The sequence below is a fragment of the Prinia subflava genome, chromosome 6, assembly GCF_021018805.1.
Source record: "Prinia subflava isolate CZ2003 ecotype Zambia chromosome 6, Cam_Psub_1.2, whole genome shotgun sequence".
Taxonomy (NCBI): Eukaryota; Metazoa; Chordata; class Aves; order Passeriformes; family Cisticolidae; genus Prinia; species Prinia subflava.
The window spans coordinates 7,515,740-7,785,447 of NC_086252.1; the positions used below are offsets into that span (position 1 = coordinate 7,515,740).

At 46.6% G+C, this 269,708-nt stretch overlaps 6 protein-coding genes and 1 long non-coding RNA gene across 9 annotated transcripts; 4 read left to right on the forward strand and 3 right to left on the reverse strand.

Annotated features, from left to right (window-relative positions):
- The first annotated feature begins 346 nt into the window (after positions 1-346).
- Positions 347-9,356, forward strand: RBM44 (RNA binding motif protein 44). Its single transcript, XM_063399859.1, has 13 exons — positions 347-1,011; positions 2,331-3,190; positions 3,241-3,244; positions 3,309-3,358; positions 3,893-4,069; positions 4,451-4,622; positions 4,709-4,734; positions 5,601-5,673; positions 5,980-6,070; positions 6,443-6,574; positions 7,231-7,307; positions 8,132-8,277; positions 8,366-9,356. Exons 2-13 carry the CDS (start codon positions 2,421-2,423, stop codon positions 8,505-8,507), a joined length of 1,860 nt encoding a protein of 619 aa, XP_063255929.1. The 5' UTR covers positions 347-1,011; positions 2,331-2,420; the 3' UTR covers positions 8,508-9,356.
- An 834-nt stretch (positions 9,357-10,190) lies between these two features.
- Positions 10,191-30,654, forward strand: RAMP1 (receptor activity modifying protein 1). The gene is made up of 3 exons (XM_063400085.1): positions 10,191-10,518; positions 22,379-22,517; positions 29,805-30,654. The coding sequence occupies exons 1-3, from the start codon at positions 10,479-10,481 to the stop codon at positions 30,058-30,060; spliced, it is 435 nt and encodes a 144-aa protein (XP_063256155.1). The 5' UTR covers positions 10,191-10,478; the 3' UTR covers positions 30,061-30,654.
- A 2,150-nt stretch (positions 30,655-32,804) lies between these two features.
- On the reverse strand, positions 32,805-84,855 carry UBE2F (ubiquitin conjugating enzyme E2 F (putative)). Its single transcript, XM_063400084.1, has 10 exons — positions 84,701-84,855; positions 82,798-82,931; positions 74,528-74,557; positions 73,576-73,641; positions 68,456-68,523; positions 64,924-64,994; positions 61,104-61,161; positions 52,580-52,612; positions 50,486-50,548; positions 32,805-33,299 (listed from the first exon to the last, which is right to left on the reverse strand). Exons 2-10 carry the CDS (start codon positions 82,913-82,915, stop codon positions 33,249-33,251), a joined length of 558 nt encoding a protein of 185 aa, XP_063256154.1. The 5' UTR covers positions 82,916-82,931; positions 84,701-84,855; the 3' UTR covers positions 32,805-33,248.
- A 2,757-nt stretch (positions 84,856-87,612) lies between these two features.
- On the reverse strand, positions 87,613-88,241 carry LOC134551958 (interferon lambda-3-like). The gene is made up of 2 exons (XM_063400090.1): positions 87,948-88,241; positions 87,613-87,870 (listed from the first exon to the last, which is right to left on the reverse strand). The coding sequence occupies exons 1-2, from the start codon at positions 88,146-88,148 to the stop codon at positions 87,613-87,615; spliced, it is 459 nt and encodes a 152-aa protein (XP_063256160.1). The 5' UTR covers positions 88,149-88,241.
- On the forward strand, positions 87,750-92,424 carry LOC134551959 (uncharacterized). Its single transcript, XR_010080728.1, has 2 exons — positions 87,750-87,889; positions 88,250-92,424. It is a non-coding gene; the product is annotated as an uncharacterized LOC134551959 (long non-coding RNA).
- A 147-nt stretch (positions 92,425-92,571) lies between these two features.
- LOC134551957 (putative methyltransferase DDB_G0268948) lies at positions 92,572-98,230 on the reverse strand. Of its 3 annotated transcripts, none has more exons than XM_063400086.1 (7): positions 98,076-98,230; positions 96,716-96,844; positions 96,286-96,446; positions 95,824-96,037; positions 95,121-95,221; positions 94,858-94,995; positions 92,572-94,372 (listed from the first exon to the last, which is right to left on the reverse strand). In XM_063400086.1, the coding sequence occupies exons 2-7, from the start codon at positions 96,824-96,826 to the stop codon at positions 94,282-94,284; spliced, it is 816 nt and encodes a 271-aa protein (XP_063256156.1). In that variant the 5' UTR covers positions 96,827-96,844; positions 98,076-98,230; the 3' UTR covers positions 92,572-94,281. The 3 variants fall into 3 exon arrangements, with proteins under 3 accessions (XP_063256156.1, XP_063256159.1, XP_063256158.1); XM_063400089.1 differs by lacking the exon at positions 98,076-98,230 and adding an exon at positions 97,343-97,367; XM_063400088.1 differs by lacking the exon at positions 98,076-98,230 and adding an exon at positions 97,311-97,335.
- Positions 98,231-102,283: 4,053 nt separating this feature from the next.
- Positions 102,284-116,629, forward strand: MREG (melanoregulin). The gene is made up of 5 exons (XM_063399794.1): positions 102,284-102,443; positions 105,604-105,763; positions 113,287-113,377; positions 114,907-115,070; positions 115,388-116,629. The coding sequence occupies exons 1-5, from the start codon at positions 102,355-102,357 to the stop codon at positions 115,511-115,513; spliced, it is 630 nt and encodes a 209-aa protein (XP_063255864.1). The 5' UTR covers positions 102,284-102,354; the 3' UTR covers positions 115,514-116,629.
- The last annotated feature ends 153,079 nt before the right edge of the window (positions 116,630-269,708 follow it).

Consider the following 269,708-nt stretch of genomic DNA (forward strand, 5'->3'; position numbering starts at 1 on the left):
AGGACCGTGAGGGGAGAGAAGGGTCCGTGAGGGGAGAGAAGGGACCGTGAGGGAAGGGTCCGTGAGGGGAGAGAAGGGTCCGTGAGGGAAGGGTCCGTGAGGGGAGAGAAGGGTCCGTGAGGGACGAGAAAGGACCGTGAGGGGAGAGAAGGGACCGTGAGGGGAGAGAAGGGTCCGTGAGGGGAGAGAAGGGTCCGTGAGGGGAGAGAAGAGTCCGTGAGGGGAGAGAAGGGTCCGTGAGGGACGAGAAAGGACCGTGAGGGGAGGGTCCGTGAGGGGAGAGAAGGGTCCGTGAGGGACGAGAAAGGACCGTGAGGGGAGAGAAGGGACCGTGAAGGGAGAGAAGGGTCCATGAGGGGAGAGAAGGGACCGTGAAGGGAGAGAAGGGTCCGTGAGGGGAGAGAAGGGACTTTGAGGGCAGAGAAGGCACCGTGAGAGAAGGGACTGTGAGGGGAGACAAGCCACCATGAGGGCAGAGAAGGGACTGTGAGGGGAGAGCCATGAGGGGACAGGGCAATACTGCTTCTGAAGGGATATGGCGGTGCAGGCTCTAAGGGGATACGGCGGTTCCGCCTTTGAGAGGATACAGCAGTACTGTCTCTGAGGGGATTTGGCGATACCGATTCTGGTGGGATATGGTAACACCGACGCCGAGGGGACAAGGCGGTACCGATTCTGATGGGATATGGTGAAACCGACTCCAAGAGGACAAGTCGGTACGGTCCCTGAGAGAACACAGCGGTACCCATTGTGGCGGGCTATGGCAACACCGATTCCCAGGGGACACGGCGGCTCCGCCCCTGAGGGAAGCGGGGAGGAGGCGCACGCGGCGGGAGCGGGCTCGGCGCCGGCCAATCAGGCATCAGAGCGCTGCGCGCCGCAGCCAATGAGCACGGCGGGCGTTGGGCGCGTGTGTGGCGGGGCCGTGAGGCGCGGGCGGATCGTAACGGGAGCGGCTCCGGGCGCTTCGTGCGGCGGCGGGACCGCGCCTCAGCCCGCCCTGGAGCTGCGGTGAGACGGCGTTCTGCCGCCTGAGGGGGCCTCTGGGCGAGCCCCCCGGGCGAGCGGGAGTCACCGGGCTGCCCTCAGCGATCCCTCCAGTGCTCCCCCGCCCTCAGCCAGCGCTGCGGCTGGGACAGGCTCGGCTGTGGTTCAGCGTTTGGGTTGTGTCGCTAGAAGCGGCAGGAGGGTTATTGTACCTTATCTGGGGCGTGGAGGTGTTTGGGTTCTTGTTGTCAAGGGGGGAGTGAGGGGGAAAAGTCACTTATCTGTGATAATAATGTGATTTTTGTACAGGCATCTGGGATGTGCTTTGGCAGCGTTCGGCTTTTTAATTCCACGGAGTTGCTCAAAGCTTCAGGTGGGGGGGTGAAGGTAAAGTTAATGTGGTAAAAAAAGACAACGTTTTTGAGGCAATAATAACTGTAGAAGTGTATAATTGAACCATAGAAGTGTTCAAGACCAGGCTGGATGGGGCTTGGAGCAACGTGAGATGGTGGAAGGCTTGAATATTTGAACATTTGAATATCAATCCTTAGTGCCCTACCCCCGGGGAAGGGCTGTCAGAGACAGTGACTAAAATTGGAATGTGTCACTTAAGTAGTTTGGAAAGCAGATATAATTGAGAAATATGGTTAATATTTTGATTTATTCCCTTTGTTAGACGCTTCTGAGGGAAGGCAGAGAGGACTTGAAAATATTCCTAAGAAACATGCTTCACAAACAGCACCTGCCATCCCTATGCGTTTTCTCTCTGCTTTTTGTTGGTGTTTGTTACAGAACTGTGTTTGCTGCAAGTTGAGAGCAGGTGTATTGCTCTAGTCTGGTGAATTGTCCAGCTTCCTTCTAGTGCTGAATTACCTTCCTGTGTTCCTTCACAACTTTCTGGTTGTACAGGTTCTCAGGTTTTCCTGTGGTTTTGTCCCTGGTAACAGTTTCTTGTTGCTTCCCCAGAATTTGCTTATGCTTACATGCTTAAATTTCCCCAGAATTAAGAGGAGTATGCTTAAATGTTAGACCCCTTGCCCAACACTCAAGGGGTTTTTAGTTTTTGGGAGGCACAGAGCTCAAAGTTCACCTCTTCCTTAATATAAGTAACCCTTATTTGAACACTGTGTACTGTGTGATGTAAAAAGCTCCTCATGCATCAACAGGGATTCCACCAGTTCAGAACTGGGATTTTTGGCATTTCTTTAGGAATACACTGTAAAATCCCTACCTGCTCTAGTAACATGCAGTAGCTGAAAACAGGATGGTCAATGGAATGTGGTTTTTTGTCCTTATTTATGCCATGAAGCATCATGAACTTCTCTTAATTTTTACTAAGGTAGGGAGAGCCAAACCAGTGACTTTGAGAGGCTGCAGCGGCAGTCAGTTGAGTGGATTCCTTCTGAGGAGGAAGAGGAGAGCGTGTGGGTGCCATGGAAGTGGAAAAGAGCAGCAGAAGGAGCTGCTCCACTCAGACCTGTTTCAGTGAAGATTTAGGGGAGGACTCTCAGCTGGAGTATCTCAGTGCTTATGAGGAGTATGAGGAGGATAAGAACTCGAGTGGGTTTTCTGAGCAGGGAGAGGCTGGAGAGGTGAAGGATGCATCACTGACTGGTGAGAAGGTGCCACCCCCAGTCACGGCAGGGGAAGAAGAGTCTGCAAAGAGTGACAGACCCACCCACAGCACGGCACTGGAGCCAGACGTTCCTGTGCTGCCTCGCAGGGAAAAGGCCCAGCTCTGCGGACACGCAGAGCCCCCCGATTTCAGCAGCCGTGACAAACCTGCGCTGTGCACACGTGGCACTGGCAGCCCTGCAGAGGACGCTGAAAGCCAGCTCTCAGTCCCTGAAGTCCTCCCTAGCAAGCATCCTGCTGCTGGCATGGAAGATGCAGATAAAAGCTCTGGGGGGAGCCCCGGGGCTGCGAAGTCGGAGCGCGGTGAAGCCCCGAGGAGCGTTCCCGGCGTCTCTGTGCCCGCGCAGGCTGCGGATGCCGGCTCTGATTCCAGAGCTCGTTTCCCAGCGAGCAGAAGCAGCAGTGCCCAGCTCTGTCTCTGCTCCAGGGCAGTGAACACAGAGGTAACCATGATGAATGAAACCCAATTCATGGCGTGGCTGGATGAAACCTCTGTGGTTGCTTCTTCCAACATGGAATGCACACACGTGCAGGTAATGGACACAAAACGAGAAGGGCCACCAAACCAGTAAACCAGTTTGATAGATAAAACTTCTTTTAATTTTAACTTGTCTGCAGGGATGTTAATCTGTAACTTTTGACTTCTTTATTTTTCTTTTTTTTTTTTTTTTTAATTGGAAAAGCAGGAATCAAAAGATGATCTGTGTATCTGTGACGGGACGACAGGCACCAACAGGTGGGTCAGGAGTTGGGTTTGGAATTTGAGATTCTGCACGAGAGGTTTTTTCCTTGTTGAAAGGTTGGCTGTGGCTTGGCAAAACTGATGGTAGTAAAAGCTTGCTGGGCAGCAGTTCCTGCTGCAGGGACCTGGACAAGTGAGAAGAGTGAGCTGAAGACTTCCTGAACAGAGATCGAAGCAGGCTTGTTCTGCAGTTGCAGACTTCCAGAGAGCCTTTCCAACCTAAACTATCCCGTGGCTGTGGAAACAAAATAAGTGCATTTGCAGATCCACAGCGTTGCTAAGTTTCTTTTTGTTCTTAAGTCTTCACTTTTTGGATAGAAATTGTGGTAGTGCTTGTGCAATTCCCACCTGTCTGATAAAACTGACTCTAATGCTACTATAAATCATTATTGGGGGCTAAACAGGGTTTTCCTTTTGTCAGAAGGAGCTTCTGGCAAGCTCCTTGCTTCAAAATAAAACACCACGAATGTAAACAAAATCTTGACGCCCTGGAATAAATATTCTGTTACTGATATTATTATTTTAAAGGCCAGAACATCCCAGCAAGCAGACTGGGAAGAATCCTGCATCAGGCTGCTGTCAGAATCTCCTGCAGAGAGCGGCTGAAGCAGAGCTGCAGGTCCTGGCCATCCATTACGACATGTGCTACCAGCACTGCCTCAAGGTTTATGAGCTGGCTTTGGAGGAGAACACCTGTTTTGGGAGGCAAGTGCTTTAATGTCCTTTAAAATAAAATGGGTAACTGGTTATCAGGCAAAAATTGCTAAATGGTACTGGTAGAGTCTATCCATAGCTTCTAGGAGTGCTTATAATTAGTGGTGTTGTCCAGAAGACCCCCAAGTCTTATTTCCAGCCTTAATATTTTTTTGGTAGCATTCACAGTCCCCAAAATCCTGCGCTTTTTTGCCAGGAATAAACCCCAAGTGATGCCCAATATAGTTGCTAATTCGTGTTCTGGTATAAAGTAGAGGAATCTTTTAAAGCCTGGAAAATCTTTGGGCGTTTCCAGAAGCTGTAAAATCAATGAAATGTCTAAGTTGATGCTGCTTTCTTACCCATATTTTAATAGATATCATATTTTAATAGATGTGAGGAAAAGGCATTGTATTCCTCTCTCATGCTGGTTTTGGATGAGCTGGACAATAATTACAGCAATATGAGAATGAAAATAAACACGGGCACACCATTAAGTGAACTTCCACCACTGTCAGTTGAGCTGAAGCTTTCCCCAATCTCTTCCTTTTATGTCCCCTCCAAGGTAATTTCTTAACTGTTCTATGTTTGTAGCATAACTTTTTTTCATAATAAGGATAATTACAGATACATCTTTCTCTTTTTTGACAGTTTTTCAGAAAGAGCCTTTACTCTGAGTAAGTAGTTTTCAGTTGTTGTTGTACTTACTAAATTAAATGAGAAATTAGTTTATAAGATGTTAAACCTATAATTTCTTTATTTCAGGATGCATCTTGTTGTTTAGTTGAAAGATTAACATTGCCCTGTGGTTTTATTTTAAGGGCATTTTTCCTCTGCAGTGTTCCAATATGCAAACTAGGAAGTATTTTTAGTATCTTTATAGTAAAAGTTTTCAATTTACAGATCATTTTCCTGGTTCCCTGCTTTCACTACTAAAAATCTTTGTCTCCAGTTATAATGGCATCTGTTTTAAAAACCAAGCAACAACAAAAACCCAAAAAAACAACCAACAACAGACAAACAAAAAATCCCACACTGCAAAAAACCCAAAAAGACTTTGCTGCCAGCAGAGATAATAATCATATTATAGATCATATTAAGAAATAATATGAAGCTGTTTTGCTGAGATTATCGTTCAGATATGAAGAATGATAGAAAAATAATTTCATATTTCAGGCAGGTACATGATAGAACATGTACCTGTGACTTTCTGTAAGTGGGGATGAAAACAAATTGGGCAGTAAGTTGTTACTGAATTGGGTAAACTGCCAGAGACTTTGAAATTTCCTCTCAAGCATGAGTGAAGTTAATCAAGAAAAAGGCAATTATTTTGTTTTGTAAACAATTAGTAAAAGTTGCACGGGTATTTCAAATTGTAAGGAACACATCTGAACATCACACAGAAAACTAGTAAGATATAATTTAAAAAGCCAATATTTAGTAAGTATATATATTTTACTGTGAGCTTCTGGAAATATTTAAATTACTGTAGAACTTAAAATTGTTGTTTCATATTTTTCTGAAATTCTTGGATGTGTTTTAGTGGTCTTTCAGGTGAAGGGAAAGCTGACTTTGAAGAACCAAAACGGCAAGAAAAGGGGATTTCTGTCAGTATGGTAGGGAATTCTTCACTCCTGGGTTTTGGAGATGGTAATGTTGAGAAGTATTTTCTCCTTTGAGGTACCTGCAAATGTGATCAGAGTCTTCAGGGCTCTCAGCCTGGGATACTCTGCCACTACCTGAAAATGCAGCTCATATGTTCACAAATTTTAATTGCCCTTTCACAATAAAATAACTCAGGGGTTCTTGAGGGTGATCAGCAGATTAACTTTTTTAAATTCACCTGCTTCCTGGGCTGATATTGTGAAAAATAACTTATGATCAGGTGGGAGTGCTGTGATATAACCAAAATGTGTTTGTAGGACAAATCACAGACTGGTGGTGATCAGCCAGGTGACTCTGCCTCCCCTGAGACACGGGAAGAACAACGCAAAGATCAGGCTCTGGAACGTGGTGAGTGATCTGCTGCTAGTGAAAACAACCCTTTCTTTGTTTAGTTCAAGTTCTCAGGGGAAGAAAGAGATCCTGTGTAAAACATATATATGGTAACACAGCTGCCCTTTCTGTGATGGAATGTCTGTATGTCAGCCATCAAAAATTATTGATAAGTAATAATAGCTCTGTATTATTACTTACATATTTTAAAATTTTTCTCTTTAAATTAGAATTCATAATGTCACCTCTTTGAAAGGTAGTACCAAGAGATGTAAGTAGCTGAAATCCTCTTCAGCACAGAAATTTGATACTCATTTATGTAGCATACCGTGGTTTGAATTTTAACACTTGAATTTTATCCCAACTTGAATTTTATTTTTACCTGCCAAGGCTGTGTGAAAAATGAGGAATGGAGTGAGTATTGGTTTGATGCTAAGGAAGACTTGTCAGTGGCAGATATTTCAGTAATGTGCAAAGAAACGAGAAAGAAGCAAGGAAAACAAGACTCGATTGGCTCAACAGGTAAAGTCATGTGCTTTAAGCTGATAAACCAAATAATGGTGTTCATTATTGGAGTGCTCTGTTCCCTCTCCAGGCATAAGTAAACTTGGAAAAAAGTGCCAGCTGGGTTTTCAGATTTATTTTCTCACTCACTAGCAGTGAATCCTTGTACTCAGCTCTTTTGATCCATCCATGTTTTTCTTGAAAACTTCACCTACAGTGCTTGAACTCAAATTAGTAAATGCCCAGCCAATAACATAGATGGGAAATCTTGCATTTTTTCTCCTCCTCCTCCTTCTTTTTGTGCTTCCTTCCCGTGCTGGACTCTTGAGAAAGAGATACAAATGGGTTGTATTTGGAGACTTGAGTCACAGTGATGGGTGTGGTGAGAAGTCCCAGGGTGTTGAAGACCTTGGGGGTTCTCTGTACCAGCCTTCACCACTCTTAGTTCAGAGCTGTGTTCCCTCTGCCTCTTAAAATCTTTGGAAACACTCAGGGAAAAGATGTTCCACAAACTGAACTGCTGTGCTTCTCGGGACACTCATTTTCTGTTAGAAGATCCTCTTCTTTCCCGTGGTTTCTTCCAAGGTTTTCTCTCTAGGCTTTCCAAAATCTACACAGATGATGTCAGCTCAAGAACAGTGTGTAACCCTTTGCTTTCTCACATTTATTATTAGAAGTGAAGAAGACACAGGGGAGTGGGAATGAACATTATTCTGTGCATGTTCGTGGTCCAAAACCCTCAGTGCCTGAGGTAGGTCTGTTCTTAATTTGTAGAAGGAATTTCTTGCCTCTTTAAGGCTTTTTTCATACTCCACATTTACTACCAAGTGCCCTGAGCTGAAATCACCTACTCAAGAGTTGGCAATATTCTTTGCTGGGAGATAATTGACAGGTAAGTAATTATTACTAACACCCCTTTGTGTGGCAGACTAAGAGCCATAAATCTTGTCTCATAACATCTAATAGACAGAAAATTATGTTAAGATAGGAAAATATGTTACATATTGGTAATAAATTTCTGGCATGTGGCAGAAGAGTGAAGGCACCATTTTTTTTGCCCCTGCATCAAACTATGACACTCCAGCTGTTTGTTCTTAATCTTAGGGCAGTTTCGAGTTTACCCATTTGCACTAGATTTTCCATCTTGTAATACCTATTTTTTTAATGTAAACTTCATGTGGTTTTATACAGGAAGGATTTTGGGGTAATGGATGGGAAAGAAACCTCTTGGATTTTCTAGCATAAATCTAAAAAATCTCTGTATGCAGAGTGTTTTTATATTGGCTCAGCTAGGTGCTTGGAGAGTAAAGGGCAAATCAGTAATTGCTGGTGTTGCTCTCACAAACCACAGAGATTGGCTGTCTTTGGGGATTTCCCTTTAAACATGCTGATCCTTTGGGAAATGACAATTGGATCTAATTTAAAGTAGCAGGAATGAGATGAGCTTTAAGGTGCCTTCCAACCCTAACCATTCTGCGGGTCTAGGATTTTACATTTATTAGTAGGAAAGAGGTGGTGTATTACCTGTAGGACGCTTAACCCGTGCATTTTTTCCTTATTTTGATGCAATTCTAGGATCCTGGGGAAAATTCCCTGCAGAAGACATCCACTTATTCCTCTGTTGACCCACCTGGCATCTTTGTTTCTCCCTACGCCCTGAACTTGCACAGTTTTACCAAGTTAATAAAGAGACTTCAGGAGAGGCATCCAGAGTTTAGCAAGTGAGATGTTTGGGTTTCTTTTCAGCCCTGATTTGTAAATGTATGGCACAAAATGTGATGTTAACAGTTGCTTCTTTAATTCCCTCAGAGAGGAAATTGTGAAGGCTGTGCAGGAGCTGAGGAAAATCAACAAAGGTGTCCTGAGTGGCTTGGCCATCAGCTCCATTGAGGAGAAGACCTCTGCCATTCTGAGGAGATGGGTGCGTTCTTCTCAGCAGGAGAAGCCCTGAAAAAGGTGAATATCCCGGCCTGGAGGGGAATAGAAACCCACGGGACTTTGTGTAGCCTGACTAGATTGATTTAGCCTAAAGCCCTACCAGGGAGCAGTGGTCGGTAAGGACTGGGAGGTGGTGTAAAACAGCATCGTGTAAAACTCTGTACTGGTGGTTAAAAGCTGCTTCGCTGCTGAGCCCTGTGGAGGGCACTGTCACACACGTTCGGTGCAAAGCTGACACCTACCGGCCCGGCCGTGTGCAGGCTCTGCTCGTACAGAAACCCCAGAAACCGGCAGCTGATGATTTCTGAAATGCCTGCAGCTCTGGGCTGCAAACCTGACACAACCAGACTGGGTCTTGTACTTTTCTCACACTCATCCCTTGGCCACGATTGTGTAAGCTGCAGCAAGCTGAACGTGCTGAAACCACTGCCCAGAACTCTGGGGATGTGTCCATCCATCCTTGCTTTGCTCTCCTGCTCAGCCTGGTGCTCTGCTTGCTTTAGGTACCTCCTGGCAGTGCCACTACAGGTCTCCTACAAAAAAGAAAAGTCTTCGTGTTAATCTCCTGTCTGACTTTCACAGGACTGCAGTAGGGACAGAAACTCATCCTCCAAAAATTAAAATCTTATGCTTGAAAGCATCTTCAGTCAGTGAAGTTTTAACAGCCTTGGAATGAGTTGTGCTTTCTCTGTGATTATTTGGGTTTCCAGTGGTACGTGGGCTCTGCAGTCCTAATTGTTCCTATTACAGTATTTTTTTTGCCCTTGTTTTGTGGGAGATGATGACTTACAATAATTTTTATTTTCATCATGAGGAAGGTGTGAAATGGCCAAGTCATTAGCAAACAATGGGGAGAAAAAGAATCCCCATTTTCCATATTAAGGAACGAGTATTAACACATTTTAGGAGAAGGTAATTCTGCACAAAGCTCACCTGTACTAACTCAGTCTCTTTGTTGTACTTTGTTCTAGATCCTGCTGGAAAACGCAGCCTTGTTTACTGTCAATAAAGGTTCAGACTTGTTCTTTAGAAAAGCTGGGTTAACGCTGTGCTGTTTGCAGACCTTTCCTGCTCCCTCTCCCCGTGGCAGAGCTTTGTGCTGAGCTGAGGTGAGGCCTCAGCTCCGGTGTCTCCTGGTGTCGGGATGGGGGCAGTCCCCCAGGCTTTGCTCTTCCCCGTCATTTGCAGCAGCTGTCGCTGTTTCTGTTCCCAGACCGTGGCTCTCGAATTAGGCAGGTGATAATGGTTCAGGAAGAACTCGCTCTCTGGCCTGCGAGCTGTTCTATTCCTCTTGGGAAGGAAGAGTGCACGATGTGAAAGCCTCGAGTTAGCCCACTCTGCTGTTCCCTCACATTCTCTTTTTCCTTGATCTCCTCCCCTTGAAAGGGAGAGCTGACTAGAAGGGTGACAGAAGCGCTTTTTGGGGCAGTGACCTCGCTGCAGGCAGAGTCCTCCCCTGCTCCCACGGGCGTCTTCTGCTCCGACCCCAGGCAGGCGCTGCTGCTCGGGCACAGCTCGGGAGCGAGCTGCAGGTGGAGCTGCAGGAGCTCAGGAACGATGTTGCACTCGAATAAAAAATAATGAGGAAACCACAAAACATTTCTCCTTGACATAGCGTTCCGTGCGTACGCTCAGCACCAGAAAGGGAGAAGGCAGGATTTTTTAGCTAGGGCGAAATTAAGGAATTTAAGCGGGCTTAAGGAAAGCGCTTGAGGAAGCAGGACCGCTCCGTGCTTTCCTTCGGAACTGCTTGCGCCCCTTGCCGGGACTCTGGGCTGCGAGGGGGACGGGCGATAAGGAGAGCCCGGGCTCCATCCCACCGCCCCCACGGGAGCGCTTCCCCCTCCTCCAGCCCGCGGTGCCGCCGGGAGAGCGGGGCAGGAGCCGGGCGGGGCCGCGCCCGCCCCGGGCCCGCCCCTCTCGCAGCGCCGCGGGCGCGGAGCCCGCCCGGCCCCGGGAGCGGAGCCGCTCCTGCCGCGGGGCCATGGCTCTGCTCCCGCGGCGCTTCCTCTGCTTCGTCCTGGGTAAGTGCGGCCGCCGCGACTCCCCCGGAGCCGGTGGGGCGGCGGGCGGGGCTCCCCGGGATTCCCCTGGGCGCGGGCGTGCAGCCGCCGCTTCACTGCTCTCCCCGAAGCCCGGCGAGGCTCCAGCCTGGCTTCACTGCCGAGACAGCAGTAGGGAATCAAAAGGGGAAGTGATTCCAGGGCGCTGGGACACAGTAGAACATCGCGCTTGGCCTCAGGAGCAGTGGGGGGGTGATGCTGTGGGACACAGCCTGCTTTGTGCGGGGTTCCCTCCTTGCTAGGTGTGATGGACCGAGGCGAGTTCTGCCTCCTGTCCGTGCCTGCTGTTGCAAACGCTTCATTACTGCCTTTGGAGTCTGTCTGCCCACTCCTGAGCCGCAGGGAAGAGGAGGCAGCCAGAAGTGCCCCTTCAAAGAGCTGAGGTTGGGTGTTCGGGGGTTTTTAGCGATGATTGGAAATGCCTGCGTTGTGTGGTTGTTTCCGTGCCTCGGTTTCTTTTCTGCTCCTGGCATTTCAGTGCAACAGGTAGAGATTTGTGCCGTGCTTGTCACCTCTGTACCCACAGGAAAAACTCTGAGGGATGTTGGTGTGTAAAAGTGTGTTTATTTAAGGTACTCCAAAGGGAAACCGCACACCCTCACCCTAACGCCGATCTCCCACAAAATCAAAGTGCTCCTTGAGGCAGCACAAATTTCTCCTTCTTTCCCTTCTTTCTCCTGTGCTGGCTTTCTCCCCAAGCCTGGTGAATAATGCATTGAGCCGTGCTGCGCATAATGTGCTTATCTGTTCCGTGTAATTAACTATTTACTGCTCCTCAGCCGCGCAGGGACAGGAGCAGCCTGTGCCCTTGGACGAGGCGCATTCCCCTGCTGGGCTGCAGGGAAAGGCTGCACGTTCCTGGCTGCAGAGCCCTGTGCAGGGAGCGCTGACTCCTGCTAGCTGGGATTTCTCTCTGCCCTGCTTTCCCAGCTCCTGTCTCCTTTTCCTGGCTCTGCCTGCTCTTGCTTGGGGAGCTGTAACTTTTAAAAGTACTCCAGGCTGCTCCTTTCCATCTCCAGTGGGCTCGGCAGCAGCAGGATGCTGCCTCTTGTGTGAACCAGGTGCCCAGTGGCAGCTGATCTTGGTGCTGTGGATGTGTTTTTCACTACCTTCTCCTCCTGAGATTTGTTTATTTTTTATCACATTTAAGGAAAAGGCCCACCCTTTTTATGCCTTTCTGCTTTTACAGCCCTGCACACAGTCAGGAATTGCAAGTGGCAACTGAGTGCCCAGAAATCACAGTGGTTTGCACCAATGCAGGTGTTCTAAAGTGAGACTTTTTTTTTTTTTCCAAAAAAGGGAAAGGTCTGAAAGAAAAAACTTTCTCTTAAAGCTCAAACTTTAAGTAACTTCACCACTGGCTGCAGTCTTTTAATAGCAGTGGTGGTCAGGGAATCAACCATCCAAAAATCCCAGTCTCATTCCACAGGCCAGGGATCCAGCTGTACCCCACGGTAACCACTTCCTTTAAGGTGAAATGAGGCTTTTTTGGGTCTTGGCTGCAGCTTCTTGCAGAGGCTGCTCTTACTGGGGCAGTGATGATTGGCACCACTCACAGCTCTGTGCTGTATTTTGGTGTTTAAGGGCAGCGCTGGGCTGCTTGGATTTCTTTTGGGTGTGGATAACTATTACTGTGAGAGGCAAGAGGCAGTTGCAAATAAGGTTGGTAAAGCATTAATATCTTCTTGATTCCCTGCATCTTCTGTCTGTGCTGTACAGCACTGTGTGTGCACAGTCTACAGAAAATGATGCTTTCTTAGAGACAAAACTTCTCCTGGAAAACAGGAATTAAAGTCCTTTGTGTCTTTTCCCAGCCCAAAGCATGCTCGGTAATGCCTGCCACTGATTTCAGTTTGAGTGCCTCCTTTATAAAAAGCTAAAGCTCCCTTTAAAGTCGAATTTAAGGCTGCTGCCTCTCTGGGAAAATCCTCCTTCATATTTAGAGAGTGCCCTGTTAGAAATCCCTGACAATAAAGTAAAACATTCCTCCTCCCTTTCAGAGCATCTCTGGCACGGAGGGGACTCAAAACTTCCTATGCATCAAGAGAAAAGTGCGTGGATAGGGACAACAAAATTGCCTCCACCCTGTAATTTCTTGTACCGCTCCCATACGTACCAGTTGTTTTCCTACAGAAACCAGTGGTGGGCTGGCTGAGGGCTGTGTGATCTGCTCAGGGAGCCTCTTGGCTTTGAGGAGTGGGATTTAATTTATTAACAGTGAAACAATGCTGAATTCAAGAGCCATGAAGCACCGGCGCTGTAACCTCCCATTCGTGCTGACCCGGGAGGCTGCCATTAATGAAAATGCAAATGCCATGACCTGGGTGGAATGAAATGAGAGACCTCATAATGGCCAAAGATGGGGTTGGCATCTTTCACGTTCCCCCAGGGCTGGAAATGGGCATTGGGGTTGTGGCAGAGTTGAGGGAGGTCTTGGAAAGCTGTGGGTGGGAATCTGGAGTTCCTGTTCTGCTCTGGCAGGTTTGTTCTGCCTCCCCGACTGGATGCAGTCTGCCTCTGGCATTTTTTGAGGGATGTTTGGGGCAGGTTTGGGCCCCAAACCCATGGTTGAGGTCAGAGCCCTTCCCAGCACAGACCCTGCGCCAGGCCAGGACCGAAAACACCGCTGGGTTGGAGTGAGGGGAACATTAAAAGCCCATTAGAGGGGAAATGCAGTGTTTCAGCTCACTCAGATAGCTAAATGCCTTTTTCTCCTCTAACATCTAGCTGTGGCTGGGGTTTGCCAGGTCAGTTCCTGCTGTGGGTGGGTGATTAGCAGGGAATCTTGGTCCCTGACTGCTGTTATGCTGCCTACAGAGCTGGCTGCTTTTAATCATCAAATCCACTAATGAAGCTGCTTCATGGTTTCAGTGCCTTGTCTCTGTGCTTCTACAACGTGAGCTTTTGGGGATCTGAAAACACATCCTGACACCTCAGAGAAGCACCAGTGGGGAGGCAGGCAGCAGCCTGGGTGAAAACGCCCTCATTTCAGGCAAGGGTGATCCCCCTTGGGCTCCCCTGTGTCCTTTAGGTAAGGGTAGCTGGGAAAGCAGCCACACTGTGTGTGGGTGAGGTGCAGAATCTCTGTGTGCTCTTCAGCTGGAAGGGAGGAAATCCACATCGAGAAGTCTCTGTTGAAAAGGAAAATAAATGATTCCAGTGATTCCCAGGCAGCTCATGAGGCTCAGCAGCAGATTTTAGTCTGGAAACTCTGTGTTGAAAGTATTTAGTGAAGCCGCTGTTGTGTGCAACCTGTGATGGGTGCACCAACGTGACAGTGAAGTTATTTTGCCTTTCTCCCTAACAAATTTTTACATTTACTCATTATGCTCTTCTTCATGGGAAACCTGTTAAATTGCCCAGCCAGTGATTTTTTTTTCCTTGCAGGGAATTCAATAAAATGTTTGCTGGTCCCACGTAGCAGAAAATCTGTGTTTAACACACATTTAAACCTGAACCAGCAGGATCACAGTGTGTTGTCTCCAAACCAATGCCAGGCACTTTTAACCTTGGTGTTGCTTTTCTCTGTTCTTATTTTAGCCTCAATCAACTGAAATAGCAGAAGGAAAAAATAATCCTGGGGGTGGAAGGAGAGTACATTTGCCTTTAGCACACTCTGAGATCTGGAGGGTAGTGGCTGCTTGTGCAACAGGACCAGCCTGGCTTTGAGACCAAACCGACATCTGTGGCATCCAGAGCTTTGTTGATGTTTTAAAAATAACTCTAAACCCGGCTCTAACGTTGGATTAAGGTGTTGGGATGGCAGTGTTGGACACCACAATCCTCCCTGGGAAGGGAGGCCACCATCAAAAAAGAAAGGAGGGATCTCCACTGGATTCTGTGCACCCGAAATCCAGGGGCTGAAGGGAACCAGCCACATCCCTCCTTTCTTCCACCCTGCTCTTGTGAGCAGGGATTTGGCGGTGGCCACAGCCAGAGATGATTTGAACTCAGGATGGGCAAAGTCAGGGCTGTGCAGACATTGCCAGTGCCTGTCTGAAGCCTGTGGTTTTCCTCCATTAATTCAATCAAGAAGACCTATTTTCCAAAAGACCCCGCTATTCATCAAGGATATAATTATCTTCATAACTAACAGCTTATGGCATATTTTTCCCTCCCCTGATGTGCAGGCAGCCAGCAGTTGGATTTCAGCATGCCTGGCTTTTGATTCCCTTTCTCCTTCCTCTCTTCTCAGCTGGTTTTGATTTTATTGTAGCTAGTGAGTGAATTTTGGTGGGTAAATAAAAGTATTTGTCATTCTGTCTTCTGCAGAATCCAGTCTAGGGACATGTAAGAGGAGTCTCATTCCTGGGAGTGTGCTTGGCAGCCTCTGATGGATAACAAGGCCATACCATGACTTGTGCTAAGACAGGTCTAACTGAGGCAAGGAGAGAAAGGCCCTCATCCTTGGAGCAGCCTATTTCAGTGTTTTTAGTAGCTGATAGTATTTAACAGCAATGCTTTATGGTAAAAAGTCAACCCCTTGTGACCCAGCTAAGGAGGACTGTCCTGCACTGGGCTACACAGTACAAACCTTTATTTTGCATTTTCATTTTAATCCCATATTCTGCATCTTACAGGAGCTGTTACGTGGAATATTGAATGGATTGGCATGGTGTTAAATTATCTTTTCCTTTGGGGATGGATTGGCTGTTGTAGGTGCTTCATGAAATACTGGACTTGAAAGAGGAATAACACATTGCAGGATACCTCTGAGCCCCCAAAAGCTCTGACAGGCTTTGCTTTCAGGCAGCTGGCTCCTACCTCAACTTCCAACTAATAATTCTCTGGCAGTTATTTTTAGGCATTTATTTTGTGCCCTCTTATGATGCTTGGAGTAGCGATAGAATGGCAACAAAAACTCAAGTATCCCCAGCCTAGCAAAAAGTGAATGCCTACAAATCATCCAAGCACCAGCTTGAGGGATAAATCACTTCCTTCCTTTGCAGGCACAACAGGATGCCAGATTTAAAACCTGGGAGAGCCTTTTGGGTTTCATGATGATGTTCAGCTGTATGCAAAATACCTCATTAATGCTGCCTGGGAACAAAAAAAAGCAGCTTTCTCTTTATTCTGCTTAGTGTAATAAAATGATGGGAATAAGCATTCCCAGTGCAGGGATGAAGTCCCCCTTTGCAGTACTGAGTTAATAAATCAGATTAAAGGTTGTGGGGGCACTTCCCGTTAGTATGAAAAGGTGGTTTGTGGGATGGGCCCCAGAGGGCTCTTGGGGCCCACCACGTCTTGTGCTGCATTCCCTGAGAGCTGGAAACCTCTGGCCCCTGTGGAAGCTTTCCACACAGCCAGGTCCCTAACAGGGGCTGAGCAGGGAGTGCCTTTCCCTGCTGGCTGTGGAGCCAGTGTCCGCTGTCCCCTAAGCCTGCAGGATGTACTGCAGCCATGGCCTGTATCCTAACCCTGCCTCTTCTCATTTCCAGTTTTCCCCTGCCATGAGACTTCTTTCCCCTCTCAGCTTGAGTGACTTCTCCCTATCCCAGTTTTCCCGAGTCCTTTTGTGGATTTGTGGTAGTGAAGCTGTTGGAATTTGGGATGAGCTGTCCATCTGCAGAGCTCCCAGGCTCTGTCCCTGTGTCCGGGCTCTGTTCAAGCAGGAGCTGTGTGGTTTCCTTCTGCTGCTCCATCTGCAGCCCCCTGGAGCAGGGGGCAGGCAGGGAGGGGGGATCCTCCTTCCCTTCTCCCCAGTGAGCGTTGGCAGCCTGTCCCAGACATCCTGGGATCAGCTTTCCTGGTGCTCAGAGATGGGCATAGATCTCCCCCCACCTCACAGCCTCTGCTCTGCCTGCAGAATCCTCACTGTGCCGTGTTGGAAAATCCTCACTCCCTTTCAGCACATAAAACCCCCCAAATCCCATGAATTCCCTTTTAATTTACATCCCGAGTGTCTGTGTTGGGAGACCTGCAGGTTAAGGGACAGTGCCACAGCAGTGGCAGGGGAGGCAGAAGCTGCCTGCTCTGGGGACGTGAGGATGCTCCTGAAGCACATCTGGGATGGGATGATCCCGTGCAGGTCTCTGTCTCCCCCTCCATCACCTGCAGGGCTGGGAGCCCTTCATCCATCTCCATTCCCAAGCTGCTGCACAGCCCCTGGAGCCGCTGCTGGATCCCAGCCCCCGTCCTGAGGCAGCCGGGCAGGGAGGAGAGGGAAAAACCCATTCCCTGTGCAAATCCCAGATGGAAATATCCCTGCTGGGGCTCGCAGGTTTGAGCTGACTGCGGGGGCACAGCCCAGGCTGTCAGCAAGGGGATGGCTCCTGAGGAAGGCACAGTGCTGGCCCAGCCACCCTGCTGTCCCCAGCCCAACATCTGCAGTTTTCTGGCCAAAAAAAGCGTTCCAGCTGAACACCAGCTTAGGTTTTTCCTCGTGAACTTGTGAACAAGCTCTGAAGCCTTGCTGGCAGCCCCAGTGGAAGGTGTTTTTAAACAGAGGGTACCAGACCCTTCCCAGGCTTCTGCAGGTGGTGGAAGGGACAATTTTCCCATTTTTGTTGTTCATGCTCATCTTCTGCCTCCTGCCCCATGTTCCTCTCTCCTGTGAGGGTTTTATTCTGCAGCCAAGTCCAGACCATGAGGCTTGTTCTCAACAAACCAGCAAAACCACCTTGAAGAGCAGAGGGAAACAGCCTGTTTCCATCTGGGGCTTGTTGAGAGCACTAATCACTTCACAGGGGCGGTCTGAGAATTTGGGAGAAGCCCAGGGGAAGATACTGGGATGTTTGTTCTCGGAGCCCAGGGCTTTGCTGGTGCCAGGTGTGCCAGTGCCAGCCCTGCAGCGAGTGTCACTTGGCAATTATCTGCCATCTTTGAGGTTCAGCTTTTGGATGAGTATCTGCCTATTTGCTGCTCTTTGCTGTGAAGCCCTGAAGAGTTTCCCCCCAAAAATCCCGACAGTCCAGCCAGACGGTCTGGTGAATTCCCTGCATGTGTCGTCAAATAGTTCCATCATTCATGCACCACCAACAGGGATGCTTGCAGAAATGCCTGGGAAATGGGAACTTCCCATGCTGTGCCAGTCTGAAATCCCCAAATCTCTCCACAGTCCTCCCTGCCTCTCCTTCCCTGTGGGGTTGGTTGCACATCCCAGCAAGACAAGCCCAAGAATTCCTGGAATTCCTGGAGCACTGAGGAGAAAAAGGCCAGAGAGCAAGGAGTCATGCAGAGGGGGACTGATGTGAAGTGCAGGATGTTTCTTGCAGAGAAAGCTCAGGGATTTTTGCTGGTGAACCATCACTGTGGCAGATGTGTGGGCTCACAGAGGGGCGGTGTCCCCAAAGCTGTTTCTGGAGGAGTGGCCCTGAGCTCTTGGTCCTGGCTCCAGCTCTGAGAAGTGCACTGTAGGAAAAGCCCAGTTGTCTTCCCTCTTCCTGAATTTTTGGTACCAATTCAGGACCAACACTTGTTTTTCTGCTGAAATAAACGTGTGACAGGCTTTTTGCAGCTAGCCCTCAGTAAGCTGAGTCCTGGTGGATGCTTGCTGGGACTCTGCAGGACATCAATCCCAGGGCAATCATGAGGATCCGGGATGCCTGCAAAAGCCATCCCTCCAATCACCTCCTCACCACTGCTCTCCAGGTGTTTCCTGTGAGGAGGCAAACTGAGGGGTCCTTAATATTGCATCTTTAACAGGCAATCAGGGATTCTCTCAGCAGGGAGGGTTGTTCATCAACAATTCTCCTGATAGGAGGAGAGGGAATGGCTTCCACTGCCAGAGGGCAGGGTTAGATGGGATAAGGGGAAGGGACTCTTCCCTGGGAGGGAGGTGAGGCCCTGGCACAGAGCAGCTGTGGCTGCCCCTGGATCCCTGGCAGTGTCCAAGGAGCTTGGAGCAGCCTGGGACAGTGGAAGGTGTCCCTCCCATGGCAGGGGTGGAACTGGATAAACTTGAAGGTCCTTTCCAACCCAAACCATTCCAGGATTCTGTGGTTCTCTGTGTGGCACCTAAAGACCGAGCTGGGCTTTGGAGGCTCTGTATGGCTCCAGTGGGCTGCTCCCAGAGGAGCAGTGCATTCCTGCAGCTCTCACCACCATGTTTCCTGAGGGCATGGCAGTGACAGGGACCCATGAGAGGGGAGCTCTTTGGAGGCAGCTCAGCCTTGGTGCAGTTGAGTTTTGGAGCTCAGTTATCCAGCATCTCCTTGCAGCCTTCACAGATGGATGCTGCTGAGTACAGAGCCGTGACTGCTCTGGAGCTCAGTTATTTACAGCTCACTGCAGCTGACTTACACCATCTCCATCAGCAGGGCTGAGGCCAGAAGGAAAACCTTCCAGAAGGAGAGTGAGGAGATACAAAAATCCCTCCCTGCTTTTTTTCCCCACTGTTGTTACAAACCCTGTCCCAGTCTGAAGCGGGGTTGGGGGAAAATCTGTGAAGCAGCAGGGATCTGTGGGGTGAGGTGGGACCATGTGGGAACGTGGCAGGAGCTTCTCACTTTGACCTTAAATTATGCAGTTACTGCTAAAGTCAGTTCTCCTGGTCAGCAGGAAACAAAAGAGCTTTTTTGCCTCGCTCCATTCTCGCAGCACTGACACAACGAGCCCTGCTGGGCCTTGCTGCTCTCGGGTGTGAAACAAAAGAGCCCTTCACCATGTCCAGAATCAGATGTCCTTGGAAAAGGTCACTGGCTGATGGCTCTGCTTTCCCCAGTCCCTGGGGCAAAGTGGTTTGCAGAGCCCACGTGTAGGTGTGGAGAGGCATCTTCCAGGATCGGGTCCTGGGGAGCACTGAGGAGCTGCCAGGGGGGGACAGCAAGGTGCTCCCCTGCCTCTGAAGGACCTCCAGAGCTGCATCTTCTGAGCTGCTGTGATTGGCAAGTGCTTAAAGCTCCCCAGGGTTTGGTTTTCACTTGGTTTGGGTTGTTCTTTCTCTTAATAGTAGGGCTGATTTCCATGCTGGCTACCAGCTGTCTGTGGCTGGCTGCTACTTGCAGCCAGGTTGTGGTTGCTTCCTCCCCATCATTTATTCAGTGTTTCTCCTCTCTCCACTCAAGGTGAAAGTGTTTTCCTCCAGGTTCTTTCTGCATAGCTGTGTGGTCATCAGGAAACATTTGGGCATCCCTGAGGACAGCTGTGGTACAGCTTTCTCTGGGCTCATCCCGAATGAGAGTGGGGAGGAGCAAAGCCAGGCAAAATGCAGCCTGGCCGTGCTTGCTTAACTTTTCTTCTCTCTCTCCCTGTACTGCATCGCTGCTGAATTTCCTCAAGTGGCTTCATCTTCCTCAATTTCTCTCTGTGCTTTCCGTGTCTCACTCGTTCCTTCCTGGCTCTGTTTCCTCCTGTGCTCCTCAATCCCCCTGGCTGCTCATCTATCTGCTTTTCAATCCGTTCTCCTCCCCTGCTCTCCCTTGTCCTTTTGCTGTGCTCTCCTGCTCTGCACCTGACACATTCCCCAGCAGCATTTTCTCTGCAAGCTGCTTGTCCAGACCAGTGGTGGCAGTGATATTTACAGGGCACTTGTCCTTCACAGTCCAGTGCGCGGACGTCACCGCGGGGTGACCCCGGGGTGGCTCCTGAGCCTCCCTGGGACGCCGGTGCTCGCTCAGCCGTGTCACTCCTTCACTTGACTCATCCAGATTGGAAGGGATGGCAAGGGGAGAAAAGCCTCCTGGCCATCAATCATCCTTGAGCCTGCCTGGACTGAGATTTGCAGTCCATAAATCATTCACATTTCTCTCATGTAAAATTACTGCACCCTTCCTCCTCCTTCTTCTTCTTCTGCTTCTTCGTCTTCTTCTGCTTCTGCTTCTTCTTCTTCTTCTTCATCTTTGTCTTCTTCTGCTCCCTCTGCTTCTTCTGCTTTTGCTGCTTCTGCTTCTTTCTGCTGCTTCTGCTTCTCTCTGCTTCTTCTGCTCCTCCTGCTTCTCCTTCTGCTTCTGCTTCTGCTGCTTCTGCTTCTCCTTCTGCTTCTTCTGCTTCTTCTGCTTCTTCTGCTTCTTCTGCTTCTTCTGCTTCTTCTGCTTCTGCTGCTTCTGCTTCTCTTGGTGCTTTGCTTAAGCATGTCAAACCCTCCCATCTGGGAGCAGGGCTTATCCCTGGCTGAGGTTGTGCCCCTGGCTGGGTACCAGCTAGGCAGAGCTGGAGACTTTTATAAACTCGGGTTTATTATTGCAACAGTGAGGGTTTAATGCCCTTCAATTTCTCATGGTTCAGTAACTCCCATGGTTTTATCTCAGGTCAGGCCAAAGTGGCTGCTGCTGTCAGAGGCAGCATGGGAGCCCTGCACCCATCCAGGAACATCAGCCAAGGCTCCCACCCCAATTCCCACCAGGTCCTGTCTTCCTACCCATTGCCATAGGATGCTGATACCTAAGTGCTCCAAGGATTCTGGAGACTGCAGAGGAATGGTGCCCCATGGTGATGTCCCTTTGCCACTAAATAAGCAGCTCGGTTCTGTTGTGTTAAAAAAATCAGATAAAAATAAAGCACGGAGTTATTCACACGTAGCAAAAAATAGATCTGGTATGTGGTGCCTGCCTGCAATGCACTCCATGAGCTGCAAAGGCACTAGCTGGCACTTTGGGACCAAGGGAGAGCTATTATTTATAGCCAGGCTCACTAAACCGTTCCCCCAAAGGATATTTTCCCCCTTCCCTTTGTAGCATCACTGTCCTTTCTCTTTCACCTCACCGGCAACATGCACTGATTGTGGATGAGGCTGTAAGCAGCACCTTCTTCTTCCCTGTTTTTAAAGCAGTTGCAAGGACGTGTTCCCAGGAGGGAATTCAATCAGTACTGTGCAGCCAGGGGTGGATTTGATGGATTTCCCTGAGTCTGTCCCTGCGTTCCATCAGAGCTGGATGTTTGTTCCCAAGTGTGGTACTGTGCAGGTCGTTTTTCAGGGTTCTCTTATTCCCCAGCTTCCCCCACACCCTTCCTTGTTTTTTAAGCCCAGACCCTGGACATTGGAAGTCCAAAGGCATTTCGGGCGATCAAGAGAATAAATCCACATCCTCACTAATTCATGAGTTACCTGGCGTGTCCTGAATCCCCGATTCATCAGCGCCAGGCACTTGGGAGTGTGCAGCATCCCAGGGGTGCGAGGAGGGAAATAACCCTGAGAGGAGGAGGCTTTGAAGAGCTGGGCTTGTGTCGGAGTCAGGGCATCCCTCTGGCTGCCCTTGATGGTCTGAGACCCGACAGGGGGGTTTGGGACCCTGGCACAGAGCCCAAAGTGACTCTGTCTTTGATCTCAGCCCATGGGAAAAATTACCAACACTGCATGAGGAACTACAGACCCCAAGAGTTTGATGTAAATAGGAGTTAGTTTATCACAGGGTGCAAATGTAGAATTTGGGGTTTTTAGAATGGAGTCAGGGAAGGCAAGATGGAGGAAGCAAGGTGTGGCCCTGTCCTTCTTCCTTCTTGTCCTTGTCCTCCATCTTCTGCTGCGGTGGGTCACAAGGGATTGGTTCAGGATAGAAGTGACGTGTCTAACATAGGTGGTAGGTATTGGCAATTAACTGTAAATAAAAAATACCTTGTGGACAATGGTTGGGTCAGAGAAAAGGTACAAAAGGTCCGAGATCTCCTCACCTGGGGGGAGTTGCTGTGTTGGCAAGGACCTTGGCAGAGCGCTGAAAGAACACAGTGATTAGAAATAATAAACAACCTTGAGAAACCTGAACTCCATCTCTTTCTTCAGCTTCTGGCCCGGGCTTCCAAGGAAGACTCTTAACCAATATATCTCGGGAAAAGCAGCCCGAGAGGCTTGCTCTGGGGACAGCTGTGCTTTGGCAGGGGTGTAAGGCCGAGGGGGACAGGGGCTGTGAGCCCCAGCAGGGCCTGACAGCCCCGGCCTGTCTTGCAGCCCAGCACTTCATCGCGGCCACGGCGTGCCAGGAGGCCGACTACGGCTGGATGATCCGGCACTACTGCCTCAAGCAGTTCCAGCTGAGCATGGAGGGCATCGGGCAGCGCCTCTGGTGCGACTGGGACGAGACCGTGGGGTAAGTGAGCTCCCTCTGCTGTGCCCCCTCGTCCTGCTCCCGCCTGGGATTTGGGGGTGGAGGGGTTTATTTCATGGCGGGCAAACACCCTGATTTCACTCTGCTGCCCTGGCTCTGTCCCTGCTCAGGGGTCTCTCCAGCCTGGTCACATGTGGAGGGTTTGGAGTGAAGAGCAGTGGATGTTGTCTGCCCAGGTTTTGGGGAGGTTTTTGGCTCTGTCTCCTGTATGTGCTAGATGAGATGGGTTGGGGACTGCCAGAAGAGCCTGGGGGTTGTTGATCATTGGCCAAACACTGGTTGCAGCACCCCTAGGGGTGTATCACAGGGGTCATCACTGTCCTTAACCTCTCCATTAGTTCCTCAGCAAGCTGGGAGCCTCCTGAAGGTCAGCAAGGAGAAAGGTAAAGTCCTGCACCTGAGGAGGAACAGCACCAGGACGTGCTGGGGCTGCCCAGAGAGAAACCAGAAAGGGACCTGGGGGTTCTGGTGAGCACCAGGCTGAACATGAGCCAGGAAGGTGTCCTGGTGGGAAAAGCTGGGCAGAAACTGAGGCACAGGAGGTCCCCCTCTGGACACCAGGAGATGTGTTGTCACTCTGAGGGTGGCCAAACACTGGCACAGATCTCCCAGGGAGGATGTGGAATTGCCATCCTTGGAGATACTAAAAACCAGCTGAACGTGGTCGGCAGCAAACAGCTGTAGTTGGCCCTGCTTGAGCAGGGGCATTTGGGTGAGGTGATGTGGATCTCCGGAGCTCACCTCCAGCCTCAGCCATTCTGGGATCAAAGGGGTTTTCAAGGAGCCCAGCCTAAGCAGGGTTTGGAAGTTAGGGTGGTGGTCACACTCCACCACACAGCAGTGGAGCTCCAGCAGGAGAAGACCATGGCTCTGCTGTGTGCTGGAAACTGATGGGTTAATGAAGAGGCAGAGGGATCCCAGTCACGGGGGCTGCTGGTGCCTCACAGTTTGATGGACGTTATTTTCCATGAGATTTTTCATTTTTTCTCAGCACTCTGGTTCTCCATTCAGCTCAAAACACCCTAACTCAGCCTGAAAACCCTGTAACCCACCGAGATGTCCTGAAACCCACAGTGAGAACTGTCCCACCGGAGCTGCAGGCTCAGCCCCTCCTTGCACGAGTTGTGTGTTGATTTTTCCAAGCAGCTAGAGGGAGAGGCTGGAATGGTCTGGCAGCAGCAGCCGCCTGCTAAGCCTCCTGTTTGTAATCAGTGTCAGGGAGTCAGCCCTGATTTACGACGTGGGAGCAGTGGAGGTGCAGCCTCGCTTCCCTGGAGCATCTCTGTGGGATAGGGAGGGTGGGAAGGGAGCCCTGCTGGGTGCAGCCCCAGCAGGGGGTGTCACACATGGGGGGTGTGCTGCTCTGCGGGGGTTTGTTGGATTTTTGGGGGGGATTTCCTTTGGGTTTGGTTTTATTTTTATTGCAGACAGTGCTTTCTTTGGATTAGCTCTTTCCTATTTATAATCAGCACAGCTGAATCCTTTGGTACCACTATGGTGTAAATCTGCTGAGATGGTTTTGACTGGAGTTGGAAGACTGGTCGGGGTGGCTCTCTGTTGGCGTGGGGGCTTGAGAGAAGAAGCTCCCTCTTTCCCCCTTCAGCCGACTCTCCATGTTTTGCCTTTCTGTGGCCTTTCCCTGGGAAAATGAAGCAGTGGAACGAAAATGAGCTTAAGTGACACTAGTGGAGACGGGGGTCAGCTGGAAACAGGGAGCAGATGGTGCTGTGTGCCATGAGTGTTTTGCACAAAAATTAAGAGGTTTTATGAGATTTTTGTGATTTCCTGCTTCATGGCCCTTTCTTCTGTGTGAAATTAAAACCTACACACGTATGCATATCCATCTTTTGGTCAAAGGTTGGACTCCAAGATCTTGGAGGTCTTTTCGCACCTTAATGATTCAATGACTCTGTTCTGTCATTCTAAACACACCATTGGGTTTCCCTTCCCCTTGATCCGTGGCAGAATGGAGGGGAAGAAGAGAGACCTGGCAGACTGTGGGAGGTTTCTGGTTTTGAGAAGCCTCATCTGGTGCTCAGAAATGCCCAGGGCTGCTGATGTTGTTCCAGCCCTCACCATCTTGTGCTTTACCTCACATGTCCTGTTTGTCTCCTAAATAGCCCCAGCTAAAGTCGTTACCCTTGAGGCACTTGGAGGAAATGTTGATAAGCTCGCAGGGTTTAATTTGATTGCCTGAGTCCATTTGCTCCGTGCAAACACATGGCTCAGGGTTATTTGAGAGATGACATTGCTCTGAGCCTCCTGTGCCCTCAGGACACTGGAAAAATTGGGTAGAAATAGTTCAGTTACTGCAGTAAATCAGCTGCAAGGATTTGGGGTTTGGGTGGGCTCAACACCTTGCTCCCTGGATGTGTGTGGGAATCACCATCCCCATTTTGGGGAAAGGGAAGAAAGCAGTGGGCAGGGGGTGGTATTAGCTGGCTGGTCACCCCTCTGCCTCTCGGGGAAGGATTTTGTCTTCCACCAGTGTGAGACAAAGAAATGGAAATAAAGCACCTGCCTGGAGCCTGTTCTCTCTAGATCTTCCCCCCAACCAAGGCATTTTGATGTGTGAGACCTGCCTGAAAGAAGGAGAAATGTTGGGAGGTTTTGCCTCTGTGCCACCAGCAGCGTGTTTCAGGAGCTCTGATTTCCTGCATGCAGCGTTTAGCAGGGAAATGCCCCTAAGCTCCATCATTTCCTGCTCAATTGAGGATGGCACGATGGCAACATCTGGATTTATGAATCGTCTCAGCAGAGTCTGTAATTGTGGGTCACTGGTCCTATTTATAGGCAGCAGATGCTGCTCCCATCTCGCCCTCAGAGGCATCAGCTGAGCTCTTGCACCGCTGCTCCTGCTGTTCTGATGTATCCAAGGAATCTCTGGAGCAGGAGTGTTGTGTGAGCTTGGGTTGGGTTTGTCCAACCCCCTTGAGCTCTGCTGGCTTTCCTTAGCGTTGGTTATTTAAGGAAAATGGCTGGATTTTTATACACAAGTTTTTCTCACGGGCTGAGGGAACTTGTGTGAGCTGTTGCACACTCTGGCTGCCCTGGGACTCAAAAGCCAGACTGGAGCTGCATCCTGGGATCTTCGGTGCCGAGGGCTCCTCCACTCCGTGGTGGTGGCCGAGCTGCTTTGGCCGGGAGCTCAGCTGTGCCCGATGAATTATCCCGAAGAGCAGCTCGGCTATTTTGATTGCAGCTCCAGCTCCATCAGCGTGGTGGCTGAGCCAGGGGGATTAGCTGTGGTCTCCCTGGAGGCAGCTGTTCCAGGGCTCTGGAGGGCTCGGGCTGCCGCTGCCCACCCACGAATGCGTCAGCAGGAGCTGATGACTTGGGGATATTTTTCCCGCTGGGTTTTGGCTGGAGGGACCATGGCCAGGGCATGGATTTGCAGGAAGGGGATGCTCAGGGTGCCACAGCTGTGGGTGTCACTCCAGCCCAGGCAAGCGTCTCCATCCCAAATATATCCACCCTGTGGCATTCCTGAAAATCTCCATGGAATGCTTTCCCCTGGGAGCTCACAGGGGGATCATGCTGCTCTGACAGCTGCAGCCGGGGATGGAGCTGCTCTCCCTGCTGTCAGCACACTCACACTCTGTCTTCAGGTTATTTATCCATTATTTACAGAAAACAGATTGATCCGTTCTCTTATTATCTCATTATCTACGTATTTATCTCCAGCTTGCCAGGTCCCTTATGGATACCCCTTTAGCCTGGCTCCAGGCTCACCCTGCAGCCTTGCAGAAGAGGAAATCGATGTTTTCTTTTAATTTGCCAAGCAAAGTGAACCCTTGTGGTGTTTTCTTTCTTTCCCTTCTGAAGCAAGGAATTCAGGGAGGGTGAGAAATCCCGGGATACTCAAGGTGAAGGAGAGAGCTGTCAATCCTGTGAACCCCAGTCCTGGTGCAACACCTTCCACATCCAAGTGCTGTCAAGGAATAAATGCCAGAGCCACTTCCAGTCTTGGCTGCAGTGGTAACAAAACCCAGAGGAATTTGTTAGGATTTGTAGCAGTGTAAGCATTCAGATGTCACCAAACCCTCAATCATGCTCCGAATGCTTCCCACCAGTGGCCCAGCCCCATCCCCATGCTGCCTGCAGCCCTTCATCCCCACACAGTCCATCCACAGCATCCTTTAAACCCCAAGCATTTCCATGGTGACAGGGAAAACAGTTCTAACTGCAGCTCACATTGGGTGGGGAAAAAATACTCGGAAGCACAGCTGAGCTTTTGAGGGCCAGGTGTCTGTCTCCTGGCAGTGGTGGGATTGTTTGGGAAAACCTACCCTCTTCCCAGTGCTAGCCTAGAGCAGCTGCTTAGTATTTTTGTGGAGGAGATGGAGGCTTGCACATGAGCTGGGGGCTTGTCTGAAAGCCAAGAGCTTGACTCCACATTTGCTATAGGCAGAATGGAAGCTTGGAACGAAGTTTCTTAGGGAGGAGATGCAGAAGGGACCCCCTCAATTTCTTGGGGTAGGGTCTGGGTGTGGCTGGATCCAGTTATTTACTACATAGCATAGGCAGTTGTATATATTGCCCTATTTATTGAAACAATATTGAAGCAAAGCTGTTAAAATGAGCAAAGTAATTACTGAGTCGAGATTGATGTTATCCATGTGGGCAAATCGTGACCCCCCCTCCTCCATCTATCTGTGAGAATTTTTCACAAGTAGGGTAAAGTTCAAGCTGCTTTACCCCCGCTTAGGCAGAGCATCCTGCTCCAACCCTCTCTCCAGAGAGTTTTAACTCTGTGGCTGAGGATCATCCTTGCAGCCTCCGGGGCTTGGCTCAGCCGTGTCCTGCTGAGCGTGGTGGGATGTGTGCGTGGCTTTCTGGGGCTGGGCTGTGGCAATGGGGCAGAGCTGAGCAGGAAAACACCCCCGTCCCTGAGGTATGTCACCACCAGCCCAGGCTGGATTCCCAGTGGGACCAGGCCGGCACAATAACGTGGCCCTGCTCGTGAGAAGAGAACCAGATGCTGTTTGGAGACACAGTGGGATGAATGTTCACCATGGCTGTGGTGGGGAGGAGCACACTCAGGCCCAGGCAGCAGCACTGCTGCTGTCCAGAGGGATCCTGATCCCGTCTGACATTGTTAGCAGCCTGGTTATCCCTTCCCAGCCAGTGGATGCTGCTGTGGTGGCTGGCATTGTGTCAGAGAAGGTCCCCAGTGCCCGTGACTGGGGGCATTTGGGATGGACAGGAGATGATGGAGTCTGGCAGGGCCCTTTGGGGGTCTGGGAGGTAAAGTGGAAGCAGTGAGAGCTTGGCCATAGCTGAGAGCTCAGCTGTGCTTTAGCTGGCTGTTGATAGAAGTGCCGTGGTCGAGTTTGCTCTGTGTAAGCAAAGGGCAGAAATGGGCTCTTGAAGAGCACCCAGCCTTGCTCTGCCTTGGCCAAGAGCTCAGCAGCCCTCGGTGTCACTTCTGCACTTGGGCCTGTCCTGAGAACACTTTCTCTTCCCTCTGGGACCCTCCCACCCACTCTGTGGTCTGTGGGGCCAGAGGGGGGGAGTGCCCCTGATGCCACCCTGCTCCTGCTGAGGATGCCATCTGGAGCAGGGGGGCTCCAACGGAAACAGCAAAAACAAAAGGGACAAGAGACTTGGGGTGTGTTCAGCCACCCCATTAGAATGGAGGGACCTCCCTGCAGTCACAGCCCCACGGCCACCTCCTTGTGCCCCCACGCTGGCCCTGGGGCTGTGGCTGCCCCGCTCCTCGGATCTGGAGGTGGCCGAGTGCTGGAGCAGGGCTGCTGCCTCCCTGGAAAGGGCAGGGACAGTTTATCCTTTCACTGGCTGGCACTGCTGGCCTTTGGTTCCTCACATGTCTTCACACACAGTGATGGGAGCAGGGATTTGTCCCCGTGGAAGCGCAGTTGGAGCCAGGGAAGGGCTAAGCCAGCTGCTCTATGGCCCTTCAGCTTTAAAAATAGCTTTTATTCACCTGTTAACACCTCCCCTCTGGTTCCTGAAGATGCTGCAGCTCCTGAGATCTCTTAAGGATGCTGAGGAACCGGAAATGGTAATTTTGCACACTGGGATGCTGAGCAGAAGCTGCTTTTAGCAGCTGCAGGCCCCATTAATTAAATCTCAGGCTGTGTGGGCACAGCCTGCCCCAAAACCCCAAACCCCAGCTGAGGAGCTGCGCTGGGGCTGTGCACAGCAGCTGGGAAGCTGCTTCTAAAATGTTCCTTCCCCCAGGCAGGTTTTTAATTGGAGAGCTGGGGTTTGCTCTGCTTTGCTTCTCTAGGATTAGATGTGACTAATTGGGAGAGGGGAGGGGGAAATTTGTATCCGTGTTTTGATGCTGAGCCGGTTTCAAAGCAGGGAGGGTTTACCTGTCATTCCAGAGGATGGCTGATGGCCTGGCACAGGGACAGTGTCTCTGGCTCACGGCTGCTCCTGGTTTTCCAGGTATTTAAAAAATGGAACAATGGACTTGCTGGTCACAGAGGGGTGGGATGGGCTGTGGGCCTGCCCAGCTGGTTTCTGTGCAACATCCCCGGTTTTAGGCAAATCAAAGGAGATTTTAAAGTAGATTCAGTGTACTTATTTCTGTCCCCCTTTGGACTGAACTCACACAAGCTGGAGGATGGTGCTCCGAAGGCCAGGTTGGGATGGGTTTCCTGAAAGTCTGCTTAAAAACATGTGAGTCTGGCCTGTATTTTCTCACAGCACCAGTTCAGCCAGGAGATTCTGCAAAAATTGACACAAACCAAACCCTCCAAACTTGTTTCTTGCTATACCTGTAAAAACTTTTTCTGTTTTTATTTATTCCTGTAAATACTATTTCTGCTTTCATTTCCTTCTGTAAAATTAAACCACCACCACCACATCATTCCATAAATGAAAACCGCTTTTGGCCGCGGGTGAACACTTTAAAAGTTGCCCTCAAAGTGGCAAAACCTGGTGGGAATTTAAAACACCCTGTTACTTTTTTACCTCTCCAGCTATGAACTCAAAACCCCATATATTTTTATAGGTTACGTAAGTCCTCGAAAACCCGCTGTATATTTTTTACAGGGCTAGCTGTAGCTAAAAACTTTAAGAACTCAACAGCTGTAGCACAATCTCAAGTACACGCCTCTGTAATAGAGTATGAGATATTGTACAGGGATATATTATATTGCTCTCATATATATATATTGTAAAGGGTGTAGTATATATTTTGTATTTTATATACAGGATATACAATGTGTGTATATATATATATATATATATATATATATATATACAGTACCCAGTGGCTCTCTCTGTGTGTTGCAGCACTTACGGGGAGCTGACGAACTGCACGGTGCTGATCGCCGAGAGGCTCGACTGCTACTGGCCCAACCGGCTGGTGGACGAGTTCTTCGTGGCCGTGCACCGGCAATACTTCAGGAACTGCTCTCCGTCGGGCCGGGCGCTGCACGACCCCCCGAACGGCGTGCTGTGCCCCTTCATCGTGCTGCCCGTGCTGGTCACGCTGCTCATGACGGCGCTCGTGGTGTGGAGGAGCAAACGGAGCGAGGGCATCGTGTAGGCGCGGCGGGCACGGCGCAGGGGAGGGACGGGTGGGTCCCCCCCGGGACGCGCCTGGGCTTTGGGACGAGCCCGCCACGGGAGCATCGCGGAGGGTGCCGAGCCCCGGAGGCGGGGACAGCATCGCCGCCGCTCCTCCTCTGCCGTGTGCCCGGAGGTTTCCAAATAAATGTCGTGGGAGCGATGGTTGTAGGGCAGAACGGGCAGCGGGGACTCCGCCGGGGATCGGGGAGCGCCGCTCACCCCGCACCGCCTCTCCCGGCCGCTTCCGTGCCGAGCAGGAAAATTTTAAAGGGAAAAAAATAAAAACCCAAGCGGGTGTGGGGAGTTGAGATCCTGCCAGCCCCGCACCGACACACGTGAGACCGCCTGAACATCCTCGGCTCCCTCTCCTGGTCCTTTTTTGGGTTTCCCCCGCACTGGAAAGGCATCTTCTCCCCCAGCCCCCTGCACAAGGACGAGGCTGGCACGGGCTGGGTTTTGCCCGGGAGGTGGGGAACAACGCGGGGAAGGCTGCGGTGGTGCCCTGGGGCTGACAGGGAGTGGGAATAAGGTGCTTTTCCTACCTAAATAAACAATACATGGATAAACCAGGTACCTGTCTCTGAAGGCTGAGGTCCAGCCTCCCCCTCAGTGCCCTCATTCTGTGATGCCAGAGACCCCCACAGTGCTGACCCCCACCCAGTGGGGTCCCTGGGTGTGGGTGGGCAGGTTGGGGGTCCAGGAGTGGGCTCAGCTCCAGTGCAGGAACACTGGGCAGCACCTGGGATGGATGGGGCCCCCCAATCGTACCCTGACAGCTCTGGTCCACTCCAGCCCCCTGTAGTGCCTTGCTGGCACCGGCTGCTGTTTACTCCTGACTCACATTTCCAAAAAACCCCCAAAACCTAGTGGGACACCCAGCCCTCTGCCTGGCCCACACAGCCCAGACTCCTTCTAGCCCAGTCCAGTCTATGATTCTGGCAGAAGCATAGGTTAATTGCATCTATACAAACATACATTAAAATATACATAAACATATATGCATATATATTTATGTAAATACATAACCCCCCCCGTCCATCTCCTCGTGTTCAGGAAAAATTCAGTTTATTTTCCTGGACTGTGAGGTGATGAGATCTAGGATCCCTCCCATCCCCATGTCCTAGATGAGCACAAACCAATGCTCAGACTTTCTTGTACAGTATTTAACAGTATCCAAACTTTATTATTCTGCTCATCTCCAGGCAAGCAGCAATTCGGGGAAGGGGTTAAACAGGACAGTCCTGGGAGGCAGGGATGGCTTTGATGGCTGCAGCCCTGTGCTCAGACACAGCTTTCCCTGGCTGCCCTCAGCAGCACCCTGGCTTTCCCTGCCCTGGGCACAGCAGCAGCTTCCTGGAATGAGTGAGGAGCCATCCACGGTGACAATCCAGGAAATGGGGACTGTGACCCCTCCTCCTGAAGGATGCAAGGTGCTCACAGTACCAGGGTGCCTCTACAGCAAGAACTACTTTGTTACAGCAACCCTGGGGTTGAGTGTTCAACTCAAGAATCAGAGAACCCTTCTACAGCCATAGGCAAAACCTGGATGTATTTCCCAACCTCGCTATTTCTGTGTTTTACTCCCTACCTTTGCTGACAGATCTTTTGGCTGTTGCCTGTGTAAAATACTGGGCTGCTGTGTTTCCTTGTGAGTGTTATCTGCAGGTGAAGCTCTCCTCCTGCATGCCAATCCCTGTGTTTCACCTCCCTGCTTTCCCAGGCCTCCAGCAACAGCTACAGGAGCTTGTGAGGCTGCGAAGGAAAAGGCACAGGGAAAACTCAACACACAAGTTTCACGCTCACAGTTTGCAGCCCAGCTCTGCTGTGCCTGTGGCTAAGATTGTTTTAATTTCCTCTGCAGCAGGGGAAGAGCAGGAAAGAATGGAGGGGGGATAAACCCCCAACAGTCAAAGCCCAAGTGTCACACACACTCTTGCTCTGCAGGAAACCACACAAACATTGCTCTTGTTTACAGCAGCTCGGCAGGGCTCCATCAGCTCCTCTGCGTGATCCCAGTCCTGGGAATCCCAGGGAGCTCTGGCACACGGACTGGAGCCGCTCCTGGGGTGGGCGCTGCTCTGCTCTGCAGGCTCTCAGTGCCACCCAGCCCCCTGCAGGAAAGGCAACTGCAGCATCACCTCCTCCCAAAGCAGGAAAGCCAAGGGTGCACGAGTGGGGGAAATAAAGGTGGTGTGGTTCCAGCTGCCTCACTCCCTGTCAGTGCAGGAATCTGGGGAACACAGTGAGGTGCTCTCCAGATAACGGTGCCTGAATTTACCTCCATCACATCAAACAGCATCTGATGCTCTCTCACTACATCCAGATTGGAAACCCAAAGGCAGATTTCTTAAAAAAAAATCTCCCTTTTGTTAATTTTTTCACAGAAATATATAATATATATATTTTATATATATATATATATATATAATTTTACTAATACTAAACATGTACTTAAGTTAGGTATTAGCCTGTATTTCTTTTAACTACTTCACACAATGAATAGAAACAACAACAAAAAAATACTGTAACCCAAACAGGGCCTGAAATTAACAATGTAAGAATTCCAAACTGTGACAAAAACATACTTACATTAAATAGCATTGAGAATTTCAATACCAGAATTAGAATCTCATTTTGCACTTCCACTCTGGCAAGCTCTAAGCCTCAGCTGAGTGACTCTGAGAAAAAGCTCATATTGTTTCTGCTCATCAAAGGCAACAGTTTTGTGATTTGGTTCACAGGAGACCATTTATTGCCAACTCAATGTGTTCCAAAAGCTCACCACCTTTTCTGCTTGGGTTGTTTGGGGTTTTTTTTCCTTCCCCCCCTCCAGATTAGGCAAGAGTTTTAAAAAAAAGAAGTGTAATTACAATTTCAACAGTGTTTTCTTGTAACTTCTCAAGCGCATCTCATCAACAGGATATACAGTACAGTTCAGAAGAGTAAACATTTGTAAAAGGAAGCAGACAACTTTCGACCAACAGACACAAATTCTTGCTGTATTTATGCTGAACTCTCCTTTGAACATGGACAGGTTATGAAGTTAGTTTTCTTCTTCAGTACAACATGGACACGGGACTGGTACAATCCGGGCTGGTTTGGCTGCTGCTGAAGCTCAGGACAGCTCTGGAGCGGCGCGGCGGCGCTGCCATCCCTCCCCCTTCATCATCTCGCGTAGCGCTTAATGTAATCTTCAACCTTTTTCCGAAAGTCCTCCTGGAGGGAAGCACAGGCACAGTTACCCTGAGCTCACGGGGGAATGCGCTGCTGGATCCCCCTGCTGCCACGGGCAGGGCCACGCTGCCAGCAAGGGAAAGAGAGCCCTGGATCCTTACAGAGAGAGCTCCATAGGAATCTCCACTGGGGAGTGAGGTGGGAAAAGTCTGCCATCACCAGCTCCCAACTTAACTACACACAAACTGCCTGCTATTCCATAACCTCTGTATCCAGGGAAAACCTCACAGTTCTGGCAGTTTGTGCTTATAAAGCAGAGAGATGCTGAGCAAGAGAAATTCTGACACTGTGTGATCCCTGAGCAAGCTGGGCTGCCAGGCAGACACCACATTCCTGGCATGTTATTCCAAGCCTGAACCTTCCAGCTTGGGATTAAATATGTTCCACCCAAACACAGCGAGGCGCCCATGCTCCAGAGAGCATTCTGCTGGATCTCCAGCTCCCCTTTTTTGTGTGCTGCTGGAATATAAAGCAGGAACACCTGGGAAACTTATGTATCTGTTAAAAAAGAAAACAACTGAAGACACACTGCATGCAGCAGATGAGGAGGTTTTGAACAGTGTCCTGGCACACTGGAGCTGCCTGGAAAGCAGAGGCCATGGAAATCTGAAATCCTCTGCCAAGGCTCTGCTTTGGGCACAAAATCCCACTGCCACAACCTTTGGGATCACAGCAAGGCACGGTCCTGCTCCAATGCCACCTGTCAGCTCCAGGTTTGCCAATACATAAATAATGCCTTCCAAACACACCCCAAGTGTTTTGGTGCAGACTACCCTGAGCTGGACATCACATCACACCAGGAAGGAGCACTGATAGGAACTTTTTGCCTCAGCCAAGCTTGGAACACATCAGCATTTCCCTGGCTCCAACAGCACCCTTCAAACACTTAAGATCAGCTCCCCTTATGATGGTTTGGTTTTCTGCTGCTGAGTTTTTGTATCAGTGAGAGGATAAAGGTTACCCCATGCTTAAATCCTAAAGGATCAAAGAAAACCTGTGATCCATCAGAAACTCTGTGATTTCAGTTTTTAGCTGATCAAGTGCAGCACAGATGTCCATAACTACAGGCAAAGTGCTCAGAATCTCAACAAAGTTTAAAACACAGTGCAAGGCCAGAAATATCCTATTACAAATATGGCTGCAGAAATCCCACTCCTCCTTAGGAACAGGCTGCCTGCTCCTCTGGGGTGCAAGGGCAGCTATTTTGGTCTCATATGGCACCCACTAAAGGCAACAGTGTGACTGTCACTCTGCTGCAAGCACACCCATTCCCACACTCACCCAACTGCACGCTGTGTTAAATAACCAACACTGCAAAGCTGAACTCAGATTTCCAAACCCAGGCAATTTCAATCCAAAGATGCAGGTTATGATAGCTGTGGTGGAAACTGAATTCACTGAGGGCTTCTTGCATGTTGTTTCCCCCTCCTGGATCACTTTTGGAGGTGAGCACAAGGCTGAGGACACACACCTGCACCCTCCCTGGGGGTGCGATGTCCAAGAACAGGGCAGTGCAGGCAGCTCAGAGCCCCCTCAGCCTCTCCCTCTGTCCCTTGATGGGTTATTTCAGGAAAATGGGCTCTCAGCAGCCACTGAAGAGAAGCAAGAGCTGAGGAAGGAAGGAGCAAGGCTGCAGAAAGCCAGGCTGCCCCTCAGCCCGGGCTGAAGGTGTTGGCAGGGATGCATTCACAGGCTGCTCGCTGCGTGTGGAGCCGGCTGTGAGGAGGAGGGGCTCAGCCCAGAGCTGCAATATTCCATCCTCACCTGCCATATGGCTCAGCCCTGCCTCACCAGTGGGGAGCACTTCTCCCTGGGCACAGCTGCTGATGTGCAACACTGAATAATCACAAGTACAAAAATCAGCAGGGCAGGACATACCGTGCATTATAAAGAGGCACAGGCAAAATCCTGCTAGGAATGAGAAGGGAAAGAAGGATTCATAAATCCCTTCAAGGACATAACGTATCCCACAGAAAGTGGCCTCTGTATTTAAACAAAGGTGGTTTGTTTGTATGAAGAGGCTCAATAAATAACCTTTACAAGAATAAACATATATAAAATAAACAGGACAGGGGACAATGATTTTAAATGGATAGAGAGAAGGTTTAGATGAGGTGTTAGGAAGGAATTCTTCCCTGAGAGGGAGGCGAGGCCCTGGCACAGGGTGCCCAGAGCAGCTGTGGCTGCCCCTGGATCCCTGGCAGTGTCCAAGGCTTGGAGCAGCCTGGGAGAGTGGGAGGTGTCCCTGCCGTGGCAGGGGGTGCAATGGGATGAGCCTGAGGGTCCCTTCCAACCCACACCATTTTGGGGTTCTATTTACAATTTCTAATACAATCTATTGTGATTGTATTTAAGAGCACTTGGGAAAGGATCTGTAGAGCCTCAACCCCAGAAGAGAATTCCATTCCACCCTCTCTAAAAGTGTGTAGACACACACTCAAGAAGTAGGCACTGCTTCAAAAACTGACCTTTGACTTCATTTGGCAGCTTTGGGAAAAGAGACTTCATTTTTTCAACTGTTCATAGTGCACCAAGTTATGCTTATTAACTGCTTGTCTTTTATTAAGCTTTTAATTTGTAAACCAAAGAAGATCTGCTCAGTTATCCAAAGCAAATACAACACTTTGGTGACAGCTACCAGAGAAGTCTGGAAAAGCTCTGACAGAAACTCTCCCTTGGGAATCTTTATTTATTTTAACAAATTATGTGTAAGGATTACGCAAAAATAAAATTTTAAAAATATGTATTAAAAACCCCAATGCAGATTTAGCTCATTTATTATCATCCTTTACCACAGGCACGACTGGTGCTTCACTCCCTGCACTATTTGGCCAGTCCCTGTAGGGAAATGTGCAGTTTAACACATCTGTCCCTTCAGTGTGACTGCAGCCACCCAGGCACTGTGACAGCCTTTCTGATCCACCTCCACATTCTTTAGATCCACAGTCCTGTGGAATTCAAATGCAGCCAGAAAGAGATCACAGATCAACTGCTCCTACCTCTCCCTCTTCTGTGCTAGTAACCAGAACAGTAATAACTATTTTTTTAAAGCAGCTCTATTTTAACAGAACACTATCTGAACCCAACATTTATTACCAAGGTTAAATTCCAAACAGCTTCTGCTAGGACCTGACTTGAGGTTCTGAAGTGATTAGGAAAGGGGATTGGTGAGCTCCAGTAAAATGGCATTCATTAGTCAGCTCAGCCAAGGCTTTAGGATATAATAACCAGGTAGATCTATCCATTAGCCCTGTGAATTATACTGAAAGCCACCTTTTCTTTCTTTTCCCTCTTGCAGAAAATAGTAAGTATTCACACCCACCAACCCCCACACATCCCCTCCCATTTAAAAAGGAGCTGAATGAAACCTCTGAGTAGTACAGAAATACCAAGTATGAGGGGGTTTTTTTACAATTCATGTTCCTGCCTTGCTTTCATTTCCCTCTCATTGTTTAGCTCAGTCTCTACATGATGTGAAGAGTTTTCCAAGCTCTGTAATTAAATTTTAATTCCCTGAAGAAAGAGAAGAGGAGGGGGTGAAAAACCTATACAAGGTATCTCCCAAGAGCTCTCTAGCAGGTGCAGTCAAAGCCAGGTCAATTTTCATCATCCCTGATCCCAACTTCAGATTTTAAAACTCTCCTAGACACCAAGCAACTGTGATTTTGCAAAATGATGAGGAAATGCTTTAGCAGATTTTTTAGTAGCCAAGTCCTAAGGGGGGGAAAAAAAAGTGACATTTTTACTGCAGGGAAAAAAAATTACCAAAGCCAAAGCACACCACTGCAGCTATCTGGAAAACAGCAGCACTGGGAGGAAGAAAAGAAACACTAAGGTTCAGACTTTTGTTTTTTTAAATATCTGCACACAGAGGTAGGTTACAGAACTGGTGTGGGAAGCACTGACCTGTCAGGACAGAGAGAAGCTGAAGGTTCCTTGCAGAGACACAGCAATTCATTAACACACTGAACACATTTGCACATTTGTTTGAGACTTCACATCTTAAGCAGGAACCATTTCCCTCCTGCTCCCACAAATTTTCTGCTGTCTGCCACTGGAGAAAGATGAAGGGAAAGAAGGACTCTGTGAAGTTTCTAGAAGAGGAACAGGCTATGGATTAGATAAATACACCTAAATAAATCCTGTTTGTGCAAGAGAATTGAGCCAGATGAGGAGAGCAAAGCAGCTCCCCAAAGAAACTGTGCCCTGGATGAAATGCAATGTGAGTCCAAATCCACCACGGGGCTGGATGGAGACTTGGGATTTGCCACAGATCTCTTACTGCCATTTAAGATTTCTCCTGGGAGTTAACCCAGGGGGCAGAGACTGCTGGGTCCCTCAGTGCCTGAGGCCAGGAGCCTCCTCTGCTCCTCCAAGGCTGGCCCAGGCAGTGACCCCCTTGCCAACTGTGGGAAAGGGTCACACAAAAGGAAAATCACTCTGAGGCTGAGCTCCTCTGAGCTGCAAACACACTTCCAGCCAGGAGGATGCCACTCATTCCCAGGAGAGGTTATGTCCCCGATGGATAAATCACAAGCACAGAGGAAATGGGAGCTGCCTGCCCCTGGCCAGAGGGTTTTTTGCAAGTCATGCTCTGCTCAGGACAAATGATGTTCAAACTAGCCTGGCCAGGCAGGTGAATGCAGCTCCCAGAGCTCAGGCTCCCTGCTGGCACTCAACACCCCTGCCATATGTACCCTTTCAGAAGCCATGGATGTTTCTAAAGGATGCAAAGCAAAAGCTTTCCTTTTAAGCCATTTAGTTGCCTAAAGCATCTGAAACAAAAGCTTTGAAACATCTGTATTTCTTCCACATTACCTCAGCAAATCAAACCATCTGCAAAAGCTTCATCAACTTTGCTGAACCTGAGAGAGGCTCCATCCATAATCAAAGTGTTATGGAAGATGGGTAATGGTTTCTATAAATACTTGCAGCATTAGAAAAGTAATGTTTTTCCTATTTACATCTGTTAGCACAATTAGCAGCTGTGCTGTTGCTCATTTGCACATGCCATTTAATGCACTTTGTGCTCGCTGGAAGAAGCTTTCAAAGGCTGTAACAAGGACACAGAACATAAAACGGGGAGGCGATCCAAGAAAAATCCCAGTGCAGATTTGTAAATGCAGAAATGGTGCAGAAAAACAAAGATGTGTTCTACCATGGCTGCCACGGCTTCAGTGGGAACAACAAACACCAAACAGGGTGGCTGGGGGAGCAGAGGAAGTGAAGGATTTACTGCAATAAATATGGAGATAAATAAATGCAATGACTCACAGGGAGAATTGTTATGAAAAGATGTTTTTGGACTGGGATGGAACTGTTGTTCTTAATAAGCCATTAAGCTGTAATCAGAGAGTAATAAAAACCCCACAACAAAAATTAAATAGCTTCCAAAAAAACCACATCAAGCTTGAAAGCCTTTTGGGGCTACATTCTTTTCCAGTGTGGTAAAAGCTTGGAAAGCTGAGGTTAGCCAAAGGTGAAGATCTACTTCAGTTCTTCAGATACACCTTGTGGGTGCATTTAATGAAAAGAATTCTTCAGTGTTTCATAACCCCTCTAGAAGAAATCAGGGAAGAGACACTTGATTCAGTAGCCAGGAATAAATGTGAATTTCTTATTTCACCTGAAGAAGGTTAAAAGCACTGTCACACTTTCATCACTGCAGTTTTGTGCTGGTATGAATAAAAAGCAGTGCTCTCACCAATGTTTGGAAATAACTACTTTCCATCAGGAAGAGAGATTTTAGGATGGTGCAAGGCTATCAGTTTAAACCAGGGGATGGGGTTAAGTGGAAAATCTCACACTAGACCAAGGACAGAGACAGATCCCAGCCCAGAGGAAACTCGACGAGCACAGCAAGGATGAGACCGTGCTACTTTAAGCAACAACACTGACTCAAATATTCAAACAACAATGCAAACAACACAAAAAATGAGGTCCTGACAAAGCCAGCTTGAAGCAAACATAGAGTGAGAGGCAGCTCTGGGTCAGCTCTGTTGATGTCCCTGTCTTGACCAGCCCTTCTGCTCTCTACCCTTGCCCGAGCTAAGAGCCATCAACAGAGTTTTATCAAAACATATTCATTTGCATCCTACATTCTTGGACCCACACCAGAAATCAAAGGCCTGAGAATGTCCTGGTTTTAAAGCAGTATTTTTTTTACTGTTTCTATGGGAATAGAAGTACTTGTATCACCTCAAACTGTTTCCTAACACAGCCTTGGATCTCACAAACTCTTAGGAACTTCCCTTTTTTCACTGTAATTTCTCACTACGAAAGACTGACCTCACAAACTTCACACCAGAATAATCCCAAAATCGTGTGGAGGAGTTGAAAATGAGAAATCCAGTTTGCAGATGAACTGAAAACCACAAAAACTGGTAAAAGGCAGTCCAAGGAGATGTTATGAAAAGCAGAGCAGAATGCATGCAAGCAGAGGAGCTAGTGTGACAAAGTACACAATTTTACAATGAATTTTACAATGTCACTCTTTCTGTATGCCTTGAGAATTAATAATTCACCACAAAGAAGCAGCAGCTTCAAAGCCTTGACCTCAATTACTTCTTCAGCAATTTAAAGAGCATATATTGCTCCAATGTTGGGAGTGAGAGCCAGCAGCACTGAAAATGAAAAAAAATCAAGAGTTGCACAAAATCCCCTAAAAATTCATATATGCAGCAGTGTGCCCACTAATTACTTTGAGTGTGGCTAAATAGGGAAGAGTAAAAAAGACAACTGCAAGTAAAAATGTGCAGATCTTGTGATCAGACAGAAGCAATGGAACACCCTGTGGTGTTTGAATAGCTTGTGGGGAGTTCTCTTTACCAAAAAATGAAGCCTCAGTGTGTAAGTCTGGAGCACCTACAGCCAGGGAATGTCTAGCATTAGAGGCAAGAAAGAGCTTTATAACACACATTTAGCAAGCAAAGACAGCAAAATCTGACTGCTCACAGACCTGCAGACTCTCCCCACACCCACCCAGCTTTTCCTTGGCACTTTCACCACCTCAGCCTGTGGAGGGCAGGGCAGAGCCAGGGTCTGCTCCGAGCTGGATGTGCCCATGGATCCCACCTGGAGCTTTCCTGGAGGCTCCCTCCCAGCCCAGCCTCTCCCTGCTGCTGCTGCCACCTTTGGTGACAGCCACAGGAACTGGATGTAGAGACTCTGCTGCTCTGTCAAACCCAGTGGAAATGCACGTGTGTGTTTAAAAGCTCTAGGGATTGAGGGGAGGCTGGGATGAGGGGAGAGACGGACATCACTGCGTAAGCCTCATCCCTCTGCCAAAAACAAACACTAAAAAGCAAAGCAATTGCCAAAGGGTCACTGCAGTGAAGCTCCAGGACAAACTGGTTCAGGACAGAGCAGGTGAAGGGGCAGGGAGGGGAAGGAACCTGCTGCAAGGCTGACCTCTGAGCTCAGTGGGCCGTGATCAAAGAATCACCTCCATCCAGAGGTCCCTGCTAACCTCAGTGACTCTGGAAAACACGTCCTGGAAATGTCTCATGGATGAAGTGCTGGAAAACCTACAGCTACAGAGCAAATACCCCCTCTAATGTGATTCTGAATCATTTCACTTGGTTATGCTGGCCATCAGCAAGAGAGAGCAAAGAAATGTTTCTATCACATCCTTTCACCTGCATTACATTAAAATCAAGATTATTTTCATGCAACCTGACAGTTGCCTTGCCAAGTTTTCCAGAGGCTCCTTACTTTCATCATTATCCATAATTTTGTATTTCTTCAAATTATTCTGCTGCTGCTACAAGACTATCAAACTGACAGACTCCAACTTTCATCAGACAACTGAAAGGACAGAAAACAGAAATGCTTTAAAAGCGACAGTGGCACTGGGTTGACACATCTCTCCACACCACAGTGACGCACCAAACACAAGAACATTTTGTTAAAAGGACAGTTTTTAGTCTCACGGTATGGAGGAGGAAACATCAGGCTTGTCAACTCAGTATTTCCTTAACCCTCAACTCTACAGAGGTTCTTCTGGTCTACACCTAATAGCTGTTACCTTGTATTTCAGGATGTTCAAGACCAGATTGTTTAGTTTATAATGTATGGAGGGATTCCCCTCCTTCCCCTACTCAATTACATTTCTACAGTCTAGGAAACTCTAACCAAAAATTAACTTTAAACCTGAAGTGCCCTGCAGTTCTGAATCTCTCCCCACTCACAATAATTGCCATTAATCACATTAAGTTGATTGCTTCTAAGGATAAGGCAAAAACTTCATTTTCCTTTTCACCTACTTTAGCAGCTATCTGTACTTTAATGCCTTGTTCAGGATATTACCCCCCTGATGACAGCCTTTGCTTATATTTTTAAAAAATGGCCACAGACTGTAATCACACATGTGAGGAGATTTCCTTTCAGGCAGGGAATTACAGCTGGGATTGCCAGCACAATGCAGCAAATACATCATGGATGAGCAGCCACTCCTCCTAAGCCACTGCAAACCATGGAGAGCACAAGGAGAATGTTTCAAAAACCCTGGTGGAGCCTCTTTTTGTCGGTGTGAGGCAGTGCCAGAGGCTTCCCAGGGGAGGGTGGCTTATCCACCCAATTCTGACACTGTCAGTGACTCAGACCTCGGTCCTGCACTGAGCTCCTTGCCAAAGATTCTTCACTCTCTTTATCACAAGCCTGGAGGGTTGAAGTTTCCAAGATGTAACAGAGAGAAGCGCTGGGATGAGAGTCTCAGCTGTGACTGCAGCCAGTGCAGCCCAGCGCTGATTTAAACCACAGGCCAACCTCAGTTCTGACAACCAGATAAAGGATTTATTTTGCAGGCAGATTAAAAATATAAAAAGTAGAAAAAGTCAAGATTAAAAAACTGGTTGCTTTCTCCCCTGTACATTTAAGCTTATCTGGGGAATGGGAACCTTTGGCACCTGCAAGTACAAAGGGCAGCACAGCAGAGGAAAGTGGTCTGTATTTACTCCTTCCAAAGTGATCCTGTCAGAGCAGAGATAAAGCAGGTGAGAGAGGCTGTCTGTGTAGGAACATTACAGCAAGACTGAGACATGCAAGGAAAGGCTAAGGAACAGAATGCAATTTAAATGTCAGCCTGTTAATCCAGGACTAAGATGATCCAGATGAATGCCCAGCCTCCCACTGCTCCATTGTCCTACCCGGGTGAATCATTTCCCTCTCCACAGCACTCCAGTTCTCATCAGCGAAGTATCAAGCACCACAGCAGCTCTCCAGCATTTAAATTTAGTTTGGTTTCCCAGCACTGCAGTTTGTGGACATCAGATCTCATTCTATTCACTCAAAAATAAGTGTCAAGCCTACGAATTCTAGAGTAAACCAACATTAACAACTTCATGATACTGAAAATAAAACAGCCATCTATTTTTGTTTAAACCTGTTTTTCAGTTTACAACAAAAGATATCAGAATGAAAACACAGTTACTACTGAACACTGTAAGGAAAGTGAAGACAATGTGAAAAGCTTGGCTTGCCTGTAGCCAATGAAGAATACCCCCCAAATTTGCAGTGGTAAAACATCAATTTTCATTCCTGACGAAGCAAGTAAGAACCTTAAACCAAAGGATCACCATTTTTGCCACCTGTTCAATCTTTCAGTGTTACCCACCTATTAAAACTTGGCTGGCAGACATCTGTGAGTTTTCAGAGAATATGAAAAACAGAATATTCCAAATTTGCCCAGACCTGGTTTACTCTCTCCCCTGTTAAATGAAATCCCCATTTCTTTTTCCAGAGGGATTTCAGCCCAGGGGTTCATATGCTCAGTGCTACTGAAGGATCCAAAGCAGCTGCACTGCAAGGGCTGGGGAAGTTCAAAGGGCTGTTTGGAGTTGAGGGTTATGTGAATACCCCAGCAGGGTTAAATGGTGCAGGAATGCACAAATCCAGCTCCCTGAGCTCTCATTTCACTGCTGGGGAGCACACACCCCAGCAGGCTCCTCTGGCCAGCAGCACCATTAAAACTTGTTTCTGTTGATGTGGTCAAACAAAACACAGCAAAAGCAATTGCCCAGTCTTCCAGGATAAAATCTCTGTAATCCAAGCACACAGAGTGCCTGACCATGAGCTCTGCCTCATCAGAGGAGCAGTTCTGTGACACCCACCATCCTTATGCTACTCCCAGATGAGGAAACCCAGGGGGACGCTTGATTAAAGGGCTCTGGATAGACAGGGCTGTTAAATCCTTCCTGCAGAACTTGTAAAAAGGCTGATTTTTTTTTCCAGTGCTAAGACACAGTTTTATCAAATCTGCCAAAATTGATGTGGCTGCCCCATCCCTGGCAGTGTCCAAGGCCAGGCTGGACAGGGCTTGGAGCAACCTGGGACAGAGGAAGGTGTCCCATGGCAGGGGGTGGCACTGGACAGTGCCCAGGGTTCCCTCCAAACCACACCACTCTGCCACTCACAGGGGAAGCCATTTGGAGGTTACATGGTAAATGTTTTAGTACTGAAATAAAGATCCTTTAGGACAGCAGGAAAAAAAATATTCTGGCTTTGTAGCTTTTGTACTCACACTCCTGCCAAGGAAGACAGGACATGATGACAAGCTGCAGTTTTCAGATAGGTTCCTTTCAAGCCTGCCAACACAGGGCTGGAGTCCATGGAAAAGCCCCACTCCCTGACAACACCTCACTTGGCAGCTGGAACCCATCCCCTCATCCCCAGTCACTCTGTCAAAATGAATGCAGGGCTGACCCAGGCAATGCTTGAAGTCAACCACCAGCACGGTGCCAGAAAAAAAAAATCCAGAAAATTTTGTTTACTGCTCATTTCCCACTCTTTTATGCCGTGTTCAAGAGGTCAAACTTTGATACTTTGGTTTTTTAATCCCTTAAAAATAATCCAGCTCAAGCTGTTCATGCCTTATGAGCCCCTTGCACACCCAACCCCAGCACACTGCTCCTCCAGCACCAGTTCAAACACAATAATAAAATCCCTCAAAAGACTACATTAAATTAAATTCAAGTAAATGTTTTTGAAGTATTTTCTCTGTTCTAAAGCAAATTTTCCAGTTGCCTTGAGTCATCACTAAACTTCTGACATTTGAGCTTAAAAAATGGTAACAGTAATTATCAAACCCTTCATATATCACTGTCACTGTCTGAATACAGAACTTTACAGGGATATGGTTGGAAAAATTCCCAGCTGGCTGTGATGGGAAACCATTTGCAAGGGTGAAAAGCCTGACAAAGAGAACTGGCCTAAAAATCATGCGTGAATGAATTAAATGAGCATTATTTCTTTAAAATTCCTTAGGGAAGCCATTAGAGAAAGCAGTTTGCCATTAAAAACCTTTGGAGTGCATTCTCTGACTCTAATGCAATAAAGAAATGTTCAGCTCGAAACATGATATAAACCTCAGTCATACAGAGCTGGTATTTGACTTCTGACCCAACCCATGTGCTTTGGAATACTTTGCAAAAGAAAAGCATTTTAACTGTTCTGCTTCTTCAAGGACCACCAACCATCACAGAACACAGATTATCCACAATTATCTGGAAAATAAAATGCTTCTTTAGAGCTATTTCTAATGCTTTTTACCACAAATAACATGTCCTCTGAGATGCACAGTGACAGGATGCAGCATCCACAGACCATGAAATTTTATTTAGTATCCTTCATATGCTCTAAGTGTTTATATAAAAATAGATTTTAGAGAATCTTGGACAATTTCTGCACTCAAATTGGTCAACAATCACTACAGATCAGTGGATATTTCTAACTCACAGACAAATTTAAGCCTCAAGGAATTAAGCCAAAAATAAACTGGAAAAAAAAGCAGAATCTAAGCAGTTTGGAAGTATGGAAGGGGCAAGGAAAAGACCTTATGTCTTCTGAACAGGAAGAATCCCTGCAGGAGTAAAATATTTAAATGGGCCTTTGATATAAAAATGGTAACAAAGAGCAGGTACAACAGAGAAACAAAGCAGCTACTGTAAATCACTTATATAAAGTACTTTAAAGCAGATCTGAGGAAGAAATACAGATAATTAATATTTCCCTCCCAAACTTTCAAGTTTAATTTTGTGTTAGTTTGCCTGCTTAGAGAATCTAACACACCTGTGGCACACTGGAATTTATAGCATGCTTTTCATTCAGATGTATCAAAGAGCATTTCTAACAAACTGATCTCCTGAGATAGGAAATTACATTAACAGAAGAAAACTAACTTCAACTTGATCAGTGATGAGATAAAGCAGAATCCAAATTTGAAGGCATTATTTAGTCTCAAATGCTTTTCTTCAGCTATACAGAAAAATGGAATTTGCAGGTAGGCTTAAATCTAAATGTAATTATGCCCTTATTATGTATAAGCACAGAAATGAAAAGCCAGGAGGATGAAAGTACAGCTGGCCATGACATTACTGTGCAAGAGTCTTTAGAAGGATCAGATGTGAAGGGACACAGAGGCAGCGAGCTCTGGGACTCTTTAGCTGTCTAAAGGCACCAGCAGTGCAGGGACAAAATTACTCCAAACTTCAGCAGAGATAAAAGATCCCAAATCTGCCAGCTCCTGTATTTAGCACCCTGGGGAATAACTCTGAGAAGAAAGCACCAGGCTCTCAGTTTGGTGTTTGATAGAACTTGAGGTGAGACATGAGGACAGGAATCCCCTTCCACTTTGAGATGTGTCTGGCAAAAAACCGACCAACCAACCAAAAAAACCACTACAAAACAAACCAGCAAAGAGGGAATCACTCTTGTTTTACAATCCCAGCCTCTTGCTGGTTTCTGGTGGCTCCAGGACGGAGGAGGCTGTGCTGGGCAATGACAGTTTTTGATGCAAATGGAAAATCTGGGGGGAAATTCACCTCAGTGTGTTTCCAAAGGGATGCCTCAAGATCCTCTACAGAAATCTGTATTTGTTTCTTACTTTCATCACTTGCTGACAACCTTCTCTTCCCATGGCTCACCCATTCTCAGGAGGTGTCAGGCCCACTTTTTCAGGTGCTGCTGGTTCTTGCCCAGGGGTTTCACAGAATTCCCCACTGGTTTGGGTTAGAGGCTCATCCCCTTCCACCCCCTGCCATCTTCCACTGTCCCAGGCCGCTCCAAGCCTCATCCACCCCAGCCTTGGACACTGCCAGGGATGGGGCAGCCACAGCTGCTCTGGGCAATGCTTGAGAAATAAGGACTGCTCTTTAAAATTCTGAACTGTTTGCTGTTTAAGGTCTCTAAAATACTCCGTACAGTTATGAAAGGTTATAAAAATCTTCAGTGAAATCTGTACTCAGCAACTGTTCCTAATTATCAATGGAATTTCTAATGGAATTAGTGCTCTCACTAGTGAAGACAACACGACAGTCCTCAAGTAACTTTAGGAAAATATTCATCCCACAAGACTCATTAGAACAACCTCCAAAGACCACAACAACTGAGAGGAGGGACTGGGTTTTTTAAGCCAAGTTTCCTAAAGAACTCAGGCTGTGTAGGGCAATTACAATCCTAAGAGGAAACCTTAAAGAGGCGGCTTTGGATTCTCTAACACCATGACCTTCATAAATTCACCTCCACAGAAACAATCCTGAAATAAATACCTTATTTTCTTTATCACCCAGAGAAACCTTTAATTAAAATTTAAAAACTAAAAAAAAGAATTGCAGAAGTCAATCCAGAGCCAAACTCCTCCACACAAACCTGTGCAAAATAATTGAGCATTAAATGCTGCTTTCCAAAGAGGATGCAAATAAAATCAGGGCTCACTGAATTAAGTAAAAAAAACATTGTGTTTGAAGTGGATCCTTGGCAAACACACCTATTCCCATTAGATTTCTCAGCTCTGGCACTTCAGAGCTGCAGGTAAATATGAAGCTGGGTTTTCACATGGAGTGAGAAAGATTCCCTGCCAACTGCAATCCACCTTAGCCTTCCACAAGGACACAGCACAAAGCACTGAATGCTGACAGATGGATTCCACTAAGATGGAAAAATGGTGCAGGAAACAACACAGGGGATGTAACTCAGCTTCTCCTACTACTGCAACAACTCCAGATCACACAGATGAAAAAGTAAATGAGTGTGTGCTTATCTGCAGGATGAGAAAAGTTTGCCTGAATTACACCGAATACAGGGAAAATACAACTCAAACAGGACACAGCATTAGAGCCAGGGTGAGGAAGAAATCTAAGGAATACTTGGAAAAACATTTCTACTCTAAGGCACACAAAGTGTGCAATGAATCTTCCTTGTGTTATACAAATGGCTTTGAAATGTTGTTTTGGCAGAAGTAAACACCACGAGGAAATGTAAAGGCTTTTAAGGATCCTGGCAAACCACAGTGTCCTGAGGCAGTTCCCAAAGCAGCCGTGACAGATTGTCACACGGAAAGTATTTCCTAGAGTCCAGCCAATAAATCCCAGCCACAGAGCCCACAGCACTCTGCATGAGGAATATTCAAGTCCTGAAGCACTAAGCTCACTTGGTTTTCCACTGCCAAGCTCTACCCTGTTGTTTCAGTATTCAGCCCACCTGGTTGCCACAGAGCAAACCAGCAAAGCTCTATGTGTCTGCTGTATAAGAACAGCAAATCCAACAAATTTTAGCTCATTTTGAAGTGAGCAGTCATTAAAACTTAAACACTTGCTCATTGCTTTAGAATCCATGGAATTGACTTGATTGACAGTTAATGGCTCTGGCTATCCATAACTACTGACAGCCTGACTTCTGTGCTAAATGCAGACTGGTCCAAGCTCATGAATTACTAAGAGCTCCTTTAAATTCAGCAAGAAAACTCTTACCACCAATCTCACCCTGCTAAGACTGTATCAGTGAGAAGACTGACAACTCCTTGCTTAATTTACATAGAGACATCAATCATCTTTTTGTTCTGATTTGTTGAGCTCTGCACCCAGACAGGATGCTTGCTTATCTTCCAGTGACTGTGACCCAACTGCAGGGCAATGTGGGCACCAGGGACGTCCAGCATTTGGGTAAACAGATGTTGATTACCCTGCCCAAATTTGTTGTACAGCCTGCCAAAAAATTACTGGCATCTAGCAAGGTGTGTGTGTGAGAACTGTAGAATGAGTAAAGCAAATAAACACACATATTTATTGGTAAAAATAATTTGTAAAAGTGACTTGATGCTCATTGGCTGAAGGAAGCTGCAAAGGAACTGCCAGCTCCTTCCTGGAGGGCTGGAAGCTGAAGTTGCACTAACACATCTCAGGTAAGACAGGTTAATAAAGCAATCAATTTATAGAACTTGAGCTCAGAATTTTCTATCATTTTACACCTTTGAACAAAGCTCCTTTGCCAAAAGCTACAACTGTGTGCTCTGTCATACACCATAGATTTTAATGCAAAAATGGAGAGGTGCCACACAGAGGAAGGGATCTTAAGTGTCCCTGGGTGGATTTGCACATCTGTTCATACAGATACTGTACATGCAAGCATGTATTACATATCCACTATCTGTATAACTGTATTACACATGTAATCAAATCTCAGAGGAGAGAAAACTAATTAGCATTCCCTTATTCATCCTATTGGGTGTTGCAGGTATTTCTTAAGAGCCAGGATGGGACCACAGCAGTCTGACTCCACAACAAAATGTTTATGTAAAATATGATATCTCTGCCAGGGGAAAGCAAAAACAAAACTCAGGCTGCAACTGCAGCTTTTTCTCTCCCTTGCATTATTTATTCTCTCCACAAAGGCATCACTGAGTTTTTTTGATGTCACCATGTAACACTCTACAGAAAATCCAGCCCTATCTGGTGCTGCCACTATCAATGAAACACCTACATTAAATTCAGATAAGCACAAAAAAAAATATTGAAGTGGCATAATATGGATTTTACCAATGCTTATGAGACCGTTAGGAGTTTAATAAATAAAAAATGTTTGTTCCCCCAAAAAATTGTGATTTAGCGGTCTGTCAAAAAAAGGCTCAATTTCCTTCTCACTTCTTCAAACAACTTCCATGCCAATAGTGCAGCAGTACCTATTTTTAAGGGCTCACCTCTGGTTTTGAGGGAAGTGTGTCTTTTAAATCAGCTAGCATTTTCCTTTCTGTGGATTCCCAAGATTTCCAATCTCTCAATGAGGCTGAGATTGCAGGATAGCAATTTTACCCACGCAGGGCCAGTGGGTAGGACAGGATGGGCTTTAAGGTTCCTTCCAACCCAAACCATTCTGTGATTCCATGATTAAAAAAACCCACAAAGACCCCTCTCTTCCAGAGGAGGTCTGTAGATAATTTTTTCCAGCTTTGCTTTATGTTCTCATCTCAGCCCTGCAAACATGGATGAATACCAGAATAGCTGCAAGAGCTCATTAATCAGAAAATAGTTGGAAAGATGAACTTGCAATCCTGGCATTTCCTCTTGAAAAAATGAGATAAATTAGGTGCACTGCCTGACTGTATTTTCAATGAACTCTCCAAATCAACACCGGCTTACCTGGAAACTTTCTTCAATCATAAAGGTTAAATTCAACAAAAGTGTCAGAGGAGTTTAATTAAAACGAGAGGTCTTGAACATACCAAGTGTGAGTTCCACGTGCTTGAGGAATACATCTATGTAGTGTGACATGATGGAATTTTGGAGATGGGAACAAAGGAGAAATTGGCACTTCTCCTCAGAGGTTTGAGCAGGACATCCCATTTATGTTCTGCTTTGCCAAGTTCACAATACACACATGAATGTCAGGATCAGTAAAAAGAAAATAGAAGCTTCCACACTCCTATTCTGTAAACTGGCCCAGATCTCTCCTGGCTTTCTAAACACATGGAACGTGTAAGAGCTCTGAATAAAGGAGCTGCCTTTGACAGAGACAGAGGAGATCTTTCTCCTTTCACAGGTCTTCTAAGGCAAAGGTCGCTCATGTCAGCATGCCAAACCAACTCACCATCAGCTTGTTACACAGAACACGCACAACTTCAAAGGAAACCTCAGGCACCAGAAAGGAAAGATCATCTCTTCTGGGGCTGTGACCACTTTCTGGCCCTCATTCCCAGCACATGGTGACTAACAGTGCTGTGTGGAGTGTGCTTTCCCAGAGAAAGCACTTTTTGTTTGAGTAACTGCTGCTGATAAAATGAGTCACTCCACTGCCTCAAGCAGCAGTTCCACCCCTCCAAAAGGCCTGGCTGGGAACTGCTGAGTACAGAATGTGTGTTTGTTTAGGAACAACCTGCCTTAAATAAACCACTGACTCACCTTGTCACGCAAATGATGCTCTGCAGCCTCAATATTCAAAGGATCGTCAAAATTCAAAAGATCCTGGAAAAGAAACACAGAGAACATTGAGGGGCTCCCACTCACTGCATCACAAGGAGCCCAATGCCCTCACGAAGGAGAGATGGAACAAAGCAAACAGGGCAGCAAGGGCAGGGCCATTTCATCATTTAATCACTGCCTTGGTGCTGTCCCTGCCAAAGGTAAATGCAAAGGAGTGTGAAAAACGGAAACCAAATCACAGGACAATTAAATGGCAACAGCACCAGGGCATTTAAGACTTTCCGGTGTGGGCCACACATGCCCCATGGCATTTCTCCCTGGAAGTGAATGCATTTCTATTGGAAAACTAAATTTGGAGGAACACTTGAACTTTCAGGGGGCACAATTCCTGTTGATTTTTGTTAGAGGGCAAACTAAACCTCTAAAAAAACTTCTGCAAAGAGTGTGCTGATAAAGTAGGAGTTTCTTTAATTCCACCTCCACAGAAGAGCAGTTTAATTCTCTCTGTGAAGAAGCTAGGTAAGCTGGAGCTTGACAGGGAAGTTTTAGTGCTCTGGGAAGAACAGGACCTAGAGGAAAAGGAGTGCAAAGACCCTGAGAACTAAGGACATGTGGGGTCAGGGAGCAGAAATGGTCACAACAAACCTCAGGCCTCTCAAAAACTTAATAACAAATATTTAATGTCAAATACTAACTTTGGAAGGAGAAAGGATCTAGGGTTAAAAACAATGGAGAAGAGGAATCATCATTAAAAATAACACTGCCCAGTCTAAGGTCAGCCTCTGTTAGAGTGAAACACCACTGTCCCACGATGTGAAAGGCTCCTGGCAGTCCCTGACTCATCTTCAAGCAGCAAAGCCCACGTTTCACTCAACTCAGGGCACCAACCCACCTCCTTTTCACTCACTCTCTTCAGTAAAACCCCCATGAATCTGCCAGACCAGTGTGTCAGCTTTTCAAAGCCTGATTATTTTCAAGAAGCTGGCTGTGAGGGAAACCCAGGAGGGAAGCACAGCTCTTACCAGCCATGACAAATCCCCGTGGTCTCCTAGGCATGACCACCCCTCTCTGCAGCTCTCTGCACAACATTTTTATGTGCGGCTCTGTCCCTGAGGATTTTGCTTCTCTCCACTTACTTGGCATGCACAGGGAGACTGACTGTGAAACAAAATTCACTTTTGCTGGAAAGGAAAATGCTCTCCAAACTTTTACAACAACTTACCAAAGAAGTCGTTGAAAAAACCAACCAATCCTGTGGATGCCAGGGAATCCCAGCTTCCCTCTACACCCTGGGATGCCTCTCTCCAGAGGGGATGACAAATGTGCCACCAGGTTAGTTCTGCTCTTTGCTTTCTCCAGAGCTTCCTACCCAGCAGCAATGGCTGAGGGAAGGAATCCCTAAAAAATGTAACTTTTGTAAAGATTTAGCCCCTCTCCACTTTTAGGGCAAAAGCAGCTGTTGCATCCTGCCTGTCTCCTGCAGCTTCCTGCCCTCTCCTCTATTTCCAAGGTGCTCCTGCAATTACACATTCCCTGCTCCCATCAGTGTTTAAAAAAAGGGGAGGATCCCTGAATAAAATCATGTAAATTGTGTGGCAAGTCAGGTTTTATCCCAACTCTGTGGGTGGATACCAGGGCCCCTGAATAGGAATGTAAGTGTTCAAAAAAGGAATGAGACTGCAGGGCAGTCAGTAATTCCTAAATCACTTTTTTTTTTAAAGACTAACACCAACACAATTCCTTCTTGGAGCAGTATGAATTTCTATTTCCTGCAAATCAGCAGAGGAAGTTTCACACCGTGTGGAAGATCCCAAATAATCTGTTATCAAAACATCCCCTAATGTTTCTAACCAAAGTAAAACCATGTACAAAAAGCAGGCATTTCAGACAGCCTGGATGAGCTCCACAAACAAAAGCACAATCTGATTTCATACTTGTCCAACACCCACTGAAGCCAAGGGAAATAATGACCTAAACTTTTAGGGGCAACACACAGGATTAGCATTAGGTGATGCTGAAACTAAACCAGGCAGGAAAAAGAAAAGTGGACATACAAAATATTCCTTTACTTACAGTAAATAAAGAGTTTAACCCCCAGACAATATCCTGCAAAGGAAAAAACACAGTTAAACATTCATTTTAGGAGTATTGAACATGTTCACAAACTTTAATTTTCCATTAATTCATCAAGTAACTGGAAAAAATATCTAGATTACGAGTAATGTTTTACTGATTTAAATCAAAATGTTGAAAAAGCTTTCTCATTTCATGGCCATTTGATAGTCAGAAGTGAACAAAAACCAAATACTGCATTTTCAAACAGAAGAAAAGATCTTTCTGTGTGTATTCCTGTTGCTCCTCCATTCAAGGAGGGGAGTGATACCTTAGGATATGCCACCAACTGAGAACTGCTTAATTTAAAGGGTAGGTAATGAAAGTTCATTCAGCAATCTATTCTTAAAATTAAAAAGGGGTCAAACAAATACTTGAAGCTGTCAAAATATCAGAGAAAAGAGGGTGAGCTGTAGTAGGAGTACAGAGAAATACTATTCTTACATAAGCATTTGTCTCAAGTCATTCTACAGCTCAAATGTATTTTTTACAATAAAGATAAAGCCTCAACACAAAAAACTTCCTATGCACAGCAAAAAACTTCAATAAATGAGTGTATTTGAGCTTGTTTCCTGTTCTGGGCCCTGTGCTGAGAGTGTGAACCACAGAAATCCCTATCTCTTTAGGGACACTGTCCAATTATGCCCTGATGAACACGACACCATGTCAGCATTACGCAGCCAACAGCCTCTCACAATCCAATTTTTGATCCTGCACAAACAACCCGCTCAGTTTATCTGCTTTTAAAACATCAGTCTGCCCAGCAGAGCTGCCTCTGTCAGCGTTTCCAGCCTCAGCACCTTCTCAAGTGTGGCAAAGGCAGCAACTTTCAAACGTGCTCATCGCCCTCAGTGGCAGCACAGACACATAAACTGCACAAAAGGGGTCACCCAGACATTTAATTACAGTTATCTGTAAATTTTAAGACTCTAGTGCTGAGTATCTTTCTCACTCCCAAACAACAACTCTGCCAGCTCCCTGGCAGGCAGGAGAAAATGAACTATTTCAAATAATGGATGGAAATCGTTGTTTTACACTTTATTTAAGCTTCTGTGCTTGTTCAACTGCTGGCACAGAAACCAGGCACAGCAGAGGTCAGCAGAGCATGGTATTAAGGAAACCTGTATTAATCCTAGGGATAGAATATCAGTACAATGCAGTGATGTGCCAAAGTCACAGATTAAACGAAGATTGATTGGCATGGAGAGCCTGGAGAGTAGCAAAAGGCAGGAAGGTCTCAATTTCCACTTGATTCTCCAATATCCAGGCATCAGAGGGTGCTCAGCAGCTCTGGGCAACCCCTGTGCCCCAGCAGATGCTCTGCCCCCAAAGGTCAGGAGCCCACTCCACTGCTGCCCTCCAAGGCTGTATTGTCCTTCAGGGAGGCAGAGTTGCAGGAAAAAATGATATTTTTAGAAGCTGCCTTCTATGTACACCATGAGAGAGCAGGCTGCAGTTACAGAATGTGATGCAGAATCACGAAATACTGAGCATTAAAACCACCCTGAAGAGGTACAAGGCCATGTGAGTCCTCTGGAGTCTGGCCATTTCTAAATCCTGAATGCCAAACCTGCATTCCCTGGGTTACAAACTCTCCACAGCTGTTCAAGCACCAGCTTGGCTAAACAGGAACAAGCCAGGAGCACGTCAGTGCCTTCTAAAATCCTCAGGAGCTCATCTTCTTCTTCCACTAAGCAGTGCTGAGCCCCCTGCTCTGCCAGGAGCTCCCCAGACATCTGCAGGGCTCTCTCCAGACAAAACTCCTTCTTGCCCAATACCTCACACAAGTAAATGCTGCAGCTCAGAAAGGAGATGTGATGTCTTATTTTCCTATTATATAATCAATTGCTCCCAAATTCTTACTTGCTGAACCCTGGTTTTAATGCTTTGGAGTGCTTGACTCATTCGGGGTGGTTTTACAGAGTTCTGGTAAAAAACAAAAAAGGAGACACCAAGCAAAAAAGAACAACAAAAGCCTTTGCACAGGCACAAATGTCAGAATGCTGTACATTTCCACTGCCATTCTAGACACCAAGAAGCATAACAGGATTATTATTATTACTATTATTATGACTGAATAATTTACCTGGGAAAGTCTTAATACCATTTTTGATGTCTCCATCTATTCAAGATTTGCTGGATTCATTTTATAGCCTTGCATGGCTCCATAAAAAATAATGCTAAATTACTACCAGGGGGCAATTACTTTCTGTAATGAGCTTGAGGCTAGCTTGGATTTAAATCCAGGATATTGAGAAAGGGAAGTGGGATGGAACAGATAAGCAAAAGTGAAGCAAGTATTTGGTATTTGAAAAACTCAACCCTGTTAAATTGCAGAAATAATCACTCTGCATTACTGACTTCAGCAGAGCTGTTGGTTGCATGCAGATAAGCACTGGCCTTGCTTTGGGTTTTCCTGAGGAACTTAAAGGATGTGCAAGCCACCAAAGATCTTCTCAGATTTGACAGCTCAAAAACTTCTGTTCTCCTTCAGAGTAATAAAGCATCAGGCTTGGCTTTAAATACTTACTGAACTTGTTGCTTAAATAGTCTGAAAACCAAGTTAAGGCTGTGTGCAGGAATTTTTAAAGGTTATCTTCACAGGGAGGAGCAGGGCAGGTGGCGACCGAAAATGTGAATGGTGCCCACCTTGATGGTGCTGCACTTGAGTGAGACCCTGCTTGGACAGGATCAGACATCTCCACCTGAAAAAGCTGCTTCCTTCACAAAGCTGCTTCTCATCCCATTTCTTCTCTGTGTTTAACATCTAAGTTACAGAGGACAAGGGCACCACAGCTGAGGGGCAGCCACAGAAAAAAAATTTTAAAAAAAATTAAATTTTGGTACAAAAGCTGAGAGCCTCTGCCTTTGTACCAAACCTCTGCTTTGTGTACCTGCCCAGGCTGGACCTACCAAATTCCTCGAGCTGCTTTATGTGGTTGTTCCTGCTCCAGCCGTGCCCAGGCTGTTCCCTGTTCAGTATTCCAGAGGTTTCCCATCAGCTGAGGTGTCACCCGTGGGTCAGACGCCTTTGGGAGTCCAAGGCAGGGCTTGGATACTCAAGTGGGCTTAGTTCCCATCTGTTCTGCTAGCTCAGAGCAGGCAGTGATGGTGTTTGAAACAGGAACTGGGACTCCCAGGCACAGCAGCACCTGGCTAAGCCCACACTGGGTAAGGGGAACAGGGAATAAAGAGGGAAGCACGCTCTGCTCTGTGGCACTGTCACCACTCCGGGCTGGAGCATGGGGAAGTCAACACAAGCAAGTCAGAAGATCAACAGGCTGCTGTAAACAGCTCTTTATAATTGTCCCTTTTCACTCTGGACTATTTTTGTGCTGCATCCGAGTGAAAAGTTACACTAAATCCCTGCCCACAGATTTATTTATGGCATGCCAAACGAGGAGAAAAAACCTGCTGCTGCACCAGTGTCTGAAGTTCAAGAGCAGTGACTCAAAATCCCCAATGCAGCTTTTGAAACAGCCTCTCCTGAGGCCAGGGAGACTCAAAGCTCTGCATTTCTAGGAGGTCCTGACTCAGTCACTGATCTGGCCAAGTGACAGTTCTCAGAGCCACTTGACAAAAGCAGTGCCACTGAAACCATGTCACAGACAAGGGCTTCAGAAAGACAACCACAGGCACTTCTGGAGAGAGAGCAAACATGGAAATCGCAAATTTAGATTTAACAGGCAAAGTATATTTGATAAATTAGTTTAAGAAGAGAGCAAACCAGACAAAAGCAACCTAACAAACTTCCAATCAAAGAAACTCCCTCCAGACATCCACAAAGCATTTCTGATCTAACAGACTGCAAAAATCAGAGCTCCTTGCTAAACCATTTTTTATAAACAAGCAATTTAACCCAGTCAGATGAACAAATGGAGCAGTAGTCATTTATACAAGGACATGTCTGAAGCAAATTTTTTTGGTTTGTTTTAAAAAGGGCTGGAAATGCCTTTGAATATGAATAGCTCAGCTTGCTCTAGTCCAGGCCATGCATGGCCAAGCTCTGGGGCAGCTCTCTGCTGTCTTGTCTGCCTAAACACCACCTCAATGTGTTTTTCCTCTTCCCTTCCTCTTCTTCCACCATCTCCTAAAACCAAATCCAGCTTCTTCCTCTCTTCACTGCAGCCTAAAAAACCAAGCACACTTTATCCCACCCCATAAAATTTATCCTTGGTCCTGGGGATCAAAAAACAAAATGTTTTCCTTCTAGAGATGTAGGCACTTTTTAGCTTATGAAAAACCTCCCTTCTACACTGTCTTCTCCCAAATAGAATTTGTATTTCCTCTCCCGCTCCTCTCTAAACTTGCAAAAGTCGAAAAACATTGTTTTCACTCAGAATAATGTGATGAAGTGAATGCCACCTTTCTTAAGCCACCTCAGTTGTCATGTGCCTGCCATCCCTGCCCCTGCTTCCCACCCAAACACAACAGCAGCTCCCTGCAGGGCTTTGGGTAACTTAAAAGGCATGAGCTGCTCCAGTTAGCAAACACAAAACAAGGAGGAAGGCTGGAACACCATTTCTTTTGTACTTCAATATAGGAGGGGAAAGAAACCAGGAACAATTCCAGCCTGTTCCTCTCCCAGCTGTGACCTGCCAAGGCAGGAGCACTCCTGTCCAACCCCTCACTTTGTCACTGACTCCTTGACATTTGTCCCCGTGGTTAATCCAGGGCAAGTGGAAAATCCTGTGTAAATTATTCCCTGGGGAATTCTCTGATAGCTCCTTAATGAACTACACCACAGTGATGACACTGAAGCCATCACCCTCTGGAGATCAATCTGCTCAGTGCATTAAAGCTGACACAAATGGAATATTCAGAAATCAACAATTTGGGGAGAAAAGGCATGGTTTAATTGCATTTACTGAGGTATCTCATGCTTATAATAACAGCTACTGTACCTAAACTAAGGATTTGGCTTTGCAGGGGACAGGAAAGAGAGAAAATTTAAATTCTGCAAATCTTTTCTGAAGCAAAAGCTATTACAAGACACTGAGTTGTAAATTCTCACCAGCCTGGGCATGTATGGAGGGAAAAGAAATAAATAGCTTCTTACAAAACTGATAAAGCCAATTTATAATGAAGTCAAAATACAACACAATATATCCATGGAAAAATATCTCCTGAAGCTTATTTTAAGAAAAAACTGAATGTCAGATCTACACAGGAGATTGTTTTCAGTAGTTTACAGCTTCTCTTTCCAAATACTGAGTCTGAAGTTTTTGTATGGGGCTTATTCAATTTTCAGAGGTGAGGAAGACACATAAAAAGACCGACTCCGAAACAGGATTTGAATAAATCAATAGCTGCACAATGTTAACATAATGCTGAGAAAAACAGCCTGAGCAACAAGAATTAATGTTACATAAAGCACACAGGTTTCTTTTTTCCCTTCATCCTCAAGACAGTGACAGTTATTTTACTGTCTGTTTAAAATACTCCTCTACACTAATTACAGATGATTTTGACAGCCGACCATCTATTTTCCTTAAGGTGAAAGTTTTGTACTTTCAAAACTCCTCAGGTTGATGCTTAAACCTTGAGGTAAACTGGAGAAATTAAGTCACGACCCTCTGATTTATTTCTCCAAGAGATGTGTTTGACATTTGGATGATTCCAAATGAAGCCACTGCACTGCCTGAACAGCAGAACCAGTGAACCAAACAGGACAAAACGTTGCCATTTAGTATTAAAACACTAATTAAATTAGCAAGGCTCTTAAGGATCAACTCCACGCAGCAATAGTTTACTGGAAATGAGTCTTAATTCCTTTTAGATCATGTAATCTAATAGCACAGGCAGATATTTATTAACCCAGGATCTGGAGTTATGGGAGAGAAATTCTTGACAAAACAGCAGTTTCCTGTAGGTGGGCATGAAAAGCTGTCTGCAGATCTGTAGTTTAGATGTTTCCCACTCCTGCTCCTGTCTCTCCTGACAGCAATAACACAAAAATAACAAAACCCAGCAGGCTGAAGTACCTCAGTGAAAAACTGAAATGCACATACACCTAACAAACATGGGAACCCTCCAGAAAATAACCCAGCTATGTGAGACCAGCTGGATCTCTATCAGAACACAGCTACAAAAAGAAGAAAAAGGGTGGATATTCCCTGTGAACATCCATCACACATTTTTAAACACTGGTTTTAATGTTCATATGCTCAGCCCAAGTGGGGTTTGATTATTTTTAAGGTCCATCCATCAGCCACTGCTTTATGAACCAATTTCCAGCTGCAGTTAGAGGTAACTGCAGAAGGAGCTTGACTTGTAGAACCAGTCAGGCATTTAAAACACAGATCCACTTGTTCAGTTCTTAAAATCAAGAACCTGAGATGTTTTCATAGCAAAGTGAAAACAAGCATTTAGGACAAAGCTGAGGAATATTAAAAGAGAACTAACTCAGCTAGGCAGGTGATAATCCTGTCAAGTAATGTTGAGGACTAACAGGAGCTACTAAAGCACTCTGGAGTTTGAAATTGCAATTACTGAAGGGTACAAAGCAGAGAGGCAGAGTAACAGCAACGGTATAAAGTTATATGATGTATTTAAAAGCTGGTATTTCCAGTGACAATAAAAACAATCTGAGAACAGAATGGAATTAAAGCCATCTATTTGGTTTCTGCCTGGGAAAGTTTCATTTTGACCATCACACCTAAAAACAGGAGAAATGCAAGTTCAAACACTCTGAGCCCAAAGCAACTGCAGCAGTCTCCAGTTTTGTGAATAAGCTGTTTTAAAGAGCAAAGTGTGCAATAAAATGATGCAGAACACGGCAGAATGGAGACTGAAAGATAAATAAGCTCCTGTTGCTAACTCATGTTTAGCTACAAAAGAGTAGAAGATGAGACAAAGATCAGCTAGAAAGCACTGCAGCAGTGTTTACACAATCCACAGCCTGGAGACCAACCACTCCCAGAAATTATCTAAGGGTCTGGAGTGCTTCTATGAGTAAAAAAAAGGTGATCTAAAAAGTGTATATACAGACAGGCTGAGAGATTAATGTTTTAAACCTTTCCAAGGTAAGAGCCCAACTCTGCTCAGAACCTGATTTTGAAAAAGCAACTGAAGCAGGAATTCAGAAATAGCACATTCTTTAGTGCCTTCACTCACAGAGAGGCTGCTCTTCACAGTGGTCCATGGAAACGTGTTCCCAAACACAAAGAAGGGAAAAAAGAGAAAGCTCAACCCTTGGAAAGCTGAAGAGAATTCAATTATGGATGAGTGAGATGCCACCAAGTGCAAAACAATGCTGGGAAACAAAACTGAGTTAGGTCTTCCCCCCTTAGAATCCTCCACACTGTTAAGAATACATTTTATCAGGTAAGTTTTACAGACAATTTAGCAGATTTTCGTTTTTACTTCAGAAAGCTTCTTCGTGTTTCTACACATTTGATACTAAAAAAAATATTGAAAAGGTCACAGCAGTTTATTTTGAAGGCTTTTTCGTGTAAGAGCTCTGCTGCCACCACAAGGATTCAGAAATGAGACACAATCAAAAACTTGAGCTTTCTAAAGGGTTAAGCAGACAAGCTCCATGCATTCAGCATGGTTTGTGCATGGGGCTTCTCTATTCTCTATTTGAATGGCTTTTCTAATGCCCTTGGAACAGTTTTTGTGTCAGAAGGACTTGTCCACTCTCAATTTATTTCTTTAGAAGTAGTTCAGAGTGCTTCATTCCTCCAGAAGACCAGGCTGACTTCTTATTTTTGACAAATGAAATACTGACTTTTAAGTCCATAACAGGCCAAGATTGGATTACTGTCGACAGCGCTTCTGTGCAAATTCTCACTGCTCCCCTGGTGGTGATGAAAGGCTGTAAAAAGTGAGCTCACAACTGTGGTGCTTCAATGCCAGAAAATTTAAAAACCCAAGGAGGACATTTGATTTTTTTCTTTTTGAAGTTCAGCTACTCCTTCCTTTTCTCTTGCTGAATCTCTTATTTCAACAATCACAGAAAAAGCTCCTGTCATTTGGGTTTCTTGTCCACTTGTTATAATTTTTTTAAGGCTGAAGCTTAAAACTTGTAGCCTAAAAACTTTTTTCTGAATGAAAATACAGAGACAGGAACAGACCTAAATTATTCCATGCCTTGATTTAATCTGAGATGAAAACAGAAACACAAAAGGCAAAACAAAATCACACCAACTTATGCAAAGACAATAGAAGACTGTTTAAGGAAATCCACAAAATAACAAACTGGTTTTACTTCCAGAAAGTCACATGCTCACCTCAGAAGAGATTTTACAGATGAAAAAAGTCACAGATCTCATTCACAGTGCCAAAAAACCCAAACCAAGTATCAGATAAAGGTAATTTTCAATGTGGTTTTAGAAAGAGACAAACACCTGATGTGTGCCCTTTATCCACCTAACGTTGTTAAAACTCCGAAGAAACAATTCTGGCAGCATTCCTGGGAACAGCAACAGCAGGAAGATAAGATGTACCTAGTTTGATGGACACATCCAAAAGGAAACAGTACCTTTAAGGTTCTAGTTGGGGCCCAGCCAGTGCCATCAATTGAGTGTTCTCTCAATAAACTGCAAGAAAAAGACATACATGTTATACAGAGCATATTATTCTGCCTTTGTCAGAACCCTTCTCAGATAACATCAGGAAGTAATTGCAAGATAAGATCTAATTCTTGCACTATTTATATCCAGGTAATGGAATTTTAAATCCCAGGAGTTGGGATGTCTGTCTAAAATTACCTTCGACACAGTGTTATTACAGAACTCTCCACCTGAGCTCAACCTCTGTCAAACACCTGAATTATTTTCCTCCAGCAGCACAAGTGTGACAGAAACCCGTGTGACAGGCTCAACATTAAACCCTTTTTTTATTCCCGGGTGCATTTTAGAACATATTAATATCTGGTGAAGAGACAGCCCTGCAGGATGACCCATCTCTCACCAAAATGGACCAACCCAATCCAAAAAAGGGTGTTTTGAGGAGGGATATCTAATCAGCAGGGAGAGGATCATCACCCTCTATTCTGTGAAAGGACTTCAGCTTCCTACAGGCAGAGATCAGAAGTGAAGCAGTTTCAGTCTGTCTGCTCCAGAGGAAAAACTTCCTTATGAACCATAACTTGAATTTTAATATAAGCACACCTGAATACCAATATAGAAAATACAGAATTTTCTACATGCACACATCCAGTATAGAAATTCTGTATGACCAGCACAGTCACACATTAATGGCACACATTAAGCCCAGTGAAGCTGCTGACCTATCTGCAAGTAGAAAACCTTGAGGTGTTCAGGAATTTCTGGACCTTTCAGATCCAAACCTCAGCACTTATGAGAGGGAAATACATTGAGGATCAGAGCACAATTGAGAAATAAGCTTAAGTCTTGTTCAGAAAAGTAGTAATAATCTGAAAGAAAGAAAAACCTAAAGAAGTCTTTGAAGCATCATTTCACAACCACACCTTCCTCTGTAAGGAGGAATCTAAAACTCACAACTCACACAGTAAAGCACAAAAATTCTTCACCAGCAGCAGTTTCTGCTACTGAAATGACAGGGTTAAAGTGAAATAGTCCTAAACTATTAGGTTTTAGCAATTTCCAGGCTGATATGTATTAAAATTTTTTTAAATTCTAGTAGATGACTAGACCATACAGGTTATGTAGTTATTTAATGAACAAGGAAATTCAATCCTTGTTCAGTGCAGGGATGATCAACCTGGACATGCCCATTCCACCTTGACTGTGCTGCTCATCTCATTTCTGTGCCTTTAAAAAAATAAAATATGCCACTATCACTTGTGCAACGTTAAAAACAACATCTTGTTGCTGCAGTTTGTGTCAAAAGCAAAAGATGCAAAAAAAGCTTGTTTTTTGCCTGCTCCTTATCAAACTGTGTGGCAGTACTTCCATTTGCCTCTCCACACGCCTCACTGTGAAATTCCAAGTGAGAGGGAAGTTAATACACAGAGTAAAATAAAAATCCTCAGTGACAGCACCTGAGCATGAGCTGAGCCTGCTGAACAGCCTTGCAGCTCCCCAAGGCCTCAGAGCTCTGCTGGCACATCCCCAGCTGGGGACACCACAGCAGGACTGAGGGGACACTTGTGCCTCTCAGAGCTCTCTGGCACAAAAGCAGTGGAGACACTTTGGCTTAATACTCCTCATGTGCTGAGAGAATTTGTTTCTAGAGCAGCACCCTCTTTCTTCTACACACTGGGAATGATCATGAAGCCCCTGAACAGAACATTTTTCCAGATCTAAGGAGATCTCTCAGTAATTACAAATCTTTGTATCTGGGTTCCTATGGGCAGACTGCAAAATCATTCCTTCTAAACTTTTAGTGACCAAAACAGCTGATGTGACCAGTCAGCTGCTCAGCCTTTATTTCAACAAATATCTTCTCATTCTGTGAGTAATTCCTGCATGGAAGAAAGCTCTGAGGATTTTTTTTCTTTTTAAATGCACACATCCCAAAGAGATCTTTCAAAAACATCTCCTGAAGTGGGAACTCCATGATTCCACTAAGAGTAAAACCTTCTGAAACTTCAGCTGACCCAATGTGCAGCTTAAGTGACCACAATTTACTGTAAGGAGAAGATCACTCCTGAAGAAATCTCCATTTTTTCTATCACATGTGCAGTGGAGGTGTTATCCAGTATGACCCAGACTTAATTAGTATCTGTCACTAATAACAAGGTCCAGTGTAACTGCACAGAAAAACTCCACTTTTCCTGCCCAGAACTGTTACACTTGAGCACAAGTTTAACCATTTAAAATTATTTAATCCAGGGATGATAATCAAAGCAACACACACCACAGCATGAGGTATGTGGGGGAGAAGCACTGATGAAGATGTTTTTTTCTGCTTTTAAAAATAACTCAAGCTATTTTAATGCAAAGACTCTTGTGTAAGTTGATTGCAGATATTATACATAGAATGCATTCTCCAAGAGACATAAAGCAATTAAGTTATTTTAGTTTTTCCATCTAATGCCAGACATTTCCAAAGTTTGGTATGTTAAGCTAGCTGACAATCCAAACTGTTTCAATGTAGAGGCTGAAAAAATCCCTTCACCAAAATTATGATGCTCCAAACACCACATTCACCTCTTACAATTAAAACCATTTAAAGAGATGGAAAAGCTGTGGCTGCCCCATCCCTGGCACTGCTCCAGCCGGACTGGATGGAGCTTGGAGCAACCTGGGACAGTGGAAGGTGTCCCTGCCCAAGGCAGGGGTGGAATGGGATGAGCTTTAAGGTCCCTTCCAAGCCAAATCACTTTGGGATTTTATGAATGTGAGGCTTTATTGAACCTCAGAGGATGCTGTGCTAGAGATGGGGTTCAGCTTTGGTTTGGTGGCTGGGATTTGTTGTTCCTTCACTTGCACTCAGAACATCTAAGTTTTCTTAAGGTTGATGAGCCTGCCTTGCCTAGGAAGGGCAATAAAAAGCTTCATTTTCACCAGCACCTTCAACACAGCACAAAAATGATTTTTCCATCTAGAGGAAAAATTCAGCTTCCCTTTCAGCACTGATTTGCAACACATGGTGACAACCATGCTGGATTTTTAGAACAGCTTTCAATCTCATTTAAGGGCCTTGCTTCTGCTTCATCTGCTCTTTCTTCTGTTTGCCATTAACCTGAAAAATGACAGGCAGGCTTCTCACTTCTGTCTCTGTTTGATTTCTGGCCAATTTCACCATCAGGTATTGAAAATGAAATTGTAAAGTTTCACTAATACATTTGGGAGAGGAAACATTTACTATCAAGGAAAACCACCCAGCAACAGAACCCTCTCACTCTGGCAAAGTGAACTTTCAGGTTTCATATCCTGACTTATCTTGACCCCAAGCCTGCTTTGTTTTAAGTGACACGTGAGTCTTATCAGTGGATATTAAATATTATAATTAACAAATGGCAAAGAATAATAACTGTCAAAGTTTACGCAACACTTTTTTCCTTCCTTTTTGAAGAATAAAGGATTTTCAAGCTCTTAACACACTTGGGCACAGTCCCACAGCCCCCCTCAGGGCCTGAGGACAATTCTGGTATGATGGAGGGAAGAAAAAATCCAACCACATTTTGTTTAGGCTGGAGTTTACATTTTTACCCCAAGCAGAACAAAATACTAAGCCTGAACCTGAAAAGCCAGGCTCTACATGGTCCCTACAGCACAGCAAGAAAGAGACTTCCAGTAGATCTTTATGTTCTTAAAAGTCACATGCAGAATCAGCAGAAAAAAAATCCTATCTCAACATTTACATCCAGTATTTTATCAAACAAGAGAAACCTCCATGGTTAAAGAACTCCAACAGAATGTTGTTCCTACCTTAGGCAGATTTCTCCTGTCTCTGTAATGTTTGGGTGCCAGATCCTTGTCAAACATTTTACCTTTGGAGGCTGCCAGGAGAGAAAACAAATGACTGTGTTATCCTTTAAGATAAAACCCTGTTATCACTCATAAAACAGAAAAAGGCAAATATATTTGATAGTCACAGCCTCTATGTTTAGGGCAGTGATACATAATCTGCAAGAGTCAAACCAGGTTTCTCTGCCCTTTTAGCCTTTTTCAACTCCTCATAAAAACCAGGCTGGTATTAAGCTTTTTCTTTGAAAAAAATAACTTTTAATAAAGCCAAGAAAATTTACTCCTTCAGAGAAAAGAAAACACTCTAAGTCATTGAGTTCCTCTATACTTAAGTATTAAGACAATATTTTAAACCAAAAAAAACTTCACCAAGGCTTGGCCAAATCAGGGATTTGTTAAAAAACAGCAGAAAATACAAAGATAACAACTACACCAAATAAAAAACTTCTTTTAAATACAGACCATCCTATTCACAACAACAGGAATGCGTCAGAGCTGAATTTGAAACACTAAAATGAAATGCCAAAGGTAAGATCACCAAAATTCTGAATTCCATAGTGGGGTTCTGAAATACAGATTTTTAAAGTACAATCTCCTTTGCTCTAGTTTTGAGAAGTAAATAAAGAGTGGGACATAAAAATTCCAGTAGCTTAGCAACAGCACGTTGTTCCATCCCTGCTCTGCCATTAGGACTTGCAGCTTTCAGTCAGGCAGATTATTTCTGATGGGAAGTGTCCTGGAATCCATCAGCACACACCAGCACCTCGCAGAACTTCAATTAAATCACAGATTACAAATGTGGAGCCACCTCCTTCCACTTTTCCCAATGTCTTCAATCAGGCAAAACAAAGAGCTGTATTTGCGTGGCAAATGTGTTTTGCCTCATTTTGTTCCCAACTTCCCAATTACCTTTTTAAGAAAAAATTTTAATTAGGACTCCTTGGAAAAGGTAAGAAAATATGCATGGTACTGAGATACCAAAAACACACTTAAAAAAGATGTTCTAGAAGAAAAAACACTTATCACCACAAGAAATCTGGGGTTGATAATGCAGATTTTGTCCTTCTTCCACTTCATTTCTGTGCAATAACTCAAGGGACATCAGTCATGGCATTCTTGAAAATTAAGTGGCTCACAGAAAACAGCCTCAAACTTTTTGACCTCCCAAACACCTCAGAAGTTTTCTAACAGCACAATCTTTTCACTAGCTACACTTTCACATTGTTTTGAAAGATGATGTCTAGCTCTCAACAAGGGAAAGCAGAATTAATTCCATGCCATTAGATCAAGATAAAAGAGTAAATTTCTACCATAGGCACCTTCAAACAGGAAATGTATTGAGGAGTCAAAAAAAAGCTTTATGAAAACTCGTTTTAAAAAATCCCCGAATTCTCACAGTGAATTAACTGGAGCCTCATTTTTTGTACTGTGGAAACAAAAGAATCCCTTTATCCTTTCAAAGTGATTTTCATTGCTAAAAGTTAGAAAAACCCACTCCTGACAGTAAGACAAAGGTTTTTCTCTCTCTCCTTTTTCACTTCTAGACAGAAAGGACAACTGCAGCACTACCATAAAATTGATCTTCAGATTAAAACTTCTTGGAACTTGTTCCAAGTCATTTTTGAACCCTCCCCAGACCAACAAATCCAGAGATTTGATTTCCTCAGGATGACGTTTCTCTTGAACACTTGTGACACTCTGCACAACAAAGCTCCCAAAATCCATTTATTTCCTTGCTCAAACTCCTGTTCCCCTCAGACACCACTGGCTGCACAGGTAGATCCAGCCCCAGCTGGGGGCACTGACCACATTCACTTCCTTCTCCATTTCCAAGCTGCCACTTCTGCTCTGGGAGCCCTCATCTAAAATTAAGAATTTCAGTTCTTGATAAATTTGCATTCTAAAAGGACAGGTGTACCACCAGATCTTGTATTTTTTTTTTAATTATATCTTATTTATATACTTAATTTGATCAGTATCCTGTAGCTGTAACTCTTCCCTAATGAAGAAATTTACCCAGAGAAGGAATGCAGCTCCTAAGAGAAATCTGGAATCAATGTTATTGGAAATGTTTTCTCTGGACACCAGCCTAGTCCCAAAGCATTCTGCTAAACCAAGCTGTAACTCCAGCTCTTCTCTTTACAGTTTGGAAAACCAGAATTCCCCAGGAGGGCCTAATGGGGATACAAGTTCCTGGAGGTGAACTACAGTCCAGCTCTTAGATATTTGTTGCCACTTTCCACCACCAGTTCCTGAAGAGCTTCTGGAGCCTGGCTGAAACTGAACTCTACACAGAGCAAAGCACGGAGTGGTTTGGCTGCAGGCCACAAGACAAAATCTTCCAAATTGTTCCTCTTGATTTATTTTATGCTCCTCCACTACATCACAATTCCACGTATCCACTCCTTTGGCCAGTGCAGAGGTGTGGTATCCTCACCTTGCCCGTGGGCTGACAGCCCTGGCAGGTCTGCAGAGCTCTCCTGAAAACAGGGACCACTTGTTTCAGCCCCATTCTGCCTGGCAGGAAACGAACCACAGCCTTGGCATGGTTCCCTCAATACTGGGGAGCACACATTTCCATTAATAACCTGACCCCAATCCAACATTCAACCTCCTGCATTTTTCCAAAACTTTTAAATTTTTTGTATTGGATGAGAGGTGCTCAAATTTTAAAATATTTAATTAATATTTGCTGTAGATTTTCCTGCCAGTGCTGAGCAGGGAACCATAACTAACCAGAGAGACTTTTAAATTATGGGAACTGAGAATCAAACAACTCAGATCAGAACTGAACTTCAGCTCTCCTGCTAACACACAGCACACACTGTCCTGCAGCAGTGTTGTTTAGGTGAACAAATGGAATACAAAAATTGAAGGAAATAAAATGAGTACACTAAAGTTAATAAGGGTGACCTCTGTCAAAGTATGAAGTTCTTTGGTAAAGTTAAGGGGAACTTCAAACATCCCACAACCAAACCCACACAACTGCAAGCACTCCCTAGCTGTGACTGCAACTGCTACACACAGATAATGCTCAAGTTAGGCTCAGCTGAGCAGGAACCAAAGACCTTCCCTGAAATTCTTCTCCAGGATCCTCCCCTACACATTCTGCAGCCTCTCTGAAAGAACTCTGAACTACCAACACCAAATCTAAGCCAACAAAGCAGAAGAATGGAGGGCGGGAGTTACAGAACTGCCAACCTTTTCCTTTTGGTTCCCTTATTTCATTATTAGATATGTAACTTTTTAATGAGAATAATCATTAAATGCAGGTCTCATAATTAACAGGAGAGAGCAGAACCTCAGCCAGAAGGGAGCACACTCAGGTCTGACTCATCTGCACTTGCAAGAGCTTCTGTCAGACAGCTGCAGACTTATTTTATTAAGAGACAAAAGATCCTTTCTCAGTCTCAATGCCAAGTTCCCCCTGAAGTCCTGTTACCTGCAAAGAAAATCTAAAATGACAACTATGAGACTAATGATAAATACTCACCACCATATTGTAGGCATCAGGAACTTCAGTTTCAAACTGAAACTTTCCCCCTTGGTAATAGCCCTCATCTAGAAAAGCAAAACCAAGGAAATAGTTAAATAAGAGAAAAACACCAAGATTAAAACAACAGCACAGAATCATGATCAAATACTTAAGCTGGCTGCACCACCAGCTGCCACCTAATCCAAGGAAAGTGTGAGCATCGCGTCTTCTTGCATTCTCAACATTCTTCTTTTTTACAGGAGGAATTTGGAGTCAGGAGAGCCAACAATCCCAGAAAAATCCACCATCCTGACCCCAGGAACAGGGCTAGAGCTAGAGGAACCCTGGACTGAACTTGTCACTGTGGGAAGAAAACCCTGGCACGTGGCAGGCAGGACCACATCAGTGACCCTTGGAATGAGCTGGAGAAATCCTGCACTTCCTAAAGCATTGCTAATTCCTGCTCCAGGACTCAGCACACCTTCCCAAACTTGTGCTGGCAATCCTGGTGAGCAGTGGGAATGATGTGTGCAAGAGCACGTTGCACAGTGTACCTCAGTAAGAGCAAGCAGGCTCTTTTATTTATATTATTATTATTAATCATATTACCATGATGTATCTGCTAGAAAAACACGTCTGCCTCTCTGCCAACCTCACTTATATAATAACCAATAACCTGAGTTATTAAAATGGCTGAATTTTCAAATAGGACAGATTAGAATGTCTACTTACATTTAACCAGGGCTAATAGAATGGGATGACAGCCTGCAACTCTTGAAAGAGCTGAGTTTGGAAGCTGAACTGCCTGCAAGTGATCTGAACTGCACCTGGCATTGCCATTTCTGAGGTTTTTCATTAAAAAAGGGAAACAGGTACCCAGCCCACACTGAAGGTTTGAGACACCTGAGGGACACCTCTGGCTCAAACCACCTTGAGCACTCCAGCCCCAGTGAAGGCCAGGAGGGCTGGGTAGCATTGTATGATGCAGGTTTTTTATATTTCTTAAATCAACACTGCAAAGAAGTGTTCTGTGAAACAATCCATAGTTTACAGAAAGACTAAGAGGAATTTTGTTATTATCTAGCTTGTTCCAAACCAGAAAAACAACCTAGTTTGTCTGCTGTAGGTCATCAACATCCTCCTTCAGGTTGCTGTCTCCTGATCTGCTTTTCGAATCCATTCTCCATCCCCACTCCAATTCAATTCTGAAGTGTGCTGGATTTATGAAGCAATTTTAGGCATGCTATGCTTTAACAAAAAGTAAAGGGACATGCACTGATTTTTATAAGAAAAAAAGCAGGATAAAAGCATTTATCTTTTGTTTTTAAATATACAGAGAGAAGAATTAGTAAAGCAAGCCATTACTGAAGAACAAGAAGAGGTGAGTTACACTGATACCCACTGGTAAAACTGTTACCTGTCAAATGTGCAACACACTCAGAGTGAGAAGCTGTTCCAGAAAGAAATCTTTGGGAAAATAGTCCAATATCCCTAGGAGCTCTAACACAACATTTACCCAACAGAACAGACAGCTGACTGCATTTTATCCACCATCTAGCACTACACTACATTTTAACCAAATGTCAGAAATTATCACATTTCCAAGTACAAAAGTTATTTTCCTTGGCTTAATTTCACCAGTTCCTTGATTTGCTGGGCCTGGAGCAAAGCATGCAGCAGCTCTTCACATTCCACCCCTGCTAAAATGAAATAAATGCCTGCTGATGGATGTATCCACATGTGTCTTGTGTCCAAGAAAATCCTCAGGTTTCATGGACACTCACTGCAATTTCTGTCCAACAGAAACATTCAAGAACTTTCAGCTCAAGTCTTCCTCTGAGACAATTCAGTATTCATCAGTGCCTCAAATTACAACTTATTTTATATTTTGGTTTTACCTTGACACCAATCGCTAATCACAAACCACACTGGGTAAGCTATTGGCTCTGCTATCAAATAAGTAAACATATATTTATACAATTAGGAGAGCAAGACATCTCCCCTCTTTTGTACAGTTCTCCCTCTGGGTTTGTAAAGCAGCAATAAAGCTACTCATTACCAATCAAATATATATTAAAAATTCTGGAGAGCCTCAGTACCCAGCAGAAATCCTGCACTTAACCTTTCACAATGAAGTCATCTTTCAGCATCTCAAGGAAATAGGTTCTCAGACTGGGAGAGAAATCCTCAATTTTTTAGGCATGGAAAATGGTGAGAAAAAAGTTCTGGCAGAGTTAAGAGTGAGGAGAAAGCTAAAAATAAACCCATCAAACGAAACAGCTTTAACACATAACTTAGGAAGTTGGCCACAGAGACTTTTGCTAAAAAGTCTGAGCCACAGTTTTCCTCCTACTGCTTAAATTTCTGTCTTCAATCTGTATTAACAGAGCAAGCATCCCTCCCACTTCAGTCTCAAGTTTCATTACCAACAACCTGACTGATCTTAGCTTGCGTTTGCAGGGTGTTTTAATGCCTCAAAGTGCTCTGGAAAACACTTAACCAAATTATTTCCTCAGTCTGGAAGAAAATGCAAGATAATTAGGGCAGGCCACAAAGGATGCACTTTGGCTAGCAGCTCCCTGAATCAGCCATGCTCACCAATATTTGTGAGCATTTCACCAGAAAACAGGGTTTTTATTAATCTCCCTAGAGTGCCACTCAAATATCTACACCAACCTCAAAGTCCAACAGCCTGGGAACTGCAGGGAAATCACATTTACTGCACTTATCCTTCTGGCTTTTTTCATGTATAAGCTACCTGAAGTCACCTCCTTTATTTTTTTCCAGGTCATTACCATGTTTTAGTCCTCAGCTTCCAATTTTGTGCTCCAAATATCAGTGCAGCAAGCCTGGATTCTTAGCATCTATCTCCTTATTTTCCCCAGATTTTAATCCCATATGATACTGGTGCAAAAATAAGAACAGAGGCAAGTGGTGGCACAAGGGTATTTTTCAAAGGCAGAACAACTGCTTCAGATGACAAAAGGGAAGAGAAGCTTCAGACAGCAGAGAAAACCAGCAGTGCCTGCCTTGGGAACACAAAGTTTTGTCCTCTGCAGCAGAAAAATCCAAGTCTTAGCCATTTTCTAGCATGTGCTGCTAAATATCCACTGATGGGGCATTGCAGAAAGCTGGAGTGTAGAGGGATTGGAATTTCTTCAGTTATGTGGAAAAAACGCAGTCACTCTCATTAAGATTTTCTACAAAATCATTTTAAATTAAAAACTTCCTGTCACCAGGATAATTTTGTGGCATTCAATACTGGCTGAGAGAGGTTGTTGTGAGAGGTGTTGAGAAAGGGACCTGAAAGGATTTCTGCTTGGTGGTCAAGTTTATTTTCTTATTCAAGTTAGTCTTTTTGTGAAATCCTAAGGAAGCTGCTTTTGCCGTCCTTTCAAGACCAGCCACATTCAAAATGACTGCATAGGAAAAAGTCAAGATTCTGCAATACTGTTCAGACAATACAAAAAGAGTTGGCTCAAGCCTGCTTGAGCCATAAAACTTCTGTGAAAACCACTCTGCTGCCTCAAGGAAAACTAAGATTTAGCACAGAGAAAACTCCAACATTGAAGAGAGGCAGAAAATAATAGAGATTTTCTTGGTCTGTATTGTGTTCTGCCTTAAGAATGCTAAGCTATGGCTGATCACAAGATTCTACACCTGAATTATGCAAAGCTGAAAATAGCTGTTTACTTGGGGCAGGCTGCAATTGCAGAGACTTCAGCTGTGCAGCTATATTTAGAGCAACAAAATGTTAATTAAGATCATCTCATTGGCAAGATGATTTCAGCAACGAAGCTGGCACAAAACTCAAGCTCTGCATTCAACAGCTGGTTTGTGCCTGCAGCATCCTGCTGCACAGCAGGGAAGAGACAAAACAATTCCTAGGATTTGACACCTTGGAGTTAGGACAGCTCTTTCATACACCACTCATTCACACAGTGATGTTCTTGTAGAGTCAGCTCCTTTCCAAAATGTCATAAAGCAGCATCAAAAAGTGAAGGGCATTTGGTGCAAGCAGAATTAACACCCACTGAGTAACTATGAGCACAACTCCTACACAAATGACAGGGCCAAAGTTCTGGATTAGCTCTTGCATTGATTTTTAATTACACTGCCAAGGGCAGCCTCACTCGTTTTTCCATCACAAAAGGGAGTCACACGAACGGACATGTTAACAGAGACCACCCAAAATTTCTGCGGGAAGGAAGGGCCCGTTGGTTTGGGCTAGTGAACAGCAACAGTGACACCTAGTGCTGCTGTGAATTCAAAGTCCTGGGTTACACAAACATTCCAGGCACTCCAGGAGTGCATCCCACTGTTTCTGCAGCTGATACACCAGGATGACTGACACACCTCAGCCAAATTCTGCTTCAGAAAGCACCTACAGAAAATGAGCACCTACAAGAACGAGCTGGCAGGGGGACACTGATCCCAGCACATCCAGCTTGATTCAGTGCACTGCACAAAGCAATGCTCTCATTTAAGTCTCAAACACAACACGTGCATGTGAAATTTAAATAAATTTCCATGCAAATTAATCCATAAAACACAACCTTCTTTACTAAAATGCACAGAAAACCCTAATTTCAGGTGGCTATTAGGAAACTTAGATGAAATTGGTAATTTATGAAAATGCTTTCACTGACCAGCCTGCCAGCAAGTGCTTCACAGGATATTCAAGCTGTGTTAATAAAAAAACTGATTTCACATATTTGAACAACCAAAGACTCAGAGATTCCTCCTTATTAAGCATCTTCAAGCATGCCTAGGTTTGAAGTTTTTCTGCATTGCTAACCTCTGTCTACAGCTCTGCAGAACCAAGCAATCAGTACAAGGGAGCTGTAGTGTAATGCAAAAATAAATCAAGGTGGTTTTAAACTGGCTGAGAGGAAAAAGGTTCTTAATAAAAGTAAACAAACACGATCTGACTATTTCCTAACCCTGTTCATTTTTGAAGGTCTTTTTATTAGAATCTGGTTGTCAAAACTCAGCCCAGTTTCTCCATGCCATTAATAAAATAATCACTATTCCAGCCAGACTTTGCCTCAAGGTTTTATTGGAATTCCTCTTGGAATTACATTTCCTAAACACCAACACACACAGAAACAAAAGTAACATGTTTTTAAAAAAATTACCTGGGGTTACAGTTAGCTGAAAGTAATGAAGCTTGTTTGGGTCAGGAAAATTCACTTTACATGTACCTGTGAAGCAAAAGAATAATTTACATCAGACTGAGTTCTCCACTGTTGGCTAGCATGAGGAGAGAGATCTATCACAGACATTTCACTCATATTATGCAGTCTTTAGCTTCTTAACCCATCAGGCTGGCTGCTTCTTCTCTGTAGTCAAGGAGCTAAATAGGATCATAGTTATAAATCCCATTTGCCTGGAAAAACTTATCTAGAACTGTACACAAACCCTGTAATGCACTCACATTGCAGTAACTGAAACCACATTCTTCAGGTATTTGTCACCCTATAACAGAACCCACACTGTAAAAATTCACCTAAAATTACTCTTTAAATTCTGTGTAAATTCTCTGTAACTGCCTTTAAGAAAGGCTAATCTCTCCAATAAGATTTCAGGTGTAAAACCATATTATCTTGCCTTTTTTTTGTTGTTTTTAGGGAATATGGATCACTCTCAAAAAATTAGTTTTCTTGAGTATTTTCACCATTATCAAAGGCATCAGGTTACACCTTGAAGTGAAAAAGCTACAGGGTGACTTCATGTTCCCTGAGAGCTGCCCCTAAATCAGAATCTCCTGTTTCCAAAAGGAGAGAAAAAAGAGAGAACAGGAGTCCTTGGAGTCCCAGGAACCTTTTGGGGGCTTTATGGAAGTTTTGCTGCCACTCCCCAGCAATCAAAAACTGGAGGCAAATTATCAATACTCCTTCCAAAGGAGTCCAGTTCTCCACAGTTCCATAAGAGAAAGCAACAGAGAAAATCTGCTCAAGCCAGAGAGGTGGAGCTTTGCACAGCTTTTCCTGAATTAATAACTAACATTAGCATTCATACTTCAGCCAAAATGTTCATTTCAATGGTCCTTTCCCCCTCAAAATGCATACTATTAAATGTTATACTCACAAGGTAAATTAGCTTCAAGGTCTGCAACCTCTGTTGAAAGAAGAAACAAACAAACAAAACCATTATTTATGCAAGCATAAAGCCCTTCTTCAAGTCCAAATTGGCAGATCTAATTTAAACCAACCCGTAAATGCAATTTTACTTAAAAATATAATTAAGCTGCAGTGGAAGTTTACCTTGAAATTTCTCTTTTAGCCACTCAATTCATTACTAAAAATGCTCATCTGCCCTACAGACATAGCAAATGTATCCTCCTTTGATGGGGAATTCAGCTCTGCCAAGACTGAAGCACCAGGGCTGCTACCACACAGAGCACTGGCATTTCCAAAGCACAGCTTTTGTTACTGATATGCACTCATATTCAATTAAATTTTCCTTTTATTTATTTCCTAAAATTCATAAAAGAAAGGAAGCATCCTGATTCAGTTCCACAGCCCCTAGGAAATGCAATGTATTCCTCAGCCTGTTGAGTCACCTTTGCTGGAAGAATCCCTGCTTTTGTGTATTTTACTGAAATCTTACTGTCAACTACAAGATGCATCAAGGTGTCTCCTCCCTTTACTTCTGAAGTGCTAGGAAATCAACCTGAGAACATTTTTGGCTTTTCCTGTGGTCTTATTTTCCACTTCTAACTTTGCTTTCAGGCCTCCACAGGCACAGCCCATTTACTCGGGCTGACAGCATGTAAGAGATTTCAATACCAGCTCTCAAAAAATGCACATCTGAAGGAAACTGTCCCTCAGAATTCCTGGCACCGAATCCAAATTGATTTCATCACAACTCCCACAAACTCTCCAGAACTCCTCCTGCTATCCATGCTTACCAAACCTGGCATTTCTCTGCAGTGGGAATGATGCTTATTTGACTCCCACTGATGCCTTCAGTTTTAGCTGTCATGTTTTTGAGATTCTCTGCTGCCCAGGGTGTGTTTCTGAACCTCACATTAAGTGTTGATAAGCTCTCTTCACGGAGTAGACAGACAAAACAAATCCTTTTCCTGCTGGAAACCCAGGACAATGGTTGCAAGTTTTCAGGCCCAAAAGCACAAACAAGGGTGGGCTGGAGAGAGGAACAAGAAGGATGAGACCTCACAACCCAAAGCTTTAATTGGACAATTAAACCCCAATATGCAAATGGACCAAAACTTATAAAAGTGTGAGACTTCAGGACCAGCTGTCCATTTTGTGACCATTCTGGGTCCACCCAGGCTCTCGTCCTGCCCAGGGTGTATCCTAAAGGCCAATAAATATCTGCTTTATTCTCCAGCTCTGCTCAGTCTCTGTTCCAGGTCAGCCTTCCCAAGGCATCACCATCTCCCCTGTGCTTGGCACACCCTGTATCTGCAGCCTACACCAAGAGAAAAAAACCACCAAAACAGAAGCACTGGGCTTCACACTTACGTAAAAAATTCACAACTTCACTCTTAAAATCTTGCAGCCAGAGCTGATTTAACCAAAGCCATGCACTGAAAGACAACACTGGAGCCATACTTTTGCTAAAGTACTATTTATAAAACACATACACACAAAAATGTAACTTCAGCTGTAATCAAGGACTTGAGTTTTCCCTTCCTGGTTGATAAAAGAAAGATGTGACAACCAACCCCGAAGGCTGCAGCTATGAAAACTTTTTGTAAGATCATTCCCTCACTCCTTTCTTTGAATTCACCAGCCTTTCCTAGCGGGAGGCACATCAATCTTCACTCGAGTGCAAAGTTTAGGACCTGATTCAATTATTTCAAAGTGTTGACTGCTTTCCTTTATTGCTTTCTGTGCTTGTGTGATGTTCAGCTTAATGAATCCTGCCTGCCCTTTCCCTGATCCCAAAAAAGGGAGACATTGAAGGGCTGAGCACGTTCAGTTCCAGCAAGGGCTGAGCAGTTCTGCTGAGCCAGGGCCTCACTTCTGCCTCGTGCAAGGTTCAGTTCAGAGTTTACAACCACCAGAGTTCCTTCAAAGTGTGAAAATTCCTTGTAGTGTGTTCACAATTCTGTGCTTCTCTCCATTTTGGCACAAGAATGAGTGTTTTTTCTTGTGAAAACATGAAAACAAAATGCTCACACCCAGGAGAAGGAAGCACTGTGCTCCTTCTCTGAAGGTGTGCAAAGAGGTGGGAATGCTGTGCTAATAAATCCACACAGAAGTTTTGGTGACAAAGGCAAACGGCCCAAAATTGAGGTTTCGAATGAACTTTGCCACAAACCCCTGAAACTAAGAATGAAACAACTTCATAAAGACAAAGCTGATAAAGATCTGCTTCAATAATTTAATGTTTAAAGCAGCATCATGTAAGGCAACAGATGTTACTATGAATTGTGCTGTATGAGCAAATATTGGTGATTCACCAATTAACAAGTACATTCAACAGGGCAAAGCTGTGTTTGAGAGTTTTCCAAATTCTGTGTCTCTTTGGTAGTGACAACACTGACATTAGAACCACTTTTGTATGTTGCTGCTCAGAAAGCAAACATTTTGACCAGAGCATTCAAGCTGCTTTCAGATTCTGATGTTTTAACTTGCACATTTTCTGCTTAAAGCAGTATCTCTACACGAGCATTCTCTGTAAGAAAACAGCCCTTGTGCAGGCTGCCAAGTTATTTAACAGAGATTTGTAAACAAGCAAAGCATGGAAGTGACAGAGCTCCAAGGGCTCCAGTATTAAAGAACTCACCAAATTAAAGAACAAATCTAAAGTTCTTCTGAGCTCCTCTTTCAAGAAATGACTGTCACTACAGCTAAACAGTGCAGAAAATTCAGTTTGACTACTTTTCCTGGCCAATTTGTGGAGAACCTGCATCTGTGTGTTAAAATTCCATGAAGATGATGAGACAACCTGAAAATCCAAGTGTCAGGAAACTCCCAGCAGTCCATGTGGTGTTCCCAAAACCTTGTGTGATCTGGTGCAGGAGCAGCCCAAGGGGAGGTGCACTTGCAGAGTCCTATTCTTGACCCACTACACACTTGAACAGTTCCAAATGCCATTTTAAACCACAAAAAAGCAAGGCTTAAACTTAAACCCAACACAAACACTGGAAGAGTTGAATGCAAACGGATTGTGTCTCAGCTTTTCTCTCTTCTGAGCAGTTCCTGAGCTGCTTCTAAGCCCAACACAAGCACCAGAGTTATTTATAAATGATTTCACAAACAATATCTCTCCCTACCCATGACAGTTCTCGAGACAGAAATAGGAGCGCTCCTGCTGTGTGTTCAAGGTTTATGAATGTTCAGTGCACACACCACAACCCCATTGCTCTGCTCCCTCACCTCCCCAAATCAGAATTCAGCAGTGCTTTGTTCACAAAGTCTTCCACAAAAATCAGGCTCTGTGCTTCCTGCTGGAGTTCGGTTTTAAGTACACCAAATAAAAGCATTATTTCCTCAAGTGAACATTCTCATCCCACAGCATGGATGAGGTTCTCTCTGGTTTTGTTCAAAAAGCACTCTGTCCTGTTTAGGTCCCTCTTTAATTTACTTCTTTAAGATTTCTAGAGACGAAGATTAAATACATTGACACTAATAAAAATTCCACTTTCTAAATACTAATTCTAATATTCTATTAATTCCAGAAATGCTGTTTGCCTCCTAATTCTTATCCATGTATCTTTATAGCATTCCCTACTTAAGCTCCTCTGAACAGTATAAACCAGTATAAGAAAAAAAGTATTTTCTCCCCTCTCAACTTTCCTCACCTGTTCTTGTGAGGAGGGATATTACTCTTTTTGAAGCCTTGAAGAAAGAAAAGAACTGGCTTCTCTCATTTTCAGTTACAATGGATATTCACCTCACTTTCACCATCAGTTTCCCACGTCCATTCTCTCAGGCTTACACAGAGGCACACATAAAATATTTTCTGGTTACATAAATATGGTTGTAAAAGCCACAGATATTGAAGACAATCGAGGAATAAACCTTGTTAACTCATTTTCACATATATTATTTCAAGGTGCCACAATCAAACTAAGCAGCAGTGGTAATATAAAACTGAACTATGAAGTTTCTGTGCACTACCAAAAATGCAGTGTAAGGGACAACCTTTGTGATCCATGAGCTGCTGCTGCCATCCTGGCATGCTCTCCATCTTCAATTCAATTTAGCAGTCACCTTCATTATGCAATATTAATCTTAAGCACCACTTTGGTTTGTCCTCAGCCCTTTTTAACTTTCAGTAAGGATCTGCTTTTCAAATTCAGCACTGCATGCCTGCCATCCTGGAGGAGCAGTCATGTGGCCCCTGCTCCCAGCTGAATGAAGCTCCCCTTAGAGATGAACAGGACATTAAAAATTGCAGCACCAAACAAAATGAAAACTGAAGCCATTGTACTGCTTGCTCTATTTTAATTTGGGCACTAGCCCTACAGAACTAGGGCCTTACTCTCCAACTGAACCTAGATGGAAATGCAGTGAAAACAGATGCACAGATGAGTCACACATGATTTTGAACAAAGCTGTTCTTTACTAGACCCTCTCTACAGCTGGAAGAGAATGTTCAAACGACTCAGAATTACTTCCCTGCACATAAAACTTAAGTGACAGAGAGATTTCCCTTCATAATACATCCATAAAATGACCTAAATGTCCTGAGATGTGACTGACGCCTGAATCTGTAACAATACAAGCAAAGAACAACTTAAGGAAGAACTAAAAAAGGGCGCCAGTGTTTTAAGAGCAGCTTTTCCCCAAAAGTGCAACAAAGCCTGTTTAACGTGCATCCATCCATAAAGCCAAGATCAGTGCCTGACACGAGTATTTCAAACACCAACTGAGATGTTCCCTCACACCCCTAGTGTCTAAATTAGCACTTATTTTTCCTGCTGTCAGGCAGCATGCAGCTGGTCTATGCCAAGTCTTTAAAAGTTTGTAAGCATCACCTACACTCGGGAGTAGCTGGGGTTGTGATCATCACCTCAATCAGAACAGGACACAACACAAGCGAGGGTTGCAGGGGCATCAGTGTGACAACAAATCCCTCAGAGATCCTGCACTGCCCTCCAGACTGGATTCTCCAGCAACACAAACAAGGCTGTCTGCAATTTACCTCCAGAAAAAAACCAGACACTGGCTGTGTGTGGACAATACCCTTAGCAAAGCTGGCAGACATCCATCTGCAGGATTTATTAGACTATCCCAATTTACTGTGGAGCAGGAATAGGACAGTGGTGCTTCACCACTGGCAGAACACTCTGGGCCTTTTCTCATCTCCTCCCCTTCCCTTGCTGATGGCCAGGATTTCTCTTCTTTTATGCAGCAGAGATTATTTTCTCATTTGTTGCCAGGACACTGACCTGACGGAGCCTTTCCCCCATTCTGCCACTGTCCTCTGTTCGTAACTCCAGCCAAAACACGCACCAGTAACAACTTCTGGTTATTCTTCCAGGCTCCTACTGACTTTGGGATCCAGCACAAGAGCCTAAGCTCAGCTGTTACAGCTCCATAAAAGCACTGGTGCTGGTCCAGCTGCAGCAGCAGCACTGCACACCTTTGGCAGGCAGCTCTGCAGTCTGCCAAACTCACTCCTGCAATCTTTATGTGACCCAGAAACACCATCAGTGTCAGAAGTTCACCTCCACTCAGGCTCTTAACATCGTGGATGCTGCTGCAGCTGATCTATCTTAAAGTGTTGAAGCAAATTCTAGGAATTTTTGCAAACAAATGGACTACATTTAGCTTGAGCAGCTTAAACCAGAATATCCCCAACAAGTCATTTCCCTCTCACTTTCAGCAGTTACCCTGGAACGATCTGCTCCTCCTGTCAGTTCCCATTTCACCCAGGAACCGTCCCCAGCATCTGCCAGCTGCTCCTGCTGCAATTTTGGGAGAGCACCGTGACTGTGGTGATGCATCCTCCCTCCCAACCCCTGGCCTGCTCTGCAATTTCAGCAATTCCTGTCAGGCCCTGGCCCTTGCACAAGAGCTCAGTGCTGAGGCACTCCTGAACTGCACCAGGAACTCCTGCTGCCTGCACAAGGTGGGAGATGGGAGCAGGAATAATCAGTCATTCCTGACAATTCTGGAACATTCTTTAGCTGAATTATAGCCTGAGTGAAATGGTGCCACTCTCACCTGAATTTCAGAAAATTCCAGTAATCCCCAAAAAGGGATTAATAGGAGTATTTCACTGATTCTGGGGGGATTTTATAATACCTATTCCCAGGTGTACATATATATCCATACATATGTGTGCTACCTTTGCACATTTGTGTGTATATCTATGTGCATTGACTTGAACACAATATAAAACAGTATACATCTTATCTTGAATCTACATTACGTTTACAGCTGATTAATAATTGATGTAACACTTAAATGCTTTTATGATTAAGTTCTGCTAATCTTTTAGACATAACTGTTGAGTCCAAGCCTGAGACTGGGTCCAGCTGCACTGAGACTCCTCCTTGAGGAATTTAGAAGGGAAGAGATTTCACTCTGAACCTCCTAACTCAAACAAGAGTTTTCTTTACCTTTTCCTCTTTTCATTCCAGCCTCGGCATATATCACTCTAAATTAATTCTAATTTGATTTTCCTTTACCTGTGCTATCCATGCAGTAAGCAGTAGCATAAACACTACCAACAACCTTTGTTGTGCTTTTGCAAATTTCTCTTAAGGCACATTTTCACCAATGCCTTTGATGGTGGCTCTTTCAGTGACCTACACCACTCATTTCACCCATGCACAATCAGATCAGGATCCAGCACTCAATGCTTGTCACAGCCATGTGAGCCCTGACCTGCTTTTAGCATTTGTCAGTCTGGAACTTGTTCAATACTTAGTTTGAACTTAGTTTAAATACTTGGTTTTATTTAGTTTTTTTAAATACTTAATTTTACTTAGATAGCTGATTTGCTAGCACAGCCACAGCAATTACAATCTCAGTGTGAATTTTCTATAGATTACATTCTCTTCCTCCCCTGCACACTTGGGTATGGTTTTCAAAAACATGATTGCTCTAAGGGTAGAGTAAAATTTCTTTGGCACCTCACATGAAGGGTATTTAGTTCACATTGTTATCTTCCCCTCAAGTCTATACCTGTAGGTTAGGGAAAATCTCAGATTATATATATTTAGTAATTTGGCTTTGTAGCTTAGCCTGGGTAAAGAGCTTATTTCTCCTGCCTGAATCTTTCCCCCTCAGAACTGAAGTTAAATGTGGATTTCCAAACTGGAAGTGTAAGAGTGACCACAATCATCACTTAAAGCATATATAAGTTCTCTGTCCTTAAAATAACACAGAGAAAAAATTGTGGACACAACATTCCTACAGTCCAGCTGAGGCAGCAGCATTTGCACTGACACCTTGCTCCAGGTTATCTGACAGAATTTACCCTCATTTGGAAAAAAAAATGTATGCAGGGCTAGTTAGTAATATCAGTCAGGTAATTACAGCCTTGTCAGCCTCAAATCATTCTGAAAAAAGCCCAGGAAATGTGGATTTCCTCTTACTGGCATGAATCCCAACAGTGGCAGCTCACCACCAACAGCAGTGCTGCTGCTGCTGATCATCTTCAGCAGAAACACCAACCTAAACAACACATTCCTTTGCCACTAACATTCAACTCTTACCAAGAGGAACCTGAATTTAAATCCATAGTAACTACAAGCTGTCAGCATCTATGGATTTTTAAATACAATATTATCTACGCTACAAAAAATATTGAAGGGCAGGAAAGAGGTGTCCCTGAGTTAGCTATAAAGTAGTTTAATTATTGTCTCATTAACTACCCCCTTTACCCACAACTGCCAAGCAGTAGCTCTGGGGCTTTTTCTCCACCAGCTGGTAAAAAAACCCAGCAGTTTTCCTAAAACACACCACACTGCAATACAATCACTGGTTTATTATTCACAACCTCACACTCAACTCAGAGTGACTCCAGGCCTACAAAATCTCTGTCTCTATTTATTGCTTTTGAAATCTTTTGAAAGCTGCCTCTGACCTGTGACATTAAAACCACTAAAATTCTGTGGTCACTTTCAGGATGTTTTTTCCTGAGACAGGCAGTGATGGTTTTGCTCAAAAACCCCTTCCTACCAAGGCAAATATACTTCTGTTGACATTCTCCTCCTGTACAATTTTTTATCACGTTTTAATTGATGACAGACTAATTTTCAACAGAGCAAAGAGGACACTTGTTTTGATTTTCATTACTGGATAAAAGTAAGTGTCCTGTAGGACATTTAAAAAATACCTGTGGGAATTTGTAAGCAGTTTAGTGCTGTTCACTGGCAACACACCCCCAAACATTAAATCCCAACATATTTCAATACATTCCTTCACCTTTAACGAGTAATTTGTCCCGGACTGACACCCTGCGAGTGGAGTCGGACGCCGGGTTGGACGCGCGGGGGCCTCTGACACCATCATCCCGCTTCAGCTTGCTTGCCAGCGTTAGCATTCCTGCTGCTTCCCACCTGCAACACAACGGGAGCGCGGCCACGGTCACCGAAAAAGAGCAGGAGGGGCAAAACAAGGCCAGGCTGATGAATAAGGGGTGAACGAGCATCATCAAGGCAGCAGCGCGGTGATTAAAGGTGGGGATGGCCCTCGGACAGCTGAGGAACGGGCTGGTTTGGGCTGTGAACACTGCAGTGCATGAGGGCAAGAGGAAATTCAGTGTTCTGGAGAGAGGGCAGGCTTGCATGAGAGTTTGTAACCTGGCTTCACTGCCTGACACTGCTCCTGCAAAAGAGCGGCTGTGAAAACAGCCCTGGCAGCCCCTCATCCTCCTCCACACCCCACAGGACAACACTCACAGCTGCCTTTGGCTGGCCAAAAGAACAAAAAAAATAAATAAAAAGGAGAAAGGGAGGGATTCCTGGATCAACTCTCCAACTAGGAAGTGAGATTTGAGACAGCTCCCAGGGCACAGGAGAGGGATCGAGGCTGCAAAGTGCAATTATCCACATAGCCACACAACACGGACTCCTCACAGGGCAAAAACCTGACATACAGACACCAAATGACTGAGATGGAGAGATAATTCTGCTGTGCCAGCCATCCACTCCAGAAAATAACTGCACTGATAAATTAATTACAGTAAAAGGTGGTCAGAATGCCAAAGTCAGGAAGCCAAAACAGCCAGTCTGTCATGGCTTAATGTTTTGACCCTGCTGCTAGTTGAAGGCAACTCCTTTTCTTTAATATTCTGGCTAAAAACAACTTAATGCTGACAAAACCAAACCCTTCAGGCCCCCCCAACAGCTAAAATGGCAGAAAAACTGCTTATTCTTTAACTCATATAAGTTAATTCACCCAAATAAAGGGGGGGGGGGGGGGGAAATGCAAAACGCCAGGATATAATCTTTACTTGGAGGTTGAGAAGAGCTTCACAGAAAAGTGAGTAGCAAAGCTTAAAAAAAAAGGAAATAATACATTTCACAACAGTCCCTAAGAGCAGCAAACTCTGGTGAGATCTACACGAAGGTCAAGCTCCCTGACGCTGACAAGTAATGAGAGTGTCAGCTTCAAGATGTATGTTTAAAAAGAAACTACAGTTCAGGGTGGATGTAAAATCCAGCTGGCTCAGCTGAAGCAACTGTGGATTTTACCCCGGAGAAAGAAAGAATAAGCAGAACAAAACAGTCCATTTTTCCCTGGAGAAGGAAAAGACAACAGCTGCTAGAAGAGGGGAGTAGTGAGTCTGGAAAGTCATGGATGCGGCCATAAATAAAACAAAAGAGAAAAAACAAAACTAAATAAAACTGTAAACAACAGACCAGCTCCCCCCTCAAAAATACCCCCATGTTTCAGGCGCTGATTCCAAACAAATTCAATTTCGATGGGCATTAAATGCCTGGATACCTTTACAACTTGTTCTAGACACCAAGAAACCCAAAAGGAGCGTGACCAGTTTGGAAAAGAAATTATTCGCTTAGGCTGTATCCCAGATTCTACCGAAACACAGCAAGAAATCACTCATAAATCGCAGGTAAAGCTTTACCGAGAAGACAGAGGAGGAGGGGAAAGGTGCTGGGCTTATTTTTAAGGAAGGAGCAAGAGTCCGGAGAATTCTCCAGCTGCCCGGGAGACAGCTTGCCCCTGTGCAAGGCATGGGGATGGCGGGGGAGCGGGGCCGGGGTCCCACCGGGAGCCGAGGCCTGCAGGGCCGGCAGATGTGGGGACAGCGGGAGCGCCCAGGCCCGAGCCGGGAGCTGAGCGAAGGGGGACAGCCCGCACGTACCTGAGCGCGGCGTCAGGGCCGGGCTGCCGCGGCCAACACCATCCCCGGCGCCGGCCCGGGGGAGCGGCGGCGGCGGCTCCTCCTTCCTCCGCCTTCCTCTTCCTCCTCCTCCACCCCCCACAGCGGAGATCTCGCGAGAGCGCAGCTAGGGCCGGGAGCGGGATCTCGCGAGAGTTTGTCGGGACGGCGATGGGGCCGTTTGCCGCCGGGAGGGCGGCGCCATGTTGGGGCTGCCGCTGAGGGGCCCCCTCAGGCAACGCCGCCATGTTGGGGCGGCCCCTCAGCGCCTGAGGGGAATTGATGTCCTTGGAGTTATCTGTCCCCAGGCCCAGTTTTCTCACCTTTTGTAAATGCTGAGAAATCATTACGGCTAGGAAAGACCTCTTGATTAAGATTGAGACACTAATTTTGAAGCTTTGAGAAAAGCTAAGGTTATAGTTAACAATAGATGTTTCTGATTTAGCTGAAATGAATAGATAAGCTTTGCTGAAATCAGTTAAAAGTTAGAGTATGGTTAAAAGAAACCGGATTTAGGATAATCTACCCAGGATCTAACAACTCATTGCTTGTCAAACAGAGAAACTAATCAATACAACACAAGAGATCCTGTTTCCAGAAACCCACTGAAATAGTCCTGGAAAACAGGAAACAGGGAGTTCTACCAACCATCTGCATTGAAAAGGTTGAAAGTTTAGAACGAGGAAGACTCAAGACTCGAGGAAGACTCATTTTACTTCCTCCTTTTGGTGACCACTCCTCACAAAAGGACCACAGACCCTTTTCAGGGAACAAACTACAAAAGCTTAATGGCCTTTTTCTCAATTAGCATACGAAGCGGAGAAGAGAAAGTGACAGGGGGATGAATATGCATTTGTATTTTGTGTATTCAACACTTGTAAATAAAAGGCTTTGTAATTACCTGTGATCTTTGCAGTGCCCATTAGGGAGCTATCCCAGCTGTTGCAATAAACATACACTTTCTAACTTTAACTGGGAGAGAGTTTTTTGTCTGTCACAGTTGGATATCGATATTAGATCGATATTCATATTTTAATAAATCAGTGCCTGCTTAAATCAAGCAACTATTTGTACATTCCAGCAGCAGATGAGTGGAAGACTATTTAACCAGATGGACTAGTCAATCATTATGCAAATAATATCAATATGTAATAGTCAATCTAATGAAATATCAACCATATATAGAAGCACAAGTCCATCAGATGGAATCTGTGTAAGAAACTATCATGAGTGTGTGAAAAGCGAAAAGTTCACTCAGAATATTTTTCAGACTTTAATAATGGAATTAAAAAAGGGCAGCATCCAGCACTGGGGTGTTCCTGGCCATGGGCCAGTGAACACAGCAGTGCATTAAGGCAGTGTTATCTATACACAGTTGCTTTACTGAGGTACATACGTATTCTTAAGCTTCGTGCATTATTCAAACATTTTTGGGAGCTTTTGATGATGCAGGACCTTGTTTTGTTTTGTTTTTTCACTCTGACTTACCTGCATGACATCTTGCAGATCAAGTCAATATATTTTACTCCTTCTTGTGGCTTCATCCTGTTGTTTCACACTTCCCTGATAACGAGGAGTTAACGAGTTTTCTCTAATTCTCCTTCTTCTCTAATTATCTAATTATTTGTGTCACTGTTATCACTTGGAGAGGTCAGCCAGCAGATGTGGGAAACAACATAATTGCTTTACACAGTTCTCTCAGTTACAGAGAAGTATTTTAACATTTTGTTTTGCTAAGGCCTACAGTACAATACATTTATCACACCATTATTTCTATCAGCTACGCGGTGTATAGATCTGATATACTCATCACACCACGATTTCTATGGGCTATACAGTGCACACAGACTGAGAAATTCTGTCATATTAGCAAGCAGCTAAAAGGAGTTATAAATTGCGCTATATTTTTAATACTTACAATTAATAACAACATGCAAAAGCTAATACATAAATGTGAAAGCAAATATTACAGGGTTATTTCTAACAACTCCACAGCAGCTTTGGACAGCAATGTCCTAAAAACATCCTCCCCCCACAGATGGTGGCTGTACGGAGGTCCCAGAGAGGGATTTCTTGCAAGCCTTCAGAAGCGAGCGGTGAAATCGGGAGCAGCGCCAGGAGCTGGCATCCCACATGCGATCCCAAAGGGGATCCCAAAGGAGGTGCTGAGAAGCAGAAGTGCCCCGCTGGAGCCGAACCCCGAGTTCCACAGGGAATTCCAGCCACGCGTTCGGGCTTTCCCCGCCCTCGGCAGGTGCCGGCCCGCGGGCGTTTCCCTCCGGACGGGTTTTCATTGCCTGGGGCGCTGCTCCTGACATTGGGTGGGCAGCGCCCGGGGCATGGCCAAGCGGCAGAATCTGTTAAAGCTTTCCAAAAAACCCCAACATCCAGGCTTTTTTTCCTGTCCCCGACCCCAGATTAAACGCAACGAGGTTCCTTTTGGGCAATGTCCTTGCAAGGCGATATCTGTGCTATGGTATTGCAGAAAAGCACAGTAGAAACACGTGATGGCAGCTTATCTGTGGTTAACTACTTTAGTTTTCATACTAAATAGCACATAAAAAACGATTTACACAGGCAAATATGCAGAATATACTCTTTAATAAATAGCAAGTAAAAAAATAGATTTCCTTACAAACATTTCGCGAACAACAAAAAAAACCCCACAAAGGTACTCTGTAAATACGAATATTCACATTCTTTCGGGAACGGCATCACTCTGCCTTATCCCGAGCCAATAATTTAAAAGGCCTTAAAAAAAAATAAAAATTGTTTCCGCAGCTCGCGTAAGTAAGAGAAAGGGTTAAATAGTTTAAATAGGCAGTAACAGCGCAGCGCAGTGGTTTTTTCCCGGCTCTCGGGGCGTGCCGGGGGCGGTGCGGTGGGCCGGGCGCTCAGCACTTGTCCTGGAGGGCGGCGCAGCGCAGGTTGTCCAGCACTCGCAGGACGTGCAGGATGGTGGTGGCCCTGAGGCACGCCGTGTCCTCGGCGCTGTCCTGCGGCGGGGAGAGAGCCCGGCTCAGCTCCGCGGTGGCGCCGCGGCCGGCAGCGCCCACCCCAGAGCCCGGCACCCGACTTACTGCTCGCAGGGCCGCCTGCAGCTTGTGCAGCCAGTGCCTCAGCCTGCCCGAGGGCTGGTGCGAGGGATCCACCTGCGGGGAGAGCGGCTGGGTAAGGGGCAGCCCCGCAGCGCGGCCGCGGGGCCGGGCGGGGCAGGGGCTGGGGGGGCACTCACACAGCTCCGCACGTCCTCCCGGGCCTGCGTGAAGAAGTCCAGGGGCCGCCGGCGCACCTCGGCGAAGCTGGGGGCGGCGGGGAGCTCCAGCATGGCCGTGGTGAGGTTCAGCTCGGCCGCCACCAGCACCACCCGGTCGGACATCTGCGGGGGGAGAGGCCTGGTTAGGGACCCGGAGCGCCAGGGATGGAGCATGGGGGTCTCGGGGACCTGCCCGGGGGTGCGGGTGCAGGTGGAACCGGCTGGCAGGAGAGGTGTGCCCCCTTTTTACAGCATCGCCTCGCTCTTACCGGCAGGTCTACGGCGTTCCATTTGCGGTGGAAGAGCCTGGTGTTGCATTTGTGGTTGTTCACCTGCAGGCATAAACCAAGAGAGAGACTGAAAAACTCTCGTTGCGACTTCTGGCTATGTTGTACAACCCCGACCAGCTTTGAGGGGTCTGAAACCAGGATGAAATTTGGCCCAGCATCCTTCACGTCCCCAAACACCCTTGGAAAACATCTTCCCCATCCCCAACCTGCTGCAGAAAACATGCACCTTGTCACTCAGGTCTTGAATTCAGCATCCCCTCTGCCTTGGCCCCTGCCAGCCCACAGCCCCCTGTTGCCAATAGTACTCACAAACTCTTGTCTCATCATGTCCACAGCCTTCTGCTCCTCGTGTGCAATGTTCTGGTACTTGGACAGCCTGCAGCCCTTCCTCAGGGTGTCATGGGGAAAGGCAGCCCCCAGGCTGACCCCCAGCACCAGCACGAGCAGCAGGGCGAGGCTGAGGCGCAGCATTTTGGCAGCGAGAGCTTGACAGTCGGCGATGGGTTACGATGGGGTGAGGAGGCTGCGGTGCAAGGTGCCACAGAAGATGAACCAGAGCAGGACTCCAGGCAGGATTCACCAAATCTCAGATGCAGAGGGGCCTGACAGGTGCCACGGGTGCCTTGTTCAGATCTGCAGAGCTGGTGACTGTCCCAGGGAGATGCTTTGCCTGGCTCCATCTCCACCTTTTTATCCCTGCCTGGTGCTTTCATATTCGTAGGAAAACCCAGGGCTGGTAGAGCTGGAAACAAGAAAATGAAAGTGGTGCAGGGAATCTCCGCTCTGTTACCTGCCCGGCTGCCTCCAGCCCTGCTGCCTGCTCCGCCTCAGCCCGGGATGCCGAGGATGCTGGGGCTGGGGGGGGAATGCTGCTGCCAGGTTGTGGCTGGCAAGTGAGGGGGACACCCTACCCCATGCTGAAAGCTGTAGGAGACACCTGGGGACAGCAGGTTCACGAGTGACAGGAGGGTTTTGGTGCCTCCTGAGTGGCAGCAGGAGTTCAGGCCTCAGTTTCCCTGTGTGGCAGGGAGGGGGCATAAGCCGCAGCCAGGAGTGGGCACTGCACAGCTTTTGTGAGCTTTTATGGCCGTGTTATCCTGAGGGACCAGGCTCACCCCCAAAGCAGGGGGAAAAGGTGAAAGCAGAAGCACTTCCACCTGAAGTTTTCCAGGTGGGACACAGAGCTGTGGAGGGAGATGAAGATGAGCAGGGCTGCCACCCTACAAGCCACTGGAGCTGGCTGGGGTTTCCTCCCTGTTCAGCCTGGAGACACAAATAGGGTGTATTGACATCCCTCTGCTGAAGCTGGAATGGAACCTCTCAGCAAATTGTCCTCCTCTCAAGGGAACCTCCTGTGGTCACTGCTGTGCTTTTAGTCTTGTGCTTTCATTAAGCATTAAATACAAAAAATTAGGGCAATACCTGGATCTAAGAAGCCAAGACAGTAAGAAAGTAGAAGGCATAAATGTACTTTGCAGGGCCTTGCACAGTGGCCACAGAACACTCCAGGAGGCCCCAATTTTGATGTCGATATTTGGAAATAAGTGCTGATTTCAGAGTCCAAGAAAAGAAGTTCTTGTGGAAGCATGTGTAAAGGTACACACCTGTGGCTGAGCAGAGTGGCAGGGATGTGGTCATGGAGGTGGCTGGGACCTCTCGACATCATCCAGCCCAACCTGGCTGGCCTGGCAGGATCAGCTGGCACGGGCTGCCCAGGACAGTGACCAGCTTTGAGCATCTCCAAGGATGGAGTGGGCACTTCACAGCCTCTCTGTTTTTCTTGTGTTCAGATGGACTTTCCCCAGTTCAGCTTGTGCTGTGCTGTCACACCACCATGAGCCCCTGAGCCTCCTCCCTCAGCCTTTCCTCATGGGAGAGATGTTCCTGTCCATCATCTTCATGACCTTGATTGGACTCCCTCCAGTCTCTGCCATGTCTCTCTCCCACTGAGGAGCCCAAAACTGGACCCAGCACTTCAGGGGTGGCCTCACCAGCACTGAGGGAAGGGAGGGGAATCATCTTCCTTGGTCTTCTGGAAACACTCCTCCCAGCGCAGCCCTGGACACCATCCACCTGCTTTCCCACCAGGACACTTTCCTGGCTCATGTTCAACCTGGTGCCCACCAGAACCCCCAGGTCCTTTTCTGCCCCGCTTGTTTCTCTCTGGGCAGCCCCAGCATGTGCTGGTGCCTGGGGCTGTTCCTCCTCAGGTGCAGGACTTTGCCCTTCCCTTTGCTCCTACCAGAGGCTCCTACCAGCCCACTGCTCCAGCTTGTTGAGTCCCTGTGGACAGCAGCACAGTCCCCTGCTGGGTCACCCACTTCTCCCCGTTTGGTGTCACCACTGAACTTGGTACCACAAGGGTCCCCTGGGCCTCATCACCCACATCATTCATAAAGAAATCGAGCAGGACCAGGTGGTGACTCACAGGGTCCATCCAGCCCTTCTTGAGCTCTTCTCTTGCTCCAGCAGCATCCCAGAGGGCTCAGATCTTTCCTGGAAAACCATGGTGGAGATGAAGAATGGGAGGGGCCAGCATGGGCTGGACAGTGGCTTGTCCCATTTTATCCAAACTGGATGCAGAGACAGCTTGGAGAAGAGCTGGGACAGCAAAACGTGGTGCTAAAGCCCAGAGCGTGGTGGGCACAGGTTTTCCAGTCATGGATGTGGCCACAGGACCAGGCTACCACCCAGGCTGTGGGGTGGTCAGTAATCAAAAGCCTGAGCCCTGGTGTGGGCTGGGGTCTCTTGCCTGCCCTTTTGGTGGACAGGACAATGGCTCTGCCTTTTCTTTCTCTCCCATTAAAGAAACCCACTGGAGATACATTTTTATTCAACACAAGAAGATTAATGATCAATGTAACTGTGAAATACAAGTCCAAACCTGCATAAAAAAGTACACTTCTGTCACCCAAACAGGCACAGCTCAGCTGGAATAGAGGGTACCTTAGCAGAAAATCCCAAGAGATGTAAAATAAAAGTGGCCCCCAGTGAGAAAGGGGTGATCCACCACCAACCACGGTCCCACACCACCGATCCCTGCCAAGACACTTTCGGGTCACCCATCAGGTCACAGAGCAGCATCACATCGTCGTGGGACAGCTTTGGCTCCTGTTTCCCATCGCTGTGGCTTTTCTCTCCCAGATGTCATTTCTGTTTGGAGAAGTAAAGCAAAACCTCATCTCTTCGCACATGCAAAACGAAATTCAGAGGCGTCAAAGAAAAGCTAAAGCTGTGGGGACGAAGTCAGGCCGTGGGCACAGCCCCCAGTGCTCACGGCAGCTGGGATGGAGGGATGAGGATCTCTCCTGGGCACCTTGCTCAGATCTTTGTGGCACCCCCAGCCAGAGCTGAGCCCCCAGGGGCCTGCCTGAGCAGCAGCGAGGGGTTTTCTTAATGAGATGGGGCATTGCCATGCTGGGCTTTGGTGCGTCTTGCCCAGCAATGTCCCACTCCACCACTGCCCAGCCAGCAAAGCTGGGCTGCATTGGCCACAGCTCCTCCAAACCGTGCCAGTGCCAGCTCCTGCCCTGGCAGTGGAGAGTTCCCCAAAGCCAGCACAGGCTGCGGACATCACACTGCACCCAACAGAGTCTGCAGGGCACTGGGAACATCACACTGCACCCAACAGAGTCTGCAGGGCACTGGGGACATCACACTGCACCCAACAGAGTCTGCAGGGCACTGGGGACATCACACTGCACCCAACAGAGTCTGCAGGGCACTGGGGACCCAGCACAATCATCACTGCCGGTGGTGCTGTGCCAGGAGAGCAGCACAGATGGGGACGATGGAGTCGCTTCCTTGGGTTCACCCAGCCTGAAGGCTGGAACCACTCAAGCTTGCTTGGAGGCAGAAATTCCAGGTGTGTGGGATTTCCAGGTGCGAGAACAAAAGTGAAACCTGACTGTGGACAGGGCTGGCGTCAGCAGCGGGTGAGGCAATGGCTGTGTGGTGACTCACGGGTTCCTGCACAGCACAGGCGTGGGAAAGCCGCTCGCCGTGGCACTGGAGTGGGTAAGGATGAGCCCAGATGGCTCCTGACCCCAGTGGGCTTGTCTGGGAGGAAGTGACTCCTGCTGAACCGACTAAAGTCTGGGTAGAGAAGACAGAAAGAACAGAAAGCGTGCCCCCAAAAAGCCAGGTTTAAAAATAAACCCCCGGGTGATGTGTGGGAGCCCTGCCCGTGGCCCGATGGTGCCAGGACAGGGGGCATCAGGTGGGCTCTGCTCATCAGCCATCACGGACCTGTACCTGCCAGCCCAGGGTGTCGGTGCCACCAACGTGCCCTTCAGCACCTCCCAGCACGTGTGAGCTGCAGCAGCCACTGCAAGGGGCCGTGCAGCAGAGCAGCTGGTGATGCAATCCCTGCTGCTACATGATGCCGGTGCAGGGAGGGAAAGGCTTTTAAATTGAATTTGAGATGTAATTAGCGAGCAGACTTAAACTTGTTTTAAACTTAAAGTGAGGAAAAAAAACCAAGCGCTTTTCCCCAGAGCCTTTTTGCCAGCAGTGTAGGGACATGGGATGTCGCCTCCTGGGGGACCCTCCCTGCCCTGGAATGTCTGCAGGTATGCACCTCACAGGGACGAGCCCTGCCAGCACAGCCGGGCCTTCCCCGGCCCAGGCTGCCCCTCAGGCCATCGGCATCGCAGCAGTGGTGCCACCCAGTGCCACCCAGTGCCACCCCGGGCAGGAGCGACCCCTCAAGCTCACCCAGCAAGGGAGGCCTGAGAGCTGCTGCTGGCCCAACCCAGCCTGCCCCTGGAGCAGCCCCTCAGCCAGGGACAGCAGGGCTGATCTGGGATTGCTGCTCCAGCACCTGGCGTGGACACAGAGCCCAGCCTCCCATCCGAGATGGGCTTCCCATGCCATAGCTGTCCTTCCAGGACCCCAGCACCTTCCTGGGGGGACTAAGGGGGGCAAAGCCTTTGCTCTCCACCCTGGGCAAGCTGAGAGGAGCTCAGTGAGCACCCTGAGAGGCCAGGACCTCAGCAGAAGTACCTCTAGCCCCTCTCAGCCCCCTCCAGGTGCTCTCTCTGGGGCCAGGAGCAGAGGTGGCACTTCACCTTTCTTACTAACGCACTGGCGTAGAACAGTGAGGGCACAGCCCTGCCCATGGTGAGAGGCAGCCTTTCTTGCCAAGGATAGGAATTACAGGAAAGGGAAAGATCCCTGCAGAGGGTGGGTCTGGACTTGAAATAGCCAGAAGGTAAACAGGAGGTGACCTGTGCCATGGTATGCCCAGCTTTGAGCCCTCACGTCTCCCCTTGCCTCTCCCAAAAAATGCAGCCTCTAATCTTCCCTTTGCAGTGTGGGTGGGTGACTGGGCACACGCCTCCTTCAGCAATGATCCCATAAAGGCTCCTGAGCTGTTCTGGGGGGCCTCACTAGGGCCAAGGCACTCCTGGGACAGGTAAGGTGCTGACACCTGCACCAGGCAGCAAGGCACCAGGCACGGGGGCACAGTGTGGGTGAGAACAGCCCCTTTCCAGGGCAGCCTTCAAAGACAGTGCACAGCTCCTCGCTTAGCTGGGGCAGGGAAAGGGGTCAATGGCCTCTCCTACCCAAAACCCACTCTCCCCATGGAGCAGAGGGGCACTAAGGCCATCAGGACACTCAGTGTCAATGTAGCACAGTCATTCCCACACCAGTGGGTGCTCCACAGCCTCTTTGTAAAACAGGAACCGCAGGCAACATTTTTTCAGCTTAATTTTTAATATTATTAATTGTGTAAGAAATGCAGTGAGTTGCTCAGCTGTTCCTGTGATTCTCTTCCCCACGTTATTAAACCAGCAGTCCACAGTGGGACATTTCCAGTGGGCAGACTGCAGGACCAGGGTGGACAGGAACCTGAGGGGCATAAAACCCCATCTGCTTTCCACAGGAGACCAACATTTCAATCAGCAAAATCAGCACCAATCTTCCCAGGGAGTAAGAGCAGTTACAAGCAGGGTTTTAGGGGACAATCCACCCTCTCCTTCCCCTGCAGCACCAGGTCAGAAGGGTTTGCTCTCTCAGCGTCCCTTGCACCCCAGCACGCAGACGTGCCTCACCCAGAACTCCACTGGGGTCTCACGAGAGGAAACTCCCATCGTCTCCAGCATCCTGAAAGGACAAGCACAGGAAGGGGCTCACGCTGCCCAGACATCTCCCACCCCACGTGAGGCAACACCCACAACCAGAGACAGATCTCTCCCACCCACAGCACAGAGGGGGGATGGCAAACTTCCAGCTGCTGCACAAGGCTTGTTCTGGTCAGTGAATAAATGAGCAGGCATCCCTTCCCAGCAGGCCCTCGTTGGGGCTGAAACAGATGGGTGAAGATGCAACCACCAATGTTTGTCATGCCCTTTGCCAATTAAAAGCGAGGTAAAGAAATTTCATGGATGCATCGGTGCAAGCACATCCTACTGCTACACTGGCTTAAAATTTAAGGATCTGGTGTTTCGCCCCAGACAAGTGTCCACCCCTGGGGGAAAGGAGGGAGCACATCCCTGCACACTTGCAGAGTCTGCAAAACCTCCCTCTGCATGCACTGTACAGCACAGGGCCTCTACATCCTGCTTGTTTTCCCAAGCAGTTTTTCTCACCTCTTTTCAGTCTCTTGGAGGAGGGATGTTGCAGCTTTAGGGTCCTTGTTCTTAAAGGTTTGATACGGAGAGGCAGACTCCATGTAACCAACCACACCCTCAACAGTCATGGGAATTGGGTCATAGATATCAGTGATTCTGCAAGAGACACGGGCAAGAAAGGAGCATTGGCAAGTTAAACCTCAGAGGCAGGGGAACACAGACAACAGGTTGACATGGTGATGGATAAAATATCTGACACCATCAAAGGTGGCTCTGCTCACCTCTTCTTGTCTGGGAACGGCAAGGCCTCAAAGATCTCTTTGTAGTTGTCCAAGACATATTTTAGTCTGTCATGTGCGTATTCTAAAATCTTGTCCCAGCACTGGAAGGATGGTGTATTAAAAACAAACACAAAACCACTGAAGTTCTCAGATGACACTTAACTCAGGTTTGGGTCTGCATCCAGTACATTCATATATGTCCTCTTTTTTTAAAGACTTGTTGCATTAAAATACACCAAAGTCTTGCTTAATGTCAAGAATTCAGGGATTCTTTTATAGAAATTAGGCTCCTATCTGCCCTGCACAGCTCTTACTCATAGTGGAAAGTCTCCTTTTATCCAGTTTTTAAAACACCCTTTGTCCAGGAAGATTCCTACAAAAAGGACTACTTCCCAACAGTTTGTACTTCCCAATCTTTTCTCTGCAGCACGAAAAGTCTCCTGGACAATACCAGCTCCCAGATCTGCCCTGGCACCCTTCTTACCCTCACCAGAGTCTGCCCTATCAGTCCTCACGTCCCTCTCCTCATGGAGAGCCCTTTGTGGAAGTCTCTAAATCCTGCCTCAGCCTTATCCCTGCATTTACCCGTCCCTTTGCCCCAGCCTGCGTTAGGATCCCTCCTGTCGTACCCGTCAATCCCATTCCTTCCCCTCGGCATCCCCGTGTGACCCATTCCCTCTGCCCTGCGGTTTTCCCAGCTCACCTCCCTGAAGATTTTGGTGAGCTTTTCGGAGCAGTCTCCGTAACGCAGGCTCATGTCCACGGTGTAGGTGCTGATGGCCACGCAGCCGCCCGGCTTCAGCACGCGCTCGGCCTCCCTCATGAACTTGTCCAGGTGGAACCAGTGCGCGGCCGTGAACGACGTCAGCACGTCCACGGAGCCTGCCTGGAACGGCAGCTCCTCTGCAGGGCACACGCTGCAGGGAAGAAGCCCTGTGTCATGTGGGAATTACAGAGAGGGGTGTGGAGCCAGCGGGTGTTTTTGGACGGTTTGGGATGCAAGGCCATGGCTTCAAGTCTAGGGTAATACTGTTCCCACCAGGAATTCCGTCAGAAGGAATCTTTGGTGCCAGCTGGCTCTTACAACAGTCATACTCACACACCACCACCTCCATGTGAGGAGCTGAGTTCTGCCCTTGGCTGAGCGTGCTGTGCTGACACTCACAGGTAGGAGATGTTGGGCATGCAGGGGGTGTCCTTGGCCTCCTGGACCTGCGCTTCGCTGATGTCCGTCCCCACCACCTTCTTGAAGTGCTCCCCGAGGAAGTGGGTGCCCTGTCCAGAGCCGCAGCCGACATCCACCGCCAGCTCCGCGGGGATTGCTTTCTGTGGGGAGGAGTGGATGTGTCTCAGTGGGCAGCCAGCCAACTCCTCTGCCTGTACCCCATTCCCTCCCCCAGCACCCACTCAGGAACAGCCTTTCCCTGGCAGAACCTGTGGAAGGCCTCTTCTGTGCCCCCATCTGGCCATGAGCCCTGCTGCTTTATCTTTCCCTGAGGCACCAACCAAAGTGACACTCCCAGCAAGGCAAACACTGCCACCCACAATTAAATGCCGCTTGGATTTTTCCTCCAGCCTGGCCGTACCCCGCTCACCTTTTCCTGCAGGTAGGAGAGGATGGTCTGCTGCAGCTCTTTGCCTGGTGCAAACCTGTATTTCTGGTAGACGGCCGCATGCCCTCTGCCCTCGAACATCTGCGTGGCCATGCTTGCCTGAGCTGGCACCTGGGGGGAGGCAGCGAGCCGGGGATGTCACTCGGGACCAAACTCCTGCCGCCTCCTTAGCACCGAAGCCTTCACTTCCTGGCGGGGCCGCGGGGAGGACTTTGCCCGTGAGGCTCCAGCAAGGGAGCGTGGACCTGCTCTCCAGGAATCCCTCCCACAGCCCTGAGCTAATCACAGGAGCAAACCAGCGCTGTCCAACAGGAAAAGCTTTCCAGGTTTTTACACGCTCCATAGGGAGTGTTTAACTCCTTTGCTTCTGCCACACCCCCTCGGCTGTTTTCTCAAATAATTCACTGAGCACTGAAGCAGCAAAACTACCAGTAAAACATTTGGGGAGGTGGTGGGGGGTGTTGGTTGGATATTTTTGCCTTTTCTTTAAAGGAAATCCATTTCCTAGTATTAGCAACACAGTCACAGCTCCACTTCGCGCGTTCTGAACCGTGTGCTATTTTTTAGCCCTTCCCACCCAAAAGCCGCTGATCCCACTGAAGCCATCACCACGCCTGGAGGAGACGGGGGCCCTCGGCGCAGCTCAGCCGCAGGAGCCAGGGCAGCTCCGCGGGCACGGCGCTCCCCGGCACGGCGCTGCCCGGGCACGGCGCTGCGCGGGCACGGCGCTGCGCGGGCACGGCGCTCCCCGGGCACGGCGCTCCGCGGGCACGGCGCTCCCCGGGCACGGCACCGCCCCGGGCACGGCACCGCCCCGGGCACGGCGCTCCCCGGGCACGGCGCTCCGCGGGCACGGCGCTGCGCGGGCACGGCGCTCCGCGGGCACGGCGCTCCGCGGGCACGGCGCTCCGCGGGCACGGCGCTCCGCGGGCACGGCGCTCCGCGGGCACGGCGCTCCGCGGGCACGGCGCTCCGCGGGCACGGCGCTCCGCGGGCACGGCGCCGCCCCGGAAGGCTCCAGCCGTATCCTGTCCGTGCGAGAGCCCTGTCCGGGGCAGCCGCGGCTCCCGGGGCTCGGCACCGACCGCAGGCGCTGCTAGGAGGGCTCCGTGCCCCCTTTCCCGGGAAAGGACACCCGCTCGTGTGCCCGCAGCGAGTCTATCGAGCGACACACAAATGCAGCGGGAGATGAAGGGTTATTCTGCCTCCGTACAGGAAGAGATGCTGAACCGCCTGAGGGCTGGAGCTCCCAGCAGGGAACAGCGGCGCTGCCAAAGCGCTTTCTGGAGGGATTTCCACGCGCTCCGAGGAGCCTTTTCCCGCAGCCACCCCCGCTCCTTACCCCGCACCAGCAGCTCCCAGCGCCTCCCAGTCCGGAGCTGCGGGGCCGGGCGAAGGGGAAGGCGGGGGAAGGCGAGGGATGGCCGGCGCCGCCCCCGGCACTGCCCGCCCGCCCCAGCTGCGCTGCCCGGGCGGCATCGGGGATGAAACCCGGGAGGGACCTCAATGCCACCGAGCTCCTGGAGCCGAGCCTCAGCCTTTACACACCTCTGCGGTTACTAATTACATGGTTACAGCTTTCAGAATGCCCAGGGATCCCGGGAATGCTCAAGCAGCCTCCGCATCTCAGGGAGCAGATGCAGAGCCCAGAAGATGCTGCGAGGAAGCAGAACGGGCAGCCAAAGCCATACCTACAGAGTTCTGTCTGCGCTGAAGTTCCCTCCTGGTGTCCAGCAGAAAGAGTCCCCAACACCAGCACTTAAAGAGCTTAGAATGCTGGTATTGCAGCTCTAGGCAGTTCACCCTGATTCAGGGCAGGATTTTACCCCGTCCTCTGGAGGGTAATGTTAATTCCGTGAGGCCAATGGAGCTGTGGTTTGCTGGAAGCACAGTCCCTTCAGTCTGTACTTTGCACAGCACTCATGGGTCCATGCTATTTAGCACAGCCTTTAAGCCACTCCTAATTTTAAGATAAATCAGTGCATTTACTCAAGGACTGAAACCAGAGGCTGGCTTGAAGCAGTTTCCTAAACCAAAGCATGGGTTGGAGTTCCTGGGCTTGTGTCCTGAATATTTTATTTGGGCCACCTGCTGCTTAATTGTGCACCAAGAGCAAACACCACGCAGTCACCAAAGGCCCCAGTGTTTTCATTACCTGGCTCTTTGGGGTTTGGACAGCCCCACTTTGCCTGTGTTTTGCTGAGAGTACCACTGCAGACAGGGAGGGGGGGATGTCCCAGGCCTGAGTCCCCTGGCCTGTTCTGAACTCGGGCTGCTCTCATGGGCAATGCACAGGTGATGTTTCACTGGGGCTACAGCTGACACCAAACACCTGCAGGAGAGCAGAACACCAGGCAGGCACAGGCTGCAAATGGCACCAGGCCTTTCCTCAGCCCTCCCAACATCTGGCACACCGGGTTCCGCTGCCTTTGGCTCCCTCCTCTGTCTCTGCTGTGCTCCCCAAGGGACAGCTCCTCTGTGATGGCCCTGCACCATGCAGAAATAAATTTATCTCCTCAAGGTTTGGGTTGCTGAGCCTTAGGCCAAATGTGGGTTTACACATCAGGCACAGAGAACCAGACACTGTCCATCATTCCTGCCTGCCCACTTATTAAATCCAAAGGAATGCCAAAGAGCTCTGGGGTCTTCCCAGCTTGTTCCCCAAACCTTCAGACCCTATGGATTTTAATTATATAGCCACATCCTGGATTAATAGACCTTCATTGGGAATGCATCTCATTCTGAAATTTATTAAAACTGAAAAAATGAATCAATCTATTTTAGGGGACAAAAAAGCCAAAGGTTACTCCTGTCAGTCCTCCTGTGTCCATTGGTATTTTTTACCAACAGGTTTACCTGTGGATGGATTGCTTGGAGCTAAAGGAAGAGAAGGCAAATGGCACCATTACCCTGCTGCTTTTAATTTACAAATTTAATCTTTTAAAATTTCATTTCAGCTTTAATTGACTCAGAAGCTTTTTGCTGGAGCACACAAGAGGGAGGATACCCACAGGGCTGGGTGGGCTGGGGGCCACCTCCCCATCCCCAGGATCCCCTGATGAAATTGGTGATATTTCTCCTACCTTGTGGAAAACTTGATTTGATTTTAAGGTCTTAGTAAGGCTTTGTCTCTTGGGAGAATCTCCCCTGTTTATTTGCTCTCTGATGGAAAAGGAACAAGATTTATTATCACAACGAGGAATTAAGGGATTGGAAGATAGTTGGCATTTCTTCAAGGTTCTTTTAAAACCTAGAGGGCTCAGACTGTAAATTAATGAAGAACATAATTCTCTTGTCTTAGAAGCAGTGGGGTATGGATAAGGTTCCGTGTAGGGAAGGGAGTTATCCACAAATCAGGGATGTCTCTGTTGATGTGTTAGAGCTGTGCCTCAAGATCTCAGCAGGCAGCAGGGCTATCCCTGCCATTTGCAATCCAGGAAAAAAATCAGTGTTTGTGTCAAAAGAAAGCCCAGACGAACAAGAGACCTTGAAGATCAAGCGGAGAGGGGAGGGAGAAGGGAATTCCCGCAGCAGTGACTATTTTGGGGAAGTGCATCTGTGCCTGTGCAATTCCCGGATCCTCGCAGCGGCAGTGCTGGTGATTGTGGTGCTCCAGCACACAAGAGGCTGGAGGGGAAATAAAGGCAGGCAGGGACACGCTCAAGGGCAGAGGAGGAAGCCTGCAGAGGAGAGCGCCCTTGGCTTTGCAATCCCACCTTGCCCCTCGGCTCATCCGGCCGTAAATGCTTCCTGATAGAATGACTGATGAGCAGGGCTGGGAGCACGGGCTGAGAGCAGAGCCCAGCACTGGCAGCTTCCAGAAACAACAGCAGCAACCCCTCCTCCCACCATTCCGCCTTTTAATTAAGGAGGATGGGAAATCTGGATGTGGAGCCAGTGAATTAAAGGAAATTTAGAAGTCTAAAAATTGAGAATCTGTGGCTGAGCAACCTGAGATCTCCCATTCCCCACACAGGGGCCGGGTCCACTGCTGATGAATTAACAATCCTGGAATAAAAGGAGGGAGAGAAATGTGAGCTCAAAATGATCTTATTTCACCTTTCCCTGCACGCACACACTGGGCACAAGGATGCAGTGGCTGATATTTTTATATCTGCTCGCATAAACAAAAAGTGCAGTGGCGTCAGGAAGCTGCTGAACTAAAATTAAATAACTCTTGGAAAGAAATTGCTCTGGGTCTAGCTGATGCCTGATGGGCTGTTCTCAAATGAAGACAAATTTGTGGTGATTAAACAAGATCCAGGACCATCTTAATTCAGAGTTTAGGCTTTTCCTCCGTGGGGTCTCAGCCAGCAATGTGATAGGATTGTAAGACAGTGAAAGGAGTGAGAAGGAGATGTCCTTAAAAACAAACTGTGGGCCTGATGGTAAATAAGGGCAGATATGGAGGGGGGGAACCATAAATTCCACAGGAACTGACACAGACTGTTACTCACTCAAGACTGGGCTAAATCTCTGGGTTTAGAGAAAAAGAACAGAGACACGAAGGAAAAAGAGTAACAGGAGGGTGGGGGGTACACATTAGAAGGGATCTCAGGTATTAGGTGTTTTGGAAAGTCTGTACCTCTCAAGTACCTCAGCTAGTGGGGAAAGAGAGAGGGAAATGCAGCCAGGAAAGTAGCATAAAAAGGAGGCTGCATCCCCTAAAAATTTGAGAGACCCCAGGGGAAGTACCTGATATCCTCTCCCTTTATTCAAATAAAGTTACAAGACTCCTCTGTCTCCTTTTTGGACATACACCTCTGGTGTTTGGGGATTAATTTTCCTGACAACAGGGAGAAAAAAAAGAGGAGCCAGCAATATTTTTGGCTCTTCTCTTTCTCCTCAAAAGCCCCTGCACCAGGAGACAGCCAAGTCCATCCCCCCTGCCCATTTCCCATTGCAGCTGCCAGGATCACAGCCCTGTGTCCCAAAAGCCAGGTGGGAACAGGCCTGGAAGTGCAGTGGTGCAGAGGGTTGGAAAAAGGGGATTTTGGGGTTCTGGCCATGCTGTGATGGCCAGTGATGGTCTGTTCCAGTGGGGGCACAGGGGCTGGAGGCTGCAAGTGCAGTATGGCATCGAGGAGGGTGCAGGAGGGCACAGGTGTGAGACAGTGCAGCAGGGTGTGGAAGGGCGTGTGAGGATGCAGTGAGGTGGAGGAGGGTGTGTGAGGATGCAAAAGGGCAAGGAAGGATGCTGCAGAGGGTAGGAGGGTTTGGAAGGATGCAGAAGGACACTTCAGGATCCAGGAGAGTGCAGGGGGGTGCAGAAGAGTGCAGGAGGAAGATGCGGGAGGGCGGTTCGAGGAGGAGGCAGAAAGACGCGGCAGCCGGGCAGGGCGGGGAAGGGAAGGGAAGGGAAGGGAAGGGAAGGGAAGGGAAGGGAAGGGAAGGGAAGGGAAGGGAAGGGAAGGGAAGGGAAGGGAAGGGAAGGGAAGGGAAGGGAAGGGAAGGGAAGGGAAGGGAAGGGAAGGGAAGGGAAGGGAAGGGAAGGGGAACGCAGGGCAGGGCAGGGCGGGGCAGGGGGCGGTGCGGAGCCCGGCCCGGCCCCGCTGGGGCGGGGACAGGGGACGGCCGCGGGGCCGGCCCCGCCCGCCCTGCCCGGCTCTCCGGCGGCGCCGATGGGGCTGCGGGCCTGGCTGCGATCGCTCGGCTGCTGCGGCTGCTGCGGCGGGGAGGCGGCGGTGGCCGAGAAGGAGCCCCTGCTCAGGTGAGCCCCGGCCCGGGCCCCGCGGAGGGGATGCACCTACCCGGCCCCGAGCCCTTCCCCGTCCCGCTGTGCCCTGCCCCGCGCTGTCACCGCCGCCGGAGCGGGGCATCCATCCCTGCCAGAGCGCTCCAGGCTCCGGAGGGATCTTCCCCCGGCGGGATCGAGCCGCTGCCCGCGCCCTTTCCGCCCGGGTCGGCTCCACAGGGGCAGGACTCCTCTTGACAGCCGGCGATGCCCGCAGGAGCCTGCCCGCGGCATCCCCCCGTGTTCCCCGCGCTCCCCGTCCAGCGCTTGTCTCTGCGCGGTGGAATTTCAATAGAGGAGCTGAGGCACTGAACAGAAAGGGGGCCCTGCGTTCCTGACAGGTCCCACTGCCGGGCAGCTCTGGGTTGTGCAGAGCTCTGTTCGCACGCTGGGGGCACAGAAACCCAGAACGGACTGGGATGGAGGGGGCATTAAAGCCCATCCACTGCCAGCCCCTGCCATGGGCAGGACTCCTTCCACTATCCCAGGTTGCTCCAAGCCTTGTCCAACTCGGCCTGGAACACGTCCCAGGATGGGGCAGCCACCGCTTCTCTGGGCACACTGTGCCAGGGCCTCACCACCTTCACTGAGAAGAATTTCTTCCTAACATCTAATCTAAATCTTCCCTCGTTTAGTTTAAGACCGTTCCCCCTTGCCCTATCGCTGTCTGCCCCAGTAAAATATCCCTCTCCCCTTTAGGCACTGGAAGGGGCTCTGAGGTCCCCGTGGAGCCTTCCCTTTTCCAGGTGAACACCCGCAGCTCCAGCCGGGCTCCGTTCAGGGATGCCGGGGAGGAGATGACGATGGGCAGCCGGAGCCGGCTTTAGGCTCGGGGGAGCAGATCGCGCTCTCTTTGTGCGCACAGCGGGAGCCTGGGGCTGTACGAACACACATTCTCCCCGTCCCGTGGCGAAGAGCTGTGCAAGCACCCAAAGAACGTTTGCGTGTGGCAAAACATCCTTGTTTTGCGGCGGCTCTCCCTCCTTCCCGATGCCAGCCGCCGTCCTGGCTGTCCCAGCCCCGGGCTGGAGCAGGGGCCGTGCCCTCCCTGCGGAGGGTGGGATGCTCCCGGCGTGTCCCGCATCGGTGTCAGGGTCCAGCAGGGCTGGGGACACACGGCTTGAAAGGTCCCGATTGCGCGCTGGTAACGCGGTTACCTAAATAACTAAATACCTAAATAACATGCTAATCCCGAGCATGGGGCCTCCAGCCCAGGAAATTGGCATTAACCTCGCGGGGAGGCTCCTCCTGCCGCCCCGGGGCCACGGTGGCTGTCCCTCACCTGGCACCTCGCTTTAGTAACGCTGGCGATCCAATTAATGCTGGCCCTAAGAAGGAAAGCCTCTGTAAATTCTGGGAATTCGAAAGGCACCTGCCCTTATACACGTGTGCCAGCGTGATTAATGTAACAGCCTGATCGCTGTCCTTAAGAGCCTAATGCTTGCCCCTTCTCGGGGGGCTGTAGGGTCTTATTTCATAGTGGGGATCTTGCTGTATTTTTACTGCAGTGCTGTAAAGTGAATGAATTGCTTGAGATTTCAGCTCTTTTAGCTGAGTTTTAGTTTTGGAGGTGGTGTTGCAAAGCATCCAGGCTGCTTGGTTTCATTTTTGATCTGTGAAGGTGGGGTCTGGCTCGGAGGGTGCACTCAGGATGAAAATTCAATATTTGGGCTCCAAATGCCAACATTTAATGGGAACTGAAAGCCCCCTGGAGCAAAATCCGTTGATGAAGCCTTGGTGCTCACCATTTTCTGGATAAAATCCACAGTGGGAAATGCTCCCTGTCCCTTCTGGCCCCATGGAGATTCCTTAACCTGCAAAGCCACTGCTCTTCACATGCTTCTTTTCTCCCTCCCATTTCTTCCTTTGCAATGTTGCTCGGAAGAGCTGTTGGCAGAGTCCTCTGTGCTGGCGTGGATTTGCTGACTCCTGGGCATTGCCACATGCCTTCCAGGATGCTCCACGCTGTGATTTGGAAATGGGAATGTGCTGGGAAGTGCCCTTCGAGCTGTGAGGGAGGGAGTGGCTCAGAAAAGCTCAGGTGTGGCAGTGTTATTGCTAAATACTTGTGTTTTAAATAAGTCAAATGTTAAGCATACTGGTAAGTGCCTGAGTGGGAAGAAGCTGTGGAAAGCAGGGTGGGAGTGAGCTCCTGCTGATGGCACAGCTCCCTCCCTGTCTGCTCCACCACTGAAAAACGCTTGTGCCCCTCCACACCCTCTAAGTTACCTTTGTTTGCTTGTCTCTAATGAGAGATTAGAGGAGATTATCTTTCCCCTTGTTACCTGTTGCTCAGGTTTTCGGTTTGTTGAAAGTCTAATTAACCTTCCTGCTGGAATGCTGCTGGGAATCAGTATTTTCTATTTCACCTATGTGCTGGAGCTCCTCTTAGCATCTTTTTATGGCGTGGTGCCATAGCACCCACAGTGTTACCTGGAATTTCTCTGGACAGGTTCCTTGGGAAAGGAATGGGTTTTGGATAGAAAGCAAAATAAACAGTGGGTTGTTCAGACAAGAAGTGAGCAGGAATTGCCAGAGGGTGGTAAGGCCGAAAATAGTTCTCCACCTGTATTGTTCTGCTCAAGTGGCTGGACATCTTGATTAGACACTTTATGGAAAAAAGTTCTAAAGTAAAAGTTCTGCTAAAAGTTCTCTTGGCAGAAGTGTCCTTGTTAAAAAGTTGCACATCCCAATAGCAACATAAAGCCATAGAACGCCACAGAACTGCCCCAGTCCATAGGAAAGCTCCCCACCTCTGTGGGGACAGCCTACCCAGAAAATGATGCTCAGCTTTGCTAAGCAAATAAAGCCTGGTGCTCATTAGAAGGCTGAGGACATTTCCATTGTCAAAATAACAAGATGGGGCTGAACACACTTTCCATGCCTTGTCTGCTGTTGCACAGCTCAGCAGCTCTGAGGCAGGAGCTGCTGGGTGGGGGCAGTCCATGGTTTGGTTTGGACCATGGTCAGGATGTTTGCTAGGGAAAAATCCTCTGCCTCCCCATTCCCCCCTGCTCCCCTGCCTCCCCTCTGCCCGCAGCACGGGGCTGGGAGAGGGGAGGGCACAGCAGTGGGCACTGGAGGGCAGCAGGGCCAGCCCGGCGCTGACGCTGCCTGCCCCCCTCTCTCTGTGCAGTAACAACAACCCCTACGCGTCCTTCGGGGCCACCCTGGCGCGGGATGAGGAGCAGAACCTGTGGAGCACCCCCCACGACGTGACCCACACCGAGGCCGACGACGACCGCGTGCTCTACAACATGATCGTGGTCAGGAACCAGCTGGACAAGGACTCGGAGGTGAGGCCATGGGCTGGGGCTCGGGGTGTTCCTCACCCCACGGGGCCTGGCAGCGCGTGGTGAATCACAGAACCACAGAGGGGATCGCACTTGGGGATGGAAGAGACCCTAAAGCTCATCCAGTGCCACCCCCTGCCATGGGCAGGGACACCTTCCACTAACCCAGGTTGCTCCAAGCCCTGTCCAGCCTGGCCCTGGACACTTCCAGGAATGGAGCAGCCACAGCTTGTCTGGGCACCCTGTGCTAGGGCCTCAGTGCCCTCTCAGGGAGGATGTTTTTCCTACTATCCTGCCTAAACCTATTCTCTGTCAGTTTGAAGGTATTCCCCCTTGTCCTGTCACTCCAGGCCCTTGTAAATAGTTTTGCCCCATCTTTCCTATAGGATTCCCTTCAGGCACTGGAGGGCTGCAATTAGGTCACGCTGGAGTCTTCTCCAGGCTGAACAATCCCAGTTCTCTCAGCCTTTCCCCACAGCAGAGCTGCTCCATCCCTCTGGTCAGCTTGGTGGGCTCCTCTGGACTGACACCAGCAGGTCAGTGCCCTCCCTTCAATTCAGCTGCTGTGGAGACACCACAGTCCCTCAATGTAGGCACCAGGTCCTCCCGCCTGTTCCATCACTCTCCAGAGTTTATCCTGCATTTGGTGTGGATGTCTCTGTGGCCATCTCATCCCTGGGAAGCTTGGGGGTATCTCCAGTACCCCCTGGTCCAGGAGGAGCTGCCCTGAGGTGTGGTGTGTTTGTCATCTCCACGCTACCCTTGGGTTCATCTCCCTCTGTTGTGAGAATCTCTGTGTTCTGCTTGGCTTGGGTGCTTTCAGTGCCCTCCCAGGGCATCACCCCATTGAGCATAAATTGCCTCCAGAATCTTTTCCCCCTTCACTCCCCATCCTCTTCAGAAATCTCTATTTCTGTAAATCTTTGGTCAGCCCAAACCAAAGGTGGTGTGCTTTCCGTGGAGGTGTGAGGGAATGCAGCAGCTGGCACTTCAAAACCAAGGAAGTCAGGAGGTCAGCAAGGGGCTGCCTACATGCAGGGATGTGGGAAAAGACACAAGGAAGGCTTGAGATGGAGACCAGGGACAGAGAAAGGAAAAGGAAGTGACAGGGAATGGGAAGACCATGAGGAAGATGCTTTACAGTGGATAGGAAGTGTTTGCTTCTCATGTATCAGGATGCAGGGAGCTCCCAGGGAGGTTTCCCAGGCATTAATGGCAGCTGGAACACACTTGGGAATGATGCCCTGCCACCACTACAACCACAGACGTGTGCTGGGAGCGCTGGGGCCCAGCCTCATTTCCTGCCCTCCCAGGCTGTTCTGGTTGCACATTTCCCTGGTTGTCCTTTCCATGGCCCAGAGTTCCGCTGCTGCTCTAGGGACGTGTCAAGTGAAATCCTCCTCCAGTGGGATGCACGACAATTATCGGGAAGCAGGGAACTGGCACGGCTCTTAGTGGGAAGGGAAAAATCACGGCTGTTACATAAAGGCTGTTTTGCAGCCCTGGTTTCCTTTGCTGAGGCACTTCAGCGCAAAGGAGATTGCAGTGGCCTGATTAGGAGCAGGCTGTAGCAAACAGTGACACATTTTCCCCCTCTCTGATTGCTTTCATGACTCCAGAATGTTTGCAGGGAAGCCTGGAGGCTTCATGTTTAACTTTAGAGTGATCCTACTTCATCCAAGAGTCTGCAGGAGTGTAACTTTCTCCTGTGCTGGTCTCCCTAAACCAAAAGCCAGCTCAGCTTTACAAGGAGCCTTAAACCCCGGAGAAATCAAAATTACAAGTTGTAATTAGCTAAAAGAGATAGTGAAATCCTTGCATACAGTTGGCCAGAATCCCCATTTAATGGGGTTGTTTTTTTGGTGGGTTTGGTTTAATCGTGGTGTTTACAATGGGTGGTTTGTAACAACATTTTCATGGTGGCATGTGACCTTTATGGCTCTAACTGCAGAACTCCTCCCTCCCCACTGCTGCTCTCTCTACCTTGAGCTGCTTGTCTGAGAGAAGCCAGGAGCTTCATCCATCCCAAAGTGGCTGAAGGAAACGAGGACAGCTCCATTTAGGAAGCTGCACTGGTGCACAGGAGTGTGGTGTGTCGCCCTTGTTCAGGGGGCAGGGAAGAGCATCAGTTATGGCTGAGCAGGAAAATGCTGCTGCCCCTGCATGTCCTAACCCAGTGTTCCTGCCTGCCCTAAATCCTGCCCTTTCTCCTGCCTTCACGGTATTTGCAGGGTTTTTAGCGGGTCTGAGCAGTCCCCGTGCCTGCCAGTGGGAAAGGAAAGCCCAAAACTCATGGGCCTTCCTCCCAATAGCAGAGGTAGGATCCCATACTCTGCTTTTTCATGCAATGCAATCCATAAATAGCCTGAGGAGTACAACAGTAAGGAAAGTTTTGAGGAAAGCCAATGCCCTCCACGCTTGCTTTGAGTGGGGCCCTTTGCAGCCTGGGATTTGCAGCAGCTCTGCTGTCCCCTCTTACAGCGGGGAAACTGAGGCACCACAGGGAAGCCCAGCAGGCTGCTGCAGTTTCCAGCTGCAGCTCTGGCTGGGTGACAGGACAGGGAGGGGCTTGGACAGCAAAGCCAACATTCCTGCGCTTGGCCCCTGGTGCCAAAATCTCTCCTTACTCCAGCAGGCATTTTAAAACTAGGCCAGATTGCAGTGCCCTCCCCTCTTAATGAGACTTCAGCTCAGAGAGAGAGAAAAAAATCTAATTGCAGAACAACACTGGGCTGCAAAAGCCATCATCTGCTCCCCAAATCCCCAGGGCAAGCCTGTGGATGCTGCAGGAGAGAGGATGGAGGAACAGTTTCTGTGCAAGTGCACAAGTGTTACAAAACCATAGGTCCTTTTCTTCCTGTGGTTAAAGTTGACTGAAAGGAGAACTTCCTGCACTTCTGTTCCTTCATTTAACAAAGAAATTCTGGCATGCACTGCACTCACTGTGTGCTTTGCAATTCCCCACCTGTATCTCAGGGATAAGCACTGGCCTTTGGAAGGATCCCAAAGAGCAGGTTGCTCTCCAGCATGTGTTCTTTAGCTGTATGGCACCATCTTGGCAGTGTTGGTGCCCTCCCTTGGGGTCAAATTTTGCCCCCACCATGGGGCAGGACCCACACCTGATCCATGTGGAGCTGTGTCTTCCTCCCATCCCTGCTGGCAGCTCTGCTCTGGGAAATTTGGCAGCTCCAGCCCAAACTCAGCGTGTCCTTGGCTTGCACAGAGAAAGCCAGGATAGCCATGGCTGAGGGGCTGGCTCAAGGGGCTGGTCAAGGAGATGCAGCCTTTGAAGATCAGAGCTGTCATCACAGTTTTTGAAGTCTGGGCTCATGTTTCAAGAACAGGGAAAATGGGAGAGTTTTTCCCTACTCCGGCTCTGCAGCATCACTGAGCCTGCTGTAGGGTGAAATAAATCTGAGATCTGGTGGTGAAATGAGCAGCAAGGGCTGCCCTGGGGTTGTTGCTGGGCTGATGAGTGTGAGGTGCACTGAGTCCCCTCCATTAGGTCCTCTCTGGGCTGGCCCTGGTTTCTCCCCAGCCTCTGCCGGGGTGTTGGAGTTACCAGCCGTGGGCAGGGAGCTGTGCACCAGTCCTGGCTTCAGAGGAGCTTCAGACAAGGAGCCAGGGCCAGGGCAGCTGTGCCACAGCTCTGGGAACAGAAACTAAAGGTGGCATTTTGCATGGTGGCTGAGGAAAACCCCCTGTTCTCACGGCTTGCTGTAAATGCAGTGTCTCTCTCCTCTCTTGGCTTATTCCCTAGGGAAAGGTGGGATCATAAACCCCATAGCAGAGGCAATTCCTCAGCCTGCATCCCTGCCAGGGGCCTGGCTAGCAGAGGGACGCTGGCATGATCCCCCTGAAAAGCCCATTAATGAGCTGGCAGGGCCTACTTTTCTTTCTCCTCCTGCTCTCCTACAGGATTATTCTTTTCCAAACAGGTTACAGAGAAGGTCAGAATTGTGACCAGCTGTTACTGGGGCACAGAGAGGTGATGGGATTTATCAGGGCTGGGGATGCTGTCTGGGCAGCTCAGCCCAGACCCTCTTGATGTCTGCATGCCTCTCTTAAATTGAATCCAGTTTAAGTTTATCCTGAAACGTCAGTCTGTAGTCTTCAGTGGAGCCAGAGCAGGAGCATCCCTGGTACCTGCCTGGAATGATATCCTGCAGTCTTTCCCTGATAACTCTGTTTTGACCTCATTTCTAAAATAACTCTTGAACAGAATGATGACCTCAATTGCTTTTAAGAGAATAAAGGCAATGGATTTGGTGGAAGATTGTTCTGGCAACATGAAAAAAGCTCCCTAGTAATTAGGAAACGTTCATATGGTCAGGGATGAGAAGCTGCACAGTGTTGCCTGTTCTCTCGGCACATTTTTTCCCAGAGCTCTGAGTTATGTTGCCTGGCTTATTCCATGTCATTTGGCATTTGCAGATTTAGTGTGTCACACTGGGGAGTCTGGGGAAGTTTTCCAGGTAAATATTTGAAGGGCTGAGCATGTAGAGAAGGGAGGCAGCGGGGTTTCCCTGCTGCTCCTGGGACATTCCTGACTCACACACTCAGGGTTTTCTCAAGCCCCCACTGGTATCTGTTGTGCCCTGTTGTGCTCTGCAGGTTTAAAGGGCAAAACTGGCTGCAAGAAACGGGACTGTGAACTGCAACCTGCTTTGGTTTCCTGTGGTTAACTTGGATTTTGGCAAGAGTCTGTTTCTTAAATGATTGCTTCTGAGTGCATGGCTGGGATGTCCCACAAACACCCCACGCTGGGGGTTTCAGTCCCCCCTGTGCTTTCCCAGGCCCGTGTGTGAGCCTGCTCCCTGCCCAGGAGTTCCAGCTGACTTCCCAAGAAGGGAAGGACAGGGCTTGGTGTGGGGCTGAGCAGCCCCGTGGTGCCCTGGCCCCTCCAGACCCTCCCTGGTGACTCCAGGATGTGTGATGGGAACTCCCTCCCCACAGCCTCTGATGCTGCCCATGCACAGGGCAAGCTTGGCTCTTCCTCTGCTGTGTAGCTCAAGGCAGATGCTTTCTGGAATAATTTTGGGTGTGGAAAGATGCTCTTGAGTTTATTCCCTCGTTAAAGGCACACAGAGGACAGCCCGTGGCAGTTCAGATGTCTCTGCTGCAAGGAATTGCCTGGGGAAATCTGGTGGTTTCTGAGACTGATGGAGGGCAGGTCACGAGTTCCTTTGAGGGCTCAGCCCAGCATCGTCCTGATAATCTCTGCTTCCCTGGAGCATCCTCCTCCCAGCTTTCCACAGAAATGTAAACACATTCAGCTCCACGCTCAGGCAAAAGGAATCCCACCAGAACAAGAGGTCACAGCCAGGCACCACAGTTTTGCATCATTTTGTGTACCAAAATCATTCCTTTACACACTCCCCAAATTCTCCGTCAGCAGGACACTGTCAGAGCTCCCCTGGGACTGAATATTCACCACATTCACTTCCATAACACAACTCAGACACCGTGATGTACAAGAAAGCCATAACCCAGATTCTCTTAAAACAAAAATAGACAAGGGAAAACACACTGCTGTTAATCCAGAGAAAATCAGGAGCAGCTTCCTTGCATGCTAAGCACTGCTCAGTGAGGAGTCTGGCTCGTACCACGGGGTAAATCCCCACAGCCCTGAAAGCTGTCGCTGGGTGCCAGGAGGCCACAGTTTGTGGAGGAGCTTCTTTCCCAGTGCTCCAGCTCCCTGATCCCACAGCGTGGAGCCTGGGATCACAGTGGCTGTGTGGATGGATTGTCTGCACTAAAGGCCTTGTTTATCTCCGTGGGAGGCCAGAGACACGCAGCTCTTCCCCACCAGCATGCCCAGACTGCCTCCCTCTCCCTTCTGCCTGTGCCAGGGGCTCACGAGAGGTCTGAGGCGTTTCCAAGGAACCTCTGCCAGCGGGGACCAAGGCATCACGCAGTTTTTCAGCCTCTTTCTAAAAACTCCCAAGTTTTCAATAAACTTCCCACAAAGCTTTAGCACAATAACTCCCCTCCTTTCTTTTCCACCCAGAAGAGCTCAGTTCCCAGCTCTGAGCTGGTGTCACACGAGAGGAGAGTCTGGCCCCTGCCTCATTCCCCTGGGGAAGGGCTGTCCTGGTGCCTTGTGCTGGCAGCCAGGCACTCTCCTGTGCAAACAGCAAAGCTCTTCTCAAATGCCACTTCAGGAGAGAGGGAAATGTGCCGCTGGAGGGGGATTTTGTTTTCTAGGAGTGGGTGGTTGTGGCAGAGCCAGTTCCTCTGCTCTCCTGACCTGAAGTCACCACTGTCTTAACCCTGCCGGCCGCTTTTTCCAAAGGGTAATCTCCCAGGGCTTCCTGCAGCCAGTGCTGATCAGCAGGAAAACAGGCTTGCCTTTAAATCTCTGCAGTTGTGACATGACAGCCACATCAGGGGAAAAGAAACCACTAAGGAATTTTCAAATCTTTATGGAATCAGGTCAGCTGTTTGACCAAGCCCCAGAAAACAGTGAGATGTCTAACACACGGCCGACCTCTGTGGGTGTTGTTTTTCTGCTCTGAACCCAGCTTGGCCTGTAGGAAAATCTCAGGATGACAGCACAGATTAACACCTGTTTATTCTTCGGGAGCCCATCTAGGTAATCCCTTGCTGGGAAATGAGATTAATTAAGGTTGTTACTGGAAGGAAGTTATCAGGTGATGTTGTGACCCTGCTGTCGGGCTGCTTCTAAAAATGCCCCCTTAGCAGTGTGTGCAGTGATTAAACTTGGCTAGGAAGAGCTGGGAAAAGTGCTCCTGGTTTTCTTGCAGAACACATGCATTTCCACAGGAATGCATGCTTATGGAATCATGGAATCATTTAGGTTGGAAAAGTCATGTAACATCACTGAGTCCAGCCACTGACCCAGCACTGCCAAGCCCACCATGAAACTTGTGTGGTTGTGTTTAAATGTGCTGGTGTGACTTTAATAAATAACCCCAAACCTTCTCCTCTTGCCCAGTGTCCCATTATCCAGCTCTAGAGCTGCAGGTCCAGTGCAAGGATTTCAGCTGGGCAGTGAAGTGAGGCATCAGATGCAGCAAGTGGCAGCCACTAAGGGTTATCATATCAGATTACTCCAGTTCAGCCCTCATCCATCCATCTGCACCCCTGTTCATCTCTTTTAATAAAAAAGAGGGTGCCCTGATCTTTAAAAAAAGTCTGTTTTTCTTGTTTTCTAGTACTTTTGAACAGCTGCCTGCTCCAGTTCATGCCAAACTCCATGTCTGACTGAGGAGCAGCTGTGAACAACATCTGAGCTAAATTCTGTAATTTCAGGGAAGCTGCAAGCTGTTTTGAACAGGGAAGACAGAGAAGCGCTGAGCCAAGTGTCAAGCTAAATATTCTGTGTTGGTCAGTGTAATTTCTTCCAGGGGCAGCAGCAGCCTGGTCATCGACCTTCACACCCACCCCCCCATAGCTCATGCCTGCACCAGCTCTGCACCTCTGGGTCCCCTTCTCAAAGCTGAAATTCCTTGAAAAGCAGCAGATTCCAATGGCTGAGTGTCTCTCATCCCTTTGCTTTGCAGGAGTGGCAGAAGCTCAACTATGACATTTATACTTTACGGCAGACGCGGAAAGAAGTGAGGAGCAGGTGGAAACACATTTTGGAGGATTTAGGTAAGCCGGAGGACAAAGGGATGTAATTCCAGTGGTACTGAATGTGAGATCCCACCGTGGCTGAGGATGGGAACAGCTCCACAAAATCAAGCTGGGGAGGAGGGAGGCAAAAGGAGGTTGCTGAGCGATGCCTTCAGGTGTCCCACGTGGTATCTGAGGCTCCCCAGGGCTCAGGCACGGTGGGGAGGGGACAGGGACACCGTGTCTGCAGGCACGTCAAAAGCCCACGAGCCACCATCATCTTCCAAGCCCATAATAACATTCACAGTCATCCATTTCAAGCTTCCTGGTGGAAACCTTGCAGTGGGAGTTCACCCTGGGTTTTTCTAAACAAGATAAGCAGGAAGGAATGCATATTCCTTTCAGATGGGAGCACAGATACATCTATTTCATATTCTTCGCCAATGGCAGCTGAGCAGAGCTAAGCCACTCACCTTGTTTGCTCCCAAGAGGATTGGAAATATTCTTTCACCAAGTGGGAGTGCTGCACAGAAACCCTCCTACTGCTGTTTCCATGTGGTGGGGGTGGGTGTGGTGGGGTTTTCCCAATTCCTGGCACACAGCATGTGACATTGGGGATGTGCCAGCACATCAGCTGGGTGGCTTCCATCCTGCTCTGGAGGTGGTTGGTGGCTGATGAGAGGAGGATGAGTGAATCTATTCTGGGATACCCTCAATGGGAGCCAGAGATGGGTATCTCAGCCACTCCTGCCCTACCTGCTATTCTGGCATTTGGGTGGGAGGAACATCATAAATCATAAATCCATAACCAGGTGTCAGCCCTCATCTCCACCCAGGTGCTCACACAGCCTGTACAGGCCAAGCTTGGGAGGGATCATTTGGCATCCTTCCACCTCTCTCTGCAGGCTGACAAAGGCTCTCCCATGCCCCTCTCACATCCACAGTGGCTCCAGAGGTGTTTCTCAAAGGCTGGGGAGGCTCAAGGCCAGGGGTCCTTTGGCCTTAGTGAAGCTAAATGAGCAACCAGATGTGAAACCTGCTATCTTCTGTTATCTAGGCCTCTGCTTCAATCATAAGCCCACCACTCTTACCCCATAACTGTTTTCATGTGAGATGCATCACCACCAGCCCCCTGGAGCAGAACAAAGAGTTGATGGTAGCCATTGCATTTAAAGACCCCTGCATTCACTCTCCTCTACCTTTCCTCCCCTGGATACCCTTCCTGTAATCAATGCTGATTGCTACAGGAACAATTAGCCTGGTGTTCATCACTGCCATGGGTTTTATCCCTGTTACCTGTTTCAGGGAGCCCCACCAGCCCTGAAAGCTCTGGAAGAGCTGAACCAGCACCCTGGGCCGTGCATGTTCACACACCTTTTCTCAGGAAAACCAGCAACGAACTTGCTGTGACTCCTTTTGTGATTTATTTTCCCCACCAGCAAGTTTATACCTGTCCCACATCCTGCCTGAGGGAATGCTGGTTTGTTGTAGGAAGTAGGGATGCCTGAAGGACTCAGGGATGACCCTGCTCTGATGTTTGACTTGTTTCTGTAACATCTCCTTCCCAGGTTTCCAGAAGGAGGCAGATTCCCTCTTGTCAGTGACCAAACTTAGCATCATCAGCGACTCTCAGAACATGAGCAAAGCCCGGGACATCTTGCTGAAGCTCTCGGAGGAGACCAACATCTTCCCAACCAGCTGGGAGCTTTCCGAGCGCTACCTCTTTGTGGTGGTGAGTACTCTGAGCACCCCTTCCAGCCACCGTCCAGCTCTGAGGGAGCCCACAGGAGGGGAGGAGAGCCAGAGGATGCTCAGGTACATGGTGGCAGCAGGGGCAGATGTTGCTATTCAGCCCCCTCAGAAATGTCGGTGTGGCAGCACCAGGAATTCCACGCCCCGCTGCAAGTTCCATGCAGCTGGATGCTCTCTCATCCTCTACACGAGGTGGGAGAAGATGACCCCTAATGCTGAGAGTGGCTGTGGAGGGAGGCCCCAGGCAGGGATGTGCCTGGAACGTCCCACAGTGACCATGACCCCCTTGTTTGGCAGGACCGGCTCATCGCGCTGGACGCCGCGGACGAGTTCTTCAAGGTGGCCAGCGCCGCGTATCCCAAGCGGGACAGGGCGGACGAGGGCCCCGGGCCCCTGCGGAGCGGCCCGGCCGCTGTGCCCTGAGGAGTGTGCCTCGCTGGAGTGACACGGGACAGGCTCCTCAGCACGGAGAGAGCCTCCCTTGTTTCCCTGTGGAGAGGAGAGGCGGAGCAGGGCAGCGGGGCCAGCGAGCTGTGCCCAGCAGGAGCGCACGGAAAGGCGGGCGCTGGCCCCAGGGAGCTCCCGGGCACCAGGGAGGGAGAACTGCCCTGGAGCAGCCCCCGTGGGACAGCACTGCCCGTAGTGTATGCAGTAGGCACGGGGAGGAGTTGCCATGCAGGAGCTGCAAAGGTTCTGGTGCCTCTAATTCCAAGGGCTGAGAGGAAATCCACCTTTCCACCTTCTGCCGCTGTCCCCTCCGTGGAGCCTGCCAGCCAGGAGGAGCAGCGAGAGAGGAAAAACACCTCCGACATCTACAACCCTGTGACTCTGTGCGCTGGGCTCTTCCTCACCCCAGCCCTCCAGGCGGGTCCCAGGGGATTTGGGGAAGAGGCAGGAGCCGTGCCAGGATTGAATTCCAGGCAGCAAATGGGATGATGTCGTGTCATGTCACTGGTGAGCCTCAGTGGCCCATTAACAGAAGATATCTGCCTTGGAGCAGTGTCACAGTTGGGTGCTCCTTAGTGGCTGAGGGATGTTTTTTGTCAGGGGTGCTCAGCTTGACATCTTAAAAGAAGGCAGAGTTTAGGAAGGTGCCACGTTCAGAGCTGCTGAGAATTTGGCTCCTGGAACATTGGTTGCCCTGCATCTCAATCTCTTTTGAAAAGTTTTGGTCTTAATTGCCTAAAAAAACCCCACCACAAAGCTGCATGCACTGGCAATATAAAAATCCTCATTACCAGCAGGCGTGGTATAATGAACATCCTTTTTGTCTCGGGGTTTTGTCTGATAACGAGCAATAATTTTTAAAACACTGGATTTGATAATTTAAAAACAAGTGGAGGTTCTTCACTGATAAACATACATGCTGCTAATTGGCCAGTTGAAAATGCTGGTTACATAGGGCCTCCCGAAGTAGCAAACCAGAGCTTTTATTTGTTTATACCTATGGTGTTTGTAAAAAAAGAAATGTATTTATAAACTGTTTTTGTTTGTCAGTCTTCCTGGGAAACATTTTGTCAACTCCGAACAGCAGTGAAAGCTGAGTTTAATAAAGAAAACATTACAAAACCACCCTTTCTTATTCTCTCTGCAAGCCTATTCAGGTAACAATGTTTATGTTGACTGCTGGTGGCAAAGGGGTTGGGATATTTGTAGAGCCTCTGCAGCTTGCTCTCCACATGCTTTAAATTGCCTGTTGACTTACGAGAGTTACATTTGCCACTCTAAGACCAAAGTCTTAGTAGGAGATGATGAGGATCAAATCTAATTTCAGTGGAATTTGACATTAGGTACCCATTCCCCACTGATTTATTTTTTTCTAGCAGGAGTTCAGCTGCCCTTTGGAAAACCTCCCGTGTTTTTAGAGACAATAAACTTTGGTGTGCAACAAATCCAGGATTTGATTGGAACAAATTGTGGCGGAACAGAGAGATACCCAAAAGTCAGCCCTTGACGTTGTCACTTACAGTGCTACCTGTTATTTCAAATCACCTGATGAGCTTGGAAGCCTCGGAGGCAAGGAGAGAAACCCTTTTAGCTGTGCTGCTTATTTTGAGCACGGAGGTCAGCGTTCAGCAGGGCCTTTGCAGAGCTGTCAAACCGGGTCTGATGTCACCAAAATGCATTTTGGTGTAACCTAATAGGGCAGACTGCCCCAAAAGGAGCAATAATCAGCATCTCAGTGTGAGTTCAACTGCTGAAATAAAGCGCTGAGTTTCCGAGTGCAGCCGCAAGGAGGAGCAGGGATTTGCAGAGCCGCTCCTTTCCACATTCGGGGCTCAGAACTTGTGTTTATGGACCCATCACAACAGGAGCAGAAAAAAGCCTGCCAGCACTCAGATAAAACTGCTCATGGGGTGTCCCCAAAGTATTGCAGAACAGCCTTTGGTGAAGTAGAAGGATGCAGAGCTTTGGAAAATCCGCAACTTCAAAAATGAGAGAAACCAGCAGAAATTGTTTCTATATTGATCCAACCTCAAGCTGGTCATTCTGCCCACCTCCATAGGAAATGTCCTTTCCTGCACTCGGGATAGGAGACCAATATGTATTACAGTTAGCAAAGTGCAGAGAGTGATTTGCCTTTTCTAAATTCCATAGAAAATACCAGGGGAATGCATAGTGGTCCTGGAATTCCTGCCCCAACACAGCGATTTCCTTCTTCACTAGAAGCAGTTTGGGATTTGATGCACCACTCATGCTCCAGCTGCTGTTCAGGTGGGCTTGAGCCCCCCACCCGATATTTGGGGAGACCTTGGGCATCCTGCAGGTCCACTGGGCAGCCAAACCCTGCCCGTGTGCAGGGAATGTTCCAGCAGCCGCCTGGGGAGCGTTGGCTGTAGGAGAGCCCAGCGAACAGCAGATGCCACTGTTCCCTCAGCACGGGGAAAATCCTGTTTACAATGCAGGGGAAATATTCCCAACCTTTCCTTGCATGCATCGAGTCTCTCAAGCCTGCAAGAACTGGCTTTTTGTGAAAGGCTGGGGTTTAGACCTTCAGTAATGACTCTGGTGCTTTCCAGGGGATGGTGCCGAGCCCATCCCTCTTCCAGGGCTGGGGCCAGGGCCTCTGCTCCTGCTTGGAAGTGCCACTTGTCCTGAGGCTGCCCGCTGCAGGGATTAGCATGTTCACTAAGAACATCTGTTTTTCTAAGTAGAGGGTGATTTTGGTATCCCTGCTTTCAGTCAGAAAAGGAAAAATACCAAGAATTCTTAAAAATTAGTGATGTGAGAGGGTTTAAAGGACATCTAGGTTCACTTGGCTTTCAGATACTTTTTCCCCCCTCAACCTGACATTGCATTTAGCTAATATGTACTCAGAAAAGAAAGAAAGAAAAAAGGGACTTTTTTTTTTTTTTCTCCCCCACTTATAAGCCATGGTTATGCTTCACCTGGATTTCTTTTCCTAGAATCACAGGATGGTTTGGTTTAGAAGAGACCTCAAAGATGTGCCACCCCCTGCCGTGGGCAGGGACACCTTCCACTCTCTTAGGTTGCTCCAAGCCCCGTCCAGCCTGGCCTTGGACACTTCCAGGGATCCAGGGGCAGCCACAGCTTCTCTGGGCAAAATATTTTTGAGTCATGGGGAGCAGCACTGGAGAGTTCCCTTCCTCCAAATTAAAGCTAGGAAATAAGCATAATGCAATTAATAGAGACCAGCTAGGGAAAAAAAATCAATTTACAGACCATGTTGATTGGGCATATGCACATGGGGTTTCTTGTTTGTATTCCAAGGTTTCCTAGGACATACATCCTGAATTCGGCAGGATGAGCAAAAAAAAAAAACAAACCCGAAATTCAGCTGTGAGATGCAAAACAGGCAGAAGGTGGCAGTGCAGGTGTTTGGTAAAGGCTGGAGCAGCAGCAGGCAAAGGAGATGGGATGCAGTGGCCTGGAAGGAGTCTGGCTTATCCATTTTACTTGTTAGGGATGTAAATCACAGCCTGACTTCTGATAAATAATGAGAATGGACACGGGAAAGAAAACTGTCATCTTTTAAATTTAAGCTGTAGGAAAAATTACCATTTCAAACTGCTCAGTTTCAATCATTTCTAACGTTAGAAATTCCAACACTTACATATTCTTCCTGGAGGGAAAGCATGTACTTTTCTGGTCTAATGAGGATCAGTAATGTTGAGTGACTGGCCACAAAGTAGCTCTCCAGAAGCATTCCTTTGAAGACAAGCAACCATTTTTGTGTGGAGAGTCCTTGTTAAGCAAGTTATGGATTATCAAAACCATTTCTTTGCCTTACAAACCACAGACTTTGCGGACACATCCGTCGGGAAGCTGTCCTTGCACAGGGGAGACCATGGAGAAATCTCTTAATAGAGGCCCCAAGGAAAGACTGGCAGAGCAAAAGCTTGGCTGTTCTGCCTGTCCTCTTTGGTCTGATGAAATGTGCCACTCTCTCTGTAAGCCTTGGTCTCACTCTTGGGGAGAACAGCAGCTTTTCAGAGCGCTGATAAATTTAAGTGAGTATTTTGTTGGGCTTGCATTAGGGAATGGAGACACCGTGGGTGCCCTCCATAGGATCTCAGCAGCATTAGAACAAAGATATTTAGGCAGCCAAAGATATAAATAGACAGAGATAGAGATAGAACCACATGGCTGGGGCTTGGAGCAACCTGGGCTAGTGGAAGGTGTCCCTGCCCATGGAACGGGGTGGGCTTGGAGGCCCCTTCCACCCCAAACCATTCTGTGAGCTCAAAGCAAAGGCAAGAGGGCAGCAGATGGAGGCACAGAGGCCCAGGCACTGCCCAAGGGGAGAGCAGAGCATTTATTTGGTGTGTGCAGAGGGTACAGCATTGGTGCCAGAATGTGTTGTGATGCTGCAGCGTCATCTGGGTAGTGGCAGCAGGATGAAATGTGTTTGTGCATGCCCCAGTAACCACCAGCAAAACCCCTGCCCAAGGAGAGTCACCAGCACGTCAGGAAGAAGAGAGATTTATGAAAGGATGTGTTACCAAAAGTTTATCCTTCCCAGAGCGGCAGCTTTATATCTGTTAAACTGCTGGGATTCTTTCCACTGGCTTGAACTGGGTTTGAGTCAGACTTTGGAGACACAAACACCAGAGCAAGTCCAGACACCACTGGAGTCAAAAACAAACCTCCTGCCAGCTGCCCATCTACTCTTCTTCTGCATCAAAGTCACAAAAATAACAAGTATGGTTCCTGAGAAGACTTTTTACAAATGATGAGAGGATCTACCTGTACTTCCCTAAAGAACGAAAATAAAAGTCCAAACCATTTCTCACAGCCAAGGGATCAAAAGGAAAATTCAGGTTGGAGAAGACCTCAGGATGTTCTCTCAGCCAACCTCCTCCTTGCTCGAAATCATCTCCTCTCCCCTTTTGAAAATGCCATGATCAACTTGTATGGAAAGCATTGTTGGCATGCACAGTGTTCCACCTCTCCAAAGTAGTGCTGGTTGGTATGAAGAGAATAAATTTCCTTTTTGTTTGAATTAAGAGAAACAGAAGATCTGTGAAACCCATATGGAGGGCAGGTTGGGAATGGATCAATCCCTCCCTGAACCACTGCTTTGATACCTGTAACTCAAGTGACCATGGGGAGATTTAAATGTGCCTTTTCCCATTTTTCCTTAGATGAAAGAGCTGGAGGGAGGAGTGATGAGAGCCTGGAACCACCAGGGTGATTCAGCCAGGCTGGGACACGGCCAGAGGGGTGATCTGGTCAGCAGGGAGCCAGCAGCACCCACAGGGTTCCCGTGAGCCTTTTGGGGATGGAGGGGGAGGAAGGGATCGGTGTTATCTCAGTGATTGGGAGTTGGCCTAGGATTTGGAAACTCAGCTGCCATTCCCAGACAGGCCCCATCTGCTTCTGCCCCTCAGGTCACCCAGGAGCAGGATGGGGAGGTTGTGCCTCCCAGAACTGATGGCAGAATGCTCTTCCTGTGCTGGAGGTACTGTCAAGGTCTTGAGATTTCTGCATCTGTCTTCAAGTAAAGCTTTGTATCTCTCAAATGTTCACAATACTATTATCCAAAAGACTCTGCTATAATATTTTCAAGATGTTTTGCTTGAATTTTGACTTTTTTTATTTTTATAATGATCTCCAGCTTTTTAATATAAGCCAAATCAAGCATTGTTTCTATCCAGAAAATAACATTTCAAATTTAGACCACAGCAGTGCTGAACCCATTGGATTCTAAATTCAGGGGAATACCTATTCCCCCAAATAGTTTCAATTCTGATAAATCAGGACTTCCAGACAGAATACCAGTTAGTTCAGTTTTAAGTTCTAACCCTGCCCAATCCTTAATTCTTTTTGTGATCTGCTTGGGGATGCACTAACACAGCGTGCTGCACAGCTGTCAGGAACATCCCATTTATTTTTCGAGGGAAAATTACATTTCAAAACAAAAGGGAAGGGCATCTTTTAATCATTTTGACTATGTTTAAATGAGATCACCAAGAGAGACTATAGCTCTGCACAGACATGTGCAGGCATGCCTAGGAATTTGGCTTGCCTGCAGTTTATCTGTCCCAATTAAAGGCAGATGCAGCCTTTTGCTTCCATGGACATTTATGAACTGGCAGATGTGCTAACAGGGAGAGAGCTCACACACAGCAACTGGTCCTGATCTAATCACACACATTCTTCCAGTGCTGTTTGGCTCCAACTTGCCCAACTGCACGAATATTTTCAGCTTTCCTTCCTACCTCCTTGGACAAGATGCAGCGCAGGAATCACCCGGGTTTGGGTGATCAGGCAGTTTGCAGCTCATGTCTCTTCCCCCCAGTGCGTGGCAAAAGAGGGGAATTGCAGGATGCACAAAGTGGCTCAGGCTCCAATTCTGCTCTCCCTGGAGTACTGGGAATGCTGGTGAGTGGCTCAGGGAGCACAGCAGGTCCTGAAATCTGCCTGGTGCTCAAATATCCGAGGAGTTCACTGGAGCTGCCCACCACCATGGCCACACTGAAGTGATGGGCATGCCCTGCTGGTGAGCACTTCAGGTACCTGCTGAAGCTGCCCAGGCTGAAATTTTCATGGAGTGGGGACAGCAGGAGACAGCAAGGTCTGACCAGCTCCTCTGCAGCCCTGGGGTCACCCAAAAGCCCAGTCTGACCCAGCCACAGGTCAGAGCAAACACTGCCAGCTCCTCTCAGCAGAACTTGCTCCCTGAACAGCAGCAGTGCACAGAAAGCTCTGTTCTAGAGGCAAACCCCCTGCTCCTGCATCCAGCCCCCCTGGATATGAGACGGCACAAACCCCTCCAAGCACACCTGGCAGACAAGCAGGGCGTCTCAGGGTAAGCTCAGTGCAGATTTTGTTCCTGTGCTCATAAACACGCCTCGGTAGAGCTAATTTCTCCATGAGTTACATATTATCAGGGGTTTCAAGAAGCCCCACAGCAATGCCCATGCTTCACACCACTGCAGAGCACATGGAGGACCAGAGGGCCCTTTTCCTTATTTTTCTTATTTTCCTTGTTTTCCTTATTTTTCTCAACAATGACGATTTACATCACTACCCACCACCTTTTTTTCAGATTCTTTCCTTTATTATTCTATTTCATGTTATGTTTATCTTTACGTAAAAAAACAAACACCTTTTTTTTTACCTTTGAGCCTTCCCATCCCCACCTCCCTATTTCCTAGTTTGCAATATTGTAAATCTGCAGGGTTTAAAAGCTGATGAGGTGGTAGGGGCTGACTGGGAACAGGACCTACCGATGTCAGTGGTTACCAGGCTTTTCCTATATTTAGGAAAAGATGTAACCATGGAACTATGTGAGGTGACAGTCAGCAAACGTACAGCTCTGCTGTGAAATATGTGGCACAGACGTCAGCACCAGCCTGTGCCTTCCACCCATCAGCCTGTGCAGGAGAACTTGCTGGAGACAGCAAAACTCTTCCCTTTTTTTAATGATTCATGCAAATACACCACTGACTTCAGGGGAGAGAGCTCAAGGCATGAATCTGGTGGGGGGGGGCTGGTAGTCATTCTGCAGCTTCTAGATAAAAATAAACACATTTCTTAGCACTGAGGAAGGATCTTCCAGAAAAGGTGAGGGGCCCACTCCACCCAGCTTTTCATTCCTGTGTTTGCAGCTTCTTTTGGAGATGGTCTTCTCCATTTTTTTCCATTTCTTTTAGGTTAGAGTCCAGTTGAACTTGGTGAACTACCATTGGATAAAAAGGTAGGGGGAAAATGAAGATGAACAAGGATGCCTGTGATCCTGAAGTCCTGAGCATTTTGACATTGGGTTTTCCCTTGCTAAGCTAAAACTCGGAGAACCAGCACTGCAGGGTAATCCCTCCAAATACACAAAAGGCCATAATGCACCCATTTAATCTTCCAGCCTTGCACAAAAGGGGTTTTATGTGCAGGGAGGATAATTGTGGGTAAGGAAGAGGTCAGCATGGATGATGGGACTAAGCCGTAAACACACCTGATTGAGGCAGTTTATCTTCTTGCTTTAAATAGTGCACCAAACACTGTTTCTCACTTGGATTCCTTTGTCCAACACCCTTCTGGTTCAGCAGGATGTGAGCCCACACCCCCCAGGCCAACAGAGCACCATCACTCATGGCAAGAGCACCCTTGAGATGTTTCTGCAGCTTCAGAGGCGGGTGAGCAGCAGCAGGTGTGAGGATGCCCAAACCTCTGTGTGCCAGGGCTCCCAGGGTGCCATCCCATCCAGCTCCTTCCTGTCCTGCAGTGGAGATGGATATTGCTCAGGACACAGCCCTCAGTGGCCTGGGGAAGCTCTGCTGCTGACATCAAGTCTGTGACTGCTGCACGAGCAGAGATTCCTCGCCCTGGAGCTCCTCACATAAATCACCACGGCTCTGCCAAGCCCAGGTGTCCTGGGGCCTGGCCCTGAACGCTAGGCTTGTACAGTTCCTTCTGGTGTCTTGGAATGATTTGTGCCTTTTGAAGATGCAGAAGTGACTCCATCCTGAGCCAGGGCCAGTGACCTGTTAGTGGGGTTGGTATGTGATAAATGACAGCGAGGAGCGAAGGGCATCTACTCTGACTTTCACATGCTTTCAGTAAACAAGGGGTGCAGGCAAGCACACATTTTGCTATTTTAACCTGCTATTAACTTTTCAGTTTGAATTTCCAGCACTTGTTACAGCCTTTTTTTGGGATGATTTTCCACCCCAGGAGGAGGCAGATGTGATGTTTCCACAGGCTGCAAGTGCTTTGTGCTTGCTTTGCCCTGCGCAGGCCAGCACCTTGCTCGGCTGGAGACCATCAGTGGCTACAGCCAGAACAACCATTTTAGCTGAGGATTTAATTTCGTTTTAGTCTTCTTTAGGACCACAGGCCTGCACTGAGAGGAATGAAGGATGACTTGCCAGGCAGAGGTGGGCATTTAGGCAACACAGTTCGATGGGAGAGCTGAAAACAAATTGTGATCCTGCATTTGCCCACTGTGGAGCACAGAAACTTCTCCATAAAGGGCTCTGGGAGGAGGAGGGGTAGCAGGCAGCTGTCTCCTTCTACCCTTACCAGAGGCACTAACCCCTCCTGAGCTGATATTATTCTCTATGAAATAGCCTATAAAAGATTAAATTCAAGCTATCTGTTTCTATTTGTATTCCTCCTGTGTAGTCCTTTGAAGCGTATTTTAATTCTCCCTGTTCCCCAACCTCATTTCAGCTCGTGGTGGTGGAAGGTATTTAAAGTTACAGCCATAATCCCATGGGCCACCATGAAAGAAATTAGGAAAAAAATTTAAAAAAAGAAAGAAGGAAGAAACACAGAAAGAAACCCCAGGTCTGTCTGATGCACAGCAATGCTTATATTTCAATTACAGAGAGCGAGGGGCCAGACTCAACAGAGTCTGAGACAGGGAAAGGAAGAATTATGTTGGAAAACCAGACACTGAATCCATAAAAGAGCAACTGGCTGTAAATGGCTAATCCAGGTGAGGCAGTGGGCAGGTGGTGACTGTCAGAACTGAGCACCCACCACCCGATTTACAGGGCCCAAGGCTCTGACCCGCAGCTGCGCTGCCCCTGCAGGGCGGGAGGGACCCCTGGGTGACGGCACCCAAAAAGCACCGCTGCAAATGGAACTGCTCCTGATGCGGGGTAGGCAGCGCCCCAACACCTTTTCCTTGCTCCTTCCTCCCTCGGGATGTGGGCGGCGGGGGATTCCCGGTGTTTCCTCCTGCACACAGCGCTGGGGGCAGCTGCGCTCCCGCTGCACGAAGCTGGCACAGGGGGGAGCGGGGGCTGCGCGGCCCGGGGCGGGCAGGGAGGGAGGGAGGGAGGGAGGGATGAAGGAGCTCTCTGTGCTTCCAGGCCGGGCACAGGCTCCCCGATAAGCGAACCCGCCCGCGCCGAGTCCCAGCCTGACCCGGGCACCAACACACGCTCCGCTGGGACGCCGTGAACGAGGCTGGGCAGGGATTTGTGACACGGTCCAGCTGCCTTCCCCGGGGAGCCTGGGGGGCAGATAAACAGCCCGGCTGGCTCCTCCAGGCCACTGCTCCGATTACCCAATATTTTCCTCCGGGCTCTGTTCTCCACGTCTCATAAATCCCCTCGCTGCTTGGCCCCTGGGCAGCCATGGGGGCTGTGAACAGCCATCCAAGCGATGCATCCTGTTCCCGGGCTAACAAGGGAGTGTTTCAAGGAAACTCTGAGCGGGGTGATGCCAAGCCAGAAACCTCGCGGAGGATGTTGCAAGTCGGGCTTTGAAGGCAGGGTTTGTTCAGGGACGTCAGGTTTCAGCTGGATCCACTGATACCGGACATGCCGACGAGAAATCCCAAGTACCGGGCAAAATTGAGTAAGATTTTCAGGATTTGGGTACCTTTGAGCAGCACATAAACATCCTGCCCTCTCCTCAGCAGGGAGGGGAGGAGAAACCGCTCTGGTTTGGGAGCTCTGTCTGGGTTAAATCAGAACTCTCAGGCTTCCCCAATGAGCACAGCCATCTGCACCTCTCCCTTCCCTGTGCGCCCGGCAATCAAAGCAGGGGCAGCAGGAAGCCAGCAGAGCCTCAGGATAGATTGTGTGTGTTTGAAGAGTGCAGACCTGAGCCTAGAGCTGAGCTGTGTCAGGTTCCACTGTGCTCCTACAGAGATGTCAGTCAGGCTTACTGAAGTCACCAGGAGAGCTGTAAACACACAGTGCTGCTTCATCTTTATAAAGGAATTAAATCGTAGGAAATCCTGCTTGACAACAAGGACAATGAGAGAAGGGGATATAGCCTCCTGAATTTCCAAACTGTGGCGTGCATCTGATCCTATTAAGACGAGGGTTTCAACAGGGGTTTAATTCTCTCTGTCCTTGCCTGCCTCTGGCTGTGCTTTTCCAACAGGAGATGGGACCAGTCTTTGTCCAGAAGCCACTCCAAGTGGGGGATGCTTTCTTTCTGGTTTGCTGCTCTCAGTCAGGTCACATCACAAGTCCTGGAAGCTGTATTGAGCAGCTTGATGCTTTTAGGAGATGCAGCAGATGCAGCCAGGCTTTTATCTTCCAGAGCCTCCCAATGGCTGGATGTGTATTTTATTTCAATGATCTCTCAGTTGCTGGTGATTACATAGAGCAGGAGAACAGACCCATTTGGATAACTCCTGCTTGGTCAAAGCCTATATTTAACCTCAATTCCTGTCTCCCTTTCCAACAGTCCATGATAAGGCTTATTTTCCAGCCGGCACCTGAACGCCCCAAAGTCCTCAAGAAATCAACATTAGAGCTGGGAACGATCCGAGTCACTGTGCCTGCCAGGAGCTGAGACCAGCACTCCTAATTGCTGTGAGCTCCCTTTAGCCACCAGCAAATCACCGTCTCTAGGAGTGGGAGCAGAGCTCCTGAGCCACCTCCCGTGAAGGATGTCAGCTGGGCTCTCCAAACAGCTCCATTTCATCCCCTTGCTATCCATCTGCAGCTGTATTCCCCAAGTCACTCTTTGGGAGCTTGATGACCTTATAAAGCATGACTGGGTTTTGTTTAAAGAAACAAAACCAGCTGCCTGCAGGGTACTTTGATCCTAAACAATATTTTTAAGTACCGGGGCTGGGTGAAGCTATGAAATAATCTGCTGGTGGGTCAAATCTCTTTTTGCAGGGACCCTCTCTGTCAAACAGCACACCTGATTTTCTTGCTCGGTGTCAAATATTTGCTGTCTGTCTGAGTAGAAAGGCTATTTCCCAGCAAGCCCAAATATCTGTCTTTGCAGTGGTGCATCCTTTCACTGCTGCCTCTTCTCCCTCACACATGTGTACACACACTCAGTTGTGCAGAGGAGCCAGACACAAAGCCAAGGTGAAAAAGGAGTAATCAGAGTTGCACACAAAGCAAAAAATGTCCCCAAATGCCATTAACTTCCAGGAAACAGTAAACCTTGAGAGTCCAAATCACCCTCGGTGAGAGCAAGCCCAGCTCCATTAGGTTCAACAGACTCTGTTACACTTCACTGAAGTAGGTCTTTGGGGGTTTATTTGAGGTTAACTGCCCAAATCCCTGGCTTGCAGAGCTCTTTATGTCCAAGATAACAAATGCAAAGGCAAATAGGAGCTAGGAAAGAAGCTGTGCCAGCGCCTGGTCCCCTGCTCTGGCTGCCTGTGTTTGCTGACAGCACAACTATGCAAAGCATTTGGCTCCACACATAGCATGGCCACGCTGCTTTTGTTCCAGCAGTCCCAAATATGGCCCATTTCTCTTCTGTTTGCTCCTGGGGGCTTTGCAGAGCAGCCAGGTAGGAATACCCACAGAGAGCAAACATGTCTTATCAGCGTTTTCCCTTGACAAGGAGAGTGAATTATAAACAGGGCCTGGCCATCCCGGGCACAAAAGCTGGGCTTTGTCAGCACCTGGAGGATGCTGCAGTGGGAAAAGCCGGGCACTGGTCAAGCTGGGACAAAGCCTTATGCTGCCAGGGGCCAGAGCTCTTGGTGCCATAGAGCTGCCCCACAGGATGGATGCCCCCAGAGCAAGGACAGTGGGACAATTGGCCATGTCACTGCTGCACCACGGTGTAGTTTTACATCGCTGCCCAGCTCCAGGCACAGTAAATCCAGAGGCAGATCAGCATGAGGCAAAGGTCTCAGTGCCTGGCACCCCAGGACACCTCTGTATCCTGCTGTGTTCTCATGCATGAGCAAGTCTGGTCTCTATTTGCAAGTGCAGCAATTAAGCTCATGTTCAAGTGTCTGTGTGATCCAGGACTTGGAACCAGGAGCCTCCCAGTGAAACATCAAACCAGTGTCTCTTTAACACATACTTATCCCACAGATAAAAACAGACAGATGAGGTGGGGGCAGGAAGAAGGAACTTGCCCTGAGGACTAGGAACTGGGAAAAAAGGATTTTATTAGTCATGTCCTCAGGGTTCAGCAGTAAAGCAGCTCTGATCTCAAAAGAATACACATGTTGGGTGCAAGCTTTTTGCAAGCAGAAACGGGGTGTTTGTTGGTCGGAGAGGAACGTCAGCACACATGGGATCTGATCAGTTTGTTTTGCCATGGGACAGCTTCTCCTGGGCTGGCACTCAGGCATCCCCTCCCTCCTGGGAACTCTGCTCCCCATATCAGCCTCCAGCACCCCCAACATGGCCCAGCACAGGAATGACGTGTGAGCAGCTGCTCACATGTCCTGGCTGATACCTGCATTCTCCAAGAGGCAAATTTCTATCCCACCGTCCCCACGCCCGCCCTGGGTAACCCCAGACCTTCACTCTCACCCGGCATTTCCACACCACAGGCTGTCAGCTCACATCAAAGAGGAAGCTGGGAACTGGTGGCTGCTCCCAGGAACCAGGAGGGGAATTAACTGGAGAGAGTCCAACAGGGATCAGTGAGAAGAGTAAGAAGACAAGATTTATGTGGAAAGAGTGAAAGAATGAGGATTGTTTAGTCTAGAAGATGGATGATCGTGACCTTCAGATTCACTCAGGACAGAGGAATGGATTCATCCTTTCCCAGAGGTTGTGGTAGATAGTAGAAGTAGTAAGAAAGAGGCTTAAGCTACATCAAGGAGGACTTTGTTTATATATTAAGCAATACTTTCGTGCTTTCCTATGCTTGCTCTCCAGACTTACCTGTGGAGTCTTCTTCCCCAGATTTTTAAGAATGGGATTCATTTAATGGTTGATTGCCACCTAGTAGGGCCCAAGTCTCAGACCCCCAGCTTTTGGTTGTGTTTTGTTTGTTTGTTTGTTTTGGGGGTTTTTGTTTGTTTGTTTTGTGGGGTTTTTTCTATTTTTTAAAATTTATTTTTATTAATAGCACCAGTGCAACCCTCTCTTACCAATCCGGTTCTTGTAATGGAAAGAGTCCCCATGTGGGAAGGGGTTTGGGTATCAGAGCCCATTATTATCTTGGGGCAAAACTTCTTTATGAGAAGAAAACACTCCCCAGTTGCCTCAGTGGAGAGCTGTGGTGCCTCTCCCAGAGAGAGAGCACAAAGCCACAGCTGGGTAAGGCCTTAAGCACCTTACAAACTTCAGGAAGTTCCTTACACTTCAGGAACATCAACATCAACATAGATCAATTCATGATCCCATCTACACCCCATATGCCATACTAGCATTTCCTAGGACTCTGAGGACTCTGCCACCTCTTCTTCCTGTCATGGTAGGCAAGGTCCAGTGGTTTGGCATGGCTTTTTCTTTTGGCAAAGAGATTTTCCACCCCCTGCCACACCAGACACCCGCATTTCCTGCTCCTCCCGTTTTAACCACAGGTCACAACAGCTGATGAGCACAAATTCTGCCCAAGTCCCTGAGGCCTGAGAAGAGATCTGTTATAGCAGGGACTATATAAAATTAGCTCCTGATGGGAAACCCTGAAAAGATAAAGCTTTTGCAGGGTAAGCTCATGGGATCTTATTGAAGTGTAAAACAGAGGAGTTCATCATCCATTATTGCCCAGTGGCACCCAGATCTGACCCAGGCTGCAGCATTGGTTACTCGTGGGCTGCAGAGTAGCCTCAAACCAACATTTTTGTGATTTGGAGCTGGTTTCTGGAGCCGTGGGCACGGAGGGAAAACATAATGAGTGCTGCCCTTGTGCCTCAGCAGGAGATGTGCTCTCTGAGAACTGCACAGGGACAGAGGAGTCTCTGTCCTCATCTAGGACAGAGGAGTTCCCAAGGGATGCGCTCATGGAGGGAAGGCAGCTGGGGAGATGGTGGGAAGGGAAGGAGGCAGGGAGGAGGGCGGAACAATAGTTATTTATCTTGATTTGAAACCCCCAAATTTCTAGTTTGTTTATCCTGCTCTCTGCGGAGGGAGCACAGATTCCCAGAAGAAGTGTCTGGGAAAAAGAGGCTCCCATGTCCTTCAACCATTCAAAGAATAGGACTACAATGTTTATTTGAATTAAACAAACAAACAAAACCAGAAAACCAAAAAAGAAAAAAAACCCCAAAACCCCCCAACAATAACAGAAACAAAGCCAAGCAGCAGCCCAAGTCCTCATCCACATATGAATGCTGGCACTGCTTGCCTGTATCATGGAATCACAGATGGGTTTGTGTTGGAAGGACCTTCAAGCCCATCCTATTCTACCCTCTGCCATGGGCAGGGACAACTTTCACTCTCCCAGGTTGCTCCAAGCCCTGTCCAGCCTGGTCTGGAACACTTCCAGGGATCCAGGGGCAGCCACAGCTTCTCTGGGCACTGTGGTCCTCAGCACCCTCACAATAAACTTCTCTTCAAGCCTCCCCTGGTCCCAGAGCAGGTCTGGGTCCCTCCATCTTTTACTCACCACTGCAAGATTTTGGAGGGAGGATGGAAACAAATGAACAAATACATGAAGTGACAATCTCGGTGGTTCAATTCACATAAATCCACAATCTCAGTGTTAAAGAGGGAACCTCTCCTCAGCCACTCAATCACTTTCGTGAATCCTCTCCCTTTTCAGAGCAGCTCACCCTGGTCCCCAGGCTGACAGCCTGTCTCAGGAGCTGACCCCACTCTGAAGGTGTGAGACACACCAGGTGGTGAAAGCAAGATGAAGGTGGTGAAAGGGAGAAGTATATTAGCAAAGATCACACAAATGTTAGAATAAGATGGACGAGAAGGCGCTGCATGTGTTTGTACTCACTACCAATAATTCAGAACATAGAGCAGCCAGCAGTCTGGATGAACAGCCCAACACCTCCTGCCATTAGACCCATCCAAGAAGTCCAGAGACAGCAGAATTAAATTTATTGCATATTTGCTGGATAGGTTTTAGCCAAAGCAGCAGCTTAACTCTTTGGTGTCCTGCAGCAGGCACTATGGAATATTACACATCGTTCTGATGTGTTAGTTAAATGAAAAAGAGCCTTTTTTTGGCTTAGGCCTCAGACTGGAGAGGTTTGATCTGGCACTGCTTCTCAGTAGGACAGAGCTCACACTTGGCAGGAAACCACCTTTGAAATCAGACTTATTGCAAGTAGAGAAGGAACCTCGCCTGCCATTCTTCATGAGCAGTGGTCTGGTACATCAGCCTCTCCTGGGGACAGCAGTATATGGTCAAATTTTGGTTCTCAGCAGGGGCTACAGGAAGGCAGGGAAATCACCCACCAAGAGGTACCAAAGGCTATTTTTACCCTGTCTGGGTTTACACCCACACATGTGGGTTTGTTGGTTTGGGGCATGAGCCAGTTCTCAGCTGGTTTGCTGACAAAAGCAAGGAACAACTCATTCTGAATGGAAACACCCTGATTTCAGACCATGAGTGATCTGGTCTCTGAGATCTACTGCAATAATAAAAGTGGGCATTTCTTGCTTTGTGGAGCAAATGCATTGACAATGAACTTATTTCAGTATCATTAATGTCTTTATATATTTAGCCTCACAAAAAGAAGCTATCAAAAATTTCTGGAATGTAAAATGCTGTCAAGTAGAAAAGGAACCTATTAAAATTTATCTGGTAGCCATCTCAGAAGAGACTAAACTGGACCAAAGATGTAGGCACAGCCTTTCGGCTTTGCAGGCTCCCAGGAATGGGGAATGCTGGTGGGTCAAGCCTTGGGTGCTTCCCCTCTGCACCCACACTGGCCACTTGAAGAGGAAGGATGCTGGGCAAAAGGAACCTTTGCTCTGGACCACTGAGAGATGTCCCAACATTTGGTAAACAATGACGATTAGGCTGAGCTTTTATTCCCTTCCTCTAAATTTTCCCTTCTAATGAAGTAGCCATTACAGAAATGGCCTTAGGAAATAAACCTCAAGGAGCACCCTTGTCTTGTTTCCTGGCAGCAAAACGTGGAACAAAGCACAAGAAAATTCTCTTGCTCTGCAATTCTGTGCATCTTTCAAAATGTTTCTCCCACTGTAAGCAGTCCTGGGGATTGACCAGCAGGGCTTCCCAGCCCATGGAAGTGCTGCAACAAGCAGGATTTACCCCATGACCTTCCCTGTCTTCCTGCCTCCTCTCCCTGATAGACCTAGCACTGATTATCTACCTCCAGAAGATCTCTGAGGAAGTGGAAGCTAAAAGCTTCTCCTTTGGGGAATTTGGGGCTTGTTGGCCTTCTAAATGCTGGATATCTTACCCTCCTCTATCACAGGCAGTTCACATCCTGCTGACTCGACCCTTCACACACCAGTTCAAGCCAGAGACAGCCCTGGCCACATCTAACAATGACAGCACAAATTCAAGATTGTGTACATACCCCCCAAGTTTCCATCCAGCGTGATTGATCAAATATTTGCTTTTCTCAAAGCAGATAACGTTTGTGAACGTACAATCTTCAGCCACAAAGCCTTATCCCCCTGTGCTATTTATCTCCAGTGTACAAAGGACAATTGATTTCTTCCATGACAGCCAGACCCAGGCTCTCAGCTTTCACCCCTGCTGCAGTTCCTGATCTGAGTCTTTGTTTTGGACTCATTTGGAGAACAAGGGAGAATAATGGGGAGAAGAGGGTCAGTAAAGAATAGGAGTGTTTAGGGTTAGCCAGTCATCTGAGTACAAAGAAATCATTCAGCCCCTCTCTGCCGTGAGGGACTAATTTAGCCCATGGCTCTTCAGGGCTGTCACACCAATGTCTGGTGCTCTGAGTGGAGCTTGGCACTTGCAAAGGGCAACTGCAGCCTCTTAAATGAGTTAGAGAAACTACCCAGTGGCTAAAGTTACCCAGCCAAGGAGTGGATGCCATCCTGCCAGGTGCTCCACAGACCCTGAGATAGCAAATACAGTCATGGTGTCTCAGGATTAACTTGTGAACCTTGAACCACGAGGTCAGATTTCCATTTTCCATTAAAAATCGGAAGTGATGTGCTGGTCTATGAGCCCCAAAGCACGGGAGGGGATAGCTGCAGATAGTGGCAATAATAAGAAAAGCACAGCTTGGCACAGGGACAAGCTATCACTGCTTCTTAGCTTCCACCCCAAATTTCAGATCCAGGCCCACTGGCCAGGGAGGCTGCTGGAAGAGCAATACCACAAAGATCCACAGCCTTAGGATGACCCTGAGAAATGGAATCACTTCAGGAAATGGAGCTAAGAGAAAGAGATCCATTAAAAAATACAGTGGAAAAAAATGCATCACTTGGCTTAGTTTTAGTTTTGAAAGTAGGGGAAAAGCCTTACGTTTGAAAAGCCTTAAGTTTCTCACTCTTACATTTTGTTCTTCTTAAGCCTTTGCTACAGAGGAAAGAGCTCTTCTACCCATGAACTTGTGGCTGTTGCCTGAACACATGGAAAGCTGATCCACTGCTGCTGGAACTCTTTCTTGTTCCTCCAAAGGGCTTGAGAGCCAGGACTTCAACTCCGTGTTATGTCTGGATTTGAAGTGCCAGGGAACAACTCCACAGGTTTCCTTGCTGCCCTTGTAACCCTTTCCACTCCTCAGCTGAACTGCCTAGAAGGGCAGGTGGACATCTGGAATTGTGACAATCTCTTTTCCCTTTTAGCCTGTTTGAAATTGTCCTTTCTTGGGCACAGCCACTGTGAACAGAAGGAAGGCAATAAAGATTAATCCTTCCCAGGAGTGCCACGAGCAGGGGAGTTTGTCAGAGGCAGGGCTGGACATGCACAGGGCTGATTACAAAATCAGGTGAGCTGGAAAAGTTGGTAGAAGAAATTAGAGGGCAGAGAAGCAGCCTCCAGATTCATTGACAGATGGGGAAACTCCTGTGGGAGAAGCAGCCTTTTGTGACATTAAACTGGGCACCGTGAAGTTTTGGGTTCCCCCTTCAGGTTCAGCATACCCAGAACCTTTCTTTCCTCTCCCATGTACTCCTCTGCCTTCCCACCAAGCTTTGGAAAAGGCTCCTTTAAATCATAGATCTAATCCAAGGTTCTCTTGCTACAGAGAAAGCTGCCAAGGGAGAGGATACACTACTGGAGAGATGCTTTTTGAGTTTGGGACACGCTGATGAGTCCCATATCTACCATGTGAACATGCTAGACGTTCCTGAGCAGATTTTCAGCTGATTTTCCCCACTCTGTCCATCCCTAGAGCTACTGATCATTGGAAGGGTATTGTTGGAAGCTTCAGCCTTGGAGGACTATGGGATAACGTGATCCAAAAGCTCATTAAGACCTGCCTGGCACTGAGGGGCAGACACACGATTTCCTGCTCAGTTTTTCCTTGTGTTCTTTCATTTAATCACAATAACGTCATCTGCAAAGCACAGACACAGGAGAAAACACCACGCAAGAGCTACGTGCTGGAAGGAGAAATGTTCAGCCAAGAACAATAGTTTATGATAAAACTCTTCACTTTTCAGATGTCTTACCCAATTGTTTGAAAAGCATGGTGGAAACGGAGATCTTGCATTGTTTCCCTCCCACAAAATCCCTTAGTTTTGTAAAGGCCGGTGAAAATTCTGACTGTAGTTGCTTGCTTAAATCAACATATAACCAGAGTCAGGAAAAATCCCATTAATTTCTGTTTGCATCAGTTCTGAATGTGCCCCTCAAAGTTTTAGGGTCACTTAACCCTGGTTAAAGGAGCTCTGTACTTTGGGAACCCATTCACATTATCACCATGAAATATCATATCTGGAATCTGGGTTGTTTGCACATGAGCTCAATAGCAAAGATAAATGAAGTGGGAACTGCCCACATCTCTTGCATATGGAAATCTGTGTTTAAAAACAAGAACACCCACACAGCTCATCAACTGGAGATGAGTTTCTTGTTTTGTGGTTGCACTCACAATAGAAACACTGTTCTGTGACAGAGCACCTTCAGCCTCAGGTCTTGTGATTCTCAGGAAACTTTTATTTGCATGTCCAATCCCACTGAAGCCCAGCAAGTCATGATCAAATGGATACTGTTTGATTCACATCAGAGTTCTTGGTGATTCTCTTATCAGAACTGTGCATCAAAGGTGGGGAATAGGAAGCACTTTGGCTTTAGAGGATGTAAGAACCACCCTGGGTTGGATCCACATTGAACCAGTGACAGAAATAAGGGATGTCTAACCTCTTTCACACAGTTTTTCCATTTCACCTCCTCATTTGAAGAGTTTTGTAGGAGCTCTCAAGCCCAGTCCTTGCATGAATTTTGTCAGCTGCACTCGCACCAAGTCCAGAGGCCCTGCACATGTGGCAGCCAGTGATGTTCTGCTTCCCAGGCCAGTGTCATTTCTGCTTCCACTTGGCCCAGGGTGGGACAAGCTGCTTTGATTACGGACCTGTCAGCACACAGGGCTGGTTATCACAGCCTCCCACTGCCAGTAGCATCTGCTGCTGTGGGCCCTTACAGTCTCTGTAGGAATAGAAAGCATTTATCCTTCCTCATATTTCATAGATGAAGCAAAATTGACCAGGTGTACTCAAGAAATCTGTGATATACAAGAAAAATTCTGTGCAATCTCTCCAGTTTCTGCTATTCCTAAACCACAGGAAAAGCCTACAAGTACCACATGAGGCCAGGTTCACATTAAAAAAAAAAAGATTTTAAGAAGGGTTTCACAAGTTAATTTTTCATTTGTGCTTGCAGTAGCACATGAGGAAACACAAGATCCAAGAGTCTCTTGGAAGGGGGCTCTCTAAGACAACGTTATTGGAGCAGATGCACCCTCAGCCCAGCAGATGCTCACGTGTGTTCAGCTGTGCTCAGGCCAAGGTGCTCCGTGGAGCCCCAGGGGAACGATGCATTCCTCTGGAAGCCGGGTTGAGGTAACAATGTTTGACAACTGGGCTGGATAAAGGGAGTGCAGCCACGTCTCCTCCCCAGCCACTGAGTTGAGAGAACACGAGGAGAAGGCCCATCCTCATTTCTTGTGTCCAGCCTCAGCCCTGCGCGCAGCCACGTCCCTCCACAGGGGGAGGAAGGCAGGGATATCACCACTCACTCTTGTCAACAGCTCAGCTTTCCCCAGAGAGCAGCAGAGTCGGGAAGAAAAGCACATATTTTCCACAGAGAGAAAGAGCAGAGGTTGTTCCCAGGCAGAGGCTGGATCACTCCCCCAGCACACACACGCCCCACACGCAGCTTGGGGGGTCACGGCCGGCTGGGTCAGTGCTGCTTCACCTGGGACCCCTGTGGAACTCCTCACAGACCACACAGGCTACTGGGAACACAAAGGGATGGACAGGGTGTGATTTTCATGCCCTCCTGGGTGGGGAAGAAGGATCTGCTCTCACCAGACTGAACGGCAGCAAATCCAGGATCTGCTCTCACAGACTACACGGCAGCAAATCCAGCCGTGAGCAGCGTTCCCCTGATCCAAAGCACTGAAGGGACCAAAGGATTGTCACCAGGGCCTGGGGCACAGCAGGGAACACACAGCGCTGCTGGCTCAGGGCCTCAGGCGATTTCTCCAGAGCAAAGAGGGTGTGAGGGAGAGAGGAAGAAGCTGCAGCTGAGAACAGGTATTGGGACCTGCTGTGCAGCTCCCAGGACTTGTGCACTCAAGGCTCACGGTCAGAGGTCAAGCCCACATTGACCCGTGGCAGCACAGGCACCTCTGAGAGAGGACAGAGGGGTCACAACCTCTGCTCGAGTGCTCGGTACATCTTCCAAGGGACCAGTGAGACAGCAGCAGAGAAACCAGCCCAAACAGACAGCTCCTCAAGTGCCTCAAAGGCTCCTCCACCCCACACACGGAGGTGAGCCAGTGGCCTTTGGACCTCTGGGGCTGTGGAAGCTCTCCAGAACGCTTTCAATTGCCTTGACCCTTCTGGCTTCCCTGATCCCAAACGCGGGCAGCAAAGCCAGCATTAGCATTTCACAGGGTAGGTTTAAAGCCAGGGTGAAGATGAAGAGATGCTGATATGGCTTGAGCTCCAAGTCAAACAAACTGGAAGGAACTAAACAGAGCAGAGGAGTATTTTTGTTTTGCAAATCATGACAGTTGCCAACTCTCCCTTACCTGCTAAACGAATCTCAAGCTTGTGGAAAAGTATTAAGGAATGAGCTCATGACACTAGCTGATGCTGGAGCCATCTCCTCGCCTCAAGGGCCAAGCTGCAATCAGCTCTCTTGGGAGCTGAGTGTGCCTGGGGCCAGGAGCAGGCAGGAGGACTCACTCCTGCGGGAAGCTGACCTGGGCAGGATGAGCTGATAGCCACCTATCAGCAAGATTTCCATTGCGAGGAGCTGGCAGTCTCAGATTTGCTCAGATTGCTGCTCCACCGCCTCTTTGCTATCCCAGACTTCCTCTGGAGCAACCTCTCAGCGCTCGCCAGCACAGCCCTGCAGTGTCCCAGGGGCAGGCAGTATCCCAGGGGCATCCCCGTCCTCACTGCCATGGCACCGCCCCTCCCCAGCCCCATGGCACAGCCCCATGGCACAGCCCCATGGCACTGTCCCATGGCACAGCCCCTCCCCAGCCCCATGGCCCTGTCCCATGGCACAGCCCCTCCCCAGCCCCATGGCCCTGTCCCATGGCACAGCCCCTCCTCAGCCCCATGGCCCTGTCCCATGGCACAGCCCCTCCCCAGCCCCATGGCCCTGTCCCATGGCACAGCCCCTCCCCAGTGCCACCCAAACCCCTCCGTGGGGCTGCATGCCCCGCAGCCAGGGGTGGATGTGTCAGTGGGAGGGAGGACCTCACTCCCTGAGCTCCCTGCAGTCCCACCGAGGCCTGCACAAATCACACACGGTGACAGGCAGCCACGTTTCACTTCTTGCAGCCTGACAGTTCTTAGAGTGCATGTGAAAAAAACCAAACTACTCCAAAGAAAACCTTCAGCAAAAAAGGCCCAGTGGACATCTGTGCAAGCTCTGTCCAGATGTTTGTCTCGGCTGGCTGCTGGGGTGGGGTGTATTTGACATTTACATTTAACAAAACATCCAATGAGCTGTGATTACAAAGGGTCGGGGGAAACACACTAGAAATGGGAAGGAAGGAGTTTTTCCTGTTTGCACTGAATGGATTTGTCTGACACTTGGGCATAACAAATCCTTCAGACACTGGCAGCAAGGGAGAAGGGAGCTCTGGTTTAGCCCATCACTCACAGCATTACAATCAGATCACACTTGGTCACAGAGAAAGGAAATAACCAAAAATAAAACACACCTCCCGAACATACATCACAAAACTAAACATTTTGTCATTTTGTAAAAATAGAAGCTAAGGCCAGGAAAAAACTCCAATTAGTTCCACTTCAGAGACAGCAGGAGAAAGAAGGAGGGGAGGTTAATCCAGAAAGACAAATTTAATATATATTTTTCAGCCTGGACTTAAAGTAAATAGTTCTCCTTGTGTTATATGAACAAGTTGACAAAAGCTGAAACAAACAAAACCACAAACAAACCCTTGAATAGCAGAGATCTTGGTGCTGCAGAACATGAGCTGAGTCAGGCACTCCTGAGATCCCAGCTGCACACAGAGGGGCCAAGGACATGGTGAAAGACCTGATGAAAATCTGATAAAGTTGCATTTTTAAAAATAGATGTCTGGACTTTCCTAGGCTGCCCAGCTACCTGGTCAGACAAATGCCCAAGAATAGCACAGACTGTGCCCCTGAAGTACCCAGAGCTTTCTGGAATCACCAAGGCAGTTTTACCACTTCAGTAAAGGAAACAAACAGATTAATTTTCTTATTTGGATTTGTCAGGTTTCTATTCTGTTTGTGTGTGGGAAAGCATTTTTAATGTGCTGTGATAAAGGAATAATGGTGAGATACTAAGAGATGCTGTGACACGTGGAAAAGGTTTTTATATTCACTCAGCACTGGTCTTCTCTATCCCAAATTTGGTGAAGGGTTGTGGCAGAGGGATATATTCCTGCTTGTCTATGCAGCACATCTCACTCACTGCTACTCCCAGGTAACAGAAATTTGATTCCAAGGACAAACCATGGCACCTGACTGGGGCCATGTGTAGAGAGGACAGAGGCCACTGAGGGAAGAGGCAAGAGCCAAGCATCCCAAGCTGAGCATTAAACTGTCTTCCCTGAAGAAGGACAGGCACTCCCAGGCAGGCTTGGATTTTGTTTCTTCCCTGCTTGTCAAGCAGGAGAATCTCCATCAAAGAAGTTCTGTTTTATCTGAGGACATTTGAAATGTGCACATAAACTTTTCCCCATGAACCGTGTGCGGCCCCATCAGCAAGATCCCAGTAATTAATGAGACAAACCGTTTATTTAGCCACTAAATCTGACCAAGCAGTTGTCAAAAGTTTCAGGCCACGCAATTCCCAGCCCAGGAACACAGCGTGGCTCCTGGTGAGCAGGGCAGGCAGGGATCCAACCTTCCAGAGAAACAAGGCATCCTTTTGTGAGCGCAGCCCTCGGGGCTTCTTTGTCATCCAAGAGTAATTATTTTGCATCTCTCATCCTGGGTGAGCTTGAGGGTTGCATTTCATTACATCCCAGGCACAGGTGTTACACCAGACTTTAAGGAGAATTTTTGATCCTGAGGGGGATGAGGAAAACTGGATATTGAGAGACTGTTAATAAAAATGCACCACTAGAAAGAACGTTGTAGATAAAACAAATATGGCCCCCTTAATTATGCATAGGCAGTAATTAATTCATGTTATTAACTAATTAATGACTCACTTCAAGGACAAGGGAAAATGGTCTTTTTATAGCTTAAAATGATGTTATTGCTGCTTAGAAAACAAAAACAAAACATCAGTTGAAGATCAAACAGCTCTGTCAAGTCCTGAATGTGGTTCCAGGAAATCCTGTGTTCTTCTCCCCAAGGAGCAGTGATTCACAGTTGTGTCTTGCTAAAGAGACTGAAGCTGGGTGCTCTCATTTGCTCCACTTTGACAAGTTTTTACATTTTTTTGGTCCAAATTTGCAGATTCCCAGAGCCAAAATAAGCTGCGGAGTGTGAGACAATAATAAAAATTTGAGATTTATTACAAGGTTAGTAATATTTTAGCACTTTGGAGACCTGGTGAAGAGCCAAGACAGCCTTCTCTTTACCAAGTATTGTAAGAAATAGAACAAAACAATATGGTGCCTGCCCCAGAACACTCACAGCCCAGCAAGCAGAGAGATGGAAAGTGCTCCAGGTCGTGGAAAAATCGTGACTTTCCCAGGAGGCTGCGGTAGCATCCCACAGTCCCACACATGGGCTTGGTGCACCCAAGTTTTGGAGAAATGCAGGAAGATCTTGCAGACCTGTTGTGCTCCTGTCTCCAGTAAAGAACTGAAAAGGTTTGGAAGTGTTTCAGTTGTGCCATAAACTGCCTTTCCTTGGGATGGTTGTAAGGAGCCCTGTTTGGTGCAGAGGGAGCCCAAGCTCAAGTTGCCTCAGACTAAATGAGTGTGTCATTTCCCAGGCTAGGGAATGCTGAAGGGGCTGCTTGTTGCTGCTCCAGATGGGAGGTGTGGGGTCAGAATTTCCAGCTATGCAAACCTGAATGGGCTGGGAGAACTCTGCTGATGAGTTTATGGGTGCTCAGGTTGTAAACCCCCGTTCTGGCCCACTCTGTTTTCCTTCCCAGTTTCTCTAAAGAAGCCTTTCTGAGGCAAGGCAGGAGATGCAGCTTCAGTCAATCCTGTGGCAAATCCTCCTTCTTTCTGTCAGGATGTGAATTTTGTCACCAAGCTAAGCATGACAGCCAAATAGGACTGCATAACATCACAAATCTCAACTACCACAGAAAAGAAAAAGAATACATAAAACACCTGATGAGCCTTCCCCAAACCCCTCTAAGCTCACCTCATCCACATTACTTCAGTTGCACTAAGAGACACATTGGTCTGTACTGAGCATCCTACAAGAAATACAACCCCTACCTCGATAGTCTGTGATTTCCAGTTCCTAATTTAGAGACAATTCCAGGAAATGGAACTGTAGCCCCAAAGGGCAAGAGTGAACATTTGCAACAGGGGTGTCAATGGATATGCTGGTACTTGACGCCTCAAAATGCTGTGGAAAGCATCACTTTCCTCTTTCCAGCTGAATTCATGGGCTCATCACAATTCTGAGAGAACAAACCCACAACAGCCAAGTGGGCAAGCAACAGAATTAACAGTCTCCAGCCATTATTAAAGAAAATACATGAGGGATTTTTATTGGCAACACCAGCCTTTAAAGACATTGATTATTCAGCCTTATCACATAACTGAGTATGACTAATTGCATTTGTATTTTTCATTACTTCCTCTGCATCAGTGAGGACAGAGCTTTTCTGTTAAAAGAAGAGAAAAGCCCCTCAGCATCTCAAGTAGTTCCATGACTCTGAGGTAGTAAAAGGAAAAGAAAATATAAAAGTATAGCCAGGTACACAACAAATACAGGAAAACCTTAGTAACAGCAGGAGGGAGACCAGCACTGATTCACATGTGACCTGCTCCTCCTGGGAAAAACCTAGGATCATCTCCTCCTCCTCCTGCAATTCCCAAGGTGATGTGTTAGGATAATCTCAAACAGGGCAAAGTGATCATAGTAAAATCATGGAGTCACAGATGGGTTTGGGTTGGAAGGAAGCTTCAAAATCATACCATCATACCTGCCATGGGCAGGGACACCTTCCCTATCCCAGGCTGCTCCAAGCCCTGTCCAGCCTGGCCTTGGACACTTCCAGGGATCCAGGGGCAGCCACAGCTTCTCTGGGCACCCTGTTCCAGGGCCTCAGCACCCTCACAGGGTCCTCCTTCTCACTGTCCCATCTAACCCTGCCCTCTAACCCTTTCCCCCTTGTCCTGTCACCCCAGGATCCTGTTCACCACCCTTCTCCAGCTCTCCTGGAGCCCCTTTAGGGCACTGGAAGGATCTCTGAGGTCTCCCCGGTGCTTTCTCTAGGTGAACAACCCCAGCTCTCCCAGCCTGACTCCAGAGCAGAGGGGCTCCAGCCCTTGGTGGCCTCCTCTGGACCCTCTCCAGCAGCTCTACATTCTTCTGATGTTGGAGCCCAACAGGGCACAATCCCCTCCCTGATCCTGCTGCCCACACTTCTTAAAATGGTAAATTAAGTATTGTTATGTTTTTTTTCTCATGTTTTTTTAAATGTTAAAAAAAAAACCTTCTAGCATCATTGATGTTTGGGGGGGATTAAGAGTTCTCTGTCCCCTCTCACCATGTATCCACCCTGCTTCTTCCCAGCAGAGATGCCTGAGGCCACCAAGTCAGACCAGGAATTCCTGACCACCGAGGGGTTTGTTGTTTTGGAAACAGCAGCCAATGACTAGAACAGACATGGAAGACCAGGCTGAAAAGAGATGATGGATGTGAGGACACTGGAAACACAACTTGGTTCTGAAAGTCTTTTCTCCTCTGAGCAAATCACATTCCAAAGATGCTCAGAGCACTTTCCACATTAGCTCGCACTGAGAACACAGAAAAAAGGGGGGAAAAAGAATCTTCCAAAGGGAAAAAATATCAGAGGCCTTGATTTAGCAACTCTTAGAACAGATTAGCCTTCATCTTGCAAACAAATCCCAAGTAAAACCATCAGTTCAATAGGAAAAAAAACCTCTCCAAAATAGTACTGTTTAGGAAAAACAGCATTTGAATGTCTTAAGTTGTATTGTTTTCCAGAAAGCTTTGAAATAGAAGTAGCTTTGAAACGTTCACAATTCTCACCCAAACTCTTTTCAAGTCCCTTTACAAGAGTAATTAGGGAAAATAACATTCAGGTCTGCCTTGCACATGGTTAGATTTGTGTGCACCACAACAGAACATGGGCAGCTAGAGATATTGGAGGGTTTTTCCAGAGATGATTTTCTGTAGTCTTCCATCTGTTCCCAATAGGATTAGAGGAGACAAAACACTGCCTTTCACAAGCTATACTCTTTTGGTTGTAGTTTGATTTAAAAAAAAAATGAAACTAGGAAATGGCTGTCAAGGGAAATAATGCCAGGGGTGGAGGGTGGAGAAGAGGGGGATTGCCAAGAAGGCTGCAGTTTCCAGAGAGCAGAGCATGAGTCAGCAGAGTAATTTTTTTTAATATATATATTGCAGAGCACAGTGATGCCCTGAAGACCACAACAGATGAAACCTCTTTACTGTGTGTGTTTTATCAATCAGGCAGCAAGATCTCATTACTTCCTGACAGAGGAACTCCCTGCAAAAACAGCTGGGATGCTTAAAAAAAATCCACAAAAAACTCCCACAACTTATTTATTTTTTAAGGAGAGCTTGGGCAATCTTTGCCCTTGAAGGCCTTGCCAGTATGAGCAACTTATTCCACCTCCCTATATCGGATTTGTCACCACAATACACAAGAACTTGCTTTTCTCTCTCCCTGACCTTGCAGCTCTGTAGGATTCATGAGTCCTCAAGGGCTCCTTTTACTTGCTGTTAAATCCTGCTGAAAACTTTCCCTTTTGGAAAACATTCCCGTCTCCCAGTGGCTGGCTATCATTCCCACCTGCCACAGCAGCCAGCCCCTTTTACTGCTGTTTACTCCACTTCCTTGGCACTCTCACACCACTCCACTACTCCATGCCCACGGAGGAGCCGGGAAAGCTGCACCATCCCAGCCACAGCAGCTCTGCCTCCCTGGGAGGCTGAAAGAGGCACACTCTGAGCCCCAAAATGGTGGGCACACCCCATTGTCACCACTCAAACCCTCTGGGGGGTCAGGTGCAGGTGCTGCAAGATCCTTTAGTCCAGCAAACTCCTCTGAGATCTCATACAACCTGCTAAAATGGCTTTTTGGTTTTTTCTTTTTTTTGATCTTCTCACAGTGAAGTTATAATTTCCAATCCTTCATCCTGAGCAGCCTCATCACATCACCCAAATGTCCACGTAGGACACTGGCCACTTGGTTACCAACAATCCTGTGTCAGATTAAAGCCTCTGGCTGGCAGACTGGGGCAAGAACGGTGGCAGGAAAAGCAAAACACCTGCATATCAACAGGAGGAAAACCAACACTGTAAAATTATGAATATTTGCTATAAATTGCAGCTCCTAGACATCTCAGTAATCCCCACTGAATCCTTGGCAGGATCCAAGGATTAGAGTGTGGCTCTCACCCTCTGAGAAGAGCTGCCTAAGGGAGCAGTGGAGCAGAGGTGTTGGGGAATGCTGGTCTAACACAGCTGAATCAACTCCTCAGTTAGCAGCCAGGGCAGGTGTCCTCAAACACATTCCTGCTCCTCCAGACCCCCTCAGAAAGCATCTCAGGTGGACTGTGTTTGGCCACTGACCTCCCCAGGAGTGTCTCCAACCCCTCCTTGTCTTCAGGGCTGGGCCAGGGTGATCACAGACACATTGTCCATGGAGGTGGACACCCTTTGGGCAGTCAGGGTGGGGTCAGGGTGGCCTGAACTCTCTTCTCTGCTGCTTCTTCGCATCACAGGCATAATTAGAGCTCTTCAGATGCAACCAGACTTTCATCAAAATGACCCCCAAAACTGTGACACTCTACAAAGGTGGCCGTGTCTGGTCCGTAATTTCCCTGGAGCACAAGAGAAGCTGCCAGCCTACCCCTGCCAGGAGCCTTGGAGCTGCTTTGTCCCAGGTGTCACTCCTCAGTGTCCCCAAGAATAGCTTTATGGTTAGAAAAAATAGAACTTTTAAATAATTTTAGTCAATGGTGTTAATGAACTTTTAAATTCATTGTTTTAATTATTGATACCGGTCGATATTAATTAAAAATAGTGTGTTGGTCTTAAATTACTTTTAACGAGCATTTAGCAAAGTTGACATAAGCTGCTTTTGGAGCTTGGGGAAAACTACTGAAACTTTGAGTTTTGATAAACTTACTTTGATATGCTCCAATGAACAAAGCCTTGTTCTTGTTGAAGTTGGATATAAGGAGTCCAGAATTATGGACCACAAGGACATTTTGCAGAAACCAGAAGATAAAGAAAATATTAATAAAGACTCACTATATGTGTGCTGGAAAGTCCCTGCCGGAGGAAAAAGCACTAAAAATATGGAGAAATTAGCATGAACAGTGAAAAATCAATAACCAATAGAGGACAGACTACTAATTAATGAATGATGTAATTTTGAACCAATGAACATTAATTTCTTTGTTTGCCAAAAATGTATAAATAAGCGGAAAAATTTTGTATCAGTGTTTGTGTGGAGGCCAGAACTGTGTTGGCCGCACACACAGGCCTTGGCCAAGAATAAAGTAATGCCTGACTCACTAACAGCAGAAAGTCGGTGTTAGAGGGTTTTATTTATCCTGATTTCAGAGGATTTGGTGACATTATCATGGGTGATAACCCAGGCAAGCTTTAGGATGAAGAGCTTGTTTTCCTGTCCCTTCTGCATGAGCACATGGATTCCTTGGGCAAGCTTTTATGCTGAAGCAGGAGCTGGAGCAGCTCACCCAGCCCGGGCTGTGCTTTGTGTCTCTCGGAGGATTCCTCCCCACGTCTGTGAAACATCAGAGCTTTCTGTTCAAGCACATGTGGGCTCCTGCCCAGCTCATCCTCTACTTTCCCTCATCTCTGAGGAGGGCCAAAGAATTTTCTGCTCTAGTTCTCCTGACTGAAATGGGTTTTGACCCCAGTGCTTTCAGACCTGGAAGCCTGAATGTGCGACTTCAGCACCCGTTTGTATGAAAGCAGGTTGTGGTATCACATCAAGGAGTGAGGAGGTCCAACCTTGACCCAAAACCCATAGGGGTCAGTGGGAAGGCACTTTGGGGATGTTATTGGGTTGTGGGTACCAAATATTTTAGTTTAGGGGTGAAAACACAGAAGAAAGCAATGGAGGGGTTCTGCTCTTGCCACTTGGCTGTTGGATCCCTCTGTATTTCACCATTGTGCTTCCTTAAAACATTTCCATCATGGTACAGGACCCCTTGAAACCTTTGGGTGGAGGGAGCTCAGTCATTAAAAAACAGCTCAGAAATGGAGCCTTCTCAAATGAGCTGTGCCACCAAAATCAGTCACCAAGTAGCTGTGAGTTATGAAAGTATTGGGGAAAGTCAGGGTCAATCTGCCAACAGAGGGAACGGGAGGAAATCCGAAGCATGAATAATCTGTCATGAACTCTTCACCCGCTGCTCTCCCCGTTAAAGCCTCCATGAGCTAATCAGCAGTGCTGCTCCTCGCTGAGGGCTGACACTGTGTGTGCCTTCTGTGGTGTGATGTGATCACCCCTAATTGATTTTGGCCACGGGCTGGCCGTGCGTGCTGCATATCTGGGAAGAGCAATAACTTCAACATGCGATCATCCTGGGCAGCGACCAAGACAAGTTGTACTCCAGCAATCACTGGATACCTTCCTCCGTGCAGCCTCAGTGCTCCAGCTTAGCTCATCGTTTGGGAGACTTTCCTCTGGAAGCACCTGATTGCTGGAAATGAGGCTTCCTGGCCATTTAACCCTGGATTTCAGGGCTTTGGATATTCGTGGTGAAAGTTTGTATGGATTTTTCTTTGGAAAAGGTGAAGTGCTCTTTTAAAAGGACTAGAAAAATGTCTGTTAAACAGGATCCATGTGGCAGATTTTGAAGGTTATGTCAGGATACTGCTGAGCTGCTGTGAACACTGATGAGGGTGACCCACTACAAAAATAGCTGGAATCCTCGCAGAAAGACAGCCCTCTCCTCTGATACTGTGTTTCACTAGTATTCCCACCTCATTACAGCCCCAAATCTTCCCTCATCATCAAATACTCTTCTATGTGGCCAGGTCTTCTTTCAAGATTTACTGCTTGTCTTGTTGGACTTTCACAGTGAGATTGGTCACAAAAGACATTTCACTCACTGCTCTACAACCATCCTCAGCTCATGGCATGTGTTCATCCATCACCAGACTTTAGGATTTCTCAGGAAGAGTTCCCCACTAGGATCTCTGATGGGAGTTTAAACTGTTGGCCTGAGAACAAGAGTAGATGATCTTACCCAGCTTTTGTTTCATAAATCATAAAAGTTTGGACTGGGCCCAGATTTAAATGAACCCAAAACTCATTTACCAGAAAAGGTGATTCCAACCAAGAGGTGTGTTGAATTATAAACAGCTCCAGGTTTTATACCTGCCCCGGAGGAGTCTCTTTCATCCAGTAGCTGTGCCCAAAAAGGCAGCAGTGCCCTTAGCTCCTCATCACCTGCCTTTTAGCACAGGTTGCCTGCTCATTCCCAAAGGCATTTCCATGCAAAATGCCCCTTTGGTTTAAAGTGACTTCACCAACACACAAATGGCATTGACTAGGAAGGACCAAGGGCAATTTGTGCTGGAAAAAGGGAGAATCATCTTTAGGAGGTGCTGCTGTAGCAGGCCAGGCCAGTCTCGTCTTCAGCTAGAAAACAGATTTGAATGGAACCAGATGGCAGCTAAAGATATGGCAGAGGATAGGAGGTATCAGAGGTCTAAGGCAAGTTTGCAGAGGTACCAAAATGTTGAAGAAGGCAGCTCAGTTTGTTCTAAAATGACCACAAAAGGGCAAAGACATTGTCTAGAAACATTACACTATAATGCAGAGTATAGAAAGCGGTATCACCCCTATCCCAGGTCCTTTGGAGGTCAGATTGAAGGTCCACCAAAGCCAGTGACCACAGGTAGGAAGAGAAGAGCCTGCAGGGACCTCTCCCTCCCTGTCCTACTCCTTGCAGCTACCAGCAGGTCAGGGACTGCCAGCAGCGTGGATGAATGATTCTTCCCAATCCTGAATCCTCTTCTATTTTAAGTCTCTGACAAGGGGTTTTGGTGTTATCTCCTCCACGCTGTGTGTGACTGAAAGCCCTCTCTCATATCCCTTCAGGGCAGTCATTCCTTTACTTGTTTTCCTCCTCCATAGCTTTCTATATCCTTCTTGGGGAAGATGAATAGGAGTGCACACAGAATCCCAACCCCAGGGATTTATATAATCACACAGAGTGTTTTCTGTGCTGTTCAGTATTTGTCTGTGATAAGTCCTGCCTTTTGGTCTCTGGTGAGCACTAAGCTGATGTTTGTACAGGCTGATCCACAGTAAATTCTCTGGTGCTGTGATAACTGGGTGTGCTTGTGGCTGGGCTCGCTTTCTCCTGTGTGCTTTACCTTGCATTTGACAAAATCCAATCTCACCTGCCATTTTCCCAAATACCCCCCAGTACCAGGACATCCTTCTACACCTCTTGGCAGTCAGCTTTAGCTCTAAATAATCCTCCTGAGTGTTTGGAAAACACTTCTCTTTAAAACCCAAGTGTTTCCTCCTGTTCTTTGTTTGCTTATTATTATGTTTGTAGTTGATGAAAAATCTTTCCCTCCTGGGGAGGGGCTTGTTAAAAGCCTACTGACTCTGTCAGCCTTAGCTAAGGGTTGTTTGACACTTCAAATAGTTGCCATAGATTTGTGAAGTGCAATTTCTCCCTACAAATGCCAGACTAGCTCCTCCCCAGTCTATCAGTTATATTCAACCAAATGCCTACTAATTTTAACATTTCTGTCAGACAGAAAAATCAGGATTCCTGGTCTCTGGGTCCCAGTAGGTGTTTTAGGAACTGGTGACATATTTACCACACTCCAAACTTCCAGCACAGAGACTGCTTTTAGCAAAAGGCTTCACAGCACAGAAGTGGAGCATTAGTTTCCTATCTGAGCAACAGCAGAGCTTCTGGGAGAGCAGCAACTCTTTCAGCAAGTTATTGCTGTTGGTTCTCTCGGCTTGGTCTGATCAAGGTTTCATGGCTTAATGAGCCATCACCCATCAGGCAAGGTGGCTGCAGTCACATCCCAAAGATGGGGGTTTAAGCTGTTGAATTTTACTTCACAACAGAATTGGCTGAAGAAGACACATTTATTCCAGCTTTCTGACAGGCAATAAACAATTCTGTAGGACAATTCTGTTGCTTCAGTCGTAAATCACTGCCCTTGGCTCACGTGGTGCTCATAATCAAAGTAGCTGGAAATTTCCCCAAAATATCGTAGAATCACAGAATGGTTTGGCTTGGAAGGAACTTTCTAACCCATCCAGTTCCACCTGCTGCCACGGGCAGGGACACCTTCCACTATCCCAGGGTGCTCCAAGCCCCATCCAGCCTGGCCTTGGACACTGCCAGGGATCCAGGGGCAGCCACAGCTGCTCTGGGCACCCTGTGCCAGGGCCTGCCCACCCTCCCAGGGAATGATTCCTTCCCAATATCCTGTCTAACCCTATCCTCTGGCAGTGAAAAGATGTTCCCCCTTGTCCTGTCACTCCAGCCACTTGTCAAAAATCTCTCTACAGCTCCTTTAGGCACTGGGAGGGCCCTAAGGTGTCCCCAGAGCCTTCTCTTCTCCAGGTGAACACCCCCAGCTCTCCAGCCACCAAGGAATTTTCAGCTCAAGGACAGGACAGGATGGGCAGAGGGTACAGGTGTTTCCCAAGGATGGAGGAGCTGTGCACAAATCCTTGTTTTTGATGTAGGGTCTCGATTTCAGACTTACAACCTCAGTCACTCTTAGAAAATTGTGCCCTGGGACTGAGGCTGCAGGGGTGAGAGGTTAAAGAAACTCTTGAACTAGACACAAGCTGAAAGAACTGCCAGGTTAATTCCTAGAAAATCAGCCTTAGTCCAAAGGGCTGAACATAAATTGGTGTTTGAGCTAAACCAAGTGCTGATGCAGCCTTTGCTTGAGCAGCACACCCTAACAAAGGGCCAGACTGATGTTTCACCACGACTGACACTGCTATCACACCATTTGTTACCCACCCCATTTGTCCTCCCTGCCTCTGCTTGTCCCTTCAGGGGACAGGACCTGCAACAGCACAGCCTGCAGAGCCCTGCTTTGATCTGTCTCCCATTTGAGCATCCTCCTCTGAGGGCTGGCTCCTGCTCCTGGACAGGAGGCACTGCCTCTTTGGGGTCTTGCAAGGAGAAAGCATGAGAGAATTATCTAGTTCAGACCTTTGGCAGGCTTTCTATACTCTGCATTATAGTGTATATTTCTAGACAATGTCTTTGCCCTTTTGTGTGGTCATTTCAGAACAAACTGAGCTGCCTCCTTCAGCATTTTGGTACCTCTGCAAACTTGCTTTAGACCAAACAGAGGTTTGGACAGAATCAAACTTCGGTGGAATTATTTTAACATATGAGCAATAAACACTCCCCTTCTCTTTCTGCTTTGCTACTAACTCACATCACAGTTACTCCAGGATTTTGATACAGGAAAACACATTTCAGCATCAAACAAATTGACTGGGATGCACAACTACAGTCATGGCTGTTGCCTGTGTTTATGGGAGCTCTGCATCTATCCCACGCTTGGGTCTTTAAAACTTGAGCCGTGCAAAAATGTCTGTAGTGAAACACGAAACCAAATGAGACTGACCCAGACTGGGATTTGGTTTTACATGGGAAAGTCAGGCAAAGTTCACCTAGAGAGTTGTGAAGGTTCATGAACTTTGTGAGTGAGCAAAGGTCCAATTCTGAACGAGCCTAGACAAACCTTTTCCGGAAATTTTAAACAACTGTGCATTTGGGAACAGAGATCCCTTAAAATAAATACTTTTGATAGGAAATCCATTGGAGTGAAACCTGGTGGCTTCAACAATGCTTAGCATCAATATGTTGAATGAACTGCAAGTTCAAGCTCATGCAGAGCCTGAGCAGTGTTAAATGAGTAGGAAGGAACCACAAAGTCCTTGTTCCTGGGGCTACAATTAAAAATGTGTCATTTGGAGCTCAAAATTAAGGAGAGGTGTATTTTGCTTTATTGGACAGATGCACTGTGTCTGAAATATGGATCTGTCTACATGAGACCTTCACATATTTAAAGCATCTCCTCATTTTCTTCTGAAAAGCCTCTCAGGAATAATTTTTTTTACTGTAAAATACCAGTCTGACCTTTCTGCACCTTCTTTTGGCCATGCTCAGCAAAATACTTCACAAACAGTGATGAAATGTAACTTCAGGTTCCTGAAGCCTTACTGTTAACAGCTGAAAATCACAAATATTTTTGGGGAACACATCCTTAGAGACAGGTCCTCTGACTACTAGTATTATGATACCATGAAATAAAACCTGAGAACTCACCAACGTAACAGTTTCCCTGAGGTAAAGAAATATTCCAGCAACTTGACAGCAGTTAGGAATTTTGCTTTGGGTCATGACTCCAGCTTTTTTTTCCAGATTTGGCCAGGGGAAATGGAAAAAGATTTACAGTACAGCTAAAGGCCAGACACCAAATCTCTTGACTTATCGTCTGGTATCTAATCTTTAAATTAGAAAGCACTTGAAGACATGGCTTCAGACGTACCACTACCGGGTTTCTAAAGCTGGGGAGAAAAAAATACAACAATGTAGTTTTTAGAGGCCAGCTGGGTAATCCATAGGGTTATTAACATGTGGAACACGTGCTGGCCTGCAAGGGGCTCTGCTGTCCCTTTCTCTGGGGTCTGGGCAGCAGTGGTGGTGCACAGATCTGAGCTCCAAAGAGGAGGCACCGTGGTGGTCCTGGCCTCAGGACTGGCAGCAGCAGAGGGAGGTGGGTGCCAGGGCTTGGAGCTCTTTTGGTGATGAACTTACTCTTGATACCCCTGGCTCCTGCCCCACCTGCCATGCCCATTCCAGTGAGGAATGGAGATGGGCAGGGCAGAGCAGGGAGCACATCTGGCAGCTTAAAAACACAGAGGAGGAAAACTTCACAGCCAGCTTTTTCTTTGTTCAGCCATAAGAAATGACCCTCGTTCTCCCTAATAAAACTCCCCAGCCCTCCTGTGATGGGCAAAGGAGTGAGAATTAAGAGATGGAATGGCGGGGCACGTGCCATAAACATCACTTCTGTGTGTGCTCCGCTGCCAGAGCACACATAATAAAGCTTAATTTCCTGGTGCCGTGCCCTGACTGGAGTACACTGCCCAGATCTTCCTCTTGCTCTCAGCTGAGAACCAAGTCATCCTATAGGATTATTTTGTTAAGAGCAAAGCTATTTGGTCTGAAGAGATTTAGCACCAGATTATGGCCACAGCTTTCTCGGTATCAGCAGCAGCAGAGGAAGAGGGCAGGAGCTGTCTGGTGATTTGAGTCGGATCCTGGAGCTTGGGAGACCCAGGTTCTGTCCTTTCAGCAAGCTCCCCACACATCTGGAGATAAGATACCTCTCCTTCTGTTTGCACACTGAACCTCACACCTCTCCTCTGCCACAGGGGAAAACAGGTTTTGATAGAGTTGCTGACTTGGGGAGAATTCCTGGTTTTCATTCCTCATAGAATCACAGAATGGTTTGTGTAGGAAGGACCTTAAAGCTCATCTCATTCCAAGCCTTTCCACGGACAGGGACACCTTCCACAGGCAGGTTGCTCCAAACTCGTCCAAATTAGCCTTGAACACTTTCAGGGATGGGCAAATCGCTGTCCTTCGTTTCATTAATTGTTTAATGACAATGATTCTCCCCTGGACTCTTTAAATGTCATCTCTCTTTTTTTGCACATAAATATTCCCCTTATGTACAGACATCTCTAACTTGCACAGGGAATAGGAATAGTCTTATAAATTTCATAGTGCAAGCTTTCCAAACCAGCCAGTTCCAGCCAGGGTGGTTTGTTACAACATCCTTTGGACTCTCACACTCTTGAAAAGTGTTACCAGAGTATTTCTAGTGAAACACATGAATGGACACACATCTAAAAGAGATTTGTACAGATGGGTGAACACGTGGACAGGCTCTGCTCCTGAAGACACCCTGTGACAACTCCTTCCTTGTAAAAAACGAGTGTTGTTACCACAGAACTGCTCTTCTGCCACACCTGCAGCTCTGCAGAGAAGATATGTTTACCTCAGGGCTCTCGGTTGGGTTGGCACCAACAAAACCATTGCTGGTCCCACCATTAAGTCTTTCTGTAGAAAGACTTAATTTCTCTATTTTATAGAGAACAACTTTCTCTATTTCATAGAGAGAAGATCTTTTCAGAATTTTAGATTAGCTCTACAGTGAGGGAAATGAGATGTATGACACATCCTTGCCACTTCATGGCCTGGAATTGTACCTGGAGTCCCCATGCCATGCCATGCCATGCCATGCCATGCCATGCCATGCCATGCCATGCCATGCCATGCCATGCCATGCCATGCCATGCCATGCCATGCCATGCCATGCCATGCCATGCCATGCCATGCCATGCCATCCCTCTCCATGTCCCCAGTCTGTCTCTGTTTCACACACCAAAGCCATGACATTTTGAATGTTATGCACCTGGAGCAAGCTGCAGCTCCAGAAACAGCAAGAGAAACCATAACCATAATCCACAACCCAAAGCAGCCATCATGGGATGCTCTGAGTCTCTTCCAACTTCATAAAACGACGGCCAAACTTCCTTTGATTGCTCTGGGCGCAGGTTTTAGCTCTTTCTGAACCAATTAAGTACTTCTTTCTCCAGGGCCATTCCTTAGTGTTAATTCATTGGAAAACACTGACAAAGCCGTATCCCTTTGAGGACAAGAATGCACTGGGTAAGCTGTTGCCAAATCTGCTTTAATTTTGGTGTGTGTGGAACTATTAAGCAGCAACAGGGCTGATCACGTGCTGGGGTACACATCTAACATGTCAAACCCTGTGGCAGAGGGACAGAAAACATCAGCTCATGGGGGCTCTTTGAATCTGCAGCCCATGGACCAGCTCTGGGTCAGTCACCCTGCAGGGTTTTGTGGGCCTGAGTTTAGAAACTACAGGGACTACATCAGAAAAGTAATGTAGTAATGTTACTTTGACTGGAAAAGAAAAAGTTAATTTAAATAAAACATAATGAAATATAAATATAATTATGATTTTACTGTGTCTCCTCCTACACACCCCTAGCAGTTACTGGAAATACTAATTAACTTGAAAATACAAAACAACTGCTCTTAGAATTGGTTATTCTCGTGAATCTTCCTTCCCAGCTCCATGACAAATTCTTGGATGGCTAAACAAGAAATCAGTACTGGGCACTGTACACATTATGGGCAGAAACAAAGTCATGGTAACATGGAGTTGATTGCAAGCCTTGATTAAAGGCACTGTATTAATTGCATGGATTTGCTAAGAGCTTGGCCCAAATGATTAAATTTGTACTGCTATTTACGGATCAGATGTTTATATTTCACTTACAGGTCAACTTCACTGATGTAACGATGACCCCAGGCCTCTGTAAGAGCAAAGCTGAAGGGCTGGCCAGGGAGACACTCACAGGGTTTGACAATTGGAGAAATTTGGCAGAGACAAACACGGGCTCCTGAGACATGTGAGGAGGCAGAGGCTGGTGGTCCTGAGCCTCCCCTGGCCCCTGGGAAGAGGTGGAGCTGAAAAGGGGGGCACAGAGGCCACCACGGCGGCGCTCCCTGTCCCCTCTGCTGCACAAGTCGTGACCTCTCTAGACTACAAGCAACACTGTGGAGACTGTGGGTATCGTGTTGCTTAAAACTGGATGCTGAAGCCTCTAGCTGAGGCAATTTATTGCTTTTCACAGAGGAAATGAGTACAAATTTGGCTGGGGACATAAATAAATATGAGATCATTTACTTGGTGCTGGCTTATGTGATGAATGGCTTGCATTTAACCATTTGCACTGCAAGTTGTCCAAATCCTGGAAGCAGCGTCCTTCTTCTGGGATCAACAGGAGCTGTAGGTGCTCTGCTCCTCAAAACACCCACATTTCTCAGTGCCAAAATAAGCACCAGGCACTTCTCAACTCTCTCTTTCAGGATTTTGTGTTTGCAGCATTTCTTACTCAAAAATCAAACTGATCATTGCTAAAGCCCTCAGACATCACGACTTGTCCTTTCCAAACTTCCAGATTTTTCACACTTACACTGAAATGTTCACCAGGTCCAAGTGTTTTGCACCAGATCTTTCTTTGTGCATCCATGTACTGAAAGAAACCTTTAAGAGTAACAGTTGGTAGAACAAATGGCAGTGTTTGAGATTCTGATTATTCAAAATTTCATCACAATGCCCAGATCCCAATACCAGCCTTATGTATAGAGTTCTGGCTGAATGGATCTGGTTTGGGGGGCATGGTAATAAAATGTAGAATGCAGCTGTAAATCAGAGTTTTCAGAGTACCCAATTAGCACTGCAAGCACAAAGTTTGGTTTCCACCATCAAAGCACTCTGAGAACAATAGAAGTCTGCACTGAAGTAGTTTGAGCTGTCAGATGGAGGGAAGATGTGGATGGTCTGGGGAGAGGCTGGAAGGAGGGAAGCTTGGAGCTGCCACAGATTTGCTTCAACATAAATCCGTGCAGCATCCTTCATGCCCCTGAAGACACATAGCCAATAACCTTTTGAGAAAGAGACAACATCACAGGCCACAAAGGGAAAATTTCCAGGCCAAAGGACTGTGACTGCCCCAGGAGCAGCTGCAGTAACGATGTAAGCTGGAGGAAGCGGGGTGGTTTAAAAGCTGTGGTGAGATATAATGGAATCAACCCCTGCAAGAGCATCTTGGGTTTATGAGTGTTCCACTTGAAGCTTCAGCTCATTAAGTCATGTATCAAAGATCTGTGGAAGGCAGACTGGGCCTCAGTGGAGTCTTTTAAAGGTCCTTTGTAGGATCAGAGAATGGTTTGTGTTGGAAGGGACCTTAAAGGTCATCAAGTTCCAGACAGTTCCTGTGGCCCTGGCCAGGGATACTTTCATGTGAATGTCACCTGCCTCAGGTCCTGTGCAGCAGGAACTTGGCATAGAACACCTTCCACTCTTGATCCAGGTCTTGGTGAACCTGCTTCCCATTCCAGTCCGAATTTCGAAGAATAATTTGCACATACTCTGACAGCAGCCAAGGGAATCACAGGCTATTCTTGCATTCCTCTGCAAGGTTTGTTCCACCAGCCTTTGAGAACTGATGTCCCCAGAGAAAACTCAGGTAAACCAGGCCAAGCACAACATCATACCTTGTTATCTGGTGGGGCTCTCCTGAGCTCATCCTGTTTTGCGTTGTGTTTCTTTAGCCCTGAGTGCAGCCAACTCGATTAACTCACCAAGAACTATGAGCTGTCTCCCCTGGTGTTTTGGGGCCATTGGGCTCTGGAGCATAATGTGCTCCTTGCAAGGGGATCTCCATGCAGACAGGCTTGGGAAGGAGAACACACCAAGCCAGGGTTTCTTCCATCCCCCTAATGCCTCTCCATACTCAGGTCTTTAAGAAAAATAAATGTTGTTGTTACAAGCAACTTGCTGACAAGTCCCTTCTCATACATCCTTTCAGTGCTGGTGCCCTCCCTCCAGCAATGCCGAATGGAAAGAGCAAGGTTTCAGGCTCCGTACCAAGAAATTCCAGTTTTCCAAAGGCCAGACACAACAGCTGGGAAATTTTCGGTTGTTGCTGCCTTGTGTCAGTTCTTGCCCATTCCTGGAGCAGGGTGTAATTTCTGAAGCCTCGCAGCATTTTAAGCAGGCTGAGCAATCTTTGAATAATATCTTGGCTGACATTTCCCAGAGGCAGGAGTGTGTACTAACACAGAGCTATATGTGTGTTTTATGGCTGTCTATATACACACAGGCCTGGGGGGAGGAAAGGGGGGTAACTCAGCATGTCTGCCTCTCAAAATGCTGATTCAGGAGACTGGAAGCTACCCCCAAGCTGCTGTTCTAGCCAGCCCTGCCCGGTTTTCATCCAAAATGAGTCTAGGGGAGCTGAGATGTCTGTTTAGGGTGAGGGTCCAACCCCAAAAGCAGTGACTGCCAGCAGCACTGTAATTATGAACAGATTTGTTTTTGTGAAATTCACATTCCCAATGCTCCCCCTGCCTTTCCCTCTCTCAGGGAGCTATCTCCTCCTCCTCACATACATGCCGAGCCCCTGTGGGGACACACATTTCTATGGGCAGCAGTAGTGGACACCAGTGCCAGCCCAGTCATCTCCTGGAAGCAGCCTCCTACTGTCCCCAGCACCATTACAGCAGCAAGGGGTTTTTGTTGTCTCATGGGTGTCTGCACCCTTGGATCCTGTCAGGAGTGACAAAAGGGTGTCATTTCATCTGGTTTTTCCAGTGTGGCTGCCCACACACATTCCCACAACCGCTTCTTGCCCCAGACTTTTTGGGGACACACATGTGCACAGAGGAGGAGGGAATCCCCTCCTGTCCAGGAAAGGCAAGGGAAGCTGTCTGAGCATTTAGCCCCAGAAACTTCTGCACAGGAGGTGAGATCTGCACTGAGGACTTGAGACTAATTACACCAAGCTCTGAGTGTTTGATCAGTCCTTTTCTGCCCTTCTGTTTAGGTGAGATGTTTGGGGGCATTGTCCTGGGGTTTTCATCCCAACCATGCTCTGCCCCAGGCAGGGATTATCCAGCTGTACAAGCAGTACCAAAATGTGGAGCAGGAAAGCACTTCAGAATCACCTCCTGATAAAATATCTGAGGCATTTTGAACCCACATCCGTCTTTCTGGCAAAGTCTTTGTATCTCAGATATTTTGCTTTCAGAAGTTCTGTGGGCCTGAGCCCAAGAAGGAACATCACCTCCTCTTCCTCCCACCCACCTGAGCTGACAGATGCAGCTGGTGGGGGCATTCCTGGCCTGTGGAATCTGGAAGGAGATCTGCACCAAGTCACCAGTGCAGGATCTGCCTCTGCTGTGGGGATCAGGACTCTGCTGAGGAAAAGCAGATAGGGTTTCACACAATCCAAAGCACATGTACAGTAACTCAAGCTGCGTAAGCACTTTTCTTTCCTAGGGAAATTTTCCAAACGTATGTTTGAAAGGAATGTGAAAACATTCCCCCTCCTTTCTTGCTTGCTTCCTATAAATCCAGCCCAATGTGGACAATCCCCTCGGACTGTGCTCCAAGAGGGATTTAAGGGTCAGGAAGGGGTAGGGATGACAGCGCTGGGAATTCATGTCCTGAGCAGCCAGTGCAGAGCAGGCCCCTAGGAAAGGACTTATCAGTCATGGAAACCACTTAAGGTTAATCATACAGTGCTGCTGTGAGAAAACACACTCAGGCACTCAAATCCAGTGAAAATTGATGTGTTTGGGGTCATTTCCCTCCGTTTAAGCACCATCAGATGTTTGTATCTGCCACAGACAATTCAGCTTTTTGGGCATCCTCTCCTCCTCCAGGAATGTCCACGCAAAAGGAAATTTCTCCATGGGAAGTAGTTTGTTTAAAAGCCAGTTTTCATGGGGGAGGAGAAAAGCAAAGCCTTGACCAGATATTCTGAGCAGCTGCTTTGTGCACGTATTGGCTGCAGCGACTGGGGGCTGCGCAGGACTGCTGCAGACAGAGCTCCAGGGGGATGGGGCAAAGCTCTGGGGTCCCCAGAATAGGAAAGATGTGGACATGATGGAGTGAGTCCAGAGAAGGGCCATGGAGATGATCAGAGGGATGGAGCAGCTCTGCTCTGAGGAAAGGCTGGGAGAATTTGGATTGTTTAGTGTGGAGAGAGGAGGCTTTGGGGTGACCTAATTGTGGCCTTCCAGTGCCTGAAGGAGCTGACAAGAAACATGAAGAGAGACTCTTTACAAGGGCTTGGGGTGACAGTGCAAGGAGGGGATGGCTGCACACTGACAGAGAGCAGGGCTAGATAAGATATTGGGAAGAAATTCTTCCCTTTCAGATGCCCTGGCACAGGGTGCCCAGAGAAGCTGTGGCTGCCCCTGGATCCCTGGAAGTGTCCAAGGCCAGGTTGGACAGGGCTTGGAGCAGCCTGGGACAGTGGAAGGCGTCCCTGCCCATGGCAGAGATGAACTTTAGTGTCCCTTCCAACCCAGTCCACTCTGTGTTTCTGTGAGAATGTTTGATGAGCAATGCCTGACCCTTGTGCAGGAGCCGAGCAGGGGAATCATCTCTCGGGATGGTGCCCCGTGAACATGGAGCCAACACGGCCTGCTGATCCCAGATGGCTGATCCCACATCCCACACCCTGCCCATGCTCTGTGAGAAAAGCAGATGTGCTGTGCTGGAGTGGGTATGTCCCTGGGCACTGACACCTGAGTGTGCACATGGATTAACAGCCTCCAGCACCTCCCACTCGTCCCCAGGGGCTGAGCATGGCCCTTGTCCAGGGTGAGGGGTGCCAGCTGTGAGCAAGGACCCCCAGGGCCATGTGGGAAGCAGTTATCCCTTGGGAAATGGCTGAAAACCCCATCTCTGTCCCTGGCTTTCTACTGCATATCCCCAACACTGAGCTGAGTCATTCCAGACAGGCTTATCAAAGATGATTTCCCCTTTAACTCCAAAAGCACTTGCTGGTTATAATTATTCTTCTCTTGAAAAAACTCCGAAACCAAAACCAAACAAAAACCCCAGGAAAAACTCCGACTCACTGAGAAAAAGCCTCCTCTTCCAAGCATTGTGTACATAGATTCATGGAGAAGGAATGACAAACTCCCAGTGTTTCTGGTGGGTCACCACATTAATTTGTAGACTTTTGTAGTCTTGCAAATTGTCATGTAAAATGACATCGAAGGTCTGCACGAGGTTCCCATTATGACCATTTTATTTTGTATCTAGATTTAACCAATAAACCTGCAGATCAACTTCCACAGTAGAAGAAAAATGATAAGTTTTTGCAGGAGCTTAAGTTCCAAATTCCTTCCCAGTGTCCCAGTCTGTGAAACAAGCAGCAGAGGTGAAGAGAAGGAATTAAATGTTTGAGCCTTATTCCCAGGGAACATCACTCAGCAGAGTTGCTTTGTGTATTTGTGTCTATTTACACCCACTGAGGGCCTAAAATTACAGCTTAGGCAGGAAGCTGAACCCAGAGTTTTTAACAAGTCTAAGCAGTTGAACTTAATGCTCAGGAGCAGGGGAGGATTGTTCTGCTGCTAAGTGGGAGGAGGGCTAGACTTGAGAAATTATAATAAGAGACAATTTTCACCTTATTATCCACCTTAGGAAAACCAAGCCTTTTAAATATGCCTCAGGACAGAAGCCACAAAATGTTTAACATTGGAAAAGCCTTTTTGGGACTTACAGCAGCTTTCAGTCATGGAAAGGCAAAAATACATCCAGATCCTCCTTTTTTTTGTAGACAACTCCAGATTAGAAACTCCTGACACCAAACCTGCCAAAATTGTCCAGACTTGCTGAAAATCACAACCAGAAATGAACAGCAGTCCCAGAAATGGGAAAGGCCAGAAGCAACTAAGCAGGAATCTAATTTTGTACCCATTCTTTGATCTGTTTTACAGATAATGGACAGACCTCAGGCTCAGTATCCCTTCGGGAGGGGTGAGAGATAGGCACGAGCTAAGTGATCCTGCAGAATTCCCTGCGTGGGGGAACTGAGGCAGGCAGCTGTGGAATGACTTACTGAGGGCCAGGAGAGGTCTGCAAAGGAAATCTGCCTCTCCCAAGGGCACCCAAAGGCAGGAGCTGAGGCTCACCATGGCCTGCAGGAAGGAACGTGAGCAGGAGCCAGGTGAAAGGCCTGACCTGACACGGCAGAGCAGCACAAAGGAGGTGACAGGAGAGCTCCCAGCCCTCCCCATCCCTGCCGTGCCTGGTACTGTGTCCCCTCTCAGCTCTGGAACCCTTGGCCCAACTGTGCTGGCCACTGCTCCAAAGCTCAGGTGCAGGGGGAGCAGGTGAATGCAGGATTCCTGCAACCCTGGGCAAGGGAGCAGCTTCACTTTGAAGGGAAAACAGCACAGAGGGAGCTGCATGGTCCCACTCCCAGCAACAGAGCATCGTTTTTATAATCAGGTTTTTAGCTGCAAACAGCCTTCCCTCTGCTACAGCTCTGCCCCTCCAAGTTTGTTCCAGAGGGATCTGGTATGGATTTGTCTGTATCTGAACTCAAGACACAACTCTCTGGCACAGAGGGAAAAAGCTTTCTTCAGTAGCTCACAACCAGATTTCAGTGTCAGCTCACTTATTATTCACAACAGCTCTGCCTGGTAATTCCTTCAAACACAAGCAAAAAGTACCAGACTGTGGGGATGACCATGCAAACTTCCAGGATGAAGCTTCTGTCTGTCCTGCCCTTTCTGGGAGAGGCTGAGACACCCCAGGACCCCTTTTTTCACTGTGGTCCAACAGTGTGATCCTAAACCATCCAGGACCTGGTAGAGTTCCTGGGGATGAGATTTCCTTTAATTCACGGGCTCTTGTCTTTGCCCTCTCGGCAGTGTCTGCAGCAGTTGAGTGCACTTCACAGCACAGCCTGATTCCTGAGTGATGCACAGAGCTCATAAATGCTCAATAGAGCTCCTTGAGCACGTTACAGACAGGAAAATTATACACTACCGCCAGCAAGCTGCTGGGTGCTACCCGTTGATTACTCATTTATTAAAACACCTCTCCCCCTTTCCAACCTCTTGTAAATAAAAGCCTTGCTATTAAATTCAGCTCTCTTGAAAGCACAGAAGTGCACGGAGATGAAATGCCTTCCCAGACGTGGAGGTGACCTCTATTTACTATAAACATTATCCCACATTTAAATTTGGAAATGAAACAAGGGTGAGGCACTGAGTCCAGATTCCAGTCAGAGTCAGAGGTGAGCTCTGGTGCCAAGGTTCTCTGGAGCCCTCCTGCCTGCCTGCTTTCACAGCATCTTTGGATCACTTTGTACATCTTTCAGACTGGGTGGGGGAAAGGTTCCTTTGCACAGACATCTGATGAGGCTTACTCACAAGTGTTACTCACCAGCCACTTGCTTGTGGGCAAGGAGAAGTTCAAGCCCCATTCTTTGCTCAGACCCAAGAAACAGCCACAAATCACCTTAAAGAGAAAGGGTTGGGTTCCACTCAACATCATGTACCCTGCGGTTTGTACGAAAAAGCAACAGTAGTTGGAAGGAATTTCTCTCAGCTGAAAGGAAAAACATTTCTGCCACACAGCCCCCCTGCAGCAGCACAAGGCTAAGCCAGGCCTCAGTGAGCTAAGATCCTAATCCCATTCCCTTTATGCCTGTGCTTGCAATTCCCAGTCAGGCTGTTGCATCCCACACTCACAAAAGTGAACAAAAGCTGCCAGCTTGAAGTCTGAAGCTTCAACCCCCCCATTTCATGAGGGGGCCAAGAGGAAAATCACCTTGCTGCAGCCTGGAGGTTCGCAGGCCCTGCTGGCTTTGGAAAAGACCTGGATCTAGGCTCAGCTCAAAGCCCTGTCTATAAACAACCCCTGCAAACCCAAGGCTGAAGCCTGATGGCACCAGTGTGACAGCCTGCTCTCCTGAGCTCAGGGAGCTGGAGTGAGGATCCAGTCAGCCTGCAGAGTACAGGTTGTCCTTGTGGCTGCCATGCCTCACCTTGCACAGCTTTTTCTTGAATCCAGCAGTATAAGGGGTTCAGTAAATCAAAAAATAGCTAAAATCACTGGTAATTTAAAAAAATTAAAATAAAGGGGAATATTATTTTACATATTCCTCCATCACTGCATAGACTCTGTTTCCTATTAAAGGCAACTGTGTGTAGTGTTTCCATTAAGATTCTGCTTCCTGTTGTGTAATATGGAATGTTAAAAATCTCAGTATCGCTTCAGAAGTTTTTACAAACTCCAGAGAGTTTTCTATTCCCAAGAAATCTCTCCCAGTGGGAAGCTGGAATAGTTTCTGCAGAATTTACAGCAAATGCCTCAGACCCGATGTAATATTTATGGTGTCCCTCTCATCTTATCCAGGCTGGTTTGCTGCTCTGCTGCTGTGAAAGAAAAGCCTGTTTCAATGGTTCGGGGCTGTGACATTCACTTTGAAGGATATTGAAGCGGATACGACAGCCACAGGAAATGTTCCAGTCTCGCTGAGGTGCCTCGGAGAGGTATTCAGTCAAATGAGAATTCACTAATCTGATTCCCAGGGAAAAAAAATTAAAAATCACTAAAACTTAATGAAGAAAAAGAAAGAAACATGACAGATCTGCATTCATGGCTTGCCAGATCTGGATTCCATGAAAGCCAGGAGAAAAATTCCCATTCACTTTCATGGGAATAGGATTTTGACCCCTAAGGTCTTCCATTCAAACAGAATTATGATGCATTTTGAAATCTTGTGAGAATTAGGTGATATCCATTTGCATTAAAAAGAAATCACTGTATGCTAGGATATATTTGCATGGCCACAGCTCACAGATACCACAGCCTTTCTTATAGAAAGGTAAATTGGGGCAGCAAAACAACCCAGGTGGTGTCACCACTGCCTCAGTTACTGAGTCAAGGGCAGAGGTGCCACCTCCAAACTGCTGCTCCAATATTGCTCCACATATCAAAGTGCCCGGGCTCTATCAGCTGCAGAATAAATGTCTGCTCCAAAGTTGTTCCCACTTTGCTGCCTGTGGGAGAAATGAATGCACAGTGGCAATAGCTGTGTGTTCCAACCTGCCAAAAGATGTGGGCATAAAGAAAGATGCTCCTTTGGGCTGAGCTTGGAACAAGATATAAATGACAAACAGATGATCAAACTGACAGAGAGGAGTTTTAGATGAGAGATTAGAAAGAAATTGTTCCGTATGAGGGTGGGGAGGCCCTGGCACAGAGAAGCTGTGGCTGCCCCTGGATCCCTGGAAGTGTCCAAGGCCAGGTTGGTCAGAACTTGGAGCAGCCTGGGATGGTGGAAGGTGTCCCTGCCCATGGCAGGGGGTGGAACAAGATGGGCTTTGAGGTCCCTTCCAACCCAAACCATTCTGGGATTCTCTGGTTCTATATGTGCTCCTTTAGTGAATCCTTTTGCAGTCCCACATCCCAACCTAAACTTTCAGAACTAGAGGTCAGAGCTCAAAGTTCCCATTTAAGTCCCTAGCCAGGGCCATGATTCCCATGTGCCAGGCACTCAGCAGCTTTCATTCATCCAGAGGGAAGAGGATGGGCACACAGTACTTTTTAAACACAAGTATTTTCTGAGGAGTTGTGAAGCCTGTAACTGCAGACAGCTCGTCCCAGAGGTGCTGGAGGCATCAGACAAGTTGAAAGTTAGGGAAATAGGATGTGGCACCTGGATGAAAGGGATGAAATGAACAAAGAAGGAGTCAGGGGCCAGAAATGAGCCCTGGGTGTACAATCTGCTAGATGGGACATCAGCTCTCCGAGGGAATGGCCGCAGCCTGAGTCATTGCAAGGTGGTCTGAGCAAAGTCCTGGAAAATACTGCCAAAATCAACCTGCCCTGTTCTCTGTGGATGAGAGACACAACCCGACAGGGCAGCCCATGTCTCTTGCCGTCTCCATAAACAGAGAGGAGATTATGTGGGAAGGAGGAACACGCATTAGCTGTATCCTTGAGGGCAGGTTATAGTCCAGGAGACAAACAGTCCTAGGAGCGAGAAACAGCAGGAGTGCTAAGCCTGTACGGTCATTTTTAGCCTCCTTTGCATATTCACACGTACACAGGAAGAGAAATCATTGCACCAAATAAACCACAACCCTGGCTTGGACATGGACAAATAGTTCTGGGCGACTGGAGGGTGATGTTGCAGTGGAAGGAATCAGAATTTTAGCACGATGTCTCAAGAGACATTAGAGTGGAGAAGATGGGAAACCCTTCATCCAGAGAGCACACTGATGGAAGATCCATGGGACAAGAAGAAATAGTAGCTGTTCCATATTGAAAAGCAGAGATACTGAGGGGAGCAGTAAAAAGATTAAAGTTGGTGTCTGGTTTTATTTAGCATCAACATTAATTCCTTGAGAATCAAAACGAGTGAGTACATTCACATCTGAAATGACTCTGAGACACGCAGCCAACATCCGTATTGCACTGAGCCCTCAGAAATATGAGGAGGAAACAGTGAAACAAGATTCAGTTCAGGACAGGGAATGCCAGGGAGGGAAAGTGATCCAAACTGCAGATACTCAGTGGAAGAAATAGAATTTGAGAGCGGGGACTGGGGTGAAGGTTTTCCTCTGAGACGTGGATTTATAAAACAGTAAGGCAAGACAGCTATAATAAATTGGACGTAGTTGCTGCATGCATCAGAGAAGGAGCATCTCTGGCAAAGGGATCACTAGTGAGATTACAGGGATATTACTGATGGATCCAAACTTAAATGGAAAAGAAGAAGAAAAGTCAAGCAAGCATAATAGGAATGATTAATGGATGTGTGCATATAACTTCAGGGCTCATTGAAATAATTTTAGAAAACTCTTAAGAGAAGACAAAATTACCTTTTATTTTAAAAACATTGATAAGCCCTCACTAGAAACTAAGTATTTGTTCAGAAAAATGTGTTCAAAAGCTCAGGATTTCATAAACCTAGTACAAGATGCAGATGTGGAAGAAGTCAACTAATCTTTCTGTGAAATGGCAACAACCACAGTGCAGAGACACACTCACCGAGATACTGAAGGCATGTATCAAATACTGGTGTTCAAAACAACTCCCTAGCCAGGATAAATGCCTGTTTTCCTATCCCCTGGGTTTTAAGAGGGCATCTGTGCACTTACTATTTGGGAGATATGGGGAAAAGCTGAATTTAAGGAGAAATGGCCTCTCTCTGCATGTGAGAGCTACTCCTGGCTTGTTTATAATTTCCTTTCCTGGGATGATTTCAAATGAATTTGCTGCTCATGGCTGTCGGCTGCAGTCGGAGCGTGCAGTGAGAAGGAATTGATAAAAACACCACTTGGGATTTCCAAGCTAAATCTCAGAGCACTCCCCTCGTGTCGAGCAGCCTGATTAGGGCAGACAAAGCACTTGAAGAACAGAAGTCTAATGCAGGAAACAAGTCTGTGTGGAAGGAGGCAAAGACAGGCCTGGTTCACATCACTGGCAAATCCGGCGCCCCCAGGAATCCTGGATTTCTCCATGGAAGTGGGAGCTCAGCTCTGGGCTCTCTGCAGGCAGCACGTGGTTGAGGCTGCTTGGACAACACGGTGTATCCTATCTCTCCTGCACGATGTTAGGGAATTTCCTGTGGGACTAATGGCTTGATGGTTAGCCAGAGAGGGGCTGAGTTCAGCACACATTCCTCTCACACCTCATTACCTCCCTGGCTGCCTCTGTTTGTTTAAATGGAGCTCCTCAAGTCGGGAGGATGCTCGTTAGGAGCCGGGTATGATAAACACAGCACTTGTGCACTTGCCTAATTTGGTACATCTGATGAGCCAGAACTTAATAAATGCAAACTGCTACCCAAATTACTTAGATTTGCTCAGTCATTTTCTGTCCTCCTCAGCATATTCTATGGGCTGATCTCATGACATTCTGCTTCATGCCAGGGTTTTTTTGTCTATCTGGACTTTCTTTTTCCACTAGAAGCCTCCAAGCTGGGCTCCTCTCAGGCACTTTGCATGTATTATTTCACTGCTCCAGTGGAATGGTTCAAATTATAATTTTCCATCTGAGATACAAAGACTAATTTGTTCAAGACCACCTTTTTTTTGTGTGTGTGTGTGTTTGTGTGACAGTGTGGATTTCTCTGTGACCCTTGAGGAGATAAAATGCACCCAAAGTTCTCTGGGAAGGCTGAGAGCAAGACAGAGAAAGCAATTTATGGAGCAAAGTCATGTGCTACCAAGTGTTTCCCATGCACTCTTTGGGGATGAGCTGGTTGTCACCTCTGGGCGGTGGGAGTGTAGACAAGAAACCAGACACAGAAAATGCTGATTGACAGAGACAAATCTGGGCTGAAATCCTCTATTGATCAAATTAAATCCACAGCGGGAGTCAATACTAAGCAACTGGCTGTTAATTTTCGTGGCTAACCATCCAGCAGTGAGGACCAGTGTTATATTGGGGAGCCCAGGAAGGGATGTGCATCCTTTTCCTTGCTCCTGGTCTGGGTAAGGCGGGAGATCCACCAGGAGCACTGCATTCATTTCTGGGGTCCCCAGAAGAGTCCAGAGGTCACAGAAAAGATCAGAGGGATGGAGCACCTCTGTTATGAGGAAAGGCTGAGATAATAGGGAATATTCAGCCTGGAAAACAAAAAGAACTCATTGTGGCCTTTCAGCTCTTAAAGGGGGGCCTGTAAGAGAAATGGAGATGGACTTATTAGCAGGTCCTCTTGCTCTAGGACAAAGGGGGCTGGTTCTAAACTGAAGGAGGGTCGGTTTAGATTAGATATAAGGAAGATGTTTTTAACAATGAGGGTGGTGAGGCCCTGGCACAGGTTACCCAGAGAAGCTGTGGCTGCCCCATCCCTGCAAGTGTCCAAAGGTCAGGCTGGACAGAGTTCTCAGCAACCTGATCTAGTGTAAAATGTCCCTGCTCATCGCAGGGGGTGGGACTGGATGACCTTTAAAGGTCCCTTCCTACCCAAACTACTCTGTGATTTTGTGATCTCTGCTCTTGTGTTTGTGCCAGGGACGACCTCACCTCTAGCTCTTGGGAAACCAGGCTTAGGTGCCTCTGATCTTTCCTGGGATGGACGAACTGGACAGGGAGGGCTGGTGACATGCCATGAGCCCCTGGATGCAGCAGAGTGCGTCACCATGTAAGCGCCAGCACGCAGGGTTTACAGCTCCAGGGACTGTTCTGTGGCTGTAATCCCAGAAAAGTCATCCAGGGCAACTGAGAAATGTGCCAGGTAGATGCCTGAAATTAGATGGAAGTGTCTCTCATTGCCTTGGCCCCACATTCCTGCCTAGCCTGGGAGGACACCAGGGAGATCATCCATGAGAGCACGATTGGCAAACAGAGAATCAGTGTGGGCAGCGGGACGTCACAGGAGACACATGGGAAAGGCTGAATCCAGCTTTATTTCAACCATTCCATGGCCATCATCCTGATATTTGACAAGTAGCTCAAATTCTCTTAGAGTCATCTTCTGAAGTAAACAGCTTTAATCTGATGCGTTTAGTTTAAAGCACTTACATTTTATTTATTCTTTTACTGTGAGAAGCACACTGCACTTTCTTTAATAACGTCAAAGAAATAAGGGTTTCCAATCCTCACACAGAGCAAAATTCATACCAGCAATACAACTGTGAGAGGTGATTTCCTTGAGCCTGTTTTCATGCAGAAAAAAATAATTCCTGTGCCTCAGAAATCAGTGTGGCCATATATTGAATTGTAGTGCATCAAATAACTTGATGAATATTTGGAGAATTAGCTCATGAATGATTTGTGAAGTTGAGAAATTGATAAGTTCTCAGTCACAGCAACAGTAAAGAATTGATATGATGATAAAAATCATGGAGAATGTATTAAGGGCCTCAGGGAAAAAAAAAAGAAAAAAGGAGAAAAAGAAGGAATTAGTTTGCAAAATATGATTGTTTTTGAAACGCTTGCCTAGCAACAGCCCAACAAACGCTCCAAGTATGGCTGTATTTCATATTCTCACAGCAATACCACATCGCATTTCAACACAAGCCAGCCCTGAAATCCACCCTGGTGACCTCAGCTGCCCTGCTCTGGTGCTCAGGCATCTCCCAGCTCCCACCCTTCCCGAGCCCTGGCCCACTGCAGCCCTGGCTGGCCATGGCAGGGCACGGGGCGCATCTGTTTCCGCTATCCTACGTTGCAACAACCTATTCCCCACTCTCTGTCGTGTGGCACCACGGATAAAAGCAACTCCATGTGCCAATTTCCCTGTCTGTGCCCCTGTGGCAGCGGGTGGTGCCCACCTCTGCCCACTCAGCTCTGCCTGACCTCACTGTCCCCAGACGCCGGCTGAGCTGGCCCACAGAAAAGTCAAAGTCAGGTCAAGTTCTTGTCAAACCCACGTAAAATCTCTTCTCCACCAAGTTCTGTTTACTTTTCCCATCGTCTCACTCGTGGCTTCGGGATCGTGGCTTTGCTTTTCAGAGCAGACTCAAAAATTGGAGTCTAACAGCAGAAACAAATCAGGGGATTTCAATAAAGTCTAGCGAACTGCTAGGAAAGGAAAGGTGCCAATCTGTCAGAAATTTAGTCTGTCAGAAATAAGGTTCAGATCCATTTGTGTCCCTGCTATCCCACGGAGCTCAGATGTAAGTAAGAGCAGAGTTGACAGCATAAATAGTGGCCATGCTGTGAGCAGCAGAGAGCTGTGTACGTGGAGGGAAGGCTTGGAATGGCACACGGCTTCCCTGAGTTCTGAGCCTGCTGTTGCCAGAGTTATACCACTGTTTTCAAAAAGGGAGTGGATTTAGGTGCTCCTGTCTCTCAGCAGTGGTATTGGTCCCTGAAGATGAGCTCAGGCTCCTGGATTGCCTGCTAAGCTCTGTCCTCGGAGGGAGCAGGAGACCCTGGTGCTGTGGAGGCATTATCCCAGGAGAATGGCAGCTCCTGCTGCACTCTGAGCTCTGAGGCAGCCTTTCAGAAGCCTTCATCCAAGCACACCTCTCCTGGCTACTTTCTTGCCTCCTTTGCCAGCAGAGCAGCAGGTCTTGTGGCAGGCAGCAGGGCCAGCACAGCCTCACCACCCCAGAAATGGACATGAGCACAATTCTGTCTCCTGCCAGTGTGGCTCTGGAGGGGCGGCCTCTGCCAGAGGGATGAGGCAAACGGCCAGGCAGGTACAGCTTTAATCAGGTCCCCTTTGGAGGCAAAAGGCCTTCACTTCATCCCCTGTGTCACTTGGCAATTTGGGCAGGCTTCGAGCACAGGGGTGGGCAGCAAATGCGAGGCAGCTCCACATCCCTGCTAAGTCTGGCAGCTCTGCTGTGCTCAGGAGTGCACCTGAGTGTATATTCCAGCCAGAGATCATTTGCCAGGATAAATTTTGTCCCCAGCAGGAGGGTCAGAAGAGCAATTAGATCAGCTAACCCTTGAAACACAGACAAATCTGAGCCCAAGGCCACCCAGGAGCAATTCCAAAGCAAGAGCAGTTCAGCAGCTGTCCTTGGGTGGCTGCAAACTGCTTTTATGAGCCCAGTTGCAGGAAGCAGGGACTGCACATCATCACCTATGTTTTCCAGGTCCTGCAGGCCATGGTTTCATGGTAAGTGGAACCAGATCTTTGTTGTTGCATTTGTGTTGGTTTAACACGATCACTTTTCTGTTAAAATTACCTAGACAACGTGAGGTAGAATCTAGCCCGACTCCCTGCTTTTTACCTATGTCAGAACCCAGACAATTCCTATCACAATGTAACATCTGCCAACATGGAGTTCACCCAGCTGCATTTTTAGAACATTTTTGAGATAGAAAAATGACTTTACACAGGATCACCTTGTTTTGCATCACGCTGCCATCGTATTTTATCTTGTGCTGGGAACCTGAGAGCTGGAATGACCACATCACAGTTTTCACACCCCTATCACAAATCGGACACAGAGGGATCAATGGATGAATGAATGCCCCATCAGCTGCTGCCTGCAAAGCACACTGAGGCCCACAGAGGAGAGCAAGGCAGTGATAAGTGTTATTTATTAATCTCTGAGTTAATAACCCTTTATTTTGCAGCATATTTCTGACCTTGGTCATCACACCCTTCCCACCTCCCCACTCCAAACCACAGAGGGTTGCAATGCAGAATACATCTGTTTCCTGTTTCAGAAATTGCAATTACACATTTACAGCCAGCATCCTCATCTGAGATTCAGAGGCAAGCAGTTGTATTTACAAGTAATGTGTGCTCCTGAACCTATCACAGGCTGTACTGCCTGCTGAAAATGCAGAATAGACAAATAGAGGAGAAAGAACATTCCTGTTATTTGGAGAGGTTTGCACCATCCTCTTTTTCTCTTACTGCTTTTAAAATTAAATGGGTGTCTGGGATAATCTGATCTATTTAACAGAAATACATAATCGCAATGACACGCAGGGAGAAAACGCAATTATTTAAGTTGGTCATAAATGTTCCTTACTAAGATATAATTAATTTTATTATTACTATTATTATTGCTATTAATCATGAGAACCTGTAGGTCAAGTAAGGGTGCGTGCTGGCTTCACTACTTCACTAAAGTAAGGCCAGTGGGTAAAACCCTGGCCAAAAGGCCTTGGCTACAGGCTCCATCACACAGCTACAGGTTCTGTGCAGGCCCCTCAGATGCCCTGGGACAAAGCCTGGCCAGCCCACAATTTAGGCTTTGCATCCCCTGCTGACGTTCTGGATGCAGACTGGAAGCTCAGCCTCCTGCCATTCAGTGAGGCTGAGGGAAATGCATCCCTCTGACCACTCCTCTCCCTCTGCCTCCTCACATTAAACAGCTTGAGACTGATTCCAGCCCTGTGCTCAGGGATAAACACTGGTGAAAGTATTTGCAGACATAGGACCGTAGTCTAGAGACCTACACTGATCCCAGATATCATTTTGTTTATGAGTGTCAGTCCTGGGGAATTGCTGAAAACCCAAGGGAAGAGCCTGCATTTCAAGATGCTTGCAACATCTTAGCCCCCAGCCTGACTCAAGTGAGCAGCCTGACTTACTAGAGCAATTAGTATCTTCTGCTCAGCTGAAATCACAGGCTGGCACAGGATGGACACATTTTGCAAGCAGAGTTGGGAGTTGCAAACGTGCAGACCTGCAAAAATGCTGGCACTTTGCAGGATAAGAATTTGCAAACGCTTTGGCCAGCTCTAGGTTCATTCACGGTGAAAACTTGTGTGGACTGGCTGTGTAAGGAAAGAGAAAACAGAAAACACAAAGACTCCTGCACAGGCCTGCTGCTGCTTGAGCAAGTGAATGACCTGTCTTCTTGGCTCATTACTTGGCATATTCCCTTCTCCTTGCTGCTGCAACAAAGGCAAATATCTTGATTGCTCACGAGCTCCATGGTGTGTCAATCTGCAGGGGATCAGCTGTCTGATGCTGATCTCTGCTCTTCCCTCTCCAGTCCTTTCTTTCAGCTCCTGAGTGCAAAACAAGGTCTACCAAAAGAGTTGCTGCTGCCCAAATGTGGAATAGGAACCAAACCTCTGAACCACAGGTGCACGCAGTATGGTAAACCCTGCTTCTCCCCCTCCAGGAGAACGTGCAGCAAAATACTATTTATAAATAATATAAGCTATGACACCTTAGCTTGGAAAAGAGGGGCCTGGATTTTCAGGTTGGCTTAAACCTCAGCACACACACAAACACAATGGCCAGCGCACACAGCTTCCTGCCAGAGTCTAATCTCTTTGGATTAGTGGGAATTTTAGCCAGCCTCAGAGTCACAGGGCTGCAGCACTGACAAACCCAAAGAAGAGAACGGGCAGCTGGAGGATTCCTGAATTGCAGGAGGTCGCCTGTTTTTCCTGGGCCACCAACAAGAGCTTTGCAGCTGCAGAGTTGGCTTGGTGTGTTTACAGGGAGATCTGCTGCTCACACAATTTGCTGATGATCCCCAGGCAGCTTTGCAGACGTGACAGGGCTAAGGAGAGGCCCCTGGAGACACAAGTCGCTTACAAACCATGCTCATATTTGCAGCGGCTCTTTCCCTTTGGGAAAGCTCATGGCTTGCATGGGTGCCCTGTTCTCTGAGTAAAAACCTGCCTGGATGGCTGAGCCCAGGGGTTACACCCACTTGGTGACTGCTCCTCAGGGCTCACCATTGGGGCAGTTCTGTTTAATACCTTTATTGACAACCCAGACAAGGAGATCAAGGGCACCCTTGGTAAATCTGCACCACGCCAAGCTGGGCAGGAGTGCTGGTCTGCTGGAGGGTAGGCAGGAGCTTGGACAACTCTGATTTTAAGCTTTATTTCAAAAGGCCAGAGCAGATCAGGGGGAAGAAAAGAGAAAGCATTGTGTCAGATCAGCGTTCATTCCAAAAGAAGGAAAGGGGGAATCCTGATGTGCGCCTTGTCTGCCACATTCAGGAAATGCTGCAGACATCTCCTCAGCATCATCTGCTGTCCTTATTTCTTCTCTGGGGTTGAGGCACACTGGAGACAAAAGATTTTGCAGCCCCAGCAGAAATGTTTGTGGAATGTTTATCTGATCAGATAAAGCCTTTGAAGGCTTGCTTTGGGAAAGAGTTGTAACACTTCATCATTCAGATGCAACTGAAACACACGGTGTCTCCTTTTTGCAAGAGAGGCTTTTTTTAGGGCAGCAAATTGGTGTTTTGTACCAACAGAAAGAGCTGGGACAAATTCAGGGTACCACACTTCATGGAATTACTTATTTTTCTGGACAAAGCTAGAGATGGGGCTACATTGTCTTTCATGTTTGTCAGACACACTGCACTGTCCACCAAACAAGCAGTCCCTGAAAGGGAAAAGGGTCCCCAAACCCCAGTTTTGCTACTGACTGTGCAGTGGGATGTAAGCTCCCTCCCTCTGCTCTGCACGGAAAGAAAACCTGAGGCTAGCCCTCCTTTCTACATCACAAAGGAGACTGCACGACGGGGAAAAAGCATCTCTGCTAAGAGTAGGACTGCTGTCATTTCAGCATGGAAAAAGTGATGCCAGAGACACAGGAGCAGCTAGGGAAGAGCCAGATTATCGGCCTGCTCCACAGCTTGGGAGTAACCCCTGGGCAGTAACCCCTGGGCAGCCAGGCTCTGCTTCCTGCTCTCACATGTGATGGGGTGAAATTAAAAGCAAGCCCTGTTATCTTTTACCACCACTTAGCACATCCTAATTTCGAGTTCAGGCTACCAGAGAGATACATGGAAAGCTTTTGGTGTGACCAGTCTCCAAGCTGGACAGTTACAGCTCACATGGAGCAGGCTGTGTGGCTCCACACAGTCACGTTCTGTGGCCAGGGTTACATTTGCAGCCGTGTTTCCTGGTGCTTTCTCTGCATGGATTCCAGGTGCTTCTACAAGCAAAGGACAAACACTTCTGATTTTCCACATGATGCCCAGTAGGGACACTCGAGACATCCTAACTGGCAGCTGCACTGAGCTCACCTTTCTGACCACTGTTGCCGCTGCTTTCAGCTTTCTCCCCAAGCTAAATCATTGATCACAACATTTCTGTGTGCCTGCAGGTGCTGCATATTCATTCATGTCATCTCAAAGAGCACGAGCTCAGACGTATGTCAGGCTGAATTTCCAGCTTCAAGGGGAAAAACAAACTTTAGGGAGACTGTAATGTGCCTGCTCCTACTTCTAACCACTTGGAAAATACCATTTTGTCACAGGACATCAGCTCACCACTCTCAGCTACAGCACATTTGCTTTTAAAGCCCATCTGCCCTTGGGTCCATTTCTGTCCAGGACATGTGCCCTGTTCTGAGCTCAGCCTGGCAGTGGTGGGGCCATATCAATATTTCAGCTTGAAGCCAGCCCCTTTTGAAGCTCAATTCTGCAGCAGAGGCTTAATCTAGTCTGGGACCAGCCTAGTAGCTCCTGAATTGTCAGCAGAGAAATGCATACACAAGACGGTGGGAAAGACTCCCAAAAATTACTGATGATCCCTGTAACTATTAGCAATAACTTGCTTCAGTGCAATTAATTCCTGTAAATCTCCTGATAATACCAGCTATCTCCTACAGACACTGCTGTAATCTGCTAATCTTCTTCAACTGCAGAAAGAATTTTCTTTATAACTTTCTTGTCTCTATGGAGAATATTGTCATTTCTGCTTTCTGACTTTCAGTGTCACAGAGTTGCTCTGAACCTTCTCCCAAGTCTCTTTCCTCTCACCTTGGTTTTTTTTTTTTTTTCTTCTTTTTAAAACTTTTTTTGGCTTTTAGTTCCACTATTCCCGGTATTGCTTCATCTGTGCAACTTTCGTTGCTGAAGCAAATGGGGCTGGAGCTTGAGCAATGCAAGCTCAGAGCAAGAAATGAGATAACTGAGGCAGGAATGAGCAATGTCCTGCTCTTGCAAAAGAGAAATATCAAATATAAATTTCTGAGGTTGCAAACAAGCCCTTTCTGCTGGATCAAACCACAGCATTACAGGCTGCAGCAAAGGATAGTTTCAACACATTCAGGGCTGTGGTGTTTAGGATTAATTTAGGATATTTTGCTTTTACCATGATTTGAAATCTTTCATACTGCCACAAGGCAAAGAGCAACAACTGCGTATTTTAATATTTGCAGTTCCTCAAAGATATTGAAATGTTTGAAACTCACTGCACTCCACGGGATGCTTGAAAATATTCCTTTAAAAGGAAATTATGGTTGAGATATCAATGTCAATACAGTAATAGCTCCACTAAAGTTCCACTAGCTACAAAGAAAATGTTTATTTTCTGTATCCTTCCATGATTCCTTGAATGTGCTGAGCATTATAAACGTTTCCAGGAAAAATTACTGTTTATTTACAACTTTTATTAGCACAGCACCACGTGACCTGATGTTAATGGGCTGGGGGGACTATAAAGAGGCAAAAACATTTTGCTTGGAGGAGGATAAAATATAAAGGCACAAAATGTGATTTAGATGATGAGTTGAGGCACAGAGAAAAGGAGGAATTTACTCAAAGTCACGCAGACTGAGATGATCCTACATTTGCACGTTCTTACTCTGACTTATCCAGGGTGAACACCATGGATATTTCCTAGGGAGAACTTTGGCCCCACTAACTTAGATTTTAGAAAATCTCAGGCCATGCTAATTAATGAATTAATTAATTGCCCCTGTGCTCTATACAGGATGAGAAGCCATTACAATGAGCACAGCCTGCAGTCCTGCTCTAGGGTTTTGTGTCTGCAGGGCCCATCAGAAGCACTACATTGTTTTTCCTTGCAGCCACGATGCAGGAATTAATATTGGACTATGAACTTTCCAAATTTACTTGCAATCTGATCTCTGTGAAGCAGATCCCTACAGATAACTCTTTCTTCTTAAAAAACATGTTCCAAGTTTCCTAATAAAAAAATGTATCAAGGTAAATATCAACCAAAACCATAATTTTTTTTCTAACGTCTACACAGTTTTATTTTTGTTTATTTTTATTTATTTTTATTTGTTTTTATTTATTTTTATTTGTTTATAATTCAAAATAATTCAAATAATTTTGAATTTCGATATTGAGTTTTAGACATCAGTAATATCACAAGTATGATGACATCTATCAGTATGATTTGCCATTTGACTTGAACTTTGAGTAAAAAATCTTCCTGTCCTATACACCATATCCCATATATCCTTACATTTTGATTATCTACAACACAGAGGAAAATAAAATAAATGTTTCTACCCCTTTTGCACTGGTGTATGGGTGAACATCCTAATGTGTAACACCACTATGGAGAATCACATATGGGAAAGAAGTGGAGAACCAGCAGTACTTGTGAGTAGGTGACTTGAACTCGAGTGAAACATCCTTTTTTTGTTTGTACCCCCTGCTGAATTCACTTTGGCTCAAACCGGCCCCACGAGGCTTCGCTGTGTGGGGAGGCTGAAGTCAGGGTTCAAACTCAGGCTAAAAGTGCAGTGGAAACTCACCCTGTGTTAAGGAACAGTTCAGAAAACTTTAGATTTTTGGCACCCACATTTCTAAGATGTCATGAGCTATCTCAGTCACGCTGGGGGAAAAAAAAAAGAAAGAAAAAAGAAGAAAAGGAAAAGTGTTTCTGATATTGCCAGTACTGGAGACTGAGTAGAAAAATCTTTTTTTTTCTGATGGTAGAAAAACACTTGGCTGCATTTTTTTCAGAGAAAATACTGTTTTCTGTTGTTGGAAACAGCAGAGAGAATATTTTTTCCCACTGTAGCACTACCCTACTTTCCACAAAGAATCCTGATACAGCTACAGGTAGGATGAACCTCATCTTCCTCTGCAGGCATCCCTGCTCTGGGAACATCCCCCACAGGATTAATGAACTGCTCCCAGCTTCCCTCAAGCACAAAAGAGGCTCATTTCTAGCAGTTAATACCCATTTTGGGGGCAAAATACCCTCTTTTCTAGGCAGGGCATGGCCAGTCCCTGCCACCCAGGAATATGAGCCTGACAGCTTAGCAGGAAATTACAGATGACAACTATATCCAGAGTTATCTAAATCAAGCAGAGGCACTTGCAAAAGTTATAATGCATAATTCAGGTCGAAGCTGACCTTTAACTACTGTAGGCTGAAATATTTTTCTGAAGCAGAATATCTTGAGAACTGGTTCATAAAGCGCTTTCTACACATTTCTCTGATGCCCTGAGCAACAACACACTCTGGCAAACAAGAAGCCAGCTCCAGGGACTGTTGGCCTAATCTGGACTTGCAAGGCCTGATTATTAAAAGTTTCAGGTGCATATGTGTGTGTAGTTTAGGAGAGAAAATGAAGGACAGATGCTGCTAAAAACTTACAGGCAATCAGGATATCATTACCAGAGTTGTAGTCAAGTTGAGCTGTTACTATTCTCAGTTTTATTTGGATTTTACTTTAATCCCACAGAATCCAATAAAATATACCTTCTTGGAAAATACAATATGAAAGGATCCTATTGAAGCACCTGCTGTCCTTGCCAATAAGCTGTAAAAGAAGGAAAGACATTTGGAAACTAGTGTTCAGAGACTGGGCAGGAGGACTGGAAACTTTGCAGAGATGCAGTTGTGTTGTCCTGTTTATCTTCTTTCCCTCTTCTTGCTCAGCTGGCCAGCAGTTAAGGAGAAGTATTTTGACTCTTGTGAGTCATACTTACCAGAAACATTTTGCTTTGGGCATCTCCTCATTGCCACAATCCTGGTCCCCCTTCTTTCTGTATTTCCCATTTAAATGGAAAAGACACCAACTGCTTTTTGGAAATATTACATGCTCTTGTATGAAGAGCACTGCATTAGGCATGTCCAAATCTTTCCATTACAGCAACCCAGGAACAACTGCAAATAACATTTGTAATCAGAGTAGGACCCATAAGATGAGTCACTGATGTCTGAAAGGTTCCTGACTATGGCAGTTCATGGGGAGGGGGTGGTTAAAGAGAGGGAGAAAAGGACGTTTGGCTCTGATCCAGACTCATATCTGTACTGGAAGAGTGGGGAAATAATAAAAACTTTCCAAAAACACCACATGGGAAAGCACCCATTGTTTCCTCCAATCTTTACTATCCCGGGGGGCAGAGCAGTAGACCCAGGAGAGGAACTCTCAACATTTACAATCAGCAGCTCTAGAGGTTTCTAAGAGGGTCAAAGATTATGCTGTCAGTGAAATGTGGTGAGAAGGAAGTGCATGGCCACACTGCCCTGTCTCTGCCCTGTCTCTACCCTGTCCCTGCCCTGTCTCTACCCTGTCCCTGCCCTGTCTCTGCCCTGTCTCTACCCTGTCCCTGCCCTGTCTCTGCCCTGTCTCTACCCTGTCCCTGCCCTGTCTCTACCCTGTCCCTGCCCTGTCTCTGCCCTGTCCCTGCCCTGTCCCTGCCCTGTCCCTGCTCTGTCCCTGCTCTGTCCCTGCCCTGTCTCTGCCCTGCAGGACCTCCTTGAGCAGGATGTGCCCTGCCTCCTGCTTTGGGTGCTGAAATCAGTGGAAAGTACCTGAGGACTTCAAGCTCCAGTGAATCACATTTCCTTTTCGATTTTGAATCAGGAGAGAGGAGTTATCCACAGGCCCAGCCTGCACAGGAGGCTGTGAGAGCCCCAGTCCCACCTGATGGAAGCTATGGAGCTGTACCAACCACCAGAGTAGAGGCACCAGCTTAGAGCTGGTAACAGCCCCTGTCAGAACAGCCTTGGAAGCTCCCATGTCCACCTCTGCCCTCTCCTGGATGCAGGATGGACTGTGACATCCCTCCAGGCTGGCAAGTCTTCAGTTCCAGGTTTTGGTTATAAATAGGCAAGGTTTTCTTGTTTCCACGTCAAAAATTGCATTATAGTTGATGGGGACCCACCCAAGAGTCACACTGAGAACGGCCCCAAGTTACTTCTGATCCACCAGTACTGATGTGTTGTGAGGCATCCTGACTCTCTGAGGAGTTCTGAATTACCTAGCTCAGGCAGGGGTGAACCCTCAGCAGATACCCCCTAAGTTTCTGCAATGTTCCTCACTGTGCCTCCCAGCACTGCATCCTTAACCAAGGACAAGCACATCCTCCTGGGTGTCTTCTCTTTGCCAGTGAGTGGATCCTAAACTTTCAGAGGAAGGAGCCCTTCCCTGTACTCAGCATGGCTCGATTTTTAAAGTGTGCAAGTGAGGGAGGGTGTCTTGAAGGTCACCCACTCTACATGGCCAAGCAGACAGATCTTCAAAGAATATCTGGAACCACTGTGCACGGGGAAAGGATTAATAATGGTGTCACAAATCCACGTGACTCCCCCCAGCAACTCAGTGGGTTTATCCTTCCTTTCTCCAGCTGCCTCTGAGCTATGGCAACTGTTGGAAAGAGGTTTAGATCATAACCACTGCTTTTTGCAGGGCACGTTAGAAGTTACAATAATATGGAAAAAACCCAACTTTTCCAGGGCTTCTGATTCCAGTAATAACTTGTCTTTCATTTTGACATGGGTCTTGCTGTTGTGCTGCCAGTGCTTCCTCTGCTCAGATTGCTCAGCTGCTCCAGTAAGTTCCTAGAGCTTTGTGCCCCTCGGAGGCTTATCATAGTCCAGAGCCCAGCAGAGGATCCCTGCACCAGAAGTTTTCCTTTTTTCTTCCTCGTCTCATGCTGAATATCCATCCTCTGCCTAATGAAATTACTAAAGAAGGCATGCCTGTGTTATTCCTGTCCTGTCAGTGATCAATTGAAGCCATGCAGATCTGTTCTCACCCTCCTTTTAATTTGTCTGTTCCAGGACCTGAAGTTCAGACCTCTATTTAGACCTGACTCCGCTATGTTTAACTTCACACTAGATTTAACCCTCTGAGTTTCCTGAAGGAGCACAGATGAGAATTTTCAATTATCCACCTTTCCCAGCTGAGGTCAGGGGACCAATTCCTGCCCCTTTAAACACTGATACAGCCTTTCTAAGACAAACTCAGCACCCTGTACTTTGACACCCAGCTGAGATCAGCCTTCCTTTGAGGGACATTTTTCCCTGCTAGAATAGGAAAAGTTTCTGTAACACTTGTGGCCTCACACCTGGTTTGAGTGTAGGAGTCTGGTTTAAGTCCTGGAGTCAGGCCCTGGCCATCTTTGGTACAAATTTAAACCAAACCTCTGGTTGCTGTAATTTATGCTAAGAGCCAGGATGAATGCCAAGCCAACTCACGATGCAGGGATTCAAAAAGTGACCGAGAGTCACATTCTCTCCATTATTCTTCTGATGATGGGCCCATTGCTGCAGACCTGAGCTAGGGAATGAATACCACAGGAAGGCAGCAGAAAGTGAAATCATCCTGTGACGTGCTTCATTGCTTACCTGTGGTTTCAACAACAGGCCCAGTGAGCATTTCTTGGGGCAGAAATCTGTAAATTTGACTACTTCAGCTCGAACTGACATCACTGCACTCAGAGAAATGTCTGCATCCTACCCCGAGAAAAGACATGATGGGAAGCCATCCAGGGAATGTGCTTGGTGCTTTGTGCTAGAAGGCAAGTGTGTTAGAGTTCCCATGATTTAGCACAGCATTGTTTCCAGATAAAAAACCCAAAGTGGTTTGGGCTGCAAACCAGAAGCACTTCTAGATTTCTTCAGTGCTCATCTTAAAGGAAAAAGTTTTCCATGGATATTTTTCCATAGTTCACAATCTTTTGGTTAAACAAGCAACATCTCCTTTTTAAAAAGTCTGATTCTTTTGCCGAAGAGCTGGTAGGCCAGAGCACTTCTGATCAACTACACATGGTGCAAAGTTATCTGAGTTATCACAGAAGGATCCTCAGCATGAGATGAAAACCAATATTCCACCTTAGCTAAGTGGATGGTAGTTGGGGGAGGTGCAAGGAATATTGTAAGGCAAAAGGAAATGGAGGGGATGGATTGCTGGTCTGTGGGCTGTTTATCAGCTCTTGTCTCACTTTTCTCATGCAGCTCTTTGGGAGGCATTTCTGTGGGACATGATAATAAAAGCTGGGATGTTTTTCCTCCCCATTTTTTTCATGCTTTCTTTGATTTTGCTGTAGATCCCAGAGACCAGATGTCTCATATTAAAGAAGGAGTCACTCTGCTTCTCTTCGGGGACATATTAGGGGAAGGAAGAGAGGAAGAGTTTTTTCTTTTTGAAATGAGAGATAAATTGGCACACATTGGATAGATGGCAGGCAGAGGCCAGGCATGCCGTTGATAGAAAAGAAGATAACCCTGAACAATGAGGTTGATCACCCAGGACCTGAAGATACTTTATTAAAATGACTTTCTGAAGCTTCTTGGGCCATCCTATAACTAAGAGTGACCTGAGCACTTAGACATTGTGAGTACCTTTGTCTCCCAGGGAATCCTTCCCATTTCCCCAGTGGGATAAGGATGTGAGGGATGACATAACTCCCTCCTCCGTGCAGCTGCCTCAGCTCTGACAGGAATAAATGATGGCAGCCTGCTGATGGCAGACACATTAGTCATGCTCCCACTGTTAATTGGGCTTCTGCGTCTGGCTGGCTTCATCTGCTACCCCTTGTAACACACTGACAGCATCAGTCATTCCTTGCATAAAGAATTCCTAAGCTCCACAAACTGGGACCCCAAGCCCGCATTTGAGCTTCTCGCTCATACCTTGTGTAAATGTCATCATTCTTGAAAGAAGCTGCACTCAGTGAATCATTCCCTTGACACTGCTTGGAGAATGGGATGTGGATGTCATTTATCTCCACTGGACTGGAGAGCAGCTGGGGCACTGAGATCACTCCCCACAAACCCCAGAGAAGCCCAGCAGAGGTGGTTAGCCCAGCTAAAACCTGCAGCACATCCTTTCCACACTCACCACAACCTTTAGGCAGACCTAACAAAATGAGGTGGTGAGCATGAAACAGCAAAATGCTCACAAACTCAAACGTGTTACTGGAAGGGAGCGAGAGACCGCAGGCATTTTGGGCGTCCTGAGGTCTTGTGGTCGTGTGTCCTTCAGAAAGAGCCTCCAGCTCATTCCTGCCAACACCAACTCAAGGGTGCTTCGGTGGCGGGTGGCACCAGAGAAGGGGAAGGTGAGCAGAGAGCACTGCAGTGCCTCCAGCTGCAGATCTGTGTTGGAACCCTGGAAACTGAGAAGTTTAGACTTTCTGTGCTAATGGGCACTGACCCTCAAGCAAACACTACATTTGATCTGAGGCGGTGGAACAGGCTTCCAAAAATTGAGTGACAGCACTGGGATTATGGGTGTGTAGTTAAATAGAAGTGTGTAATATCACAGGGTGGAAAACTCACAGTTTAAGGCTTTAGTATATAGTAATACATGTAAAGCAAAATGGAAGATTTAGGGTGTAGGCTAGTCCTTCTTTCACCTCCTTCGTCATGGGTTTGGGTGTTTTTTTGTAATTGGATGGACAGGTCTGCATTGCAAACCTCAGGTGGTCAGTTATTGGGTTAAAAGTATAAATAATGTAGGTGTCACCTCCTTATTGGAAAAATTATGCTTAAAAGACATGGAAAGAGCTAGAGACAGAGGCATTTTCTACCTTGTTAGTTAGAACTCACAACTCGTGAGGCTGTACTATAGAAAAGAATTAATAAACACTGAGTCCGAACACAAAAACTGCGTCTCCCATGCATTAATCCCGGCTCTAACAGGAAGAAAAGAGGACAAGAAACCCATAGATGTGCCCAGCAGCTGGAGGACCCCGGGGTCCCTCAGCTCTTCCTGCAGCTTTGTGTGTCCTCCATCCACCAGGAGTCCCAAGGGAGCTCATTCCCTCTGTCTTTCCTGGAGCCATCCGGCGGCAGCCGCTCACTCCGCTGGGATTTATGGAGCTCCCGCTGGGAGACAGGAACAAGGATTCACATGAGTCATTAAGTTTAAGTCCTGCCGGCAGCATGACCACGAAAATGGATATTTTAGAAGGGTTTTCATTGGCACTGCTTACTCAGTTAAATGCTTATAACATAATTACTAAGGGGAGAAAAAGGATGTTTTCAGGGAAAAAAAAAAGTACAACCCAAACACAAAAATACTTCACAGAACCCAAACAAACGAAACACATTTCTGCAAATAATTTATGGTGGAATTGGCTGTCGTGCTCAAGCAACTTACAGAGATCAGGTTGTCTATGTCCACAAACGTAGGATCCTGCCCAGAAGCTTAATTTTTAACTTTAGACAAAACAAGAAAAAAGAAAGAGCTTCTGTCTGCTGCAGAGTGCATTAGCATGAAAATAGACCTGGTCAGATATTATTCTCACAATATCTTTGTCATTAAAGGACAAACTCAAAAGAACACTTGACCAAGTCTGGTTTTTGCTTTCAGTCAAACCTAGGAAATCTGAACCATTTAGCCAAAAAGTGTTCATTCAATCTATGCAAATATTTGAAATTTTTTTCCTTCTTTCTGGTGTTTTGACTAGATTTAATGAAATTATATCTTAATTATAAATAATTATTACCAAAAATCACCATCAGCAAGTTAAAACGTTCATCCTCTCTCTTCCACTGATTTTGTCCCTCCTCCAATTTCAGTATTACCAAAATAAGTAGCCTAGCTTCCCCAAAACACTTGGATTATCTGGCTGCCTCTGCACTGACTCACAGGGAAGCTGTGGACAGCAGCTTGCAGACAATGCTTTCCATCTGTCCATAAAATGCCCCTCACTGAGCGTGGCAGAACGCTGGTGCAGCACAAGGACACCTTCGTGCTGTGCCTGCAAGGTGAGCTGCTCTCCTTGCCTTTGGGAGTGCCCTTAATTCCTCCGCCTGCTCCTCCAGCAGGGCTCCTTCTCCCTCTCCTGCATGACTCAGTCCCTTTCCTAAAATATCTGAAGGAGACAACAAGAAAGATGGAGAGAGACAATTTGCAAGGGCCTGGAGTCACAGGACAAGAGGGGATGGCTTTCCTCTGCCAGAGGGCAGGGTTAGGTGGGATATTGAGAAGAAATTCCTCCCTGGGAGGGTGTTGAGGCCCTGGCACAGGGTGCCCAGAGAAGCTGTGGCTGCCCCTGGATCCCTGGCAGTGTCTAAGGCCAGGTTGGACAGGGCTTGGAGCAACCTGGGACAGTGGAAGGTGTCCCTGCCCATGGCAGGGGGTGGAACTGGATGATCTTTAAGGTCCTTTCCAAGCCAAACCATTCTGTGAATCTCTGATTCTCACCACTTATCTATTCTCTGATACAGTGATGGGGACTAAGGAAGGAGTCTGAGCCCCTGATCCCACTGCTACTGTCCAGCTGGGAACCATCACTGCTTCACAAAATAGAGAGAAATACAGGTTCCTTGGATTTTGGCTCACTCAGAGTCAATGGCTCCCGCTGACCACCTAAGTGATCCCACCAGAGCAACAGAAGGAATTGATTGGATTGAGAAAACAGCTATAATTAGAAATGGGTTAAAACAGATGAACAGACCTCATCACTTGTTTTTTGTTTGCTTTAGCAAAACCAATACCAAGAATGGTTTGGCCGCAGGCCTCATTTCTGAGCTCATAATATTCACGGGTGGATCTGGGAATAAGAGAAATGGTTTCTGTCAGAAGCTGTCAGCAGAGAAAGAGCAAACTATTCTCCATTTCAGCATGCTCCCACATTCGTGTAGCTGAACCCGCTCTGACCATCACCACATCTGTCACTGCGGCTTTGGAAATTCAGTGGCTGGATGAGTCTGTGAGGCTGCTTCTCTTCACTTCAGAGGAGTAGCAGAGTATTTTCTCTGAATTCAGGCTGGGACCCTGCAGAAGGGGTCCCTGTTCCTCAGCCAAGGATCACCAGCTCTGGGAAGTGTTTACAGAGCGGCCCAGTGCAAACCAACACTGCAGGCTCTGCTCAGGTGTCACCAAGGGGATTCGGTCATGCAGGAGGAAGTAAATTATGATCCAAAGGCAGTATTAATTCCCCTTCTGCCTCCCTCCCCTTCCATCCCCTCATTTCTATGCAAATCCACACATAGGTGAGTATCTGACTGAAGTCAAGTGCCACCCAAAGGCAATGCTACCAAGTACAAGGGTTTTATTTAAGCTGCAGCTACACAAGCCAACAAATGCATAAGCTCCTTTATTTTACGAGCTCTGGATAATATGGAATAAGACAGGTTTAAGTGCTATTACAGCTCCAGAATTTCTTATGGGTTCTACAATCTGAAACTAATCCAGGAAAACACTTAACCAAAATTTATCTTCCACACCACAGACATCCATTGATGCTAGGTTGGTCTCCACCAACCTAAGGCCTTGTAAAGCATTAATGAGTAGAACCAGCCCCAATATTTTTGGTGTATTCACTTTTATGGAAAAAAACTCCTCAGCTGTTTGTCATTTCACCATTCTAGTATCAAGGAATGATGGAATGTTATTATTAAATGTGTTTCCTTAGGCGCTATCACTCTCACACATTTCCACATCAGCTGCCTTTTTAAGAGGTCCTTCATCTGTAAGGAAATGTTAAAGCCTCACTGCACAAAAGGTCTCCCTCATTCGTTGGTTTTAGAAGTACCAGGGGCCTTTTCTGCAGCTCTTGGGAGGAACAGCTCTGCTCCCCTCTCCCATTCACTCGGCAGAGCTGGGCCATTGATGTTTGCAGTCAATCCAGCCAGAGTCACTCCGAGCATTACTAACAGAGGATCTGATCTAATACGTCTGAACTCCTCTGCTTGCTCAAGCAAAGCTACAAAGCCTTTGCTGTGATTCTGCCAGCTTTCATCAGCTACCTTGGTCAAGGCTGAACTCTTCCTGGATGGGAGTTTTCCAAGAAAAATCCAGCAACAAGCCAGCCCTCCAGCACAGCACTCGCGGGCACGGTGCTGCCGGAGGAGCCGTATTTCAGATGTGGTCATAGGCAGGCGTGGGTTCAGCACTGACTCAAAGGGAAGAATACCACCCCCTGAATCACCAGCACAGCCTCCTCCAAACCTTGAGGTTTCCTGGCCCTGCATCAGAAGAGGTTTCTGTCCCTTCTGACATTTTCGTTTACCCTCTGTAATTTTCCACTATGGATTTTTTTTCCATCCATGGGTTTTTCTCACTGGAGCAAGACAGACAGTGCCCCAGTCAGTTCACCTGGTTATGATATGCCCAAGACCTGGCACCCCACCACCAACCTCTCATGCCAGAGGCTGGGGCTTTGCAGCCTGTTGAGGGTGGGCACGCTCACTGAAAGTCTCATAAGGGAGATTGGTCCCACTGACTCACCTTCTCCAAGGTGAATGAGAGAAAAAATGAATGAAAACACAGAAAATGTGGAGGGAAAGGAAAAAACCCACCATTCCTGCTACTCCTCTCCTCCAAAGGCTGTGGCTATCCAAGCAACCCTCACAACAGGCCCTGGTGCAGCAGGAGCTGTGCATCCAACACTGCACAAGACCAAAAGCAAGACCCCCTCCCCCTGCACCCTCACAGCGAGCTCAGACACAAATCTGTGCTGTCTCTGGGATTACTGCAAGCTCAGTGCCTAGCTTTGCAGCCCTGCACTTGTGGGCAGCATGAAATGGCATCCACAGTTCATGATAGTGGATAATGGATCTCCTGCTGCTCCTTGAGCTACAGAAACAACTTTCATACTAACAAATTTTTCCTCATATCCACCCTGAGCCTTCCCTGGCCCAGCCTGAGGCTGTTCCCTCTCCTCCTGTCCCTGTTCCCTGGGAGCGGAGCCCGACCCACCCCCGGCTGTCCCCTCCTGTCAAGGAGTTGTGCAGAGCCACAAGGTCCCCCCTGAGCCCCTTTCTCAGCTCCCTCAGCTGCTCCTGGTGCTCCAGACTCTTCCTTGATTCCATTCCCTTCCCTGGACACTCTCCAGCCCCTAAATGTCTTTCTTGCCATGAGGGGCCCAGAACTGAACATGGGATTTGAGTGCCCAGCACAGGCACAGGGGACAGGCACTGCCCTGGGGCTGTGGCCACTCTGTGCTGCTTCAAGCCATTGACCTTCCTCCCCATGAACCAATCAACACACCATGAGCAAGAGAAAGAGAAATATGAGACCTCCCTCTCATCATATTTTGTCCTGAAAATGCACATACACAGGTAAATGCTGCTTTTCCCTGTCCTGGGAAGAGAGCTGATATCTCTTTTGAGGTTGTGGGCTTTTTGTGGGTTGTTGTCAGGCAGCCTGGGAGATGGGGAGGTCCTTACAATAAAGGAACAATGTGCAAGATTTTGTACATTCAGTGTGAGAGAATCTGCATTCATTCATTGCACTCCCTGTGTTCTTTTCCATTAAATGCAAGGATGCAATGGCCCAAGGGCCCCAGAAGCCTAACAGCATTCAGAGAAGGTCCTGAAGGGGCATAAAATGCCTGTAGAACTTTATGAAGCTGGGATCAAAAAGCCCACACATCTTTCTATACATGCCCTGAAACTTCATCATTATGTTCAAAGGAACAAACCAAGCTCTTTTATCAATCTTCTTCCCCTAAAACTGATGTTTCCCCTGCCTTTACATCTAGAAAAAAGGATTCAATCTTTATATTCCAGGACGTGCTTTGGAGCTCAGAGCTGGTGGGCTTCTGGGTGTCTGGATATTTACTCAAGGCTGTGCAAATCCCTCCCACTCAGAGCCTGTAAGTGAGGCCTCTTCAGCCACTCTGGGGCTGCTGTTCGTGACTCAAGGCTGACTCATTGAGCCTCTTGCTGTGCTGATGCTGCAAGACCATTTACGTGTGCCTCGGTTCCCTCTTTGTCCTCTCCTTGCTGCAGGAGAGGGGAGGGAGAGGCAGTGGGAAATGGCCAGTGTGGAATTCTCACTTGGGAATAAAAAGGAATAAATCAGGAAAGCGTTTGACAAGGGGGAAAGCCGAAATGAAATATGAAAGCATCTTACTAAAAAAGTTCCCAGCCTTGATAAGGACTCAAAAGAAAAGCAAACACAATGATTTTGAATCTGCTGGTCTATTCTGAGTTGTTACTGTTGGAAAACACTGTATCAGCAAAGGAAAAAGCAACAGTGCCAGCAGAGGCAAAGCACTGACAAAAACCAGTTCTCCTAGAGGTAGGAAAAGGAGGAGAATTTCTTGTTGTGGAAATCGAGGCTTCCCAAGAGAATTCCTCTGCTGAATTTAGTAGATCCTGTCACTAAATACCTTGTAAAGCAAGGCATGCCTTTGCAGATGCCTTTAGTTACTTAAAAGAACCCATAGTAGCAAACTTACTGTTTCCCAAGCTGACTCAAAATACTTTTGGGGAGGGAGTAGAAGCTCACTGATACGTTTTAAGTAAGTCAGGATCACCTGGTAAGGGAGGCAGCTGAACTGTTCCCCTGCTGGAGAGCTCTCTACACCTAGGTCACATTTGATCAGCAAACATTTCCTTTTCATGCTTTTCTTACTAAATCTACTTACTGCAAGATGTGCTGCAGCCAACTTCGGTGTGCTTCAGCTCCTCCTCAGTTCAGCAAGAGCTTTGCTCAGGCCAGGGGAAAATTGTGGATTCAAATATTTTCCCAAGGCCAGAAAGGACCTGTTTGCTTGTACATCTTCACCTCTTCCATCACTAAGACAGTGAACCTCTGTTATAACTTCTCTGTGGGTGGCAAATAACTTTCTTTTCTACCTAAGCCACCCCCACTGGCCTCAATAGTTTGTGACTGATCTGGGACATAATTTTCAAGAAGAAATACTTGAACTTAGGGATGAACATGACCTGTGATTTTGCCAGAATGGGCAATGTTGGGAGGTCCAAACAAGTCCAAACTTCCTGCTCAGGCAGGGCATGTTACTCAAGGGGGTGTTACTCAAGATTGTGTCCAAAGAGCTTTTGAGTATCTCCTATGAAGGAGACTACAATGTCTCCTTCAAACATGTATTTAATCTCATGAGTGCAGAAAGAATGTGATAACACAATCCTTTTCCCTGTTGTCACTCTGCAAAACCCACAGGTCATTCAGACTCCAATTCCTGCCTAAACTGGTAAGAAACTCTCCTGATTTCACCTGGATTTTGTCAAGTGGAAGACTTCTGTATATGAGTATCAGCTTTATGGTCTTGTCCTTATACTCCATGCCTGCTCAGGTAGCATCAACTAGACAGAAAGGAAAATGCCCTCCTTTTGCTCCACCAATGCCCTTTATTTGCTCCCTTTAGTGAAAAGTCACCCAAGACATTTATTGGTCTAAGGTACTTGTTTGGTTTTCCTTGCTCATAAACTCCTGAGAATGGTCAGAAGCATTTCCTGTTATTCCACACAGATCTCCACAGAAATCCTGGAGAGTGGGAAGAAGAGAAAAGCCCGGCTGTTGCAGTTCTTGCTGAGCATTGGGGTGGACACACACACAAGCTCAGCCCCATGGAGAGGGGGAGAGGATCTCTGTGCTTGAGGAGGGAGCCTTGGCAGCTCCACTGATTCTTTTGTGGCTCGCCTGGCCCTGCCACCAGAGCTAAACCCTATTGGAGAGATGATGGGATAGGGAGCAATCCAGTGGCTGTTGGGAATATTGACCTCCATGGCAAAGGAGCCCTCCCCTTCCTTTATTGCTTGTGTACAACACAAAGATGTAGAAGCCAAGCAGGTATAAAGTTACCCATGGACACACAAAATCACTGCTGGAAATGAGCAACACAGGTAAGGGAACCCTCAGAAGTCACAGCTGTACCCACAGATCCTCACAGGGCAAGAGAAATGTGTCCAAAAAATAGAGTCAGCTGCCCAGAATCCCTGTTTCTTGCCTCCCTGTGCCAGGCATGGCAGAATCACATCCCATGAAAGGATTCCTGGGCTGGCAGCAGTTCCAAAAACACTTCCCTGGTGCTGATGGCATCTGGGCATCTCTCAAACTGTGTTGATTTATTCTCCTTGCAACCCTTTGAGGTGAGAAAACATCGGTGCCTGCACTTTACACAGGAAAATTTAGGCATTAAAAGGTCACCAAAGTATTTTTGTACATCCCAGACAAGCCACTTATGCAGGAGAACTTCCTTCCTCTTTCACTGGGAACATTCTGCTCCAGCTCCAGCTGACCCAGAGGAAAAGGTTCTGCTCCAGCCCTTTGCCACCCATCCAAGGGCTCTCCAGCATTAGAACTGTTATTTCCCAACAGCTCCAGACAAAATGACCCTGCTTGGCTTTACTGAATTCCTCTCTTCCCCACCCTGCTCCAGGTCATCCTGAGAATGGACTTCATGAGAAAAAGGAACCGAAACACCAAGATGTGGCTCTGGCTTTTGAATATGGTTTGGAGAATTTCTTAAAAATGCCTGTAGAATTAAAGGCACGCTGAAGCCAAGAGACCTGCTCCAGTCATCTTTGGGAAGCAGCAGGTCAGGCAGCCAAGCCCTGCTTCCACACCATTTGTGCTCACAGATTTTGCATCAAAAAATCCCAAAGACAACACAAGGATGACATAAATGCACTTCCCCCCCTTCTGTGCTTCCCCTTGCAGGGCCTCCTGTTTCTTTTGCAGTTCTGATGGGACTTTGACTGGAGGCTCTGGTGCAGGCATTAGTAATCCTAGATCCTCTGTATCCTACAGCAGACAGGAGCTGGCAGGTAGGGAGAAGTTGTGAGGAAACTTTGCTAAAAGCCAGAGCACTGTTTTTGTGCAGAGCCCCAGCTTTTCTGCCCTCCCCTCCTCTCCCTGCTGACACTGTCTGTGCACAGCTGGGAGAGCAGGGAGGAGGCTTGGGGGAACATGGATTCATGTACAGACAGGGAGACACCGCCAAGAACTTCTGCACAGTCACCAGATCAGCCTTGTCCATAGGATCCTTTATTCCATGAAGGAATAAATTCTGCATGTATTTCCCCAAGGACATGACACTAAATTCACAATTCACCCCTTCCTATTTTTTTTTTCCTCTGTGTGTGTGTGTTTCAGCACCTTCTGCATCTGTTAAACAAAATATCTTACAAGGGTGCAGAAGTAAAAAGACTCATCAGTGCCCTCCCCCTTTAGCATAACTAGCTGCTGCTTGAAGAATTATATAATAACACACAGTAAAAGAAACTCCCACTTAAAATGAAAGTTTTTCGTAAAGCCCCTTTACTTTTGTTCAGTGGAAACTCATTTAAACTTGATTTATTGCACCTTGGAATTTAAAGCTTCAGATGAGATTAATAGGCTGTTTTCTGGTTACATCATCTTCATGGATTGTCAAGACAAGCCTACAGTGAATTCACAAAGGAAAGTTTGGTTACAGTATCCTGTTAAAACACTGGAGCAATTGCTGTTTCTAAGTAACTCAATTGGATAACACAACAGATAGGCTTCATGAGAATAAATATGGAATTTCCACTGTATTAGAACAGCGAGCTGTGGCCATGTTTTACATTACAGGAATAGGTCATATATTTTTAAATACATCAGACGTGACTCATTCTCCAGTCCACACTCTGATTGGCTGAGAGAACATATTTTTCCCCTTTTGGACTGTGTTTTTGGGGGATTTTGAGCTCTATACTTACACTTTCTAGTGTGGTTGGGCTGGAAGTTGATAGCGGAGAGGCTGGAAAAGGAGGATTTTCAAAGGCAGAAAAGACCATCCTGCACCTAAATCTAAAGAAAGACTGTAGGGACAAGCAGCACTCACAGAGCAAAGGGTTTATCTATAATAGAGTAGCACCCACAGACTCCTTGGAATTTGCATCGCAGGGGTTCAAAGCCAGCAGCAAACCCATCCTGGCACCCTGCAAGCGAAACAGCATTTTTCATTGCTTCTAGAAAAAGAAAAAAAAAAGGCTCAGTCCACAACCATGTCCAGCAACGACAATTTGGACACGTTTTCTGAGGTTTCCTTAGGGAGAGAGTGTGATTTCCATCAGATATCCACGTAAAGAAGAGGGAAAACAGCTCCAACTCGCAGCTTCGGCCAGCAAAGCCTTAGGAGCAGATCACAAGTGGCAGGTGAGGGCTCAAGCCGCCACCCAGAACTGCTGGATGGAATTCCCCCTGCACCAGCCTGCAAAGAGAGATTCCCAAGGGGCTGCAGGACACATTGGGTGGGAGCCTCCCTGCAGCTCTCCACGTGTTTTAACAGCTTGACAGGCTTCCAGGAATGCAGCCTGGGGCCAGTAAATAAAGGGCTTAGTAAACAGGAGATGCAAAGAGTGATACTGTTTGCTAACTTACATCCAGCCAATGCAGATAGCCAAGCAATTGGATTTGGCTTCGTTTCCACGCAGCCTCCATCCCTGGGGGTATCTAGTTTAGAAAGCAAATTTCTTTACAATGAAATGGATTTGGCAGCCCTGCTGCAAATGAAGTTCATCTTGAGGGCGAAGAAAAAAACCCACCACCACCCTCCCAACACTGCTAAGCAGTTATTGTATAATTTATGTCAAATTATTGGTTGCTAGGAGGAATAGATCCAGATTTACCTACATTTGCTATAGGAAAGGATTATAGATCTTTCATTCAGCCCATCAGAAGCATTATCAGAGCTGCTACTTAGTCTGCCAAATGTCTGATAAATGACCTTTGGGGGATTTTGTCCTTAGAGGTTTTGTTTCTTTAACAGCCTTGTTTAAATCATGGAGAAGGACATGAGCAGGCTGTCAGGCTGAGCCATACATGGAGCCTTTGGAGGACCAATAAAATCAGAGTATTTAAGCTTATAAATATCTCAGATTCTTAAATCTCCAGAGGGGAAGTTGTGAGAAAGTGCAATAAAACCAGAAAAGTTGGTATTTCTCAAAGATACAAACTAAAGAGGGGAAAAAAAAAAGGAAATTAAACTAGACTTTAAAATACACAGTTTCATAGGAAAAAAAAAAAAAGGTTTTAGATTTCTTTTGGGATTAATGGTGAACCAGCTTTACTTCCTAGCCTACCCTGCTACAAAGAGCTTGTATTCAAGGAGGAGTCGGGTTTAATCAAAATTAGCAGCACTGCAATTTTGTTTACAATTTCACATCTACAGAAGTGCTCACACTTTGCTCGGTGTCAGATTTGATCTGAAGGAATTACAGGATCCTACCAAATAAATGAAAGCCAGCTATCAACACAGGCCAGACTGTTCAGAGTTATTAAATATATATCCTTTCCCAAAAGGAGGAATCTTTGTAGCACATGAGCAGCTGTTACATCCAGCTCTGATGTATTTTCTTTGCACATTGGACGCACCCAGCAAAGCACCACAGGGTAATTAAGCCTGAGACTAGAAGCCAGCACATTTATGGGCCTTAGTCGACATTTCTCAGTAGTTCACAGGGCTTACCATAAATTTACATGTTTGTTTAACTTTAACTTGGACTATTTGCTGGAGGGGGTTTTTCTTCTGCTTTTATAGATAATTTTTTAATGTAAGAAATCATAATTCATGCAAAAGCAGCCTGGTGCAGCACAGGATCCTGCAGCTGTGCTCTGGCACAAGTGCTGGGACAGACAGAGATGAATTTGAGCTCCCCAGTGCCACTGGCCAAAGACATTCAGATTGTGGCCCATGACTTGACCTGTGATTTACAAATCAGGAGTGCATGATCAGGGCGCAGGTGTGCCACAACAGGGTCCTTTTTCATGTCCTTTGTGGCCACCTGCTCCCTCCCTAACCTGGGGCCAAACTGTGCTCAGCCAGAGGTGTTTGTTGATCCTTATAATGGCCAGGCTGAAGGTTGTGGCTCCAGTTAAACAGAGGCCATCAAATCACCACTGGGAGGGGAGCTGGTCTTGACCCCATGAATTTACCTTGGGGCCACCTGTGATTGAGGATGAGGCCTGTGGTAAAGTCAGGACAGAACAGTTAGAAGACAGATCAGTTTTAAAAGTTGATATTCTGTAGCTTCAGCTGCCGTAATCACCTGGTTCACCCTGACTGGCCAACTCAGCCCCTCTTTAGAGCAAGCCACCTTCACAACTCCATGGTGCAAAGAGCAGTGGCATCGCTTTTGAATTGAAGCAAGAGCATCCACATACTCCAGAAGAGGGGAAAATCAGATTTATGGAATGGGAATTCCCTTAATCCTAGGGCCTCCTCAATGATCCAATTAACAGAGCAGGAGCTGAGAAATCCCCAAAGGGTTTGCACGTGCATTTTTCTGGCCAGCAGCTGCGAGCTCCCAGTTCTAGGCCTCCACCAGCCAGGCATAAAAGGTCACCTGCCCTCCACTACAAGGGGGCTGCAGGACAATGTCCCATTGAGCAGGTGTAAGTTTGCTTTGGGTAACCATTAACAGGAGCTCAATGCACAGACAAACAGCTCCTCTTTCCACCCACCCCTCCAGGTGCCACAAGGATGAACCCCAGCAGTGACTGCAGTCACAGACCTGTGTGTGCCTGGGGAGCCCTTTACAATCCTTCCTTTGACCTTGTTTTCCTCTGGTCCAGCCTTATTCAGGAATTACTTCAAGACCTTGAGTGCCCTGCTCTGGCTGCTAATCATTTCTTTATGTGACTTAGGATGTGTTTTTTCACAATAAACCCTGATGTTGTTTGTTAGGGCTTCAGGAGCCTTCTGTCACATAATCTACTGATAGGGGAGGGTGTGTAAATGGAGTTGGGTGAAACTGGAGAATTTTTGACCAATTAGTTTGGTCAAGAAAAATGTAGCTAAGGCTGTAGATGGTTTAAAGCAAAATCACTGTCAAAATGAACAGGATGACACTGATTTGTCAGAATTTCTGGTCTTTGTGTGGTTAAAATAGATAGTTTTAGCAGTAGTATTTGTGAAGAAACCAGGTGCTTTCATTGTACCTGTTCACAGCACCTGAATGAAAGGCATTTTAAAAGTCTCTCAGAAAAAGAATCTCTTTCTATTCCATATATTCTTCATGCTTCCCTGCTCCTTTCATTGAGGGGGGGCTGGACTAGATGACTTTGAACGTCCCTTTGAACCCAAATCATTCTATCATTCTTCAATGGTACCACGAATTACTGCCCAAAATATGCTTTCTGTAGCTTGCAAATGTTTATCCTCTTAATTACTGCAAATTAACTGATGTGAATGAAAAGACAATTAAGAAACCTTCATGGCAGCCCATGACCAACTCCTTGCCAACCTTCTCAGTGCACTCACACGTGATCTGGTTATGTCACGTGTCCATGCTGTTCGCAAAGTATTCCATAGAAACCACGAGAATTTGGGGGCATGAATCACCTCAATACAAGTTCTGGTACAGGTCAGCAAAGGAAGAGGAGGGAATAGCCAACCTAAACAGCACAGGTAATTGATCTCACATTCTTCTGTTTATACACCCAGTGCCCTGAAGGCACATTGTGAGTCCCTCCAGATTGCTTGAAACGTCATTTCTTCCCCGTGTTTCCTTAGAGACAGAGGTGAATCAGCCTGGAGAAAAGCAGCTGGAGTCAATAAAAATTCCAGAGGGATAACCTGGCCCCTCCACCTCTTTGCCTAAGTCTTTCAGAGCAGGACTCTGCTTTCTCCTGTTACTTCAGTCTCAGGGGCTTCTGTTTGGAGGGAGGAATGCAACACCTTCTCAGTAATCTTCGAGGATCTCCAGGGGGTTCCTCCACCGTTTCAGCTGTTTCCCTGTTTTCCCATGCTTTGTTTACCCTCCAGTGTCTGTTGGTAAGTGAATGGCTCGGGCAGTCCTGTCTGCCTGCTCCTGCAGCTCTGTTAATGCACAGTCTGAACACCAACTAATTCATCTCCTCTGTCCCTCTGACACAGAGATACCAACCTCTTGGCGAGGCACTTAGGGACCAACCCTTCCAGGTGTCATTTGCAGCCCACTGGATTGGAGGGGATCTCTCACTGGGTTGGATCAGGACCAGGTGCAGCAGAGCTGAAGCTTTATTCCACCTCCCAGCCTCTTCACCTTCAGCCTGTCCCTTCCAGCTGTAACTTGGAGGTTACTCTGGTGGTGAAAGACAGTCCTGTTCAAATCCTCTCCCTTCCGAGCTCATCATCTCTGCAGAGATGCTGTGCTTGGTGGAAAATGCCCCAAATCAGCAATGAAGGACATGAGATGTGGCCACCCTTGAAAGGCTTAATAAAACACTCACCTGGAAGCTGCACAGCTCCTGAACCTGTGGGGCTTTTTGTAAATGCCACTCAAACTACTTAACTGCTTCATTTTATTCAAAAAGATGAGGAATAATCACAGAAGCATCAGGGCATGTAAATACACTTAAACCAGAAAGAAACTCTAAAAGAAATGGCATGTTTGCTATCATTTACCTCTGGGGTTAGAGTTCATAGTCAGTGGCCAGAGAAATACTTCCAAATTTTCTCAGACAATTCTTTTAAATTCATTTCTTCTATGCTTAAATTTACATCTTACCTTTATCTCTTTTATGAACTTAAATACAATCTACAGCCCCACTTTTTTTCTTTTTTTTCCTAAATTCTAAGCTTTGAAGCTACTAGCACACAGCTCCAGACGTTGTGGGTGTATATTTAGTGTGTTAATGTGTAACAGGTTTCATTCATAAGTCTCAATATATGCTGTAGCATAACACAGCCGGAGTCAGATCTGCTGTGATCAGCAGAGGCTCCATTCAGGAGGAAGGAAACTCAGCCTCCTTGCCTCTCTCTTTCTGGGGAAAGCCTTTGAAATTCACAGCAGACCGGAAAAAATGAGAAGTTCCCTCCTACTCCTTCCAATTTCAACAAGTTGCCCTTTTTTTTTTTTCCCCTTTCATTCATGAGTGTAGAAGCTATTAATAAAATCTCTGAATGAGAGTGGTTAACCCCCAAAAGCGACACATACCTTGGGCTTTGCAAGCCAACATGACAACAGTCAAAACAGAAATCAGCCTCTCAATATCTCAACACATAACGCACATAAAAAAGTCCATCAGACGGCCTCGTATCAGCTGCAGACAGATGAGTCACTAGAAAGCCTGAGACAAGCAGACCTAGAGTCACCTCCAGCCTGGAAAACCCTTCCTGTCTTTAATAAAGAAGTGGGGGATTCTGTCAGGGAAGCAAAACTCCTGGCGGGCAGATGCCCTCCTGGGGAAGGGGGAAGCAAAGAGGAGAGGTGGGGAAAGGAAGAACGAGGCTCTCTCCAGCAGGCCTGCAGCTGGTACAGCAAAACAAGGTCCGCCCACCAGCAAAGGAGCATGGGGACAGCCCTCAAAGGGAAAATATGGGATGAGGCACGGATGTTTTGGGCTGCAGGATAGTAAAAGTTTGGACTGGTTAGATTTCTTATTCCTGTCTCATCCAGCAAAGCTGACACTGAGCTTTTCCTCTCCTAAAAGCACCTCTCCACAGCAAGGTTCAGTGCCAGCAAGGAATAGCATCCATCCAAGTGACCATGTGTGTCCCAGCAGGCAGTACTGGAGGGATTGCAGCAACACAGGACATCTGTGTGAGGGCCCTCTGCTCTCAGCAGGGTCAATCTGTGACTGCAAACGCCTTCTCTCTCCCCCAGGCACTCTGATAATAAACCAGCAAAAGCCCCAATTACCAGGTTCTTCCCCTTTCCTGGTGCTGGAGACCTCCCAGGTGGGATTCATATCACAGCTTTCCTAAGGCAGTGTGGGGCTACCCTCAGCACAAATGCCTTGAGTTAAAACCTCCTTCTCTCTTGACTCATCAGCTTTATTTACATGGTTCCTCTGTTGACAAAATTTCCACCAGTCCTATCCCTCCAGATTTTCAGGAGAAATGCAAACAAAACTTCTTCAGTCAAACTGCTCTTAGTTCTTATTAAAAGAAATCAGAAAGAACAACTCCTGTCAGTACTTCTGCTTGCACTTCTCAGACCCTTCTTGCAAGTTTTAAAGAGAAAAGAGGCTGCACAACCTCAGACCTGTCCTTTGCTGTTGAGACTGTCAGACCCCAGCCCCACCCACATTCTCTTCCCCTGGCAGCTCTGCCCCCAGCACCGAGCCTGCCACCAGAAGCTTTCAGGGTGGAGCAGGGAGGCCGCGGCTCCCAGCCCCAGGAAAAACACCTCTGAAAGTTTGGCTGGCTCCATTTCCAACAAATCCACACCCGGCACGGAGCAGCGCTCGAGGGCAGCCGAGTGCTCAGCCCAGGAGGGAGCATGCAAGGGGCGGCTGGGCTGAACCAGGGCGGTTTGCTGGGCATGGAGAGAGGACAAACACCTGCTCTGCAGCCTGGTGGGCCCTTGGAGAAACATGGGCACAAGGACAGGACCTGTTTGGGTCAACAGCACAGCCAAGGGTGGTTCAGACAGAGGCCTTGACCTGATCCTGTCCAAGTCTTTAGATGCCATCTGGAAAACAAAGAATGAAAGGCTCCTCACCACCCAGAGAGGAAGGGACAAGAGGAATGAAGTGCAAATGAGTAACAGTGAGGGATGGAGAAGAGAAATACTCTGAAATACTTCATACTTGGAAAGAGTAGTACAGCATCCATTTTTCTCAATGGGATGAATTAAATACCTCAGCTCTGAGCAACCATAATGCTTGAAACCCAAATTTTTATGAGCTCTAGTTTGCTCTTTCTTGCACCTATGTTTTTCTTCTGATTAATGCCTTACCAAGAGTCTGGTGTGCTGGGTACAATTCAGGTCTACATTGGGATATAGCTCCTGAATATTGCAATGCACAAGACAAGCCAAGAGGAGAGGAATATGCACCAATAAACTATGGAACATCTACAAGTTTTCCAGCCCTGTGAAACTGGAGAGCATTTGTCTGGGAAAATACCTGCCTCAGGTGCTTTATGGTCAATGTGGCCTTTTTTCAAACCTGACTGTTTGGACCACAAACTATCCACTGACAAAACAATTTCTAATAGGAAAACACAGCTTCCTAACGCTGTTTAGCTCCATGGGATAAAGCAGCCCAGATCAATTTTCTTCATGGACATCTATAAAGTGTTTCACTTTTGAGGACACGGTGAGTGGCCTGTTGCCATCACTTGAGCGGAGCTGGGGAGGCTCCTCATTCCCAGTGAGGCTTCCCAAGCACTGGCTAACTATTTCCCTGCCATATTCCAGCTGCTCGGGCTCTCAGCAGAGCTAGAAACAACATTTCATCTGCATTCAAAGCACTCCACAGATAGCAGTTGAATTTCTCAGCATGTAAAGTAGAGTTATTAGTGTTCTGCTCTTGGCTGGAGGGATTTCCCCACAAAACCCAGGCCCTGAGTGAGGAAAGAGCAGGGTATGCAGTGCTCTTCCCTTGGAGATAGCTGGGCATGCAGCAGCACAGGCAAGAGCTCTGGGTTACACTCTGCAAAAGATGGGGAAAAAATTCATGAACATTATTTCCTATGTGCACCACTGATCCCAAGTCTCTCACTCTCCAATGGGTGAGTTCCAAAGAAAACAACGTCTTTTTTATCCTGTGAAAAACATTACCTCAAAAAATTGTGTTTAGCCATAATCTCCAAGTTTCTGGCAAAGAAGAAGAAGCAAGTGCTGATTTTTTTAATCCCTAGGTGAAAAGGAGAAAAGATTACCTGCTTTAACTCCAACCTTTGCTGCCCTTTGGAATTAAGACAGGGAATTATTTCTGCACAGCAAAGGGCCAGCCCATCCTAAACAAGAGCAGACACACACACAGAGCACCCAACACCTCATTTTACTAACAAATGTGCCTTGAGTGCTATAATGGTCATCTCTCTCTGACTCCAACAGCACCTGAAGAAAAACAATAGACAGGAAGAGAGGCAGGGAACGCCAATGGTGTAAAGTTTTAAGTGTGGATACAAGTGCTTTATTAAATATTGTCTGCCAAATGCTCTAATGCTGGAGGAACTTTGCCAAGCAGGAATTTGGCTCCATGTGCTTCTTTGTCCATTTATTGGGTTTCTTTAAGCTTTATCCCAGCTCTCAATTTAAGGTATTCTGGATGCACAAGTAGCTCTAAGACAGTGATGTCCCTCTTAAGTATTTATCAAGAAACTCATAGGCTAGTCCTTTTTCAGGGAAACCCTTGAGCAGAATTTAACTTTTCAGTAAAGGTCCCACTTCTCCATGTGGTACCTGTGCTGAAGATTTTACAGATACTCTGCAAGTCCCAGCTTTGCTTTCTGACAATCATGAATATAAAGAACACTGCTTCTTCCTTCATCCACTGACTGGTATTTACAGCAGCTGAATCTTTCCTTTCTACAGCCTCAAACCACAAAATCTCTTTGTTTGACTAGATAATAAGCGAGCAGCAAGTGGTGTTTACTTAAAGCATCTTCAAAGAGTCTCAGAGCTTGCAGGCCCCAAACAAAGCTACTCCACACAATCCACTTGCCTGTTTACAAAACTGCAAAGCAAGCCAGTGTTTTCATGTTTTATCTGAGATAAAACTCACGTGGGAAAAGATTGGTCTGATAGGTTGGGTACTTTGAACAGTGCATAGAACAATGCCAGATATCTTGGTTAAAACAAAACCACAGGTCTCAGTTGTTAGTGTGAGTAAAAGGAAGCTTTTAGTCCTTCTCATCAGCTGCTCACATTTGCCACTGGAGCTAAGGACTGATGCTGAATGCATGAAGTCATTAGAATCCTTTTTATGCCTTCCATGGAATCCCCTCTCATTTCCCCCCCCAAGACATAAGAAGCAAGGCCACCACTCTCTGCTAAAAGCCAGGCACGATCCCCATAAAATGGTTTTCAACAGCAAATTTCAAGAAGCTGTAAAAATGCTCCAGGGTCAAAAAGACCTTTCTGGAGCAGGAGGATCAATCACACACAGGTCAACAACACTGAGCATAGCTGAAGGCTGCTATTTCCTATAATTAATAGCAAGTATTTAAGAATATAATTACCCCTCACTGACCAAGAGTGCAGAGTTGCACTTTTACATACTAAAGTTCAATCAGCCAAGTTAGATGGGCTGCTCCATCCCACCATCAAAATTTTAGCTACTAGCTTGTAAAAATCAAAGCAAAAACCATCAGGAGGTGGATGGGGATGATGTGCTGGGTTTGACTCGCTTTGAGAAGACCTGACCAGCACGGCCATCCTTTGAGTGTGCTACAACCATAAATTCTTAGGTAGGGGCAATGCCACTGCTGCCCTGTGCCCCTGTGAGGTGAGGGCAGGTGCCCCAGTCTGAACCCTGTGCTTGAGGCAAACCAGAGATAATTAATGGATGAAGGATGAAGCAAGTGCTGCACTGCCAGACCACAAGCATTCCTCACTGCGAGCAGGATTTTGGGTGGTGGTGAAGTCAGCCCAGGCTGGTCTCAGCAGCTACACCAGCTTAAACAGCTCCCACCTTTGCCTGTCTCCCATCAATCACTCGCTCTGCTCTGACAGCCCACTTGACCCCAGGGCTTGCCAGGACACAGCACTAGTGAACAGATCAGGTTAGACTTCACTTCTAGGATTATTTTACAGCCTGGAGCAGTCCACTGATCCAATTTACCTGCTGGCTTACCAAATGCATGCCAGGCACTGGGTCACAACAAGCAGGTGAAGGGAGGGGATGCTTTAGGCTGCTATTGCTCGTGGGGAAAGGAACAGGGGATCTGCCCCTGGCACTGGGGAGCAGCTGCTGAGGGTGTGGGAATCCCTTCTGGATTCAGGTGCCTTCATTCTCCTCTGGGACAATCTTTCCACTTTGAACTAAGGAGTCACTAGCAGACAGACACTCAGTTGCTCAGTTAAGTTACTCATCATTAAAATGTAAACGTTCCCTGTGACAATGCCACTGTGCCAGCCTTCTAGATGCTCTTTTCCCTAAAATCCCACTAATTTGCCGGTATGGTGCTGTTGATGAGTTGCTCTAAACAGAACACATGTTGCTAAGGGCCATAAACACAGGGCTGTTCCCTCCTTGTCTGGGAGCCCAGTGCTTGAGGGCGCTGAGCCTTCCATTTAATTAACAGCCATGGAGCTGAGAATTGCACGGGGTACAGGGGCAGCCAGTGTGGAAACACCATCTGTGCAGAGGAGTTGGAAAAGGGGATCTCTCATCCCTGCAGCCTGGGGAGCACAGAGGTGTCTGGGTTAGATCTCCACACTTGTAAATGCAAGGCTCGTGCCAGCACACAAAGTGTTTGTGGTTTAAGGCTTCGAGGCAGCTCTAGGTAAACCACAAAGGTTTGTGTCCCAGAGCAAGCATTTCCAGGGCAGCCAGACAGTCCAGGAGAATGACTGTGACTGAGCTGTCAGGCAGATGCACAGACTCCTGTCTAGACACAGAGAGCACACGTCAGGCCAGGGCAGGTGGATGGACACACATGGGAATGTGGGTGGCAGCAGCAGGCTGAAGTGAGCAGTGTTCCACAGCACAGCAGATGTCCTGGCTTCCCATCTGTCTAACCAGATGCCCTTGCAGGGATTATCTGGCACAAGTCCTCCTTGGTCTTTCTTGAGGCCACGTCCTGTCACCAGCCCCTGTGAGATTTGGTGTTTGCTGTCATGTTTAAGAGTGCAGCATCATACCCATGGGCACATCAGGACAAATGGATTGGAGCAGAAAAAAGAATTTAAGGGTAAATTCAGCTTTTAAACATTTCTCCCAAATTATAACTCGTTTCCTTGAAGGGAAACCTATGTACACAATTGTCAAAAACTGGAGCCTCAGCCCTTTGTTGGAGATTCACCTCTTTGGGAACAACAGTGGAATTAGCAATTAAACAGTTTTATGGACTGCAATGCACCTTTCCCTCTCGCCCCAGATTTAAGTGGGATAGATGATCCCAATCAATGCTAAAAGCTCAGGCTGGGCAGATTTCAAACCGCTGCTGAGCAGGATTCACCAGTCAAGATATAACTTAGCAACAAAGCCTTCCTTCCAGCAAAGTATCAATACATCCAGCTGGACATCTGCCCAGGCCATAGAGCTGCTTGAACGGCCTTGCTGGAGAATTCAGTGCCCCAGAAATCAGTCTCCAAGCCAGAATCTCCCAATAAATTTAACAATAAAATCTCTGCACCCAGTCATTAAAAGGAGGCAATGCTGTCAGTGGCTGAAGGAAATGGCAGGTCCCTTGCTAGTTCAACAAGTAATTACATACCCTGTTTGTGAAAATGTTCCCTGCCAATGGAAACATCATTTTTAATAATTTTTAAGAGGCTGTTTTTTTTTAATAGCCACTCAATAAAGCAAGCTGGGAATAAATACCCATTAAAATCAGATCTAGAACTCAGTAATAAAGCAAAAAGCAAATGCAAGGGGTTTCACTTGGTAAACTTTCTCTCCCATGTTCCCAGGCCCCCCAGAGCTGCCTCGCTGTGCTGTGCTCTCTGCAATCCTTTCAGCAACTCCCTCATCTCCACTAAAACCCAAACTGGACAGGCCAAGCTCCCCAGTGGTATCAAATCACACGACTCTTTACAAATTATCTGGATCTTTAGCTCTCAGTCCTCTTTTCTAATTTTTTCCCAGCCCCCTCCTGTCTTGTTTCTCTCTGCAAGGAACACAAACCAGTCCTGAGACACAGACTGGATCAAACAGGTGCCATCCATCACAGCACTTTGGAGAGAACAGGCTGTGACAGAACCGCAAAGAAGAAAAATGTCTCTTTTTTTTTTAAAAAAAGCATGTTTTTGCACTCAGATCAAGCAAATCCCTACGCATGAGCATTAAAATACAGCCTGCCCTTGGGAATTCTGCTTTAAAAAAGGCTGATCAGGTCCAGCCAGAGCAGAAGACACTTCTACCTTGCCACATGAGCCTCTCCTGAGGTTGCTGCTGCCCACATCCCTTGGGACACTGGCTCAAACTGGAGGCATGAGGAAGCCAAAGGGACAAGCTAGTTAGATTATATAAACTTATTTTGCTAGTATAAAAATAAACAGAGCTTGAATTTTTTTTCTCTGAAAGCACTTAAAGCAGACATTGTTTTTTCAAGCCTTCCCAAGGTTTTTAAGGATGTTCCTCAATTTTTTAATGCAAATACCAAGAGTACATTTTGACTACCAGAAATGAAAAATGTTTTAAAAAACAATTTTGCTGGAAGTTTTATAACGTTAAAAAAAAAAAGTTGTCATAAAAAAAATACTTCACAGAGGTACCTTTCTGTGGAAAATGTTGTTTTTAAAAAGCCCATTGATTTTCACATAAATTTTTGGACTGCTGCTAACAGGAGAAAAGCTGTGGTTATAAACAGGAATTTGGAGGCAGAGGGTTTGGGGTCTGTGCAGGTAAGTGCATCCTCACCTTGGCTTTCAGCTCCACACAGCCTCATCTGGCTGCATTTCCTGACAAAATAGTGGAGCCATACCTGGAGTTTCCTGTTGTAAAATACAACCTCTTGGTCAGGATGCTGAAGCCATCAACTAAACAGCAGGGCAGTGGGCAGTCCTGCATTTCCAGGGATGCAGAGCTCACGGGGGCTGGAATGCCCCCTCCGTGCACCTGGGACCCCAGGAAGAGTCATGGCTCTTTTGAAGTGTGATTACAGCTGTGCAAATAATTACATTTTGGTTCCCTGGCTGGACTTGAAAACACGCTATTCTGTTTCAGATCCATCCAAAATGATTTAAAAAATTTGAGTGCACCAAGAAATAGAAATCATCCGGCTCCCACCTGGGGTCAAATGAAACATTGCATTTCCAGAAGGAAAGAGATAAAATATCATTTTAAATGTGAATTGCTAGTCAGCGACGCTTCCCTCTGCACACAGCAGCAATGAAACAGCTTTGGGGGGCTTGCAAATCAACTCTGCAAACACACAGCCCCTCCAGAAGGCACAGAGATTGTCACAGCATGGATGAGGCATGACAAAGTGGCTGTGGGGCTCATGCCACCTGGCACCTGCCCTTGTCCCCTGCCCTTTTGTCCCAGAACACGCAGAGCTGGGCTGAGGGGAGCAGAGGATCATGCCCATGGCTCTGCCTCCTCTGGGACGCTCTTCTCCATCCACACGCTGACTCCTCACAGCAGGCCCAAGCTGCAAGGTTGGTTCTTGACTGGATTTGCATTTGGCTCCTCCTCTCCTTGCAGGAAGGGCTTGCAAAGGGGACTTCTATCAGGTCCCTGGAGTCTGTGAAAGGGAAAAGCCATGCAAATGCCAAACAGCAAAATACTAAGTGCTAGAACATCAGCAAATCTGACTGTATTATGCCAAGGTGAGTGCTGATCCCAATCACACAGTATTCCCAAAAACATTTGGAAAACAAAATTTGCTATTAATGTCTTTCCTGCCAGTATCATCTCAAAATAATCTGGAAAGTGATTTTGACTTATTAAAATTAGCTTTCTAAGTCTGGCTCCTGTCTGCTCCCCAAAGGCTGAGGAAGCCACCAAGAGCACTGCCATCACTCTCTGTGTGACCCCACATGAGACACCAGCTGGAACACACATGGAACAGATCAGCCAGTGCCCTATGAGGCCTCAGGGCATGGAGCTCCTTGTGGAGGAGCCCCTCAGGCCAGAAGAACCCCACAGAAGTCAGCAGGCATCCATATGACTGAGATTTTGTGGCCTGATCTGGGCTTGCATAGGTGGGGTGGACAAAAGATGACAAATGACATTTCCTGACACAGCAAATGCCAGTTCTCATCTCTTGGGATTGTTAGCCCAGCCTGGCTGTAGCAACACAGCTCCTGCTGTTATCCTGAATATAAACCTGCACTGAGCTCTCTTTCAAGTAGTTTGCATATAAAGTGAAGCTGGCACGCTTTGGCACATGAAAATGGATTTAATGAAGGCCTGGTTTAAAACTGCTTGATACTTGCCAAGAATATTTCACCAAATCCGAGCAGGCTCTGGGCCAGGCTCTTGCTGTTCCAGATGCATCAGGCTCCTATTCCGAGCGCATGGATGACTCACCCGGACAAACTGCAGGCTCGGTGTGGAGGGCAGAGGAAACTGCCTTGGGCAGCGTGGAGACAGAGTCAGGGGGAGCCTGTGCATTGCTTTAGCAGCCTTGCATCTCCACCTGGGAGTGTTTGTATTCCCAGCTTCCATCTCCCTAAAAATATCCCAGCACCGGGATGCCTTCTCCAATTCTCCTTCTTCCATCTCCTTGGGTTTTAGTTTGATGATCAGAAGTCAAACTTCTCCTGGATTTTTCCATGTTCATTCTCTGTTTCATAGCACAGAATAACCCCAAAATCCCATCCAATGTTCTTCAGACTCTGCAGACTCAGGTCCAACAGTGGGAATGAGGTAGTTTAATTATTTACCTTTTATTTAAGTTAAAGCTGCCATACTGTATTGGGAAGAACATTTCCTCTACTCATTATTAAATCAGATTCCTAACATAACATCAATTATGATTAATTGATAGTTACCTACCCTGAAAATACCAGCAGAAGGAAAAAGTGACAACATAAAATTCCATAATAAAAATCTCCAGGCACCACTGTTTGGAAATTTGTGATTTAAGGTTTAGATTTGCCTTCCAACTCCAGGCTGCAGCAGAGGATTGAAACAAAAAATGGTCTTGTATTCAACAGCTTTAACAAGATGTGAGAAAAGGGCCTGAGGTGAAGATGCTGGTTTGGAGAAGACACAAGGAGGAGGATCAGTCACGGCAGAAAGGGGACCAGAGTGTTTGGAGATTGCTTAATTCAGTCTGGAACTGAGGACAGAGAGCCATGAAGACGTGCATGGAATGGGTGAGCTCCTCAGTGAATGCACGTGGCCTGACACCATCGTGCAGCAGTAAATTGTTTTAGAAAACACTCAGTCCTTCTTTGGGCAGGACTTACCCTGATTTCCAAAGCCAGCAGATCCCTGGCCAGCAGCCCCCCGAGCCCAAGTCCTGCACTGCCAAAGGGCTGCAAGGCTCCTTTGCATTCCGTGGGTTTCCAGCCTTATGAATGTGTCTTAATCACAATTTGCTACTGCGCTCCTTCAGTCCTTGTGCTGATGCTCCAGGCAAAGTTTCACTGCAATGCACATACCCCCAAAAATGTGCCTGTGGTTCTTGGAAGCCTAAATTTGAACTTAATAGCATAACAAAAACAACCGAGAAGTTAGTCAGTGCATCCTCCATGGCATTTATTAATATTAGATCACCCGTGCTCACTGGCTGCTTTTCTGAGTAGCCATCAGCAGAGATTTATTTCCTTCCAAATGATTTCTCCCTTCTTGAGTCAGAAGGGACCTATGTGAAAAAGTCATCCTTTGGAAAAATACAGTAAAAGAAAAATTCTGCCCTAAATTGCTCCTTTTCAACACAGCCTGTGTTACAGTAGCTTGTAGCAGAATAACTCAAGAGACAAGTCTGCCTTTCTGCCACAGAAGAGGCTGAGAGAGACAGTTAACACTTAATGTTTACATCCTTCTCTAGACAGATGGTTGTTTTTCTTGCCCAACCAAATATGTATATCTGGCCTGTCTCCAGTGCCCCGGTGGTGCTGCTGTCATACTTTACCCTGTCTTCTGAAAAAAGAGGAAATGCCTGATGCTTTTTCTAACAAACCAGGCGAGACACCATTTCCCAAGTCCGCCGCTTGAGCAGCCACTGCTTACTCTCTGAAAATCCTGGAAATGCAATGACAGCAGCTGAGTGCTCATTACCAGCCCTGTTGCTTCTTCTTATGGCTCAAATGCCTTCAGCAGCAAAACTGCTGCAGATTAATCTTCTGCAGCTCCTTCTGCTAAACAGGGTAGAAGTGTCAAGTGCCCATTTACAGCTTTCTCCAGAAATCTGGTTTTTTTTCTCAGGGCTGAGAACTTCGCTGATGAAGAACTCCAGCAAAGGCCTTTCCCTTGACACCAGCAAGAGTTGGATCAGGCCTAGGGCAGCTATAAACATGAGAATTCTCTGCCTCTAGCAAAACTTGTGAGCTCCTGTGCTTGGAATTTTACACTTTTCAATCCAAGCTCGTCAGACTCTATTTCTGGAAGCTTTCAAAAACATCCCAGGGAGCGCCTTTCTTGGACTTGCAATCCTATGATGTATCTTTACATCCAGCCACTGAAGAAGTGAAGGCAATAAATAAGTAAATCCGTGAGTTCTCCTTTTCTTCAGCATGTCATTCACTTCTAAGTGGCTCAGACAGCAGAAGGTTATAACCACAATTAAGCTGGACTTCCCTGAGCCAGGAGGTTGCAGCTCTGATTTTTGTTATGGGTTGACTGAGCCATCGGCAAGGGAATTCACCTTAAAGCAGAAAACCTGGCAGCACCAGAGCATGGCTGGGTTCATGTTCAGTCAAAGCACCACATCCATGAGTTTCCTTGGGCCCTGGGAGCATGTCCTAAGCCCGGTCAAGTATATAAAGGATCCTTTCCAAACCCTTCATGGACTGAGTTACTACCATTGAGGTTGCTCTTGGAACATCTCTTTTCCTTCACATTAATCACAGAGTTACTTGGCCTAAGCCATCTGTGCTTCTCCAGCTGAGGTTCATCACTGCCTTCCCAACAGCTTCCTTCCAAACTAGTAGTGATTACATGAATGTAATTAAGACACTATAATCCTCTTAAGTTTAATTAACACCTCTTAAAGTAATGGTTCCCCACCACTGATCCCAAATCAAGGGGAAACTTCATTCAAGTACCCAAATGAGTTTGGGCTGGTCTCCAAAAAGCTGATCCATGCACAATATTATGTATTTCCACAGGAGAAAAATAAACTAAAGCTATGGCTAATGCAGCATTTTCCTAGGGAATCCCCTATGTCCTTTCTCCACCACCACAAAGCATGAATCATTTGTAAAATGAGACGATATAGCACAGACACAGGAAGATTTTTTGAAGATGAATGGAGAGATCATATAAATACTGCACAGATAAAATGAGTGTGTATTAGTCAGATATATTTACTTTTCACAGGCAGCCAATTTCACCTTACTGTCACATAAAAGCCTGGCAAACTTTATGTGAAGAGTGGGCATGTGTATCAAAGGAAATATTGGCAGAACATGCTCCTAAATTTAGTATTTATATTAAGTGGAGCTATTTCAAAGAGTGGAGTTTTTTCCATTTTAAATTATTAATAAACCCCACCATAAGATCAAAAATCAGAACTTCAAATACTCTGAAATCAGGACTCCCACCTTCACTGAAAGAATGATTATGCAAGGGTTAGCAAGCAGAGGGATAAAAGGGGAGATATATAATTGGATTCATTGGTTATGTATGGAAGAAAATGGCACATCAGTTCAACCCTAAGACTGGACACTGAATTATAAGAGAAATAAAAAAAAAACCAGTTGATATTTTTAGTGAAGAACCGAGAAGATACCAAGGTGCATTCTCAGCTTCCCACTGACAAAAGAGAGAAAAGAAAACCTAAAACCTTTGAATTTGGCTGCCTGGCTTTGCCCCTAGACCTAAAGAGCAGACACTGAACATTCAAAAGGCAGCATCAGGCTGGAACTCACGTTGAACACCAGGAACAGGAATGCACAGTGGAAACAAGACAAAGAAAGACACTGGTTTGTACTGCCAGCAGAACACCAGAGAGTAACACATAAACTAGAAGGAGTGTACACCACAGCCAACAAGTGCTACAACTCCCTTTACAGAGCCTTAATACCTCCTTCTCCTTTTCTTGGCAGCCCACAAAAGCATGGGAACACAGCAAAACCAGGAAGCCATCATCAAGGATGAAGTCAAGCCACCTCTGCATTCACAGGCAGGTTAACTAAAGGTTTTTATGTTAACCACAGGTTTTTATGTTAACCCCTCTGAGGGGTGCTATAAAGGATGGAGATAATGTCAGGTGCCTCCATCAAATCTGAGAGCATGCCAGCCCTGGGGAGTGAGGGGATGAGATCCTTCAGGCTGTCCCATGGGAAGGATGCAGCACCAACCCTACATAATGAAGTGTTATGATGTGGTGCCTCTACAGAGGGAAGGTTGGAACATCCTTTGGTTTCCTGCTGTGCCTCAGCACCTCCGCTCCTTTCAAGTGTTCACACAACCATACATAAGTTGCTTGGTAGTTCCATGAAGACATTTTCATACTGTTGGTAAAACGGCAGAAAATTCCAGTCTTTCTGTGAGCCATGGTTTCCTGCTCTCTCAGGAACCTCTGTGTACCTTTACCATTAAGCTTTAAACAGAAAGTGATAGGAAGTGGATGTAAATCCTTGGAGGGGAAGCTAAACCATTCCCATCAACCAGATATTGTTTTTTCCCCTCATCAAGACCTCTGGGGCCAAGCCTTCCCCAGTTTTCATAACAGTAGGAGTCTGGATTCATAGTTCATAATTCCCATTGATCCCTGAAACAGATTACAGAACTCAGGATTTAGGATCCTAGTGCACACATTTAAGTTAAAGACTGTTAACTCACAAGCAGCAGCTGAATCAAATAATTTTAGGCAGCTACTAGATGGGGACAAAGTGTGCACTGATGTACACACACCCTCTGTTAATCAGGATATCCCAAATGAGCTGCTGCCTTGATGACTGATAAGGAGGGACTCGAGACCTCTTTTTCATCCCTAGATTCACAAACCTGCAGAATAATTGCATCCCTGCTTCCACAGGAGGCATATCTCAGAAGTGTTGCACATCAGGATATCCTGATAGGCAGGAGGGAATATTTTTGGGGAAGAATCATAATTCTTTCCTGACTGCTAACATCTGTTTGCTAAAGCCTACAGAACTTCCCTGGAGTTTTGAGGTTTAAAAACATTGCTTGAAGATGACATACTAAATATTATTAAAATGTGCCTCATAATCCACACCCAAAACCCCCCAAAGAACATTTCATATTTTCAGTCTTCGGTCAACAAAACTTTTTTGGACTGTTTTTAGCTCCTTAAATGATGGGTATTTAATTAAAATGAGCCCATGTACCAATATTGAGAGGGAGCTAGACAGCCATAAACCCACAAGACCAACTTTGAACTAGGCTATGATTGGAAAAAATAGTGGTTACATCCAATATCATCACTTTATGGGGAGCTGGGCTAATTTGCAAACACGCTCACTGAGCCACCACATGTAGGTAAACAAATGGTAGACGGATCTTTCCCATCTCAGACATCCTTGAAGGCCTGGAAAGGTGCAGAATTACTCCAGGAAACTGAAGTCACCATTCAGGAGCCTCTTTCCTCTCTGGGCACAGCACTTGCCAACATTCTGCTGACCTTCTGCAGCCACCCCTCCTCCTCCTCCTGGAGGATATGCATTGACACTGATCTCCCACAGTCTTGGTCTGTGTTAAAATTGCTGAGCTTTTTCTCACTCTTCCCTTTCCCCTAAAATCAATTCCATTCACATTTGTGATTTATGAAGCTTCTCCTTCATCCCTCATTTGCTTTGTGTCACTGAGTGACTGGCTCAGGTAGATGAATGAGACATTTTTAAGATCCCAGGTAGAAATTCCCATGTCTGGAAACACAGGAATGTGGTGAATGTGGTGAAGAGAGGCTTTCACCCAGCAGCCAGAGAATGGCACTCCTTTCTGCTGATAACACAGAGCATAAAGGAAATAGATGTACATCACTATTTAAACATAGGTGACTCTTTTTTGGAGATTTTTTGAAGGTTCTAACTAGAAATTTAGCCTTTGATTTTTAAGTCATGAGTGTCTACACCTCCCCTGCTGATCTCCTCCCTGCAGGTCACGCAGATAAAGAAAGTTCTCTCTTGCACTTCTCTTCAAGCTAAAACAAATAACACTTTCAGTCACCTCTTGCACAAAAGCTTTTCTGCACCCTTGATCTATTTTTGTCCTTCTCTGTATACTTTATTCTCTTTTTGGGTATCACATAGCATACAAAATCCTGAAGGGAATGATGTGCTGAGGATCTATACGCTGCCACAAGTTTAGTTTATTGTGTTTTCTGTTTTGGTAGTTCTTAAAATCATTTGTTCTGCTTCTTACCTCAGCTGAGTGGCTGTTTTCATACAGTCACCTATTGCAGCTTTTACTGAAAAATCTGGGGTTCAAAACATTCCTACTCACTAGGAGTTAGGGTTGCACATGGATGATGAAACCCCAGGCTGGTCACACAGGGGACACAGCCATGGTGGGGGGGCTATGGCAGCCTAAAGCGACAGCTCTCAGAGCTCAGGAACCAACAGAGCATCCCAACCTGACCTGTCACCTCAACACCTGGGTGTGCACACAGTTCTTACACCACCTCCAGCAGCAAAGGACAGGGCAGGACTTCATCCTTTAGGCAGGCAACAGGCAAACATCAGCTTGGCCTTAGTGTGTGTTTATGTACATATAAATACGTATGTTTATATAGGTACACGTATAGGGAGATTTTTAATAAAGTCACTTTGAACTTTATTTTTAGGCCAGCTGAAAGCCACAGATGAAGAGGCCTGCTTTTTGGCAGGGATCCAGCTGTGCACATTTTCAGCATCTGGAATGCTAATGAGGCCAGCTCTATTTAAATGAGTTCCCCAGCACTGCTGGTGCCAGCTTCCCGAAACAGCAGCCAAAGAGCACTTAGCATAGTGCACTCCATAAAAGATGAAAGGATGGCTCAAATACCTGTTTAAGCCTTGGGCGAAGCCCCTTTCTCCAACAAAAGTCAGGTTTTTTGACAAGGTCAAAGCCATTTCTCATGTTCGTTTCCCTTGGACCTATTGGAGTCTATCAAAACACATTAGACTGGCTCAAATCAGCTCTGAGGCTCCACGTGCAACTGATCGGACCAAAAAACTGCTCCCTTTAAAGAGTGCCCAGCACACAGCCACCTCTGGGGTTCCTCATCCCTGCTCTTCCACATCAGGAAGGAGAAATCACTTTCAACCAGAGCAGCAGAAGGAATTTGTCTTGCCTGGGCATGCACTGAGTATTTGGAAGCTTCATCATCGTCGTGCAGTGTAGAGCCTGGGGCCCAGCTTACACAGGTCACCTTCTGCCTTTATAGCTCTGAACAAGCCATTCTGTCCCCAAGATATAAAAGTCTTCCAGATACAAATTAATCTACTTCTCTCCTCTCATACCTCTGATAACTTTGCTTTGGCTCAGGTTTATGTCAAGACCTGGCACAGTGCAATATTTCTTATGTACAGACAAACGGACCAGGATTTTCTCAAATATGGCAGCCTACGATGGGCCAAGTGCATTTGCTGTAATTGAACTCCAAAAAGGAGGCAGGAAAAGCTTCTCTTTTCTACCCCCACAGAGGAAAGCAGCTTTCTTCCAGTAAGACACAGCAAAAGTCAAGGTCATTCTACTAATGATTTCCCAAACTCCATTTCCAATCAAGCTGACAGTAATTCATGGGGCTTCATGCCAGCACCAAGACAGCCATCAAACATGATAACTATTAACTTTTTATATGAAATCTAGAAAACTAGCTCTGTCTAGACAGGAAAGGATGAGTAATCAAGCTTGCCAATCAATCCAGCTGCATAGGTTTGCAAGGGTATTTGTTTTAATCAGCATTTCACTTTGCACTGGCAAGTTCCACCTTCTGCTGGTACTCCTAATATGCTCCAGTTTAATTTTCTAACCCCAGGCTCATAAGGCCTCTAATGAGAGGTGTCCCTGTACTTCCAATTGGCCATGCCTTCCAGCTTTGCACAGCTCCTGTTCCTCCTGGCCTAGAGAACACAGAAAACCTTTCCATATATAATTAAAATCCAGTCTGGTGAGTTACACTAATACAGGAGTCATCTCAGCCAAGTTAACAGGGCAGGCAGTGGGAATGCCATATTCTGCACATATGAGATCAGCCACTCCACCCAGAGCCATCAGTTGCTCTTCTTTTTGGTGTCACCTGATTTTTCAAAACTCAGCAAAAAGTATTAATATTCTCTGGAGGAGAGGGGAACCTCAGCCTTCAAAATGTTTATGAGAATATCCTGAGTTTGTTTAATCGTGAGATTTTGATCTTTCCTTTGCTTACCAGTAGAAGAGAATAGTCAAAGGTTTACAGAGGCTGTTCAAACCTTGAGATAATTGCTGACTTTAAGAATTTTAGGAGGGCTTAGGACTAGTTACTGCTCTCAAGACACAGTGCAGAGGATATTTCAACCCATGGAGCCCTGTTTGTCATCAGCTGCTTACAGATTCACCCATGTTACCCTGAACTTGGGAGGTGACCCCGTTTGTGGCCATTCCTGTTGGCTCCTTGCAGACACATCCAGAGACATTGCTCTGAAAGGAGGAGATCATGTTTCCAAGACTGCCAAAAGAGTTCCCCAGATGAAAAGACAACTTCCAAGAGCTTTGGTTCCCGCAAGGGCACTGGCTTGGAGTGAGTGGCCAGTTGGAAGAGCTGTTCAAAAAGACCATTGGGATTTTTTTCCCGTATGTGTATTTGTAGAAGACTACCTATGTTATGGAAGTGCTTTAGAATTTTTCTTCTATTATTTGTGGAATTCAGTATCTTCAGATTCTGGACAACAGCCCAAATTCCCAAAGTTTCACTAAAACAGAGCCTTTGTCTGAGATCTCATCCCAAAGTTTATTATTAAGTGCTTGGTGCTGTCACTCAGAGGTGTCAGTCACTCAGCCAGGGCACAGACACAACTCCTGATGGCAGAGGGACTGTTTACAGCTCCTTCCCCTCTCGCCTCCAACCTGCCTCAGGAGAACCAGGAACAGCCACGAGCAAATTCACATTTGCCAACCCCCCTGTGGGTGGGCTTCAGCACAACACGAGATATTTCATTTGCCCATGTCAGTGGTGGAAAACGACACATTTGTGTAGAAAGCAAGCAGCCAATAATCCATATTCTTCTTTTAGTTCCTTTGGATGAGTTCAACTTGTTGGAAGAGAGCTTTTGGCTCTGATAAGCAGAGGAAATGGAAAAGCCCAGCTCGGCCTTTATCTGAGATTTGCTTGCCTCGGTCTGTGGTAGGTTTGAAACTTGTGAGTTTTTTGGATAGCACAGTGCTTGGCTTCTGCAGCCGTGGCAGGTTTAGGCTCAGCCTGAGTGGGATTCAAGATGAGAAGAGCTGATCGAAACGAATGGCCAGAAACAAAGCTTTCTCTGGAGAGTTTCCAATACTGCCACCTATGCAAACTTAACTCTGGCACAAAATCTGGAGAAATAGTTGGCTTGGATTTGTCGTGTTTCCCTTGTACTGTGGGAAGTCTGTAACCATAGGCAGTATTATTATCACCTCTGCTTTAAACATAATACCTAGCCCAGCTTAGTTTTGTCTACAGTGATAAATGCCAGCTCAAAATGTACATTTACACACTAGATTTCATCACAGAATCACAGAATGGTTTAGATTGGAAGGGATATTAAAGCCCATCCAGTCCCACCCCCTGCCATAGGCAGGGACACCTTCCACTATCCCAGGCTGCTTCAAGCCCTGTCCAACCTGGCCTTGGACACTGCCAGGGATCCAGGGGCAGCCACAGCTTCTCTGGGCACCCTCTGCCAGTGCAAGGAGAAGGATGAGAAGGATCCTCTGCCATTTGTTACTTTAGCACATGAGCTGTATTAATACAAAAGAGAAAATTTCAAGGTAACTTAAAAGGGCTTAAAGGGCTCACTTTGGGAATGGGGCCTGTGGCTCTCCAGGCTGTTGAACACATCAAGCATCTTCTTTTCCCATGGACACAGCAACAGAACAGGCAGTCATATGAATAAGTACATGAAAGACTGCTGTCTGCATGGCAGCATGGATGAACATGAAATTAAAAAACCCAAAGTGTTCAAAAACAGCCCTGAAAAGCAAAGTCACTCTGCTGCCACTACTGGCCCACCTCTGTGGCCTGAAAATGGGCCAGGGAGGGAAGAATTTAAAGCCATCCTCCCCTTAACACTGCATATAAATACAACCAATACTATTTAGACACTAGCATGAGAACTATGGAAAATGAAAGATGCCTAGAAGAGAGGCACAATTTCCAGCCTTAAACAGCACATTTCAGAAGTGTATTTAAAATAGGTATTGCCCACCCACACAAATCTAGCTCTGGAGATAGATGAGTTTGGGACATGGAAAGTTGGAGGTTTTCGGTTCAGGCACATATTTAAATGGATTTTGAGGCTGTTGAAGAAGCCTATATTTCAGGCTGATTTGATTTCTATTAATATTTATTTGATTTATATTAATATAAATCAGATACTATTTATACAAAGAGGTTTGATTCAAAAGTTTAAATGTGAAGAACTGAACTCCAGCTTAGCCTACCAGCTCTTCGCATGGCAGTGGCAGCATAAAAGGAATCTTTTCAGCAATCTTCCTCAAACTCATGCAGAAAGCCTTCCTATGTCATTAAGCCTCAAAAGGTTCTTGGTTTCAACACATGACAGTAATATATTGATAAATTTTTACCAGGAATTTCAATTCCCAGTGAAAAAACACCATAGATCTGATAAAAGATCACAAAATATTCCTATCACCTTTCCAACAGCACAGTCATAGCCAATGTTTTCATCCATACTGGGTTTGCATGTGCAGAACAAAATTCATTAAGTAGGTTCTGGTGAATTGTGCAGAAGTGTTAACACAGCAGCCCTTGGTCAGTGGAGAAAGCAGCCAAAACACTCCAGTAAATTCCTTGCTAAGATTATATTAAAAAATACCAAGCATTGCTGAATAATAAAAGAATACTAATGATTAATAGAAAAAGTGACCACAAATTAATGATTAGACAGGCAATCAACTCAACTACAAAATGGGTCTGATTCTAGATAAATCAAGTTATTTATCCATGCTAGAAAAGACCCAATAGTATAATAAGCTTCTGGAGGTCAGCAGTTGAACCACTCTAATTTCTTTTACACCAGCTGGCTAAAAGGTCATATATGAGAAAGCACCATTTGATCTCAGAGTCTAGGTCTCATTTTCTTTTACACTGAATTAGGTCAGTGGCAGACATCTAAACACCCTGAAGGCTCTTGGGCTTGCAACCAAGCTAGGAGCTACTCCAAGCACACTACGATGCTGACTGACGCTGATTAAAAGCTTTGGATTTTTTTTTTTAACTCTTAGTGAAAGTAGGGTCAAATTTTTTAAAGCATCTCAGAGACTTGGAGGATTAAGTGATTTGTATGACCTCCAATGTATTTTAGTCTCTCTCTGAAGATGCATAAAGAACAGAACTTAGTTAAGCTCACTCATTTTTGCTTTTCTTCCAAACATGATTGTTTTTGGATTCCCCATCTGAGCTAGCTTAAACTTCAGGGAATATTAGGCAGAATTGTAGCTAAAAACTTAGAATAAGTGTGGTGTTGCATCCTTCTCTAAATCAGGACAAACACAAGATAAAAAACCAGCTAATGAGACCTGGTAACAGCCAATACCTCAGAGCATTCCTAGTACATTATTGCAGATTCACACAATGACTGAAAATTATATTTGCAAAAACAAAAGGAAACCAAGACTATTTCCATTTCCTGGCTCCTGTTTTACTCTCCAGTAGGAGCTGGTTATTCCTGCGAGTTGCTGGTCATCAGGATTCATAGACCTTTTACAGCTCCTTAGTCTGTAAAAACTTCAACAAGATGTGAAACAGGTCAAGGATTTATCAACTGCTTATAGGGTAACCATTCATCAACCTCTCAACTTCACACCTTTTAAATATATATTATATATTTATGTTTGGCTTGCAGCAAAATACGTCATGTTTAGTAAAAAGCATATTCTGAGACAGTTTTGCCAAGTCAGTCATTGCACAGATTTCCACCCAAGCTGCAGCTCCCTCACTGCTGTTCACTTGGAACAGGAACTCAGTGAGGGGACAACTGTGCTGCTTGATGTACATGGTGACCCCTGTATTCACCCCCTGAGGTTTTAAAATGTTCAGCTGGATGGGGGAAGAGAAGCAGCCCCACGCTCCTGGCACTTCCCAGGCAGGGACATGAGAGGTACAAAACCCACACTGAAACTCCTTCAACTCTCTTAAATAGATGTTAGATGATATTGAAGGGCCACACTGACTCCAGCCCTATGCACCACCAGAAAAGAATGCGTTGAAACCTCCCAAGGCGCTTTGACACCTTCTGCAGGTTTCAGTGTCCCTTGTCTTTCAAGGCTGAGACTCTGGCTGTGCCCTAGAGCTCAGGCAGGGAGTGGGTGGCAGAGTTCTCCCCTTGGACCCACACAAACAGAGCCACATCACTGCAGTGCAGGGAGGAAACGCCTGGAGCCTCCAGGCTGAGATGGGGCATTTCAGCACTGCCACTGCAGACGAGGCATTCACAGCAGTCAACTGCCGAGCCTGTGTATTTAAGGACTCAGTAAATAACTACTCAGGGGTTGGTTTTTTCAAACATACCAATGGCATTTTCATCAAAAGACCCTTTTTACAGAAATAGACGAAGGAGAAAAAAAATATTTATTCAGAGTGTGTTTCAGGGAAGCGTCACTGGCTGGTGCTTTATGGTAAATGATTACGGTGTTCTGGGACAAACAGACCTGGCGGGCCAGACTTACTGCTGTCCCTGAACTGGGACAGGTGCAGGAGGCATAGCCTGTGCCTTGTCTGCTCAGGCCCTGCTGAAGGAGAAGGGATTTTTCCATCCCGTCTGCTTAAGACAGCACTTTAATGCCCAGAGTCACTAGAGCACAACACTGTCCCCATCAATGTGACTCTCCCTTCACCATCTCTTACCGAACATTCCCAAAGAGGTATCGGAAGTGATGGGTTCACCCTCACATCCTCCAGAACTTCTGAGCTGCTGGGTCACACAGATATTCCACTCCTCTTATGAAAGAAAAGCTGCAGACATACCTGGGCCTGGTATTCAGTTACATGTTCCAGGCCCCAACAGAAGGACCTCTTAACAATATAGCCCAGAAAAGTTTCTGAAAAATAAGAATAAAGTTGTTTTAAGGAGTAGACCATAACCTTTCCTCTCATCAGGAAGGTTCTTCCCTAGTTACTGTTTGTATCTTCAGGCAGGAATTTTAGGTGGTCTCTTTTTTAGAAGCACTTGGGAAATATCCCTCTAGCTCTGCGGTCAGCTGCTCTTAAGTCTGCCTGCAACATCAGATGCTGGGAAACAGCAGGAAAGGATGGATCCAGTTGGACTAACACCCTGAAAGCTGTTCCCACCAGGACCTTTCCCACAATTGCTCAGATATTACTCTGCAGTGACTCATGTGATGGCATATAGTCAGTAAGGCTGGGGCCTTTTGTACAGGGATACAAGGCCATGCTGGGCCTCTGGTCAAAGCAGGCAGAGATGCCACAACTGTTCCACATCCAGCGAGCAAGCAGAGACTCACTGCCAGCTGTGGGAAAAGGGGCACTTGAACCAGCCAGGGACTCACTCTGTCCTCAGGGAGGCACACAGCCAGGCAGCCTGACACTTGCAGCAGGGTCTGGAAGCTGCAGTAATGCAAGGAATCCTCCCCATACACGTTTTTGGTTGAACCCAACAGCTGAATTTTGAGCTGTGCGTTAGGGTTAGAGACCAGACTCCTGCATTGTAACTCCCTGTATAAAACAGGGGCTCCAAGGATGTCAGATACCCATAGAAATGTGTATGCTCTGGAGCTCAACATGCTGCTTGTGACCCATCCATTTTGGAGGTTTGACCTCTTGCAGTTCCCTCTGTCACTCCAAGGGCAGAGACACTCTCTCTCTGTGACTCAGCCCAGGCAGGTCACCTCACTCAGTGCCAAGCACCTCATTTTGTAACAAGGCATAGAAGTTCCTCTGGGGACTAATAAAGAGCACTCGTCCAAGGAAAATGCAATAACATGGGCCTGGCATCCAGTTTGGATCATCTCACTTCAGTGAGTGCTAGGTGAGTTACACAACTTTACTATGAGGGATCACAAATGAGATTTCCCAGCACTGGCAGTTAAAGCATGACAAGGCTCCTTTGCTCTACAAGTGTCCAACGGCAGGAAATAATCATGCAAGCCCCTCCCAGCTGACCTTTTAAGGCAGATTTGGACAAAGATCCCTCCAAACTGTCCATAATAGATGGTTACTTTTCCAATAAGTGTCCTGAAATCACTTATGCCATTAAGAAAAAACCCCACGAGGCAGTGGGCATCAGATTTCAGTCTAGTGCTCCATGATGGGGTCTTTAAAATGTAGGTACAAGTGTCTCACAGCTGAGCTGAAGTCAGCTGCTGCACAGTGAGCACCTGCCCACAAGCCAGGTTTGAATCTAAACTAAATCTGAGTGGGAAACCAACTACTTGATTTGGTCCTGGGATAGGTAAGAGGCTGGGTTATGCACTCAAGAGTTGCAGGGGGAAAAGAGATTTTCAGTGGCAAACAAGACCAGCAGATCCTTATATCCAGAATTTCTGAGAACAGAAGGTCACTACTGACTGTTTCATGCACTATACAACACAAAGCCTTTGCTCCCATGTTACACTTTGCCATGTGGTTCTTGCCTTTACAAACTGCCCTGAATGAATGCACAAAATGGGGTTAGGGTTTCTCCGGGAAACAATGCAAATCTGCTCAGAAAAGCATTTCTGGGAAATGTAGACAAACACTGGGCCAAAATCTCTGCTGGCCCAACTCCACTGAAGTCAGAGCAGCAGCAGATAATTCAGCCATACATTCTTAGAGCGTCACTGCTCAAAAATCTCTCCCAGATGGGAACAAAGAAACAAACAAGAGATATTCTCATTAAGAAGAAATTAGAGAAATTTATTTAATCAGAGATAGAAACATTCAACTCCTACCTCGCACTATATCAAGAATTTCCCAAATGACCATCACTTGACACTACAAAACCTCTGAACTTCAGAGGAACTAGCAAAGAGAAACAAACAGAAATGAAAGGGAGGTGCTGTTAAGGGGAAAACAATAAGTAGTTTTCCTCAAAGCTAATACTCCTTTTTAGGAGACCAAATTGATCATTGTTTCATTCAACTTAGCAAACATCAGATCTATCAAAAAGGATTTTAAAAGCTACTAGAAATTGCTTAATATACCCAAATTGGCATAACTGCAAGAAACAAAAAGCTTTAAAATTACTGCTGCCAATTAGAACACCACAATCTTTCAGTCAAAGGGCAACAAATGACCACATCAGACCTGCTAATCTTTGTGATACCATCGCAAAGGGGGCTTCAATTCATCTTCCCTGCCTCAGCAGCTCCCCTCCTTCCAGAGAAGGTGGTGTCGTTCACAGGGAGGGAAGCAGGACATTCCTGGCACCACCATGAGCGTTTGCAAGAGTTGGCTCATGCCTCAAATGAGTGGCACCACAACTTTGTGGCTGATTTACATTTCTGTAATTAAGTCACAATTCACCTCAAGGAGAAAGTGCATAATATTCAACCAGGTAAAATTTCCCCTGTAAATTCTTCACATACCTGCCAAGTCCACTGGAATAAATACTCACAGCATCTACAGGAAACCAAGCTGCCCCTAACCTCATGAAAATGTAGGGATGAAAACAGAAAATATTCCAGCACTCTCTGCCTTCTCTGTCCACACCGGGCTCATCTACTCCCAAACTGGTGTCCACAGAACATCCAGCACTCTGACACCATTCTCCACATCAAAGGAAGCTAATTCCCTGCCACTGGTACATGCTAAGACACGCCAGTAGCACCAAGAATTAGGATGCTTTAGCAGGTTTGAAATGGCCAAAAGATATCTTGAAGTCGGTAATTTTTATGTTTGCTGTATCACCAACATCCAGAACATTCTCTCCTGTGGAGCAATCCACCAGATGTGCTCAAACTGTGCATTGCTGCCATTTAAGCAGCATCATCCCTGCACTTTGTGAGACACTGAACAGATCTGAGTGTATCTGAGGCCTGAGGTGTCCCGAGGTATCTCGGATTCCAAGGTGCACATTGGCTTCTGGCTGCAGCCTCAGGGTTTTGCTGGAAGACCCGTGGATTATGACACCTCATTCTTCAAATGAGGGATATCTTTCAAAGGAAAGGGCTCCAGACACAGATGCAACTGGAAACAGAATGTCATCGCAGGGAAGAGATGGAGGCTGAGAATACCCAGCCAAAAGGTTTGATCTCATTTCAAGCTAAGTTCTGAATCCTTCGGCACCTTTCAAAGCTTTTACAATACCCACGGTTTTGGTACTGATGAAGTTTTGGTTACTTCTTTTTTTCAGTGCCTGGATTCAGTTCCAGCTATAGTATTACAGCTCTAAAAATCCCCCTTCAAGATACCACTAAGTGTTTTCTCAAAAAAACCAAAAAAAACCCCAAAAAAACCACCAAACCAAAAACCCACCCACCCACCCACCCAAACAAAAACCACCCCACAACAACAACCGACCTCTAAAAAAAAAAAGAGGTTTCATTAGCTATGGTGGTACCTTAGCACTGCAACAGAGGGGGGCATTTGCCTTTCTGTAGTTCCAAACAAGCACCAGGGCAACACTTCCTTCCCCCTCTGTAATTGATGGGACAGATTTCCCTTTCCTCCCTTTTGGGCACAGAAGTGCTGCCATAAAAATGAATCCCCAGAGTCTCACAGTGGTTATCAAGTTTATATATAAAGTGATGATGGAACTTGAATAGTTTCAAACACCTGCAGCACATTGTGTGTTGTTCTCCACCTTCTGATTTAATGAGCATTTGTGACAGCTCAATCAGCTCCTAACGAGACACTTGCACTGTCCCTCACTTTATGCAACAGCTCTTGTGAGGCAGCAAAGCAGCTGGACACGGAAAAACATCCACTTGTCAGTCCTTGCATTTCTCAAGTGTTGTGTGAGGCTTCATTATAAACCTTGGAGGCAATTAGAATTAGAGATTTGATTAATTTGTCAAATAAGGGCTACATGAGCAGTGGACACACTCTCTCTCTTCAAAATTATCCTTAAGTTCTTATTTTTCTATCAAGATATATTTGGGAAGGACAAGTAGGGCAATCTCTTCTGCAAAATTCTGCTGGAATTATGAGACAAAAAAAAATCATTTGTACCCAAGATGGAAGAAAGACATATTAAAATAAACCAAATATTATTAAGGGGTAAGATTTTTACTGCTAAGTATGTTTGTTCTCATCCCAGTTGTGGAAAACAACTTGCCTCTTCTAGCAAGCAGTGGAATTCCAGCAATAGAATCCAAAAGAAGTGGATGAATTCAGCTAAGCCCAAAGCTGGTTTTGCTCCACATCTGTCTGGAGTTCTAAAGGAAGTCTCTGACCCCACAAAACTCCACAGAATATCCAATACCATGCCATAGCTTCCTTTCCCATTTTAAATTGGGAGCACTCATATTTGGACATAGGCTAAGCAAGGTGAGATTAAATTCCTGGATTCTGACTTAAGCTATCTGATGGCCCTTTTCTGTATTTTTTTCAGATTCAAAATACTGTCTGCATCCTCTACCACATGAGAAAATCACTTTTACCTGCTACAGCTTCTTTTACCTCTGAGGAGCAGCCTTCTATTTAAAACACAGGTAGAACTGAGCACGAAATAGATTTATTCTCTTACTTTTCTCTTGGATAACTGGGCCTTTTTAGAATTTTATTGGCTGGTTTTGTTGTTACACAAGGTACACCCACTCTGGAGAGCTGTGTCAGGAAGTTTCACCCTGCTGAATTCCTTTATTCTGACATTTGAACTGGAGACATCAAGAGCTCCCAAGTAAATTTTATCCCAAATCCATCTTACCTAGCAATCAAAGTCTGGAGGTTTTAGCTGTTTGTCTGCTTTTTCCAAAAGAGTAGAATTCAGCTCCAAAACTGAAAAATAAGGAGAGCTAAAATCCCAAGCTCATCTTTAGGCTAGTACCACAGTCTTTGACATTTGACATCACTAAGAACTGTCAAGCTGAACTCCAACCTCTCAGCCACATCTTATCACAACTAAAATCAAAAGTATTGAGAGTTGATGCCAGTCTGGAAACTTCTCCTAAAAAATGATGTGGTTTCAGAGACTCCAGCTCTGTATTTAAAGTATTTTATTTATTTTTTCTTGTTGATTGCTTTCTTTGTCACATGTGAATCCAGGTCACATCTTGGGCAATCTGCAGCTGGTTTTTTGGGGTTTTTTGTTGATAATTCTTAACCCCAGGGCTTTGTAAGCAGATGGGTAGAAAGAAACATGTTCCTGACAGCCAGATGAGATCATCCTGTGTCATGTGTGATCTCTCACCCTCCCAGATTCAGACAATACCCTATAGAGTTCGAATGTACCCCTGTTATGTAAGTGTATATCACAAGAGTTCTCAGAAATGGGGGAATCTGGCACATCTCCTCTTTTCTTGCACTCAGACTGTTGATATCTCGTTGAAAAAGGACACTGTGAGGAGAGACATGCTGCTCTGCAAGACAAGGGGGTAGGCAACAGCTGCATGGTATCTCTGCAAGTCCAAACATTTAGGAAGAGCTTAACCCAGAGAAAGCAAGCCCTGGCTGTCAGTGCATTTGGAGATGCCCAAGGCAGAGCTGCCAGACTGGTGCGAAGTCTCTGAGCCTGTTTTATCAACACCTGGTACAATTTGCTGTCAAACCCTGAGCTGCCTGTGCCACGATGGTGTGGGAGAGGTACAAGCCAGCAGTGCTGCTTTTCCATGCCCCAGGCAGCAGAGCAGAACGGAGCTGCTCAGCCCACCCAGCCACTGCCACAGCTTTCCCTGCATGAAGTACAGCTCAGCAGCCACTCTGACAGCATCTACTGCAAAGGAATGCTAATTTCCTCCTTAATTCAGAGTTCAGCATCACACAGGGATTTATTGGTACAGAAGTGCTGTAAATAAAGACTGTGGGCTCCGAATATGGCATAATTTGTTTACCATGAGTGCTACAGAAAAAGGAGTCTTGCCTGTAATATACTGGTTAAATATATATGAACACCACAAATATTAATACAAGAAGTGTAGTGCAGAACAGAACTTAGAGCCAGCTCATCTGGGAGTGCAGGAGCACAGGGAAATAACCCAGTAGATGTCCCAGGGGTGTAGATCCATCCAATCATCCCTCTTGAAGTTTGATTATTTAGCTGTTAGTTAGGTGGGTGCTAGTTTGGGCATACCCATGCCAGTGACCCACAGCATGGAACTGACCTTCATATTTAAGAGAAGCCAAGTGTTTTTAAGAGCGTTCAAAAAATATTAAAGGCAGATGGGCATCCAGCATGAAACACTCCTACTGTCCCCAGGTATGCACAGAAGCATCTTCATGCCTGATTAGCCTGGAAATGTAAAAATCTGATCTTCAGCTTTTCCTCAGCTGGGACCATTTACAAAAACTCTCCCCAGTGGGGAACTCCCAGATATCCTCTGAGCAGGAGATCACATTTACAGCTAAATTGCTCCACATATGTTGAGCAATATTCAAAAGTCACATTTAAAGAGTGATCAGATATCAGCAATTTGATTATTTGATAATTATGCAGAGTTTTAGAACGGAGCTTTCTTTTATGATTTAAGCACCTGATAAAAGAGACAGTGTATAATATCTAAAATGAACATTTGGACACTGGGAAAGAAAAACAAGAAGCTTAGGAAAGGGACAAGGATGGCTTTCTACAGAAAATCCAAGTGTTCAAGAGAAACACTGGCTGGCAGAAAGCAAGGAGAAATGTGTGGAACAGATGAAACTATGTGTGGATTTACCAGTCTCCTAAGATCATCCCTACTGGAAATTCACTGCTCATCTGCAAGAACAAGGGATTATTTGACCATAGCTGGATGGAAATCAAAACCCTCAGGAACATGGTCTAAAAAGCAAGACAACATCATGCCTGATATTTTTCTATTTTGCTCCTGACATAACAACAGTGGGAAGAGTGGACCCACTGTGTCTTTGGACTTCTTATGGAATACAGAGACTTTTCTGCAATTGTTTGGAGCTGGAGAAATGCCTGTAACAGCTGGAATCACATTTAATGACCAGCTATGGAAGGAACACCCTGATCTATGAAATAAAGATGAGAAACAGCACAAGGTCTCAGCCAAGGTCACTCAAAGGCTTGTAAGACACTGCAAAAGGGAAGATCTCAGCAGAGATGCCCAGGTCAAGGTGCAGCCCTGGAAGCAGCAGGGAGGCAGGAGCTGGCTGCATTTGAAAGGCAGGTCTAGGAGAGGCTGGAAGGGGTGTGAGGTTTGCCTTCCATCAGCAACTTTCTCACTGCTGCACAGGAAAATAGGAAAAACCCCAAAATCTCACTTAAAACGCCTCTAGCTCTTTGTGAGGATCATGCTTTTTTCTAACAAAGACAATCAGAATTTATGTGCTTTTCTTCATACCAGAGCAATAGTACAAGGCTTTACATAAGTGTTTAGATAAATGTTTGTTAGTCTTACAGTCATAAGTGATGACTAAACCCGGATGAGAAGTTTTGGCAGAGAGCAGCAGCCAGGATTAAAGGAATGTTTTACCAAAAGACAATAATAAGCATTTTTGTTTGCTTTAGTTCAGTGGATAAGGCATTCAGGGATATTTGAAATCTTTATTCTGATCCCTGCTCGACTTTGCTGTGCCCAACACACTGGGCTCATCTACAGAATTGTCAATTCTGATATAGATCTTGTTGTAAGCTTTTAAAGCAGAACCTTAACTGAGGTGGCTTGGGGTAAGCTTTTCATCAAAATATGTATGTTTGTGCTGAAGTTTTGTGCTGGGGACGGTTTATTTCCAAAAATATAGTTTATCTCTCAGAAAAGAAAAAGAGCCTCCACATTGAAGATCACTCAGGAGCTAAAAAATAATTCTGTGCAAAGTGTAAACCGCCTCATGCAAGGAATCAGATTATCTTCTCAAGCATACAAATAGATACCCCCTTCTCAATTTAAATAATTGATTAAAACTAGAAAATTGTGGGTATTTGACACATAACAAGTAACAAGAATGGCTGAGACCTACATTGTCATGGTTGCTGTGCCACAGTGCAGCAAGTCAGGACAGTTATTTTGATTTCTACTTTTCCAAGTGTTCTTTTCTGGCAGGAAATCAATGATTTTCAAAAGTGAAAAGCTGGGAAACAGTTCTTCAAATGCTTCATTTTAGTTACAAAACTGTATCCTACCTGATCTGAACAAAAACCATGTGAATACAAATTCCTGATTCGGAATGCATATTGTCATAAATCTGTAGTGTCCATCCCAGCATATTTGGGGGAAGAATTTACTGCTGTTGCACATAATTTTTACAATGATTTTACAGCATTTTCTTGAAGATTCCCTCTCAAAGGCCAAACTTTCAGGGTTTCATGCTTTTAAGGCTTTTGTTTTTTAAACGTATAGGAATTTCAAAGCAGCAGGTATTTCCACATGAAAAGCCCTCACTGTTGACTGCCAAGATCTCACACTGAATCACATAAACCCCAGATAAAACTATGGATAACAACATTCCCTCCAAGCCTTTACCACTGTCTAGTTGAAAAACCACAGCTTGCAGAGGAACTAAAGCCAGTGGGGTGGGTGTCTTAAGTCTGAAAAACACAATAAAAAATAAAATCCTTTTACTTAGGTTTATTTATAATGATACTGATCAGACCAGCACTGGGGATATGTATAAATTCCATACTGTCATAGGTAAAATAGCATCCAAGATCAAATAATAAAATCTGGGATATGGTTTTGAACATAGAGAGTTGATTTAAAGCTGCACAACTCCACAGCCACACCGTTTTCTGAGGCACATATTAAATTCTACAAACCCAATTTGTCATTGCCTTAAAGTGTCTGCTCTTAATTATGCTCCTGTTCAAAAAATCTTATTAGTGCTTTGTGAAACGTGTGCATTGCAAATGGAAAAATTAAGTGAAAGAGACATTAAATGTAAGACATAATAAAAGGTTTTCTCATGAAGAGTTAAACTGACTGTATTTAGTTTACCTTTCTGTTTGTGTGTTTTTCTCTTAGCAACAAGGGTAAAAACAGCCTTTTAACCATAAGAAACCATAACTGTAAGAGTAGAAAAATTGACACAGAAAATAGGATATCTGAAACCACCTACAACAAATCACTTACACTGTTTAGGCTACAAATTGAAATATTCCTCTAAGTTTGAAGGAACGCAGATTTATGTAACTACAAACAAACATTTAGAATTGTATTTTATACAGAAACCTTCTCCCCAAAAAGCTTTACATGTGGAACCCATTCAAATCCCAGGAAAACCCTGAAGACTTTTATTCAGACTATTTCCAACTCAGTGAGATTATTCATTTATTTAAAATTAGTCACCAGTTTATGTATTTGCAGAGGTGAGTGTGCATGGAAGATTTCTTAGATTCCACTGAAATGCAGACATCTCTGCAGCAAGACAAAGCTGTTCACCAGCTCTACACCCCAGAATAAATAAAGCCATCAGGTCCAAGGGAGGCAGAACACAACAGCCTGAGTTAAAACTTCACCAGGACTAGACTTTACATCATTTCCCCAGGCAAAAAGCACAACACAAGCTATTCAGCAATATGTTCACAAGTCAAAACGTTGCCTCTGCATCTCAGAGGTGGTTTATCTTCATTTAGCAAACCCCAGAGGAGAGTGCCACTGATTGGAGTGCTATTAGCATCACCTGCATGGGATGAGAGATTGCACAGCAAAGCTTGGAGGGGAACGTGCTCAAACATTTCCCAACCCAGAGGCAGCAGAATTTCTGAATAACTAGAGGAGGTAAGCTTTACTAAAGTATTAGCATACAGCTGACAGAAAAAATAACCCTCTGAGCCTGTTATCATCCTGTAACTCTCAGGCTGGGAATGACTGCCACGGCCTGTTAGGCAGGTCCCACACAGCCTTTAAGTCTCCCTAACACCTCAGCACAGATGGGTGTGATGAGAAGCTCCAAGCCAGGCCTGGGCTCTGCTTTCCACAAACATATTCCAAACAAATATTTGTTGTCAGTAAACATGCACACCTTTGCACCTTCCAGCATGGCTTGGAAATGAATGACCCCATGAGCTGCCAGCACACCTTCTCCTTCCTTGAAGCTGGAATAACTCCAGCAAACCACGATAGCAAAGTGCAAAGCAGGGTTTTAACAAGAGAATTCCCAGAGCACGGAGATCTCCAGCAAATCCCTTTTTCTTAATCTCCATTACTGTATAACCAGCTGCTGTTTGTGAGCTCTCTGAGGAAGCTCTTATCAGGTGGGGGAAATCAGGAGTCAGAAAAAGAGCTGGACACTGCTTAAGCCTCTCCCAGGTTTTCTTTCCTCCATCACCATGCTAATCTCAGCCTGAACATTGCCCACAGGTAAGAGCCAAGCCCCCCTGCAGTTAGGAGAACAAAAAGGCAAAGGAGATTATGATCTTGAAGCAAGATGGGGAAAGCAGGTGGAATTTGCTGCAGTGGCTTGAGGGGTCAGTGTGGCTTTAGCAGGACCAGTCATATGATCCAGGTGACAGCAGGGGTGGGGTTGTCCCTCCCCTTTTTGCTGTAGGAACTTCAGCAGGCTCTGGGAACTTTGCAGCATCACTAGGGCTTGGGTTGCTCTTAAAAACCCTAACTGAGCAACACTTAAGGCTGTGTACACCCAGCATTAAGCAGGTTCTCCAGCATTTAGGACATACCTGCAGGAGCTGTTTGTAGAGCCAGAAGAGACCAGCAGGTGCACCTGTACTGTCCCTGCTCCTGGGCAGCATCTTCTCAACAAAGCACCTTTATTGCAGGATCTGTGGAACTTCCTCCCACAGCCTATGGCAGCTTTGTCTAAGCAGTTCTGCACAGTGAGCTACACTATCAGACTTGAAGGAGATACATTACCATAGAAATGTGTTTCCTGTTAGCAAACTCGATGTCTCTTGTCCAATTTCAGAGTGGAAATGGCTGCTTTCATTCTGGATTTTCACTTTGACTCCAGCCACAATCAAACTGTATGGAGATTTGAGCTGTACATGCTTAGTGGAAGTGGCAGGCTCTGGATGACTGCCTCCAAGTTTGGGAAATAACCATGCTTACTGCATCCTGCCACATCCAGAGGACCTTGGAACCAAGTCTCACCAGCCCCTCTAACCTGAAGGACCCTCACTCTGTGTTTGGGCAAGCCCAAAGCAATCAGTGGTACCTGTGAAGGTCACGGGGACATCAAGCAGACAGGATCAGTGGATCTGGAAATGCTGGAGTTTTTCCTGGAGGGGTTTTCCTGGAGGGGTTTTGCTCAACAAGCTGACTGCATCTTTTACTTGGATAAAACAACAGCCTGGTCCCTGCTGATGTCCTGCTGCCTGTGGTATACACACACAGAGCAGCTGGGTTTAGTCCTTTTGGAAACCAGATCCACCTCATTGCCTCTAATGCATCCTGGAAATGGTCTCCTCAAGGAAGAATTCAAGACAGAGAGGCAAGGAGGTAACAGCATGAGGACAGGGACTGTAGGCTTCAGCCACAGTCTCTTTGGGGTTAATTTGTGACCTAGAGAGTAAAGGGAATGGGATGTAAATCCTGGATGCCCTCTGAAGGCATCATCACTTGATGCAATGGAAAATGATACATGGCTGCTTCATGAGTGCTCGGGCTTCCACCATTCAAGGCTTTGCCTGCAGCAGGACTGTACAGACACTCTTTCAATAAGAATATAATGAAATTAATCTTTAAATTATCTATAGTATAAGGTTCCCACATAGCTAAACCAAAAGCAGTTTAAGAAAAAGTCCTGAGCAGAAAGCATTTTGTTCAGAGCACAAATACAACCCTCCTGCTGCTGACCAAACCTTTTCATTACAAAACATAAGCTCCAAGTACATGTAGGAGCAAATTTTTAGCATGAAACATGAAACTCAAAAAATCAGCTGTTTACATGTATAGTAGATATCGGAGAGAAAACTGGCAGGATGAATCAGAGGTGGTTTGAAAAACACTCCCAGGACTTGCCTTTAACAAGGCTGACAACATTTTGGGCTCTTAAACGATTGCACAGAGAGCTTTGAAGAAACAAAGAACACTGTAAAAACACATCACAGAGCAAAGTAAACACTCCACCCTAATAGGAAGTCTCTCCCCCCGCTTCTGATCAGACATTTTTGTGTGTTTTCAAGCCTGAATTTCAGATCCAACCTCAGAAGTTCCATTCTAACGGCTATTGGACAAATCCCCAGTACCATGCAGTGAGGAACCATATTCCAAGCAGTGTCCTCACAACAAAAATAAACTCAGTGTCTGGCTTTATGTTGGATTTCCTGAGTGACATATCTTGGTGGAAGGTACACAGGAAAATTAAGACTCAAGTTAGTTACAAATAACAACTTAAAAGCCATTAAAAACTCCAAACTAAAACAAAGCTTCAAAAGTCAGCATCAGACTTACACTGATTTTAATCCTGGGGTTTTTGCAACAAACTCACAACAATACCATCCAGGATCAGCTGTTTCTAAAGTCTGGTGCAAAATACATCAGTTCTAGAACAACTAAATCATCCAGCCCCTTTGCATTACTCTTTAGTTTGTATTAAAAGAAACTTATGCACATTGTGCCATGTTTTTCTTCCCTGAGATCCTCCTGGAATGCCAGTGAATCTTTTTGCCTTCATACCATTGAACATTTCTTAGCTCTTCTGCCCATTTCTGCCTAGGATTGTGCCTACCACTTAATTTCACTGCCAGGCTTGCACCAGGTCTCGTGGCTCACTGAATGTCCAAACTCAGAATTAACTGCTCTAAAGTGAGAGAGGAGGATCCACTTACAATAACAGTAGACAGATATTTTTTCCCCAAGAAATGGTTGAGAAGACACTTTAGTACAATTACTGCAGGGACAAGGAGCCACACTTCTGTAGCAGCCCTCAGATAACTTCCTCACCTCAAATATTAGCCATGTCCAGAGCAGAACATGAGCCAAAACATTTGGACATCAAAAAACCACTGGATTGGAATGTTTTCTCCATTTGTGCATTTGGAATAGGCAAGATTACTTTTGGCTTATAGAGTGTGAGAAAGTTCCTATTCAAAGCTTTTCCAAGAGAGAATAGGAGCAAAAAGCACCTTCATGCAGGAAATATTTGCTCCCAGAACATTACAGCAATTGTTGGTAGAGGCTGTGAAAAGCTGGATGAGCATTAGTTCTCCTAAAAGCAACATCCAACTCCAAAATTTCTGAAAAGGTCCATCCTCAATAATTAGTGCAATTGTTTTTTGTTCAATTGCTTTTCAGTTATTGTGTGCTCTCAGTACACATGCTGGAAAGTACAACCCTGAAGGTTTCAAAGATTGAGAAATTAGGAAGTGACTTTCCACTGGTTTAGCCAGTGGACCAGTATGAGCTGTCTGAACATTACCATAACAAACCACCATTACACCACTTAAAAACAATATTTGTCCACTGAAGTTGTCTGTTACAAAGTCATCAACTTTGAGCAGTTTTAAAAAGGCACTAAATTATAGGGTGGAAGTGCTTAAACACAGTTTTATTTGCAGGGAATTTGCAGGACAGTTTTGCCCTTTTATCAGGAGCTGGCAGAGGAGGATTTCATATGTTTTTAAGATCCTGGCACAGAGGGGATTGTGGCTGATGTGACATTTATGGTCAGATCCAAACACGACCAAACTTTGCCATCTACTGTCATTCAGTACCCTCAGACATTCACCTCTAATCTTGCAAGAGTGGTCCCACCAGCCCTGGTCCCTGTAGGACTGGTTTGTTTTGGTGACTAAACACCCAGAGCCAGCCAAGGGCCATTAGTCTGGATGTGGGGAAACATTTTACTGCAGAACTGGCATCAGCACCTACTCCACCCTCCCCACAGCACCCAGAGCCAGGGCAAAATGAGGTAGAAAATGCTGTTTCCAGGCAAGTATCACTAGGAATGCATCCAGATCTTATTTTCTCAGCCCAAACCCCAAGTTTTATGGCTGATAGCATAGACATTGACTTATAAAGCAAGATTTCTCAAGTCTGTTCCTGGTCCATCACATAGCTTGTGATCTAGGACAAGTTATCTTTGCTCCCTCTGCCTCAGAAGATTTCTTATCTGTTTCAAGCTCCTTTGGAGAAGCTAAGGACAGGGAAGGAAGGATACAGCTCACTGTTTATTCATATGACCCAGAGGTACAGATTCCTCCCACATTGTGACTAACGTCAGTAAGACGCATCAGTATTTCTCCCCATTCTATCTGCAAAGCCCAATATCATCAAGAAAGCAACACCCAACTTCTGCTTTACGTGATGAACTTAAATCCTCTCAGCGTGTGCCATTCCCTGTCGCGTCCATCACAGAGCTCTCACATTAACTTGTCCAAAGAGGATGAAGCCTTTCAGTGAAGACAAGCAGAGACCAGAGCAGACAGCTGGCCAAAGAGACAGATACGTACTACAGAGTATTTTGAGGAAGGGAATTAACTCCTCAGTGCTGACTGCAGTGTTTTGAGGGCAGCAGGAGGCTGGTTTGCAAGGCCAGGCTCCCTCCTCTCCTGCCATGCTCCAGTGATGTGTCAGCAGGCTGAGTTTTAGTCACCACAGCTGAAATGTTTCTCTTTTGCTGTCCCCACTCACGATGCTCTGCAGCAGAGTCACAGTCAGCTGCTCTGGGATGAGGCAACACCAGCTCATCCTAGAGCTGGGGAAGGGAGCAGGCACAGCTCCAGCTGTGGCATTCCCAACAGGCCTCAGCTCTGAGAGCACAGCTCCTGGGACACAAATGGCACACGGGGAGAGGGCCACAGGGAGCTGCGCTCAGCAGTCATGGACAGCAGCAGCAGGTTTCTCTTCAGTGCCTTCCCTTTCTGCTCACCTTTGGGGCTTCCCTCACAGCTCCCACACAGGCAGACTTGGCATTCCCCAAACATTCCCCATAGGACCTCATCCTGCCCATAACCCCACTGGAGCAGCAACTTAAATCGATTCCTTCTAGAGATGTTTTCCTCACAGTCTTCACACAACACTTCAATCCCTCCTCAGCTTCAGACACACAGAAGGCTCAGCTGCAAGGCTGACTCCTGACCATGGCATTGACACTTGGAATTGCACACAGTCACGGATCACCAGAGGTAATTCCTGGAAGTCACATTCTTGGAAGCAGATGTTTAACCCAGGGTTTGGCATTTCCCCTACCCTGCCATTCAAAGTTTCCTTCTGTGTGTTGAGCATGGTCAAAACTCCCAATTGGAGATTTCAGTTTTACTAGAAACTTCCAAGTTAGTTTTCATCCCAAATTAGAGAAATTTTCTGTTCCAGCAATTAAATTACCATCTCAGGAAAATGTCTGCTGGAGTAAAAAAACCCAAAAACATTCTCAATAAAATTGAGAAGGTTTGTTCAAACAAAGGTGTTTTGAAGCTTGATAATACTGTACTCAACATATTCCCAGTGAAAGCATTATTGGGAAAGGAAATTCTTCATCTTTGTTTGCTTACATGACAGAGCTACACCGATGCCAGCGTTTTACCATCAAGTTTTGGGTCTGTTAAAATAAATTTGTTTTGTGTGGAAGCTTTCTGTCAGAAGGGTTCCTACCACAAGAGCTGTTGCCTGAGCTGCCAGCACAGGGCTCTGTGGGGCAGTGGGCTCTGGGAAGAGGAGTCGGGAGGTTGCAGACAGGACCCCGAGATCAGCACCTCCCCACTGCTGGGAGACCATTGTTTGTGTGTCAGTAAATCCTCAGCAGCACAAGCTTTGTATTCCTTCCCTCTCATTACTTCAGCTCCATTTTTGCATGGTTTCCCCACCTCAATGATTTCTGATCAATAAACCAAGAAAAAGAAAAAAAACCTCAAAGCTGTAAATACATCATTTATAAAGCTTCACATCTCAGTTTCTCCTTGCCATGTCTCAGGGTGGTAATTATCCAGGCAACATCTCCATTGAAGATATCAACTTGCTGCTTTGCTGGTTTCAGCCAGGTAAGAGGAACGCTCTGTGTATCCATAAATCATATTTCTATCCAAGCTTTTGAGAGAGATATATAATATTTAATAAATAGATGCCTTCTTGTAACTTAGGATTAGAACTTATGTTCAAAGAAGTGATGGCAGACGCTGCTCTTCTGCTCTTGTATTTATCATTAAATGCTTTGAGGAGATAGATCTCAGACATATGCAAAGGAATTAATTGCACTGATACTTTTCCAATTAGTGGAATTTGTGGTTTTTCAAATGTAGCCTTGCCATTCCAGTTGCAGAATCACCAAATAAGCCACAAAAAAATGTCAAAGCAAAAAACTAAAGGGATGGCCAAGAAAGAAGAAATAAACAGATTTCAAAGCAATAAAATTAGGACTGGGATGATTCAAATAGTGGAAGGAAAATGAGGGATATTGGGCCACAGACTGCAGCCTGTCTGCCTCTGCTATGGGTGTATACAGGCACAGGTTGGAAAATGAGAAATGCCTGAGTATAAAGCCAGAGGCAGCTGCAGGAAGCAGGAATAATGTGTGGATGACCATGGCCCAATCTCCCAATTATCTCCTGACAGGGAGATTTTAGTTTGCCATCACTGCAGAAATAGCACAAGCTCCAATTTCTGTTCTTCCAGCCAGCTACTGCCTGCATTCACAATACTCCAGACCAACTTTCAATACAGACTGGGCTCTCAGCTGGTTAAAAAAAGGAAGAATACTTAATTCTATCAAGCTTGTAACCTCCCCAAGCTGTGAGCTGGGCACAGATTTAAAAGCTTGAAGCTGATAATGCACCCACCATGTGGGAGCAGGTCAAAGGATTGATTTTACCATGGGGGAGAGCTGCAGGGTGAAGCCCAAGCACACTGATGGCTGCAGCTGAGTGCAGCACAAGCATTTGGAATTGCCTGGGCTGGAATAAAAGTATCAATACAGCATTTCGGCTTCAACGGGTGAAACTCAACATGACAATGGCTCACACTTCACTGCCCGTGGAGCCTTTAACAGCCAGAGCTGTAGAAGCCAGGAGCAAGGCAGGGTGAGGCCATAAATCTCCAGGAGTGATCCTAGAACTTCACAATACATAGGAGGTGTTAGAATTGGTGATTTAGTTGATTTCTTGCCCAAAATCTATCAGTTCTGGGATAAGTTTCCCACCAGCTTGTATGACCATGACCGCAGGCAAATACAACATCAGCAGTCACAAACTTGGACAAGACTTTGCAGCACAGCTCCTTGCTCACAGGTAACCCAGCTATGAATTACCCAGTTCACCTGTGAGAGACTATTTACAAATCCTGCCTGTCATCTATTTAATTTTACCATATACAGTCCCCCAAACAGGCAGTGAACCACAGGAATGAGGAGAAATAGCGGTTTACATGGGGACTTCACTCTGCCTGTTCCCTAGGGACCAAAAGTGTACAAGATAGGTGAGTCTGTGAGTGCAAGACAGAAGAAATAGAAGGATTCCTCTAACCCTTATTTCTCCAGCAGTTCTCTGTGCCAACCTCCATAAACAAGCAGGTCTTTGTCTCAGCCTGGACTTCTGTGCTTTGCTCAGAAAGGGAAGTATCACTCTGTCTAGACCTCCTTACAAAAGCACTTTCAGTGGTTTCTGTGGAAATATTAACACTTCTCCATATAAGAAAACAAGACTTTCACCATTTGCCTACTAGAACAAAGGAGTGAGTTTATTTTTTTTTAAAAAAAGCCACTAGAATTGGGATAATTGACAAAATATTGTAAGCGTCTATTTATACTCCACACTTGTTTTTCAAAGAAATTTGTTTCATTGTCATAAAGGCCACAAACCGAAGAATTTTTTTTATGACAAAGAAATTAACTTCACTTTTCTTCCGTTTAATAATAGGAAGTTTTCAAGCACTGCGTGAAACGTGCAGAGAAAACAACTCCATTACATCGGCCAGGGGGAAAAAAAACCCTAATATTTGTAAAGCTCTTTGTCAAGCATCATGGGCTGGTGTTTCTGGTGAACCAGTATCTCCATGGTCACTCATCAACCATCCATTTGCTGATTTCCCACACACACGGACATGGTGTCTTCAGGCTTCTGTACCATGAATGGTCTCAGCTTCTCCACACGAGAACATGGAGAGCTCCTTCTGAACACCTGCATTTATACAGCATTTTTGGCTCTTTTGCACATCAGCACCAAGAATAGTTGTTTTACCTGTAGAACTCATGGAACTACACTGAAAAAAAAGCCACAAATATACCCAACACTTGATGAAAAGCATTATCTGCCAAAAATGTTGAGGCTGCTCTTTGCTCAGTCACAGAGCTGTAGCTGAGCACTTGCTGATATCAAGTGCGAGTTTATGCACAGGAAGGCACTGAAAGAGAGCACACAATAAACCACCTTTAAATCACCTTCATAATTGGTCTTCACAGGGGTTTTCAGCCAGTCTCACACTTCAGAGATACTCTGAAGCAAGCACGGCAAAAGGAGTCCAAGGGTTTATGCCAGTCACCCTGCTTAGTGCCAGCAGAAAACACAGGCAGCACTAAAAGCAGCAAGAGATTGAATACTCCCTGCTTAAAATATCCTCCTGGGCATAAAGGAGATTAAAACAGTCAGCCCAGCTCTCTGCAATACTTTTGAGTTTTTAAGGAGAGTGGTGAATAATCAGAACGAAGCAAAACAGTCAGCATCTAAAAAACCCTTTCACACACAGACACAGCAGATTCTGCAACACGAGTTGTTCTTCAGAAAAAAAAATAGCTCACTATAAGAAGTCTTTACACTTTTGAGCCTAGAGGAAGCTTCACGGAGTTAGGTCAAGCAATAGAAAGCCAGGGGAAATGGACAGCATAGCCTTTTCCAGGAATGCCTTTTCCAAACCAGGACCCACAAATAATTTTGCACCAACAAGGACCTCACCTAGAAGAGCTTCTCCCCGATAAAGTACCAGCTACAGAGCATCCCCTCCATTTAAAACTTGTGAACAGCAACCACGTGGTGCTTACCATGGAACCCACCTGGAAACCTCCCCTCTTCCTGTCCACTTGCCACCCCAGTAATGAGCTTGCTAATGAGCTCGCTAATGAGCTGACAAGCGGCAGCTTTCTGCTGCAGCTGGGCACAAATGCCGGGCTCTGGGCTGACAGTAGATGAGGTTAATTTATTTCTCCCTTCCTTTTCAAACAACCGAAAAGGCCTAGTTAATTCAAAGCTTAATTCGGTTCAAATTTTGTTCAGCACACGCTAAAATTTTGTATTTCAGAGGCAAAGATTCAGTGTCCCTTGCACTGCTCTCCCTTTGGCTCCTCCGTCTAAGCCCCCTATCGTGCACAGGGGTTTGTCCACCTCAGCCATGCCATGAGGGCTTGAGAACAATCAACATTTTCCATCAAAACTCTGCTTTGACTAGATATTTCCAACCAGTTTTCCCTTACCCCAATATATTAGAGGCAGCAGGAAGGGGCTCTCTGTTTCAAATCACACTCCTCACCCAATTTATTTTTCGCCCTATTTATCCATTTATTTCTAATCACACCCTTTAGAACCATCAGTGTTCCTCTTATGAATATTACAATCCATTTGATTTTAATTATCACTCATTTACAGCAAGGGCGTGGCCAAATTATACTGTAATTTGTGAAGTGACAACTCTCATTTGCAAAAGAAAACAGCTGTACAGCCAGATTTTTCACATCTCCCCACTAAGAAAAGCTGGGAAAGAAAAATCCAGTGAGGAAAATGTATGACAAAGAGATTTATTGGTTCTCCTGGACACTACTATCACCGTTTTTGCAGCATATCCAGCTCCCAGAGGGGTGAACAGCAAAATTCTCCCTGTTTCAAGGTGGCAATCAGCGTGGCTGGAAGGGAACCTCAGATGATATTTCCAGGTTACTGGTTCAGGAGCATCCCCCATCATCTGCTCCACAGCTGTGTCCAGATGTGGGGTGGCAGCCTCCTGCTCTGAGGCAGGCACATTTTAGAGGAAGGCAGCTCCCAGGTAGGGCAGGGAATGGCAGCAGACCCTCTGAGCTTGGGAATTCCATGGACCACCCTCACCTCCATCAGCAGCTTCATCATGAACCTTTTACAGGTAGAGCAGAAGTGGCTGGAAATTTTCTAGAGCAATAGATCGTGGAAGATGTAGAGAGGGATTTTTCTTGTTAATCTGCAGACAAAAATAACTCTCTACTAAAATGTGCTCTGGGAAGGGCCCAAGGAAGGCTGCACGAGGGGCCCATCCCATGGCTGCACAGACAAAAGGGCTTTGAGAGGAAAATGTACCACAGAGCTGCTGGAATGATTGCTTCCAGAACAACGTAGGAAATCCTCAGCAGAGGGAGGACTGAGGCCACTGACTCATCTGGTGCAAGGCAAAATTACTGCTTCACAGTCATAAACCATTTAGGTTGGAAAAGACCTTGAAGAGCATCAAGTCCAACCACTAAGCCAGCAGCACTCCATATCAGTGGAATTATGCTGATTTGCAGAAGCAGATACTCTGTGTCTAATGAAGTTGCACAGACAAGTTTCCTCAGCCAGCATTTTTCCTCACAGTCTCCAAGAACTTAGATTGTCCCCCTCAGACTGGTTGGTGGGTTTATTATTTTAGTAACATTCCCTTCCACCCCGTGGAGGAAAGTTGAAAATTATCTTGGAAATATGCATTTACTCTCAGTTAGAATCAAAACATCAGAGGCTCTGCATCAGACAAAGAGACACTCTGGAACCAAATTCGTCACATTTCTCACAGACAGCCCTTGCCAGTAATGCTACCAAAAAATGTTACAATTTCTTGCTATTTTAATGGTTCTTTCAGCATCTCGTTATTTTCCTAAACACCCCAACTTCTGCATAACATGGTAAAAGACTGGTCCTGTTGTTAAATTCCTGTTTCTTTTTTTAAGATACGTCCTAAAGCTGCAATCTAATCTAACATCTTTAAAGACATCACCCGGTAGGGAGGAAGAACAGGATTTTCTGAGCCAGCAATGTCCCAAGTGTAGGAGCATCAGGCTCAGAGGAGCATCAGGCGCAGGCTGATATGGATCAGGGGGGAATTCTGGACCTCCTCTGGTGCAACCTGCTCCTCCTCCGAGGCTTTGCTCAGGTTCTTTTCTGGGCAGGGTTTAACATCTCTAAAACCACTTCAGCTATTGCAGGAAGCACAGAGAAACCTCAGAGTAAATCCGGGGAGGCAGGAGAATAAGTCCATTGATGGGAAGGTATAGGAAAATGGATGGAATTGTATCTAAAAAGCATTATTTTTTTCTATCAATCCTACCCAGAATAATGACCATGAAATTGTTTTCTGAGAGTTCATAGATCCATGGAGTTCCTGTGGCACGTCACCCCCAGATCTCCATACCGTTATAATCCAGGATTCTCTAAAGACCTCTTCTGTGCCATCAACACCTCTAATTTTACCATCAATCTCAATTTATTTGGCATTTTTCTTAACACTCAGCCTCTAAAGACACAGAGCGCTAGGACAATGTCGACTTTCATGGCGAAAAACCCCTGCTAGATTGTGGAGGAAAGCAGAACAGAGAACCTTACAGATTCCAAGGCCACAAGTCAAAAGCAGCCCCAATTAATTTTATTAGTTCAACACGCAGTGAAAGCTGGTTTGCTACCGAGCCGTGTCGGATATGGGGATTCTCAATCATTTCCCCATTAGTGGAGCTTTCATAACATCTCTCCTGGGCACATTCAGCCTTACTCACACCTGAGCTCACACTTCAGTCTTTCCTTTCAGTCACAAGACCTCTCTCTCTCTCTCTCTCTCCTACTCAACAATTTATTGCTGACCCTTACAGTGACAAAATTATCCTTGACATTTCTGCCCTTCTGGTGCAATAATTGGTTGGCTTTAGTCAGCGGGTTCAGAAGTTGAGGGGAGGATGATCACTTAAGGAAACAAAGTGTAGGCGACACAGCTAAACAGATCTCACAATCTGTAATCCAACCTCATCTTTTCTAGGGATATGACTCCCTCTTTAAATGACTGCTTGCAAGTAGCAAGACTCAAAGCAAGGCTGAAGCCGAGAGCAGAATTTGTCACAAGGAGGCTCAAATGGGAAATGTGTTATGTTTTAGCATTATTGTCTGGGTGCATATACAGATAATAAAATGTTTTATCTTAGGAAGTGCGAGGCATGGGGAACATCTGCTGAGAGCATGACCACTTCTTCAATATATTAAATACAGGCATGCTATGAAGGCAGATCACCCCATGTATGATTGAATTAAAAAGTAAATATTGCAAAGATTTATATCCTGGTTTCCTGTTGCTCAAGAGACGTTTGTGATGAGGTTTCCAAGGCTGCAGTGTTTCACAAGCAGCTATCTAATTCTAGCTGCTGTGTCATGTTATAGAACTTTCTTCCAACACTTTCTTCAGAGCATTGGACCCACCACCCATTTGTCTCAACAAAATTTCCTACAAATCTTTCTCCTTTTTTTTCTCTCTGCTACCAATTCTGCCCTTCGTGTCTGAGTGATGTTTCTCTACAAAGAATGAGAAATCCTCTCATTTCTATGATCGCTTCACTCTTTTTCTAACAAACACCTACTGCTATTAATCACTAACTACATAATTAAGCACTCTGCTTAATGTCCTATAGTTGGAAAGCAAAATGCTATTGCCTGGGGTTTTTTCCCTTCCACTGTGGAAAGCGTTCAGCTTTTGTCCTATCCTGACTCTGCCTTTTGCAATTATTTTTGCCATATAAAAGGCAAATTCCGAAATCCTTGTTCTCAGAAACTTTGAAGGGTCCCAAAGCCATGAACAGAACAATGTCTTGCTGCAGGAAATGCGGTAAATCTCCCCCATTTTCAGACATATTGACTGGTTTTATACTTCTAGCCATTCATCCAGCATTTAATTCAATTAAGAGTCACTCCCTGGGCTTTTTAAGATCTCCAGTGTACTCATCCCATCCTACCTCTCTGATCTTATGTTATCTTGGTCCACCAGAGACTCACTGTATTGCTGTCATTGTAGTTCTGCTCTGCCTAATTCACCCCAGTGGAGGATTATTTCATTTGTGTGGGTCCATCTCTTCAGGATCCTTCCTCCTGTTGCTGAATCACTTCTTCTGCAACAAACCCTTTTTTTTAAAATCAGGCTATGTAAGAATTGACGGTAAAGCATTTTACAAAATCCTCTTAGACCCACAGGGGGAAACCTGTTGTATGACAGTATTTCTGAGTGCAAGTTTCTTGTCAGCAAGGACTCCACTTAAAAATCATGTTAATGGAACCACCCAACTTCATCAAGCCAGTTTTGGAGGCGTTAGGTAAACCTTTGGTGGTCAAGACCAGCTGAACGTATTCCAGCCCCAGAATACTGAGTGGGCCGTGTAAATGGCCTCTGAATTGCTAAATTACATGGCATTGTTTTTACTGAATGATTAAAACACTCCAACACCCACAAAGAACTTCCAAAACAGCTGAGCAAATGCTTTCAGAGGGTGTCACGCTTTTTCCTTTCCATTTTTGAGACATGCTCTTTTCCAGTTTTATAACTTGTAAATAAAAGTGGTCGGACAGATGTTTGGAGAAAACAAAGAAAAGGGGTTACAAAGCCAATTAAAGCAAAATCAGTGTGTTCAGAGCTGAAGATATGGCTCCCAGTTTCTCTTAAAAAATAAATACAGATTTGTGTCTTTATTTCAGTGAGCACAACCCATGCTCATTTTACAATGTCTTCTGAGCAGAATGAAGAGCAACGAGGCATCACCCAGAGAAGGAAGAGCACAGAGGAAAGAACAATAGTAGAGTAGAAAGGCCAGAAATCCTTCTAAAAACAAAGCACATCATTAAGTAGAAAAAAGCTTCATTAAACATATCTGAGATAGCAATGTTTTTTATATCTTATGCTAGCGCCACAAGGTCTTAAATGATGATCAAGAACTATAAAGCATGATGTTTTGTAAAACAAACTACAAGACAGTCCTTGCCTTGAAGTATTTACTGCTTCAGCATGGAAGGCAAGAGGAAGAGGAAAAGAAAATCCAGGCCCTGAAGAGTTGTAGGAGAGGGAATGGGAACAGCACACTTATTCCCCTGACACCAGTTAAATGTTCAGTGCAACAACTCCCTAGACTGTTATCTTCCTTTAGGAAGAATAGATCAATGACACTTAAAAAGTGTTTTTAATTCAAAACTATTTTTACTCCAGAGCCTGAAGTGCTGTTTTGTAAACCCACCAGGCCGGTCTCTCACCAGTATCAATAAGGAAAATAAGAAAGGCAACTGGATTGTTGATGAGAGGCTATGCCAGGACACAGGAGTGGCCCAAGAAAGCTGCACTCCTGTGGTTATGGAGACCAAGGTTTTCCAAAATCAGTAGGTCCACGGACAGCATGGCCAGCTGGGCTATCCTGAGGTGGGAATCAGTGTCACGGTGACATGGCCTTGGTCATGCCACAACACAGTCACAGTTCTCAGCTGTCTTTCATCACCATTTACAAGCAGCCATCAGGGCAGGGTATTCCATTCCTGGAAACACTTGGCATTCCCACAGCACTGGAAACAGGGTTTACGGAGGAGACAGAGGACACTTTGGAAAAAAACCTTCTACTCTTCATCAACTCCAACTGGTGCCCACCAGGACAGAGCTGAAAGTGAACTGGCACCAGCTGAACCTCTTGACACCGAATAGCAGACTTTGAAGAAATGGAAGTGAAGGGAATTTTGATATCCACATGGCAAGCATGAAAATAACCCCTCTTTGTACCAATATGCAGGACCAATGCCCCGCTCTAACAACTGGGACCAACACTGAGTTGTGTCAACATATGACTCAGAAGAGGAGGAGGAGGAAAAGATGGAAAAACAGGCCAAAGAAAGGCAAGGCTGCTGGAAGAAAAGCAAACAAAAAGCAGCAGTGAAAGCAGCTGTGTTCTGAAGTGAGTGTGCCCGACTCGGAAATCGGTTAAATTACAGGGAAATTCACTTTTCATACTTCCTAATGCTCCCAACAAGCCTGCCTCACATTCTCAGAGGGGGCAGGGGAATGAAAAACATACTTGGGGATAATTAAGCAAACACAGGATGATTAAGAAGGTAAAGCTGTTCTCCCTTCGATCCAAACCACCATTCCCAGCACCCCAGCTCAGAGCACATTCCATCCTTATTTTTCAAATCAGCCCACTCCTGAACTGCCAGCTGCTTCCCTAAGCAGGGAATACAGCAGGTTGTGCAAGTGAGCGGGACAGAAGTCCAACCATGCAGGAAATCCATCAGGAGCTGATAAACCCCATAGAGGTATGGGATTTCAAGGGAAGCAAGCCCATCCTACATGTTACAACTGCTGTTTAGTAGAGCAGGGCAAAAAATGCCAGAGATCTCATTTTCCCACCATTTGAAAGATCCTGAAAAGGTAAAGCCAGTTGCTTTTTTTGGTGGCCCAAGGCTGTAACACAGCAGCAGCATTTAACAGATTCAGGGTCATACCTGTGCAGAGGGTTAGCCCTAATTCATTGGAATTTCTTACGTGTCGCCAAGGCTCAGTACAGACCTGTGTTTGAGGTAATAAACCAGCAATCTGACTTTCCAATCAGAGCACACTCACATCCGAAGCATTTCAAAAGCCCTGAGATTTCAGCATTTATTTTAATTCCAAAACAAATGGGAATATTTCTTTTCAAGATTCTGATCAAAACAGAAGCAATCTCACCTCATAAAAGGTTTCAAAAGAAGGTTTTTTAAAAAAAATTAAATAAGCATATATTTTATATAATCAGATTTTCTGCCTTTTTAGGGGTATTTGATATTATCAAAACACTGGATCTGATGGTCTGTGAATTTTGTGGACATTTTGCTCACATTACCAAAGTTCTGACTTTGAGGATGCAGTACCTTCCAACAGCAAAATATTTCATAATGGCATTTGAATCCCACAGATTCTCACCCAGGAGTGCACTCAACACCTTGGGTCATGAAAGAATTAGAAGTAATAGCTATTAAGCCAAGCAAAAAGAGATAATACAAATTCCTAAGAGACACACAGGGCATTGCCCAGCATTTTTGCTGTCACCTAATGACAAAGGCATAGGATAAAATCCACCAAGAAGGAAGAAAAAGTCAATTTAAGGGGCTCATCTGGCTTCCCCCAGGAGGCACCACTCTACATCAACTGTATCTCATCATTAAAAACCCCATGCCATTTGCCACAAGTGTAGGAGTGAAAGCCCACAGCCCTGGCTTAGTTTCAAATGGGATTTCGCCTGCTTATAATTTCACTTGTGGTTTCAACCAGAAAAAGTTGCTGTTCCCCTCTTGTTCCTGTAAATGCTGCTCTGCAAGGATGGTGCATGCATATGCTGCTTCATTCCTCCTGGTCCTACTCTCTCCTGAGTGATTATTTCCCTTTAATAAGTGTTTCCACTAAATAATTATTCTAGTGAATAATCATCCTCGTGAATAAATAAAAGCACTTCAGGACCTTACAGGGTGGAGCTGTGGAGCACTTCTCCCATCCCAGCTGTGGAACAGCTGGAATAGCTGTACCCTTGGCCTCTCTGCTGACCCCCTTCATTTCAAGCCTCTTCCAGAGTTGCCTATGGTAAGAACAAAGCTCTGTAAGAGACATCTCATGAATAGCGAGGTCCTCAGTGCAAGCCTTTCTAAGGATTTCCACCCACTCTGTTTCAGGGAGAGTGGCTCCTCTGGAATCAATTAAATGACTCCCAACTGCACCAGCTAAAGATCTGGTCAGGTTATTCTCATTCCTGCCTCTTGCCCCAGCTCTGCAGCAGAGGAGTTCATGCCTCCACAAACACCCTTGATCGTTCTCTCCATGAAATTGTCTCTGACCGGTTTTGCCCTGCTTTGTCTACACAACAGGCTGGCTGCTGAAACATCAAGGTATTTGAATTACCAGGAAAGTCTTGGGTGTGAAAGGAAATTTTAATTTCCTCCTTAGCTGAGCACTTTACAATATGTGTTTTAATAAAACAGAGAGAGTCAAATTATTGCTTGTAAATGCCGATGCACAAGAGAATTAATTAGGGCAGCACCAGTCTGGCTGTGGAGCCTCTCTTGAGGGGTTCATGTGCTCAGGACAGCCAGAGCATGGATTCCCTGAATAAATGTCTCCCAAAATTGCTTATGCATTTAATCTTGATGCAAAAAATCAATGCTTTTGAAATCAGACTCATGATATACCAAGGGCCAAGTTTATCTCTGTTCCTCCAGTATCCTCCACCAGCCCTGAAGGAAATGGTGATCCTGATATGAGGGAGGTGTGTCTGCCAATGTGTCTGTAACCTGGAGGAGATTACAAAACATTTTTTTATAGCTTCCAGTGACAATAAATCTTGAGAGGTATTAGGCAAGATGACATAATAGTCCTGCTAATCTTCTCCTCCAGAGATTGGGTTTAGGCCAGCACATAATGGTTTAGTCAAAATAACCCCCAAAAATGTAGAGGACAATCATCTGCTATGAGCTTAGATCCAATAAATACCCTGGGTGTTTAATTGGGCATCATTTACACGCTGTAATCTCTCCACCAACACCTCAGTGCAGCTGAAAATGCTGTCAGTCATCTTCAGCTTTCACAAATCCTTCAGCTGACTGTAGGAGTGAGACACACTTTTTCTGTCTCTTGGCCCATCTACCACAATTAAAAGTCGGGATACAAAATCAGGTGGAAGTGCAGGAGGGTGTGATAGGCAGGATGAGTGTGGCTCCAGAGGAGGAGTGAGCAGGATCTCATGCCCAGGGTGGCTGGGCTGGGTCAGAGGATGGAGGATGCACCCCTGGGAGCAGCTTGGGTACATGAGAAGAGGCTGAGCGTGCCCAACAGGAGAAGCATCACCCCATGGGACTATAAAGAGAAGGGAAAACCTCCTCCTGATTCGTGCAAGTGAGAAAACCATTGCAATCCCACCTGCCTGCAGGCAAGGGGTTTTGGTGTGAGTCTGCTGTTCCAGGCTCAGCCAACCACACAGCCTGTGAAGCTCTTCCAACGTGATCCAGCCCAGTTTGTTTTGAAAAGCCCCACATGTACACAAACACAAGTACAGGAGGCACGTAAACTGGGAACACAGTTGCTGGGTTTATACACTTCAGCCAGAAAGAAAGGGATTCTTGTTGAGACTTGTTCTGTCTGTTGCTCTGTATGTAAACTTCACATATCTCAGGGGATGCTACATCCACAGAGAGTAATCAGAATGCATGGGAAAGAAAGGAAACATTTGCACATAATCCAGTTTCCATTTCTGCTTTGCTGCTGCACATTATTAGCACATTAAACATAACAGCTAGCGCTCACTTACAAAGCCTACACTCCTTTGATCTCTTTCAAAAATCAAGAGAAAGAAGACATAGGGTAGGATAAGGATTGCATTAGATCTGATAGTGTTTAAAATTTTTTCAGTCTTGAATGCTCTTTTTTCAGGGACCAACATTAAGTTAAAAATTCAAATTATTCCCATTAAAACATGGTTCCCTGGTACAACTGCCAAGAATAAATAGAACATAGAACATTTGTGTCTGGCTATAAGTCACTAAAATTTCCAAGAATTCTCAAGGGGAACTCTCAAGGAGAGTGTCAGAATCCCAAATGACCTTGACATCACGTCTGAATCAATAGCTTGACATCTGAGAGGGGCAAGTGGAGAACACTCAGCGATCAAGGGAGCTTATATGGTTCAGCAGCAGAACTCAGACAAAGAATTAAGGGACAAGGAAAATTTCAGACTATAAAAATCAATGAGATGCTCTTGCCGAGAATTAGAATTCTCACTTGGGGCTGCAGGAAGGGAGAAAAGCAGTAGAATAGTGTAGGCAAGACTCAGAGGCTGATTCTCACCCTCTGCCTGATCAGCTGTGATGCCACTCCTGTTACTCTGAAGCCTTTCAACAAGTTGTCTAGGGACAAATTGTAAAGAGTCTAGAAGGGAGCAGAGGAAAGGAGTAAAAGATGATTGGGTATGAAAGTGAGTTTCATCTGGGTAAAGAAGGAAGGAAAAAAGGAAAGAAAGGGAAGGGAAGAAAAGAGAATGAGAGTGAGAGAAAGGAAAGGGAAGGGGAAGGGGAAGGGGAAGGGGAAGGGGAAGGGGAAGGGGAAGGGGAAGGGGAAGGGGAAGGGGAAGGGGAAGGGGAAGGGGAAGGGGAAGGGGAAGGGGAAGGGGAAGGGGAAGGGGAAGGGGAAGGGGAAGGGGAAGGGGAAGGGGAAGGGGAAGGGGAAGGGGAAGGGGAAGGGGAAGGGGAAGGGGAAGGGGAAGGGGAAGGGGGAGGGAGGGAGGGAGGGAGGGAGGAAGGGAGGAAGGGAGGGAGGAAGGAAGGAAGGAAGGAAGGAAGGAAGGAAGGAAGGAAGGAAGGAAGGAAGGAAGGAAGGAAGGAAGGAAGGAAGGAAGGAAGGAAGGAAGGAAGGAAGGAAGGAAGGAAGGAAGGAAGGAAGGAAGGAAGGAAGGAAGGAAGGAAGGAAGGAAGGAAGGAAGGAAGGAAGGAAGGAAGGAAGGAAGGAAGGAAGGAAGGAAGGAAGGAAGGAAGGAAGGAAGGAAGGAAGGAAGGAAGGAAGGAAGGAAGGAAGGAAGGAAGGAAGGAAGGAAGGAAGGAAGGAAGGAAGGAAGGAAGGAAGGAAGGAAGGAAGGAAGGAAGGAAGGAAGGAAGGAAGGAAGGAAGGAAGGAAGGAAGGAAGGAAGGAAGGAAGGAAGGAAGGAAGGAAGGAAGGAAGGAAGGAAGGAAGGAAGGAAGGAAGGAAGGAAGGAAGGAAGGAAGGAAGGAAGGAAGGAAGGAAGGAAGGAAGGAAGGAAGGAAGGAAGGAAGGAAGGAAGGAAGGAAGGAAGGAAGGAAGGAAGGAAGGAAGGAAGGAAAACAAGATTTGTCACTCCGAGGCTGCTGGGGAACATTCACAAGGAAGATAATTTAGCACAGTGTTTATCTTTAGTGGTTTAGGAAAAACTTTAAGCAGTACCAAAGAGCAGCCCTGATTGCAGAAGCAATCTCCCCCACAGGAGGTGCTCAAGTCAAGGTTAAGCCGACATCTTCTGGACCACTTTACACCTCTGGTGTGTTTGAGCCCCAGACTGGAGCATGTGGTTTTTTGGATCCTCTAACCTTACTTTCCAATGAGTACAGACACCTGCAGTAACCAGGTCTACATGCATTCCCCTCTGCAGCAAGATTAACAGCTGAAGTCTTGAACTCCTGAGAACTGAAGGAGTTCTGCACCAGACTTAATAGTCCAAATCTCAAACTTTGAATCCCAACATGTTTGCTGTGAAAATGAAGGTCAAAAACCAGTGAAATTTGTGGGTTCAAGTTTTCTCTGTTGCAAAGGACTCACATCCACCCTTTCACCAGTAAAACTGAACATATATAAAACTGGGGACAGTTCTAGAAAAACAGTATGTTGTTTTTTGAAATGCAGAGGGGTTATTTTGAAGACTCAATTTGTCTTCTATATTTGTTCCCAAGGGTGAGTTTTTAATAAATCTAAATGCACTTGAGACACTGAATGTTCTTTCTACCTTGAAAACAAAGCAGTTTGTATTTGCATACACACAGACTCATTAGCAGACTAAATGGTCGACATCAGGATCTGCAGAGCAGAGATCTCCATCCTTTCTTTCATTTGTTGCACATTGTGTCATCTCCACTTACAACATCCAAAATAGCTGTGTTTAGAGCCCTTTGCAGGAAAAAAATCCTTGCAGTGACTTCTTTCCTCTCCTCAGTATTGTTTTCCAAGCATCAGGATACCTAGAAATTGTAATGGATATCAAACAGGGGTTTTTTTCATTTATTGCTGAAATTTGCCGTGACTTGTAGGTGAAATATTTGAAATATTTTTTCTTTAGGTAAATGACACATTTCATTTTTTCAACAGTAAGACTTTTTTCCCTACAAAGATGGACCTGAAAACTGATTTTCTCCCTGTTAACTTTCAGTTTTTCAAAGGAGAGAGCTGCCAATTTTTGCTGACTTGAAAAGAACTTAAAACTGAATTTGAAAATAATTTCAGAACTTGAAAAGAACATGGTTAGCATCATGTTATTCCATGTAGCACCTTACCCAAGAGGAAAGTGACCCATGATTCCCTGAGATGCATTTATTTCAGAAAGGGTAGCAGGCTTTCAGAAGGTCTGGCCACAAGTGGGTTCCTGTGGAACACAGGGGGAACTGTTCTTGAACTCCAAGTATTTCAGTTCTTTAAAAAAAGGAAACATTTCTTAATGCTGCGAGTGGGATAAGGGAAAATCTGCACAATAATGGAGGTGTGGTCAAGGAAGGATTCCTGGAAGAATGGGATAGGGATGGCTGAAAATACAAAACACACAAGGAGTCAAGGTATTTCACTGTAGTGGTAGGAGAGATTATTAAGACAGGAGAGATGTGCAAGCCAAGGTTTGCCCATAAAAACCTTTGGTCTTTTAAACAAAATCAAAACAGGCTGTCACACCAGCATAAAAGATGGTTATTACTGTAGACATAACAGACCCACTATAAATTCACTTTTTGTCTGGCTTGGCCCTCTGCCATAAATGTGTTGCAAACCATTACAATGATGCCTCATAGCCTTCCTTGACATAGCATCCTAAATTTCTTCCTTAGAAAGCGTGCCTCCAAATTTCCATGTGCATATTGCTGGTTTAATTCCTCTGGTCATCGAGACAGAAAATGGTATTTTTGTTGTGTAGGTGCAGAGAGGTAAGTATACACTAGATTAGGAAAAATCTGAATTGTTCTTAGGAAAGTTTTTCCAAGATCTTGGATATTAGATCCAAGCCATATTAGAACCTGCCCACCAGAGCACCACAGAGCAATAACACCACTGTTGGCAGATAAAATGAACACCTTCTGCCTGTATTACTGCCTCCTGCTCTGAGCCCACTACAGCAAAACGGAACATTTGCTAAAAATGTCACAATGTTAATTTTAAAAAAAGTTTTGTGGTCCAATGTAGCAACAATTTTATTTCAAGAAGCATCTGGACTTAATTAGATGCAAACACAGTTGGTAGGAGCTGAGGAGGGGGAGAGATTAAAAAAATGTTCTCCCTGGAATATTTTAAACCAGAAGCATTCATCATGCACAGCATTCCCTTATAATCTAACACAGGGCTTCAGGGTGACGGTGCAGTTCACTGCAAAGCTATTGCTACTGCAGTGAGTTATTGTATTTATACTTCCATTGCCTCTGGCAACTTGCAAATGGTGACAGGTGAAAAGTTTCCTTTCTTCTTTGCAGGATTCAGCTGCTGCTTGTGGCCTCATTCAGATTCCTTTGCAGCAGGAAAGACTGAAGACTGATTTCGGGTCCTTTCCAGATAGTTAGGGACATTTGCTGAGCCTTTTCCCTACAAAAAAACCCCTTTATTTTTGGGAAGTCATCACTCACAGATGATTGTGATGCTCTCCCTGGTCTTTGCTCTTCTGGCACTAGTTTAACATAGCTATGTCTTCTAGCTCCCACTCAATAAACATTATCTAATTTGTTCATTTCGACTGAATTTATGTTTAGTAGAGATATGAATACAAATTTGAATATGAATCTAAATTTAAAATTCCCAGGTCACAACACTCTGTAGTTATGCTTGGACTTAAAATAAATATCAAAAATCAATTTTGTAAAGGAAGTTTCTTCTTTCAATAAGGTAAAACAAATCAGAGACTGATATCTAGTGTGGCATTTGAACACCAGAGAGTGTTACCTTCCATGGAGGTGAATGTAGTTCAGTTTATTTATATTCTACCACCTGGGAGACAATTTCACCTAAAAGAAGACTTAAAGATGTAAGAAGTCACCCTTAGCTGAGGCATATCTGCAGTGTCCCTGTGCAGTGATAAAAACAAATGATGTGCATAGCACTGAACACACCATGGGGCAGAGTTTTAAAATTAATTTTATCTCCATATGACCCCTGATTTAAGGAGCTGTGACTTGCAAAATTTTTCCAAGTGTATGCCCCGCTAGAAAGGCGTAAGTGTGCCTGGGATGCTCTGGCATATTCTGCCATCCCTAAAAAAACTCAGTAATGTATGCAGCACCAATAAATAAACAGATTTCTGGAACCACTCAGTAGCACTGGAACCTGCTGTGTGGCACTCGAGGACAACTGCAAATTAATCATTTTAAGTTTGTCCTGAGGATGGATTAATCTCAGGCCATTTCCTCTTTCCTCCTGCAGCTTGGCTGTAACCAGCAGTGTTGGAAGGCACGTTTTGTGTATCTGAGAACCAGATCTAAAAAGCCATTTAGCACCCCTCATAAAAGCCAGCTAAGAGCATAAGCACACAAATATTAACTCATGAGGTCTCACTGATTCATGGGATGAACCCACACAGCTCCCTACACAGGGAGGGGACTTTGGCCAATATGCTTAAATCATGGGAGGGATTTTTCTAGATGCCAAAAGGATTAGGACGCTCCATTTTCATTAATAACCAGGCACTGTGCAAGGACCCACAATGTCTCAGAAAATTCTTCTCCACGTGTTCATTTCAGTATGAAATCATCTGGTGGGCTGCATCCTCCAGTGGGTGCATATCTGTTTGTTTCTTTTAAAAAGCTTGACTGCTTCCAAGAGCAGGAATAAGCTCTTAGAAATACCTAATCAGTGTATTCAGATCATAACCAATACAGCATTACGGGTTTTTATTTCCTGTTCTGTGTTGATTTTTAATTAACGTTGACATTTATATATAAAATACTTGGTTTTCAAAAGGCCAACTGGAAACCCTCTTGTGGATTACCTCATCCAAGTACAGATTTTTTGGTGTGCATATTTGTAATTGTTTGAAGGTTTTCCAAGCGTATCTTAAAGTCACACCACAGTTTTCAAACACACTTATGAGAATGTTACAAGCGTATGAAACTTCAAAGACAAAAAATTAATCTTACACAGTAATGGTGCTTAGAGTTTGTGATGGACAGTGGATGTGGAAAGAATATTTAGGCCCACATCCTGTGAAGGCTGACACACAAATTTAGGGATATAGCTGCAGCCCATAGATTTGGAGATGGGCATGGACAGCTTTTGAGAGATTGTTCTGGCCTGCTTCAAAATGAGCGGCACTTCATGGGTTTGAGTTTGGCTTTTCTATAAAGAAGGAAGAATTTCTAATGTTCTTAAAGTATCACTCCTTCCCTGAGAGTTGAGACGAAAAGAAAAACATTAAACAGAAATTAGGAGACTGAGCCTGCTCCCAAAGAAACCGAGGTCAGAAATGGTCTCATTTCAATGGAACAAAGTCTAGTAGTAAAATTTCTGCCTTCCTCTTAAATATTAGTCTTGCTTTCCTTCTCTCCTCATGTGTCTGCCACAGCTCTCATCTCTCCAGCAGCTGTGATCTGCTGCCAAGATTTGCTCTACTCTCCCAGTAATTTATGACCCTGTCATGCAGTTTATTCACACACACTTTCCCAATGGCAAGGCTGAGGATACCAAGGTATCTGAACGCTGCTCACAGAGGTGCAGGCAGCGAGCTCTGGACAGACAAAGCACATGCCTGCCTTTATTCAGGTGACAGCTGAGGTGAATCAAAAGGAGGAGTAACTGCAAAGGTAAAGCTACACACTTTAATTGTTCTTTGCAGGGTCAGAATGTGAGCCTTTCAGCTGCAAACCCTCGTAGATCTCCAAGCTGAGAGCCAACAGCAGCAAGGAATTCAGTGCCTTCAGCTGCCTCTGGCCTAACAGTGCTTCCCCCAGCTGATCTGCTTCCCATGGCAAGGGCTCCACCAGACCCTGTTTCCACAGGAGCCAGGGGCATAAATGACATGGCTGTACGGACTCAGGCACTAGGACACCAAAATTTACTGTGTTTCAATGAGATTCAGGCCCACACGTCTCTGGGACCTGGCCTGTCAGACAATCATAAACACAGGGGAGGGAGATGTCCTCAGGCTGGCCTGAGCCCCCTGCATTTCAGAGGGTTTTAAACACCAGTACTCCAGAGCCCAGAGCTCTACCACAGAGCCATCTGACAGCAGCCTTGGTAAAACATTACTGATTTTTCTGTGATCCTTAGGATTCTGTTGTCCTAAAGATTCCTTTCCCATGCGCAGATGCTCCATCTTCTATAAAAATTCCTATCAAAGGTATGTGTCTCTCTTCCCCACTTTGTGTTCCCTATCAGAAATGTTTCAGGATGTTTTATTTGATAGAGAAAAAGGAGTAATTTTGCAAATTTTATTTCAGGAAAATTTTCTCAAAAGAAAGGAGACTTATCCAGGCTCTTTGCAGCCTTTCATTTCTATGTCCCTGTGCACCACTGAAACACGATTTGAAAAAAAGGAGAAGGAAGAATCCGTCAGGAGATAAATTCTTTGTGTAGCACTAATTTTCAATACTGCATGTGACATTTTTGACTGTAAATTAATTGAAGAGACCTTCTGTCAAAACCTCCCCTTCATTTTATGAGCATGTAATCTTCACTTTATGCTAACGCAGTCTATGGAAAATGTGAATGTTGTTCCTGGAAAGTGAGCTACGACCTCTTTCCACATTGTATATAAATCTGGAGACTATAATCAGATGCAGAAGCCATGGATATCTCCAGACTCTGAAGCTTCTACCTTCCCCTACAAATCTTTCAGATGTGGGATGGACAGCAAGTGGATTTATACAAATCCTGCCAGATTAATACCCCAATCTGATGATAAGTATTTAGGTAATGTTTACTTCAATTTCTGCATGACCTGGCTAAGCAAAAATGTGCTTCCAATAAATATAGCTGGCTTGGGACATATTCAATCAGTACAAACACCAGATGCATCATCAAGAGCTTTGGGATATTTGTTTTTAGCATATGACCACAAGATATGATGCATTTTTGAAACACTTCCTACTTCACTTAATAAGGATGTTCAGCTTTTTTGGTGTTGCCAGAAGCTATCCTGGACAACATAAAGACAAACTTTCCTCTTCACACAGTGCCAAACTAGTCAGGATTTTTTTTCCCTCTGTTTCCATACCTATGGAATTTTTGATCATTACTCTAGATCATCCTGCTAACAGCCTGAAATTCTGCTCCTTTTAAGAAAAATGTGAATTTTTTGCTCAGTTCAAGAGGCTGTACTGCAACCACCTTACTGTGAGGTAAGAGATTTCATTTTCCATCCATTACATGCCTAAGTATCCCATGGCATTACAGGAAAAGTGTAGCCAACAAAGTGTAGGCCAAACTATGAAGCCATCCCTCTGCCCAGCACTCAAAGGTGCTGGCTGGTCTTGAGAGGAGAATTCTGCAAGAGAAGAGATGTGTCTGAATCACCAGCTCTCCTGCAAAACACTTTGAAGCTTTAAATCAGTGTGTAAGTGTTTGGAAGTAGTGAAACAGATTCCTGGAATATGGGCATGGCTCCTTGTTCCAGGCAAACTGACTTGTTTTCACTTGTGATGTCCCAGTGGAAAACTTCTTGCAGCATCTCCAGCTAAGCCAATCCCACACACACCATGGCTGAATCCTATCAGTGATAGAGCTTCCATTTCCACACAAACTCATTTGGTGTGGCTGTATCAGGCTAGGTGGCAGAAAGAATTATGTAAAATAACCATGTATATTTATTGTTATTGCAGTAATTCATCATCTCAAGAGTGAGGACACTGCAAACTCTATAAATACTGTCAGAAAAGTAAATGAAGTGAGTGACAGCTCTTGGAAAGCTCCAAATCTGTATAATTTCATGGATAAGTAGCTCACTACAGACTGAAAATACGAGCTCCAAGCAAGTCCAAGATGCAAAGAAACCCCAAAACCAGAACAAGGGCCAGAATCAAAAAACATATGCAGACTATTATGACTTTTGAGTGACAGGAAAAAAAAAGTCCAACCCTCTATAATCAACAGTTGAAAGTAAAGAAGGAATTCAAAGGATTAATGACAGAGCAGAAATTTTCTGAGCCAGTCTAGGAAGTCCTTTGCCATGAGGCCCAGCTTTCAACCAAAATGAACCCAAGCACAGCTAGAAGGTAACATGAAGCCACCCCAGAAACAGCTAAGGGATGAGACAATAGGACTAAGGTAGCTCCATTAGCCAGCTTGACTCTCATTAGAGGTTTCCAATGGAAGTGAGGGGAGGAAAAAATCATTTAATTACTGATGGCTATAAAGAACCAAAACTGTCCCTTGGCAAAGCTCCCCAGAGAAGAATCACACCTGTAAGAGGCCCTGGCTTCAGACTCATTATGAGCTGACAGATTGACACAGAATGAAAGTCCAGCCTGCTTTATTACAATTTCTTGCTAGAAGCCCAGCCTCCTCAGAGGGTTTGAATAAGTCAGAAACAGCTCTTCTGCCTTATTCTGGGCCTCTCTCTGGGCTGGATTCCCATCCAGAGAAGAGAAAGAGTTGTGAAAATCCCACAGGAGAAGTGACACTATTGCTGGGCCATAGAAACAGCCGAGTTAAAATAAATAAATCAGAAACCAAGGAACATCTTGCTGGCCTGGACTACCGGAAGGCAGAGGGTAGAAAAGCAAGAAGAAGAAAGTGAGAATGAAGACAGGGAGAAGACTCAAGTTCTACCCCAGAAGCTGGAAAGTTTGGAGCAGGAGGCCAATGAGAACTTCTGGGCAGGGCTGAAAAACAAGTGAAAGTGAGAGCTTCTCTCATCTCTGAGAATGCAGCCAAAAAATCAGATTACTTACAGTAAAAGGAGAAGAAGAAGGAAACAAGAAAAAAAAGAAAACCCCCTCAAAACTGGCAGCAAAGAACTATCCACACTCCTTGGCTCCATGTAAGGCTGGGTGGAAGGGGTAAGAAAGAAACAGGGGACAAACTGCAGCCTGGAGCCAAAACATTTCCCTTCTGGATACTCCTGGCTCAGTTCAGCCCTTTGTGACTCTCAATTTCAACCCCTTATGCACTCCCCTATAATCATCATAATATGTGGCTGTTTGCTTGCTCAGTGTATTCGACTTCCTCACAGCAAGCCAAGCTCAACCCAGCACTAGCATTTATTTCTGGATTTTAACCAGGCCTGCCTATAACCCAACAAGACTCGGTGTGGGTTGCCATATTCACTGGGAGTGAATAAAAGGAATTGTGCTCAAACACCGGGGTTTGTGGCCAAGTTCACCTCATGCTGCTGGTGGTGATATCACTGTTATTTCACTTCGCTTCAGTACTCTTAAAAGTGCTGTGGAAAAAGGGGGGGTTCAGCTCTGTTCCTGGGCTTTGAGGGAGATGCAAGTGATCCTAACAAAATGGACATAACTGACTGTTGCCCTTTCATTAAAAGAAAAACCCCTGTATTAGTCAAAAGTCAAATTATTGTTAGAAACCCGTAATGACTAAATAAAAACAGCCAACAGAATGTGAGCAGGGCAGACATCAACTGGGAGATGGAACAACCCTTGAGACAAAACAGTTCCAGCTCTGCCTAAAATAACATTCAAGAGCTGGCCCCACTGTGCTTGGTGTTGGACACGGAGCCAGGTCCCACAGTCCCAATCAGCTGTGCTCGTGACACATCCTGAAACGCCGACTCAGACTTCCAGAGCCGTCCTGGCAGTTCCCAAAAGTGCTGCACAACTCCCCGGAGGGCCGTAAGGATGGGGTATCCAAAGGATTTAGGGCAACACGGGTAGGGTTCAGGCATCTGTGAAAGCTTCTGCCAAACATCTCAAAATGTAATGAGGAACAGGTTTTCAGCTCTTTGAAGCTGGTGCTGCCCACCCAGAAGCTTCACCTGGGGATGAGGGACTGTCCCATGGCACTTGCCTCCCAATTCCCATTGGAATTGTGAGTCTAATGAGAGTTTTCATTTTTGTTGGTGTTTTGGCAACAGGAAGCATGCCAGGATCTCCTTTCTGTTCTTAAATCACTAGTATGTGATGCAAACACCTCATTGAAAGTCAGGAAAACAAACAAACAACCTGAAAGCCCCAGGAGAATTCCTCTGCCTGGGAAAGAAAGGAAAGCTCTTCCCCCTTGCCCTCCAAAGGTGCTCCCCTGATTTTGCAGGGAGTGGCTCACAAGGGCTGACAGTACTGCAGGCTCAAATGCAAAACAAGAGCTGTGGCTGCAAACTTCTCCTCACTGGCAAACTGCAACAATTCGGGTAGACCAAACTAAATATCCTAATCCACGGACAGCCAGAGAAAGGAAATGCATTTTTCTGTGTTGATGACACCGAACAATTCAATTCGTTGGGAAGGACTAGGGAGGAGGGATGTGGTGGTGTGGATGGTTGGACTTTCCCCATTTCAGTATGTTAAACCTCAGTTGGACTCCACAAAGAAAGTTGGGACAGTGTAAGCAGGAACAAGCAGGTGCTGTGAAGGACTGTGACAAGGGAAAGAAGGATATAGGAAAGAGGGTTTTGAGGCAGAGAGAAGTTGAAAGATATATGGGTGGTTTACCAAGTAGGAAGGATTTAGATATGTGGAAAAGATGAAAGGCTGGTGGGTCCTATATTGTATGTTCTGTACAATGCTGTATGTTCTGTACACCCCCCCTTAATTGAAATTCATAAGTTGCTACATCCTCCCTACAAGTCCCTATTCCTAGCTCCCCTTGGTCACATGTTACCTTTTCCCCTCTTCCCGCCACTGTGTTATCCCTCCCCTATCCCCTAATTGGTTCAAGGCTTGCAACCCTTCCCCTTATCTCCCAAGTGTCAAGTTTCCATTGGTTGCCGCAAAGAGGGACTCCCATTTCTCCTCCCCTACCCCAAAAGCATATAAGCTGGTGCATTTCTTTGTTCGGTATCCAGTTCAGCCTGGTTCCACTTCGGTCTGGACAGTGCTATGTTGGATTAAAGTTGTGGTTCCTCTGTCTGGCTGGCTGGATCCTCCTTTCTCGCTCTTAGCGCGTCGCTTCAGTTATCCTACTGCCGTTCCGGCCTCTCCCAGGGACAAGAACCCACAGGGCTGACCCCTTCGTTCCGCTGAGGGGCAGCTCGGATTCCGCTTGCTCCGGTGCCTGGGCTGGCTCGGGGTGAAGCCAAGGGGCTTAGTAGCGGCACCGCGACAGGTGGCTGGCACCCCAGATGGGACCCTGAGGAGAAGCCTTGAGTTTCCGTGGAGGCTCTTGTCTTCCCTCTTTGTGGTCCCCGTAAGGATTGGCGGTGCTTGCACCAGGCGCGAGCACCGAAGAGTTTCAGATCCAGGGCAGTCCCACCGCTGCGAGTCGAGCAGCCTCTTCGGAGGAGCGCTCCTCGCAGATCCAGGAGGCAGCTTCGTCGGCAGCACTCCCGGCGAAGTCTTCTGTGCGCTGAGGGTTCCCCAAGACCGCAGGTAAGTACCCTCCGTCGGGGGCACGCGATCAGGACCCCCTCTCCAAGCCACGGGGGAGGGCTCCGAGGAGAAGTCTGCGCAGGACCGGGGGGTTAACGCTTTTGTTCTCGCTCCCGGTTTGGTCGTGCCCAGGCGGTTTTCAGTTCTTTTCGTTCGGGTTTGTTTCGTTCGAGTGCTCCTGCCAGCTCTCGAGGGAGGCTCGGAGCTGGGGGAGAGTCGGGTTTTTGGGGACGTTGCGTGTGCCGCGCGCCGGGAGGATCAGTGGCTTTAGCGAGTGCAGGGTTGCCCGGTTTTTAAGTTGCGGCAGTTACGGTTTTCTGTTTGAGATTTAGTTGGTCCGGTCTTGGGTGAGGGTGGTTTTTCAACACCGGCGAGATGGGTGCCTCGCTTTCGACCACCCAGAAAGGAGTTTATTATGTTCTTGTTAGAGTTTTGGAGGAGAACAAGGTTCAGTTCTCCCGCGGTTCGTTAAAAAGGCTGGTGCGGTGGCTTTCCGTGCAGTTCAGTAACACGTCTGAGGAGCTTGTGAGGAACCCCCGTTACTGGGAGGCGATCGAAAAAAAGGCGGCCAATTCGGATAAATGTCCCCAAGATTTTATGTTTTTGATTGTCAAATTTAAAACGATCGCTAACAGCTCTCCCCTGCATGAAAAGCCAACGCGACCGCCCGCCCCAGTTTCCCGTTCCCCTTCTCCCAATCCCCGTGTTCCTCGGAAGGGAATTCTGAGGAGAGCCGCAGACCCTAGGTCTGCCAGCCCAGGCTCTCGCCAGAACTCCCGGTCCCCCAGCCTCAGCAGTCTTGTCCGGACTGCTGAGGAATCCTCGGGTCGCCCTGGACAAGCGGCCCGGGGACGCAGCCCTTCCCCTGTTTCCCCACGTTGTCGACCAAGAGTTAGATTTAATCTTGCTGCGTCACAGGAGCCACAAGATGGCGCCTGCGACACACAAGATGGCGCCCGTTCGCGCCGTTCTCCTACCCCTCCCCCGCGTCCCCCTCCCCCGAAATCCAATCCCTTCCTTGACCCAACCCCTTCATACCCGCCCAACCCCTTTTATCTGCCCAACCCATTTTACCCCTTGGTCCCTCCCACACCCGCCCCCTCTGTTCCCTCCCTTGCTCCACCCATGGCTCCTCCCACATACCCGATGTCTCCTCCCTTTGTGGCCGCCCAAACCCCGCCTTCGGTCCCTCCCTTTTCCCACGCTGACACTCCTCCCACTCCTGCCCCCTGGCCCGCCCTAGGGGCGGAGCCAGGCACTTCTCCCCACCCCGGAAGGAGGCCATCTTGGAATGGTAGTTCCCACGCTGCCTCTTCCGGTTCCCACGGTAGGGAACCGGAAGACAACAGCGATGGAAACCAGGAAGTGCATCTCTCAGCTGCGCCTGTCACCTACCGAAGGGCTCGCGGGGGTGGCGACCCTAAACCGAATTGGCAGCCATTTTCACAAACTATAATTCGAGATTTATGTAAGGCGCACAAAGAGTTTGGGAGAGAGAGCCCGTACTTCCGCGGCCTCCTTCAGGCAGACCTAGCAGCTGCGACAACCCTTCCTGCAGACTTAAAGCAATTATTTTCTTGCCTGATGACACCGGCTGAATTTGAATTATGGCTTGCTGCATTTAGGCAAGCCCTGCGGGAAGAGCTGCCGCACCTGCCACTCCCAGCAATTGATGAGGGAGGTAATCCCCTTACTGTTGAATTGCTGGGAGGAGAAGGTTCCTTCGAGTCCCCTCAAATTCAGGCACTGCTCATTCCACCAGCAGTTTTGCCTAGGGTGCGAGACCTGGCCTGCAAAGCCTTTTTCACGATGCAGCCTCGTGCACCCCTGCCGCCATTCACCCAGATTAGGCAAGGGGACACAGAATCATTTGTAGATTTCGTGGACAAGATGACTAGGGCTTTAGAAATACAAGTAACGGACGGGCTCGCCCGTAAGAGAATTTTGGAGGAGATTGTTTTTGCTAATGCTAATAATGTATGCAAACAAGCGATTTTAAGTCTCCCTCCAGAACCCCCACGGACTCTACAGGTGATGCTGCAAGTTTGCCAGCAAAAGGTCCCTTTCCTGCTTCAACATATGACCACCGCAAGCAAGCAGGGAACTCGGCAGGTGCATGCTGCGGAAGATGCGACTCCTCGTCGCCCACAGGCCCGCAAGCTGGCAGCGTCGAACCCAGCCAGAGCACGGGTCGAGTGCTACCTCTGCCATGAAAAAGGGCATTTTGTGAGCCAATGCCCGCATAACTTGCTGGCAAAGCCTCGGCCGCAGCAGGAGGACTCCGAACACAATTCAAAAAACTAGGGGGGGAGTGCGGGCCCACCCGGCATGATGACCCCAACAGGGTGGGCAGTGCAGAAGAGAAGGCAGTCAACGCCTTTGGGGGTCACTGGACCAAGACAACTATCTCGGACTGGCATTTCCTTTACCCTTCCCAGGAGGGAACTTTCCCGGACTTGATGTTAACACCATTTTGTAAACCTTACAGGTTGAGGCTCACTCACAGTGCGCACCTCAGAGATACCAGCTGGTACCCAGTTCGCGTGGATTGCGAAGACCTTCTGGACTGGCCGTTTCAAAGGAAAGGTAAGTTCATTGTTGTTGGGGACTGTAAATACACTCCGCAAGACATTGAGGTATACCCGGGGACCTATAAGGGTGACCCCAGGTTCCTCAATGTCTGGCTGCGTTCCACTCATCCCCCAGCTTTCCACCCAAAGGGACAAATAGTGGCCCAGGCAATTCCACACACCAGGCCAGATCAGTATCAGGTTTACCCTGAGGAAAGGCCACTTTCAGTCAACGCAGTGCATCGGATCACAGAAGAAAAACCTATAATACAATGTACGATGTCCATTGGGGATGAGTCCGTTAATAAAGGTCTTCTTTTTGACACAGGAGCAGATGTCACGGTCATTCCCACCCGGGAGTGGCCGTCACATTGGGCCTTGGAGGACGCGCCGGCGAATATCTCCGGAGTAGGGGGTTTTCAATCGGCTAAGAGATCAGCGCGCATGGTGAAATTCACGGGGCCGAAAGGGCAATTGGCATATACGCGCCCTTTCGTTTGCAAATATGAACGGCCCCTGCTTGGTAGGGAGCTCATGTCCCAATGGGGGGTCACAATTAGTATCCCAGACCCCCCTCAGGTTTTTTGCCTAGCGGTCACTGAGGAGCGCCCAATCCTCAAACTGAATTGGAAAACGGATAATCCAGTGTGGGTTGACCAGTGGCCGCTATCCAAGGAGAAATTAAAGGCGCTCGAGGAGCTCGTGGAGGAGCAGTTACAGAAGGGTAATATCGTGGAAACGAATTCCCCCTGGAACTCGCCCGTCTTCGTCATTCGAAAGAGTGACGGAAGGCGCTGGCGCCTCCTTCACGACCTTCGACAAATTAATAACGTTATAGAGGACATGGGATCCCTCCAACCAGGAATGCCATCCCCTGCCATGCTGCCCCGAAATTGGAATCTGGCAGTTATTGATCTGAAGGATTGCTTCTTCCAAATTCCCCTACATCCGGATGACGCACCGCGTTTTGCCTTCTCGGTGCCTACCATCAACCGAGCGGCCCCAAGGAAGAGGTATCACTGGAGGGCTCTTCCCCAAGGTATGAAGAACTCCCCGGTGATGTGCCAGCTGTACGTCTCTTCCTTGCTGCGTCCTGTGCGCGCAGCCGCGGAGGAGGTTATCATCCACCATTACATGGATGATATCCTCATTTGCGCCCCAACAACAAGCGAACTGGATAGAGTCCTCACACGCGTAACAGATTTGTTAGTTGCTGCAGGGTTTGAGCTGCAAGCAGAGAAGATTCAGCGGATGCCACCCTGGAAATACCTGGGGCTGGAAATCGGACGGCGGACCATTGTTCCCCAAAAATTGGCTATCCGGACATCAGTCCGGACCCTTGCGGATGTCCATCGACTCTGCGGAGAGTTGAATTGGGTGAGGCCCTGGCTGGGTCTCTCCACGGAGGACCTAGCACCCCTCTTCGATTTATTGAAGGGGGGAGATGAGCTTAGCTCTCCCAGGGCGCTCACCGCGGAGGCAAGGAAAGCACTGGAGAAGGTACAACAGGCGTTGTCATCACGCCAGGCGCACAGATGTGACCCCGGCTTACCCTTTCGGTTCGTGGTGCTGGGTAAGCTCCCGCATCTTTTTGGGGTCATTTTTCAGTGGGATTCGAACACCACACAGCATGACACCAAGGGCCACGGGGGGAGAGATCCACTGCTGATCATAGAGTGGGTCTTTCTTAGCCACCACCGGCCCAAGAGACTTACGAGGCCACAAGAAATCATGGCTGAGCTGATCCGCAAGGCACGTACGCGCCTTTGCGAGTTGGCCGGTTGTGACTTTGAGTGCATCCATCTCCCCATCAAATTATCCTCGGGCCAGATCACCAAACCCATGTTGGAAACTCTGCTTCAAAATAATGAAGCTCTACAATTCGCTCTGGACTCTTTTACGGGCCAAATTTCAATTCATCGGCCGGCCCACAAATTGTTCAATCTGGATGGAAATTTTGAATTGGCATTGAGGAGTGTCCGAAGTGCAAAACCACTCCAGGCCTTGACCGTTTTTACAGACGCGTCCGGGGCTTCTCACAGGTCAGTGATGACCTGGGAGGATCCCGAAACTCAGCAGTGGGACAGTGATGTTGAAATCGTTGAGGGTTCGCCTCAAGTCGCTGAGTTGGCCGCAGTCGTCAGGGCATTAGAGAGATTTCCCGGACCGCTAAACATAGTTACCGACTCTGCCTATGTTACAGGGGTAGTGTCCAGAGCTGATCAGGCAGTATTACAGCAGGTTTCCAACGACGCGCTTTATGCGCAGCTCTCGAAGCTTATAAAGCTTGTGTCCCACCGAGAGCACCCCTTCTACGTGATGCACACAAGGTCGCACACCGATTTGCCAGGGTTTGTTGCAGAGGGCAACAGGAGAGCAGATGCTCTCGCTGCTCCTGTGACAAAGACCCCACTGCCTGACATATTTCAACAGGCACAGCTCAGCCATGCTTTGTTCCATCAGAATGCACCAGCCCTGGTCCGCCGATTTCGTATCACCCGGCAACAGGCCAGGGCGATTGTGGCTTCGTGCCCATCGTGTCAATCCCACTCCGTGCCGACCATGCACGCCGGAGTCAATCCCAGAGGGCTGGGAAGTTGTGAAATCTGGCAGACCGACGTCACCCATGTGGCGGCGTTCGGGAGGCTCCGGTACGTGCACGTGTCCGTTGATACCTTCTCAGGTGTAGTCTATGCCTCCGCACACGCAGGGGAGAAGGCCTCCCACGTCATCCAACACCTCATTCAGGCCTTCTCTTTCATGGGCATCCCCAAGGAAATTAAAACAGATAATGGCCCTGCGTATACTTCCAGGGAGCTTGCAGATTTCCTGCAGCAATGGGGAGTTGAGCATAAAACGGGCATCCCTCACTCCCCCACGGGTCAGGCCATTGTTGAAAGGACCCATCAGAACGTCAAACGGGTCCTTCAACAGCAAAGACCAGTCCTGAAGGTTGAAACTCCATCAATCAGATTGGCAAGGGCACTTTATGTGTTAAATTTCCTAAATTGTTCTTATGAAAAACCAGATCCGCCCGTTGTGCGGCATTTCAATAGCAACCGCGACTGGGACCTGAGTGAGCAGCATCCGCCGGTGACCGTAAGGTTTCCCGAAACAGGGAAAGTGGAGGGTCCACTGACGCTTTTGACGTGGGGGCGCGGGTACGCCTGCGTCTCCACTGATGCCGGGCCGAAGTGGATACCCTCCAGATGGGTAAAGCCTTATATCGAAAGAAAAACAAAAGTCCGAGAAAACGAAAAGCCTCAAGTCGCCTCCGCGGCTCTCCGCCGCAGAAGGCGTGAGTCCAGTGACTCAGAGGAAGAGGAGGAGCAGTCAGAAGGCTGGGAGGACCCCTTTTTCTGTGATTTCCCACTTTGTAACGATTTGTTTTTCTGAGTTTCTGTTTAGATCCGTCCAACCATGAGCGCCAAGACTGCCATCAGTTCAGCCGTCCTCTTCGCCAGTCTTCTGACCATCGCCCAGGCGTGGCTCGTCCCCCAGCCACAACAGAACGTCTGGACTGTCTTGGCCAAATCACTGGGCCAAGACCACATATGTCTCAACCAAGCGAGTGCCGCGAATCCCATGGCATCCTGCCTCGTGGGGATCCCATTTAAAGATCGTGAGATGCCCAAGATGCTTCTAGGTTATGCTCAAAAACTTAGACAAGAAGCTGCTAAAATGGAGCATAACCTAAAGCATGCCCATTACATCGTCGCGTGGTACAATTATATTAAAAGTCTTCCAAAGTTAGAAAACGAGCCTCAGGAGCTGGAGCTTCTAGGTTCCGCCAGAGCCGAATCTTGTTTTCATATCCGCAACGACCACGTCCAGCGTCACCACCGTCATTTTGTCTCCTCCAAAGCCCATTTTAATACTCATTGGTGCAACGCTGTGTCCTTTAGTTATCCTCCAATCCCTCCCCAAAAATCAGCCCAAGTCTTTGCCCATCCCCGCCAGCTTCCTAGGGGAACATTCTTGATTTGCGGAGACCACGCATGGGCAGGTATCCCCTCTCACCTCTCCGGAGGCCCGTGCACCTTTGGGACCCTCGGATTGTTTTCACCCAACAAATCACAAATTTTGGATTGGGTTACACAAAATTCTACAAATGGTGCACATCTATTGGCACACTCTAGAAAGAAGAGAGAAGACTACTCTCTCAAAAAATTGGCAGACAATTGCGATGAGGAAATTATCCATTGGAGCAGATCTAAAGGCATCGCAATCACAGTATTTGCGCCGTGGGTCGCCATTGCTAAGACCCTCGGAGAATTAGGCCATTTGGAATGTTGGGTAGCTAAGCAATCCCGTTTGACTTCTAGGGCCCTATCAAACCTCCTGAAAGATGAGGAAATTACGAGGCAGGCAACCCTCCAGAATCGTGCAGCCATCGATTACCTCCTGCTCCTCCACGGTCACTCGTGTGAGGAGTTTGAGGGGCTCTGCTGCTTTAATTTGACATCTAGGGCCAAGGGGACTCGCGAGGCACTCAAACAAATGGAAAACATGATAGGAGACATCAAGCAAGAATACGGGGACTGGCTCAGTAATTTGTTCAAGGGATGGGGGATCTCGGGTTGGACGGGATCGATTCTTAAAACTGTTCTGTTAATTGTTTTTGTGCTTTTTGTTGCTATTGCCAGCCTTGGACTAATGAAAAAGATGTTGCAGAATTTGATTTCTTCCTCCACATCACCACTCAAAGCTGAAGTCCACCGAGTAGCCGTTGAAGTAGGCCCAGAAGTGTTCAAGGAGGAGGAGGAAAGCTTCGTTGATGAGGACGAGCAGGCTGAACAGCTTGAAATCATCGTGGAAGAAGTGCGCAGCTTTCCTCGAGAACAATGGCCTACTCAACAGCAGTGGTTTGCAGAATCATACCCACGTTCTGAACACCTGGTGGACCCCCCTCAATTCGGATATCTGAGATAGGACTCACAGGGTCAAAAATAAAAGAAAAGGGGGAGATGTGGTGGTGTGGATGGTTGGACTTTCCCCATTTCAGTATGTTAAACCTCAGTTGGACTCCACAAAGAAAGTTGGGACAGTGTAAGCAGGAACAAGCAGGTGCTGTGAAGGACTGTGACAAGGGAAAGAAGGATATAGGAAAGAGGGTTTTGAGGCAGAGAGAAGTTGAAAGATATATGGGTGGTTTACCAAGTAGGAAGGATTTAGATATGTGGAAAAGATGAAAGGCTGGTGGGTCCTATATTGTATGTTCTGTACAATGCTGTATGTTCTGTACACCCCCCCTTAACTGAAATTCATAAGTTGCTACATCCTCCCTACAAGTCCCTATTCCTAGCTCCCCTTGGTCACATGTTACCTTTTCCCCTCTTCCCGCCACTGTGTTATCCCTCCCCTATCCCCTAATTGGTTCAAGGCTTGCAACCCTTCCCCTTATCTCCCAAGTGTCAAGTTTCCATTGGTTGCCGCAAAGAGGGACTCCCATTTCTCCTCCCCTACCCCAAAAGCATATAAGCTAGTGCATTTCTTTGTTCGGTATCCAGTTCAGCCTGGTTCCACTTCGGTCTGGACAGTGCTATGTTGGATTAAAGTTGTGGTTCCTCTGTCTGGCTGGCTGGATCCTCCTTTCTCGCTCTTAGTGCGTCGCTTCAGTTATCCTACTGCCGTTCCGGCCTCTCCCAGGGACAAGAACCCACAGGGCTGACCCCTTCGTTCCGCTGAGGGGCAGCTCGGATTCCGCTTGCTCCGGTGCCTGGGCTGGCTCGGGGTGAAGCCAAGGGGCTTAGTAGCGGCACCGCGACAGAGGGAGAAGGAATTTCCATGGAGAGTGCCAAAGATGCAATTAATGTCCTGTCACGGAGCATTTATACCCGGTGAAATTCATTCCCGTGCTGAGAGCCGACATAAAGTTACGTCTCCCTGAAGCTGCAGCTAACGGGCAGGAGGAATGGATTTCATTTCCAGAGAGATGTTCCGGATTCCTGGAGGAGACACTCAGCACTCAATGAAGCACTGTGCAACAGAGCCTCAGCAGCCTTGAAGTGAATTTTGCTGTGACCTAACAAAAACCACAGACTTGAAATTGTGATGATTCAGAAATTTTCAGGTCGCAACAGGGGTTCTTGCAAAATATTTGGGAACTGCAGGAAGCGTTTAATGGTCTCCCTATGTCAAGGAGAGGAATCCTGACCTTTTCTCTTCATGATTCTTGTTCCTTATAAGCAATAATTTTAGAAGGAGATAATGAAACCCGAGTGACCTTTTTTTCTAAGGTTGTTCATAGAATAACAAGTGACTTGGATTGGTCCTTTATGTACTGATTCAGCCTCTCTTTGCTGCTGGAATTTGCTGATGAGTGGCTAAAGGGACAGATTGTGCTCCCAGTCACACGTGTGGCTCCCCAAGTGTGTGCAGTAAAGGAGATCAAGTGGAGAGGTTTATCTGCACAGCAATACAACAGAGCAACAAAAGTCAGGAGAACCTTATAAGGGTATGTGCCTTTCCTAGCCAAGAGTCAAAAAGGTAGGATTTCAGTAAGGAAAAAAAAATTGAAAAGACCAAGAACATGAATCAGAATACCAATGGCTAAAGCAGAGGTTTGGGACATTCCTAATCCTTATTTGGATGCAGAATCCATGAACGAGTGGTTTATAAATTCAGACTGATGTTATTTGGATGCAGAACCCATGAACGGGTGGTTTATAAATTCAAACTGATGTCATCTGAAGGAAGACTTCAGGTGAATCTTCCTTTCATTTCCTGTTAGCTTGAGGAACAAACTGACAGAGGGACAGACAAAGGAGCTACATCTATTTCCTGAAATAAATAAGAGACATCTCACAAAGTTTAACAGCATGCAATATAAAAATTACTACATGCTTGTGTCGTAATTACTGTCAGGGATTCCTTTGGAAAAAAGAAACCAGGCTGTTCCAAATCATCTTGAAATACTACTTGTAAGACTATTTCTGCCAGCTTGTAAATGATGGCTATGCAAGAAACTAATTTGAGCAACACTGGAAATGATAATTTTGTTTTGTGTGCTTCCAGTAATGTTTTCTCAAACAAGGATCTTACATTTGTCGCTGTGTTTGTGTAACTAATTGTGCGGAAGGCACTAGACACAGTCACATGCTTGCTAGCATTGTCTTTTCTCATTCAAATTTCAGACAATACAATTTTCAGTTTGTGTAAATACTTACACTGCTCTTGAATACCTAAGTGCAGTGCAAAATGATGTGAAATGGACTTAAAATAGACAGAAATGATGTCAATGTCAATAATTTAACCTTCATGGGAACTATACCTGATACATGAACCACTTATATGCCACTTGCAAATAATTGCTAAAAGCAGATATTTCTTCCTCATGTTAGCTTACTCCACTACATCCTGATTCTCAGGTACTTAGCGCTTACATTTAAGCAGGTTTCCCTGAGAAAATTTCATATATCATAACCCTGATGTGCTTGAAGGCTTCTCATAAACCCTTTCCTTTTCCGTGCCTATTGAGCTTAATTAGCAGCTTGTATCAGCAGCAGGATCTGTTCACACATTCATTGGCTCTATACTCAGTAAGTGGAAAAATGACCTCGAATTGCCTCCTCATTCCATGTATGTGTTTCCTAGGATGGAAATTCCTCTTTTCCACTGATTTCCACTCAGTAATTCTAGCTTTGGAGCAGGCTAGGTAAAGCACATCCAACGCTCAACCAGCAACGTTTTCTGATGATGTGCTTTTCCACCTGGCTTTATCAGAGAATTCCAGACATAAGGTGGAATGTGAGATGGAATTTGAGGATGACACGTCATATCTTAGGTCTTGGAAAAGCAGGAACAGTTTTGAAAGCAGGTTCTCATTTCAGGAAACTGGATATTTGCTGGCTTATGAAGCTGCGTCCCATTTCAAAAGCTAATACTCTCCCTTAGTTCTGTGAATATTATGAGGGATAATGTGTGTCTGGTGACTCAAAAAATAGGTAAATAAGAAAAAAAAAGGCGGTGCAGTGGATCTAAAAATAAAAAAATTAGGAAAGGTAGGAATTAGCTCACCACAGCTCACCTCAATTGCCAGGTCAGGTTTCAATTTCCAGTAAGTTTTCAGTGGAATAGCTTGTGTAAATGTGTCTGTGGGCACTCCTCATGCAGGGGAAAAGAAATTTCCTTGAAAACAGATACCTGACATCACAACTACGTGTTTTCCTGGAACAGAGCAGGCGCTGGATCAGTACTCTGCCTGCTGACAGGGTCTTTATCCCAAGAGTGATATTACTGCTTGCACGTCTGTGAAGAGAACACAGTGGGCTTGCAGGGAGTGGGACAGAGTGTGGTGCTCACCATGTTGAACAACTCTCATGGAGAGCTGGGGATGTTCACCTCAAAGTGCCTGGAAACACTGAAGGCTGCTTCACCCTCAGATTTCTCTGAAGAGTGGCTTTTATACCTCAGGAACTGCAGCAGACTTTTTAGATTAACCATCCCTTTGGCAAGACAAAGTAGGTGTGAGAAGCATGAAAAGGGTTATCAACACAACCCTTCTGTATGATCTGAACTTGGGTGCTGCTCCAGGCACTGTGTTCTGCTCACTGGCAGCCTGAGAGAGCCACACTTTCTGTGCACACTCTCAGCTTTGCAGTATTCCTTCAAACTAGGGAAAAGAAACCCCCACAAAGCAGCAGAGACGCCCATGGGGGGAAGATGGATGGAAGAGGTTGACAAAATTTGTGTACAACAGGGTACATTAGGGCATCACACTGAAGAACCTTCCACTTTATAAAGGTTCAACACCTAGTCTTTCTTTTTTCCACTTTTCTTTTGTTCTCAGAGTTCATTTCAGACAGCAAGAAATAAAGTCAGAGAAAGAGCGTGTTAAATTTATTTTTGAATGGAATGCAATGACACCGATTTTTCCACGTGAGGTGTGAAAGCTTTTAACCTCGAGTTCCCAGCAGTAGATAAAACATCCTTCAGCGTTTCTATTTCCCACCC

Bases quoted from the DNA above. Each gene is read 5' to 3' on its own strand.
- RBM44 (XM_063399859.1), top strand. From the start codon at position 2,421: ATGGAAGTGGAAAAGAGCAGCAGAAGGAGCTGCTCCACTCAGACCTGT. The intron at 6,575-7,230 runs GTAAAGTCATGT...ATTTATTATTAG, and splicing joins AGACTCGATTGGCTCAACAG to AAGTGAAGAAGACACAGGGG. The intron at 8,278-8,365 runs GTGAGATGTTTG...TAATTCCCTCAG, and splicing joins AGGCATCCAGAGTTTAGCAA to AGAGGAAATTGTGAAGGCTG.
- RAMP1 (XM_063400085.1), top strand. From the start codon at position 10,479: ATGGCTCTGCTCCCGCGGCGCTTCCTCTGCTTCGTCCTGG. The intron at 10,519-22,378 runs GTAAGTGCGGCC...CCTGTCTTGCAG, and splicing joins CTTCCTCTGCTTCGTCCTGG to CCCAGCACTTCATCGCGGCC. The intron at 22,518-29,804 runs GTAAGTGAGCTC...TGTGTGTTGCAG, and splicing joins GACTGGGACGAGACCGTGGG to CACTTACGGGGAGCTGACGA.
- UBE2F (XM_063400084.1), bottom strand. From the start codon at position 82,915: ATGCTAACGCTGGCAAGCAAGCTGAAGCGGGATGATGGTGTCAGAGGC. The intron at 68,524-73,575 runs GTAATTTTTTTA...TTGCTTTTCTAG, and splicing joins TCAGCTAACTGTAACCCCAG to ATGAGGGCTATTACCAAGGG. The intron at 61,162-64,923 runs GTAGGAACAACA...TTTTTCTTGCAG, and splicing joins ACAGGAGAAATCTGCCTAAG to TTTATTGAGAGAACACTCAA.
- LOC134551958 (XM_063400090.1), bottom strand. From the start codon at position 88,148: ATGCTCCATCCCTGGCGCTCCGGGTCCCTAACCAGGCCTCTCCCCCCG. The intron at 87,871-87,947 runs GCCCCCCCAGCC...CTCTCCCCGCAG, and splicing joins ACGTGCGGAGCTGTGTGAGT to GTGGATCCCTCGCACCAGCC.
- LOC134551957 (XM_063400086.1), bottom strand. From the start codon at position 96,826: ATGGCCACGCAGATGTTCGAGGGCAGAGGGCATGCGGCCGTCTACCAG. The intron at 94,996-95,120 runs GTGAGCAGAGCC...TGTCTCTTGCAG, and splicing joins CCGTTCCCAGACAAGAAGAG to AATCACTGATATCTATGACC. The intron at 94,373-94,857 runs GTGAGAAAAACT...TTGTCCTTTCAG, and splicing joins CTCCAAGAGACTGAAAAGAG to GATGCTGGAGACGATGGGAG.
- MREG (XM_063399794.1), top strand. From the start codon at position 102,355: ATGGGGCTGCGGGCCTGGCTGCGATCGCTCGGCTGCTGCGGCTGCTGC. The intron at 102,444-105,603 runs GTGAGCCCCGGC...CTCTCTGTGCAG, and splicing joins GAGAAGGAGCCCCTGCTCAG to TAACAACAACCCCTACGCGT. The intron at 113,378-114,906 runs GTAAGCCGGAGG...TCTCCTTCCCAG, and splicing joins ACACATTTTGGAGGATTTAG to GTTTCCAGAAGGAGGCAGAT.